This window comes from Scophthalmus maximus, chromosome 1 (assembly GCF_022379125.1).
Source record: "Scophthalmus maximus strain ysfricsl-2021 chromosome 1, ASM2237912v1, whole genome shotgun sequence".
NCBI lineage: Eukaryota > Metazoa > Chordata > Actinopteri > Pleuronectiformes > Scophthalmidae > Scophthalmus > Scophthalmus maximus.
In genome coordinates this window covers 19,984,691-20,273,048 of record NC_061515.1, presented here as the reverse complement: position 1 = coordinate 20,273,048, position 288,358 = coordinate 19,984,691, and the positions used below count along the sequence as shown (strand labels likewise).

At 42.1% G+C, this 288,358-nt stretch overlaps 1 protein-coding gene and 1 long non-coding RNA gene across 5 annotated transcripts; one reads left to right on the top strand and one right to left on the bottom strand.

The window, feature by feature from the left end:
- Positions 1–47,892: 47,892 nt before the first annotated feature.
- Positions 47,893–270,943, top strand: LOC118312164 (neural cell adhesion molecule 2-like). 4 transcript variants are annotated; one of them, XM_047335338.1, is made up of 18 exons: positions 47,893–48,156; positions 204,973–205,047; positions 207,919–208,125; positions 212,410–212,553; positions 214,084–214,221; positions 221,625–221,742; positions 226,919–227,088; positions 232,275–232,420; positions 239,253–239,403; positions 241,575–241,762; positions 242,477–242,573; positions 243,808–243,981; positions 245,779–245,898; positions 246,963–247,084; positions 249,457–249,631; positions 261,708–261,915; positions 262,352–262,391; positions 267,687–270,943. In XM_047335338.1, exons 1-18 carry the CDS (start codon positions 48,105–48,107, stop codon positions 267,741–267,743), a joined length of 2,382 nt encoding a protein of 793 aa, XP_047191294.1. In that variant the 5' UTR covers positions 47,893–48,104; the 3' UTR covers positions 267,744–270,943. The 4 variants fall into 4 exon arrangements, with proteins under 4 accessions (XP_047191294.1, XP_047191292.1, XP_035492436.1 ...); XM_047335336.1 differs by lacking the exon at positions 262,352–262,391 and having other exon boundaries at positions 261,711–261,915; XM_035636543.2 differs by lacking the exon at positions 262,352–262,391.
- On the bottom strand, positions 162,751–164,972 carry LOC118312172. Its single transcript, XR_004794163.2, has 2 exons — positions 164,773–164,972; positions 162,751–164,668 (listed from the first exon to the last, which is right to left on the bottom strand). It is a non-coding gene; the product is annotated as an uncharacterized LOC118312172 (long non-coding RNA).
- Positions 270,944–288,358: the final 17,415 nt, after the last annotated feature.

Sequence of the window (288,358 nt, the reverse complement as noted above, 5' to 3'; positions counted from 1 at the left end):
TCTTAAGGAAGTATTTTGACTTGATTTGGGTGCCTTTTATTTAACTGGTCACATTCATCGAGGACAAATACGCTATTTAATATTTAAGTTTCTCAAAGCCTCCTTGATGTGAAAAGGGGGCTTTAATTAAACAAAAGACAAAAACACTATAGACTTTAGTGGCTGTATCTCTTCAATACACGCAGTCCTCTCGGTTTATCACAAATAAGCAGGAGCTCAGTGGTCGGCTTTGGAGCATACAACACATTGTCTGAAAATAAAAATAAATCTTATAACCAAAGCGTAACCTCGAAAAAATAAAGACCTTATTTTAAATAAGGAGCAACACACAGACATTTCTGCAGCCATTCAATGGAGGATGACTTTGTTGAATTTGAGTGAGCACCACTGATCCACACATGACCCAACAGCTTCCAGTCCAATTAAGAAACGCATTAATTACTCACCGCGTATCATTCACGCCGTCACCCTCTGCGTCCGTGTTTCAGTGAGCGTCTTGTCACAAACAATTATGATGGAATATAAAGATGGAAGTTAATTAAATCAAGGGCAGCGACGTGTCATTCGTTGCAAAGTCATTACAATCAGACAAACTGGGTGATGAAGGAGGGACAAACGTTGCTTTCTATACATCGACCCAGCGTGTGCATAGGTTTCCCTTGACCGGGATTGTATCACCCTGGTGGACAAGGTATCTGAATCCACTGAAGCATGATGCAGATAAACCAGAGAGCTTTACCTGAGGGCTGATTGTAGTTCAAAGACTTCCGTATCCAAACATCATCTAACCATATGTTGCGCTTCGTTACACCTAGGCCTTCATCGTGATGCCGGTCAGTTTCACTTGAGTGAATCAACGAGATATCTTGCAAAGCTAACATGAATTTCATCCATCCAATCTCCGACTGATAAACTTCCAACCAAAGTTTAAATGTCTCTCTTCAAATTATGTTTCCCCAAAGGGTTGAAATGTAAGTTTAAGTCAGGTACACCTATATTTGTACTTTCATCACAAGAGCCTCCTTGCGGAAGCCTGTATCAACTGCATAGAAATATCAGTTGAAATAGTGTTTTCTCTCTTCACTGACTCGGACGAAAATCAAAAGACTGCAATCTTTGCTGGACAATAACAATACTAATGAGGGGTTTGGGTCTTGCAGCTCTGGGGTCAGAGATACACTAGGAGAGATAGAAAACACAAACAGGGTTAGTGACATGTACTGTAAACATATCGGGGGATAGGGGGGTTGTATAACAGTTGCTTTAATTTCTACCAGACTGATACTTATAATTAATGAAAACTGACACTTATAAATACAATGATATTATTAATAATAATAATAGTAATAATAATGATAATAATGACGGGTTTGGATCCTGCAGCTCTGGGGTCAGATCTACTAGGAGAGAGAGAAAACAGAGTTAGTGACATGTAATGTAGATACATGGGGGCAGAGAGAGAGAGAGAGAGAGAGAGATCGAAAAAGTGGGAGAAGGAGAGAGAGATAAAGAGAGAGAGAGAGGGGGGGGAAGGAGAGGGAGAAAGATGCTCATGATATAAGTTCCCTCAGCAGTCTAGGCCTATAGCAGTATAATAAAGAAATGGTTTATTAAACACCTGAGTCGCTCTAACTATAAGTTTTATCAAAGAGGAATGTTTTAAGTTTAACTTTAAATGTAGAGAGGGTATCTGCCTCCCTGACACAAACTGGGAGCTGGTTCCAGAGGAGAGGAGCCTGGTGGCTGAAGGCTCTGCCTCCCATTCTACTTTTACAGACTCTGGGAACCACAAGTAGTCCTGCATTTACAGAGCGAAGTGATCTATTGGGATAATATGAAACTATGAGCTCTCTAAGATATGATGGAGCTTGATTATTAAGGGCTTTGTAGGTTAGGAGCAGTATTTTGAATTCTATTCTGAATTGTACAGGAAGCCAATGCAGAGATTCTAACACTGGAGAAATATGATCTCTTTTTCTAGTTCCTGTCAGAACTTGTGCTGCGGCATTGGGGCATCCTAGCAGTAATGAATTACAGTAGTCCAGTCTAGAAGTAACAAATGCATGGACTAGTTTTTCAGCATCCTTTTGAGATAGGATGTTTCTAATGTACTTGATATTGGAGGCCAAGGTAATGCCATCCAAGGTAACTATATTATCAGATAATGTTTCTCTGAGGTGTTCAGGGCCGAGTATAATGACCTCAGTTTTTTCTGAATTTAGAAGTAAAAAATTTAGAAGTAAAAAATTCAAAGTCATCCAGGCCTTTATGTCTTTAAGACACTCCTGAAGTTTGTCTACCTGATTAGTTTCATCTGGCTTGATAGATAAATACAGCTGGGTATCATCAGCGTAGCAATGGAAATTGATGTGGTGTTTTCTTAAAATATTGCCTAAAGGAAGCATATATAAAGTGAAAAGTATCGGTCCCAGTACAGAACCTTGTGGTACTCCATGTCTCACTTTTGTATGAATGGAAGATTTGTTATTAACGTTAACAAACTGAAATCTATCAGATAAGTAGGACTTAAACCATTCTAGTGCTGTTCCTTTAATCCCGATGTGTCCTAGTCTCTGTAACAGTATTTTGTGATCGATTGTATCAAATGCAGCACTAAGATATAAAAGGACGAGAATAGAAACATGTCCACTGTCTGAGGCCATGAGAAGGTTGTTGGTAACCTTCAGTAGTGCTGTTTCTGTACTATGATGTTTTCTAAACCCTGACTGAAAGTCTTCAAGCAGACTATTCCTGTGTAAATAGTCACATAACTGGTTAGCAACAGTTTTTTCAAAGATTTTAGAGATAAAGGGGAGGTTTGATATGGGTCTATAGTTAGCTAAGATATCTGGGTCCAGAGTCGGTTTTTTGAGCAGAGGTTTAACTACTGCCACCTTAAAGGCCTTTGGTACATTGCCTGTTAATGTAGATAAATTGATCTGATCTAATATGGAATTATTAATTAAAGGTAATACATCCTTAAATAGCCTTGATGGAATAGGATCTAAAAGACAGGTTGATGGCTTGGATGAAGTGAAGTCAGCTCAGCCAGATCTATAGGGGAGAAGCATTCTAAATATAACTTAGGTGATACTATTGGTTCAGAAGCTACTGTACTGGACAGTGTGTCTGTGCTATTAGTGGGAAGAAGCTGATAATTTTTTTCTCTGATGGTAATAATCTTATTAGTAAAGAAGCTCATGAAATCATAGTTACTCAGAGTTGGAGGAATAGACTGTTCAGTAGAGCTTTTACTCTCTGTCAGCCTGGCTACAGTGCTGAAGAGGAACCTGGGGTTGTTTTTATTTTCCTCTATTAGTGAAGAATAATAATTGGTTCTGGCATTTCGGAGGGCTTTCTTATATGTAATTAAACTACTTTTCCAGTCTAGGTGAGAATCATCTAGACTATTGGAACGCCACTTCCTTTCTAACCTACGTGAGGTCTGTTTTAAAGCACGTGTCTGTGCATTAAACCATGGAGCTATCCTCCTCTGTTTGACTGTCTTCTTTTTCAGAGGGGCGACAGTGTCAAGTGTGGAACGTAGTGAAGCTGCTGCACTATCAACAACATCATCAATTTGTGTGGGAGTAAAGTTTTGATAACTATCCTGCACTGTATCGACACATGGCAGTGGAGTAAATAACGAAGGAACTTTTTCTTTGAATTAACTAACAGTTTTCTGATAGACACCTGCTGTAATAGAACTTTTCTCCAAATTCAGTAAAGTTAATAATGGAGAATTCAAATGTAACTAAGAAGTGGGCTTCAGTTTAGGACTATGCCTCTTATTGCGGACAGACACCCAGCCGCCCTGTCCTCCCATCTGCTGGGGGAGCTGAAGGAGCTAAAGAAGCTACACTGGAGCGGCTAGCACCGGCTAGCGGGGACTGGCTAACAGTATCAGCTAACGACTTACTCTCCATGGTGCAGAGCCGCGCTTCTAACAGACTGAACCTCGCCTCCATCCTAGCAAACAAACTACGCTTACTACAAGTATCACTATCGCTAAAGGATGCAGAGGAGTAACTAAACATGGAGCAAACAGAGCAGGAGAGGAAGAAGCCATTGTTAGCTGCTAAAGCTAACTAGCTAAGCTACGGTGCGGAGCGCAGATAAGAGCGTGTCAACCGCTGTTAGTTAGCGAGTGAGTTGCTAAAAGAGGAGGAGAGCTTGAGTGTTTAGACTAAACAAGGGAGAGTGGAGCGGATAGTTGTCCCAATAGTTAGAGGAAACCGCAGTGTTAAAGAGAGACGAGGAGGAGCGGTGGATAAACACAGTTCACAGAAGCGACAACAACCGGAAGTGACACCATACGTTACCGCGAGAGTGACAGACCCACACGAATATAACATTGTCTTATCGCTTTGGTATATTACAAAGGTTATAAAACTCTCTCCTCCATATGCTTGTACAGGGCAGCACATGTGAATGTGTGTAAGGCATCATCCTAGCACTTGAAGGTAAAACAGAGTAAAAGTTTGCATAAGGCCTCCGGAAAGTTAGAAGCAGTGCTTTCAATGAATCACGTTAACACGATGTTGGAGAATGCGACTTGATTTAAGTTTTCGGGGATGAGGGTGGACGGCAGATTTTTATGCTACAGCTTGTTCCAGTTCACACTGTGTGAACCATCTGTTCGCCCTGACCCTACGCCCTTGTGGCTTATACGTTTTTTGCATATTTTAGTGTCTTGAGTTCATCAGCATGTCAATAACAGTTTATGGATAACAGGAAACTTTGAAAAAAAATAGATTTACCACAAATTACCAGATATGTTTTTGGCGTTTTGTAATGAATCATTTCGAATTTCAATGAGTAAATCATCAAACTTAGCGAGCCAACATTATGTAGAAGGAAAGATGCATAAGTGCTGTAAATGTATGATACATTTCTCATTGTAAACCATAATTTGAAATGTGTTTGTTTTTGAAATGTGGACTCATGCAATACTTAACTATTTAATGTGACAAAACAACGGATACCCATGTTCATATTAAATTAATGATTTAGATGCAAAAAAATATTAAATAATTTGTTTAACATATATTTTGCAAGTAACAAGATAAATAAACAACCCTCTATCACACATTGTTAAACATAACTAAATGATAAATGCAGGAATATGCATTTTGGTCTATAAAGTTTTTGGGGGGTAAAAAAGGCAAGATTCATGACAAAATGAAATGCTACAACTTGCTCAAAGTGTGATAGGTGATACATGCATATTTAACCCACATATTGCTCATACACACAGAGTGTTGTTTTTAATTCGAGGCGAGAAGGATTAATGAATGCATTACATGCCTTGTTGATCCCTGCTGTGAAATATCTGTTTTTTGCTCAGCCCCGCTCTTCAGGAAGGTCAGAGCACATGGTCAGCTACAGGAAAACGCCCTGGGAGCTAATGGGGCTTCGTACAGAAAGAAAAGTGAAGCGGGCTGGATTCCGGCCACGGCGCTAAGCGTGACCTTGGGTTCGCGTGTTGAACGGTCGCCTGGCAAACACATGAACACAAGAGAGCAAATGTTGTCAAAGCAAAGATTAAAAAATGAGAAAACGGCATATCATTGCCGCGAGGCTATCAACTCTCCGATAGTAAAAAACGGCATTCAGGCATGTTAATATGATGCCAACACCTCATTAACTGAAGAACAGAAATCCGGTAGGTCTCAGCAGCCCCTCTGCGGTCAGGGTTATCCACAGGTTGTTCGGCAGCATCATGTCTCTGCCTCTCTGTCTTGTGTTGCCAGGCATGGGGGCCCCATCTGCTGTCACACAGGGGGATATGAGGCAGAAACAGCAAAAAAGAAATGGCACACAGCCTTTTCCCGAAACTCCAAGCCACTTGGGTCTGAGTCAGAAACGCAGGGTTTGGACACTTCCCTGCCCTGGTGTGAATGCACAAACAGCATCATGTAACACGCGTTCAAGTCACTGCCTTTGCTCCCCGTCTCCTCCAAAACTCACTTTTTTTCTCATTGAACCTCTCTTGCATGTAGAAATCATCTAAACACCTTCTTCTGCAACATTTCCTTTCCTTCTCAGTTGTTGATTTTATGTTTGGCTTATATTCCTTTTTCCTGTTTGACTTTGTTTTGTCAAATCACCTAGCTACTCACTGACTCGTCATGGCAGGTCATTATTAATGTTATAAGTAGTAACAGCAGAATTATTGCTATTAATAACACGGGGCATTGTGTGACTTTTAGGTGATGTCTCTGACATCTTACAAGGCAATCCTCTGTGGAACATCTTCCTCACAGCAGATGTTTTGCTAGTATTGAAATGTGTGTTTCTACAGTATGTAGTTCCTGAAACATCACCACAGGCCTCAAAAAAACTGGCCTAGCTTTATCTCTCTTCTCACAGTTCTTCTTCTCAAAAAGACCGCATATCAAACCCAGGCCTGCAGGCTGATGGGAGAAACTCTGCTTCAGAACAAAAAACTCAACCATACTTGCAGTTTACATTTACTGACCCAAGGAAGGATTCTTCTCAACACATGCTGCTTCTTTGAAAGAAACATTGCCACGGTGCGTCTGTTCTCCAACTAGGGAGCAGGTGTGCTTTCAGCTGTGCAGAGAGCAGTGATGCATCACTTTAGTCTCTCTTTGGGGCCGAGCAAACGCTGGAGTAACAGCCCAGTATCCCAGGGTTGCGTTCATATTGGTTTCAGAGTTTCACAATGAATGGCCAAAGCCATCGTTTTGCCATTGTGTCCCATCACAGAATTTCATCACCCGTTTTTGTTTTTAACCGTGACGGAGATCTTTCTCTGCAACAGGCAGCTCTGTTCAGCAAGAAAGCTCTAAAAATCCATTGTGCACTAAATGCAAGGCTAAGTCGGTGAGTTGCTTCAATTATTGATGGAGCTCCAAACAGAGTTTTAAGCATGGTGAACATGAGTGAAAGATAATAATAAGTCATTGTTATCCACACCAAACACAAAGTTAATTGTTTGTGTGAAGAAAATAAATACAAGGTCAATGCAAAAATGCAAGTAGACTCCCCCGTGGCGACACAAATGACAAGTTCAATACTTGCCTGTCGCGAATTAGCGTTGAGATTCTCCCAAAGTCACTGACGTCCGCAATAAAATGGCCGAATATTCGCAAGATGTGTTTACTCGTGAGTAATGTGATGCAAAAAATTGCTTTGCGTTTCTTTCTGCTGCACCCATATGGCCCAAAAAACAAAATGATAACCCCAAAACACCTGTTCAAATAAAATAACCTTTCTTAACCATAATCTAGTCTGATTTACTGGATGTAGACTGCGAGGATGTTGAGGCGCCTATTCGCAGCGAAGGAGCTCAGTCTGTTCCGGACAGAAGTGACGTGGTGCTGTGGGAGGAAGGTTAGGGCTTCTGAAGCTTCCACTTTTTAGTGCTGGTATTTCCCTTAGGAGTTTTTGGTGCATTTCAAATTTCATTTGATGTAGAGAGGGAGGACCGGAAGAGTAAGTGACGGGTGTAACATGCAATAAATGTCCAATTCCAGACTTACTAGAATCTGTCTGGACACAGGATTTAAAAAAATAATATATTTTATTTAGGTGCACAACAAAGCGCGACTCGCACTGGCTTTCACATAGACTTAGTCTATGTATCTCATGGTGTTCAGTTTGACATCTCTGAGGTAGGTTCAATGTAGAGTCCCATGTTTTCAATCTATATTATATATGTGACCCTGACTAAGATTTTATCCAAACAGTGTGAGGACACTGCGTTTGTTATGTCCTTGACGAAACCCTACCCTGCCTTCACAACAATTCACAAGCTAGAAGTGTTCTTTCTCTCTTTATAATTTATACACTGTATTGTTGAGAAGAAAAGATTGTTTTTCTGTTTCAGCTGACTGGATTCAGAAATGCCTCCAAAATGCTCTCATGACTGCTGGTGATTGCACTGAAATGATTGTAATGTTGGAATATGAATACAGGAGACTATGGAAATTTTGCATATGCTTGGATTGGTGGTGTCATGAATTGACAACGAGCTGGGAAATTTTCCTGTAAACGAAATGCCAAATATTTAAGCATCTGACCACCGGTCCATCATTATCTAAGACATTACTGTTGCCCACAGGGTTCATCCCAGGGAGATATGTAGATACTGTATGGACCATATTGGACTCTAATAATAATCACAAAATGTATCCTCTGTGATATCTTCCGGCTCGTCTCTTTGAGACAAACCCCAAAAGGATTGAAGAGGAGAGTAACACACAGAAACTTTGTTCCGCAATACTTGTCAACAGTGAAATTATTACAACAATAACCTCTGGCTCCCATCTGCACCAGACTAGGTGCATTTGGGAAGGGAGATATATGTGATATCTGTGGTCAAAGTGTAATATCTTTGGATTTAGGCTGAAAAACCTGGTTAATTTGTCTGCAGCGTTGATCCAAACGCCCGAAACAGCGACCTTGTGGTGACGGAGTGCGCTTCTAATCATAATCTTCAAGCGAGCAAGGACAAGAAGTGGGAAAAGACAGAAAAGTGAACAAGAACAGCTCCATGGCAACTTGGCAACTTGATTCAAAGCTCCGGAACGACTACTAAATGTACCACCGATGTAAGGTGATGAATTGTGGACACTGATCACATGTGAAAGCCGTGTTGGTTCTTCTGTGAGAGTTGTGGTGTGATTGTACTTTCTCCAAGGTCAAGAATGAACTCTGCATCTTAATGTGACTGTGATGTTCTGCGTACAAAAGGTTAGACGGAACACCTCGAGACTGAATGGACACGTTAAAGAAATGTAATTATAGTGTTTCTTGTTTGTGTTGTATTCCAATCCGTAATTTGTCCCCCAGACCAATTTACAGAACAAATCACTATACTAATAGTCTTACCCCCGTTTTGAACACCTATCATTTATTCTTGGTGCCTGCCACATAATAAAGCTCCCAAAGCTCTTACATGGAAAACTAATTTCAACTAATAACCTTTATCATTAAATTGACTACGCTGCGAGCTTTTGTTAGCCCTTTGATAGTCTACAACCCTTTACCAGAGCTGTTATCCCTATTCATTTTTTTATTCTATTATTAGCTGTGTTAATTTGCCTTTTTGGGGACTTGGTCACATCAAGTTGTTAACCCCCATGGGAGTTGGATATCGAGTGAGTTGGCGTCCCTGGTGGTCAGGTCTCCCCCGTCCTCTGCTGATCACACTCGAAACAGGAGCTGCCTGATTCACGGTGTGATGGAGATACGCTGAACAAAAATTTTTCCAACATAGTGCCTTCCCATTAACCCATCGTATCCTCGCCATGGATGCCCCCCTCTCTCCCCGCCACCTTCCCGAGTCGCCATGCATGTAATAAAGATTGTGTCACTCTGCGGCTTGATACGGTTGTCTGAACCTATCAAGGTCCAGCTTCCTCGGGGAGAAATGAAAAAAGGATTGAGAGAGGCTGATCTGTAGAAGCTGGGTAAAATGAGATTGAGAGCTCTCTTCCTTTTTTTATTTTTATTGTCTAGATATTTTGAACTGATGTTCCACTTTTATAGCGGCATAGTGACATAAGCGCTGCAAATTCACGGGCATTGGGAGATAAGTGGAGGGAGTCATTCAGGAGATTTTAGGCGTGATTGTTTCAAATTGGGATTTTGGAGAAACGTGTTGGCACATTTTTATAGGGTTGGCTCTTCATTTGAAATCCCATGAATGTATTCAAATTAGTGGGCGCTGTGTGAAGGTAAAGGCAGGGGGAGGCATACTGATAACACGCTTCTGATAGATCTACATACAAGCAGTTTTTATGTGCTTGACCTCCTCTGCCTCCCACACGCCCACAAACTCTACTTTGAGACAAAGTTGTTTGCCCCGAGGTTACTTGCCTCATTGGCTGCAGGCTAATAGCACTGACCTCAGCCACAATGAAAGCCTTTTCAGTGCCTTGTACTTTGCTAACTAAAACGCTTCGCAGACCTCCTCCTTGACACCATTTTGCCTTCGATCGAGCGCAATACAGTCGAAAACTGGCCTCAACTTTGGCGTACTTTGTTCACTTTGCCTTAACCGGCCCCTGAAGGAGGCATAATGTGCAGCGCATGTGGAGAGAAGCGGAGCGACTACACAGATTTTAAAGGGAACGAGCAGACAAGGGAGCGATGTTGTGTTGAGCTGCTGTTGTTATTGAAAGGCTCACAACAGGCAATGGATCAGGAACAGTGTGCTGCAGCTGTGTTGCACTCTGAGGTGGATGTCGGTGGAGAAATGGGTGCTGTAGGATGTGATGGAGTGATGGATCTAGAAAAAAATGCTCTTTATTCAAACTCAAACTTGCTTTTTATCCTTTGATGCCAGGAATAGGAAATCCCTTGGTGTGATGCCACAAAAACAGGACAAACCAAGCCACCAATCAACAAAATACACCCACATGTTTTTGACATTTCATTAAAAATTATGGAAGTAAAAATGTACAATCGAACAACTTGTAATTTCGAGTCTTTGCCTGTTCGTCAAAAAACACAACATCATGCAGCAGCAGCTCAGCCATTGATATATTTTTTATCCAGATTAATAACATAAGCATCACTTTTTGCTTTTAAATGTTATTAAGTCTGAATTTCAGCCTAGGACTTGGGACTCCCAGTACCCATCATGACTTTACAGCCAAGTCACAGCATGAACATATTCAAATTCTTATCCTAAACCACCTTTACCTCCTGAATGTTCCCCATCAGACTCAACAAACTATTCACTGCGCAAACGTATCCCATAGTAAATTGATCATTTAAATTTGATTGATGTGATCCTATATCACACCGACACTTTTTAGCCCCCCAAAAAACTGGTCACCGTGTCTTGTCACGTATATGAGACAGTTCTTGCATCCGGGAGTCCACCGATATCTCGGTGTGACCTCGTCATGCCGCAGGGAAATATTTCTCACCCGAGGGGCCTGTACTATGAAAATTCCTGATCTGCTTTAGAATCTGTGTTGTTGTATGCTCAGGGAAAAACCAAGGAGAGCTTCTTGCATTGCCGTTCAACACCTTCAGTGTCAAAATCCTGATGAACACGTTTCTTTGAAGTACAACTTGACAGTAACAATAACAACGTACCTCAAGAATTTTGCACCATTACGATAGAATAGATTGCACCTACATGGACGTCAATATTTTCCTCTCTCTCTTCCATCACAACGGTGCCCGTTTTCATTTTTCATGAGAGGCTCGCTGTTGCTTTGTTAGTACAAGAGGCAGCGTAAGGAGATAGACGGCGCTTTTAAAAATACTTTTAGACAGCTGGAGACGGGCGTATTGGAGAGAAATTGCAAATCTGTCTCCTCACACTTTTCATTATCTAACATCATGACAAAGTGAGAATACCCAGGGGAAGTGACAACAGATATAGCAGCGGGTATCAATAATTCATGCACTCATATATTGGACAAATACGAGCTCAGTATTATCAGGCCGTTAGATATAATGTAACTGGAATGGAGAGGAAAGAGCCAGAAGCAATCTCAAATGGCACAGTGATCGTTATTCGGTGGCGGTTAATTGTGCTAATTCAGGAAAGGCTACAACATGCCTCTGCAGACCAATGAAATTAATGTGTGGGGGAAGAAGTCCTCTGTTGTTTAAGAAATTAATTACAAACGCTTAATGAAAAAGAAATATTCCATTTTGCGTTTTCGTGACTTGAACATCCAATAAATCTCACACTGATGTAGATCGACGGGGACTTTTTTTCCCCCTCCTTTGACCACATGCCATGAACATTTAACCTGCCATATATAGTCGTAAAGATATAATGTCTTATTTACTGGTTTGGTGTGGCGCTTTTTGAATGGCACTTCTCCACAAGTTACGTCAATTAACCTCCCACACACTCATGCACTTAAAAATGTCGCCGCCGTGCCATTGTTCAGACACTCAGAAACGCTCCTTCCTGTACTGACTGGACGCGCCCACGTTCTTTTTGGAACCATCTCCACCTGGAGATGAAAAAAACATTTTCAAGTATCCAGGACATTCCAATGATGCTGCAAATTTATGGAGATGTTGTTTTGAGGGCCGTTTTTGACTCCAACATGATGGCAAACTACCCGGAGGACACCTGGTAATGGATTGCACAATATGTTCGCCGACCCGCTAAACATCAGTCACTACCCGAGAGGCAAACGGAACTGGGGGTGCGAGGTCTCTCATTTTGATTAGGAGTGCCTCACTCCCTCGCTTGTTGTGCCAGAGGCCTGAGGTCTGAGTTTTGAAAGCATGGGACCGTCAGTGATCTCCAACAGTTTGTTTTTAACAAGCAGTGACAAACAACATCATCTCCTTCCCCCTTCCCCTCGCCTAGCCTGTGCTCCCTCTCTCCGGACTTTTATCTTTGCTCAGCCTTTGAACCAGGCCTCCAGGCAGCCGCGCTGCAACAGACACGGCCCAGAGGAAGCCTCACTTCAGACAGACTGCCCTCTAATGTGGGGGTATTTCTTCCATGCAAAACAGCCGAGTGACCATAGTGAGGGGAAAATGGTGCCATTGTTTCTCTATTCTGTAATATCTGTAATGTCCTTTACTCCAGGTGCTATTTTTGAGACAAACCCAATATGGTTAAAGTCAAGTGTTTTGAAGGATTAAATCGGCAGAGATATTGGTTCCTTTCGCCTTCCTCTGATTGACTCTGTCAGATCCAACTTCAGGCATCCGCTGTCCACTTTTAATCTGTTTGTAATTTCTCCGGGGGACCCGGCAGGACTCGGTAAAAGATTGGGGGTGTCACATAGAGAGAAGAGACTCTCTCAAACTGAAGTGTTTCCATTCAAAACCAACTTCATGTGGATTCATGTTTTTAAGTGTCTTTGATTTTCTCCCCGACATTTAGTGTCAAAAAAGACATGGCATGAATCTGCCTGAACATTACATCCTCTCTGCTCAAGTGCTTGGCATTCATCAAGGTTTACAGCAAAACACACTTTTTTTGTAGATAGCACAAATTATATGACAAATTTAAAGAAAAGTGTAACTTTAAAATAATATGTTTGTCTGTCTAAAATGTTCGTATTTTTTTTAGAAGCAAAGCATTTGTGTAGTTCGTCATTTGTGTTGTTTATGATGCAAAAAAAATGAGCAACATGTTGAAGTCCCAAAATGGCAGATTTTCAGCCAAAAACGGCCACATATTAATTTACATAAATCACTCTAAAAGCTTTATTTTTTTCTTTTCTTTGTTGCCTTTCCCACTTTCACATCCAGAGCTGAGTAGTTTGTCTGTCTAAGACAAATCACCAAAGAGCTCATGCATCTTAATGGAGGCAGAGGAAAACAAACCTTATGGTCTCTACTAACATAAATCAGACGCGGCACAAAGAAGACAATTAGTCCAATAGCCAGTGATGAGGTGACTGCCTGTATCCCCACATGTCCCGAGCTTCTTCAAGGACACATCATGTTTACATACATAACTTACCTGAGAATTTTTCTTTATTCTTGACCCTGCGAACATGCAGTGATGTTCAGCTTTCTACAGCATTTTTTGGCTTTACGTGTCCAACACATGACCTTTTTATCTCCTGACCAGGCTGCCAATCATACTAGTTTAATTTTTTGACCATGAGACGCAAATGAAGTGGGACTTTGAGTTTAGCGTATTTTGACAAAAAACTGTCAATGTATATTTGACATATTATACTTAATTTAAGTCATTATATGTAACGGGGAAATGCTGCTGTACATTTCTAACCAATTTTCTCGGCTGGTACACGATGTGCTGAAAGAGGAACAAACTGGAGGCTAACTCTGGTGACATTATCATCTGAAACAGTGAGGCTAGAACGGCTTGACTAGAGAGATCCGCCATGTTCACAAAGTTCCGCGAACGTTGTCTACTCCCTCTGACTGATGTCTAATTTACATCACTCCGTCATCCTTGCTGCATGCAGCCGCAAGGCCCCACTGATAAAAAAAAGAATTAAATATTATTTGGCTCACCTGACATTCATTTTGATTTCTGATTTAAGTTTCTCTGTATATTTTACAATGCTAATGGGTCAACAGCGAGATACGAAAAGGCTCATTTCCATCGCTTGTCCCTTGTTAGATGTGTACATAATACCACATGCTTATGCTCGACGGGAACAGCCAGCCACGCCTGGATATACTGCCACACCATCATATGCCATTAATTTGTGTCAAATCACCTTCCGAATCCAGGGGAGTGTAATTCACCCACAGTTGACAACGGCCCTGCAAAGATATGCACTTGCTGCATTGCATCCTGGTCTACTGAGGGTACTGTCAGCGAGGAAATTGCTATCCGATCCTCGTCCGTGATGGATCTCTCCCTGTGTGATCATTGAGTGCCGATGTGAAATGGCGGCTCTGGGAAGGAGCTCTTCGCTCTTTGATTCCGAGGGGCTCTGAAATTCTGATGTGTTTTTCGCAGATGTTTTACAATCACTTCCTCCCATCATATGCTGGAAAAACCTTGATGTAATGTCGCGTTGTCTGTTTGGCGTGTCATCTGCACCACCGACCACAAAATGGACTCGGAAATGGAAGCATTAGTGTTTTAGGGAACATTTTCAAGACATTTTTTCGTGGCTTATCAGTTTTTCCACCTTTTAGATATGTGTAAAATATGTGAAGAAAACCCTGAATCCTAAATCCCTCTCTTTTGTTTTTTTGTTGTTTTTTTCCCGCGGAACAGTCAGTTAACTTTAGTTTGTCTTTGTAAGGTAAGAAAAAATATTTCTTTTTGAGCTCTGTTAGTTTGGTGATGCAGCTGGAAGAGACGGGCTGCACCTTATGTAGAACGCATCAACAAGTGCGTGTAAATGATTGTAGATCATCAACAGAGCAAACTCAGAGAGGGTCGGCCACTGTATACATCTGCAATTCCAAGCTGAAATAGCCTTTTTAAAAAATAAGGCAAATAAAATCACAAGTACATCAGTTTTTGCCCCCATGGGTCTAATAAAGGTGTATGTGTTATTCTCTCATGACTCTCATGAAAACAGAGCAGGATGGATTTTTGTGTGCTTGAGCGCGTCTCTTTCTGACATATGGATGCACGTTCAGTGAGAATACATTAGCCGATGCAGAGTGGGCTTAATTTTCTCTATCTTACTTTCCTTTCTCTGTGATTTCTACAGACCGAACACACCCTGAAATGAATGAGAAAACAACTTAATTGAGTGGCAGAGGGCTCAGCAGGACCCTAACGATTCTCACCGGCACCAGGCTATTTGGAGATCGAAATCTAATTCACACGCTGCCTTAATCCAATTCAAACACCACGACAAAGATTCTCATCATTACAACTTGGCATTTAATTATAGATGGCGTATATGCGCTGATCGACTTAAAGAGAGAACGCCCTGCGAATTTAAAAGTTATGTTGCACGTCCGACATGCGCTATCCGAGCATCCCTTCTGTCAGAAAAGGATTCGTATGTGGTCATATTTGCAGCAGTATATACGTTGGTTGTTGTCAGAGGATTTGGGGAAAAAGGTGAGCAGGGTGTGCTGGCTTTCTAACGGGCTGTCAGCGGTGAGCGATGTCGCCTTTTTCCTGAGCCGCGACGACAACCGACAGTATCATCCACTTCACTCTGCACTGTTGTCTTATCTGCTCAAGATTCTGCATCATCTGAAGCCTTTTCCACGCTGTGAATTTCAGTGATGCTGCAGCTGTTCCCAGGAAAAAAAGTACTAGGCATATGAAACGCAGGGGATGAATAATTTTAGTTTTTTGTTTCATTCTGCGTTTACATACGTTTTTTAAGTTTTACACTGCAGCAACAGTTCAGGCTTTATTTATTGCCTTTTCTGACTGTTTGGAATTTTAAATCTCGTAGCTGAGTTATCATTGTACAAATACGATGACTATGAATATGATTCTCTATTTAGCTTATTGGTAAACTTTATTCTCTAATCTCCTAATATTTTTTCCCCGATATGGCCTAGTACGTCGTCAAATGAAGATTTTTATTTTTACAGGAGATATGTTGTAAGTGTAACTAATAACATTCACAATAGGTTCCATTGAATGGTTCCATTAAACGGTTCTATTATAAGACATTATAAGTGGGTGGGAATAAACAGGGCACTTCATAGCAATGGTTATTAATGGTATTAATTACATCACATTAACCTATTTGATAAAAAGGTAGAATTCAAATTAGGAATGCTGTCTTGAGAATAACGCTGAACATGAAAATGGAGACTTATTCTAAGGGTGAAGGCGGATACAGCCACGAAGCAGCTGTGAGCCATCACATGAGTATCGCACTTGTCATTGCTTTATAATATAGATGTCCTGGCACATGAAATTATTTTTACCTTCACTTGCCAAATGCACTGAAATGCATTTTAACAAAGGACTTGAAATGTGGCCACTAAGTGACAGAGAAAGGCCCCGTTGTGACGCCCACAGACCAACTGGAGCAAAATCAAGAGCTCTTAGTTCAGTCCAGCTGAACAGATCATTTAAAAAAACAACAACAACAAAACATCTACTTTAAAGATGACTGTCCTCACCACTGTGGTTATTCTGTGAGGTAACTGCAAGCAAACATTTTGGAAAATGAGCTCGCAGAAGAATCGTGGCCTAGAACGGCGCTGGCCTGCGTGATTCTTCCCGTGTCAGCTGTGGTCACGTTGATGAGAGATGAATGGAGTAGTCTCCATCTCTCTAGTTTAAAGTAGTCTCTGGCCTTACAGGATTTCTCTCACTTGTTTGTCTCCCCTTCCTTTCTCTCCTCCCTGTCCCGCATTCTCTCTCATAAAAGCAGACTCAGTCTTTATATCCTCTCTCGCCCGTCCCTTTTCATTTAATTACCGTTGGTATTTTTTGCCTGACCTTGCCGCGTTAATGTCAATGTGGTGTAAAATGTTTGTAGTTGATGAGCAGTCTCCAGTCTCTTCAACGGGTCCTGTTGGATCAGATCAAAGTGTTGCACTATATTACAGAGAGAGGGAATATTTGGACATTTCTCATTAAACGTGAAAGATAAATGGGTGAAAATGATCTGGCTGTGACTCATCAAAGTTTCTGCTCAAACATCGTTTAAAGGACAGGAATAGGATGATTTTGCTTTTTGGCTCATTACCAGCTTCAAGTAAGCTACACTTCCTCATCCTCTCTCTGTCCCACTTCTCAGTAGAGCCGATTCCACTACTTGTTTGAGAGGAGTAATCTCAACATAGCAAAAATGAAGAGGATATGAATGTACTGTAAATACCACGGTTTAATGCTAACATTCTGAATTGGTACATATCTATTTCTCTTGGCAGTGAGAGACATAAGAGGAGGGTATTCTATGTTTGTAAAAGCATCGAAAGGGAGATGTATACCCTGCTCAAGCGCTGTGTAGAGGCAACTAAATATACACTATATAACAGTGCTGTGCCATTAGGTATGTACTAGTGTCACATAAAGGATCTGATGTTGCCTGTTTGCATTCATTGTTAAATTAGGCCCTATTTTGGCAGCAGCAGCAGGTTGTCTCCGAATGCTAGCTCGACTGCCAGCCATTCCATTTCTTTGTGTTTTTCCGTCATCACCTGCAAAATATTGCAAGTGAAGGTATATAAGGTACGATGTTTACTCACCAGCCTCTCCGCTTTGCGTTTGGAAGGTGTTGCGTCTTGCGCTTTTCTGAGGAAAAGCCTTTTGCCGGTGGGGTTGTTTGGTTAACACTGGACTGCACAGAAGCCAGAAGGTGGGTGGAGGTTCTCTTTGTTCTCAGTCTTTATGCTCCAAATAATGAAAGAGGCCATTTCCTTATTCCTACTCAGAAACTCTCGCTGAACGATGAAACCAAAAAAAACAACAAAAAAAACTGACCCAGTGTATTGTTTATTTTTTAATTAGCTGGACAAAATGTCATGCTCCAAAGCTTTTATCTGTGATCTGTATAAAAATTTGCGTCTTGCGCTTTTCTGAGGTGTACTGTTAAATTAAATTTGGTTTCTGCTAAAAACCCTGTCCCGTTCATTAGTTGCCTAGCAGCTGTAGAAATTGCTCCCGCTGAAAAGGATGAAGATTTATTTAGTTCTATTTTTCTTTTTTTCTTTTTTCTTTACCTGGCTGCAGCGTCTAGGACACGTTGTTCCACATAAACACTGTTAAGTAATCGACTTGGTGTTTGATGTATTTTATCAAATAAGCCTCGTGAATTCCTGTTTGAACAGCTTTGTGTTTGAACTTGTCGCACAGAGGAAACTAATTACGGTGTTAGTGGTGTATTGGCGGAGCACTACAGTAGATCCAAGCTCTAATTTACCGTTTGTGACAAACATCTAGTTTTTGATCTGGTTATACGCTCCTCTTCAGCCAATTTTTTTCATCAAGGTACAGACTGTGGAATGTGAGCTAAGAAAACCAATCAGAATCAATGTTAACATCGGCAGATTCTCTTAAAAAAGATCGGAAATCGAACCCCCCAAACTTCCAAACGAGCAATTAAACCCTGTAGTAAGCAGCAGATACTTAGTATTCACATCTGAGAACACACACAGAGCACTAAATTTAATGTTTAAAGATAACTGCAGTGATAAGAAGTAATGTTTCATGATGTGCAGGGATTAACATCAGCATTTACAGTCACTGGAGCTCTTACAATGGCTGACTTATAATTGGCAATTACTATTTAATGAGTGAATGAGACATGCAAGGAAAGAAAAAAGGGGAAGAAAATGAGATGCATATCACACAGCCTCCCGATAGTTGACTTTGTTTTAGTGACACCTTTGTATTCCACAATGAATTTTACTAACCCCTTTAAATCATATGCGAGTTAATAGTTGGCCACATGTTAAAGAGAAATCAGGGTGTCTCCTCTTGGCATTTTGGATGGCACATCAAAGTTCACTCTCCCCATGACTGCTGCCCCGTCATAGTGAGGAAAAGTGGAGAAAACGCCTATCACGAGGTAAAGGCAGCTCGTGTATCACTCACAACAAAGCTGCACTCATCTCATTTGCTGAGTCTTACGGAATCAGATAGACTTAGGTGAGTGACTTAACAGGGATGATATTTGGTTAACTACTTAATATTGTTGCAGTTTGAAGCATGATAATTAGACAACAGCATGTTTTATTTGGCTCACTCCATTATTTAGGCCTGTGGTCTTGAAGTTTTACTACGCCCACAGTCCCGATGAAGCATTTTAAAACACGAATGGAGATTAAACCCAGCAAATCCCGCAGCATCTCCATTGTCAAGGGCCAGATCGTAAATGAGAGGTTCCACATCAATAACGAGCTGATACAAACTATCCTGGAGAACCCCATCAAAAGCCTTGGTCGGTGGTACAAACCAGATCTCAAAGACTCTGAACAGGTGGAACAACTTAAGCATGATGCCATCAGTGGCCTGAAGCAGATCAACAGCACTGCTCTCCCAGGGAAGCTGAAGCTCTGGTGCTTTCAGTTCGGACTGCTGGCCCGCCTCATGTGGCCAATATCCATGTATGAGGTCACCCTATCCCACGCCAATCAGTTGGAGAGCGATTGGTGAATGTGCAGGTGAGAAAGTGGCTTGGACTACCCTGATGCCTCAGCAGCATAGGCCTGTACGGCAATGGAGCCCTCTCTCTTCCAATCTCATGCCTGGTGGAGGAGTACAAATGGTCTAAAGCAAGGCTTGAAATGACCCTCACAGAATCCCGAGATCCCTTCATCAGAGGTGCTGCTCCACAGGGAGGAGGTGGAGGCCAGGTGCAGCAGTGGCACAGGCAAAGTCTGCTCTGAGACACCGGGACATAGTGGGCCAAGTCCAACATGGCAGAGGGGGCCTAGGGTTGGGAGAAACAACACCCACATGGCAGAAGGCTACTCCAGCTGAACGCTGGCGCCTGGTGGTTGTCGAGGTGCGCCACCAGGAGGAAGCGGACAGGTGTGCCAGAGCAGTGTCCCAAGCCAAGCAAGGCCGCTGGATGAGGTGGGATTGGGTGGAGAGGAGGAAGATCACTTGGAGCGAGCTGTGGAACAAGGAATCCAATATGCTGAGCTTTACATTCAGAGCTACATATGATGTCCTGCCCTCTCCAACCATCCTACATCTCTGGTATGGAGAGGATCCAGCCTGTCTCCAGTGTCTTGCCCCAGCAACCCTGAAACACATCCTGGTGGGTTGCAAGACAAGCCTTACGCAAGGCAGATACACCTGGCGCCACAACCAAGTGCTGAAGTGCCTGGCTGCTACACTGGAGAGTAAGAGGGTAACCGTCAACGCCATGCCCCTAGAAGCCCAGACTACCTTATGGCAACCAACATCCTTCGTCCGGGAAGGGGAGAAACGGTCGACCAACCTCTCTAAGCCTCTAGACTCATGCCCACTGAACGCAGCCCGGGACTGGGAAATGCAGTGTAGACGTAAGTCAGAGGCTCATCTTCCCACCCAAAATTGCAGCGACCAATCTGCGCCGAGACCTGGTCCTTTGGTCCAAATCCTGTCGACATGTCTTTATAGTGGAGTTGACAGTCCCATGGGAGCAAGCCATCGATGAGGCATTTGAAAGGAAAAGGTTGCGATATTCAAACTTGGCTACCAAAGCAGAGGACCGGGGCTGGAAGGTAAACGTGCGTTCAGTGGAAGTGGGCTGCAGGGGCTTTGTAGCTAGTTCCACCACAAGGCTACAAAAAAAGGTTGGAATCAGAGGACAGGCTCAGCGGAAGACCATCAAAGACCTTGCAGCTGCTGCCGAAACAAGCAGTCACTGGCTGTGGCTGAAGCAGAAGGAGACTGTATGGGCTGCCAAGTGATTTCATGGAGCCTCCAGTGCGACACACACCCAGGTCTGATCAGCCTGCGGTGGGCCAGCCTCGGGTGAGGGTGTATTGTGATAAAAGGCCGAAACACCCAATGAGGCCGGGCTGCACAACTGATGAGGTGTCATATTGGAAGCACCAGGCGGTCATCCCCCAATCCAACCCCACCCAAGAGGACATCTCCAACAACAGCGCTTGTGCTGAATATCAAGGGATTCTAACATCTAGTCCTAGTAAGCATACATATTACTTATTAAAATATTTGTTTTCCCTCTGTCAATCGTTTAATTATTTTGGATAATCATTTATTCATCGTCTATTTCAGGAAGTTACTGCTCCTGGCCGAAGAATAAAAAAGCCCAGCATATAACACACTTTAAAACCACACTCGTATCAAAAGTGCATTGTTCTGTACTGCCAAAACTGATTAAAAAAATGAGGTGTTCCATATTAATTACTTAATTTTTAGGAGTCCCTGATTATATTATTTTTGGACCGAGCCAGAATCAAATGCATAAAATCCAGCTTTAAATCAACAATGAATGAATAAAACAAGACGATGCAAAGACAATACAATATTGGAATCTATTGTAAAGTTAGGGAGCGCTTAACAAGCATGCATTTATTTGCACTTATTTACAGCATTAGCGGTTAATGCCATGACTGTGTGCTGTGAAACAAATTACTCTTAAATGAATAATTAGCTTCATATCAGCACATTCACGCAAATTCATGTCTTTGACATCTGCGTCATGCATCTCCCTGAAGCTCACTCTGTATTTGTGTTAATTGCTGCGTAACGATGGCCTGGGAGAGGGCTGCAGAATAAATGAGAGGGGGGGAAATAGAAGGGAAAAAGAAGAGCGGAAGTATAGTCACCATCTGTTGTCAAAGTCATTTGCCACACGATAAACACATCCATCATTACCAGAAAATGTTCACAGTCAACTGGAAATGGAGTCGTTAGTCTTGGTGACATTTCACATTCAATATTTTGGATCATTGTGCAGTATAACAGTGCTGTAAAGACCTGATATAATCACCAGACCGGATACAATCACGTATTTGATCTTTAATTCATGACAGCGACAGCGACAGCACCGGTTTCTTTTCAACCATTAAAGGCAGCGTTTTGATAAGTCAGCAGCACAAGTCGGCCCGTACTCTCAGGCAGCCTTCTGCTTCCTTGCTTGACATTCTCTGTATAACCTCTTTGGGAATCATCTAGCAAATCAGGGAAACTCTGACTAAAACTGGTATAATGCCCGACATCCTGTCAGTCATGCATACAGAATTTCAGATTTGTCTCATCTGAAATAGCAAAGTAAGGATAAGGCTCTGTCTCGACAGGTAAGTGCAGTCCATCTGCAGATGCCGAATCAAAAGCACAAAAAGACCAAGTGGACTTTGGTCTTTCTATCCAGCAAATTACCACCACGTTACCTGGTGGTGAAATGCACGATAAGACTCATAAGATCACACATTTATATTCTGCGCAGGGAGAAACTTAAAGTAGATTTTCTTTTTACTTTCATGCCATCTAATTAAAAGCAAAGCAGTATTTATAAACCAAACATGGAAATAGTTTAGTAACCTGCCATCCTGCCTAAATTAGAGCTTTTTCTTGGCAGGGGGAGTCGAAACAAATTAAATTTCAGCCTGTGTAACTTTAATTAAGTATGATGGACCTGCCCGCGCTCTTTATCATAATTTTCCTTCTTTGGTTTTCATGTCGTGTTCGTTCCTCTGCCTACGCAGCGAAGAAGCATTTCACTCCCTCCCTGCATTTAGACGAGAAGCAACTTCTGGCTGCTGATGTTAAGATCTGTCTTCTTATACCTGCTGTACGCACAGATCCCAGTGTCTCACCAGAGTCTGAACGACCCGACATGGTTGAACTTATCCAGTTAGAGGAGAAAAATCCTTTCAAATGTGCTTATTGTACATGAGCTCTTGAACATGTTTCTCGTCTCTCTCATCTGAGGGTGCTACGCTAGTTCATTCAATCCTGTGCATTATTAAACATCTCATTCATAGAAAAATGTCATAAATATGCATGACATGATTTACAGGCCTAACTTATATTGTCTGAAGAAAGGAAAAAAGTCCAAAACTTGGAATATTGTTGAATAACCCCTTCCATACCTACCTAAAAAAAGATCATTGGTAATCATTTCACTACAAACTATAGACTTTAAGCTATTTATGCAATTTTTTAAAAATCTTTTATAGAAATCAGCTTTCTGGCACGAACACAAATATTCAGAATTAAGAGGCGAGAATGTCCCTTCTTTTCCTTTCAAAGCGTTCAGTTTACTCAATTTGTCCCTGATTTAAGAATTCACTCTGCATCCAATATTCAATGTCCTCAACAGTTAAATCCTCGGAACTTATTTGATTGGTTTCATTTTAGCTCCGCTTGTTCTGTTTTTTTAAATGACTGTCTTATAAATAAGCTGAATAAATGAATAAATGTCACCTATTACTCTGTGGAAAGAGCCTGTGATTGTTGCTAGTGGTTTGTCAAAGTCACACACACACACACACACACACACACACACACACAGAGTAACATTGTCTCAATAACCTGTCTTTAAATCTGTAAACATCACCGCAGTGCCCTGCTTACATGTAGCAGCAATGATAAATTGTCCGGAAACTTGCCAGAGGCTCTCTCTTATTGGTTTTTTAAAGCAAACATGAAGTCCCATAGGAGAGTAGGTCTGACCCAATAACAACACAAATGGATTTATGATAAAAAGGAACAAGAAATGTTGCTGTGGAAAAGCAAACAACTGAGGGGAATCTCTGTGGAGAGAGGAAACAAACAACAAACCCCCCAAAAAATTTTTTTGGGGCTTCTCAAATTTTTGTTTGTGATACCTGAAGGGCAAGGTAGATGGAAATTGAACTTGCAGTTTTAATTAACATTGAAAGCCATTGTTATTAGTTGCTTTTATGTTACCCAGAGAGGTTGTTACCATTTGTTTTTTTTCCTTTTTTTTCGTGTTGTTGTCATGTACAGAATGCTGCCCTGGAAGAAAAATGTCCATTCAGCACAAATGCATGGAAACTACAATACCCACGAGGACGTGCTTTGTTTGGAATGCTGACATTATATCTCACATGGCGTGAGGCAAACAGCACCAGGGTATTTTTGCTGACGACAAAGTATGAAAAGAAAAACGTGATTAGATTCTTTGATTTTAAAGTGAATTTTGTTGGCAACCGGTGCATTTAAATGCTGAGCTAATGACTTTTGTTCTTTCTTTCTGGCCACTCGGAGCACTGTGCAACAACACGTTGCTTGCAAGCATGTTGTCACACTCGCTTTAATTTGGAGTCGAGATGGCACAAAGATGCTAAAACAATCTGTTGAGCTGAGGGAAAGTGCAGAGTTGGGAGATAATCCCCTGTGGGAGTCGGAGACACAACTTCAATATCACACACTGTACACAACAGATATTCTCATATTCTTTTTGATGGTTGCCGTTGGTGGCACCTGCCAGGAAATGCATGATAATAGTAAATTGAAGAAAAGAACACATGGTACTGCACAGTGTGTGAGGACGGCTTTGAATGTCCTTGATAAATGCACAGCAGATCGTGTTCTTTTGATTGTGTAATCTTTACCCGCCGCGTTGGTTTGCGGGTTTTGCAGGCGCTACACTTTCACTTCAAACACTGAATTCGAAACAATCACATACATTACAATTACATTACATAAAATAAATGCTGTCTAATGTATAATCTCGTATCATGTGACACTGACATGAGTTTGGACACTGCTTCCACACGGAGATGATCAGCAAAAGTAAGAGGCTTTCACAATTAGATATAAGAAGTCGTCTACTATATGCACGTCATTAAGACAATCCACCCTTCGTGCTCTTAGTAAATCCAAAGGAGCACAGCTCGGTGAGTGAATCAGGGCAGAATTATCAAGCTGTCACCACACACTGAGACTTAAATCCCGGAATAACAAACCCTGGCTGTCCTTTGATATGAGACCCTGGTCAGTGAGGAAATAGAGCAGCCATCCGCCCCTGTCCTCTCACTAACCCTGCATTGTTAATGCTAAGTTGATGTGCGGACATGAAAGAATGCTCCGCTCTGCAGCTTTCACAGCGGTGACACAGCGCTGGGAGGCCGGCAGGAGCTCTGGTTACAGCAGAGGGCAGGTCAAACCATTCACTGACAAGTTTATAAGTGGCTGATAGCGAGAAGACATACCAGTGTTTGGAAAAGGCTGGTCCCAAAGCGGCAAAGGGCAACTTCTCCCGGCAGCACAAGGACAGGCGCCGAACACAAGAGCTGTGGAGGCCGGGGTCCACCGCACCAGGCAGGACCTCATGTGCCGGCTTTGCAGAGACGCCCCCTTGAGACCATCCACTCCCAAGGTCAAAATGGACAACACCCCGAGAGGTGGTGAAGAATGACCAAGCTAAAATCCTGTGGGACTTGACGGCTATCAAACCGGACATCGCGGTGATCAACAAACAACAGAGCAAGGCAGTCGTGATAGATGTAGCAACCCCAAGCGACAGCAACATCAAGAAGGAAGTCGAGAAGCTCCATATATATATATATATATATATATAGTACATGCTGCAGCTGTCAAACCATGCTTTTATATGCCAACTTATCACTTACTTTCTGACGACATTGACTGACGCCCTCAAACACACAGACATAAAGACATTAGGATTCTTTAACACACACACATTCATTGACATACATGGACACCCACATTCTGTACTGAATCACAAAGACACTACACACACACACACACACAGGCACACACGGATGCTCCTGAACTTAGTCATGCCATCCTTCAATGCACAGTCATGCTTCATCCCCCTACTGTGAATGAGCTTGTTGGCATGAAAGTTTGATTTATCCTCGTAATATCCATCAGGTCAGTGGGACCTTGGGAAGGCTTGGCCATAAAATCAGGGCTCTGGCTGGGCCCTTTTTTAATACAGTCTCAGTAAAATGGCTGAAGGTCAGCAGCACTCTCACTCAATCAGATGGAAACAAACTCCTGCAGCTGGCTCAACTCGTGCTGCGTTAGAGTTGGACTGGTACACTGCAGTAACACTGCTCTGAATAAAATATGTTTGCCCACTGGGTAGACAGACTGACTGACTGGTAGAATGACTGCGAGGTGTTCCGCAGTAGACACGCAGCTCTGAGAGGAGGGTGTCCCCCCACCCACAGTGAAGACACTGTGGTAAAAGATTTCAGATCTATCGTGGGAAAACAGAGAAAGATGTATGTTCTGCTGAAGAAAATACAACTCTGGGTAAAGCATCTGCTCCCCGGTCGAGACACTGAACAGGAGATCTGTTTCCCCAGTAGAAACACTGCAAATACTTTTCAAATGAAGTTTCCCTCGCTTGTTTACTCTGAAATTTGCCATATGTGTCTAGTCCACATAAAAAATAGCTCAGTGTGAGGAAATTATTCCTTAATCTTCAGTCAGAAGTCGCAAATCTCAAATTCCATAGCGATTCAATTATTGACTCCACACCTTTGTGTGAGCTGCATTTGTCTAAATCAATCATCATCTATAGAAGATGCTTGGCAGCAGGTTGAGGGATCAGACGCTGCACAGAGTGAATGAATTAGGCACAGTCCCGATGTGGATAGTTCTCTTATGGATGCATATCATACCATAATTTGATTTACATATAACTATCTACATACGTGACGACTGAGGCACATTACGACTCTATTGGCATTTTAGTGATGTGAAGTGATTTGTGGGTGCTTTGCTCTGGTGATGCTGGACCTAGGTAAATCATATTTGGGTACCACTTTCTAATAATCTCTTTCTTAATGGGTCAGGGTCAGGGGGGTTACAGTAAAAAGACAAAACAAGTGTCATGTCTGAGGTGAACTAACACCAGCCACCATCTGTCAACACAATAGTATGTATTTGTAAATGTGTAAATTATTTACTAACCGTTATTAATCCTCCCTCTACCCTAACCTCCTCCTTATGAGATGTAAGCTGTTGTGTTGTTCATGTATGTTCACACCTATCTGTGATTTTGTACCGTTACAGTACCCACCCAATTCCCCTGGGTGAAGAATTAGGATCAACAAGGTGTATAGACACTGGGTAAATCATATATGTTCTCAAATTTTAAAATTTTAAAAACTGAAACTGGGTTAGACATTTGTTCAACAGAAAGAGTGAAAGAAATGAATCTTTCAGCAGAACCTAAACCACACTTGTAAAAACTGCTCTGACACTGTGTAATTTAATAAAACCATATTTGTTTTCCCAGAAGAGTAAATTTGGTTAAAGACAACTTGTCATTCAGTAAAAATTGTGGGGAAACAACAACACTCTTTTTTTATTTTAGCAATATTTCAATTACTGTGATCAAGTGTTTCTCAAGGACGTCAGTGTGATGACAATCTGAGAGATGACTGCATCTGGATGTGGGGGGGGGGGAAAGCCCAGCAGCTGCTTTTCTCATCACACTCAGTCAATATCTGAAGACTTAGTGTGGATTTGTGCTGTTGGTGGCAACTGGTGTTTTGTTTTGGTGAATAAATTAAAAGTGAATTCAGAAAGCAGCGATTTCAGCTGAAGGCGCTGGAGAAAAACAAACGGAACGAGCGCGCAGAGAAAGAGGCGACGGCGGTGACTAATTGTGTGTAACTTTCCTTCCGTCAGTTTTTGGGGAGCGCCTCTGACAGATGAATAATGTCTGATGTTCACAGCTCAATTACTGTATATATATATATATATATATATATATATATATATATATAGAGTGAGAGAGAGAGAGAGAGAGAGAGAGCATTGAGATCCAGAGGGAATGAAAAACATAGTTAACCACAGCTGTCCTTCTCTCATTCAATATACTGTATATCATAGAAGATTCTATATATAAACATGTTGAATAGAAATGTTTGTAAAACAAAGACACTTTCTCGAACTTCATTTGTTCTCAAATGGTCTTTGGTTTCAGTGAAGTAGGGAATGCTGCGGTGGCCCTGAAGTGCAAATCATAACGACAGTTGGGAAAGTACGACAGCAAATCAAAATACACACCCATTAAAATTATTATTTCGTCACATCATCATTACAGGTTGTATAGAAACAATGGTTTGTAATCATAGTAATAACTGATTATGAATATGGTCAAAACTGTCGAAATTGTTGGTGAACAATATTTATGACATGCAGAAGTGTGAAGAAGAAACATTGGGATAAAGAAAGATGATAAAAGGAACTGTTGCTGTTTGAAAAGCTTTAGTCCCAGCAGCAGCCAGTGTCCCTATACAGTCATGTTTTCCTTTGACATTACACACCTGCTGCTGAAACTCTCAGGAAATATGAAGAAATATCTAAAAATATGAATGGCACAGCTAATGTCCTCGGACAACCATACGATAATGGGACAATCGATGCCTGCTCCTGGTTAATAGTGTCAGCTTTGCTTCTGTGTGGGTATCGTGGTACTTTAACTGATCTAAAAAGAAACGTGCACACTTCTCCTTGTGAGGCACTGTCAGGCCAGCTTACCGTCATTTAGAATGACCTTGTCACTCGCACTCGGCAGATCTTTGAATTACACCCCCCCCCCCACCCCCCTCTAATGCTATCATTACCATTATTAATGGGACATGTCACAAGTCATTGCCACACATAACAGTCTCCCACAACCGAGGAGTAATGGCTTTCCTCTGATGTAATGCCGGCGAAGTCAAATGTTGAGAGTGTGGTACTGCGGATCTAACAATGAGAGTGTGGTCCAACAGACGTCCCACACAAGAAATCAAATCCACATCCGTCCGCTGGTGCGATGATGTGAATTAAACGCCTCCACCTCTACTTTGTGTCAAACACATCTTTACCAATACAATTGGCTCCGGACATTGATTGAAAAAGGCACCGCTGTGCAGGAATTCATATGCGGGTGTACAGTTGACAGCGCCGTGATCAATATCTCTGTGGGGCGTGTTTGGTTTGATCCTAAATCATTCCTGATTACATGTCAATTATGAAACACATCCAGTTTTTCTAATTGCTCTCAATACATGGAATGGAATTTAGCATTAAATCAAACGGCGTGAGCTGTATGTTGAACGTGTCGCTATGTGGCTTTTTGCGCTCAGCCACAGAAAATCTTTTTCCGCCTCCATGTTGTGTAATAGTTTTAACTGCTGAAAGGTTTTCCTGTTTGCAATGCATTCATTTTTTTTCCCATTATAGTTACCCTTATTAAGTGATTTCAAATGCAAGAATGTTTGTGGCAATGTACTGTATGTCTACATATATAAATATATATATATATAGAGAGAGAGAGAGAGAGCCACAGTGTAAGTGCAGGACACACTTTCTTCTCCTTTTTTTACAACCGCATATTGTAGTTTTTTGTTTCCATGTGGGTGTATACTGTATATACATTCATATGCATTGCAACATTGCAGAAATTGCTGTCTGTTATTTTGACCCCGTGTGGTTTTTATCCTTCGTAGATGTGAAAGTTTTACAGATTTCAAGGACAATACAGCGGAATTTCAGGATGTGAAGAGTGCGCCCCGGGCAATCATTATATGCGAGTGATCACTGTGTGCATGCGTGTCTGTGTGTGTGTGTGTGTGTGTGTGTGTGTGTAGGTGGGTGAAGGATGAGGGTTAAGGATGTTTTGTTGCTTGTGACGACCACTGCGTTACCAGCCTCATTATAGGCTACATCTTAATGACTCTACGGTTGCTATCTATTCTATAGAAGCTAAAGGTCAGACCAGCATCTTAATGCGCTACCCTGCAGCCTCCTGACCCAGATGCTAACTTTGATCACTTTGGCTCAGACCCACGTACTATAGCATGCTCAGTGGCCTGCAGAATGTATAAATCAATTTTCATTTAATGGCAGCTCATTTAATTAAAACTTGACATTTGTTCGAGGAGACCTTGCGAGGATCACCAGCAGCAGATGAGCCAGTGGGTTCTGGCTTTATCACGACGGTATCATAACACGTTCAGTCATTTTAAAATGTGTGTGGGACTCTAAGAAGCATATATGTGGGAAATGGCCAAAAGTATGTGGACTCGTGTTGGTCTGATATTTTTTTATGTTGGAGTTTGAAAAGTTGGAAGAAAAAGCTGAAATTCACCAACAGAGGAATAAAGGCAAAACACCAGAGAGAAGTAAAAAAGTATTTTTCTGTTTTTGCTTTTACGCATTAAGAAGAAACCTTCCGAAGAGCACAAAAGGAAAATAATAAAAAATAAAAAATTGAACTTCTGTTGGAACCCAGGAGGGCCTACATCTGTCTCCTTTGAGCATCACGCATGATTTAAAAAAAAAATAAGAACTCAACAATCTGAATCTGAAAGTTGCTGCATGAGAAAAAAAAAAGTACGTGCAGATTTTTCTGCTGTTCCCATTTCAGTCTTGACTTTCCAATTTGTCTCATCCTTTGGGCAAAAATAATGTCTTAACTGACCAAAGAATGAAATCAGCATAACTTAAAATAAAAAATAAAAATGTTTAAAAGCTGAAACTCTGGATTGAAAATATATTCTCGGGGGTGACCGTGAGGACCTGAGCCATGCGACTTTGAAATATAAATGAGATGTCGTCTGGGACCAAGTGACACTGGTTGACGTGAATATCAGTTGCTATACTTTACTTGCTCTACAATATGCCGTTGCTGTCGCTGCAGACTGAAGAATGAGCATTTCCTGGATTAGGAATCTGAATTAGGTGTCAATTGCACTGATTTATCTCTAAGTAATCTCATTAAATGCTTCTGCAGGTTTTGAGAACATTCATAAGAGACAGGTTAAAGGGATATATATATAAATATATATATATAAAATAGTACACACACTATAACAGTGTGTGTACTAGCAGCAGTACACGGTTTGCACAGCGGTGTACGGTTTAGCAGCTATAACTCTCTCTGTCGGCTTGTCGCCGAGGCTGCGATTTCAGCCCCGGTAAAATACACGTCTCATTCTGGAGCTTTCTTCTTTTTTACCTCTGAGCCTCGCTGCCACTCCGACACAGTAATTACCTCATCCTCCTTTACTTCTAATGAGAAGGTAAAATATGAGCGTCTGGCAACCACAGTCATTTGCAACCCTCGCTCGCTCCTGGCAGGAGTAGAGAGGCAGAGAGAGAGAGAGAAACTAATTTCTACCCACAAGCCACCACTGAATGACGCTATCGGTCCTCAACCCCGTCCGCAGACCTCGCCAGCTAGTGTCCTTTCAATTGTCCCAAAAAACAAGTGTGAGTAGAAAAAATTGACCGCACACACTTTTCCACAGCACCGTTGATATCGCGTCAGCATGCGGGAAAAAAGAACTTGAACGCAGTTCCAGTTCGGGGGAAGGGTTTTAGATGGACGACACTTCTCCGCCATCTTGTGCTTTTGACGTCAGTCAGTCATGACGTTTCACCCCATTAATATAGCATCAGATAACTAATTTGAACCAAACTTACCTAAAAACTACCTTACAATGACCACAGAGGGGGGGGACATTATTTAATGTGTACTTTGACTCTTTAGTTTGGTTCATGTCAAAATAAAAATGTACTGTAGTGTCTTTTTGTCCATGTATGGAATGAGAGGGGAATATGGGCTTACATCTCTTTCTTTGGAATGTTATGCAAGGGGTCTTTCAAGGACCCTTACCACTCCTTTTCTTGGCCTTGAAAGTTACACGTCTCACATAGCATAACTTGATTCGAACCAGGTGTTCCTTGTCAAGCCAACGATGGGCCTATAAATGTAACCCCCAAGAAGAGTCGGGAGGGTTGTCTTTTTGGCCGGACACTCTCCAAGTTCTGCAGTGCTTGTAATCGATGCTGGTCTTTTTGTAATAAACCTTTATATACAATCAAGATGTGTCGGCGGACTTCTCTTCAATACATCTTCACATCATCGCTACTTAGTATACAACAGTACCTAAAATATCCCAGATACGGGCGCCACCATCTTGCGCTTCTGACGTATTCGGGGAGTGGAGCCACCTTGGTCCATGTCCCATCTGCTAACCTGTGGTGCAGCCAGCCAACAGGAGGCGATCAGGATGATTTGGCTTCTCTTTGAGGGGAGCTGTCATGTCATCCGTCTTGATATACAGTCTATGGTATGGAAATATTAACAAATAAATAAACAGGACTTTTGAGATAGCCAACCCTGTGCAATTGCAGTACAGTACATGACCTTAATGTGTGACTGTGGCTTCAATTCGATCTCTCAAAATCAGCCTTCATCTCCTATCAGCAAAAAACCATGAACATTCAAATACAATCAAAATGAAGTGCATGCCTTATGGACCCATAGGAGTCTTCATTCAAAAGCCAATACATTTTTCCATGTCGTTGCAAGCTCTCCTCGATTTCCATTATCCTCTTTTTATCTGAAAGGAAATAAATCAGGGTTTTCCCAGTGTCAGGAACAAAAGCCATATTCATGTTGAAGGTTACAGAGAAGCAGCGTGATGTAAGGGGAAAAGATTACATTGGTGCCCTTCGGATAGACTCCAATGTCACACATGAGGGGGCAAAAAATTTCATCACGGCAGCGGTTGGTTTTTGAAGGCAATCAGAGACATTTTATGCTCTTAGCGGAGCTTCATCTTTGCCATAAAATCTTAGCGATTCACTCCCAGCCCTAACCACTGGGGCGAAAGAAAATCAAATTAGATTGGGGAAAAAAAACAAAACAGCAAGGGACTTCATAACAGAGAATGCTGATGAATGTATTGCAATTCAGTATGACTATTTTAGTTCTGGATGTCACAGCCAGGCCACGAGAAAATTCAATTAATTCCAGAGGGTCTTGCGAATGCTAATGTTTACTGGTTATACAGACACGTCCATTAGAAAACGATTAGCGGGGCGATTACAATGATTAACTGAAAATTGTCTTACCGCATCACCTTACTGGTGCACTGAAACTACTGACCGTATCGCAATGTGGTTACCAGACTATGAGGACAACTTGTTTCAGTGTCTTTTCAACAAAACTAGAAACAGGCTCAATCTGCAGTAAGAGCTGTCTGGGAAAGACTGACTGGATTTAAAAAACCACATATTAGTCTATGTCAATACGATGTTAACGCAGCAAACCCAACGGCCCGCAGGATCATTATATTTCTTAAAATCTCCCTGCTCGAGTGCTTCGCGTTTGTTAAAGCAATGTGGCCAAATATCCAGATGAGTTTGAGGTAATTGTGGGTGAGTGTCGGTGCATGGGGCGTGGGGCAAACTCATTTGCCCATAACTGTGGTCCATCTGATTTGGCTATATTTTGAGCCAGTTAATAGCACCTTGTCAGCTTTGGGCACACAGGAGCAGACTATGTGCCGATCGGGGGGTGACTTTGGCGTGTTGTGAATCACAGGGCTCCACAAAGAAACAGTGGGAAGTTAGACTTAATGAAAACACGAGGGGGAGCTGTTCGGTGAAGTGAAGAGGCACAATCAAATGTTTTTGCAACTACTCAGGTTGTTTCCAGTTCCCTGCTCGCCTCAAGGCAGAATACCTTTTGACTTTGACCAAGAAGCCAGAATACTCCAAAATAAGTGCTTATTGGACGGCACAACGACGTCTGACACTGGCTCCACCTTCACCTTTCTGTCATTGGGACTGTGGGTGGCTTCGTCGTCACAATTCTTTTTTTTTTTTTTAAATTTTCCAGAAATAACGCTTTAGACATTCATTTCCACTTCACACGGCCACTTTACAGGCGCGTGGGTGTGTGCAAAGTAAGCACGGATTCAACAGGGCTTTTCTCTCTTCACTCAACAGCTTCCCTCACTTTTCCTGTGCACAAAAAATAAAAAAATTGCAACATTATGAATTTTCTTCCAGGGGAAACGCAAGCGACGATTCACCTTCATGATAAACTTCCCTTTCTGTGTGGTCAGTTGACGTGCTTGTCCTTTTCAAGCGTTCCTCTGCCTCTGCCCTGCTGTGCTGATAATGAGGAGGAGGTCCCCTCGCCGCTGGTTGAAATCCTCTTTTCTGCCCTTTATAGCTTTTGGTGCCTGTGTGCAAAAATTGAGGAGATTAAATGTTTACATTTTTCCTCCATTGAACCATTCCCCCTCCATTTTTTTCTTATTTTTGATGCATCAGGGTCTCTTTTGGAACTGGCAAGCAGGCGTACTACACAAAATAGGTCGTTGTTAGGCCAAGCTTTTTTGGATAACAAATATTTATTCATAATAAAATGTGCTTGCTGAATAGTGATGAAAAATTAAAAATACCTCCGACAAGGAGGTTAAGTGATTGGTTCTGTTTCTTTGTCTGTCTGTTTTTGCAGGATTACTCAAAAAGTTAGGGACGGAATTGCATCAAAATTTCATTAAAGATGGGTCTCAGCCATGGTAACGGGCAATTGGATTTGGAGCCAAATCCAGATCTGGATCCAGGAATCTTTTTGAAGGTGAAACGGCATACAGGTGGATGATTGCTCAAGCCTTGGTGGAGCTCTGTGCTCTCTTGAGTGCTCGTGTTTTTGTTTTTGAAAAACCCATATGCACTTAGTTCCCCACCTGAATTCACCCCTTTCCAATACATTGCTGTGGAAACGCCCTGAAGATAGAACAACAGGTCATCGGTGGTAATGATTTTTGATGGCCACCACAGAGTGGTTTGCACTCCTCTGTAGGCAAAGTGGAAGCAAACAAGCATTTTAGAAATATATATATTTTTTTTATCCAAGCCCTCTGAGGTGGTGCATACTTAGAAAATAAAAAGAACCCTCTGCAACCCCCGCCCCCACAACACTTGTAATTACTGTAAATGGGTGCTTGTACATCATCATCTGTACAGCATCTGTCTGTCTCAGCCGTTCATCGTGTGCAGTTTCTCTAATTGTCTCAAAGTCCACAATCTGCCCTCAAAGTCGTGAATGCAAGCAGCACCAATCCTCTTGAGAATTAAATGCAAGAATTCAATATAAGCAGACACAGTGGCTGCCGAGGCTCTCAAACATTGTAATCGCGGCGTATGTAATCTTAATGAAATCTGCTTCGTCAGATTAACCTCAACCAATCTATTGTGATTGTTGATTTGATTCATATTTTTTTTTCGCTTTTGCTTCGCTAGATTCTAGGACATTTCCTTTTTTGGCTCTTACTAGATTGAATTGCTTCGACTGAAGTCCTATATCTACTGTAGATTATAATTGTGGTAGAGTTGTGTAGAGGGTGAAGCCATGTTCACCAATACATGACAAAAATATTACATTAATAATAGTTTTTTCTTTCCGTTTTCAGTTGTTGTTTTGTACTCGTTAGACATCTAAGGTGTTGATGATTCAACAGGAAGAGTTCCGTGTCCTTGTGAGCTGTGGAATTACTCCCACTCACGTTGTTTATGAAGAAAATTAATGGGACCGATCGGGAGTCGTGTGGCACCTGACAAAAAAACCTCCAACATTAAAACCACAATGAATATTGAAAGGTTGGGAATTGAGGCAATGCTTGGCAGACATAGAAAAGGATCTGGATCTTCTCAACTTGCAACACCAAAAATATTTTTTGGGGTAATTTAAATATTTATGCTTTCATTCATTCATGAGTTGTTTCCAGAGTTCAGGAGTTTTAGAAATGTTTTATCAAATCTCTGATGCAAATCCTGACGAGTTTGTTCAAATATTGTCTTTACTATATTTAGGCAAAGATTGTTCTTGTCCTTGAATTGTAGCTGTCACCATTACTGTTTCCATTTGAATTGTAACTGTCTTTTTTTTTTTGCAAGGCCTCTAACGCCCAGAGCCTGATGAAAGCGCAATGCCATAAAGCTAACCGGATCAGAAAATGACATCTCCCTATTCAGATTGACTGATTCCTGTCGAGGCGTGGGCGTGAAAAGTGCATTCTCCGAGTGGCCGGTACAGAAGGCTAACCACATGCAGATAAGGGCCAGCTTGGCTGGTGACACGCGCCCGGGATGGGAAAGAAAAGCAAATCGTTCAGGACAATCTATTCTCACTGCTGCCAGTCACTTCGCTGCTGTCAATTCAATGCCGTGTGCTCCGGGTGCAACACAGTGGCCTGTGAATACCATTTCCATATAATTATGACCTACATAAATGGCAGACTGCTTGCCGTTTCATCAACCTTTTGGGCCACACATACAGGCGAGCAGATAAATAAATAAATAACCTTCTCTAGTCAATATAGTGAAGGGGTGAGCAAAAGCTAATGGAATCGAGTGTCCTGCAAATGGGCAACAGGAAGCGCTTTGTAGCTGCGCTCATGTTCATTGTTGGATAGAATGACCCCTGCTTGGAAAAAACAAATGTCACAAATATTTCTTTTTTCTTTTGTGGGGACAGAGATGAGGGCTCTGTGCAAATCAACAGACGACACAAGTGAGAAAATAGGCTGCAGGTATGAGAGGATATACTTAAAGAATACAAATGGGAAAGGCCTTGAAGGTCAAATTAAAACAATTGGAGGAGGAACCTCTGTTCTCACCATGTAGTAGTTTTTGTTGAGTCAGAATGCCCTTCCTGCGCTGATTAAAGTTGCCCTGACACACAGAGAGGAGATGAGGAGGTCTGCATTAAACCCAGCACAGTTTTACCTCATTATCAGCTTCATGGTTTTTCATCTCGTTCATCTTCTTTTTTTTTTTTAGAATTTTGTGATTCGCTGCTGCTTAATGCGAAACGCAGGCCAAAGAAAACGCGATGCATCTGTCACCGCGGCCCGTGTTTGACAGTGATCAAAAATGTGTCTACAAACTAACACATCACTCAGGTGTGCTGTAAACAAACACACCGGTTGGCTCTCTGTTGTGTTGAGGTAACAGGGGCGGGCAACTGAATGTTTCCGGCGGCTGCGGACCATGAAAAGTTCAGCTGCGGCGAATTATTCTCCAGCCGACAAGCTCGCCGGTCGTTCATACATCAGTGTTTTCCGGCCGACCTCCCCCAGCTGTAAACCTGTAAACAGCTTTTTTGCCACTGAGGAGACATGATGTGAATACCTCATGCCCACTTAAGGAAACACCCACACTCACCAAAGCGCACGAGATCTGATGGAAAATGAATCAGAGCCAGTGCACCAGATAAGTAATTCACCGGACCTGAGGTCTCTGTTCAGGTCAGACCCATCATGCGACAACACCGCGGGTACTTAGTCAGTGTTACACAAGGACGAGAGATTGTGTTTAAATTGCATATCTATTTACTTAGCTCACGATCATCATTCACAAATGCTCTTTGCTGGCAGTCATTAGACCCCCATGAGCTCTCTTGCTTGTACCTCCTCAGGCCCGCAGATCTGCATTGCCAATAATCGTTATAATTGATGTTTCCCTTCGAAGGCTCTAATGATGTTTTCAGTATTTATGGTTACAGACAGCCCGGCAAGCTGATTCATAATAGTCTCCTACTGCCATTTTATTGGCATGGCGTTTCTCACATTCACATCAGTAAATTAATTTTGACCCGGCGACGCCATATATCACGGCCAACCACTGCACGCCGTCTCTCTGTGACCAGGTTTTCTTAAGCTGTTGTCGTAAAGAATGGTTTATCGATCCTCCCCGGCTGACGCTTTAATAAGTGCTTTGCATAACAAGTGTTTTACTGCAGGATAAATCACGTGGGCCAGCGGCGGCCGTCAACTGCACAAGTACACACCCATATGTATACACAAAGCAGTCGGGGAGTGTGCAGAAGGGAGAGGTTGTTTTATTCCAAACAAAAAAGAAATTCACGTAAAAAAAGAGAGAGGGTAAACAAAAGAAAGTTTAGGCTTGTTTTAGTTTTGCCGCAGAGAGTTACATATTCATGCAGAGGGAAAACTGTCAGGATGATACTCCAAAATGCATATCTGCTTTCACCCACTTAAATAATGTCTTGCCTGTTGCTAGCGAGCAAGCCAGTGCCAGCAGATCTATTCGGAAGTGGAGGGATTCAATCAGGGAGATCCATGGGCCAGTGCGGAGGCCCCTGAGTGAGATCGATGGCTCGAGAAGCAGGTCGACGAAGGGGCAGCTCCCTTGGCGCGGCGTTTCATCCCTGTCCTTTTGCCACCCCTGCTTGGGGAGGGTAATACCAGGTGGAGGGGAAGGAGGGGAGACCACAAGCAACGCAACACCCAGACCCCAGAGGCTCAGTCCAGCCCAGGCCGACCAGAATAATATAATTTAATGTCAGGCACGGATGAAACTTTCTCCAACTTGGGGAGGGTTGATTGATGGCCGCTGTAAATCATTGTTGAGAGCGTTGGATGGGATTTTATAGCATATGGGGGAAATTGTCCTGGTTCAGTACCAGTACCAATCAGCACCAATGCCTTGTGGAGAGGCACTACCTTCCCAAGAAGCGATCAGTTACCACGGAACCTAAAAAAGAAAAAAAACATCAAAGATTGTGATTAGTCTGTTGCTACACAATCAGATGAGATATAAAAATATGTCACGCTCAAAGGGAAAGAGAAGAAATAACTGACAAGATGTAAGAATAGGAAGGGAAAATAAATATGCAAAAAAAAAGACACGGGCGTGTGTGTGTTGAGTATGTTTTCAAAGAGACAGTAGAGGTAAAAGTCATGTCAGTCACATGTTTGTGTTCTCAAAGAGATAAAGAAAACAGAGGGACTTCTGGGAAAATAACAACTTTTGATCACAGTTTTTTTTTAAATTCTAGAGATAGCCATTAGATTAGAATAATAATGCATTATATAACTACAATGATAAAATAGTCAAATACACATTTATCTGCTGAGAGTCAACGGGACTTCAACACTTTTTTTTCTTTTTATAGTCATAATTGTATTTTTTACAGCCTGCAAAACTAAAGTATCTGCTTCAAAGTCCAGTTACGGTTTTATTTCATTTATTCATGATTGTTTCATTTTAATGCATAATGATTTTACATCCAGTGGCTATATAGATGTTGCCGTTCGGTATTGCGTGCTTGATGCTCGATAAAGGTCAACACTATTACTGAAATGTACATTTCAGATGAAAGAAGGCCGTGGGTGTAGAAGGTGTGCAGGATTTCAATAAATTATGCTAAAGAAGCTACACAAGAAAATTCATTTGTCACATATTTAGAGGCTTCTCGCTATTTTCATTCCAAAATGCGGTCTGTCTGCAGCTAACTTGGTTTATTCCATTATAATTACACAGCTGCAATATGCAGACAGATGCAATGTGTTGTTTTGCGTGTATTTTGCATTTGCAGTTTGTTTGTTTTGAGGACCCCATAGTAAGATGGGGTCATTATTGTACTTTGCACTTTCATTCAAACGTTAAACCTTGGGGAAAAAAAGGGCTGTATTTTGCTTTTGCAATCTGACCAATTTCGTGTTCTTTTTTCTTCGTCTGTCACTGTCGAACCAGTTAGTGACACACACACACACACTTTCCCACATCAAGATAAGTGGAGAGAGGGAAGGCATTATCGGCCGCAGAGAAAGATAAGAGCTGCGTCGTCGGGCCAGGTGTCCTGCGTAGAAATCCAAAGGTCACCCGAGCTTGACTTCACACCAGCAGTCATGGAGACACTGAAGGTCAGCGAGATGGAAGGGGGTAATCCATTCACAATGATGACAACGGCACCTCTGGTTTCAGCCGAGTCCATTTTGTCAGAGCTATACACAAGATTGTATCCTTTTGTGTTTTTGTTAATGGCTGATAAGATAAGAAATTACAGCGATTACCCACCCAGAAAGGTGACAGAGGCACCAGCAGCGGGCAAAACTAAACCTGACGCAGAGCACTGAACCCTGGTAGTATCAAGTAGCATATTAATTCTAGTGGAGCACCCGGGATAAGTGGGGCCCTTGGGGCGGCGCACACTCGTGTAATCATGAAGTCACCGCGGTCGATAGCATAATAAAATATACAATATAATGCTAAACTGTGAAATGGATTGTAAACAATCCAGCAGGAAAGACAATCGCGGAAATGGAAATTGCAAGGGTTTTTCTAAGGTGAGCTTGTAGAAGTCTATTGCAGTGAAAGTTAGTTATTATAATTATTATCGTTATTATTATTAGAGTGTTACCACACTGGGCCATGCAGGCTCATTAATGGAAACATGAGATTCTTCCAAAAATCTGAAAACAACAATCAGTTCAGAGGCATTAGATGTGAAAGGCTTTGCATCTAAATCCAGGCATTATAACAGTAAAGAAGTCAGTTCTATCTACTGTTAATTTATCTGCCTCAAATATTGTAGCATATTTTAAAACCTGCACAATGGTTCATAATGGCATTACATCTTGTCTTCACACTGAGAAAAAATCCTTTGTGTACCGTCAAGCCTGTTTACGCTCGTTGCTGGACCCACACTGCGGACCAATTTCCCCTTTAGTGTAGTTTGCTTTTGCAGCATAGGTCATTCAAAACAAATAAATAACCCCGCTGAAGGGACTGACGGTGCAGGTCTCAGTCGTGTTCTGAGTCTACTGTGCTGTGGTGCAGTTTGTCAGAAGCAGGGATGAAATACAAGCTCCTACAGCTTGTGCTGGACAAACTATACAGTCTCAGAATAAAAAAAATGTATGGATGTTTACTTATGATAGCCAGCGGTTCCTCATTTTTACTGGAGAGGTTCATGTGCATTAAAGAAACCAGTTGTGGTTCAGTTTGACCAAGATGGGAGGAGACCTAGAGGAGAGCCCAAAAGATTCTGAATGGATAATACATCCAATTTGGATAGGAATTTGCCAGGTATAGCTAAAAGGAAGTAACTAGGAAGAAGAGCACAGGGGCTGCTCTCCTTAGCCTGATAAAAAATGGATGAGTGGGTGGAGCCGTAGAGCTTGGTTACAGGGACTCTACCAAACGTTGTCGGATAAGCAATATCCTGGCGAATTCTTCTTTAAAAGCAGAGTTTTGCTTGTAATCAGATTCTGTGCATTCAGATAAAGTGAAAACAAAACACAGCAAGATTGCATTTTCCTGCGGCACACACCAACCAAAAAACTAACTTGCAGCCACGATCAAAGGTGCCTCAGGTGCACGTCGCAATATTTTTGATGCCATTAGTTCTTGGCCATTACCTATGACATCGTCCCAGCTTTAAGACAGTTGCCACCCATTGTGGGACCCTTAAGGATGAGAGGTTCTCCAGGGGCTTAGACCCCCCCCCACACTCGAGTACCCCCTCAGCCTCTGGCCCTCTGACTGTGCCTCGTGTTGGCTGAGGCTAATCTGACAGGGTGCTAATAGATGGTCTAATGAACATAATGTCCATCCATTAGGAGTGGTTAACCTTTGACTCATCCCACTGACAGCGATAATGGGAGAAGCAGGAACAAGCACACTGATGCTCATGCACTATGAACTTATGACATGTATTATATCATTTTCACGGGGGGGGGGGGGTCATATCGTTGACTTAATTCTTTCACACACACACACACACACACAGAGAGAGAGAGAGAGATGTACCGATACTGTCCACATCACTGTGCATAATGACTCAGTTTCAGCCACCATAGACAGTGGGAGCACAGAGCGGTCAGGTCATCGTCATTTCACCTTACTGAACTGCTGTCACCGTTTCACCCATTACAAAAAAAAACTTGACCACTTCCACCACTTTTTTGAACTTTGGTTTGCTCTCCAGTGTACCTCACACACGCACACACACACACACACACACACACACACACACACACACACACACACACACGCGCGCGCACACAGTCCACAAACACATCCATGCGTCCTAACCACTGATCCGCCATGACGTCTCATTCCACCTCATTCCCTCAGACCCTTGCCTCGTTTCTAATTGAGGCGGCAGCGAATACAATTATGGTGAGAATCATCCCGGACTGATGTGAGGATGGATTAACGGGATTAAGAAAATAATCTGTTGACCCTCTGCCCCCGGCGCAGTATGAGGCTGGGAAGGCAATTTGAAGCAGAGAGGAGAAGAGATAGGGGGGGGGGGGGGGGGCTTTAATGAGCGAGCTGACGAAAGCCTCTGACCACTGAGAGGCTTGCCCGGCGTGCCGCTGGGGGATTACTTTCTGCAACAGCCCCATCCACAATCTCACCTAACCCCTCACATCCTACCCTGCTGCCCGCACACTCATGCTTGTTTCAAGGATTTTCAGGAACAGCCCCCATGCATGTGCCACCAATGGTTGTTTAAAACAGCGACTGGCATGCTATATGAGGAATAGAGCCCAAATTGCTATTATTGATTATCTTCCGGTCTTTATGCCTGCTTGAGTCATGGAGGTTCAGACCGAGGGTATGTAAAGGATGAATTTTTTTTTAGGGAGACGTAAATTGTAATTTTCTGGAAAACAACTTTGATGGGGACTATAAACAAATTTTAAGATTTCCCTTCTGTCTGCTTGGTCCAACCTTAAGGCAGCATTAACGGACTTGCACTTGATGGCAGCGTAAAAAAAAGATGCTAACACGACAGCAACATATTGTCACTTCATAAAGTTGATATGGCAACATCTAAACAGGTGCCTGTTTACTCATCCAGCCAACAGGTAGTGTTTTTAACTTGTATCTCACCCTTAGACTTACATAAAAATGGACAAAGTCACCGGTGGGTTGCCCCTTGATTGAGTCAAATAATTACTCTCCTTGTAACTCTGTTTTGGTCCTCACCAGTGGCTGTGGGAAATGTCCTGCCTGTGAGCTTGTGAAAATCTATGTTCATCACTTTGTTGCTGGATTAATCTGGTGCTGGTCGTGTACAGTGGGATTATCTCAGATTCCTTTTGGTGAAATTATTGATTAATGCAAAAGGCTTTATCCTGTGGTTTTAAAGTGCTGCATACAGTAATCGATGATGCAGGCATCTTAAAGTCCTAATTGTGGTGTTGAATTACCCCATAAACTGTGTTAACAAAAGAGGTTTCCAGCTCTTGTGTGACCGTGGACACTGTCGGTCAGAGTAAGAGCAAAGTTTGTGGCTCCACGTATCTCTCCATAAAAAACGTAATGCTTCAAGTACAGCACATGCCAGATGTCATGTCCCAATGGGGTTTGGTGCAAGTATAAACAAAAACTTGAGAGATGCATCAGAACGGCCACCAACAGAACAAAGGATGAGAAAAAAAATCCTGTTAGAAACCGCTAATAGAACATTTTATTAACAAAGAGACAATTTTTCAGTCCGATAAGGATCCTCCTCAAGTCTCTCCCATTTTTGATCTTCCAGCTGTGAGCAGGATTAACTTTTATCTTTTGCGCCGCACGTGAACTATATTTCTTGAATTACTTTTCATCATACGACCTGTCGGGTATCATCCAGCGCAAACCCTTTTAATTTAATAGCTGCGATACAGTTGTTGATCTGTGGCACTCTGGATCAATGGACTGCAGATTAAACACGATTTCAATGACGTTTGATGAGTTTAAGTGTTGCTTTTGACTCGAGCTGCAACTCGTCTTCCCTTTGCTGTCAGACAAAACTGTCTAAGAGTTTCGGAATGAAAGCCTTTCCTTCAGAATGTGGTTTTCCTCCTTGACACCTATCTTGTTCGTTTCAAGGAATGATAATTACGGTGATAGCTGGACAAAATGAATACTGATTTCAAGGAATCTCTTATGGAAAATATGCTGTAAATATTGTAAAAAGTTGTAGAGAAGTGTGGAGGTTCAGGCATAAAAAAAGACATCCCAAAGACATCAGTAATTCACAACATGCTTTTGTAAAGATGGATGGTAGATGTGATGCTTTATCATATACTTCATACTCTTCACAACTCAGTTGTAAAAGCCATTGTTTTTTCTACTGCTCATATTTTAGACAATATGACATGACTCCCATGTTCCGGGGAATTTCAGGTGGAACACTTTCTTTTGTTTTGCTCGATGCCCGAAAAGTTCAACCCACCTTTAATGTCAAGTTGTCACTTGTCCCATTTGTTCTGTTGCGCTCCAGCAGCGCTCCACCTATGACCACCGCCACCTCGGCACACGGCGCTGATAGACATTCCTAATGCAATTAGACAAGGGATTTGTAATGGATTTTTCTTGTGTGCAGGACGCCACTGAGCATGGAAATGTTGAAGAAAGCGAGACGACTCCAAGATTGTGTTCAGGCTCTCCGTGATATTTATTTTCCAGAAGTTCAGTGATATCTCTATCTGCTGTCCACAATGCACGCTGAGTCGAGAGGCTGTTTTCTGTTTGTTTTTTTTCCAATCGCAGCCTTGTGCACAGTGACTGGTGTCCCCTCTCGGCCAAAAGATAGGACTGACTCGCACTGCTGTTGTTTTCTGAGGCCACAATAAATGAGAGTCAATACAGTGTTGAACAAGTGGGCCTTTCAGCCATTACCCCCCTCATACCTAACATGAACACTCTGCTCGTATGTGAAACTGGTGCGACGTCGCTCACATGCTGCGAGTTTCCTTTACAGTTCGGGTCAAAGTCATTTGCACCCCCTGAATTTCAAGTGCATTTTCTGGAATATCTAAAAATTTGTAGAGCCAGAATATTCTGATAAAATGTGCCAAGGTTACTCAACAACAATAAAAAAAGACTTTGCACAATGGTGCAAAAGTACGAAGATAAAATGTAACAGGACAGTGTGTTATTATCCGCACCCTTCAGTAACATTTGGTTGCAAAACCTTTTGCAACAATGACAGCCTCTTGAGAGTTTTTGCAAACATTAGTCGTTGCCTTTTCCTTGGCCTACTTGGCTTCATTGGTGGTGCGTGGCTGAAACCACCACTCAACATTACTCCAGGCCAGGCTGAAGCTCTCGGATGTCTGGCTGGGTTTTTTTTTGCGTAAATTCGCACCAACCTTTCGTTGGGTTTTTATTCTTCGAGTCAGATTCCTGGGAGCGTCTCGACAGTTTTAATGGACGGTAAACTTCTTGGATGTCATTATGAACTTTTGACACTATTTCTGATAATAGCATTTCTGAGGCGTCAAACTCATCTGCAGGACGAGGATGTGAACACTTCTCCACTGAGCATAATCCAGGCAGCAACTATTTCTTCCATGTGTTTGGCACAGTATGAAATATTAGAAAAGGGGATGAGTTTGTATGTTTTTAATGCCATTGTTGCACTTTTCTTATTTGGTGTTCTTTGTATGGTTTCCAGGGAATTTGCTTTGAATCAGTTATTCCCATAATGAGGGATCTGTGTTTTGCTGATGAATCCAAACCGTATTTTGTTTTTTTACCTAGGTGAAAAAATAAATGTATTTTCCAAAGGGCAGCACTGCAACAGAACTTGTAAACAAAGCACACACGTGCCAATTTGGATACTCCCTTCTCTTGTTAATGTTTCCGTTCAGGCTCCGTAAAACAGCATGCTGAGGTTGACAGTCTGAGCGTGTGCTCTGAAGGGGATGACCATCTGGAAGTTGCTTTCAGCCTGACAGCCATTTCAATTTATCTAAGTCTACATCACTCTGGTCCATTTAGTGTTCACACATACACAAACAAACACATACACGTACACACACACATACACACACACACACACACACACACACGTAATTTTTCTGAATTTTTCACTTGCTTAAAAACATCCGTGCACCACATTAATCATAATAATCCCGCTTTACTTGTGTGGAATATAAAGTACAGGGGTATTTTTTTGGTTTGTTTGTTTGAGGAGTTGCTGAGGCAAGCATTTTTAACTACTTTTTTTCACCACCTCAGTTTCCCCAGATACACAATGCTTTTTCTTCACTGGAGAGAAAAAAAAAAACAGTACACTACTACTCAAACTCTACATTTCTTTATATATTTTTCCAAGTGTGCTCACATCCACGCAAAATCACTGCACTGCATGACATTCAATTAAGGGAGCGGCACTTTTGACACGCAACGTTCACCCTCTCACCCTTCACTTTCAGAGGATTATATAAATAATGTACCTCTTTCTTTGGGGAGATGCGTGCAGATGAGGAAAAATGTTAATATGTTTTGAAATACAGACACAAAGGCCTTCCCTTGACCTCGTGTCACGGTGCATGTCAGTGCACTATATGTGTGTTGAATCCCAGAGGGATGGGCTCTTGGGAGACTTGGGCTCATAGAAATATGAAGAAAAATAAAAGTGAAAAAAGTAGCTCTCAATGTCCTCAGACCCGTACTTTAGTACAGACCTTGAAGGAGAAACTGCACACGTTGTGTCTAGTTGTGCAAAAGTATTAATGGACTCTAACTTATAATTTGTGATATTGGCTGTGATATTTGCAAAGGTCATGGTAAACATAGAGGAACAACAGTGTTGACAAAACTTATGAATATACAGGGCAATGCACATTTGTTCAGAGAAAATGCGATGAAAGCTCTTCGTGCCCCATGCAGTGAAGTCGCGGGAATGGTTTGCCCTCGGCTCACGTCGAACATAACATTTGCGTCAGTGTCTTTATTTTGAAAAATTGCAGCTCTTGATCTGACGGGGGGCGTTGTAATTGTAGGTCAGTTGTAAATATAGCCCTTTGAAATATAGTATTTGCTGCTCTTCGTGAATGTGTTGGGGGGGGGCATGTTGACTTGTTTATGCTTTACAAAGACCTCAACAATGAGTTATCTGTGCATGCATCTCCAGTGCGAGGGCTCACTCCTCAATGCAGCCATTTAACTTGGTTGCCATGGCAGCGAGGCTTCCTTGGCTGACAGAGGTGATGACGGAGCGAACGCTGACTGATTTCCGACTTCAACACAGGCCACAAGTTCTTCCACTCGCTGCAAAACAACAGACCAAAGTCAAGTCACAGACCAAAAATTTAGTTATTGTTGTTCTGAAATAAACCAAGAGAGGGCCAGTATAGATTGAAGTCCATCTGACAATCAAACGTGACATTTCCTTCGACATCAATGATTTTTTTTGATTTTCTGGCTGAAACGGAGTCGCTCATCCCAGTTTTCTGCGTAGATCAACATACAATTCCCAACTGAAGTCTCCATAGTTTTTAATATCCTGAATTATTTATGTTTCCATGGCTTAGTGAATCAGTGTTTTGTCAGTTTTATTTCACCACTTTATTTGCTCCCAACAGGGATGTTTGCTATTCTGCGCTCTCTTACTCCGATTCCATGAGAGATGATAATCACTGCCTTCACGGATCCAAATATATCTCGTCGCACACTATACTGCTGTTATTAATGTTGTTTGTGTGGAGTAATTCTTTTAGATGGTCAGTTGCAGAGTATTCTGTCAAAATGAGTGCTGTTAGTATTGCCTTTATTTATTCAATTCAATCCAATTCAACTTTATTTGTGATTAACCAAGTAATAGCACTGGTGACCCAGATGCTCACATTTTGGCAAAACACTGCTCTTGTGAACTGCATTAAAGGGATAGTCCAGTGATTTTGAAGTGGGGTTGTATGAGTTACTTATGCATAGCTAAATGACATCTGGAACATTTGATTAATGGCACAATTTCATCTTGTCTCTTCACTACTTTGCAGTTATGAGAAAGAGGTGTTGACGGGGTTGTTGAAATGCTCTGAACACATTAATACAACACATATTGTTAACAGCATCCTTTGGTATTTTCCCCCCACGTTTCGACGTCGAAGCACGTGAAGTCAGAACAGCAACTTCACAACTCGGGTAGAGGGACGCGAATGCACAATTTGAGATAGCGGGAACTGTGCTTGCAACTTAGGAGACATGCACAAGAAGATTTTCCGCCGAGCCTTATTTTGGTCACTGCCGATCGGAGCTGGAGGAATCCCGCTTGATAGGAAACTGTCGGGTCGGCTGCTGATGTAACCTTCGAGACAGGTTAAATCTCTACACTCGGCATAAACTTCAAAGAAACATGTTTCTTGCATGAGCCGATCGGTTGGAGGGGAAAGGTCTGGGAGCACCTGCGTTATTCACATGGGGCAACGTTTTCCATACTGTGCACGTTTGCCTGGATTTCCCGGGATAAAACAGGCTCTTGCTGTTCCTGGGAGGGATGTTTATTGGCAGATGTGTTCCAGGGGCCCAAAGCTGGAAGGGACTCCAGGCGTAGCTGGTTTCCTGCTTAGAGGATTTCAAGACTTTGGGAGTAAAGAGAGGCTATTTCCTTTCAACTTAAACGCCCCTTCTAACGATACTTGTTTTTAAAATGCCAAATAAAGTCATTTAACATTGAATTTCTCCTTGTTTGTCTTCCACCAACAGCTTCCAGTGTGGTTGGAGGGGGGGGGGGGGGGGGGGGGGGGAAGCTCCTCCTCAGCGCAGCGCTGGCACGGTGAACGAGCGGCGAGCGGGAGCGCGCGCATAGGAAGGAAGGGACGGAAGGAGCCGAGGCAGACCAGTCGCCAGCGGAGCCCCAGACGGCGCTTGAACCGGAGCCGAACGCCGTGTGTGCGTGTGTCTGTGTTTCGCCCTCGTCGTCTCCCACAGCAGCCGAAAGCAGCGTCCGGCGGCCCCGCGACCTGCCCGCAAAATGATGCTCAAACTCGTCCACCTCCTCGGGATGCTCGCCTGCGGCGGCCAAGGTAAGGGGGCGCGTTGGACGAGTGCGCCACAGCCCCCCCTCGGGCTCGGTGACTTTGTGGACAAGTTGAGCGCAATTTGCCATCGTGATCTGCGGCAGGCAGAGAGGGGGAGAGAGAGAAAGAGAACTGCTGCTGCTGCTGCTGCGAGAGAGAGAGAGAGAGAGGGAGAGAGAGAGAGAGAGGGGGAGAGGGAGAGAGAGAGAGAGAGGGAGAGGGGGCTGGATTGTTTAACTGGACGTTGTTTGGTAATTGAAGCACGTCCCGCAGGGGCCACAATGCTTTCTTAATGAAAAGGGGGATTATGATGGGGGGGGGGTCCCTGTTTTTTTCTTCTTCTTCTTTTAGAGTGGGTGAGCTGGTGAGACCCACTACTCACTGCACTCCTCAGACACGAGCTGTCATCCCTTCATCGTTTAACATCGCTGCCCATGTATTAGTCCTTCATCCATGTCTGGGAGCAGCCTTTAAGGGTGCTGCCTTATTTTGGTGCATGGGTCTTATTCGCCGATGCAGCCTCGCCACAACCTGATTTAATCAAGATGATATCTCCCAACTTTAACCGGCATCATGCATAGGGGACGTTGACTCCAGCGCCATATTCTGGATCATGTCAGACCACCACCTGTCTTGTTCCCCCCCCCGCCCACTCGCTCTCGCCGTGTGTGCACTGTACAAAAACCCACTGTAGATGGCAGATTGCGCGGCGGACCATTTACATCTGTGTGCGCAGGGCTGCGCGTGATGACATCAGGCCCGCGGCCGCTTTGGAAAGTTCGGATATACGAGCTGCATTTCGTGACAGTTAATGGAGTTTCACGTGCGCGGCGCGGGACACCTGATGTCTGAGGCGCGGCCTCTTGTTCATTGGTTCCTGTCTCGGGTGGGAAAGAAGGAAGTTACCTGACTGACAGCTGCAAAAAACGAAAAAAACCAAACATTGATTGAGAGAGTTTTACAAAGCTGCATTTTGCCCGTTTGCGCCTGTGTGTGTGTTTGTCAGTGTCACCTCGGTGCCCTGCGTGCACCATGCAAAAATCATCAACTGCTTCAGCTTCAGATTCAGTGTAACTCCAAGAAATACTTGAAATACAGGATGAAGTCATTTCAGGAATGGGCTTGTCTATCCAAAAACGTCAAATTGCATCCAGGATAGGACGCTTAAATGTGCCCCACTTGGCGATATTTCCCCTCTTGTTTTTAAAAAAAAAGAAGAAAAAAAAAGGGACTCGTTAGTTCGATGGGCATTTTTTGCAGGGTTGCCATGGGTGCCTGGCGCACGACGGCAGGTGGGGGTAAAGTGCTGCAAAGTGGTTCCAAGAGTGAAGCCTGAAGCCACCGGTAGTTGAAGCATGTTGCATCTCATTCTTTCAGACTGCTCATCTGAACTCCTTCAGGGTAAAGTGGGTCTCAAAGGGGGGTCGGGGGTCCTTGAGGAGGGTCCAACAGTAAGAAATGGAGAATATCGGACATATTTTAACATTACAGTTTGCTTCACATAACCAGAATTGGAGGGTATGTAAAAAATACTATGCATGTGAACATCAGGTCCATTTGAGACTGCCCATTATTATTTAAATGCTTGATGCATATAACTTTGATTATAAACCAGTAGGCATCTTATGGGCGGATTTCTGGAACAAAACTGCGTCTAATGCGAGTCCACGTGGTTTCATAGGAGTTTATTTTGGTGGTTAGTGGCATGAAAACAGACGCAAGACCCTCAAGAGACGCAGTGTTTGAGTATGCTCAAATTTTATAAAAGGACTACTGTTCAATTCATATTCACACAATTAGAAAGTGTTGATAGAGACAAAGAGGAGGATGAGCAGGATGATACATTCAGAAGATCGGGAAATTGTATTTTAATTCACTATTAAATTGAATCCCACTGATGTCAAACAAAGAGACGTAGGCCACTGCTCGTGAGCCTAAACTGGAACAGTCGCTGCTCTGCTACTTTCCCTTTGTTGCACCGGTATAACATCATCTCACCAACCAATTTCTGTCCTTATCGTATTTTTCGTGATAGCACAGTCCACACAGTTTGACCTATAAGACAATGCTGTAATGTGAACAATAACGAAGGGTGTGTATTGGTATGAGTAGCCATGTCTAACTCCCAGTGTTTCCTATCGCCGCGGGGCCCTGGAGAAGACACCAAACCATCGGTAAAAGGACCAGAACCAGTTTTATTCGCTTTCACTAATTCATGACAGAAGCTTTTTTTTTGTTTTTCAGCGAGGTGCCTTGCGTCCCTCCACACTAACTCTGCAGATATCCTCTCTTCTACCCCCTCTGGCTTCTGAAGGAAAAAATTTGGTTTTGAAGTCCCAGCTCACAGTCTACCCTGCACCACCCTGCATCCTCGACGTTTTATGTATTTGGCTTTTACCGATGCTTAGCACAATGAATTATATGCTTGCTTGGGTTCACCCGGGACTCACCGATGTGATGTTAAGTGGCGTAATTAAGATTTCTGTATCTCTTGGGGGGAAATGTCAGAGCCTCAGAGTTGAAAAGATTTATACCCCTGCGCTTAAGTGTCTCTCATTGCACCCCAAAGCCTTGGCTTAAGCATGTGTTTGCTTACATCCTGTAGTTCTGGTTTGTGTGCACGCTCACATGAGAAAGCATAAATGCAGGTGTGCACACACACTTATACCACTTTCACACCAAAATGTCTGTGTAGACCCGGGTTTTTTAAACACGGGTCGACCCGCATTTAATCGGCAATTGGCCGCTTTCACACTGGGAGCAGACCAGGGTCTGAGGATCGTGTAGTGACAGTTGGCGGCCATAGATGGCGGTAGAGAGCGGTGCGCGCCGTTAAACAAAGAAGAAGAACAGTGTAGTAGACAACAGAAAGCCTGGCAGCCAGTGAGCCGGTGGTCAACGTTACCTTATATCTTGTACTTGTCACTCTTTCAAAGTTTACAAACTCAGTGCAGTGTTACGAACCGACCCTGGCCCTTTAAGCAGGTGGCCATATGGGGTTTGAAGTGTGTGTGTATGAGAGAAGAAGGATGGCGCTGTGTTTGTGTACGTAGCTGCAGCCAGAAGGAGAATGGGCTCCGCACATCATCCATGTTACCAACAGTTTATGGCCACTGTGTAATGAGAGACCGCCTGCTGAGGCCGTGTGTGTCCACCAAAGGGTTGAAATAAAGTGCCCCGTTCTAAACCTCATCGATGATCTAGATTGTGTTAGTTGTTACCACCAACGTGCCAAAGCTAGGCTAAGCGAGCTAGCTACAAGCGAGAGGTCTCTTTACTACAGCTGGTGAGGTGACAGCAGTTACCGACAGAGGAGTCGAGCCTTCGTAGCCTCCGTCATCGCGCAAAATAGCGGGTTCACCCGGTCTTGACGTTCACATCAGTGTTGATCGGAGGTGAAGCCGATTATTACCCGGTTCTATTGCAGTCATTTGACCCGGGGCTGAATGCCGATTAAATGTTTTCACACTGCAGAAACGCCGGGTGTTCGGGGATTTAAACAGGTTTTTTGGCCAGTTTGAAAGGGGCTTTACTCTTACACATACGCTTAGCCTCGAACTATTCGAAATAATCATCTGTCATTTATTTATAGGGGTAGTGCGGATTCTTTTTTTTTTCTTCAGAAATTCAGTCCACTAGTCCAACTTGATCCTGGAACAATGCCGCACACAATTCTTAACACCATGCACCACCAATCATAAACTCCTATTAAAGACATGCAAAGCTGTTCACAAAAGAAATAGCCTGTGTCTTGGTCCTGTAAAGTGAAATTGATTGCATTATTTGATTAATAGAGTAGGACGGAGAGTACACGTATAGAGAGCCAGTGTATGTACGAAATGGAATCGCCCCCTTGAGGCAGCAGCGTATGAGAAATCAATTTAAGGAATGACTGGAGTCAGCAGGCCTGGGAATTGTACAAAGGGCAATCTCAGTGTTATGTATACGCTATTTATTTGCCTGTAAGTTTTTGATTTCTCATGTGTGCCCTTTAGCGCTCGAACAAACCGAGTTGCAGCCTTAGCATTGAATTTGTGCATATAAGAGTGTTATTTTCGAAACACCTGGATACACGAGAAAAGCCCTGCCAAACATCTGTGCTCCAGGGCTTGTTGTCAGCTCGCTGCGAATGAAAATGGCAGAGCCATAGAGCACAGCCTCTAATTTAAGTGACCTAACATTTCTTGCACAAAGACACACAAAATGACCAGAGGTGACTTGGAACGACCAGCACACTATAACCGCAACCATGCACAAAACGACAACAAAGAGACCCAAAACAACCACTAACAGACACAATAGGACCACAAGGAGGAAGAAAAGGATAACTAAGACCAAAACTACCACCACAAGACTCACAGGGACCTTAAAATCACCACAAAAACCGACAACCACAAAGACATTTGAAATTAGCACAGAGAGAGACACAATTACAATACATAGTTTTGAACATTTTTATGTCCAGTTTGTTTTCTAATTCTTCTATGTATTTTCTGTAGCCCCTTCATGTATGTTATACACAATAACATACATGTTTACATACAAATGCATCTCCATGCTGCTTTCTGCACTTGGCACTTTTCTATATTGCACTTTTTATTATTATTGCACCCCAATAACTTACCTCAAAACTTGAATACTCTGGCACAGTGTGAATATCTTATAACACGTATATGTCCATTGTCATTCTGCATATGTTATGTCTATTTGTTGTTGTCCTTGCACTACTATCCTACATATTGTGTGTTATATTTTACTGCACATTTAGAGTATGGGGAAACGCAATTTTAATCCTCTGTGTGACAACTGTTGCATTGTTTTGATTAACGATAAAGTTCACTTTGACTTTGACTGATTGGGAGGTTTCGAGGTCAACCGTAGTGCTGTACCTAAAAAGAAATGAACTGCCTAGCTCAAGGGTAGTTTGGAAGGCTCTGTGTGTACACGCTTGTACAGTCATCAGGTCACAGCTCCGTTAACAGGATTAGTATCAGGGATTAAGAAACCTCTGTAACAAATAGATTCATACTTACTTGAAGGCGTTTTGTCTGTTAATTGACACATTTTTGGTTCTTTAGGCAACTTAGGCAGTAGCAGCATCTCCTAGAGGTGAGTCAATACTAAAACAAGCTCTTCTAGTTGAACATTGGGCTTATTTAAAAAAAAAAAAAAATATATATATATATATAATAATAATGATAAAATATATATATATATATATTTGTGATTCATGGAGCAAAAACAGCAACATGTTCAAGAATGCCCTCTGTCAACCTTGGTCTATTTCAACTCAAATTACCCATTATTATCATGGAAGCCCATGATAATAATGGGCTTCCATGATAATGGAAGCCACACACACACACACACACACACGCTGGGAGAGACTCCTCAGGGAGTCTCTCCCAGCCAGAAGCCAAAAAAATGTGGATACGCAGAGCAGTCGGGGTTCTCTCACAGGACGAGTGTGGCGTCGCTCATTATATTCTATCTTCTGAATCGCAGTCAGGGAAAAAATTGGGGAGGAAGGAGTGAGCAACAACAAGATTTATACAGTGGGAGGAAGGAGGATGAGATAATGTTTAAAATTCATTCAGTTCAAGTGAATCTGATTGCATCTAGTTAAATTGCACTGCCAGAGATCGAATCAAACTCCGCAGAGTTGCAGTGTCTCAAAATTAATCAAATGTAATTGAATCCTGTCGAGATGGAATCAAGTTAGGCCGAAGTGATGTGATTGGAGGAGGCAGCTGCTACATGTTGCCATGTGCTCCTGTGGGTTTGTAGACTGTTCGACATCAGCTTGGTGCGAGCCAAGCAGGAGACCCTTTGGCTCCTGCTTACGTGTGTCCTTCCAGTCTAAACGCCAGTCTAACTAGACTAATAGGCAGAGCCAGGATGCCAGTGTGACAACAGAGTCAGTAGGCACACTGACTGACTGACAGATGGATGTGGGGAAAGTGGTCGCATTGGTCTTCCTCTCCCTCTCCTGTTGCTCGGTTTATTTCTGTAGCTTATGAATTCACACCCTTCAAAGTCTGCTCCTCCAAAAGCACATCCTGTCACGGGACGCTGCACTGTTGGTCAGGGGCTTACTGCTGGGTTCGGGCACTGGCAGGCGTGATTAAATGAAGAACAGAGGGATCAGAGAAATGGCAGAAGAGTTTCAGAACCACTCCAGTTTGGGCTGTGACCCACTTAGACCATATTAATAACTACACCAAAGCATCTGGGTTTGCTTCCGAGTGAGCTAGTGTAAATCATGTGTGAAACACAAACTTTTTCCATGACATTAGACATGCATAAACACAATTAAACAGCAGCAGTAGTGACAACAGTCAGACAATTCTCAGGTGGTTCTTTTAAGCCAAAACACCAAGTGAGATTTCCTTACGTAACAATAATTTTATGAAATATACAGATGTATGTTTTTGGGACGGGAGGGTTAATGGGTGCAAATGTGTGATTATATGCGCCCATATAATCAAAGTGTTAAATTAACATGAATACACATTGGGACATTGACATGTAAGCTTGTTGAAAAGGGGAGACAACTATGAAAAAAATGCCATATAAAGTAACTTCAGATATAAATTAATTTTATTCTGATGTGAAATTTAGTTGATTAGGTTATTTATCTGTTTTGAAGAAAGACTCTTTTGTATTCTGATTCACTTGCTGTACCTCATTTGTTTCCTCATTGGAATGTATTTATTCTTAGAGAAAGGCACAGATATGCTGATGTGGTCCGGAAGTAAAATAGGCAAGTCGTCAGAAAAAATATCATCTACAATCCTTGTTTTGTTTTTTTAAAAAGACAAACGGTATGCATACCAAATGTTCACATTATTACTTGTGGCATATATAGTTAAATGCAATGGAGTGCAATGCTTTTTTTTTCTTCAAATTTTGCATCCTTTCTGGTATAAAACGTTTCTACAAAACCTTTCTCAGGTATGGAGTGTTGACTGGGGTGTTAATGACACAACAACAGGTGGAGGATGCCTAAAATGGTTGGGGAGACGAAGGCTCTCCTGAAACTCGATTAATAAATTGGTATGGAAAGTGACTGAGACTGAGTAAGAGGCTGCACCGCGCAAACACACAGAGGAATAATAAAACCAGTCCTCATTAAAAAGAGTTTTTTCATGGAAGGGCACCAATGTACTGAAGCAGGCGGAGTATTGGAGAGGTACCAAGAGAGTGACAGATGAAATTTTGGGCTCAGAAGGCACTGGGATTGACACAGACGGATGACAGGGAGAGGTGGCTGGGTGACAGATTAACGGACAGCTGCATGTGCTTACGGTGAGACAGATAGAACCATAGTGAAGAAGAGCCGTCCACTGACAGCCAAAGAACAATCTTTTTCAGCGTCTTACGGGCTGGATTTGTGCATTAGTGTGAGGGGAGTGAGGGAGTGGTTTTTATTGCTCCCAGTAATCTTAAATTTGTGTGTGTCTGTGGCCATAAATGCAGAAAAAGACATCTTTGTTTAAAGGAAAAGCCTTGGAGTCTTCAACTTGGTAGGATTTGGATTTGGACCTGTTTAGAGCTTAATGAAATATGTCTATAACACTAAGTAAAAAAATATAAACAATGTTTTTAATAATCTTGTTTAGTTATTCTCTGTTCATGGGTCCTGTTGTCAATATTTCAATTCATAGACTAGTTTATTCAGAAAAAAAAGTTTCTGTATATCGAGAACTTTGGATTCTTTTTTTGGAAAAGCTTTTGATTTTATCACAAGCTCTTCCTCAGCAGATTGAGAATTGGACTACAAGTATGTATTTTTTGTGATGACTTAAATGACTTTTTGTCCACCTTGTGCAAGTAGAATTTTAAAGAGTTGCATGAAGCGTAGTGTATTAAATGTTCTCTAGCCATTAAAGGATACAATCCATATTGGTTTTCATGTATCCTTCTGGGAGCTTTTCCCTTTATCTTTGATACGGAGCAAAATGATGGTGACTGGAAATGAGATAAGGCAGGGAGGAGACGGGAGAGAGGTCTCTGGCTACCCTCAAATTGGGGACGTTGTCATTATGGAGTCTGCATCTTATACCCCAAAGCCACCCAGACAAACTTGTTTAAAGCTTAGATAATAACGTTACAGCAACCAATAGACTCTGTCAGCTGAGATACTGTTTAAATACAACTGAAAACAGTTCTGCAGTAGTTAACTAAATGTTGTGGACCAGTCTCTCTCCGTTGGTTTGCATCAGCTGCTTCTCTGCTGTCCTTCCAGTCTGACTTTCCCTTTGGGCCTCCCAGTATTAAATTATCTTCTGCCAGATTGTATTGTGTTGTATCCATCATATTTCCTTGTATCCATTCATTCATCCAGACAGTGGTCCCTTGTCTTGTCATTCCTGCTGGTTAATTAAGCCAAATTGTGATTGATGGACTCTCAAGTGAACAGCGTGTGGTCTCGTTGCTGACCCGCCCAAGGAGATCAGTCCTGCTGCCAAACACACCTCACCATTGTCATGTAAGCAGTGGCCGGGACACTATGTGTAACAATGTAGGCATATTCTGGTTTAACCACCCTCTCACGGGTACTTCCCAGCATTAAGATGACTTCAGGTTGTCCAGTGTCCTCACGGAATTGGTTCTGCTTGGAAATGCACAGGAAAAGGAATCAATCTTCTCAGATTTCTTGCCTGGTGGCGAATATCCTTGTGTATGGGAGGCAGTACTTGATGAGGCACAGATGAGAGAGAGAGTGAGCGATAGATGAGAGAGAAAGATGGGGGGAGGAGGAGGAGGATGAGGGACACTTGAGATGTGGTCACAGTGCAGTGGAATGGCTCGCAGTGAGGTCATATCTCCTCTCTTGATTGCCTCTCCATGCCAGACAATCTTCAAAGGGAATCTCCTCATGCAATGTGGGCCAGCTTATTTTTGTTTCTATCTCTTCTCATTTGACTCCCCTCTCTTCCACATTTTTCCCCCCTTTCATTTCTTCTTCTTTTCATGTGCTTGCTCTGTTTCGTGTTACGCCCACACTAGTCTCATCAACAGTGTCTGTGGGGGGAAGATATCCTTTTCTCCCCTACGTGGAAAGCTTTTCAAACACCACCCAAGCTTAATGTTATTTGCTCGGTAAGCTAATGATGTTTGTTGTTCTGCTGCTCAATATATTTATTAGACCTATGGATTTTATGTTTGTTCGTCTTCTGCACAACAGTGGTCAGGAATCTTTCAAGTACAGCTATTTCAGGGTTGCTCTGCCAAGCCTGTTATTGTCTCTCAAAGTCATAATGATCATCTTGCAAGCACTCATAAGGTGCACCAGGCAAACTGTAGGCATGTTTTTAATTACTTTGTATATTTGCACAGCTTCACATGATTCCTAGTTGGCCTACTCCCAATGTGGGCACTCTGGGATTGCTGTCTTCCCGCCCACCATCCGAAGAGTTCCCAAGGACGCGTGCCTCTATGGGAATACACAAAGCATTTCTCAGTAATTAAAGAACCTGTCTTATCTTTACTTAGATCAGATGGTGTGTTTACTGACATTCTGTCTCTCCTGGCGAAATGAGCTTCTCCACGTGTCAGCCCCAGGCCTTCTTCGCCTTTGAAATCAGTGGATCCCTCATGCGGCTCTGGGCTGAGGATATTTTGGATAGACTCCACTGCCCTACCTACTAAACTCCATATTTCAGTGCCTGTTTTTCGTCCATACTTCTTTTCTAAACTCGTCAAACGAGAAATACGTCAAATCTACAGATGGCCGTTGTTTGTCACTAATTGGACCACATTCGTTATGTTTGTGCATATTTAATAATGGAGCGAGATGAAGAAGGATGTTGGAAGAGGGTTCACTGGAAGAGGGCCAGTGTTGGCGATCCTTTCATGTGAATCTATATGCTTCAGGGCTTGAGTCTTAAGAGAGCCTTGTGATCTCACACATGCCTTTGTAGCCAGCAGGTTTCTTGTTGAAAAGCCTGATTGTAACGAGCGCCATAGCAACCAAAACCCAGATCATCTAGAGAAAAAAATAAATTGGAAACAGCTTTTGTCATTGATAAATTCTTAAGCATATTAAATTTTGTCTCCAACATATTCATAATTAGGAAGATCTGTTGAGAGGTTGTTGTCTTTGTCCATTCTGCAACCATTCGCAGCAGGTAGCAGCTCATAAAACTCCACCCCAGTTATCTTGTTAGCTTGACATTCCTCTTGTGGTTTTACTTTTCAACAAAATCAGATTAGCTTTCTGCGAGCATGCCATGTTGCAGGCACACTGTATTCCAGCTAGTTCAAGCCTGTGCATTGTTCCAAGAACCATGATTACTTTTATTTCACGCTGCTCTTCATCCATCCTGTCAAGTCTGCAGTGGAGAAGCAAAGAGATGATAGATCATCCTGGCACTTGAGTTGTAAGCCAAAGCTGCGTACATGGAGAAACATTGCACTGCGGCCCCTCGGTCAATAAGCAACACGAATCTTTGCTGGAAGCTGCAAAGGGGATGCTGCACTGACTGTGGCAGCTCTCTCCCCAAGGAGGCGGCCTAAACCACAAATTAACAGAGCGCTCCCACATGATCGGGGAGTTTCATTTGGAACCGTCACGCTACATAAAGCCCCACAGAAATGAGGAGTTCACAGAGGTTCCCATCTACTCCCCCAGGAGTCCCCAAATAACCTGTATGATTGTAACACTCTGCCCACTGCCAGCCCACCTTCTTTCACCTCACTCCTTGAAACTCCTGGGCAAAGCTTTGCCCATCCTCATACGGGTCACTACAACTTGTCGTCTCCTTGTCACATTTACCGTTGCCCCTTTCGTTTGCATTGTTAACAAAATACATCTGCGCTTTTCCTGAAATACTGATAATTTATGTAATATGTTATGTAATATTTTCAGTGTTAAAAGCTCTACAGAAGAATCCAGAGAAAGCTATACATTCTAACAATTAAAAAGGGGAAAAGACTTTAATGTCATCTGCCTGCCCTGATTTATTGCCATACAAATTTAACGTTTGCACATTTTGCATTCATGCAGATTTGTCTCTTCCTTACAGACATCCCACAAACATTGTTTGATAACAGTGTGAAATTCTCGGTGACACACATGGAAAGTGGTGTGCCCCTGAGGCCTGTTTTACTCTTATCATTATCTCTGCCTCACCCAAGATTCGACACAGCAACCAGCTCTCTCCCAGCGACGTGCCCCATTCACTCAACTCACTGGACACAAAGCATTGCGTACTGATTCATATTTTCTCAGTCTCCTTAAGGAAAGGAGATTTTCACTCCTTGGTCCCCTTCTTACACGCTTCATCATCTTAGTTATTATGTTCATAAGAGTGAGATGAATTGTTTTTGAATTGTTTTTGAATAACCTTTTTGAATCCCTCTTTGTTAGCAGCCTTGATTCAGGTGGCAACAAAGATGGAGGCCAATTTAGCTGAAAAACATCAGTTTATATCTGAGCAATTATCAGTGGGAATAGAAAAAAATACAAGACAAAACAGTCCTTGAATTGAAAAGAATATTTGCAAAAGCACTTTTTAAACATTGTTGGAATGTTGATGATAATGACATGACTGCAGGGAATGTCAAAACAGCCAACATGCAAGTCCTCTGGTCACAGACTTATCTATTTCTCAAAGCTCCACCCTAAAATCCTCACATTGGGTTTTACAAAACATACGGTTTTGTAGATATATAAGCAATTTATTTCTGTGAGTAATTAACTGACATACAGAATGTGATGTATTCCTTTCAGTGTTACCACTTTGACTCCTTGTGTTGTTTGCCACAGATGCAGTATACTGTAACAATCTTCACCATATTGCAGGCTGGGCCCTATTGATCTATTTTCTCAGACAGTAGCAAACAATTTGGTCCTCCTCCTTCGAAGAATGACCATCTCTTAGCTCAATGAATACTGATCACTGCTCTCTGCTCCTTCCACGCGAGTTGTTGTGGAGAAAAAAAGAGTCAAATCCCAGGAACAGAAAAGAATCCTCTTTTAAGAACAACAATTATCGCTGGGGTCAAAATGGAGTTGGTGGTAAACATTGTGTGCTGGGAAAGGGAACGCTTTTGATTGCATTCTTTATAGTGTCAACGATGATTGACATATATTTCTCAGATAAAAGACTTGCAACAATAATGGGATTTACGGGATGAGAAGTTTCCACTCTGCTCTAAGTCCAAGCTCCAAAATATCTGCGGCCCCGCTTTTTTTAGCATTGTACTTACATGACCACTCATTATTATAAGCTGAGAAACGGGGAGCAGAAAGAGAAAGTCCATACAGTATCCTAGGGTGCTCCACCAGGCCTCCAAAACAAAACCATTTGTTATGTGGCTGGGCACAACACTCCGGGATTTCGAGGATTTGAAAGTGTTTTCTGTGATGGAGCGTGTGGAGCTTGGCGTGACGCATGGCCCAGGCTCTGGCAGATGCTGTGTCAGTCCAAGGTTGTTTAATGGTAGTCTTTTGCCTGTTATAGATTTGGACTACGTGACTTGGAGGCTTCAGCACCTGAGCGCTGCATCATAGCGTCAGGAGCTGCCTTTTTGGGGGGTTTGTGTTCGTCTGCATACGAGTCGATCTAAAGCTCATGGGTCATCCCAATGTGACGTTTGACACTGTGTGTATGAGTAAATCAAATATGATTCTTGCAAGGAGCTGCTAAAGTGGAAAATTAGTTTTAAGGGGGATATATTTCAGCTGTGTGTGTGTGTGTGTGTGTGTGTGTGTGTGTGTGTTTGTGCCCATATTTATTTCAGGATTCTGCTTACTCTTTGATTTTTGCTGTTTTGGGTTTTGCCCCTTTCTAGCTCAAGGCTCTGTGAGTTGAGTGAAGATGCAGTGCCTGTATCTGCCTGCATCAGCAAAACAATATGCAAAACAACATTTGCACAGGCAGAGTTACACACACACACACACACACACACACACACACTCACACACACACACACACACACACACACACACACACACGCATTTAACATTTCCTGGAATTCCTGTGTCTCATATTTCGCCCAGCTTGAAGTGTTTGGGTAATTGCAAAAGTTTTAATTTGATGTTCAGCCATGTGATGCGTGTCCCTGCAATGACAAGAAAATCTGATAAGTGGAGGAGAGGGTTCAAGCACTGAATCAAAATCAGGACCTCCCAGCTAGCCGGTGATTATAGTTCAATCAGAAAGTCTTGGCGCAATCCCTGCTTCAGTGAATGATCATGAGGAGGCCCGATGGTCCATCAGCAGCACAGAGGGAGGCCGACGCTCTCTGTGTGACCGTGCTCAACATGCTCAGCCATCTGCAGTGATGCCGTTGCAACAATGAGCTGCTGAACTCCTGTAGTTTTTTGGGAGAGGTTGTAGAAAAAAACGCGAGGAATAGAAATTGACTTACTCTGCCCTTTGTGAAATGCAAACGTATGAATATATGTCGTTGTACTTGTCATCTTGCTCGTCTCTGCGGAGCAAACTAAGATTCAATTAGATTATTTCCCAGTTGCGGATAATCCTGCAAGTTAAAGAGCAGTCAGAGAGCGATTTGGCATGCAGATTATCTGACGGCACGTGCCGGGCGTATGTTTGTGCTTGTGTTGTGAGCCGTGGCTCGGCACAAACGTTCACAAAGCACAAATGTTCCCAAAGCAGCTTGACATCTGAGCGGCAGAAATCATCCGCTCCCACCTCTGCAGGAGCTGTAAGTCGCTTTGAATTTCACTCTTGCCTGGTTTTTGACACCTATCTTGTAATGCTATTTCGCCTGCTGCTATTTGTTGAAGAAACGCCCCGTATGCCGTGATATGGAACCTGCACCACCTTTTGCCCAAATCAAACACATCAAATGGAAGGTTTGTGTCCAACGGGACTGCAGAAGGAGAAGAGTGGAGTGATTCATAGAAAACATTTCTGTCATCATTTAACAGTAAATCATGTGCTCTGACCACAGGAATTGACTTAACACTCTGACTGTATTTGTGCATTAAAAAACACAGGTTTTCACAGTGTACCCCAGTGAGAGTCATACGAAATGCCCCTGCGTCAATGCATGAGACGGAGAGAGCGGCTAATGTTTGTCGTCCAGGTCCAGCGATGCTATCGCTGTCAATCTGCTGACTGGGTTATTGTGCCGCGAGCAGGAGAGATGGCACCGCTTCATATGACCCTCAGTGACGGCCTGTAAGAGGGTTCAGGGTGTGCGACAGTGGGCATATGTGCATTGTGGGCGAGCTGTGTGTGCACTGCCTGTGTGTGTTCCGTATTCTGAGAGAAAACAATGTTGAGTGTGAGGACCTTCCATTTATCGTCAGCCAGGTTCGGTGGGTGTTTGAACACCAGAACTGATGTCTGCCGTCCTTTTGCATTGGGGGCAGATTTAAAAAAAAAATATATATATTGTTAGTGGGTCTACTGTCAAGGTCCGTTTAGGAGATTTACCAAATGTCAATTAAAAGAATAGCATGAAAGCGATGGTAGGAATGTTCATCATGTTGCAAATCTACACATTTGCCCAGTAGGGCATTTGCCCAGTAGGGCATATGTGCAATATGTGCAACATCGCGATGCATCGCGATGCATAACAATGCCTTGCCCTCTCAATTTTCTATTTAACTGAACATGGCTACATTTTCGTCTGTTAATACAAGCAGTCAGACTCTAAGCACTCCCTTTCTACTTTTATTTTATCCAAGAAAGGACACTTCTTGAATGTGGAAAAAAACCCACAACAACACTTAAGTCTGAACACAGCAGACAACAGGAGTATTTACAACAGTAAATACTAAAATGGCATCAAACTGTTAGTTTATATAGTGCACTTATTCATAAAAGAAAATATTTAAATGTTAAAATAAATGTCTTAACATTAAATTAAACTATAAATCAAAATAAATAGAGGCTAAGCTTACCATCTACATTATTAGTGTGAAAATGGTCATCAAAACAAAACATAAATCCTTAGGTTTTGGAAAGGTGCAATAAATTACAGTACTGCCGTAACCTGTATTCTACAAAATATCACAGGACAAGAGCACTTCCTGATTGTGACTAACATCACAATGAATCTGGAACACAAAAGTACAGGTAGCATTGAATAGGGGTGTGAATCTTCACTGGTCTCATGATTTGATTCGATTATGATTTTCCTGTCAACGATACGATTATATTCGATTTCACGATGCATCAGGATGCATCACAATGCGAAGCATCTTCCATCATGGCTACGTTTTCATGAATCAAAAGCAGTCAGATATATATGAACTCCCTTTTTAATTTTATTATTCTAACCTAAAAAAGGACACTTAGCAAACAGCAACGTAGTGTAAGCTAATTTATTTATGTAACGTTACATTTTAATTGGAATCTTTTTTTGGGTCGCCTCAGCAAAATGCTGAGTGATTTTAAGTTGAGGTTTTATTGTGAAGGGCAGAACGGAAGAAGGGAGTGGATGCGCTGTAGTGTTTGACGGTGATAAATAAAGTTGTTGATGTTCCTTCTTGGATCACGCTGGTTCATACGACGGTCTCCGTGTCATTATTTTGTATAAATGATACAGTACAGGCTGTAACAATAAAAGCTTGGTTACAGCATCAATTCTTGGCAGAGCTGGTTCCGCTATGTCCTTGACAGGCGCTACTTCTACCAGGTAGTAATTTTGAACTCTAAAACTTTATTGTGCCACGGTCAGAAAATCAACAAGTTACGGCAGTAATCTATAATCGATTATTGTCCGTCACTGCATCGATGCAGCATCGTCCACTTCCGCATCGCGATGCATCGTAGAAACGATTAATTTTAACACCCCTAATGCCCAGGTGTGCAGTGTAAAAAAAGGGCCAAACATTGTTCCGATGGTACAAGTCTCTAGAGGGCTATGATGGAATTCTGAGGAAGAATGAGTGAAATCATCTCATAAAATATCCGCCCCTAAATATCTCTTGGTTAAATTTTTAAGTCCCTGCTGGTTGCACAAATTAATAACAGACTATTTTGACAAAACAAACCTTTCAAATTTGGGGCATTCAGTTGATTCAGCTATTCAGTTTTGAGGATTTGCTGCTTTTCTTTGTCCTTATGTGATGATAAATTGAATACCGTTTGGATTTTTGACTGTCGGACTAAACATTTGAAGTTATCACCTTTCCTTTATTTCCTTTTGGACATTGAAATTCAAATTTTCTACTCTAGGCCCGAAGATTTATTGATTTAGAAATGCGTGATGAAAAGAATCATCACCGAGCCCCAGTCGTGACCTCAGTGTGCTCGCTCCCATCTTCGTACAAAATTATTACTATGTCTATGACCTGGCAGCAGGTGTGCTCAGATTTATTCATTCACCCCCTGGTTGCCTGTTGTCCACATGTTGGAACCGTTTAGTCCCTCCGATGTTCAATCTCTCCTTCAGTCATGTCAGGATGATGTAAACAACAAGCGGGGCTGGCGAGGAGAATCAATGGCGGCGGTGGAAGAGTGAAATGCATTAATGAGTTCTCTGCTCATCACTGGACTGACATCGGTTCACTCCCATCGCTCAAACTCCTCGTGGAGGTCATTATCATCCTCTTTGCATTTTTATTGCCTCATCACACAAATGAAAATAAACTGTGGGGATTCTTTGCATACATGTAAACTATATTAAATCTATGACTCTTCTTGAACATTATGAAAGTATGACCGGCCTTATTTACAGTGGCTTTATGAGACAGGGTGTGCAAGTGTAAGTGTGTGTGTCCTCCAGGCCTTCAAATTGGTTGTAGAGTATTTGAGTGTGTATTAAAGGCATGTGGCTGATGGCTCTATTTGAAAGGGAGTGTGTGTATACGCGCGCGTAGACGTGCATAGACCCATGTGAACAAGTGATTTATGGGCTGTTTTTAATCAGGCAGTAGAAAATGTTATTAGACAGCCTCCTCACATGCCCTCCGCCTGCAAATGAGCCGGCCCCTAGTGCACCCTGGGAAAGCCTCCTGTAATTAGTTCTGGGAACTCACCTGTTACTGAGCGAGAATGAGGGAGAGGGAGGGGAGCGAAGGGCATTAGTAGAGGACGGAATGAGCTGGTAACAAGGAGAGCGATAAACAAACAGAGAGGGGAGAGACTGGGGGAGGAGGTGAGGGAGGTCGAGGTTGAAACCGAGGACTAGAGGAGAAGAGGAGGGGGTTCAAGTGTGAGGAAAGAAAGAAGCTGACCTCGACACATGCACGGCTCAAGTTTGGTAGTCCTCTAACAAGCTGGAAAGCCTCTACCTGTCTTTTCCAGAAGACACGAGGATCGTACGATGCTGGGAAAAAGCACTTTGTACCCATCTCGTTCTGACTACTGGAGCTCTGTGAAAACCTGCTCTCAGGCGTAGAGACCCGAGAGTTATATAACCACCACAACAACAACTTTCCTTCACTAATAAGATCTCGCCATAATAAACAATTACTATCATTTTTTTCCCCTCACACTTTCAGACTAATTGTCAAACTGAATACAATTAACTGGATTCAGCCAAAGTAATGTCATTCCATTGTTTATTGTTTGGCCTTCAAGGGGAACCGTTGTTGTTGATATCAAGTCTGAATTAAGGCTGTTGCGATAAAGAAATTACAATAATAATTTTTATTTTTTTAAATATTTTATCCCAATATCTTCAGAAAATGTGAGTCATATTAATAATAATTATCTCAGTCAAAAGAAGAAGGTAAAAAACACAAACTCTGTTTTCTGTTGTCTTTCTTACACTACGCAGATACTGGTTGTTACAGACTGTCGCTTTTCCACTTTAAATTAAAATTGTATTTTTTTCCAATTTGGAAGAAACTTGCCACCCTGACAAAGTCATCATGTGGCCTGCCTGCTCCCTGGTGCATCACTGAGCTGAGGGCTCAGAGTAGCTGCAGGCCACATGCTCTCCAGTGAGCACTGCCTTGACAGCCAATCACTGTAGTGGCCTGTCACTCCGAGCCACACACACTCGCTCACACACAGACACAGGTAGGAAAAACCAAACTGAAATCCTCAGCACACATACAGTTTTCAATCTGCACATATGCAGAGACAGACACGGCACAAACACACCCACATATATATACACATGCTGCATTTCTCCGATGCTCCTGTCAGGCCAGTGAAAACATTTTTGAAATATTCAGTGAGTCTCTGTGGTTCAGGTTCTACCTGTCTCAGCTCTTCCCATTCCTTTGCGTGTGTTTGTTTGAATCAGGGAACAGGAGATGCTGTCTATGCCTATGCTGGCCTCAGCTTCGTGCAGACTTTTTCCTCCCCACGGGTATACTCAGGGTAAATATGTGAGTATGTCTGTGCCTGTGTACAGAGATTGTGTCTTTGTTTGTACATGTTTGCAGTATCTCTCAATTCTTGCTGTCACAATTCTGCGTAATTGGGTCTGAGCCAGCCGAAACTTTTGCCAAATGGACATTCTCGGAACCGGATTTCTCAGACGCTTTATAGTCGGCCCTTAAGCTTGTATAGGCCATTTTTGTCGTCCTTTTACAACAGAAGGCAGTTATGGATGCCAGTGACCTTTTAATGACCTGTCATGCTAGAACTGCTGTATCAAAATTACTTTTGTCACTGTCACTTAGAGGTTCCCCCTGTAAAATGTGAGGAGTTTGTAAATAACTCAGAATTCAGACATTTCCCTCAACCAAAGCGGAAGACTGTAGTTTTTGTTTTGTAGGGGAGATTTACTTCAAACACCGTACAGCAGTGCAAGCCCGTCCTGGACACCTTGTATTTATGTATGTATATAATTTACACCTGCTCTACCTCAGTCCCCGGACATCAGCTGACACTTTACTGGTGTCGGAGAATGGTTTGCTAAACTGGAGATTGCTCTTTGATTGCAGTTTAACTTTTGAAAGGTTCAAGGTGGTATCTTTCCCGTACCTCCTGTGTCTTTGAAAATGACCTCTCTGTTACCTGCAGCTGCCGTCTGTAAGAAGGTATATCCTCATGATTACTCATTTCTAGTTCAGTTTCCTCTCCCTTGACTCAGACTTAGATGACTCCCATTGGGGTGGTTGTCTGCAGATTCACACACCATTTCACCACTGTTAACACCTGTGTACAGATGAGCGAGCCACTTTACTGGTGTTTAGAGTGCAAATAAATGGGCATTGGTGGTCATAATCCTTGATGGAGTAGCACAATGGCCATTTATTCGTATGCAAGACTTGGAAATTCTAAGGCCTTATGAGACATACACATTATTATAATAACCAAACACATGAGGAACCAACTTAAAGCTTGATAGTTATTTATTTTGTGTTGTGGAAAGACATAAAGAAAAGAAAAGTGGAGACAGCCAGTGATGACAAGTCCTTCAGATCGATGCAACCTTCAAATTAAGACAAACGTGATCTAAAACTTTAACCACATGTTTATTAGTGTTATCCTGACAACAACCCAAACCACGATCTTTCCATTAACCTAATTGATATGTTACTTATTTTTCCAAGGTGATGTTCAGCAGTTTTTTCTTTGGCTGCTGGAGGGAAATGCTCATAAGGCTCATATCAGAGGGTAAGAACAAACAACCTATGTGGTACAAGTCGGAGGCAATTCACAGGACACGTTCACTCGTTTGCCAAGAATAGCGAGGTTCATACCACTCTCATGTCTGTATGCTAAATATGTATAGACTTGAAATGGGGACTGTCACGTCAGTAGTAGTCCATAGTTTATAATGTTGTTTCTTAGATGCATTTATTTCCCTCAGGCATTCGGTGCATTTAGTATGTTTGGTGTGTTTAGAAAACCATCACTATGACAGCGTGTCATAGCTGGAGAGACATGATTGGCGTAGCTTGAAAGCCATGGGGGCTAAAGAGTTTTTCACTCAAAGGGGGAATATTGACAAGACTTTTTTTCCACACTGTGCATTTTAACAGCTTCATTGAATAGAATCCAGGCCAGACTAAGAAACAATAACAATGTACCTGGACACATACAGTCAACATGGAAAATCCTGCACACATTCAAATACACACACACATACAGTATACACATGTATACAATATCGATATTTTACATAAAGATATGTAGCTTTAGCTCGTGATGCCCCCCTGTCTTTGAAAGGATCACCATTCCCGGGGAGAGAGAAAAAAAGAAGCCATCTGTGGCAGCCTCTCAGCTCCTGCTGTGCTTTGAAAGCCTGTTCACATTCACCAAGACATATCAGTCAGCAAAGTGCTGCAAGGGAGAAAAAAAAGCCTGTCAAAGCATCCACTTTTCTCTATTCTCTATGCCAAATACATCACAGTGACTGACTGATTTCTGTAAACATTTCCTTGATCAGTCCGTACTTTTCTGTAAGAGTAAATGTGCAACAGGTAAAAAATGGTTTTTGAAGATCTATTTAAGGTCTAGTGATGTTTGTTATTCTTTGTTGACACATACTTTGCAAGAAGCTTTACACACATTTGGAGTCTTCAGGGGGATAGTGGCGAAGCACTCAAAAAGGAATAAATGGCATGTTTTGAATTGTTGAGTCTGGATTCTCCATCCCTCCATCCGTCCATTAGCTACACTGCTTAGCCTTTGAGGATTGCGTGGAAGCTGGAGCACATCCAAGCTGACATTGAGCAGGAGTTACACCCTAGCAGGGTCGCTACACTATCACAGGGCTGATGTATAGAGACAGACATTCACGTGGAGAACCCAGAGAAAAGCCAAATGTGTTAACTGGCCCTAGTCGATCTGTGATTCAAACCCAGAAACCTTCTTACTGTGATATGATGATGGTGATAACACAAAGCCAAGTTGTCTATTTAATCTCTTGATTGATCCGATTTAAATGTAGTGAAGTCAACCACCAAATCTATTTTAGAAACAGTAAAGTGCCTAACCTTAAAACATTTAACAGATGAAAACATCTCCTTTTAATTTTCTCATCAGTAGAATCTATTATTTATTTAGAGTCTAATGAGAACTATTGCACAAGCACAGCTCGGTTCCCTGCTCTGGACTGATGACATTTAGCTGCAAGAGCGCAGCGGGAGTCTCGAGCTTCGCGTCGTTGTCAGGTGAAAATCATGAAAGCATGTTTTGCTTCAGTTGGGGGGATTACGTGGGCCTCCTCAGACCGAGGGATAAAAACAACAACAACAAACACCATCTTTCTATAAACAGGTACCGATTTCCATAATTCTTTAAAAGTTTCCATTTTTGAATACTCCATGCATGATCAATTTTACCTTCTGCTAATGCCTACCTGGCGCACACCACTGGGTGATATGGTGCCAGGCTGCAGAAGCAACATATGCATGTAATGAGATTACACTGAGCTACTATAAAAATGGTAACTTTAATCGCTGTAAAAAATTGCAGTAGTTGACAAAAATAATTACTATTTGATTCGAGTTTGTTCGATCGTAGAGGAGGATGTTTGGCAGAACATAAAGTGTCAGGTTAGACTGTAAAATGGCCAATTTGGGCAGTTAACATAAGCAGAAATAGGTTCAGGTGCTCGACAATGGCTACCTGTAAGTTTTATTCCTATCCTGGCCTAATATTTTAATCTGATCAACTAAATAACGATGCACATTGAACTCATTCGTTGTGCTTATGTTTACAGACTAAACGCTACCTAGCAGATGGATAACAACAGTGCCTTCACTTTCCATTAGCAGTTATGATACAATGTCCGAGGCCCCCCTCCTCAAAGACAGAGTGATGGGTGAACACAGCACCCCCCCATTCCAAACACATGTCGAGTAGCATTCATTAGTCCCACTGTTCTGAGAGGTTCATAAATCACAGCCATCTAGGGCGTTCACAATGCTGCATAGCAGGCACGCTCTGTGCACAGCTCCCCCAACTCCCTCCCACCCTATGGCGGTGGCCAACAGCCAATCAGACGGCAAATCCTGTAGTGGCACGTCACGGCTGAGCCAACACAACAGAGTTTCTGTACCGGAACTTTTGTCCTGCTAAACGTCGACAGAGTTGCACTTGGGTTTTTGAGTGTTTCACTGTGCATCCGACGGAAAAGCTGATTTATATAGAAAACTTAATATGACCTGAGCAGAGGTGCTGATTTGTAATTACAGACGCACCGCGACTGATGTCATTTGTAAAGGGTAAGAGGGTTTTACTCCAGGACCCAGCACACAATTGGGGGTTAAACTCCACTTTTACTGCCTCATTTACTCCACATTGTTTGTCACATAGTTGCAGTCAGTTGAGTCATTATTTTTTCTCTCAGGCTGGAGACACACACATGCTGATATGTACATTGAACGTGCCCTGGAGATGATTCATGGGAGAGGAAATTCTCTTGGTCTTCTGCAAAAATGCACTGTAAAGTTTACCTGAAACTAATGAGCATTTTTATTAAAGACTGCAGGTGCATGAAGTAAGACAATATGTAAGCAAATTACTTCATTGCTTTTTATCACAGGTCTAGTATTTTATTTATCATTTTCTTCTAAAAAATTCAAGTTAAAAAAAGTAGAAAGTTATTCAATAGGTTAGTAAAAATAGTTCATAAAAATGTTAGAATCAAACTGCATTTCCTCGAAATTTTAAAAAAATTAGGGGAAACACATGCACCTATCCACATAACAACACAGGACATTGTCTGCACATCCAAAGAGTCATTCATTATCTTGATTGAATTGAAATTAGCATCAACATGTGGCACCAGTTGTACTTTACTATTAGTTCAAGTAGTGGGAATAAATTATGGTCATTTTCTTTTCAGATGACACTTTAAAAGCTAGAATTAGGCATGTTTGCGTTTGTGAGTCTTCTGACGAATATGTGACACTTAAATGTCTGTGTGTGTGTGTATTTTGGTGCATGTCTGAGTGTGGTTGTGTGTATGTGTGTGTGTGTGTGTGTGTGTTTGCATATACAGTTCAACACCTGTAACTCCCGCTGAGCATGAAATGGCTTATTTGCTTGCAGAGACTCACTTCTAGTGTTTGTTATGTGTTCTCCGTGTTTTGGGGAGCTGCACTTATCAATCACACACACACACACACACACACACACACACACACACACACACACACCCACCTGTAACAGGTATTGAAATTTGCTGGATGTAATTTATCCTTGATAGATCTTGCTCCGATGACGTTTGTTTGCCGCCGTGTTATCTGCTGATCCACAAACGTAAAGAGGAAATCGAAGGGAAAACAATATGAGCGTGATTCCCGTATTAAGATTCAAGATGAGCAGCAGTGGGAGTGGAGTTATTTGATCTGACATTTATATTGTCCCACTCCATCTGGATGCTGTCAAACTGAGTGAAACTTCCAAAGGGGAATGATACAGCAGCAGCAAAACGGAAAGAGACATTTCCAGCTACAAGCAAATCCTCTCCCTGCCCCGCAACCTCAATTCTCCGGGGAAATCACCCACAGGGGAGAGGCGAGAGATGTTGTTTTCTATTCACTCGAGCACTGCGTTACCCCTCTCTCTTTTCTGTCCACCTCTGCCCACCTTTACCCTTCCAGCATCATAATATTAACCCACTCACATGATGTAATCTAACGCTTCCCCCTCTTATCGCCTTCTCTTTCATTCATCCTCGCTTTGACTTACTGATCCTCTGCCATCCCTTCTTCTCCCCCATCCCTCAATTACAGCCTCATCGTCCTCCCCCTCTCCCTCATTAGCCCCCACCCTGCTGCATCTTCTCTGCCTCCCCTTGCGTTGGCAGCAGAACCCCAACAGGCTATTATTGATCATCTTAATCGTAGGTGTTAGGAGGCAATTCCACCTGCCTTCTCCGCTTCATAACTCGGTGGGGCGTTCGATAACGTTTAGATGCTCTGATGCAGATGTGGGCGAAGTGTCAGTTGTCTGCGGCGAAGGGGGAGGGCGAAGGGAGGGACGGTGCTAATGATGAGCCTCCGTCTTCACGCTCCCTTAGTCTTTTTCTTCTCACTTGTCAAAACCAAATCTCTCTCTTTTGGCTTTTTCCCCCATTCACCCTCCTCAGTCTGCTTTTTTCTCCACCGTCTTTGTCTTATTTACCCATCTGAGTCAGTGCATCTATCCCCGATCCCCTCTTTTTTTGTTTTTGTTTTCCCGGTTCATCTCCATCTTCCTGTCTCATTGTGGCTGAGAGGGGATATTTGGAACAGATGGGATCCCGTATTGATATTCAAATAATTCTCCTCCGGGAGATAAGAGAGGCCATTGTTTCCCATCCTTGATGTGTAAACTGCTGTAATTCCCCCCTTTTGTCTCCCTCCAATCTTGCATGCACGAAACAAATCCCAGACTGACTGTGAATATCTCGTCGCGTTTTCCGATCCATCAGCGACTTTTGTGCAGGTACCCTTGAGCAACACTTTTAATCCGCAGATTTAATCCCCACTTTTGTGCAGCACCCAGCAGTACGAGATTAGCAGTGTTAGGGGCTGTTCACAGGTATGAAAGCATTTTACATCATCATCCTGTGATGCATTGATACAAACCAGCATCTGGGAGCTGACCAGTGCAGCTGCCATCTGTGTCCCCACTTTCCCTCAGTGTGCTTTATCTTTTCCCACTTTAGCTTTACACATTTTGACAGCTCCCAGGCGGCAGATGTGCACTTGTTACATTCAGGGGTGAGTTACGTGCGTAGCCCAAGTGACAGCATAAATAGAGGACTTGAGTAGGGGTTAAGTCTTCAAGGCGGCATTGTGTTCTGGTGTTTTGAAGGTATAGTGGAGAAATTCTTATTTTCTTTTGTCAAAGAAGATGTGTAGATTAAAGATGAAAAACGGAGTGCTGTCGAGGTGTGATTTGCACATGAATGCCAAGCAATCCGTTGTTTATTTATCGAATGTCTGCTCCCATTGTGGATCAACAGGCTGTAACAAAGGACATTTTCCCTCCAAGCAACTGCGAGGCCACATCTCACCAAGAAAAGCATGCAGTACACATATGCATTATGGTTTTCTAATTAATTAGCAGCCGTCTTCAGTGTCTGATTTATGAAGGCAGCAGCATTTATCCATTCATTAATTTTCCCTTTATAGTTGATGTTGACATTGTGAGAAACCAGGTTGCCAGGGGGACAGAATATTAGAAACGCCTCAGTATAATGCAGTCCAGTACTTACATCACCGCAGTAGAAAAAATAAAATAAAATTGAATTAACACCTTTATGGCTGTGTCAACAAAAACTGACCATTATAAATGTCATAAAGTTGAATTTCATGGCAGAGCAGTTGTATTGAATTGCATTAGACTATCCAGGTGTGCATCCAAGTGACCACTGAGTGTATATACAGTATGTCTGATCAAAAGTGTAAAGCTGTTTAATGTATACAAATCATAATAAAATATAATTCTGAAGTGCAATTGAATCCCAACCTGCAAGAGGCAGCTGCAAGGTATCCTGTCTGCTGGAAACCCAGAAGATTTACAAAATAATCATGAATATTGTTTTTCCCCCTCCATTTGGTTTCTAGCAACTTAATTTAGTTTGGTTTTGTATTTTAATTTCTTTTCCTATGTGTTCGCGAACGATTGTTAAATATTTGAACACATTTCGATTCCAATAATTTTGAGGCACCAAAGACATTGCTGTTTTTACAGTGATGAGGGAAAAGAACAGATTTATTTGTTCTCAAAATTTCTGTGATGATATCCACTGAAGTCAAGACACAACTTACAGCAAGAGCAGTTTTATACCACTATTAGGCTTCAGGCTGGATTTCTCTTCAACATCCTCCAATATAGACAGTCAACCTGAGCAACTGAATGAAACGTACTCTGTGTATTCCAATTAACAGTCACAGCAGTGAGCTTTTTATCCATTTTTATTTTGATTTCAAAGAGATCCCTGGCGACCCTCAGCAGAGCTACTGCACCCGGCTCGGCTGGCGTGCCGAGTCCTCGCGGTGCGAAAGTAACCGGTGCGTCAGCTTAGGACGAGGACTCACTTTGAACCTAATTCATGTGAATGCCTCTGTGTCTGCTTGCATCAAAGCACTCAGCCTCTTGTTGTCTCACCGCCTCAGTTGATTAGTCCGGCTCGCTCAATTTTGCCGACGCTTTAACAACTAGTTTAATCCTGCGGTCGGTACTCTACAATTTATGAGATTGTGTAGTGGTGGTGGTCTGGAATGGTCCCAGGGTTAGTGGTTAATTTGGATTTCTTAGATAGCAACAGTTCTTACTGCCTGAGGAGTTTAACAAATAAAATATCTGAATAGCTCTTAACTTTTCACCCAAGTGTCGGTGCCAAGTTTTGACAGAAATATGCAACCTTTTGAAATTTTTATTTCTCTTTCAGTAATTCCTCATTGTTTTAAGTTGAGCACCTCTTTTGGCCTCGGCACTTTGGCTCTTCCATTCCCCTCTCCCGCTCGTTTACCTTCCCTTTCTGCTTGGCAGGCAGGCAGCGCTGGTGCAGCCGATTGTCCTTGAACCTGGCGTTCTCCTCGAAACAATTTGAACTCCTTTCACATTTCGTTACTCCCAAAGAAAAGCACTTCCACTCACTATTTCTCATCTCATTGACTTTAAAGAAAAAAACCTTGTTAAGGGAATTCTGACCGAGTTCTCATCCTCTCTTACAACTGTGCCCTCCTTCACACTCGCACTGTAACAAATCGTGACACTGTTGATGCTCTGTACAACTGCCTTCCACTACTGTCGGCCACTTGACTATTCCCCCCCGGAGGCAGGTGGAGTGCGGTAACTTGCTCAAGGGCACCTCTACGGGAGATGTTAAGGGAGCGGAAAGCCTTTCTCACTCAATTTCCCCACATAGTTTCTCCCAGCCGGTCTGGGACTGAAAAAAGCTGACCTTGGGATAACAAGCTCACTGCTGAACCCCCAGGGCATCATCCCACTGTACCACTGTCCCAGCACTGTGACTACAAGGTTCACAGGAAGGACACCACTTGATAAGTGTGTGTCAGTGTGTGTGCGGACAACTTGCCATCATAGCTCTGTTGCCTTCTTTGTACTTGTATTTTAGGTTGAGATGAAGTTGACAGTGTAAGCCTTTTATATCCTCCACCGTGTAGTGGGACATCTCACCTTTGAGTAAATATATGTTTGATCCGAAAAGAAATATCAAAATACTTCCAAAATATTTTGTTTGACACATGCTAAAGTGTATGAAATGCAGCGGGGGAGAGGCATGGAAAAGATCTTCTCACCTACCCGGGTTGTTTGCTCTGGTCTGGCCAGGAGTCCGGCTGGAAGGGGCAACTGTCCAGCTGCCAGTGCTGAATCTAGCAGCAGCAGCTGGACCGCTTCTGTGGTGCTGAAAAACAGCTTCCTTAAAGGGCCCATATTATGCCCCCTTTTACACAAGTTACATTGGTTTTCAGGTGTGTGCACTACATGTCTTTGCCATTCCATGTCAAAACACCTCAAGGATCAAGCCACACAGCACCCTCCTCTTTCTGTATAAACAGCCCTATGAGACTATGGTCGATTCCAGCGCTTTCCTGCTCACTCCTCGCCCCCCCTCCCTTCGTGTTCCTCCTCGCTCCTCCTCGCTCCTCCCCGGGTCTGCTGCGCAACTACGGCGTTGCCCTGCTATGACAACAGTCGCACGTAATAAGGCACATACACGACGTAGAGACCCGGGAGGCACAGCGAACACGTTCTCCATAATTACACACAGAGCACAAGGGGCTGGGCGATAGAACGTTAACGATATCCCGGCCGCGAGTCTAGCTACGCCGGTAGCCAGTAGCCGCGAGCTCCACTGCAAGCCGGCAGCCGCGAGGTCCGCCGGCAGCAAGCCGGCAGCCGCGACCGACCGCCGGCGGCCGCGACCGACCGCCGGCAGCCGCGAGAAAATTATGGCGTACACGTGATCTGTTTTTCCGCACTTCAAGGGGGGAGGAGCTGCTCAGGTTGGGGGCGTGGTCGCCCCAGTAGCAGGAGTCAACTTACGTCACTTGACGCCCGGGCTGTGAATGGCTCGTTTGCAGACCGTCTGCACGATCAACCCAAACCACGAATCAACGACTCATTGTTTTCTTTTCATTCTCCGTGGCCTGGCAGACACCCCAGATAACCAAATATACGTGGAGGCGGCTGAAAAGGTGCCTGGAGCATAATATGGGCCCTTTAAACTCCGAGATGGAAGCAGCTCAGCCTACCAACGCCTGGCTCTGCCCGGCCCTGTCAGTAATGACGGCCGATGGGAACAGGGGCGGATCCTCTGTGATACAATTTTCATGTAACTGTGTGGATGACATGAGCAACACATCTCTCCTTTTTTTGTTGTGTCTTTCTCAGTGGAATGATGGAGGCAAGGAGCAGAGAGAGGGGGGAAAAAAAGCAACAGGAATGTGAGTCTCTGACAGGAATACAGCATTTCGAGGCAGGCATGTGAAACGGTTAAGAGACTGTTTCCCCGCTGGATGTCTGTGCCTGAGCACAGCGACTCAGGATGCAGTGACACGAGGAACCAGAACTCCGCTCTCACAGCCAGAGCGAGCCAAGAATACCAATGTGTGCGTGTGGAAAAGGAGAAAGAGGAAAAAGGTTTTTTTCTGAAGTAGAGTCTGGGTAAGAGAGGCTCAAAGAGGTGAGGCGCAGTGTGGTGCTGTTTACCCAGTTTGACACAGCAACCTCCTGCCACCATACCTGACCTCTCGAGTGAAAGGTTTTCACCTCGTGACATGCTGTCCGAAAGGGAGCATTTCACTTTCATAGACTCTGAAAGGGACCCAAGTTTTTTTTCTTTTTCAGAGTGGAAGCAGACATTGACGGAGCTGGTGGAAATCAGTAGGCATGAAATGGCTTTAAAGTGATTTTCCCCACTATTTCTACTATTTCTCAACTTTGACAGCTACTTTATACAGAGGAACATAATTTATCCTAAATTGTCCTGGACGTGTAGCCACCCTGACTTTCTTTAGCACTGCAGACAAAAGTTGCTCGAGTGGCGTGAAACAACCCCTGGATTCGAGTTTTCTAATCATTCTTCAAAAAACATGGCATCTCATGTGTAATCCCCCATGTCCTTTATACTGCTGGAGAGAAGAATAGGGCGCCATGAGGAGGAGAAAATGATAGATTAACCCCCCTGCTGGAAATCACACCCTTCTAACTCTCAAAATGCCATTAGCGTTGACTTTGATTTATGTGAACCACCCTCAGTTTGGGCAAGAAATAAGTTAATTTTAGCCACTCACACTTAGATTAGCAAAAATCACAACAAACGCCTCAATGCGGCCGTCGTGTTGCCACAGCGTCAGCAAAACAACATTTTCAGATGCATTTCCGTCTTCAAGGAACACGTCAAAGTTGTGTAATCGGCTCAGCCTGTTTGATTTGACTCATCTCTTCCTTTTTTTCCCTCTCTCCCTTTGCCGAAATCAAAAGTTGCCACGATTACCATAATCATACAAATCTGACAAGATGTTTAATCAAGATCAAACAGGGAAGAGATTAGTGTTTTCATTCAGATGTTAGTCTTTTGCACTTGATGCGTGGATGCGTTTAGCGGCGGAGGTAATCCGTGAAAAATTGGTGTTGCTGAAGCTGTTTAACGCTGCAGATGAAAAGTTCTCAAAAAGCCGCACACACCAGCATACGCTTGCACACGCATGCACACACACTCTGGCTGCTAACACACACTCGCAAAAAACCCACAATCACGAGCATCCAAACAAAACAGCTTCAAACTGTGAAAGGAAAGGACACAAAAGATGGAAAAATTGTGAGTGCAGATTACCAGAGAGAAGACTAAGGGAGAGCTGGGCAGGACTTCATTAATATTAGACTTCTTGTTTGAATGTTTAATTATAAGGCTCAGTGGTTTCTCAGCTCGTAACCTTCAAATGGAATCTGGCAGTCGAGTCCAGCGGAGCAGGCACAAAGCACATTTAATGTTGTCCAATACAACTTTATGCGGGCGCAATAAATGCCACGGACAAGCGCGACTCTCACTTTAGCAATGAAACGCGACCCTTTAATCATTTTTATTTTTACGAGGATTATTTCATTGCGTCTTATCGTAAAGCAGCAGAATGATCTGTGGCATGTATTTAAAAAAATGACAGCCCCCCTGTCCGTGTTGATAAACATGAAAGAAGCTAGTAAAAGTTGTCGAAACATGCAAGAAAGAAAGACAGGCGGCTGTAAAAAGGTTCTTCCATCAGCGTCGTTGTATCGACTCCCGTTGCAATGTGATGCAAACACTTCAAGTCATTTTTTTTTTGTTCACTTCAAATCTGCTGAGCTTCATTAGTAAAACATCTTGTTTCAGCCAATACGAACTTTTGCATGAATAATGTGGTTCCTGTGGTGGATATTAAACAGATGACCCACGTATTCCTCTCTTTCATTCAATCGTCTTCTTTAATATTCCCTGGTGGCAGGGCTGACTCAACCGGTCCACGCCGACTCCGCTGTGAAAGAGAGAGAAAAAACTATTTTTTTTGAAGAGGGCAGCATGCTAATGAAGACCAAATTCTGTGAAGCAACGGCGGGTTTGGAGAGTCGTGAGAGGACAAATAACCAGTAAATTCCACTTGAAAGACAAACAAGTTCATCAAGTGCATTGTTTACGGCCAGAATAGATAGAGGGGGAAAAAAATTATATGCTCTTCTTTTTATTTGCATTTACTCATTAGATCTTCAAACTGGAATCTGCATTTTTTTTTTTTTATCCAGAAAACACAAGAATGTGTTTCTAAGCTTGTATCTTTTTTGTTTTTGTTATCTTACTGTAACTCCTACAGTAATTACTGACATATTTTCCTAAATGTCACTAGTAAAACTTCACAACATCTGTTATACAGGCCTGACCTCTGTCTTACCTCATTAACTCTTGGCATGCTGTGGTCTCCTCCTCTCAACCCCACTTGAACCCCCCCCCCCACCTGCTGGAGTGCATGAAGAGCTGCTACTTGAAAGTGAAGGAGTCAAACGCGTCACCGACCTTTTGCCGTCGCAAGGGCAAGTGCCTGACTCAGCCGAGCTTAAACACCTGCATGTGCTCGCCGGGGATAGCCGCCCTGCCATCAGTGCACTCCACCACCACCCTCCGAGCCTCCACTCGTCCCTCCTCTCCCTCTCCGGCTTGTCATTAGCATATGGGAAGACAGGCATAGTTAAAGGATGCATATGAGGCCGAGCACAGGCGTTCATATTTATTTGGGCTGCTGGCGCCGGGGGGGGGGGAGTCTGATAGCTGAAATTTTTACATTAACCCAGACACCCACGCGTAAACATGACCGTGTAGACGGGGTTCTGTGACCCCAATTACCTGCTCATATTTGTGCTCCAGTTGTGCGAGAGGTTTCTCGTGTCTGTGTGCTTGGTGGCATCGTCAGAAGAGGGCAAAATTGCGTGTCGCCCGTAGGGCTGGGACGACTCGTCGACGTAATCGACTACATAAATTTGTCGACTCAAATAATTTGCGTCGATGAATCGCTCCAAACAACTAGATTAACTCTTGTCCCATGCTCCAGTCCAGTGGTGGCGTTTGTTTCGGTGCAGAAGGCTGCGAAGGCTTCAAGCTCTGGGTTGCAAGCACGGCGTTTTACAAACTCCTCGCACTGCGGTTTATGGCGCTGTTGTAAATGGTGGTAGAGATTCGTCATGCTGTTTGCGGGATTCTCTACACATCTGAAACTTGGAATCCACCTCCAAAGGATCGAGCCAGTATTTGTAATAATCTTCGGCTGCTTTCCTCTCGTTTGTGTCTGTTTCTGTGTTGGTGCTGCATGCAGGACTTGTGTGTGTGTGAGTGAGTGGGTAGGGGAGGGGCTCTGAGAGGAAGAGGGGCGGGGCCAGGCGAAGTTGCGTGCGAGGGACAGACAGGGAGAGGAGAAACAGGCGAACTGGCGGCTCCGCGAATGAAACTTATAACGTTATTTTAACGCAACATAAATCTCGATATACACGATATTGTCTTATCCTATATCGTGTTTGAAAATATATCAATATATTTGAAAAACTCGATATATCGCCCAGCCCTACCAAGGAGTCTAACGCACGTGCGAGGGCTCGCTACTCAAAACCCTGTGGCGCAATGAAAGTGAGGGCCGGCGCGCGCCACTGGCCCAAAAAAATTAGCGTTAGATTAGTCGATTAATCGAAAAAATAATCCCTGATTAATTGTTTGTAAAATAATCGTTTGGGACAGCTCTAGTCGCACGTTTGACACAACTCCCCAATTGTTTGGTGAGTAAGAGCGTGTTTGGGTGTAAGCCTGTAAAGAGATCTTTGTCCATGTGCACCAGCAGAATTCAGTCAATTAGTGAGACTTGATGATCTGAAGTCTAATTCTCCTCGGTACACGTTTATAATGAATCAGTATTCTTCTTTTGGATGGGGCAATACTTTCCTGAATGCCCGTAACTGGCTGAGTTTGTGATTGAAATAAGTTCTGACCATTAGGGCGGCTGAGTGCTGCTTGACTGTTTAACAATTACACCATTGGTGTGGGGAGTCTTGGTCGTTTCCCCTTTGGCCGTTATTCTTTCAAAATGAATTGATGCGTCAAGTTCCTCTTACATCATCAGGGGGCATTTACTGGCACTGTTACTAACTTAACGCATCTGTCACTTCATTTATCATCTTTTTACATCCCTTTAGTGAAAAATCCAGCATAGACAGTACATGCAGCAGTTTTGTGTGTGTGTGTGTGTGTGTGTGCGCGCGTGCGCTGCTCCGAAAAAGTATTTTTTTGGTTTGCTCCCGATCTGAGCCCCTCAGATAATGGGTATCAGCTGATCCTGAGCCCAATCTGATACATTACATTTACTTGAATGTGGAATATCTACCACCTAATCTTACACTCTCTATTTTTTTCACAAACCACTACATCCAAACACTGATGGCCCAGGTAGCTTGAACAATGGAGTTAAAGCTGGGGAGAATGCTACTCTTGAAACTGATGTGACCCGACCCACCAAAGAGAAGATGTCTCACTCTGTTGGCGTTGTGAACCACAGACACACTAGCGATTGCACAGTGGTGTTACCGAGCAATGGTCCTTCTCTCACAGATGATCTGTGGATGAGTGCAGACGCAGAGATCGCCTTAACCCGACAACAGACAGCTTTTATTTTTACCTGTCATTTTTAACAAGCGAAAAACAATAGTTAGACGCTGTCAGTGGGGAGAGCGGCACCATGACACAGCCAAAACACAGTAAAGCTCAGTGAAGAAGTGTAGAACCCAATAATGTACTATATCCCAGCAAGGAAATAACTAGTTATAAAAATATCCACTAAACTCCATCAAAAATGTAATAAAACCTCATAATGTAACATGTCGTAAACCATAATAACCAATAAATAATGTAGATGGGAAAAGACATATTCTTCATATTTGATATTATTTCACAGAATTATAGCTTTGCTTATTTGAGAATAATGTTGAATTTACATGAACAAAGCAAAGATAAAAAAAAGTCCCCTGTGCAGTTACACGAGTCATCTGCTGCTCCACACAGGGCTTCATTCAGCTGCTGTCAAGTGAGCGAGTTAGTCCTGCTTCTCTCGAGTGAATCTTTTACACAGCGAGTTTATTGTCTGCCGCTGGCCTTGGGTGACAAAGCACAGGGCAAACAGCCACCACATCGGCGCACTCAGAAGGGACTTGAATGGGCTCAATTGGTTGAAAGGTTTTGTTGAGTGGGCACGGCGCCATCTCCTGTGGATTTTAGTGATTAAAAGAAGGAAAGAGGTCACATTTAAATGCGTAGAACATCTTTTTTTTTCCCTGTTTGTTTCACGAGCGAACACTCTGTCAGTGCGCCTTCACATAAAGCCAGGATGATGGAGGAGAAGAAGTTTGCAACATCAGCATCAGAATCACTGCGAGCACTGCGGTGATGGATAAAAGCAGCATATCAAGTCACAGCAGTCCACCGCTGTTGGCAAGACAACAATAAGTTAAAGTTTTACAGTATTCCGTAAAGCAAATTGTCACTAGTAAGGGACAGAGCAGCAGGAAGCAGATGCAGTCCATCATGTATCTATAATGCAGCCTACAGACAACAATATACAGTACTGCACAGAGCCTATTTTCTCATTTCGCTCCATGTCACTGAGATTCGACTGCTCCTTCAGTTACTTCATCTCCTGGCTCATGAAAATTTGAAGTGGCAACTTCCAGGGAGCATGTGCTGATCTAGTTACACTTTGGGGAGGAGGAGTATTCTGAATGTGTTGAGGAAAGGTTTACCATCGCAGCATCTGGAAGCGATGTCTCCAGCTTTTTCTATTGCATTTACACCTGTGACTGTAAACAGCCACTTCATGCAGGGCCACTTCATGCAGGGCCACCTCATGCAGGGCCACCTGAGCGGCCCCTGGGCCTCGCTCTGTAAGTCATCCATGCAAATGGTTGATTATCTCAAGCGTGAGACTTGGGTTTCATGGTGATGATACTGAAATGAATGGAAATCAGTGACGGCCCGAAAAGACTGAAATCAATGGAGAAACTCAAGATTTGCTTTTGAAAATGATCAGCAGAAAGTTAAAGTGTCCATAATTCACAGTTAATGGGGTAATAGTCCTTTAAAACCATCTTTTGAATCACCTCATTAGTAAAAAAACAAAAAACCATCCAACATAATAGACCCGTTTAAAGAGTTTCCTGCAGACAGACTCTTCACTCAAACCATTTCATGGAGCTGCAGGGCTCTGCTCCATTTTTTTTTTGTGTTGCACTGCCGCTGCATGAGGGCTGCGGCGTCCGTTTGAGTGAGAGCTCGGGGAAAGAGTCTGGTGAGAGGGACATACATAGGTCAGTGTCTCTGTGGCCGCTGTACAACAGTAAGTCCTGCAGCACACAAGATGGTAAACGATTAAAATCATACATACTTACTGTACACGAAGTGAATGCAGCCAAGTGACACCATAATGCAGATATAGGTCACTGCACACATACACACACATATATGGAGGCATCTTAACTCGACAAAGAGAAATTCCATCCCAGCCTCTATTACATCAAAGGGAAAATCACTGGCGCTGTAATAAATCAAGCCAACAAGGTTCATGCCGCCCTATGGCCCCGGAGCCCTGATGGCGTGATGTGTAGGGTGTTATTACCCCTAAGCCCCAGCGTTTGTCTGAAAAGGCCCTCGGGTCCCCCATGGCCGGTGAGGAGGTGAGGCGCGAGCGCTCCCAGGCCAAGGTGACGCTGGCGTGGAGCGTCGCACGTCTGCACGGCCAAGGTGACTTTAAGAGACAGAGGTAGAGAGCAGCTGATTTTCTACATCAACGATGACCCGCCCAGCAGTGTAATACTCTCTCGCTCATTAGGTTCCGTTGGAATCGACTGCCTCAGGCCAGAGACAGCGAGAGCATGTGTAATGGGAACGGACTGAGTGGGTTTTTGTGTCTCAGTGATTGAATATAAAAGCCTCATATGGAGGTTTTTGCGCTTGTTTGTACCGATTATATGAGCTCAATGATTCGACCCGTGACTTGCCTCCTGGTGGGTGATATGTATTTTCTCACAGATGACTTCGGAAACATCTTCGCAGATTCTTTCTTAACATGTTAAAAGAAAAAATATATTTCAAAAAATGTAATGTAGCAGCCTGAGGCAGTTTGGAAAGAAAAGTGACAGAAACACAAGCTTGGTAAATGCTAACATTCTACAGATGAACATCCCTGCTGTTCTTTTCTGTTAACATAGTGAAGTGCTTTTCATGTAGACTGTGGCCTCCCAACCAATTCATCTTTAATTATCATAGTGCGTGTTTGACATTTTGGCAAATACATTGTAGGTTTTTTTATGATAAAGCATTTTAACATCAGCCTGTCGGGTTGGTTATTTTCATTTTTATTTTTCTGAGCACTTGAAAGGACTTGGGAGTTTCACAGCTCATTGTTGACCTTGAAAAGAAAATCTGCTGTTTCCTAGATCAAGAATCCAAAGTTATAAAAGCAAAGTAAACTTTGACAGATCCTCTTTTTTTAAATCAATATAGCGATCTTGATGGAAAGCAGTTGCTTATTTACTCGTCCGGCAGTTAAGGAGCAGCATTACCATTCATTTAAGTCAGCATTAGCTGTTTTTGGTTTCCTGAGAGAAATGCTGCTACTGGCTAAAGGTTAAATGATCCACCGAAAACATTTGTTTTTCACATTGTTATTTCATATATAGTGTATAATTACAAAAGATCAGTTATATTGCTCCTGTTTTTGAAAAGTGCCTTCCATTTGTTTCAAATGTCAGGAGTGGACATGCCCAGCCTTAAACGTCTATCAAAGAGGGCGTCAGAGGTCGCCCCTGTCCCCCTGTTCGTCTTTGTCCTCTACCACGACAGTAAAATAAATCATGTGTAAGATTTAAATTAGAAGGCTATATTGCAGCCTTACAATCCGCTTCGAATTTGGAGGACGTGCAAAAAAAAAGTTTGACTCCTGCAGTGGAGGAACATTGTGTTGCCTGACAGACAAAGTGTAGTTTGGTGTTATTCTTGTTTACTTACCACAGGAATTAAAGAGAACTTCCTGTCTCCAGCATGTTCCCTTACTACCTTTGACTTCTTTTGCTGTTTTTTTCTTAATGCCAATTACAGGCATCAAACAGTTTCAGTTTGATTCACACTGTTACAGCGACATCTCTGTAAGGTCAAAATAAATCTCACATATGGTACTTTACAGAAGGTTTGAGCAGTTTCACCTTGAGCAGCTGCAGAATCTGTTCCGTCGAAGGCATGTTCGACAAATGTACTGCTAAATCATTATGGTTTGTGACTTTGAGAGTACAAGTTAACATTCATGGCAGAAACATCTTTATTGCCATGAATCATTACATGAAAGGTTAGTGATAGATTAGTGTGTTTTATGCATCTACAACGTTTTCATTGAAACTCCCCCACTACTCTGAGACTTTAAACAAAGCTTTGTAAAAAATTTCAAAAAACCTTAAAAATGTCCGTGCCCAGAGCAGACAGGAAATACGAGGCAGAACCTGGCCCGAGACATTTCTTTATACACTCCCAGATGGAGTTTATGGTCACCTTGTACTGTGCATACAGTAAAGAAACAAAACATAAAATTGACAGATGGTAGATAAATTTGACAACCACTGGAATAAAAAGCTGTTGAAATAAACGGCAACAACCATCTGTTCCACATCATACCCTCCCTCATTGACTTTCTCCTTATCTTTTCAACACCCCCCCCCCCCACACACATACACACACACTTCACTCGTGGTCGTGTTTCTCCACCCCGTGCCCAGTGGATGAGATGGGACAAGTGTGACTGATTCAGATACATAGAGTCGGGGGTTCCTTCCTTCGCAACCAGGCAGAACCTGCTGTCAAGTGTGTTCACGATGGATGGGACGGGGAGAGTGAGGGAGAGAGACATTTGCCATGAACTCCCAGTGAACCTTGCACTCCCCTGCTGACATTTTACACCACCCCCTCCTGCTAATACACCCCTTTTGCGCGCGCACACACACACACACACACACAGTTTGCACTTCCACACATGTTTTACATGATCACACATCGTCTCCACACACACAAGTGTCACCTTTTTTTCAGCATTGCGAGCCGTAACGCCGCTAATGGGTTCCGGTGGCTGACTGTGCGCACTGCATTTGACTGTCACTTAGTCCAATGAGGAGCGACAGGCTGCCCTAGTGGCACCCTTGCCCCGCTGATGGATTAGGTAAGGATGGGACAGGTGTCTCTCACAGTCATGGCTACAGGCGGAAGGGGGGAATACGATCCTGAGGGCAATAAGGCAGCGATCTGATTGACCTCTACTTTCATGCACAAACATTTCACGCGACACATACGCAGCACGTACATGAGAACGTCTGTCTGTTGTGAGCAGAGGTCTGGGTTGGAGACAAAGAGACTCCCCAGCCTCCCATTCAGTTCCAGAAGCACTTCCATCAGTACATCTCGAATGATTTGGATAAAGGCTCGCCGATTGGCCTTGATTGCAGATGATCATCGCCAGTGATTCAATTATTGGCCGCAGTTAACGCTCTGATTCTGCAATTTAAAGCACATCAGCGGCAACGAAAACAACAGCAACGCACTGCAAAATGGATTTTAACACAGTTCAAGAAACTTTGGGGATTTTTGATGGAGTCCAGTGTGGAAAACACCAAAAGAACATTTTATGGGTATTTACTAAATGTTGGTGCAGCTAAATATCTGAAAGCACAAAACAAAAACTGATCTAATCCACTAGTGTGTAATAAGATCATAACGAAACCTGTTTTAGCTTTGGTTTTCACTTTCTATTATTTACAGGCATATAATTGGCTCTCGCCTTGTGTTAAATAGGGCTGCCGCGTATTTATGAGGTAAATTTCAGGAAGCAGATGTTCTCATATTTATTCACACATTTATACCAGAACAAAGAGAGGAAATGGGGACAACAAACATACGGCTGAGCTCCTTTGTCTGAGTCCAATCACACTGTCAGGTCTGCTGGTGAGCATCAGTGTGCAGGAGGATGGGAACTAATATACATGTTATAGTTTTTAAAATGTTCATGAAGATAGCTTTACTAAATTTGAAATAGTGTTTCCGGTACACGCATTTAACTCATGTTAATGGGGTATTCTTATCTTTTGGTTAGTACACTAATAGTAGAATTATTTTCATTATTGATTCTTCAGAAGATGACTCTTTCTGATCAATTATTTTCCCTACAAAAATCATATTAGATATTGTTAGTGGGCATCCATACATTTAATCTATAAATGTCAAACCAGAAGTGGAAAACTCAAATATATTCAATTCACTCACTAAAAACAGAGAAAAGCAAGAAATACTCACATTTAAGACATGGACATTTGGGGATAATATTTATTTTGACTATTGAGGCACAATCTGAAACTATCTTGTACAGATTAGTACGTTACGTCTTCTCTGTGGATTTATGGATGTTTATCATCCACGTGCCGACTCGAACTGTGAGTTCTGTATGTTGTCTGAGTGTATCACTTTGACAAACTTCAGTGTCATTAAGTGATCAAATGCATTTACGCATTCTATGGGCTAAGTAAAAATGCATTGTTGCTCTGTAGCACGGGTCTATCACAGTACTTGACAGTCTGATTGATTCAGAGTTGGTGTTGGCGTATCTATTGAGGTTGAAGTAAACAAATCAAGTGAAAATTACAGACACGGCTGTCTTTAATGTCAGTGCACAGCCATATGGCGCCAGGCCACATTTTGACTCCTCTTTGCATTTGAGATGAATCAGCACATTAGGTGACGCGCAGCGTGGTGTTTCCCAGAGTCCCTGGGCCGCTCTCTTTTCTCGCCATCCACAGGGATCGCTTTAATACCGCTCAGTGTTAATGAAGACGAATCATCCAATGAAATCGATCGATGATGGAGTCACTGGTCCTGTAGTCCCAAAGAGTGCGTGGAAATGCCACACGTGCAGAAAACTTGGAGCACCTTGTGCATGGAGACACGCCCACATATACAGTACACACACACATGCACAGAGGTTGCGTGTGGAGCTGTGCAGTTCCAGAAAACGTCTCCGGTTTGACAGTGGCACAAGCGTATCACAAACCTGCACTTGACTGGAATTCAAATTCACACTCAACTTCGTCAAGCTGTTTTTTTTAGGACACCAGAACTCATTTTCTTCTCTCAGCATTGTCGCTGGGAGTCGGGAGGAATAAAGCATCAAGGCCAGATCAAAGTGAGCTCAAACTGCAGCGAGGGAAAGGAGAAATCTGAGCTTCAACCCACTGCCACTGTGAGCGTGTGTGTTAGTAGAACAGTAATCTGTGTGTGTGTGCTTTCTCTGAGGAAAGAGTCTCTGAAAAACTTTGCGTCAGTTTTATTTCTTATATTTTCTTGATGCCTCATTATACAACATGCTCATGGACGAAGCACTTGAGTTTTCAAGGAGGCTGAGTGCATTTTATAACCACATTAATTTAGTTTAATACCACGAATGATTCATAACGGTTGACTAGCAACCAACACTCCAGTAAGCCAAGCACAAAGAAGGGGAAGTCTATGAATTTTGTCACTTTAAAGGCATTATTTTTGTCAAATCTAATTTCATCCTACAAAGGAAAGTGCAATATTGATTTCCTCCCCCCGCTTTTTTTTGTCACCGTCCATCCTTTTCAGTCGAGATGGAGGTTTTCTCCTGCACACTGAGGGAAACAGATATAGAATTATATTTGTTTTCTTATAATGTATTCTCCTGCACATATAGAGACAATCAAAACACAGGGGCTGCAGAGTGATTTCCACTTGGGGTTGCGTCCCTGTGCAAACCCAAAACAATGTTTGATGGTTTCACTTCAATATTCTCTTGTTTACTTGAGGTTAACAGTACAATAACAGGAAGCTGCTGCGGCAGAGGAGGAGACACTTATTTGTCTCCATTTTTATATCCCCACCAATAAAATATCTAGTGGTGCTTTAACAACAAATATTATCTGTGCGGTATTGTTGTTTCACTTAAGACCTCTCTGATAATAAAAAAAAAGCTCTTGATGTGATTTGTTGGTCAAAATAATGGAGGGGTACAAAGACGGAGGCATGCCTGTTTCTATCCTTTTAGAAATCGGAACTCAAATTTAAAAATCATTTTTGTTTGGGGGAAGAAAAAAATTGTATATAATGTATATAATGACAATGTGTCAGGAAAAGTGCTGAGGCACAACCTTCAAATGCTCCCGAAAAAATGTTCTGCCTCACTAGACAAAAAAAGAAAAGAAAAATAGATTTAGATTGTGTTCACATGGCATTATATTGTTTGAGGAAAAAGTCCTGCTTGGAGCACTTTTCTTGGGGAGTAAAAAAGAGCAGCAGACTGTTCATTTAACCTTGTTGTGAGGGCAAAGCAATACAATAAATTATTTCTATTACTATATATGTCTCCATTTTTCCACCTACTGTAAAGGTTTTCCATTCACCATCCATTGATGATTAAGAAAACCATCACATATTAATTAAAGAAACTGGAAAGTTTCCCTTTTTTCCAGGCCATTATTTTGATGGCCAACTTTCTTCTGATTAGTCACAGTATAGTGAGTAATTGTATAAATAATTGTGTTGAAATGTTTCAGTACAGTAAATCTCTGTTGCCCGTTTTGATTTATCCACCAATAGAAACGTTCCGGGCCTGGCAGGTGTTTAACTCAGACACGTGTACATGACCGAAATTAGATTAGTTTTTAATGAATCCCACGGGGAAACTGGTTAAAGTTTGCTGCTACGTCAGTGACTTCGGGGGCAGGAGCCTAATTCCACAGAGCCCTCCGCTGTCCGCCAGCTTCCATACCCAGCTGGTGTTGGGGGAAGGATTTTCACACGTATAGGCTTCACAATCTCAGGTCGGGAAATGGGAAAGTGTTGGATTCACACCTGACTCACTGTTGCCTGTTTTTCTCTCCTTGCCACAAAATATCATCCAAACCGGCAGGACTTGCCTTCATGCACACACACACATTCAAATCTCGAGAAGGTTCAAAATAATTTTTTTCTGCTTTTTAATTTGACATAAGGTTTACAAAGTCGCGTTAAACTCGAAGCAATTAACTCAGCAGCGCGAAAGGGAAAATTAAGAGCTGTAAGGCCGAGAGCTGCAATGTAATCAAGTCATACAAAAAGTTTAATAATTCGTGTGAGAGATTTACCAAGTCATTGGTGATAAAATTAGGTGATTAAATGTAATTAGTCAGATCTGATAGAATGCGTTCGCTTAGAGAAATAAACATTTGAACCAATGAGAAAAACAGGGGCCGCCTCTTTTTTTGTTTTAATGTTTACCCTCATGTTCCAACCTGCCCTGCACTAGAGCACTCAGACTGAGGGAGGCAACAGACGCGAGAGAGCAGACTGAAGGCAAAAAGGACGAGAGCAGCAGGGGAGAGCGAAGACTTCCCGCTGCTCCTGTGGCTGAACAAAACGTGGCATTTGCAGTTCATAAAACGGCATATAAAAAAGGTTTCCGGGTGAAAGCTCTTGTTACATTAATGTTAAATGTGATTTGTTGGTCAAAATAATGGAGGGGTACAAAGACGGAGGCATGCCTGTTTCTATCCTTTTAGAAATCGAAATTCAAATTTAAATATCACTTTTGGTCGGGGGAAGAAGAAAAAGATATATAATGTATATAATGACAATGTGTCAGGAAAAGTGCTGAGGCACAACCTTCAAATGCTCCCGGAAAAAAAATATGAATTTCGCTTAAGCCTTCAATATAGCCTATTCCTCTTGCAAGTGTTCTCGCTGCTGCCTTGAAGAAACTGCCGCAGATAAAGAGCCCAGCAGCACCACTGAGTGAGGAAAGAGAAAACCTCAAGGGAAACAAACTTTCAGTTGAGTGATATCGCGGATTAATCCATTTCACTCGGATGTGTAATTCTTCAGTGTACTATATAGTTCAGTGTTGGTCTTCAGCATTCTGGTGAAACAGTGAGTGGGAGGAGGAGGATATTTATGGCACAATTAAGGCTCGTTTTCAGCGTTCCTCATGAAGCTACCGAGCGTCTTCAACAGGAGCTGATCGTTTAACACAGGTTTACACCTACATGGTATGTACTGATGATCCTCAAAGCGGTTAGAGACTTCTGCAAGAAGTCACAGTTTAATGCAATTCATAGCAATCACAACTTTTCTCATTAAACTACAACATTCAACACAAAGTATTTATAGCAGCAGTGAGTCATTTTTGAACATTAGGGGGCAGGAAAAAAATACAGCTACACATCCATTATGTACTATTAGATTAACAAGTTATCATGGGTAATGTATTTGCATACAATCAGCTTCCCCGCATCTATCAGAAGTAAAGCATCCCTTTGGTTTGTAGTCCAATATTCACTTCCAATGTTCCAGTTTTACAAGTTTAAGACCTTGGTGACCACTTGCCTTCACCAACAAGATTCTACCACTTCCAACACATGCAACTCTCACCATTTAGCCTCCCGATGTCTTTGTCAATAAAATGTTAGCAAGAGTTCATGTCATGCTGCCGCCATGTCCCAGAGAGGTCAGTGTGGTTGAGTAAAAGTGAAGAAGCGCTCGCAGCTAGTTTTAAATTTCATGGTCACTTGTCAGATGTCAACTTGGAGGCATATGCAGTTTATACCAAGTTAAAGTTCATCATTCACATAAAACTGAATTAAATTTGGAACTTGATTTAGGTACCAGGCCTTCGTCATCATACTTATGATAATAAAACTGATCACTTTCAAAGTTTCAAAGGAACAAGCACAAACAATGGGTTTAGTAAGTCAGATCTTAACCCAAACCTGATGTCATGCACATTAAGGGAAACTTAATTCCCTGTGCTCCCTCTAGAAAACGTCTTATTTCCAAAGGATTAACAGGAGATTGCTTCAAATCATTATAATAATGCTCTGACTTCTTTAAAACAAGTGAAACATACATTTTAAGGACTAATTGGCTTCTTCACATTACCAACTCCCACTGCACATGAAACTGCAAACAGAAGGTCAGATTCCTGTTATATATAATATAGTCGTCACAGCTGGGAGTGAAGTCAGTCAAATCCCACTCGACTTGTATCGTAAAATTGGCAGTGAGTAAGCGGGAGTGTAAGTGAGGGTGAGGCTGCCGATGACGGACTGATTCAGCATGGCTGAGTGAGTGAGTAGAGATGGCTGAATGATGGATGAATGTGTTCAAATAACCCTCTGATGATTTTGTCTTCAGTTTGCCTATTGCTGTTTAACTATATTTTGTGCGAACTTTAGACCTTTTATAATATCGCCTCAAGGTGCCATTTTTGTCAGGACGTAGAGCAGGAAGCAGGACCCAAATGCAGGATGTGGCAAAAATGTATATTTAATAATAAAACGATCAACTCAAAAATCCAAACAAGGGTGTCCACACTACGTTGTGAAAAGGAAAACTGAAACACTGGAGCCAGGGGAAAAATCACAGCGAACAGACTCGGGGTAAACAGCAGAAACAGACCTGGGAAGACAACAGGAACCGACCAGGGAAAACCACAGGAACAGACGACTCAGGACAGACTGGGGGAAAAACAACAGACGATCGGAAGCACAGAGACTAAATACACACGAGGAGGGCAGGGCAAATTGAACATAGGTGAGACACATTAGGAACAGGTGCAGACAATCACAGGGGCAGGAGACACAGAAAAAACAAAGTGAACAGACTCGAGCCACGGAAACAGGAAGTACAAAACACGGAATCATGACAATTTTCATGTAAAACGCAGGAGGTTGAAATAGTTTCCTCTTACAAATATCTGGGGTTTCGTATCGATATGAAATTGAGCTGGTCAGAAAATGTTAAATATTTTCTGTCAGTGTTTTTATCCCAGTAACTGCTTCTCTCTCTGCAGTGCCACTACTGTTGCTAAGGCCGTAGGCCATTGCCTTGATTGCAACTTGAACAACTTTTTTTCCTTCCTTGACTGCCTTCCTCCGTGTGGATCATCGTGCATTTCATCGGTCACGTGTTTTCAGAGCTACAACATGAAATGTGCTCTTGACTCACCTGGCTCAAAAAGCTCAAAACCCGGCTTCAGTGGGTTAACAGATCTCATTTCCTTAGCAACCGTACATTTTGTAGTGGTCTGAAAATCCTGAGTGTTCCCTTAGAATTTGTGGGATTCAACTCAAAAGGGCTTTACACATTTGGATGAGTGTTCCAGCACGAAAACCCCACATCCATAATCACACACTTGGCAGGCACAAGCTGTAATTTACTTACGCTGCGCCCCCTCATTTGCATACAAAGACGTCTCTCTTGCATACCAGCGCTAATGAAATTAGCATGTAGTGTAGAGGCCCTTGGAGAAGTCTTATTGCTCTGCAGCAACATGTTAATACTTAATGCATTCTGTCAACGAACTCCTTGATGGGTGTCTGTGGCACGTCACTGTGAACGTGGAGGGACTGAGAAATCACAACTGCCTCTTTTCTCCCCCTCAGCCCCTCTCTTTTTTTCTCGCCCTGTCATTTTCAAATGGCGCCGCAGACTCATCCCTCTCAGATCCTACTTTCTTCAAGAAATATTTGCCTTCTGCTCTTTCTTTGGATTTTTTGTCATCCGCCACCGCGTCTCCATCCATCACTGCTAAATCCACATTTTCTTTCAAATTCCGACTCAACTTTGAGCTTTGTGTCTAACTCTCTTCCTTCTCCGTTTCTCTTGTGTTGTCATTCTCGGTATCAGCTGCTGTTTTACCCTCAGGGAAACTGAATCATGCTTAGCTGAGTCCTGGCTATCAAGGACACACAGAGGCCGTTATAAAAAGAGCTGAATCGCTTCTCTGTAAATTACAAATTTGACTCTGAAAGGCCATCACTTGCCCTTGGCTGATGTTAACATTATCCTTATGTAAACCTGATCTCCTCGAGTGTCAAGAGAGTCTTAATAGGTGACAGCTCTTTGTGTGTGTGTGTTTGTGTGTGTGTATGCACTCTGAGGAGAAAGTTTCCTGGGATCTTGCAGATGTGATACTTGAAGAGCCTCTCTGTCCTGTAGCCAGATGTTTGAATGTTTCCGCTAAGCCTGGGCAATTAAATGTAATCTATCCTTTCAACAATTAAAAGTGCATGTAGTGATTTGATAGAAGTGACGCGATCTGCATGTCGTGTTCTTCCTTTTCAAGCTAAAACCCAGAAATAGAACAAGGCAGTAGAAGTGAAAACAACATTTACATATCACTCTTTCAGAGGAACTAAACCATTAAGCTCATGAATTGAGTATATTTAATTTATTATGAAAAATTACTTCAATAATGATGTAATGTTGCTGTGTACATTGTCAATTCTGGTTTAATTTCATAGGATAGGATCATCCCCCCCCCCCCCCCCCCCCCCCCCCCCCCCCCCCCGCCCAGATAAGGAGGTCGTGTTGATGTGGACGTGCTACTTGCAAATACAGAGATGATGAAATGCAACCCTCAAGTGCCTGTTTGACTCATAAGTGTGTCGCTCAATGGGTTGAAAGTGCCATCAGATGGGATTTGACAACTCTAGAAAGTTGTTACAGCAACATTCTTTTTATCGTTGACTATCAAAAAGAAAACAGCATTATTACGAATTAAGTAACACACCAGGACTTGATGATGTTGGGTTGCAGTAACCTTTTAGAGGCAAAAAATAAATAAATCAGGAATGCATTCATTAGCTGCACAACCAGGACACAACCTGCTGAAATTATAAGCAGTACAATCAATCATTAAACTGGGGCGACAACAATAGATCCAAGCTACAAAGAGCACTGAGTAATATTAAGGTACAGCAGCTCCAAAATAAAGAAATAATTGTGTCCTTGAGACGGAGAGAAATGATTGTGATACATAGATCGGATCAAGATATTTAGCAGAGTAATGAAGATGAGCATTTCTATCACAGCCACGCCGTCTTATATCCATTGTTTGTCTGATTATTGTCAGACCCTTCAACTGATTATGACCCTTGTTCATTATTTTGATAATATTATCGTAATGATAAGTGGGCCTCGTTAGATTTTGACATAATGAGATGCCATCAAACACACGGATGTGTTCGGAGACGGGGAGAGGAGCGCGAGGGGTGGAGATGGAGGGGAGGAAAATGGGAAGCGACGCGTTGACAGCTCCTCAACGAGGCACAATCAGCGCTGCACTTCATCATATCTGAATCCCCTGCAACGTCTCGGCAGAGCGATACCTGCAGCATTGTTTCCATTACTGACCCAATTATTTGCCGCGATCAATAGCCGCTCGCACCACCTAAATACTCAGATTGCTGGATTGCGATGGGTTGAGCTGTTGTCTCAGGTTGCCTTAATACCCTGTTACGAAGACGTCAGTGTCCTCAAAAGTTTGGTTAGCAGTTGCTCGGCCCTAACACCCCCTCAATGCACTTGGGAAAGGAAAGTAATTCCGCCAGATGGGCGAAGGATAATGTGTTCTGTGGTCCATTAGCGGAGGAAAGAGGTTTGAATAGCAGAAGCTCCGCTGATTATTGCTCTTCATCTGACCTCCGCATTCACAGCTCAAATCATTCGAGATACCTTGTGGTGTTTCTAAAGTGATTAGCGATGGCTGACACCCTGTAACCTACAGCTATCTTAGGCCGCAGTTTCATGGTTAGGCTGCAAGCGATTTTGTCAGTACTCTCGACCTTTATAACAAAATTAAACACTCGGGGGGGGGGGGGGGGGGGGGGGGGACGGACCTTTGAATGCAAACTTAATTGTAAATTATTACCTTGCTGTAATCAGCTCATTTACGGCAAAATTAATATAATTTGCTGATTGTGAAACATCAACATCACAAGCATTTTTTTTGCATATTGACAGCTTGCTCTTCCATTAAACATGAGTATTAGTCTGAAGCCACAGCTTTATTTCCAACAAAGTCTCTTTTCTGTGAGGACACGGAAGAACCTTTGGCCATATATGTTCTAATCATACCCAGGATGAAGTTGATTCTATGTATGTACAGTATCAAAAATGCAAAAGCTCAAAGCTGGGTTTAGCAGGATGGAAAATGATGCAACTGCAACAATGGACCCACTGTTAAAACCAGCCCCTCCTGATCCCCCCACACTGACAATCACCCTGGTCGATGGAGTGCAGTTGCGTTTTTGGAGCCGATTTCTTTTGAGAGCTGCGAGCATGTACTGTAAATTGCTCCGGTGAACCCATTGACAAGATTCTGGTCAGAAATGATTGCCGTGATTGAAAATAGATGAGAAAATTGCTCCCGGTGACAAATTGACTGAGTTGTGCCGTAAATACTAGAAAGCAGATGACCTGTGGCCATGGCGGTAATAGTCTGCAGGCGTCTCAGCATTGCAGTTTGGCTTTAGGACGAGTCCACCAGAAATAGCATTGCCTCAATTGTTGGAAGGTTTAGGTATCTCTCCTGCCAAAACATTTGGTCTCTAGTCAGGGTTACCTCAGGCCAAGGCCCATCAAATCACCAAACATGACTGACAGGTGGAAGACGAATGACAGCCATCGTAGTGGAAGTAGCAGGGATGATTAGAAGAAGTAGGTGGCTGTACCATGGCCAAGAGAAAAAAAACGATGGGTTTCATCCACTGGAGGCTGTCCAGGATTGACTCATTCCCTTACAGTTATTATTCTCTTTTCATCTCTTTCTCACATGCTGTTTACCCCACAGTTACACACAAATATCATCAGTCTGTCGTCTTCTGTGTCTTGTGCTCATTTTTTCAAAACAAATTCTTTCCCGTATCACATGTTATAACGCACTGAGACCTGAGGCGCCCTCGAAAAAAGAATTATAAAACCTAAGCATTGTTCGAAAACAGCCTCTTAAAACCTGGGGGGGGTTTCTGAGTAAATAAAAAAAATATATATTTGAGGGCTGCCAAACAACAAGCACAGTTCAATTTAAGTTTCACTGTTTATAGATTTTTTATGTTAATGAACATAAGGGCAAAGGCAACAACTCAAACCAAAACGTTTAGGCTCTCAATTTCTTATTTCTTGTTTCTACCTTCTTCATAGGCTGGGAAATAAGTGTTAGTCACCCTGTAATGGTGCTGCATTAGATCCTTGTCATTGTTGTTCCTCAAAATCAAATCAAGAATATGAGCGAATCTCGATGCGTGTCCCAAGTCGCGTGACTTTAAAGTGACAGGCTGCTGCTGAACATCATGGCTGCTCAGCTTACACTTCCCCTCTTTAAACTGATATTGGTTTCATTAAGCAGGGAAAAGCTGCTGTTAAACCTTGAGGTTGTATTTTCACACATGTCACAGGAAAAGAGCGAAGGACCGGACAATGTGATGGCACAGAGCTTAACACACTCATCTAAACTTAGCAGCAGCTCACACATTCTGGTTGTCACGGCACAAGAGGCACCGTCTCTGTCCGTCTGTCCTTCGATTTTCTCGGCAACCGCTCATCCGACTTCAAACTTGGCCGTGGTGTGTCACTGTGGACCAAAGGAAGTGCACGGTTGACCGTGAAGTTTTTGGACGAGCGCTTCGTGAGTAAATCGATTCCTACATCCTATGGATTGGTCAACATATGTGTGTCTGTCTCTGTCTCTCTTTGTCTTTGATTTTGTCAACAACTGTTCTTCGGATCGGCTTCAAACTTCTGCCTCTCGTCTCTTGTGCGATTGTGAACTGAATGCATTTGGCTTTTGCACTTCAGTTAGAACACAACAAGAAATTTGAAGACATCACATTCGGATTTAGTCCATTGTGATGCACATTTTGGTGAATGAATCAACCATTTATGTTGATGAAGTAAAACAAATTAAGCTTTGTCTAATTGTGATACTCACTACCTGTCTAAAAGTTCTGTAAACATTGAAGACTTCTAGTTTCTTAATTTACCTTACATTAGTATCCGGCTGTGTCAGTTTTGACTGGACTTTCTACAAATGCTCATTTGAAAATGGATGCGAGAATATAACACCTTTGTGTTTTTATATGTGGTACACTGCTGCTCTCCTCACTTTGTGATCATTATTATTATTAACCAGTTATTCTTCTTTAAATCTGTTTGGACCTCCCCTAACTATCCCCCTCCCGCACACCGATTCTCCCCAGCTCTTCCTCTGTACATCATCTTTCGTTTCCCTAATTATGTGCATCGAGGACATCAAAAGTACAGTATATCGGCAATCACTATGGAACCTGCCTTGCTTTATTTTACACGTTTGCTAATTGCCACGTTTGCCATAGCCCGTTTTCCCCCTGGAGGCCCCATCTCTCTCTCCGCTACCTCCCCTCCTCTGCGCTCCATCAATCATGACTTGGGGAAAAGTAAACTTTCCCAGTGCTTTTGGTTTATTTTTCTTCTTCCACCCTGATGATTCCCAGTTGAGTGGCCTGTTTGTGGGGGCACTAGCAAAGATACTAATTTGTTCTTGACTAGTGGAGTAAAAATCATTAAGAAGTACCTCAACACCCAAGAGGGGGAGGAGACAGCAGGTACGGGAGGGGGGCAGGGGGATGTGTGCGCAAAAAGAGGATTCCACTGTGTGAAAGCTGAAGCTGTGGGACTTTCAACAACAGTGTTAGATCAAAGTCAGTCTAATGTTGACAAAGCATATCACACAATTTCCTAATAACACTTTGTTAATCTATTGATATTGTGTTAAAAAGATCTGATTGCTGAACTCACAAGCTTTCTCTTTCTTTTTTGTTTCATGCCTTCTTCCCTGTGTGGATTCTCTACATAGGTAAGTCAACCATGCAGCTTCTCATCTACACACACACACACATCCAGCCATTGTTTGTCTTTGTCTTAGCTGTCAGCGCTTTACATCGTCCGCGCCATCTGCACTGGAGAATCTGACTTTCTCTAATGCACGGTTATTGATATCTTGGCGATTGCGAGAGTGGAGGGTATTGTTCATATTCAAGTATGACAGATGTGTGTATCCCGTTAAGGAGGTGCACGGCTCTTGCGAATGAATACACACGGCTATGGTACTGCAGGAGCCGTGACTGTGAGGGTGTTTGACTGAAGCGCGTGACATTTCTGGTGCACCCATTTGTTGTGGCAGCGGTCTCACATGTCATGAATTTTTATCACCTGTGAAAAAAAAGGGTCAGCAGGATTCCGAGTCTGCTCTTAAAAATTTCAGGGGGTGAAGGGAAGTGAAAAGTGGAAAGATTTTTCTGGGATTTTGTGGCAGAAAATAGCTCATGCATTTTCTATCAAGGGGCCAGCTTTGAATCATGGATCGGTTTTTACAAACGCTATCGCTCCTTTTTTCTCTGACCATAACGTGGGACAAATTATATTGAGGTTTGGCGAATGCACTGTGGACAATGTTGGTTTACTCTCAGCCAGGGTAGGTACTGGTAGAACTGAATATAATTAAGTGTTTCAGCTGCTGGAGCCATGTTCATGCTGCATGGAAACAGGCTACTTTAGTTGGTAACACTGTTGTGGTTTCTCACTGTAGCTAGTTCAAACTCCAGCCCAAGTGATGCAGGAGCTATTCCAGAGAAAGTATTGCATGCCAAATCATTCAACCTGTATGGATAGTACTGAATCACATTTTCTCCATGTATGCAGGATTCTCATATTTTTCAGGGAATGATACAAATTCAAGTAAAGATAGTTACTACAGCATTGTAAAAATATCTGGTATTGGAAAGATTGAAACATCGTTCACATCGTCATTATGTGGAGATAAAAATGTAATTGAACAGCTGAATGAATAACCTAATGCGGTAATGTTACAGCCCTGTACACACAATTTACATTCCATTGTGATCTTTAATAATGAGTGTTTCCGCGTGTACGCCATCCTGTCATTTTGCACTCGTTTATTTTTGTGCACATTTCCTCGTTTGACTTTGACTTTAAATTGAGTGTAACTGCTACGCTGTAAACTGAAATGTAAATAGAAAGACTCCAGTATCCAGAAATAAATACCGGCAATTGGTGTGTCAGTACATTGTCAGGATAGGATAGTAAAAGACAAATTTAATTTCCACTGCAACTTCTTCTGTCAATGATTTTTTGGTATCTAAACGTGTGGGCCCCAGAATGATCAGATTCCCTTTTCCAGCACTCATGCGGCACATTCTTTTAATAGCAACAGTAATCACTTGTTAAAACCCGCCACCAGCACTCATTTGGCACTATGGTTGGATGAGCTGCAAGCTGTTCTTGAGGTATTTGTTTTGGGACACACGAGGAAACGCCTAGAGAAGAGAAGCAAAAGCTGTTATTTAAAAAAAAACAACCAAAAAACAAGATTCATCTACTTAAAAATATCCAAAGAACAACTTCAACAAAAACAGAAATAACATTGCCTCAATTCGCCATACCTTGAATCAGCTGAGAAATAATAAACTCCAAACATTATATCCGCATCACTTTCACTGGGGACAAAGCTTATAGTCGACGCTCACATTTCTATTGTGCCACTCCTTACTCAATCACAGCCAGCCTCATAGCGGATCGCACCAGCCCATAATTTATTGTCCGCACTGTAATTTTGTTCCCCAGAAGTTGGAAAGGTTACCTTTCATCCTCAAAAATTGCACATTACTGCACCGAGTGCTTTTTTTCACTGCCACGTGCTATCATCCAAGCTTAAACTGGCTACAGATATATTAAAAGCCTTTTCTAAGTATGGTGGGTGGAGGGTCATTTGAAGAAGTGCCATATCTACAGCACTCTCCTCCCTCGCAAATCTCTGGAGCGCTTTTATCCTTCTTAAGAGCCATTATCACGTCACAGGATATTTTTTCCCACATCTTTGTCATGTGTTAGCAGATACATAAAACTCTCTTGTCTCATAAACGGCTCCGATTGCTCATATGACACTGATAAAATCACAAAAGTGGGGAGTGGTGGAGACTTAAGGTTGTCCTGCCACAACGTAATTGTCTGTGGGATAACAGACTTCTGTTCCATCCTTGTGATTTCCAAAGGAAACAGATGAGGACCCAAATGCACACGATGAAGGAAATTAACCATCAAAAACTCAAGTCTTTAATTCAAGGAGGTTCAACACACCCGGACTCAGTCGACAAACAGGCAGATGAATCGGAAATGACAGCTCGGGGAAAGGCAAAATCCGATAATCAAGGAAGCTGAGCTATGCTTCGTGCTAAGCTAACCAATTGCTATGACAGAATCACAATCATGTCGGGACCTTGTCAGTAGGGGCCAATGACCTTGTGGATAAGGCCAGCTGCAGAGCGGAAAAAATGTTTTTGTGGCGTGAGGTTCTCGGTTCTGATGGACTGCAGCTTTCTGCCGGAGGGTCTCAAACTGTTTTTGTCTGCGGTGGGAGGAGTCGGCCACGATCTCACCTGCACGCCTCAGGGTCCCGGAGGCGAATGATATGCTGCAGTCTGCACTGCAGATGTCAGACGTGTCATTGTACTTTAGGCAAGGAAGCAAATAGTGGAAATAGAGAAAAATAGGTCATTTCAGGGATTTGTTTTATCTGAATCTCCTGCTGTAGCGGTGTATCATCAATTATTTTACTGCTGGCAACATGATCCATAACAGATGTGTGATGATCACACTATCAGCAGATTACGATTACACCAAAAAGTGCTATTTCCTCAAAAAAGTTACTTTAATAGATGTGTCTGCATCTGTGCACCTGCCCAAGTTTTGCGAAAGGTTTCTTGATGCCCTGATTGTGAAATAAATTCTCCTGTAGAGGCAGTCAAGGTTTCAAGATAACCTCTGCTATCGGGGAAGGAGCCACTCACCATTTTCTGATCCTCAGCTATTGTATTCATTGAGCTCTCAGCTGGAGTGTCGTCCCCATGCCCAGCTTGCTGCCTTTCTCTTCTCAGAGACGTGGAAGGTCAATTGCGATGGGGGCACATCCTGACACATTTAAAGAAAGAATGATATGGGGAATATTTCTGCGGCAAACAAGGCAGACGGATCGAACGTAGCAATTTCTGATAGCTCCTCTCCTGAAAACGTGAAAAGAAAATGCACAAAAATGCCGTGTAAAGACGGAGGGATGTGTCGCAAGGATATAATGAAGGGCAGATGTCATTGGGGAGGTTCCTGGAAATTGGCTGGCCCTCAGGGTCTGTGACATTTCTATGAAACTGCTTTGGCCAGCAAATTCCAGCTCTGACTCACTTTGTTTGGCGCGCTGCTCAGATGATGGAGTATGTCTGAAAAGAATCACTAAATGACTGAATGAAACCACCTTTTCTTGGACTTGCATACGCTCCCGCATTGAGTAGGTTTCATCACCAAATAAGTGATTCATCGAAAAGACCGCCGTCTATACTCTATACAGGTGTAACTGAAATAATATATTACAGAAATATAATACAGGTAGATGATTAATTTAATTTACAAGCAAAAATAAAGAATTAATACATTGAAATTAACTAGTCAAGCGTGAAGTGTGAAGACAGGTCTTTATACAATTTATACAGCTGACAGGTTTTGTTAAATCTTAGAACAAATTCGCAGGAGGTTTGGCATGATAATAAAATAATGATAAATTGTTAGAAAAAAATCGTTTTAGAATAGTATATTCATTCATTTATGGGTTTTGGTTAGGTTGACTCTATCTTACATTTTAAGGGACAAACTCTTGACTTACACATTCTGGCTCTGGCCCTATAGGCTGTCTTCAGGGTGGTGTCCCTCCACCTCAGTCCACCGTGACCTGCAGCATTTCACACATTGTCGCATCGGATCATGTGCTGTTAGAGAGGTATAGGCTTTACGCACTTTAGTGTCACCGTTCAGGTCGGGGGTCTCTTGGCTGTGAGCGAGGGCTTCCTTCAGGAGCGCTGTGAGTGTTAGTTTGAATTGGTCATTTGTTATATTGATGGCGCACTGAAGGCTTCCCATTGATTTCCCATCGATGTGTAGGTAAGCAGTAGATAAGCCAGCAGAAGGAGGGAGATAAGCGCCTGTCGTTTTCCCTGACAGCCACGGACACCACAAAGGACGACACAAAGTCAGATGTCTCCCAAAGTCACTCACTGATCTTACCCCCCCCCCCCCCCCCCCCCCCCCCCCCCACACACACACACACACACACACACTCCCACTTACACACAAGCTCTGAAGCAAAAGCACTCATCATCTTCGTTAGGGATGCACCGATCCAGCTTTTTCAGTCCCGATCCGATACCGATACCTGGGCTTAGCGTATTGGCCGATAACCGTTACCGATCCAATACCACTGTATTAATATAAACTATTAGTATATAGTATATAGTATATATAATATAACTGTACACCAGGGTTCCCCAATTAGTTTTAAATGTTCTTCTATACACCAACGCAAAAAAATAAAATAAATAAAAGCACCCTGGCAGGCTAACACCTTTTTACATCTGTGACTCAAGTAAGAAGCATTTTAATTTACAGCACCCACATAGAGGCTCAACATAAAGGAAGACAATGAGGGAGCAGTAGTTCAAAAGGTCCTAGGTGTGTGGGATATATTCTGATATTCACAACAGCAAAAAGCATTTTTAATAATACATTAATAACACTATAGCAAGCGGCACACAGATATGCATGCCATCAATACCATTAGTGCAGATTTTTAAACCCATCTGCAAAATGTCCACAAATACAGCTGTCACCAGCATCTGTACAACCCTTCACCTCAAGAAGAGCAAAGCGAGCGACTGTGTGAGACACACACACGTAAACAGAGAGAGAGAGAGGGAGGGGGAGAGAGGGAGAGAGAGCGCGTCAGCTGTCAGTTTGTCACTCTCAGCGTCGGCATGGTCCGGTAAAATAAAACAAATCTCATCAGTCCAGTCACTTTGCCACCTTTTGGTGCGGGCCATGTTATTAATTATCTGACTTACTTGGATATTTCACTCAGAGGACAAGCGGATCAGCTGGTGTGTTTGCGCGGGATATGATCCTTTTTTTCTTTCTCCATCGCGTGGTACGTCTTCACGTGTACGCACTCTCTACACAAGCGGAGGTCGACGTATAGCGTGGGATGACATCAAAATAATGTAGAGCAGTGCGCACCTTATCGGTCATGTTGCTCACTTAGTTTCATATTAAGACAGGTGCGTCAGAGCCAGTGGATCATCGTGGACTTGCGGGTCAGACACTTGGCTCCTACGGGCTGGATGTGGCCCGTGGGCCGTCTAATGGGCTTGGCTGCTGGTCACCTCGCCATGTGGAAGACAGTGAAGGCATCAGGCTGGACTCTAACATTACTTTCCTAATTTTGTAAAATGTTGTTGCTCTGTGTTTGTTACTGCGCATGCGACGGACACGTGTTGTAGGGGCATCACTAACATAGAATTGAAGTGAATAGATCGGCTCATGGATCGACCTCATTTATCCAATATCCGATCCAGCTAATTAGTCAATACCTTGTCCAACCTCTCGCCATCGATCACGCAAGGCTGCTATATTGAATTAGCTATTGTCTCTGTCACATTAGAAGTCCTCGTCCCCCGACAGCAACGTATCAATCAACTGATTCATTCTTATTAGATTAAACTGAGGGGGTGTCACGTTGTTAATGTGAAAAATGGGACGTTGGAGCGAGAGGTTGGAAAATCTATTTCAAAAAAGGGCCAGAAGTCAAACAGGAACGTCAAATGTTTCTTATGATAATGTTTGGAATTTGAACTAAGGACATTAATATTGATTGAACGATACCTTAATCTGTCTTCATACATAAAAATTTCTGCAGGGAACCTCGGAGTGACATTTCCTTTCTGAAAACTCTTAAAAGGGAACAAGACTCCCACTGTGACTGAAATCCCATGGGTTACATCAACCAGCTAGATGATAATTATATTTGGGTGCTAATGTTTTTGTAGCAGAAAGCAGAAATGGCCCATAAATACTTAGTCCCTAATCATTTTTTTCTTTCAAATTGCACCACCAAAATGTGCTCAGCTATTTATGCTTTGACGCGTTATTTAAAGATGACTCAGTCCAGCATGTTTCATTCTCAGCAACTCTAATTTTAGAAGCAAAACGGAAATATTTGAGTCGAGTCCTCAAGCTTGGTTCAGAGACTTGAGAACATCAAACCTGTTCATGTATGTGTGAAAAGCAACTCTCTATTGTCGGACAGAGACGTCCGCACAAATTCAACTCACTTACAGAGCAAAGAGCAAAACTTTAGTCTAAAGTGTTGTTTGGCAAAGCCAAAAAATGGCCCCAGTTTTCTGGGCCAGAGGCAGGCTCCATGCTGTGTTTGTGTGCCAAATTTCGCAACCTTGTAAATGGCCATTAAAATAGGTTGTTAAAAAATGAATAGGGAATGTTGCCAGTTACAGTAGTTGTTTTGTCTGCTGTTGCCCTCTCTTGGTCTCACTCATGGCAACACAGAATCATATGGTCAAACGAGTACAGTCAAAGACACGTTGTCTCCTCTCAGCTTGCATTTGCCAACCCCGGGAGAAGTGAGAAATATTTGCCCACCTGGGCCTAAGCGAGAGCAGAGGGGGAGAGGGTGGTGATCTAAGAAATGATCGGATGGGAGACAGAAAACAGGGTGAAGATTGGTGAGTCAGGAAGAAGAGAAATGAGGGAGCTGCAGTGGGAAGTGTGTTGTGGCAGCGCAGAGACTTTGGTTGCTCCTCAGTGGCCTCTTTTTTTTCCCTTCAACTGTATCATCCGAGTCACCAGTCCCTGAGGGGGTGTTTGAAAGAAGTGATTTACCTCTTTTCTCCGTTTTTTTTCCCAGCCGCACACAGTGTTGGTTGGGACCTCAGGGGAACTTGAGTCTTGGGAGAGTCGGGCTTGGTCTCCATATTGATGCCATGTTGTGGAGACAGTTGCATTTCTGAAATGTATGTTTGTCCTATTTTTATTTAGATCTGAAAATACTGCAAGCTTTAAGATTTCATTACCTCTAATGATGCCATTATTGACGCCTGGTTAATGCATTTGTTTTAATGAGTTCCGTGCAGCACTGGCCTGCATTATCTGTTCTCTCTCGTGTTTTGAATATTAACAGATTAGATTAATTATGGTAAAAATACTTCTCTGTGTGATCTTTTTTGGGGGGGAGAACAAACTGTCTGCAAACAATTGAAGCTGATCTTCGTGTTGAAAGGAGCTGCAAAGTTGTGTTTCAATTTGGAGAAAGTAACACTTGCACCTTGTCTACATATTCACCGTGAAAGCAGCACCTCAGTGGTGCAACGTCAACAGATGCAAGTTCTTCTCAGTGTGTTCACAGAAATCCTTTATAGCTAAGTGAGGCTTGGTGTTTTCAAAAGCATTCTAATAATCTCGATTGTGTGCATCAACGGGTGCGGACTTAACCAGACCATGACTATTCAACGAACTTACCCATGTGATTATTATAGCCGCAATGACAAAAGTCAGCTACACCTGCCACCATAGGGCCACTGTTGTAGGACATGCTCATGTCTGGTCAATCGGGTTGGACGACTTGTTGGCACACAACAGTGTTGGATCCTTTGCAATCAAAGACTGAGGAAAGAAGTTAACATAACTGTGCAAGTCATTGACTATATTACATTATATATCTTCAGGGTATCACACGGTTGTTTGATAGATAATAATTACAGAGAGAATCCTTTATATCACAGCGATACAGCAAAGCAGTTGCTGTGTGTGTGGCAAGGACTCATACGGAGGGTGCAAATGTACAAACTGTGAACCCAGATCTTGCACAGAAAACACACCTCTTACTGTTGGTTGCTAGGAAATGAAAGGCAGGTGTCCGCGTGGTGGAAATGCAGTCGCACTCTTGGCAGCCTCTGGCGGGGTTATTGATGAGTCCTGGTGGCAGCAGTGATGGGATCAGCTCAAGCTCCATCTCCTAGCAGGAGGGACCTGCTACTCCTCTTTCTGCATTGCACACATGCACAGATATGAAACTCCTACACTCAGAGTTCGTGAAAAATACATCCACGTACTGTATAAGCAAACACAGGACCAGATGCAAAATTTGCATCAGAGCACTGTTTCTTGCAGTTGTGTGCATGTCGTTCATAGAAAAGCCCTCCCTGTCTGCAGACTTTTCTGTTTACACACACACACACACACACACACACACACACACACACACACACACACACTTCTCACACCACTTGAATAACAATTCAAATTATCTGCACACACAGATAAGCGGCATAAATTAGATGACACCACACATGGTTCTGTAGCTGCTATCAGTTTTAAAGAGATGCCACTCTGCATGCAACAAGCCGGATTCCTCTCATTGAGGATGTAATCAGTGCATTTGTCCCTCCATCTGCTCCACGTTAGACACCGTCTTTAAGATTTTTTCTACCCGGCTACAGCGCACTCACTCCCCCACAGCGAGGGTCATTACTGCTGCTACACCACAGTGATTTGTAGCACAGTCTCGGCCACCAGCCGTACTGCTGTAATTGTGTAGCTTTAGATTCCATTTAGCATAGGTTTCCATATGTATCGAGGAGATTTCCATATATTATGACTATCGCCAGAAGAGGTCGGGGCACCGAGAGCTAATGTGTATTATTAGCATGGCTGTGAGAGGGTATAGGAGGGGGGAGGGGCGCTGCCAGGGAGGAAGCTGGTGAAAGATGCACTTTTGATTCTGCCTCCCGTCAAATGAATCTTGGCCTCAGGTGACCTAATTAGGCCGGTAATAAATCAACGCGCCCCATAGGCTTTTGCGTTCTGTTGGTGTGAGATATGTCAGTGACCCTCAGGGGAGGCCGGGACAACCTTCATCACTTCCTTGAATCAAGGTTAGCACTGAAAATCAAGGACTGTCTGCCAACTATCAACTTTTTGGCAGACACTCACATATCTAACTTAGTCATAAGATGGCAGTACAAATTTTTTTTTGCTATTTTGCTGGACTAATATATATCATTAAGAATTCTCAGAGTTTAAGCAGTGATGATGGGACCACGGAAAGTTCTCTTTTTTTCATCAAGGCATATTTTATGGAACAATTTGTGAAAAGAACTGTCATAGTTAATTTCAAGCCGCACTTATTATCTTGGTTTAATATCACAACTGCTGCTCACAGTCACATAACCACAGTGTTCCTTTCAGCCGTGCGGTGCGGTTTACAATCTTTTTTTAGCTCACCGATTTGGTTTTACCACCTGAACCTTTGGTTCAGTCTCACCGCTCTCACTCTCTGACATTCTCTGGAGATTTCCGCGTCCACAACAGCAAAATAATCTTGGGAGCATTCTGTGGCGTCTGGGTAGAGAATGCAAGAGGGAGGACCAGACTATAACTCGTGTGAATACTCCAGAGATTCTCCTGCTATATTCTCACATGGGCTCACTCTGTCTTTCTCCTGACATTCGACTAGGGGGGCTGACAGCATCTGTGGATATCAGCGTTCTCACATACAGCCCCTCCAGAGAAGTTCAGGACCACATCTGGACTTCCCTGCATGTCTGAAAGCAGCTTAAGATACACATGAGGTGACCATACGCCAACAGTTAATTGGCTTCCTACAGTTCCTTCCAAAAAAATGTTCTTCCCTCGTTTGTTAAGTTGCCAAACCAGTGATGCACCCCGATAGCATATTTGAAAAAAAAAAACAGGTTCATAAAACGTTTTCCTGCTGTAACACTTTCACTTAACTTAATTATGTTTATAGAGGATGACTAACCAAAGGTTCCAAATGTTGAGGATGAACCAAACAGCCCTTTGTCAGGCCTATTCTAAGAACCGTTGTTGCAGCACAAACTAATGAAACCAGCGAAGCCCGAAGACCAAGTGACTTATTGACTTCAGCCACACACACACAGAGACTACAAAAACAACAACAACAGCAGCAGCATGTCTCGAATGTGGCTCTGGGTGCTGTATGCACACTATATTGCTCGGAGGCTGTTAGTTTAGATAGTTCGAGGCTCAGGTTGACAGGTGTGACAGCCCTCGCGCTCTGAGGGAAGGCGGCTTGCAACCCTGATAGGCCAATACCTCAGCTCGGAGCCCTCTGGGAAATGTCCAGCTGCCGGTCTCATTGGTGGGAAGATGAAGCTGATAGGTCGTAGAGGATGGCACTCGGTGCAATGCCTTCTCCTTCTCAATCACACTCTCTCTCCCTCAATCTCCCCTCTGTTTCCATCTGCTTTTTACTGGCCTGAATGTCTCCTGGTGTTTTTTTGAGCTGGTAAAGCAGCAATATCTGCCAGGTAGATAATGGAATTAGAAACTTGACTCACTGTCATGAACTGTAAATCTCATACTCACTGCCACTGCTATTCACAATGCTAATGCAGCCTTATTGTTTGATATGCAGGGAATGATGAGGGAATAATGAAAGACAATGTTTCATTATGGGAATCAGACACAAGAATTCCATCTGGGGCTGGATTATTATCCATGCTTTATTAAAAAATCCTCACATTTTTTTTTGTGATGTTTCTTGGAAATGTTATTTGTGACATTTTCTTTCAATGGAAACTCTCCCCAAGGTCATGCTTAGGTTAAAATTATATTTGTCACTTAAATTACAGGCTTTCACTTGAAATGGTTTGTTATATATTGGCTGTTGATGCCACTACCACTTTACAGATTCACACACACAAGCACACACTGACACCAGCCTGTCAAACTTGCTTTACTCATACCGACCCATTTAATCTTCAAGCTCAAGCATCTGCGGATGGAGCATAAGAATAGTGATAACAATGAATTATCGTGGAGTGTCATTGAGTGTGTCTGTTAATACGCAACTTCAAAATGTCAATGGAATTATGCACACGATGGATGGAAAAAGAATCCGAAATGTTTGAATAAATCATACTTTGAAGGTAAGACATGACTCACCAAGGACAGGAAATGTATTTCAAAGTTGCAAATCTGTTATCTGAGCGCAAGGGTATGTAAATGCACACGTGCAATCTCAATAGGAGTCGACGTCAAATGACACTGCGGGCAAATCGTGTCTTCCTCACCGTCAGCCCGAGCGGGCTTGTTTTTCCCACAAACAATTTTGTTTCGCCCAAGGTCACAAGCTGGAAGTGGGGCGCCGTACCCTTCTGTATCCTTCATCAGGCTGGAACACACACTGCAACTCGCCGCTTGGCTTACCATGCAGCAGAAACAGAGGGAGAAATAAGAGGCAAGGGAGGAAAAAAAGTAAATAGAAAAAAGTGTGAAGAATTTGCAGAGAAACACTAGAAAAACATTACGTGCTCTCCTTCTGTGAACAATATCCTAATATTTTCACACTGCTTTTTTATATAGCCTACATCAACTGTGAAAAGATTATTTTAAAGACATGGAACGGTGATGAAAGATTGATGGGGGCCTAACGAATCACTCACTCTGTGAATCACTCACTGTGTTTTAGCAGCTCCTTTGGTGTCCCGTCTGGGGCCTTCAGGGAGAGAAAAGTGACGTTGACATTGGAATTGAGGCAAACATAGTGTAGATGTGCACTGTTTTTAGTGTAGCTCTTAATGTTCACCCTGAGTGAAGTTTAATTATTAAACCGGAAGTGCAATTAGACTCTTTTTAGACGCAGCTCCCCTTTAGAGAGCGTATAAAAATGACATCATCTGCATCCTGTTACTAAGCCCCTCCCCTGTGGCTTTGAGTGACAGCTCCTGGCGGCAGGGCCCCCGGGCAGTGAGTCTTACACACAGTGCTCAGACCCACACAGTCAAAGAGCCCAGAGCTATGCCAGCTGCCGCGTTGATACCCCTCTGTGGGGTGCCAGCACTGTCGCTGAGCGGGCGTACGTGCACGACTGGAGACGGGGATGTGTGTTTTTGGTTTCATTTGTCTTCTGTTTGTGTACGAGGTAGGGATTGTGTGTGTGTGTGTGTGTGTTTAAGAAAAGGATAAGAGACAGTGCTACCGAGGCAGTTCAGGGTGTTCACTTTTAATTATGTGGGTTTTTTTACCCCCTTTCTCAGCAGCGAATGCGGTTTTCTATTAATTATGCACAGGAAATGTCCCGTGGGTTTTCACAGGCACTGAGATATGCCTTTTGTCCATCCCCACATTTTCCTTCTATTGACTTTGAGCAGATGAACGAGGTGTGTTTGTTTCGTATTCAGCCGCTGTCAATGGATCGTGTTTAATGTCTGCTATTACGAATGATTAGGTTCGGATTAGCTCGAGCTTTTGTCTCGTCAGCCCGCTTTGTGTTTCATGTCCATTTCAAATCCAAGTCATTTGGAGAAGTGGCTCTTTAGTATTGTATCTTAACCCAATCAAAAGCGCAGTAACAAAGGGAAAAGAGAAAAAACAACACTGCAACTTTACTCAGAACTGAATGTTTGCTGAACATAACGCAGGCTGTCGATATGCCCATTGTGTGTTTGTCAAAACGTGGATGATAGTTGTATCCTCTCATGGCACAGTGGATGGTTAAGTGTTATTAATATTTTAATTAAAGATTAAATCAATAAAGAATCACATCAGGGAGAAAATTGCTGCTCTCCATATTCTGCTATAACATGTAGTACTTGCCAATCACTAATATCAAAACAAATGTTTTCTCATCTGCAATCAAAAGCAACCAACAAGGGACATTAGCATAATACCGACCATAGATTCCACATTAAACAAACTAGCCTTTGCTTAATAAAACCATCTATATATTCCTTTTACATGCAGTTTATAAATCACAATTAATTTGATAGTTTGTGCACGTACACAAATCCCACGCCCTGCACCATTACCTCCCACAATTCGCAATAAATGGTTAATGAAATGACTATTGTGAGTATTGACATGCATATCAATCGGCGTGTTATTGATGGAGAAAATATAGGCATTTAGACTCAAAATAGTAATGACTGTTTTTTAATTTGAGGCAAATGTCGAGCTAATAGGTTACTAAAAGAAATACGACTGGAGAGCATCTGCACAACTAAAACTTAAAAAATAACATTCACATCAAAAAGTACTGTGTTTAAGGATCACTGAATATTTTAGGATTGATACCCTACAACAAAGTCCAAGAAAACATGAGTCACTGGAAGACAGGGAAATGTACAAAATAATGCAGTGGTAAAAATTCCAACTTTTCCTGCATTGAGTTTCTATGGTAAAAAATCAAACAAACACCAAACAGTTTCCTGACCTTTTCATTAACAGAATCAGACAACCATCTGGCATGTTTCAAGAACATTTTTGTAGTGTGCAAATACAATTCTCCTTTTTAGAAATCACCAAATTATGTTTTGTCAGATGTACATCAGAGCATCATTGGTGAATGTTTTCTTTTAATCATTATTCATAAGGTATTGATTCTATGGAGTGAATATTGTAGAAGTTGTTTGTTGCTGTGTGAAGCCTTCCTGTGTGTCTGAATGTGTTGCATGTGGTCTGCCAGGACTGCTGCTTGTTGACATATTTCTCACCTGTGTGATTCAACAATCATCCCGAGAGTCCCACAGTGAGAGCAGCTGATGGGGAAGGAGTGTTATTAATGAATTCACTATTAATTATATTTGCATCTCTTAATTTTTCCAAGGTTTGTTGGATACACAATAGCTAAAGGCATGAATCCCTAGATTTGTGTAGCTGCCTGGCATTCGGCAAAGCGGATACCCTGGGGTGTAGTTTGATTAGTTGTTCTGTATTCTGGAAGAGATAACAAGCTATTTTGAGAATGTGTGCTAATTGATAGGTTTGTTAGGTAAGCAATAAGTTGCCCTGCTCTCGGCTCCGAGCGAGAAATGGCCAATTTAATTGTGATACAAATCAAAGTGATTGTGAATTGTGAATGTCGTAAACTGCACCCAGGAGTGACTCATGAAGGATTCCTCCTTGAATCATGAATCCAAAAACTGTCAAGCTTTAGTTCATGTTGAAATGAAAACTTTCACAGAGGTCTGTTGTCTGCTTCTTTTCCCTCAACTCCCCTCGCCAAACCTAGATGTACATCATGATTTAGAAATCTGTTTGTCTTCAACCAGTAAAGCATCTCGGAAATATAGACTTCAATGCTGTGATTTTCATTGAAAGCCAGCCGAGCTGTGGCCTGTCAAGGGTTGGCTGTGACTCTCGCTTTCGTTCAGCTGTGGCTTCGTCCCCCATTGTGTGGAGTCAACAGTCGCGGCGCTATCATTGCAGGTAATCATCTCCACGCTCCGCTGCATCCTGAGAGACGAGCCAAACACCCTTCCCCAACTCGTGTTGAGGCCACTCGACTGACCGACATGTGGCGATGTAAACACACGCTCCTCTGTGTCGCAGAAGGAAGACATCCGCTCAGAGGGGTGTGTGTGTGTGTGTGTGTGTGTGTGTGTGTGTGGGAGGGAGGGAGGGGAATCCAATTACCTAAGCTGCGATTAGAAGTGAGGGGAAATGCCGGCAGAGGTTGCACACACACCGGTACCCTGGAGACAGACAGACGGCTGCTTTTCCCAGTAGAGTCTCCTTCCCATACATATAATATACTCACACACACACACAAACACACACTGAGCTCAAGCTTATTTATGCACTTGCTCAGTCAACCTTTAAGTCACTGCTGCACCTCGATGTGTGTGTGTGGCTTTCTCAGAGTTTCTGAGCTATATTTGAATCGCATGTGTAGAGAAAAACAAAATTGACAAAAAAAAAGTCAAAACAAAAGATTTTCAGGCCGACAAATGTTTGGAACCACTCGGAAATATTTCTTTGAGATGACTGGCGTGGGCAGGTAATGTGATCTGACAGCTCTTACATATGCTCTAAATGAGGCCGCGTAGATTCCCTCCTTTGGAAGTGGATAGTCGATCATGAAGCGGAGGTCGTATCTCTGCTTGGCTCCGTGTTCGCCGTTTGTCTGTTATTGATGTGCTTGAAAAATGAAAAGAACTTTGAATGTGTTGGTTCAGAGAAATGTTTAGATATGGCCTCCAGCTCACCTATTTATTTAAAAAAACACTAGTAGGAAAGTAGAGATAAAAAGAAGGAATGATAAATGAATTTATTGTGGAGCAAAAATATTTTCTGTATGCAACATTATACAGCTAAAATGCAGCATTCACATAACGGCACATATAGTCACATTATGCTCAAGAGTTTTCTTCCACCAACTATTCCACACTTCACTTGGACCTAAACAGTTGAGTTTGTAATCACAGTCAGTGACATTAAATGGCCTCCTTTTTTATCGTTAACTCAGTTTACTCTAATTAGATCAGCTCATCAGATTTCAGGTCAACTTCAGTAGAGTTGAACATGGGGTGGTGGGACTATTTCAGGCATCCCTGGGTTTTTTTATAACTCACAGTTTGAATTTGCCTGTGGCCTGAATAGAAAATACTTAATACTGCTTTAGAAAATACGTGGTTCTTTCATAAAAAAGTCAAAGGAACATATTTGAAAATTCTGTTTCATGCATCGCTTACTTTGGGTGGAAGCTGAAGATCACACTGTCGTGTAATGCAACACAAATCAATTCACCTTTCAGTTCTGGGTCAAATTTGGGGGAATTGGGCGACCATGAACTTGAAGGATGTTTACATTGCCATTACATTGTGAAATGATACATTATATACAAGTACATCTAACTCGGAGTATGTTAAGTTGAACACATTTTAAAGAAAATGTGGAAATGAATTTGTATTTTTCTGTGCAGCTGATTTCAATGTAAGCTCGCCGACTGTGATAATTTGCAGTAGTTATACTCTTGGGCAATAGCCAGCTGCTAAGTGTTAACTATTCTCAAAAGTAAGTGCCTCATATTTGTATGTTTGTACAGTGTGCACTTATTGTAATGCGACAGTCTTGTAAGCACAGTAAGTGCTTGTGGATTATGCTTCTCTGTTCTGTCAGTGGCGTAGTGTGTTGTAAAGTTTGCCCATGTGCGCTGGGAGTTATATGTCCTCTCTTACCTCTGGGACGGTCATCAATGGCCCCTATCCCCACCAGCCTAATTCAGGAGTGCTTGTGCAGGCCATCATACTGTCTCTTACCAAGCTACCCTGTTTGTTGTCACACAGGTTAAATCATTCACACAAACACACACACACACACACAATAAGTCGCTCTATATCAGCTAAAGACAGAGGAACTCACACACAGCCTCCTTGACCCTCTGGTGGTTATGTAGATTGTGTGTCCACCACCACCATTCTAATTGCTGACAATAGCAGATAAGACTGTAATTACAACTCCTGTCTAAGGAAAAGCGCGTGTGCTGTCAATCTTCTTCTCTGCTGCCAATCTTTTCAGTCCACACCATCATATAGAAACCAAAACATCCGTGCGGCTTCTTGCTAATTTGTGTGAATTACATTATCTTTGTTTATGGCAATGTGTTTTGAGACGTTGTGCTCCGTGTGTGTTTTTGCAATCCAACGAGATGAAATGAGACGTAACATCAGGCAGGAACATGGTGAGAGTGTTGATGACAACATCTAGATTCAGTGAATTCAGTTTGCGTCGTATATTAGATCCGTTTTCCTGAGTATGAGAAATAGCTGAAGAAAATCTCGCCACTGGATCCACGCTGTAGCTGTTCTCAAGCTGTCAATCAGTAGATGGATTATTAGCAGTTGTAATGAAATTGCTGATTTATACATTTCCATTTTTATTTCGGCTGGGCTTTAATGACTTCTATTCAGAGTTTGTTTCCCCACTTCAGAATGAACGTTGAACCCTCTGACACCGCAGGGAGACTTATTCATATGTTCCAATGTTGGAATTCGATTTTTTTTGTGTGTTTTGCAGTTGTTGCAGTGTTACTCTGGTGCTAAGGAGCTAGTTTAGTCTTCATTAAAAAATAAATAAATAATAGTAATAAAAATAAATACAAATTGGCCTTTACAATCATAAAACCCTTAATGTCTTACCGCGAAATGTCTCTTAGATATGACTCTTGGGTTTGAGACAGAGCCAAGTTTCTTATAGGGACTACAGGAGCTGTCCATGTTGCTGAACTCATAACTCTAATACAATAACTTTAGAAAAGACACTGGACTGTGTGCGTAGTGCAGCCTCCTTATACATCCCTAGAGAGGATTCAATTTTCATATTTTCCTTAATTATTGTACAGTATTACTTAATCCATTATGTATTGATGAGCTGTCAAAGTCAAGCGTTCTTCCTCTGGACTTATTTCTGCCCGGTGTGTGGATGTCAGCTGAGTGTAACCCATGTCTTGTTCTGGCTCCAGGATGATTCTCACATTATTTGGTCAACTGTTGTAATGCAACAGTACATCACTGACTATAATACATAAGAAGCCTGGTACATGTCAAGACTGATCAGCTGAAGAAAGACTGTGTTGATGCTTTAATTCCTGTTTCACATTAGCCTTTGTCTTTCACTGACATTGGACTAAAAGAAAGCTAAACAAAGTGTGAAGGCAAGTTATATGGGTGTGTGTGTGTGCGCGCGCTTAAATGACAGTGACAGATAAAACGAGCTTAAGAAGCAGTTTGTTGGAGAACCTAGCAGGTGACAGGGGCTTAAAGACACCCGCCTGTCGAGAGGACCCATTTGTCGAGGGCAAGAGCAGCATGAGGCCACATTTCTGCACTTGTTTCTGTGGACTAGTTTTGAAAAATCCCACTTGTCTCAGTGAAGAATACGATTGTAGAAGAAGTTGAACATCCACTCATGTTGACAAATGCACATTTATGCACCGCGGAGGCTCTCATACACCCACACACACAGCGAGACTAACATTTTTAGAGATGACCGCGCAACACTCTCTCTCACACACACACACACACACACACACACACACACACACACACAGACATAGTCATAGACAGGAGGGAGGGGGGGCTCAGAATGATGTGGGAGTGGAGTGCGCATCAAACAAGCGAAATGACAAAAGCAGCTCAGACAGATGAATCAGCCCAGTCGCTGTGAAAGGAGCGTGAAAGAGATGTTCACATTCATCCATCTATCCTCGTCAGCAGCCAGCGAGCCACCCGGCTGTCCCCCAACCTGACGCCTGACACATCCAAACACACACGGACACACACATATTCACACTGGAGACGACATGCGCCGACATCAGATACACACACTTGTGTACTTTTTGTGGTTTTAAAATATGTGTAGTCGTGCAAACAGCAATATTCTCACAACACACACGCACACACACACTATCATGGCTGGGTGTGGGGTGTTTGCCACATCTTGTTGACATTTTCATAGGCACTGGGCGTAATTTATGTAAGGTTAGCTCGCTCCCAGTGCAGTGGGCCAGAACACAGTAAAAGCAAACAGAGGGAGAAAGAGAACAAATTGCTTTTTTAAATTGCTCAGACAAGGGGTGCTCTTTTTGCTCTATTAGGACAAAGTGCAAAGACTGCTACAAAGCAGGGGAGCAAACCCCCTGTGTGACTAAATCTAATAAAAATTCCATTTGTCAACATGGATACCAATGGACTGTCGGCATCTGCATTGAAACAGTTTGATTTGGATGGAAAACATTATGAGCGTGTGCAGCGCAAAAGTGAACTTAATACCTGGAGCTAGCATTTACCTACCAACTAGTCTATTTTGAGCCAACAATGCAGAGGGAGTACTCTGTGTCATGAGGGACAGAGCAGGGATAGTCTAAACATATCAACAAAATATACCACCTTTTTCTATCCTGTCTCCAAATAGAATTTGCTCGAAAAATGCTGCAACTTTGCCCAAACATCCTCTGACTTAAGACATTAAAAATGTACATTAAATTCTATAGGTAATAGCCATAATATTCCTCAGACTCTGATAATTTCAGTGACATATGCCTCCTCAAAATGCACTGTTTATAATTACATATGCAGGTTTTTCATTCATATCCTGAAAATGTGTTTGTGGATGTGAATTTTCTTTTCTATATTAATGCCGGACACACCCACCCCTGTGTGTACATGTGCATCTCCATGTATGTCGACAATTTCATTTGACCCCGCGCTGTAAACACATCGTGTTTCACATTTAATTACCAGCTACAAATGTATACTTTTCTCCCATTAGAGAGGGGTATAATCGTAAATAATTACAGAATGCTATGAGGCCGACAGGCCGCTGAGGTTACTGATGTTTCCTTTATTCTTGCAGTACTTGGTTCACTGTTGTCATAGGGCTTACACAGGGGAAATGGTTGAGAATAAATCAATGCACCATGGAAACTTAAATCAATGCACCATGGAAACTTAAACCGATTTAAATGTGAACTTACATCGTGTGTGGTGCTGTTTGGTGGGTTATTTGATTTGGTTATTGGAAATGCATTCATGATGCCCTTAAAATGTCTTATATTTAACTTGAAGACTTTGCACCTGCAGAAAAAGAGGTCATCATTTCACAAGAATCTGTTGCTTGCTTCGCTGTATCTCAGGTTCTGATTCCATTAGATAAGGTATTCTGCAAAGTGGCAGTATGGCAAGAGGTCGATCAGATTGTATTTTCAATCAATCAATCAAAGTACAATAAAATACCCTTTTCCCAATTTGGCACAGTTTTAGATTGGGATCATTGACCTTGTCTTAACAGTGATCACTATTGGCCTGAGCATAAAATCAATGAACAGATTTTTATTTTCTCCCAGGCAGATGTTTCTTCGGGGCTGTTATTCTTTAAGCCTGTAGCGCAACAAAACAAAACCGTACAATACAAAGCCTTTACCACTAAATGTAGTAAATGACACTTGACCATGTAATATTTAGCAGCTGACAAAGCAACTGAAGAAATTGAGCAAATGGGAAAAAAGCCCAAGAGGAATGGAAGAAAAACCAGTAGTCCTCCCCTTACATTGTATCTATCTGGAATTTAATGTGGCGAGCAGATTAAGCAAATAAATCCAACAAATTAATTATGTGGAAACAGCTGATAGCCTTGGAGATTTCCACTTTCCCTGCGTGTTTCCTGGCCGGGCTCCTCTTCCTGGCCACCACAGCACCACCTACCCCTGTGGAGACAGGGAGGTATTGGCTATCCACAGGAAGCACCCCCTGGTGCTGCCGTGCCCTGTCCACGGCCCAAATTGGGCTGAGCCTCAACGGATGCATGTAATCTTGTTCCGCTCATGTGTTTGTTTAGACTCAGCAAGGTCCGCCGTTTGGAGAGAGATTGACGTTGTTGGGTGACGAGAAGGACATCTGGCTTTCCCCTCGCACTGAACCGAGCTCAGAAATCAAGGTCAACACACTCACCGAGCACACAGTGCAGAATCAGTGCTCATGGAGTGAAACAAAAAAGGGTTCGAGTGAATGTACATCAAATTAAAGCCAGCGAGAAAAGAGATTTTTTTTAATAATCATACCATGTTGCTGTTTGTCCCATTCATGATTTTCACCCCAAAATTATATCCACTTAAAAGGAAATTACTGGAGCAAAAAAAACAAAACCAAAAAAGCTAAGAAATGTGCCTTTTAATGAATTTGCACTGGGATGAATTTGCTCACTAGCTCTCACAAATCTCTTGTGTGCGCTTACAGGCAAACATCCATCCATACATGCACGCTTCAGACTCTCACCTTTGAGCATGTACACTCCGAGTGAGAAGCTTTTAACCCACTGGTTTTGATGAACTGCTAGTAAGGCTTTGCCATGCACGGACAAGCGGAATATTAGCAGTGACAGATACTTCTCTGGCTGTCTGCTACTGGGGCAAAGACGGGCTTTCATCTCCAAAAAGTGTGCTAACACTGCCCACTTTTTTTTGGTGCTAATATGCCCCTGTGATCTTGCTCGCTGAAACGCAGAACACTCAAAAGTGTCAAGAGTCCTTCAATGCGTGTCATTTTCTCGGCAAGGCTGCGCAGTGCATTCTGGGTAGAGAGGAGCCACTACCGGCTCCGTGATTTATCCTTGCAGGTGATGAAATATACATTTATCAGAGGGGGACATGGAGCTGGTCCCAGCGAATGAGGCATTTGCAACGATAAGACAATGATATACTCTGGGTGGAGTTCAAGAGGGCGAATCCGCAACACATTAACTATGATATACTATCTTCTCCCTGTTAAAGTGGAGCTCCACTGCAGCCAGGGGAAAGAAACAGTAATATGTTTGTATGTTTCTTATTGGGATTATTCATGAGTATTAGAAACTATTGAATATTTTCTCTTCAGCTTTGGACAGTTTGGACAGAAATTCTGTTCATGGCATATTTACATAGTCTATGGGCCCTATGCTGTTGTGCCTTACGATGCTGTTGAATAGTAAATGGCTGCTCAGTTGCACCTGTTCTAGATGGAACCAGGTTCTGAATGCTCTGGTAAGTTCCAGGGGATGGTTGTTGCATTGTCCAGGGGACAGATGAAAATGTTCTGGAATGAGTGCTCAGGAGAGATGCTTCTTCTTAACCCGATTCCAGCGATGCAGATACTCTTTTGTCAGCAGCAACACCTTTCGTTTAGGAGAAGACTGCACCGTGTCAGGCGCCCCCTGAAGCGCAAGCATAAAATAGAGGTCACAGGTATATTTCCAGCTTTTCCCTTAATCTATAAAAGTGTCAAGTTTTCCTTTACAACGGTTATGACGGTTCTGTTGCATAACCTGGTTGAGGCAATCCTGCTACGATGGTCTCTTTATTTTCCCTCCACCCAACCTGCTCCTTTCTCTATCTTCCTGTCATCTTGTCGATTCTCCTCCTGCCCTGGAACAGTGTGTTCCTCCCCTGCATCTGTGGAAATATGAGGAATGCTGCTCCGCTGACAGCCAGCCTGCATCACAGAAAGGTGCTGCTATCTTTAGTCTAAGGCTGACTGTAAAACCCTCTTGATAGTTTTTTGTTTTTTTTCTTGAGCTGGCAGCTTTATTTAAATATATACTGTATGTAAGGTTTTCATGAGTGTCCGGGTGTTTCCATCTTCTTCCATTCGTTGCTTTAAGTGCTGCAGTAGCCATTATATAAACTGCTATATACATTTGAGGTGAATTTGACTCAGGGTGTTTATGAAGTAGGTGGGTAAATGTCAATCAAATGTGAACTTTTGTTCTAATAAATGTGTAAAATAATTGCTGCCTTTCTTCACGTTTCTCGCCATAAATGTGCAGAGACACTTGTCAGTGACAGCTCTAATTCCACCATTGCCTCAAGTAGTGAGTAAGTGTGTGCTATAATATTTTTTTTATTTGTATTTCCTCCCAGACTTTTGTTGCTGATAATGTGATAATATGAGGTTCCTGCACGTGTTGTGGGGTATCCCACTGCAGCCACGGTGCACTATTGTTTTATGGCAGTCCACAAAAGAAAGACAGCACATCTCTGTCTTTAATGGCAGAAAATGCTCACCACGCTAATCTTTACCTTGATTTACACGCAACTCAATCACACCCGCTCTCAGACTAATGGCGTCTCTTTTCTGCACTTCATTTCATGAGGTTAAATGGCACTTTAATTGTTTGCATTTAATAAGAATCAGAGAAACAAATCTACAAAGACAGACCTAGAGGTACATATTACAGGTAGAGAGAAGTTAATTTCTTAGACAGGAATGTGTTGGAGGAACATAAAGGAGAGGAACACACCAGAGAGAATGTCCTTTCAGAACCTAATCAGACGTCTATAGCGGTGCATTAATAATCGCTGTTAAACTCATAATTGATTGTCTCGGGACAAGTCAGTTTTGCATGCAAGCTGAGGGTGAGGGGGGGTGGTGCATGTTTTTTTGAGGGAGTAGTAAATACAGGTAAGAGAACAGGGGGGTGACATGCTGCAAAACAAGGAATGCTAAAATAAAAGACATAAACACTGAATTTGAGGAGAAAATGACTTACAAGTTATCTGTCCATGCAAGCAAGATCATTTTACTTGACAAGTAATCTTGAATTACTTTGTTTCATTCTATGAAAAGTAGACTCTGATAAGTTCACAGAAAGAAAATAACTATTAATACAAGATAATTAATCTCATATATTTCCAAATGTTAGATTTAAAATCTTGGCGAGCACAGAGCAATTTGCAGTGCACATGGTGCGAGCCCTCACTACTCAGCCATCAGGTATCCCTCTTTGCATGCAATTATTCCTCCACGGTACCACATCAACTTTCATGAGCAAACAAGAGACCTCCTGGAAATGTCAGAGGAGAACAAAGGTGTCTATGGAGCAGCAATTTGTGACTCCCCGTAATGGAAGGTTGCTTTCGCAGCCGTATTGAATGATCCATCTTGTGCTAAGTGTAAGAAAATGTCCAGATTTAGACCCGACATAATAGCTCCTTGCTCCCATGTAACATTCATCCTTTTTTTGCCTTTGATGAAATGATTTTAGGTGAGGTGATGCCAGGTCATAGACGGCTGACGGACTAACCCCTGATTTCCACTGGATGCGGAACGGCTGCGAAACGGCGACAGAGCCGATACGTGTCAATTAAAGTCAATGTGTGTATTTCCACTGACTCCGCACGGCTCCGTCACAGCTCCGACGCTCCGCAGCCCTCCGGAGCAGATAGGCAGGGCTTCTATTTCTGCCGGACGCCGGAGCACACACGCTGCAATTCAGCACAAAACAGGTCGTGCGGGACAGGAAGTCGAGCACAGAAACAAAAATAAAACATACTTTAACTGTCAAAATAAAATACACCGTGCTCACGGCGGATCATATTCCCCTGCGCTACACCTTGAAAACGTCATAATGGGCGGAGACAGCCCTGAAGTCAACAGGTCAGAGGTTTTCAGGGACCAGTTCACCCCGTTGACACCATGGATGAGAAGATGCTGATCATTCAAGTCCAAAATCACCAAATCATTTATGATGGAAATAACTTGTTGGTTTGTGATTCTCTTTATAGAAACTACACCCTGTTATATCTCGCGATCATACGTGAATTCGCGAGATCTCGTGGGTCCTCGTGACGTCATGGCTGCACCGCAGAGCAGCACTGTGGCGGAGGCGGTGGGGATTTGGCGGACGGCGAAACACGCAACCGAAACGCTGCGCCCCGTTTCGCAGCCGTTCCGCATCCAGTGGAAATCCAGGGTCAAGCCATTCATCAGTCATGTGTTTTTTTTCTTAGTTTGTCAGCCCTTGTTATCCACCCATCACAGCTCAGTCTGATCGATCTCCTCCCAGTCAAACACGGGCTCTGTAAATCTGATTGCCACCATCGGTGATTGTGAATCTTTAAACCACCTTGCTCCAACAGCTGCAGTCCGGCCACACAATCAGTGCAGTATTTAACACATGTTCCACCCACAGCACCCTGTATGGTATTGAAAGCTGTGGCATAAAGTACTTTAACAAGTCTTGTATATAATTTTATTTTCCCCCCCATGACTTTCAATCTTCCTGAATGAGCTCTTCAACATATCCCAAAACTAGGAGAAATGAAGGTTTTGACGTGGAGCTAATGAAGAAAACAGCCGCGAAAACTGACGAATGTCAAATCTGAAAATGACTCTACCCTGGTGTGAAACCCTACCTGAGATCAACAACGGGGGCACTAGCACGAGAGCTGTAATCCATTGTTGTTAATAGCAAGCCGGAGATGTATGGCGGCAACATACAGGACAATATCACACTAATATTCTCATTTCTATTGGCGGCAATTTTCAGCGCCACACTGTTATTTATTCCTGGTGCGTAAAAGTGGGCTAAATAAATCTAATGCAGCAAGTGAACGAGTCATATCTTATGTGTTGCTTCTGTGTCTTTATATTGCAATGATGGATTACGGCTTTTAAAGAAAAAACAGCATCTCTCTTTCCAGTGGTTTGGATGTCAGAACTGAATATAACACTAAATTAACACAGCGAACAGTAAAATATGAGTGGGGGAAAATAACAACTGTTTGTTTGTTTGTACCCTGAACCATGGTGCTGTATCACGGAGTGAAAAAAATCTAATCCCATATATAGGTGAGCGAGGATAATTAAATTTTGACGTAGAAAAAGCATCAGGAGCGCTTCTGACATGGTATGTGAAGCAGTGGGAGAATGTGGCGTCGTTACTTACATTATGCATCAGACTTATGACTTTCGGTACCTTACATTTGCATTTTATAAAATGAATACCAGTGCTACATGGATAACCACCTCAACAAATAGATGCCTCTAAGTGGCTGTATTCTTTTTAAAGGGCCCATATTATGCCCCCTTTTACACAAGTTACATTGGTTTTCAGGTGTGTGCACTACATGTCTTTGCCATTCCATGTCAAAACACCTCAAGGATCAAGCCACACAGCACCCTCCTCTTTCTGTATAAACAGCCCTGTGAGACTATGGTCGATTCCAGCGCTTTCCTGCTCACTCCTCGCCCCCCTCCCTTCGTGTTCCGCAAAGCTCCGCCTCGCTCCTCCCCGGGGCTGCTGCGCAACTACGGCGTTGCGCTGCCATGACAACAGTCGCACGTGACAAGGCACAAACACGACATAGAGACCCGGGAGGCACAGCGAACACAGCGGCCTGCGTAGCTCGCGAGTCTGGCTACGCCGCAAGCCGAGAAAATTATGGCGTAGACGCGATCTGTTTTTCCGCACTTCAAGGGGGGAGGAGCTGCTCAGGTTGGGGGCGTGGTCACCCTAGTAGCAGGAGTCAACTTGCGTCACTTGACGCCCGGGCTGTGAATGGCTCGTTTACAGACCGTCTGCACGGCCAACCCAAACCACGAATCAAAGACTCATTGTTTTCTTTTCATTCTCCGTGGGCTGGCAGACACCCAAGATAACCAAATATACGTTGAGGCAGGCGGAAAAGGTGCCTGGAGCATAATATGGGCCCTTTAATACCTTTGCATATATGTTGTTATTGCCTATAAGATTAAAAACTAATATAAACATTTGTAACAAAAGCAACACTGGCTCTATGATGCAGAACAGCACTACTTATTATGCATACATATCTTATATGTAGCATATACAAAAGCTCTTTACCTAGATTCTCATTTAATCAGGATAGTAATTCAGTGTTATTTGTGTTTAAGTACCCTTGAATCAGTTTGGACATCATGCCAGGTTCAAGAGAGCTTCAGTGATTATGATTGTGATGCAGCAGAACGAACCAGCGAGCTCTGGGTTGCTGGTCAGAACGTGACCGTGTCCAGGCAGCGCACCGCTCGTACACCCAGTGAGCCAGTTCTCCCGACGCTCTGGCATCTGTCTGCTCAGGCAAATTCAAAACAAGTCAGGAGAGAAGGACTGATTGGGTAGGGACTGTAGAGAGATGACGGATATTGAGGACGAGAAAACAGAGTGAGGAGAGGGTTATAGGCAGGGCTTATAACCCAGATAGGCAGGGCTTCTATTTCTGCCGGACGCCGGAGCACAAACGCTAAAAATTCAGCACAAAACAGGTCGTGCGGGACAGGAAGTCGAGCACAGAAACAAAAATAAAACATACTTTAACTGTCAAAATAAAATACACCGTGCTCACGGCGGATCCTATTTCCCTGCGCTACACCTTGAAAACGTCATAATGGGCGGAGATCCTGAAGTTCGGGGGTAGGAACTGTAGAGAGATGACGGATATTGAGGACGAGAAAACAGAGTGAGGAGAGGTGAACCGAGTGAAGGGGAGCACAGGCGAGGAATGCAGAAGGAGATAAGTGAACCTTGGTTTCTAATCCTTCTCCTCAGCCTGTTTTCCCATCTACAGCAAAACAGACGAGGGCCAACTCATTTACATCCCAGCGCACGTTTGCCTCCCGACAGCCTCTGGAGGATCTCTAATCAGCCACAATTGGAGAGATGGATTTCTCAAAACGAGCCTTTGATGTGAGGGTTTAACATTTGTTTTTTTGTGTTTTTTTTTATCTAATTATATAATAGACAGGCCAGTCATGTCAGGGGCAAAGCAGGCACATGTCTCTTCAATGAAACGGCAAACCAGAACAATGCAGTTTTTGTCTGACGGGGAAACAACTCCTGAAATGTTGTGAGGGAACAGGAGGACTTAATGTCTTTGAAGTTTTTTTATAGGTATATATATATATAATATTCCTCCTTCCAAGAATATTATAAGGTAGCAACGCAGAGGTTTACCCATGATGGTACCTTACATCTTTAGGATTCTATCTTTAATTATTGGGGGCACGTTCTCCTGTGCCTCTGTGTGTGTGTGTGTGTGTGTGTTTGTGTGTGTGTGTGTGTGTGTGTGAGCGAGCGTGAGCGCACTTGAGAATATACAGTATCTGTGGGGTTTTTTTGAATTGTGAAGGCACTTTTAAGCAATTCTGGAAAAGATTATTCACTACTTAGATATGCAATATTAGGGCTTGAGATCATAATGAGGACTGGTGTAAGGTGAAGCAAGCCTCCAAGCCATGTGCATGTACTCTGAACGCCACACATCTTAATTGAGTTTTGGGTTTAAACAGGATGTTCGTGCAGGGCACAATAGACCAGGGGGATGTATTCAGTCGTGTGCAGGTTGTGCTGCCAAATACTAAGTATAAGTGGAGCAGTGTGGGAGAAAATAAATGTTGTGGCAAAGTGCTGTTTTGTTCAGCAGTAGCAGATTATGAATTTCACTTTCAAAACAATAAATACATTCCAGACACACTGTGTAATTACCTCAAGAAACTGTAGTGTACAGTACAAAAAGAAAAACAAAACAATACACTTTCGGTTAATGAATCGGTTTAGTTGTACAATGTCAGAGTAAACTTGACTAAATCTTGCCTTTTTCACTAAGAATGGATTTATCTTTACTTTCTTATCCTTACATTCAATACATCTGTAAACAGGTTGGCCCAATCCCCAAGATCACCTCTCTTCATATGCATCTGTACAAGTAGACTCATAACTAATCTTCAGGGATTACACCAGAGGATTTAAACTACCTCTTCCTAAACCGTGAAATATAGGAAACCATGAATAATGCCTTTGAAGTTAGTCGCTGAAAACCCTAATATATTCCAGAAGACCGTCTTTCAAACGTATAAGATTAAAGCACAAGAATTAAACATGACTTGTAAAATGCTCATCAAATACTTTTTTTTTTTTTTTACAAAATTTGCCTTTTCCAGTAACTTTTGCTTAAATATCTAAGGGCTCTCAATAACATAATTTAGAGGTGAGGCAAAAAACATATTTATATAACTACTTCTGATCGCATAAATTATTTGAATGAATTGTGTGTGAGTTAAACTCTTTATAAACATAAACAACCACCAAAACTTTTAACTAATTGTTGCTAAGTTAGTCATGACTTTTTTTTAATGTCACAGAAAAATTCTCAGGATTTGAAAATCCTTTTCAGGGGCTTTAAGATGACATGGGCAGAAAGATGCCCCTGCACAAAAGCTGTCGTATCAGGGGAGGCTGTAGCTCTGCTCCTTCTCTCATGAATGGAAAACTACGTGAAAAAAATAAAATAACGATGCAGCCGAGTACAAGATGACAAATTATATGAAATATAGCTTGAGGTTACAAGTCCCCACCATTCCACAGGAACTCCAAAGCAGTTCTCTGCCAAAGAAACATGCCTCTCAACAAATCAATTTCAAACACAAAGCCCCCACTCCCTATCAGAACTCCCCAAAGTAAACAAGCTGAAGCAAGGCAATCTGTTTGGTTAAGTTCATTAGAGACAAAGGCAACAAAGTTTTTCTGACATTTTCCTTTTGTTTTTGACTTGGGGGAGCCTGGGGAAGAACCCACTGTTAATGTTTATTAGCGCCATTGTCTTTTATCTCATCAGTGGTCATCTTCCTCACGCGCGCTTTAATCCCACAGTTTGAGTCAAAGCAATTATCGAAATAACTTGACTAATTACTCGGTTGTTGCTCAGTGGGAACATAAAAGTTTCATGGATGATTAAGAGTCGATAGAGATCTGTGGAACATTAGAAAAAGTTTCACCCCTTTGACAGTTAGTAATTGGAACATTCAAATTATTGAATTTCGCATTTGATTCACCTCTCATTGCAGTCTGCTTATACGGTGGATACTCATTAAACTGAAGGTTGTTGGAATAATTCCCATTTCATCACTGAGAGAGAATCCTTGATTCGGTTGTGACTTGTTTTGTTGACCTCACTCTTCATTTTCTGTTCCTTTCATCTGCGTCTTTGTGTTCTTCTCAGTGGAGACAAGTGCTCTTAGTAAAGCAGCGACATACTATAATACGCAGCACTGTAGCAGAGGAAATGTTTGCTGTGCACACCCGCTCTCGTTTTGCTGTTCTGGATTGAAATATGGCTAGATTCCTAATTTTGTCAAGTGTAATTGTGTATGTACAATTAGGATCTGTACATCCTGCTAACAGTAGGACATGGCAATCCTAATATCAACAACAGGTGCTGTGTATCTCTCTCTCTTGAAGATTTGGAGCTCCTCCATAATGCATGGGGAGTGCAACAGGCTCCTGGGTGATGTGGGTGAAAAGAGGAGCTGACATGAGGTAGACTGGTCCAGGTGCTGACACGCCTGTCCTGCTCCTACAGTCCTAATTGGCCAGAGATCGTCTCCCTTGTGCTACCTGTAGTCGTGTGGACATGCAGCATGTCTTTGCACGTCTTTTTTGTAAACACATTTAGGTCTGTGTATCCAGTACAGAGTGGGGGTTGTCCTCCTTTTGGCGGGAGGATACAGCACAGCCTCATTAGCCAATGTGATAACCTCTAGAAATGGATATGTGACCATGGTCGAGGTGAGATGCACTATTTATCTCACCCTCTGCTGCAACCTGTCTTTCTCAAGGGCACCTAAAGAGGTTTAGTAACCCTCATAGGGGCTTATAACCATTTTTATCCGGTTGAGGGATGGTCTCTCTAATCCACACTGCTCAATTCAGCACCATTGATCTCTCTGTCTGCCAGCTCTCTGCAAGCGCACATTTATCAGTTAATTGGGCTTAAAGCGACTCTTCTTGGCCAGGGTGCATTCTGGCGACAACTCAATACGGCCCAGACGACTGCCTACGGTGTTATGAGTTTCGAAACAAAGGCCACCTTCCTCCATCGCCTCTTGCCTCATGTGCCTGGGGTGAAGTCTGTAACTAACTTTTGATCTTATACTGGGACCACGAGGAATGCTGGTAGGATAGCACGATTCTGTGCAAAGCCATTTAACTCCACATAAACCCTGTAACTAATCTTAAACTGATCTCCATTGTCTCAAAAACCGGACGCAAAAATTATTATAAATGGCTTTTTAGTGCATGTGAAGCTGCTTAGGATTCCCCACCTTTCCCCTGCTCCCTTTGCTCGCACCAATCAGATGCTATCGCAAAAATAAACCCATTGTCACTGTTATTATCCTGCTAGTGAAACAGTCAATGTCGTGTTACTCATAACAAGCAGGCGAATGTATAGTGGCTGTGGCTCAGTCACAGTAGCATGGTGACTGATATAAATGCACTTAACATTTCAACCACGCTTAGATTCTAATCGGTTCGACATAAACACAGGAGAAGTGCGGCTAATGCTAATCTACAATAGGACACAGCTATCATTCCCAATATTGTTTGCTGCTGGTGCAGAGCCACCCACGGGATTTCATATCTCACACTGCTCACATTTGTCACGGCCAAAACATTGTGCTACTTTTTAAGCTGTTTTAAAAGGATTATTAACATCAGTGGAGGGTTACCTCATTCCTTTGTTGGAGTGTTGAACCCGGCCACCGTTTGAATATTCTGTCAGTGTTCCTCGTCCTGAGAGATCATCAGCGGGCAGAACTCATTTGTTGAATGGGATTCATCGGTGATTGATTTGCCGGCGGGTGCAGACCGTGCGGGCCTCTCTGGAGCTCATATTGTGTCTGAGGTTGGCAGCTTTACTGCTCCGTCGCCATAGGGACAGCCTGCACTTTCACAGCTTCATATTCCGTCCCCCATTGCCCCCTCCAAACACTCAACCTGCCAACACAGAAATAAAGAAAACAACTAGCATTAATCTGGACTGTATGAGGCTTTTTACAAACTAAGAAAGCTGTGGTGTTTAACCCCCTACGGTCTTGTGCTGATGGTAAATGGTGTTTGTTAAAGGCCAAGAAAAGGCTCCGTTCCAAGGCTGGATTTTCAGTTTTTTCGTGTTACAATAAATGTGAATGGGATTTTTTTATGAGGTTTTCTCACGCCTTACTATTGCCTCTGCTGCATCTGAAGCTATAGCTGGTAATCCACACTCTGAACCTCTGTCAGAGATGGAAATGAAGTCGGAGCCTCTGGGAATTAAGTCACTCTTCATATTGGATAGTAACACACACAAAAAAGAAAATATCCATTCTACATGTTAAACTCAAATCGTGACCAACAACACAAGCTGCATATGTCACTTTGGTTCTCTGGAATCTTGAAGACTGCCAGATGTGATATCTTAAAATGACTTATCAGCAGAGAAGTGTCAGTGTATAAGATCATGGAGAAAGATAAAGGGATGCTGGAACAACGGTCTGACCGTGTGAAGTGTGAGTCTGTGTTGGGATGCATAAAGAGGATTTGCTCAAGCCAAACTAGATTGTTAAATTCCCCTTTAAAAAATACTCCTCCATCATTCACCATTTTCATTAAGCCTACGCTCTCCCTGGCCTCTATCCATTGTAAAGTGATTTGTCTGATAAGGACATCTTGTTGCCGTGGCATGAGAAAAACTGAATTACCATAAAATATCTGAACGCATGCTGGGTGACTGGAGCGAATGTGTCTCGGACAACCATTATCACAGCACCGGCTCCTGTAAATCACAATGCCCTAAATGTCATAAAAAGAAAATATGAGCAGCCTTTGCTTAATGGCAACATAAAAATCTGATGATTCTGTCTGAGACTAAAACAGCCATGCGGAGGGCTTTTGGTTTTTAAAGCCACCGCACGAGGCTAATTCTGTGCGACCCCCCCCATCACCGCACACTGATGAACAGTCAAATTTGACAGAACTAACAGTGTTTCAGTTTGACGATACATTTCCAGTGTGCCTGAGCAGCCTTTTGAAACAGTTTGCAGAGCATGCATTTCATATTAACGATACCATTTTTTTGAGAACAATGACTTTTTAGTTTCCAGTCCTAGAGACGGGTATCTTACTAATAACAAAAAAATAGACTCTATGTTTTCATTTTTTGCACATAGAGCACCTCTGTATTAGAGTCTTGGGTTTTGAAAGCAGATGGGATGAATTCCTTAGGGAGTAATCTCAAGTACCATTTTTAATTGTAATGAAGTATTTTCACAATAAGATATTAGTTCTTCCTCCACTGGTGTGTTCTTTTCAGACAGTTTCATTTAGACTATGCTCTGAGTCCAGGGTGAGTAAAACCATGCAGCATTTCATGAAAAAATGAAAAGGATAATTAGAGAACATAATTTTGCGTAGCATAATTTTACCCAGTTATTCAACTCTCATAGACTAATTATTGTCGTGGTTCAAAATCCTCTGAGAACCTTTGCTGTCATTCCCCTCTTTTTTTAATTGTCCTAAAAAAAACAACCAAAACGGATACTGTAATTTTTTAATCTGTGACTACAAACAATTGTAATGACAAACTCAGTGCTTGATTAAAATGTTATGCTTGACACCAAAAAAAAAAAGATTCAATAGGCTACTTAAACTTAATGATTTCTGACCCATAATTTCCAGGAACCATGAATTCATACAGATATGATTTAATCCTATCGAGGTCGTGGAGAACTGATAGTGCTCATGTCTGTTCTGTTACGATGATACAGCTGCAACTGATGTCTAGCCTACAAATTATTTTCTCGATCCACAGATGGCATCAATCAAATATGTGGAAATTATCTATGGTCAGTTCAAGGGATGGTGCTCAAAATACAAAGTAGGGCTTTGACTCCGAACTTCGTTATTCAAATATAATTCGAATATTATTTTTTTTAATAATATTCCAACGAATATTAGGCAGCCCTTAATATTCGAACCTGTTTTGGGCATTATTTTTTATAAATGTGTTTGCTTGAACATCGTTTTTAATTCAGATTCCGAGCCTTTTTCGCGCCTTGTGAAGTTGTGAATCGCGAGTTCATTAGCGAGGCTATTATTGGTCATCTGGGCTCCTGAAGGTGACGTTAGCGTCCTGGTTAGCGCCTTTAGCAAAGCAATGGCCGCGCCAACGCCGACAACAGCCCCTGAGGAGGAGGTCAAAATTTACATGCCAGACAGTTTTAAAAACAAACGTGTGGCGCTACTCTGGGTTCCCAAAGATACCGGGGAAAAACACAGGTAAGGATAAAGTAATATGTAAAATATGTAGGACCAAACTCGCATACCACGCGACAACCAGCAACTTGAGAGCCCACCTGTAAACACTACATCACGGCAAGCTGGAAGAGGTGGAGGGGGTGGAGGGGGAGGGGGAGGGATCGGGGCCAAGGCAGGCAGGAATCGATTAATCAGTTAATGGGCCGAATATATTCGAATATATTCGAATATTATTATATTAATAAACAAACGAACTTCGAATATGATTTTTGGGCAAAAGTCTAAGCCCTAATACAAAGCTGTATTAGCATATATTAAGTGCACATTGAATGCTGTTTTTGTAAAAAAAAAAAAAAAGTCATAAACCATAAACCGTCTGACATTTGCAGTAATCATTATGGTGTATCAGCAACTGTTTTCCTGGTACAACTTATTTCTCTGCCTCCACTTCATAAAAGTGTAATTTCCAGGACTCGTAATCATTTTAATAAATCGCATGTGCGCCGGGGAAGAATGAGCTGATTAAGCTACAATCGAGTTCTGACTGTTGCACATAGAGACCACATCGCAGCATGCATCACAAGACCCCAGTTGTTGAGCCAGAAGGACAGCCAGACACACAGAGGTTTATTCTGAGCGCTTGTACTTGGTCAAAAAAAATGTGCATTTCTAATTGTGTCAAATTCACCAGAAAATCTCTTGTAAAACCAAGGGATGACATCATAGTTAAGCCTCGCAAGCAGTGCTGCCATATCACCAGCCATTGTGTTTTGCTCTGTCTACTTCGATTTTGCTTTGAAAAAACACTAACCGGTTAACACCCCAGCTCTTTCTTCTACACACAAACACACATACACAGCTGCTCCCACACATGTATACAAGCCGACACGCTGATCCCCACGCAGTCTACCAAAATTTTCCAACACTTCCACTTTCTTAGGGATTGTTGGCGTGAAGCAGAAACATAAATCAATAATACATCTTGGCCTATCCGGGAGACAGGGGTGTTGCCAGCTGAGACCAGTTTGAGCCAAGGCAGCATCAGTCTCTTTGGCCATTTCTCAATGTGCGTTCTTCTCTGTACTTGTGTTCTCGTGAAACGTCATCAGTCTCGGCCAAAGTACTGTTCCAATACAAAGAACACGTCGAGCCAAGAACAGTCCACATTCCCGGATGTTGCCGCGCCCCCTTACCAAGGATGCATCGGAGGAGACTTGTGTGTTCTTGGGAGAGCCAAGTATCCCAGAATGTATTTCGCGACAACAAACGGCAGCAAGGGGAAGGAGAAAAGTCTCAGCCGTAAGTTAAAACTTTTGAAATAAATCTGCTGTTGTGTCCCGAAATGTACTTAAAGATGTTTTGAGGCGAGAATATAGTTGTTTTGACTTTATATATATGGTTGATTTATCAAGTTAGAGCCTATTAAAACATTTGCTCAGACGTTTTCGGAGTTGATAAGCGGCCTCGTCGACCATCCAGATGACCGGGCAGTCAGCGCTGTCGGTGCCCGCCGAGAGCAGCCTCATCTCGGCAAGTCCTTGCAGAAAGTCCTGCTGGGTCTGTCGCGGTTTAACATGAGCAAATTTTCTGTTTTGGGTAAATCGAACGATCAATCACTGGTCTCAGAGCTTATAGGTATTTTCCCTTATATTTTTGTCAGAGGGCAAAGTTAACGTTCGTAGTTTTAGTTGTTTATTTAATTAGAGAAGTTGTGGTGAGAGGAGAGGGAGAGCAGAGGTGTGCCTGTCTCTGTCGGACACACTTGTAAATAAGTTGTAAATAAATACTGTTCATGTTCTTATTTATCCAGGAGATTCATTCTTGGAAAGCAACGGTGGCTTATATGCGGTGTATATATATTTGCAACCAAACAAAAGAAATCCCAAACTTCTATAATATACAGTGATATCTTTTTTGTTTTTTTTCCATTAAAATTCACGTTTTAAATGTTTACTTTATTTCAAAGTCACCAAAGTTATAATCTGCTTTGTTTCGTGTGTCTGTTTAGGTCTATTCTGTGAATCTTTAGGAGGAAGAATCCTGATGTGGCACCAGCATCATGGCAGAACGCGTCATGACCAGCAAGACGAGAAGCTGGCCTCCACCTCATTCACCTCCTCCATCTCCTCTGGTTTGGGGAAATGAGTCACTTTGTGCAGGACGGTCGTAATTTTCTGCACAACAGCATGTTGATGCTGTTCCTGGAAGCCTGAATGTTTCACATCAACCCTTTTGCTTAGTTGTGTCTTTAGAATTTTATACATATTCATTCAACTATTTAATAAATTTAACTAAATGAATTGTCTGATATGAATTGTTGATAGATACCAGATTAAGGCGGCTCAGCCGTCTGTAAATGCGCTATAGAAATAAAATTGACTTGACTTGACTTGACTTGACTTAAATGTTCCTCTAACATCTGACCTGTGTGGTCATGTGTCTGCTTGAGAGATTTCTGTCTTTCTTGATAAGCAGTGAAATCGCTCAGGTCAAAAAGTATGTTTATAAATGACTAATGATGTATGTGACACAGATGAGGTACAGGTACTTCTTACATTTATACATATGTTTGTGGGCCTAATTGTATGAGTCCTGTTTGCGTTCCAAGAAGACAAACAACAGGAGGTACGTATGTGGAATGTAGGCTAATCTATTTCAATATGATTACATTATTAAAATACCAAACCTCTGTACCTGTCAGTTTATTAGGTATATCTAGATAAAGCTGAAGTTATGCAGCCGTCCTGCCTCAACCAGTTTTTATTATTTTGCTTTTTATGTGATCAGTTTTTGAGTGTTGGCTGTCCGTCCCATATGAATGAGTATAGACCAAATATTAGACACACCTCTCAGTAAAACTCAGTACAGTTTGATGGCAGTGATTTTGATGTTGTGGATGATGGGGTTGTAGACAGTATATATATATGTGTGTGTGTGTGTGTGTGTGTGTGTGAATGTAGACAGTATTAAACTGCATTAGTTTTTATATTGGTATACCAAAAGAACTGTGAGGTCTAAATATATGGGTCTACCCATATATTGTTTAAAAAATGCATATTGTTTAGTAATGCTATAATATGTAAATATAAAACATAATATTTGTATTGAAAAGAAATGCTACAACGTCCTGGCTGGCAAGTACGCTCCTGTGCCCACTGCACAATGACCGAACTGCGTTTTCCCGTTCTCGGGAGAATGTTCTCCCGACTTGAACTCCCAAGTACGTTCTTGGAAAGAACACGAGTACATACTACTATAGTAAAATGGCCTTTGCCTTCCACTGACGAGAGGCTGCAGTGTTTGTCCTCCCCCTGCACACTCGCCAAGACTTTTTTGATTGGTCAAGCGAAAGAACAGTCTTTGATCAGGGTGCCTTAGTTGTACTGCTTTTAAGTCACAGACTGTGTGTAATGATGGACGACTCGTCTCCACTTCCTCCTGCTTCAAAAATGAAGCTAAAATACCCCAGACACGCGTGCCGCCATCTTGTGTTTTTGAGGTGATTATGCGCACAGGTCTGCGTAGTAGTATAGTATCGAGGTCCCACCGAAACGCAAACTCGACCAATCGCATGTCAGTCTCTGGCAATCATGATGTTCCAACCTGTTTTTATAGCATCGAATAACTAATTAAAACCAAACTTACCAGAAAAGATAACACATACACATGAGTGTAAGAACACAGAAATGACAGAAACCCTCTTTGAGAATTAATTAATTTTACATGTACTTTGTCTTTTTAGTTTGCTCCATGTCCCATCCACTAATATGAAGAGGTGGGGTTTATGACCTATCCTTGTCTGTATTTAATCACGCAATTTGTGCCTCTACTCGTGTATGTGACTATCATTGACAAATTATCCGTTGATTGTAACCCCGGAATGGGGGGATTAATGTAAAACAATGTTTGGCACGGACTCGTACTAAAAATTACCATTTTGAAGTCATGGTCATCTTTTACAGACAGAGCCAAATGTTTGCTTTTCGTCCCAGGAGTCGGGATAAAGGCTTTAATCTGGTCTGAATGCGCACAAGGACAGACGTGGCTGTGGTAAGCCACAAAGCTGGTGTAAATCCAGCACAGATGAAATCCTGGGGTAGCACCTGAGTCCATGTCATCCGGGCGGTGTGGCTTTTCAAGGTGTCAGATTTGTTTCCAATTACAGCGTCAGTTGCAGTTGCAGTGAAAGTTCCATTCAGTTATTGGAATATATTTAATTTAACAATTATGATATAGAGGATCATTTCTGTTAATGAAGCTTGAGTTGCATTAAAATGTTTAGTTTTGTACAAAATAACCCCGCTGAAACATTTCGTCTTTTTGTGGTAAAAGAAAAAAAGACGGAACCGATGAAGCTGTTACGGCTAATGGAGTTTTGCAGTGGCAGGGTCTTAAACATTAATATAATCTTCAAAATCTCATTTGCAGTAGTTTCCCAGCAGAGATGGGATCAGCACATATATCTGATAACATAACACGAAACAGATACTCTATAAATACATTAAAATCACTACACAGTCAAAATCAATCCTTGTACTGTAAATAAAAGACACATGCAACTAATTTGAATTATCCTAAGCCATCACAGCTCAGACGATAAATATGTTCAACTGACTAAACAGGATATATAGTAAAGGCGTCTATATGGTTTACTGTGCAACATATACTCGCTCGCAATTTAATATAAACCTTGACCCATGCGATGTCCTACTGAGACCTGAGAATGAACTGTACAGATGGAAACCTTGTATCTCGGTGTACTCTGGCTCACACGTGTCACTGATAACAAACCACAGGTATTTAATATGCAAAGATTTTTTTTCTTTCTTAATGTGATGTTTATAGAAAAAATTGCTAACTGAGGAGATACCACAAGTCCGGGAGGATTGTTAGTGAGGGATCAGTAGCCAAACACACTCAAGGCAAAGTCTCCTGCCCTTGCCCTCCTCTCTGTATTCTACTGCTTGCTAGCCGGTGGCAGTGCTTGGCCCCTCTTCTCTAATCTTGCTCTCACTTTTCATTCCTTCATTCTCTGTGTCTTTCTGCGAGGATTAGCTATAATATCTACCAAGGAAGACTGGGCCGACGGAATCACAACCATGCCACACAGGGTTTACAGTTGGGAAACAAGCTCTAAGAGAGGTGGGGAGGGTTAAGGATGAAACCCCGCTAAAGAGCAATGTATGCTCAGGAGTGTGCGTGCACGTTTGTGTATACAACTGGGTCAGACAAAATGTAAGGCAGCTACATAAATAGATAGACAGTAGCTAAAAGTGTGGAAAAGGTTAAGAGTAAGGGTGCATTTCCTTCCACACACCGAGGGAATCGGGCGGAGACACCTGTAGGACCAGACCGAGTCAAATTTTTAACCCGTCTCCTCTCTTTAATGCGCACACTTCTCTCTTTTGTTGTTCCCTCTTTGCCACAGACTTTTCACCCACACACCCTCACTTCTCCTCTCATTCTCTTGTTGCTCACCGTACTCCCCTGCACTCCCTTTCTTTGTCATAAAAGCCTGCAGATGCTATTCATTTCACAAGCAGGGTGTAGGTGGAACCATTCTACCCAGAGCGGTGCGTCTGAGGAATAGCTGCCAATGTTTGTACGCACACATACACTGTGGCTCAGTCTGATTTAAACCAGCTGCCTCCTTTCCCTCCATTTTTTTTTTTGCTGGCCCTATTCGTGTCCAATATTAATGACATCCGAAGTCGCAAAACAGTAAAATTTAAAATAAAATGATGGTGGCTTTGTCACTGAGACTGCAGAACTACCTTTGTCAGTATACAATGTAATTACATCTTCCAACAGTCTTTCTACAAATAAATGAGCTCTCAGTGTTGCTTCTTTTACCGCTCGAGCTTGGAAGAGAATGGAGGGGAGGCTGAATGGCTTGTTTGTCTCCCAGTCAAGAAAATATGGAGATGTTTTAACTGTGGTCATCCAACAAGTCCCACTGGATAACCTTGAGGCGACAAGTGTCTGTAAATAATAGTTAGCTCAGAAAGGATCATTTAATTTTCGTATCCAGATGACAATGACTCAAGCAAAAGATCTCTGCAGTAAGGGCTAACATCTTCAAATATTTACCACTCAGTCTCCTAAGTCTGTTTACATGTCGCTGAAATTTCACCCTTAAGTCACAGGATAAACAAGGAGCTATCTCCACAGCAACTGAGGTAACTATGTCTGCCGGAGAAGGCCACCGGATGTACTGTAGAGAAGTTGCAGTAAGAGGACTTATAGACTTATTGATTTGTCAGAATATGGATTTCCAGGTGTGGTTGTGCATGGCTTAACAGGCTGAGAGTCGGCCGTTAAAGTTCTATATTATTATTATTTGGAGATGTCACTCGTCAGTGTTTTTCTCCTCCTGGTGGAAAAAAAAAATATTTGCCACTTAAAGGATAAGGCTGTAACAGACCAAAACAAATAAATTAGTCCGTCGCAGTATTGTCTGTGTTTTTGGACTTCCATCCATTCTGCCCCAAACCTGTTTGGTCTCAGTGGAGAAGCAGCAAGTAAACAGTATACAAAAGTCCTTTATGCTCAAATTAAGTCTTGTATACATTGTGTGAGTATAAAAGAAAAGTGGTTTCAGTTCTTTGACAAATCTATTTCATGATAACATCTCTGTATGAATGACGAGGAGGGGATATTAGTATTTTAAAAAGCCTCTTTTTTAGAGGAAGCATATTTGGCAATAATTGCACAAATTGCAGGACTACACCAGTGACAATGAAGTTGCAGTAAAGATATATACAATTGCAAATAAGATGTTGTCAAGCAGAGCGTGCTTTGTAGCATATATCCAGTCAGACACTGGGTTTAAAGATAAAATGTCACACGGCACACATCTTAATTAAATTTGACCAAAGCCTGAAATGCAATCTTCAGGAAATGGAGGTCATACTGACTAATCTACTGTAAGAAGATAACCTGAAAGTGCTCTGCTTGACTAATGACGTCCGTGTCGCAGCGTCGAATGCTTTCCCCATCCGTGTGTTACTTGGCGGAGGCAGCACATGCACATCGGCAAATGACAAAGGCGAAGAGGGAGAGGGACGGATTGTGCAGTTGTAGCCGATGTGGATTCTGCGTTGTGTTCTTTGTTTAATTGAAGGACTCCACACATCAGCTTGCATCTGGTCTGATTTATTGCTGGTAGCTAAAAAAATAAACGGTCCTGGTCAGCAACGGAGGATACAGCACACAAACACCCAGTCATCCACGGGCACGCTCCTCGTGAACTAGCCGCGCTCAGATTACCATACATTACATTTAAATTGAACAGAAATGAAGCAAATACAAGATGTACCTGGTAAATAGAAAAATAAACGGTCCTGGTCAGCCACGGAGGACACAGCACACACACACCCAGTCATCCTATAACAGATAAATAAAAATAAATTAGCAATCTAGCATGCTATGCTAACTACTGTTACCTAAATGCTTCCCGTAAATCATACACAATAACCCTTCCAGTGTGCATAATTACATCGCTACTTTCTACGGTAGCACGTATGGATCAAGGCAAGTAAATTAAATAATATTAAAAGAAATGATCAAAATATGCCTATGACTGGGTGCGATCCAACATACCACGGGCATGCTCCTCGTGAACTAGCACAGCCCAGTCACGTACCAGTGCATATATCTACGGAGGAGACGCCCACTGACCAATCACAATACCATAAAATGTCAATAAAACATCTTTGAATCGGTTGTTATTCAATGACAAGTAGAATCATATATAACTCTGTTACACAGTGTGTCCAGGACAAACTCAGACAAAGTAAGATATCTGACCTCAAAAAGCCACAGCAAGAGGACGCCCACCTGGTGCCACAATATGCAGAGGGCAATTTTCTTTTATTCTCCAAGGGTTCATTCCCCTCATTGGACGAGAGGAAGGACGCCCGGAGCAGCAGGCGGTCCGATCGATACCCACCAGGCCTTGGCAATACAAGGGGTCAGCTTATTGAGCAGATGAACAGTGGAAAGCCCAAAATAACGTACAGCCTGTCACCCCATCTGCAACCCTATCATTGAAACAGCACTTGACTAGATGGGGGCAACATCAACAAGTACAGACACCAGAATTGAGCTATATTGGATTTTTAGCTCCTCGGTCGGATCCATTTTACTTTCTGATTTCAAGTGCTCTCTCCTCTGGTTGGTACATCGCGCCCGTTTCGATTGCGGTGAACTTGGTTTGTGTTTGTCTGTCTCTCGCAGAGAGGAACCTACACACATCTGTACCATCTCTTTTCTTCCTCCAGGATGGACCTCGCTGTGGGGTCCTGAGCCAGTGAGACATTAAATTGCTAAACAGCCCCTTCCACGATGAGGACATCCCACCTAGCTGTTTATGTACCTGGTCATGACACAGCCTTTCTTAACAGCGAACACCCTCCATCCATCCGTCCTACCATTCTAAACACCTTAAATAAATCCCCTGTCCATCTCTGATGACAAGATAAATACCATCTACCTTCCCACATGACAGAGAAACCTGTCCACCCCCAGGGGAGCAAGCATTCACTTCTCTAAAGGGGCGATAAGGATAAGTGATGGTTTGTGAACCAACACAAGCTCTTAAAGATAGAGTGGAGCTTTTGAGAAATAAGCTTAGGACCTCATGAGGGATTTTTTGACCCCAGACAAAGGGCAGTTATCATTACAAGTGTTTATGATAACTGATGATAAATATCTGCTCAGCTGAGTTTGCTGGGGGATTATTTAACATTCATCTGAGCGTAATACATTTTTTGATTCATCAGGACAAACATAGCTCCCCTCTGCTGGTATTGAGCCAAAGCAGCAAGGGATAAAGGGAAAAAAAAATCCTGACAATTGCGTTTTTGTAGTGCCTTTTATATTTTTATCCCCCACCAAACAGACATGCTGTGATTTAAAATACATCCAGCAATTCCATAATGGAATTTCAAAGCAGAAAAATGTTTTTCTATCAGTTAAATTTTCTCCAACCCAATTGCCTCATAGACCAAAATAAAATACCACAGGCATGCAGGAAATCACTGATTCAAGTAGAGGTGGAACGTCACAAAACCACCTTTATGGTGAATTGATCATTGTGATGTTTTGTTTGTTTTCAAAAGCTTATTTTTTAAAACCTCTTTTCTATCTGTATTTTTCGGTGTTGCCCGTAAAACGGTGACATAGATATATTTACTTAAGGGTCTATCTTTGTGCTTTAGCTTAAAGAAAACCACACATGCACAAATGTTATCTGATTGTACCTTTTTCCGAGACACCAGGCAGCCATTTGAGCTTACAGAATGATCAATGTTGCTTCTTTATATGAATATTAAGCTTTTCAATCTGGAAAGGATAGTTGCACAACACCTGTTCCAAGTCTCCCTGAACTGTAATGAAGTGCAATTAGGTGTGCCGAGTATGGAGTAGGAGTAGCCCAACACACCGACGGCAGATGTGGAAAGGCTGCTGGGATGACTCATGTGGGGACGCTCTGTGTCGGCGTCCCAGAAGATCGGGCGATGGGGCCGGTCCGCTGCAAACGTCTCATCGGCACGGCGTGGTTTTCATTAGCTACTAAAGCAGATGTGACGGTCACCACTAGCGGTCATCACAGATGCCGAAGGGAGCGGAGGGCTGAGGCGAGATTTGCAATTAGTTGTGAAGCCATCATGACGGGGGGATGCATGTTCCCCTCGCACAACCACCGGCCTCGTTAGTTATGATTGAAAATTGACCGCTATACACGAGCACACTGGATGACTCATCCAGCGTAATATTTTGTTCTCATCCCTCTACAGACCTCACTGTGTAAACTCCAGATTTGGAGATGCATCGTATTTCTTTGGACATGTTGGACAGTTATACAAGTTTGGACATAGTTGTTTGTGAATTTAAAATTGTGATGAGCACTTATTCTAATTTTTTTTTACCTTTTCAGTATTTGTAGCTGAAAAAAATATATGTGTCTGTGGGAGTCTAACTTGACCTTGGTGTGAGGGGGCAGGTTGTTGGCCACACAGGGAGAAGTTTGGACGGCAAGTGTCGGCACTGTGCCAGAACAGAGGTTCTTTGATATTCACATCTTGTGGGGGCAAGACGCTATGGTGTTAAGAGAATGATGGGTATGGAGCAGGGAAGAAATAGGCAGAGAAATGAGGTGGAGACAAAAAAGAGTGAGGAGGAAGATGGGCATGTTAATGAAGACAGGGGGGGAGGAGGAGGAAGGGGAAGACGGAGATGTGCTGTAGTTTGGTTTGACAGCAGCACGGCCTGTGGTGGAGGGTGGGTAAGGTGGGGTAAGGAGGGAGCGGTATGGTGTTCACTTACCTGTTTATAATATTATCTCTGCCTTTCCTCTTGCCCACGACCTTCCCCCTGCTTTCTCTCTTGTTTGTCTCGCACGTCTTTTGTTTAATTTCCCCCATCAGTTATTGCCAGCTATTTACTCCTTTTTGCTTTCTGTCATTGTTTTATTTGTGCACCATTCCTCGGCTTCTTTCTTTTTTTCTTTCTCTCTCCCTCTCTCTGTCCGTGCTGTCACTTGCTCCATCTCCTGCTGCAGCTCCACTTTATTACTGCAGAACAATCCTCTTTCACACTCCAGGGGCTAGTTATCCTTTAACATACACATGGGCTATGCAGGTGCTTCGCTCCCAGTCTCCTTTACCCTTCCAATACCTGTTAGCATTGCAGAGTGATCACTTCATCCCACCGCTAAAAGACACGCGACCTAAAATGTAAAACCATAAAAGATTACTTCATGTTAAGAAATCAAAAAATGGAAGTGGCTTGGTAAAAGTTCTGAGTGGAGTCCAACCATGTGACACCCTGCCTCTCCATGTTGGACCCCCTGCCATGTGTCCTGCTGCACTCCACATTCAGACAACTGACATGACTCTGAGTAAACAGTGCAGAAACTAGGAGCGGCTTATTTTAGATTCTGCAAAAAGAGGAGGAGAGGTGGAACGAGACCACATTAGCCATGAATCAGAAACTTCTCTGGGATTTTGAAAATGTATCTCTCCTCTTGTTGCTCTTGGCATGATGTTGAGATAAAAAACAAAACAATGTATTAGATGAAAAATGCCATGTTAGCGAGTTCAATTTGTATCAGGCGAGTTCTCATAGATGGCTAAGAAAATGTGCTTCCTGCATATGTGCGAGCAGCGCGAGTCGCAGTGTTTTGTCTCTTTCTTTTTGTTTTACAGCTACCTGAGGTCCAATGTAAAAACCTTCTCCCCCTTAACTTGGCATTGACCCGTCAGAAGAAATACAACATAGTAAAATCTAGTAGTAAATGCTGTAAAACGTCCAGGTGTTGCTTTAATTTCGCCCCGGAAGCTGGAAGTGACTGCAAGCAGCAATGTGCGATGGGAAGTTTTACACAGGGACCCATTCAGGGGGTCGGTGCCAAATAAACAAAGACAGAAGGCAGCAAGAAGCAAAATGAGGTGCGACAGCAGCACTGATTGAGGATGCATGTGTGTGTGTGTGTGTGTGTGTGTGTGTGTGTCTTTGCCTGCAGGGCCCTCAATAAGGACATCTCACTGTCCAAACCCAAACCCTACCAAACACGCACGCACACACGTGCACACACACACACACAAAGCCTAAACCTGATAGATTCTGATTGGCTAATTCGGCCACATTCCCTATCAGTGCCTTGGATCTCCCCCTCGCATCTCTTTATTTCCAAGTTACAGAGCGAGGAAACAAATTAATGGACTCTGTGTCTCCTCTTCAGAGGCCATTAGATTCACTGCTTATTACTATTCAAGCTGGCCCCATTCTATGAAATACAACTTCCATTACAACATTATGCTTTTGCGATAATCAAAATATGCTGTAATTATGGGTCCATGGTTTTTAAATATCTATAAGTCTACACACAAGCAGCAGCAGCATCTCAGTGTGCATGCAGTGACTCAAGCAAAGTCTTCTCCGCATGTTGATGCTGATGCGAGAGCTTGTGGGCTTACCTGCCTCACAGATGCACAATTCGGTCTTCTATCTAAACACACAGAGAATCAGACCAAATGGACATGGGGTACGTTGCAGTGGTCACACCTGCCGAAGATATTGCACAAAGAGCCACAGCAAGCTGGCAGAGCAAAATATAAATACAACCGCAAATGTCAATAAATCCATCAGTCCAAATGTCAGGCCCATGTTGAGGAAGTGTCTTTGTCTCGTGCTAATGGGGCAGCTTTCCAGGCGAGTGATGCTGAAGCGTAGCCGACCTGCAGAGAACGGTGCTGAGCGTGCAGACACATGGACACAGTGGAAACAGGCCACGGCCTGGCAGTTCAGCAGGGGAGAGCTGCATGGCACGGCATATTTAAAAAAACGCACAACACATGCAAATCCTTTCATTAAGTTGTCCTGCGTGGTACAATCAAACCAAGCTCTTAACATCCAATCGTGTGCTAAGATATGTATACAAATGCCCCGCCCGCTTCGATCGCTGTTGCTGTGTTGTTGTGAGGAGACACCACCCTCCAACTTCTTTACATATGGAATTTCATTCACTTTTGATGTAGGGATTTTTATCCTGAGGGCATTTATGTCGTCCAGATTGAGATAACAATGCCCCCACCTGCAGGTCAGCAGTGATCACTGTCAGGCCTCTCACAGAGTATTCGCACTTCACTGATACACTTACTGTCACTTTCCTTTTTTTTCTCCTTTTATTTGTCACCCATCTGCAACATTGTGATCAATAAAGTGCCGCAACCTTACGGCACAGACTACAGAGTTTGACGTGGCTCATGCATCAACTTGTCAGTTTCATACTTCCCTGTCCCCTGCGATTTGATCTGGTGTCACACTGCCCAAGTCCCTGAGCACCGCAGCAGCTAACTTCTATCTCATTAGCTGGTATTAGCTATCCTGTCCATAAAAAAAAAATGGATAACACCACCCCCTGCTTTTCTCACTAATGTGCCTCTGTCAGTTGAGAGCAGCTTCACTCGGCGTCTCCTGGACATCTTTAACTGTGACAGAGAGGCTATGAGGAGGGGGAAAGGTTGTGTGTGGGCAACCTTCAGTGTACATTGTCGCACTAAATAAGCGTGCACCTCCCTCCTCCAGTGGCAGTGGCCTTTATCACATGATCCAAACTGACATCTAACAGGTAGCAGCATTAATATTCAAGATGTGGGTGTATACGTAGACACGTGCACTTGTGGCTTTTTAGAGAGAGTGTGTGTGTTTGTGTGTGTGTGTGTGTGCGTGCTGCTCTCTTTGATGCCTATGTAGGTTGTCACAACAGCCACAGCATTAACTGTGAATGTGGATGACTGTTTCCAGGACAGGCCACATTAACACTGTTTGCGTGTTATGTGTGTGTGTGTTTGTGTGTGTTTCTGGAAAAGATATGAGGATCATAAATACCACAACTGTAGACATGCACAGTGCATTACAAAATCCCAAATCCCTTCAGTAATCAAGGCTATTCAGAGTGTTCAAAATGATAGAATGGAATATCTGGGCTTATATATTATAAAACATTAATGTAATAAGCATTGAGCCAGCAGAAATACATGTGAGCGAGGGAGCAGGGATTACATGTATCATGTACGGCACACAAACAGGCTGTTGAAGCATGGCAATGTGGACTAACTGGTTTATAAACCTAGGGTTAAACCGACTGCTCCAAAGCTTAGACCATCGCCATGGTAATCAGTGTTCAAATGCTGCATTTTATATCATTATCATTATATGCATTAACTCAAAAATTCCAAATAGCACCTGGAGTAGGAAACTGTATTTGCATCACCATTCATTATTTGTAGTTCTCATCCAAGATTATTAGGAATGAAACCAGCTACTTACTGTAAATTTTGGGATTGTGGATCATCTGTTTTGATGCGGCTTCTAACCACAAGTGTTCTTTTCTCTTGCTGGGAAACGCCAAACAAATAAAACAGTTAAAGCTGTCAAGGGGGCAAAGCCTATTACAGGAATCAATTCTTGATGTTAAGAAAGTGGAGACTGACGAGGTCAGCCCAGCGACACGTTTTCCATGTTTTCCCTGGCTGCTTTCTAACACTCTGGGATTATTAGAAAGTGTCAGCGTGGTTGTTGTGACAGAGTGTGAGGAGGCGATGCCCTGCTGTGCGTCTGGATTGCCCGTAGTTCATCTTCAACCTGCACATCTCCAGGGCAATCTGTCTTTGAAAATCAAGCCTCTTTGCTGAATTCTCGCCCCGATTACATCTCGAGGAGACAAGCGAGTGTGTGTTTAACATTGTTTTTGAAACAACAAAAAGCCAACTTAAGATGTCTGGGGGTGGTGGGGGGTTCAGCATCCCTTTGACACCAGGATCTGTGGACCGTGTAGTGCAGAGCAGGAGCCGGATAGAAGAGCAGCGCAGTCACAGGATTAACAGCAGAGCTAGTGGCTAAAGCGTTGCCCACAGGTCAGATTAACAGAATGTAAAGCTTGCACCCCTTACACTGCACTTTGAAGTGGGGCTTAAATCCTTGGCTTTATCCTATCAAGAAGTGGAGTCAGTGGTGAAAGGAAACATCATTTCAGATTTTTTTTGAGGGGGGGGGGGGGGGGGGGGGGTGAAGGGGACACGTGGGTTTTCTTGAGGGTGATGAGCAGTGAAGGATCGCGGCAGTAAGTAGCAGCTGGCGGTGACTCAGCCGGGACTCTAATTGTCACAGAGTCTTGTGTTAGCTGAGAGTAGGAGGGTTATCCCTGCGTTTCATATCATCTCCCTGTTCTTCTCTGCTACTTGTGATATTTTTTACTATATTTTTCAACTATTTTGAAATGTTCTAGCAAAAAATACCAAACATTCCTTAATTCCAGCTTCTCGTTTGCCTTTGTGTGAAAGGCAAAGGAAAGGGAAACTCAATATTTGGGGGGGTTTTAAACAGTTTACTTGACCAAAAAAAGCTTTTTGAAGACATCACACTGAAATGTGTTTTTACTCCATTCTTTGACATTTTATCATGCATATGCCACAGCTGATGGCAGCGGCACAGACGGGGAGGACTCAAACACACGTAGGCAGAATCATTGAAGGAATTTTCATCGATGAAGTGTTAAAAACCATCCTTTAGACGGACAGATGGATGGACTGGTAGGCAGGTATGAAAAATAGTGAATAGTTTGCGAATGGGCAGGGAGGCTCCGACTGGAAATAGGAGACAGGCGAGCAAGTGGATCAGGCAGTGGGGTGACTGGAGTAGGGTTTTTTTTATTTATGGGGTTTTTTTTTCTAAAGGGACAATGCACATTAATCATGTAAATGTTCCAGATTTAGCCATGCGGGCTGGTTTTCATCAGCAGTCACTGGCAGTTTGATGGTAACATGGAAAACCCTCACAAAGCCACAAAAGTATGAAACTACAAATCAATATCAGTAAAACAACAACATGGCCGAACCATTCCATATGATGATTTGTTTGAGTGTCCAATAGCAATTATTATTTTATAGAATTGGAGAAGGATTTTTATAGTTGTGATGTTCCTTAACTCTTTGGACGTATATGCCCCTGAATAAGAAAAGGCTGACAGTGCAAAGGTACTTTTTTCTCTATATAGTATTTTACAATGTTGTCTGGCAGTCGCTCTGGTAGATAAGTAGATTAGTAGATGGATGGAGAGATGAAGTCCCCCCAAAAAAATATAACCGAAGGCATTGTAAGTCCAAAGGTAGGAACGAGTCGAATTGTGACACCAAACGATCAATCAAGAAAATAATTGTTAGATTCATCGGCTGATTTGAATCGTCTATTTTACAGTTGAAGGAGCCACCGGTTGAACTGATTAAACCCTGAGAAACAAATATGCTAATGTGCTTGCTCCCCATTTGGACAATTAGAGAAGTCACTGTTTTTAAAAATAGAATCATTTTGACTCTAAGCGGGGATTTAAAACCGAGACATCCAGGGGATTCACTGCAGCTGCAGAGTGGAGCTTAGTGAGACGAGGAGAAAAGACAGGAGTGCAAGAGGATCTGCTCGTAATTAGGCTGATTCATTATGTGCATAATTTCATACCATATTCATCTTAAATGCACACAATTTAATAGCACTGAATGTAAATGTGGAGGGATTTGTGTGGTCCACATTAAATTATATGTCTTGTGACAGCTGTGACCGGAGGCATTATGTTTTTGGGTTGTCCGGCCCACTCTCGGGAATGTGATATCTCAGAAACGCTTCCAGGGAACCCTTTTAAAACTCAGCGCAAACATTTTCTTTGAGTTAAGGATGAACTGATGAACTTGAATTTCCTCAAAGTCTCCTCGAAATGTTTCATTGGGTCGTCTGAACGTACGTCTATACAACCGCCCCATTCTTGTCAACTGTTTGTCTCTGGAACCCTGGAGGGAATTTCATCCCATTTGGTACAAACATCCACTTGGACTCAAATTATGTATTTTGGCATAACTCAAGCATTCATATGCTAATTATGACAACATAGATGCAATACATTTTAATGAAATTCCTACAGATACTATGGGTCTGGGAAGATATTTACATGAATTGCAGTGTGACAGGCTTGCAAATGGCAGTAGAGTTAATTAGTATTTTAAAAACAGCGAGCAAAATTGCCCAAACCAATGTGGTTTACATAGTAGTGATCTTTTCTTCCTGTCTTGCATCATCATTTATACAAGTCATAGTCTAATTTATGGCTCATTTGACAGTTGAAATGCTAAATAAAATATAGCAGGCCTGCTAAACTGATAGATTAACTGTATGTTGAGGAGATAATCAGACATAATCACCCTGCACTGAGATTTGTAAAAACCTAACTGGCATATAAAACGCCTATGATGGAGCAGATATAAATCCCCCCTCATCCTGATCCAGATGATACAGTGTAATAACTTCAGTCCCTCAAGAATCTGCGTTTGATGTCAGCCCCTTCTCTGAGGTGATTGGAAAGTAATGCGTGTTGAAATTGTCCAACAACGAAGCCCTTCGGTGAATGATTAAACACAACTCTGTGAAATAATGGCGATAGAAATGATAAAGAGCCATGACACAAGGCCTCAGTGGGATAATTCTGAGGAAATGATATTTTGAAACTGGCAAATTTGTTTCAGATCTGTTCAGCGGCAAACCTTTTGGGGAATTCACATATCAGCAAACATTTTATGGGGTTATTACAGTGGTGAAGGTCTTTCTCTTTCACAATGTTACGTGGCTCTCAGAGTGAAACACATGAATCACAGTGTGGACCGTTCCATCAATTTTTAAGGGAAATGAGAGGTTGTACTACAGCAGGAAACGGGAGCAGAAAGGCTTTAATTTATAAGAAGAGACAAAAGTTGGATACGCTCCAGTGACAGTGAATTTGAAAAAGGACTCTGCGGGCCACTAATGCAATGTTTGTGTGAACTGTCTGAACATTCAAGTGAACTTTGTTTTACTGTAGTGCTGAGACAACAGAAACCGAAGCCAGATCGTCATGAAATTACCCAGATCACCGTTTCCACTCTTTCCTCTCACTGGTGTTTAATGATGCGTTCATTTGCTGCCACCACTAACAACTGCGATTACAGGATAAAGGCAAGAATGGATGAAAACACTGAGATTGTACTTACTAAATTTCTCTCGGGTACAAACAATGCCCTAGTGACCCCGTAAAAAAAAGTTTCACTTAGATTTAATTCTGGAAACGTTTCAAACTAAATAAAGCCAGATTTGCCTTCCTCTGTCATGTTGCCTGCTCTCTAGTACTTATTAAAACTAATTACAGAGAACTTTATCATAGATTGGATTTCAACAGTAGAATACATTATGTCTAGTAGTAAAATACTCACTTTAGTAAAAGTAATATTGCTGACATTACTGCACAATTCTCTATTTTTTAGCTGCTTAATTAAAGTATCAGATGGAAGCGTATTAATAAGAGTTCTGTTTTCAATTTTTCAGTGTTATTATGCCATTCTGGTTTGCTGTGATTATTTTTATGGATGCAACATAGATGCATCGTATCTTAGTAATGTCTTGGAGTCAAAAACAGTCTCAGTACACATGGGAACAAGGATATCCTCTTGTTATCTGCTATGTTGTTTGGCACGTGTCACGTCCCCGTTCGACGTACTAATTGAACGAGGAGACTTAAATCCACTAAATCATGCAAATTGTCTTTCTGCAGCATCTTAAACTTTATTGTTATATGATGGATTTCATGTTTTCAGTTCAGTTTGAAAATCCGGTTCTCTGTCGTCCTCTTTGCACTTTACACTTCAATAATGTACCATCCTCTCATTTGTAAAACTGGAACTCATGAAATATACAAACACACAGAGTGTACTTGTTTTTCTTACTAATGAGCTTTTTGTTTTCCTCTTGTCTCCTTTGGTCTCTGTGTGACCAATGTGATTCCTACGCATCGTCTCACGTGTTTTCCACTGGCCAATGGTGACGCCCCGTTTCTGCTGACACCACTAGGTAAGAAACACAAAACTAGAGATACAGCGAAAACATTGCTTAACATGACAATTGGCCATATTGTTTATTTATGTTCTGTTTTTGTGATTTTTTAAAATATTTTCTGCTTTGACAACACATGGGGGCGTGGCTTTTTGCAAGGGCTTCTTTGTGACTTGATCTCTGATTAATTCCTGAGCAGAGGTATGCTTGATCATTTGGGGTATTTCTCTGGGTCTTGGTGGTTCAATTTACGTACAAGGCAAGGTAGAAAGAAAACAGATGACTCAGCAGAGATTTACAAAATGGATTTATAAGAGCTCAACTTAAAAAAAGAAAGAAATGGCATCAAAAGAAATCAAGATGATGAGCCAAAAGCTCAGTATGACTGCGCTGGCTTGAATTCTAGTCGACTCTTCAGTGAAATAACCAGCCAAGCAAAATCAGAGCTACAAGCAGGCTTAAGAGCCTTTTTAATAATTGATAGTTTGTTCTGCTCTTGGCTGCATTGATAAGCTGCCCGCTTAACATATTGAGATCATGAATAAGTGAAAATCTGATTCACACAAGCACTTGCCCACAAGCTGCAAACCAAACAAAGGGCTTGAGTGCATGGCTTGGAGGTATAACACGAGCAGGCGTGATCCAAACATCTTTGCAAAATGGGAGATTTTTGGAACAGCTAGTGAATCCAGAATGGTTGGGCGCCGACGCTGATGGGAGCTGCAGTTCAAGTGGAGGTTTCAGAAGTGTCACAAGCGGCAGAACTGATACACTCCTCATCAATACGACACCACGGCCCTTCAAAAGTTCCTTTTTTTTTGTCGCCTCGGGCACCGGGGCCTCCGCTCGTACAGTGATTTGCTTCAAGTCTGATCATCAGCACCAGCTGAGAGCAGAGTTTATATGAAGGAACTGAACCCACGTTGCTTTCATCCACAGCATCCTGGTCATCGTTACAAAAGAAGCTCGAAGTTGTGTTGATTGTTGTTTTCAGAACGAGGACTTGCGATCCTCCCATAATTTTTTTATTTTATTTTGTGGTTGTTTTTTTTATTGTACTTCTGTATTATCTCATACAGGTACACCGCCCGAAGCCTCAGCCTGTGCATCAAGCACTGAGTTTGTGCTGCTGTTGTGCCTTTTTGTAGTTTTTTCCCCGTTATAGATGAGTTAGGTCCAAGATGAAAAAAAGCCCTTCAAAGAATATTTTCTTGGTCGACACTTTGAAATCAGCTGCTTCGTGCTCAGGTTGAGAATTGAGGTCGATTTAAGGTGACGGGAGTTTAGTGGTTTGTTTGTGTAATGGTGTTAAGCCTGAGTTTAGGGGTTAATGAACAAGTGTAAGTCAGAGAGATGCTCCCAACAAAATGTGTACGTCTTTTGTGTGTGCACGTGCACGTGTATGTGCTCGAGCTCTTAATCCTTTAACGGGATTACAAGCTGCATTGTCCTTTGTTCACTTGTTCCTTTCCTCCCACGTACGCTGGTAGAGGAGATGTCAGAGCCCACATCCAGGATTACAATATAATGGGCTCTCGATAGGGTGAGAGGGAAGCCTGCTGGTTAGATTTTCATTTTAGCATCTTCGCTTAATCCATCATAATTTAGTAATGCAACCTGAGATACGAATATAGTTTTGCTTGCTTGACTCAGAGGGAATGTATAAATCAAACAGTTTTGTCTGTCATATTTTTTATAAATTTTAATACTTAGTGAAATAAGGCTTCTGCATTTTCCACATACATACATTCTTCTTAAACTGCTTTCAGTCATGCACGGAAGTCCAGACATGTCCCTGGACTTCTCTGGAGGGGCTGTATGTGAGAACGCAAATGCCTGAAAAAGGTGGCTCCAGGCCTTGTGCGGAGTTTAATCTCCAGAAAATGGGGGGGCTGTTACATGTTTGTGACCAGGGGTGCACAGTTTGATCATCGGTCCATGGGGGAGATTCAAGAGTGTCAGCTTTTCCCATGTGCGTTTAGCAGCTATAGAGGGTTGAGGATCGATGATTTCAGGATCACCACCTGGAGATGTTCGCGATCCATTAAGCATCTTCAGCTCTTCTGCGGCCTTTACCAACACATTCAGGCGCTCCAGTGGCCTCGTTGCTGTTATTCTAAAAATAACCGGATTGCAGTGCACGCTGCTTGCTTTACCAAGCCACTGAGTTGCATTACGAGTTAAGCTACAGAGATGCGTGTGAGTGAACACCTGTCCATGTTTAACTTCAGTGAGGCTCTTTCTCGTAGTGAAATGAACCTAAATCACCTTCAGCATATGCAAATAAATGCAGGCGCCTCAGTCCGTGTGTGCTTGTGTTATTTAACTGAACTTGCCGGCAGTTTTACATGTTTTAGACCATTAACTTCAAATTGCGTTCAGCTTTGCCTTCGAGTTTTCCCATTTCCCAAAGCATAGAATAAGGAGGATTTTAGATGTCTTTTCATGTTTCCATTCTTTCAACTTACATTTGGGTTCCTTTTTGTTAAATGTGTTATCTTTGTGGGGGTAATTCATTCATTGATATTTTTTTCTCATGCTGCTATTTAACATTCCTAAATGCCTCAAACAACCACAGTTACAAAACCGGCGCATGTTTACTTATTGGTCGTCTCCTGTGAAAGCTCAGGAATACAGATAATTATTTATACTAAGCTTTATTTATATAGCACCCTTAAAAACAGGGTTTACAAAGTACTTAGGGCCAGTCTCAAAAATGGATTGACACGAATAAAGCATAACAATTGAAGGCAGCAATAGGACAACATCACGTAAAAAAGGTAAATAAAATAATGAAAATTAAAAGAAAAGGACAATATTCTGTAAAAGCATATACATATGGATTAAAGAATACAAGCAATAGAAGACTTTGCACAAAAGTTGAGGTCATTTTGAAATTACCAGTCATGCATCTCTTGTCCCACTGAGCGATATGGTTGTATTCCACTACAACAGAAAATCATGGATATGCCCCTAAACACAACACGGTCAGAGATCAAGTGTTGAGTGGGCACTTAGCGGGGCTCTGGGTGCAGGTAAGAGCTGCACTGGTGAGGTAATGACAAGCTGGTGCTGCGTCCAAAGTCAACAACGGAAATAGTGATGGAAGAGCCCAAATTATCTCCCAGGGAGCCGCGGGTTGGGGATCAATCAGTACGTTTCTGCATATATGACTGACACTTAAACTTGAGGGTCGTGTTTTTGGCGAGCATATCGACTGCGGAGCTAAAAGATGAAAGTGGTCTGAGCTCATCTAGTGATTCACAGTGGCTTATGGAGACATGGATTTTTCAGTAGATCAAAAGACAGAAAAAAGGCCAGGTCAATTCCATTAAAGACACAAACTCTGATCCACGTCTAAACATTAATCCCCAGTCTGCTTATTACTGTTTTTTGAGGCTGTGAGTTTTTTTGTTTTGTTTGTTCTTTAAGCAAACTGGAGTAAACAAAAATTATCATTCTTAACACTCGATATCAATCTGCAAGTATTTTACACTTAGCGTCTGATTGAAACAAAGATATTCCTTCTCCCTGTCATAACCCTGTCGACACGGGGGCATGGGCGGCTGTGGCTTCGGAGGTAGAGACGGTCGTCCACTAACCAGCTCGATCCCCGCAATGTAAATACAGTCCATTTACTAAACATACAGGCATATGATGTGCATGTTCTAAGTTCATCCTGCTCTGCTGTGTCAAGCGTGGACAAATGTCCATAAATCTGCCTAAAAACCACCATGCCATGAAAGTACCTGCCTGACAATCGCAATTGATATTGATTTGTACATGCAGCGGTACAGTGCAAAAATGGACTGATGATAGATAATTTGGCATAAAGTGACAGAAAATTACTGATTGCGCAATTCATTTTGAAATGCACCATAAAAGGAAAAAAATAGGGCACACAACAAAGTGATAATGGGAAGTATATTGTACTTATTCATACCTCTCGACACGAGTGGATGTGTAATTAGTTTGTTTGTCTACTTTTCCCTCCTCTGCTTAACATGCCTGCTCACACCATGGTGCAAACAACCTCCTTGAAAATCTCTGCAGTCAGGACAAAATGGGAAAAAAAAGGAGGCTGCATCTACTGTCAATTAGTGTTTTCCCACCATATGTGATGCTCAGTTATTCTGTTTGTGAGCCGCAGCGCGGAAATGTCATATCCCGTCTTCCGTAATCCAGCAGAGCACCACGGTGGCCCTGTGGCGGAGGCTCGGGCTTTTGCTTTTGTGAACACTAATCAATAATGAATTACTTTACAAGAAACCCACATGCCCATTGCAAACATAACTTTAACACGCTAATATATATTCTGAGGCGTGTGTGCGCTTAAGCCTAATTACTGCTGGGTTCTGTGGCCTTTGCTCTCATGTCAATTTTAATATTAGTTCATTGTCAGTTTATTCATGCATATATGGATATTTGCATGTGTTGGATGTATTCAAAAGATGCACATCAACAGCTCATGCTGCAACCAATTTTAATCTGTTTCTCAATCACGTGATGTCTTTTTTTTATGAAGAACATCATTCCATAAAAAAATAATTTTAAGTGAAGTGCACAACAGTAATATGGAATAGTGATTTTAAAGCTGCAATAATTTTTTCCCCCTTATGGTTAAATTATATTTACCTATTTGTTTTTATTAAGTCCTGCTTCGTTAACTTTTCACTGTTAATTTCGGCTCGGTTTGGTCTCACCTTTCCCAAATTAAATATCTGGCTCTTCTGCTGCTTAATGTTCCGCCATGTTCAACAGCTGGTTGCTAACTTTGTCTTTGTGTGCCGTCTGATGCTGGACAGGCAGCGCATATGGTGAGGTTATCAGACCTGTTCGACAGCTGCTGTGGCTCCAAGGAAAGGTGATGAGCAGTGAGAGTGAACCTGACAGGAAAGCCAAAATAAATGAGCTTTAGGCTTCTAATATGTGCGGTAGACCTGAGGGGAGTTGTCATTTCAGGCTAACACTTACAGAGCAACATTACAAATGCAGTATCTCCTGGGCTTTAAAAGACAATGTCTGGTAGTTTAACAGTGTAATAAATCATAGAAAATTGTCTAATATTCAAAAACTGTCAAAACATTTCTAAAAAAAAGCACAAAGAGCATGTCACGCTGTGAATTTTAGTTTGCTGTTGAGCACAGAAGCCAATCTCTTTAAAAAATGAATCCTTTACTGGTATTTTCGAGTCGTCGGTCATCACGCTTCATGTTTTTCAGAGAAACGCTCTGTAATGACAGAGTTAATCAATTCGTTCCGCTCACCGGCACACCTGCACAAGGACGGCAGAGGTCAGGGCGAAGGAGTAAATTAGCGCGTGGATCCTCGCCGTGATGGAAGGAAAGCAGACGAAAAATGACACAGGAATCAGTGACCAAGAGAGAAGAGAGAAACCAACCAGAGAGATCGAGGAGTTGTGTGGTCAACACAGCGACGGGCAGTGAGGCGCAAAGTTCGAGGTGTGTGTGTGCACAGTGGGGAAAAAAGATGGGGGTGGAGGGCTGTTATTCTTAACTGAGACAAACTGGAGCTATTAGAGGGCCTATTGTTGCCCGACTGGCCCCTGAAAGAGCAGCTTGTCCTCGCACTTATTCACTGAATAGATGTGGTCAGCACTCCCGGCTATCTTGGCTGATCGTACAGATCAATCTGGCTCAGGAACCTGCCGCAGCTGTATAGGAAAGTGTGTGTGTGTTTGTGTGTTAACATATACAATTGTTGAATGATTGCTTGTTTATCTCTGTACTGTATATAGATAGATTGTTATAATACAAAGTCACTAGGCACTTTGCATAATTTTGCATCTGAATGTCTAATTTCCTCAGACTGATTCAAGCCAACTGGAACTTCAAGGCCCTGGGAAAAAACAATTTCCTCTCTCTTGCACTGAAAATGGGGTTCGGCTAAAGTTATAACAGTTTCACATGGGAGATTTCTGTCTGTGCCACTCTCGCTTTCATGTTGAACAAGAAAATGTCATGTAGACCTACTTCACCAGTGAGGAAGTGGAAATATCATTATGCGTTGACATTTGTGGGGCTGTTTGATCATGATGTCAGGCTGCCGTCAATCAGAGCATTTAAAATCCTGACCAAGCAGATTACTGTTCTTCACTGCATAAAAAATATGCAAACAGTTTTATTTTGTATTTATATAGTTATGAATATCAGTGTTTTTGAGAAAGACATGGATAATTGTTATAATTGTTGTTGTGGATACAGTGGATTTTTACCTCAAATATTTCTTGCCTTATTAAATTAGATTTTTAGCAATGATGAACATCTCATTTACATTTGTCAGTTTAGTTTAGTATCATAAGTCATCACCCATCAGGCTGTTGAACCAGCTAGTTTGAACATTGTGTGGGAGCTGTAGCTGTAATTCTCTAAGACCAGTTTTCTGAACAGTTTACATCCATTTATGTTTATGGTGACTCACTGACACATTAGGTAACTCATGGGATCACATATAATAGCAGACATAAGTGCAGTGCAATGTGAACCTTACCATTCCCAGTGTAGCCGTTGCAACGGGCCACAGGTTGTAATTTGCCAGATTGATCCTTTAAACAACTGTCCACATTAATAATCCTCAGCTACTGTCACAGCGCGCTAACGCTCTCCCTCCTCAATCAAACACACTGTTGCTCGTCGACCTGCACTCATTCCCGTTGCACAACTTCAAAGATGACTGATTTAACTAGTGCCATCTCCCAGTCCAATAAACAGCTTCTGATGTGGCTTTGAAGTCGCATCAATCTTCCTTTTGCATCTGTCAAACTTCTGTAACATCCACTTTCCGACCAACCAGCACATCGGGGGGAAATCAGGCCTTCAGGCTTTTGACACGCTGCAAATAGACTGGTGCGAATAAGCCCCGGGTTGAATGAGCTCTGAATGGGATGAGTCTATATGCTGGCTCATAATCGTTCGGTTTCCTATCCCCCACAGGCCATATAACACAGACCTCCTAATGGTCCTCTCATCATTTCAAATTCAACTCACAGGGTTTTCACCCCTGCCTTAATTTGTGTGTGCATAATTGAAAGAAAATGAGATTCATGGGAACCCCCACGTACAGTAGACGAAGCCTGCAGCCCCTCTCTATCTCTGTCTCCTCCTCACACACGCTCACGCACACACACTCACGCACACATACTGACACTGACCTTGTTGCCTCTTTTATTTACTGCACAATGACTGCAATTTCCAGAGTGTAATTAGAGCTGTTACAGCCTGGCCTCTGGTCTTAGTTATTTAGAGGTGAGTACACTATCCGTCCTTTTCCCCTTTAACCCACAAGTCCGAGAGTTACCCCTCCCCGCTCCTCTTCCCTCGACTAAGGCCTAGAAGCCCACACGTCCCCATTTTCAATGTTCCTTATAAAGGACCATTTTCTCGACTCATTTTCATTTGGGCTGCTTAATTAATCATTTCCCCGCATTTTCAGCTGAACACCCACAAATTGCCCTGGTCAGAGCCCGAAGACAGAGGGAGTTTGTGTTAATCAAGCATAAAGCAATTCATTTACACACCATTCCCTTCCTCCCACATCCACATATCCACTAACAGTAACTCCGCAGCTGTCACACTTTAATTTATGTGTTCATTTTTCTTTTTGTCTTTGTGCTGCCTCTGCCTCACTCTCGAGGGAACGCTATACCTTGGCTGTGATCACATTCAAGCGGAGAGAGAAACGATTTAGTTTCAAATTTTTTGACAGGTCATCTGCGTGATGAAAAGGTTTTCATACAAAGTAGTCTGGACTTCAACAACAGCAGCGCTTTCTGTCGTTCTTCTCGAGCAGAGAAAACATTTTCTGGATGGTACTGGGCCTAGAGTGACAAAGAAAAAGTAAGTGCAACAGCAGTGATCTAAAAGTTGTCTTCGTTACTGCCTTTACTTGTTCCCACATTAATTATTTTATATGTTTTTGACAGAATGAGCAACTTTTGCACTTGAAAAATGAGTTAAAAACATCTTACCAATGCATGAGGAAGTGCTGTGGGCTCTATTTACTTTCTACATAATATATTAAAACCTATGGGCCTTTGATACAGCCCTTTATTGATTTCTTTTCTCTCCCAACTCTGATATAATAAAGCCCATACATAACTCGTGAAACCAGCCCGTCAACCAATTCAGGTCAATAGATCGCCTCTCTCTCTCTCACTGTCGGCTGGAAGATCTGGCCGAGTCATGTATTTTAATGCGCTGATGTATCGGTCCGGTGTCTCGGAGTGGAGCTGATGGACGACTGTGACCTTTTCTCTCCTGATAGCCAGCGATGACCACTGTATATTATCTGGCCACGATCAATCAGTCCACAGAAAGGCTTTGAAGCGAACATGCAAGTGCGAGCGTGGTAAATGTGCACTCAACTGGTGCATGTGTGTGAGTGAGTGCACCACTGCAGTGTTGTTATACAGCACAAACAGTGTATATGTCCAATGTCATTACCAGTCATGTATGGTTACATGCAGCTTTAAAAAGCATCAGTCTAGGCAGTAAAACATTTTTTTATGATTATATGTTGTGTAAGAAGAGCAAAACCTGCACCTCAGCAAGCCTTTTATAATTCACATCTAGTCAAGTGTCTTGCGTGGCATTAACATCCATGAAGGCTCTTATCTAATATTGCCTGTCAACTAAAAACATTTTATTTAAACAAATATACAGTATTAGTGCCTCAGTGTCATAGTCTATTACATGGTATGGCACTGAGAGAAACAAGCAGTTTTTTTTTTACAGACTCAAGGACGCAGCCACAGACTGAGTTATGTTTAAAACAAAAGCTCTTTGAGGTGGTTTCGCCATCACCATGGCAACACACATGACCATTTCAATAGCCATGACACGTCATTAGTCCTGGGCAAAATGGTGCATCGATGGACTCTGTATCTGCATTACATTTTCTTCTGAAATTAGCTAAAACCAAGTGAATTCCCTCATCTGCTAATTGCTAGGGAGGAACAGGAGGAGGGAGGGGGCAACGGAGCGATGGATGAGGGGAGTGGGAGAAGGTGAATATTACAATGTTTCTTTTTTTTCGGCTTGCACCACTCCATCGTGTATCTGTCAGCAACGAGCGCGGTGTGTGCACCGGTGCAGTGAGGGAGCCTCCAGTAGCCTGACAAGCTTATCTTTATCACTTGTCACTCTGACATTAGGTGTCTCTGCTCATCCCCAAATCCTCCCCGTCATGAATCACCCGCCTTCCCTGCACCTTGGGTCTCATACACGCATAGTGATGATGTTATGCTCTGCATACTGCAGCGTGTTGTTATCACCTGACCCAAGCCGCTCGACAACAAGAGAGACCAGTACCAACTGATTTACATGATCAAAATATTCGTAGGGAGTGTAGGTAGAATACAGATAATCAAGCAGACAGGGACTCTCTCTAGAAACCTCATTATAAATTAGTGCTAGTTAGAAGGACGCCTTTTAAGAGTGGAAAACCGGGAAAGGAAGGACCCGACAACTTGAAGAGAACATTGAGTCCGCCACGGCCTTTTCATCTCCACTTTGCATCTCTAATGTAAACAGCTGAAAGACAAGACACCAGCGCCGAGGCCAATGATTCGGCTTCTGGGAAGCTAGGACAGATTAGAGCCAAGACATTAAAAAAGCCGCTCCCACAAACTTTATAGACAACAACATTTACAGTATGTGGCTTTTAAGGTGCCTTGTTTTGGTTCCTTAACACATTTTAGCTCATAAAGAAGAACTATAGCTTCCCTAGTGTCCTAAATGTGCTTGGCATTGTTAAAATAGATGCATATAACAAAATTCAACAAAAGGAAAGGTCTTGGAACAGCCTGGCAACAAAAATGGAGTTAGTTCACACTCTTGGATTACACAGCTTCATATTTACCCCCTTACTCATATCATTTTTTCAGATAAATACATTTTTATGACCTGATGTACTCACTCAAAATCCAATACCCACCTATAGCTGAGGATGCAGACCAAAAGCCCATACACTGTAAGAGAAAGCAAACCCCCACTGAAGGCAATACAGACTAAATTGAGTATTTATTGTGGGTAATCCATGAGCACCATCTCAATATGACATGGTGGTAAAGAGACAAAGTGCACTGTACTCAGCGGCCTTCTTCAGCTCTCTCACAAAGCTCGCCTGAGCAGCAGTTGGATCATGGTCACGCTACCAGACAACTCCGTCTCCAAGAAAGCCAATCATCACCTTTTGGGTAGGTGATATTCTATAGCTCTCGTTGGGGGTTTGGGAAAAATAGCAGGGGGTAGTTAATGAAGCACATTACTACAGAGAGATGACATGGATTTTGAGGGCTTGAAATTGGGACCACAGATGCTCATCAAGTAATCAGCACTATTTGGATGTAATTTTATGGTAATCCTTTTATTTTCTGAGCCATTCTGTTCATTTCATGGACTGTAGATGTGAATCTGAAGAGACTCTGGCAGAAACTGGCAAATTGCACACTATAATCTGAGCCTCCAAATTCAAATGAGAGGAATACATCATGGTTGAAACTGTTACCCCGGATCGCTTAGTGAATAATTGTGTGTAGCATATGAATGGGTGCACAAGTTTCAATTACTACAAACAGCAGGGACTGTTTTTGTGGATCACATGGACAATGAGATCAGGAGCAGAATATGGACTCCAAAAAAATGTGTTGGTGAAGTGTAGTTGAGAAGAATACGGCGCAAGCTCTGAACCATGCATTTTTTCTTAATAACCAAACATATCTATATTTTTCTCTTCAAACCAACATTCCATTGATGCTGCTGACAAGAGAAGTTGGACAGGATTAAAAGAGGAATTAACAAGATTTGGGTTTTTTTGAGGGGGGGGTTTTACTACTGTTACAAATAGGGTTTTAAACAGCAGACATGACGTAATATACAGTTCATCTTATTGGCACCTTTCAGTCTGTTAGATAATCTTGTTGCATATTTTATGCAAAATGCAAAGAATTTATGTGCCAGACACACTGGGGAATGAATTAATTTCTTCGCCCACAGGCTAATTTGCTCCGTCTGTCATTTAGTGCTATCGACATGAATTCAAGAGTTATACAGTGTGTTACAGTGGAATTTGTATATGCAGCAGCAAGTTTTAATCAAAGTATCAGTTCATTCCTCCCACTTGACAGGGATATTTTTAAAACCTGCCTTTCTGTTGGTCTGTGCTACACTGCACTCAAAAGATGGGCACATGTGTAGTACATTTAAGCAAAGTCCCTCTCTTGAGCACTGCTCCACATTTACATCATCCACAGTCTGATAGCAGCACAAGAAAAGTAAATATTTATACGGTAAATATATATTTTCTTAACTTTACAAGTTGTTAACAAGTTGTTTGTTGGGATGTCTATGAACATTGTAGCCATCACTGTCGATCAGTAAAAGGGGGGTAAAGGGATCAGTGTATATAGACAAAGTGTCTGTCACTTCATACTCAAGAAGGTTATGCATATTATTATGTTGTTTTGTCTTTCTCCTCTTTCAAATGAAATACATATCAGTGTATGGTTGATTTTCTTAAGTCTCCATTGAACGAATCAATCTCATAAATAAACATTGGCATTTGAACACTTTAATTAAACAAGTAAGTGGCTGGGGCGCGTTATTCCCCCAGGTTAGCAAATCCCCAGAGCAGCAGAATCATTTACAGCAGTGCGACATATTGGGGCACTTTCCCCTCGAGTTTGTTTCCCCACAATGACAACAAACTGCAGCGTCATTCCAAAAATAGTTTGTTTTTCAAAGCCTGTGTCCACAGGCAATTTGCAGCTCGGAAGCTCTGAATAAACTGCTGATCTTAAAACACTGTTCATACACAAGGACTTTGAAGTACAAAATGCCTCTTATCATTATTTGCCAGCTGTTTTAAAGATGCCTGTTACTGTGTGCATGTGTGTGCTGCTTTTGAGGTTTCTCAAAAATTGCTTTTCACCCCTGCAAATCCCCATCAGTGAGATTGATTGTGCATCAAAAGCGCATTTACCTCGGACACAAGCATTTAACACCCAAACAAAGTCCAGGAGGAAATTTGTAGGGGGAGAGTTTTTGCTCCTGTTGCAGAACACTCCTTGTAATCCTCACTGAGGACCGTTTAATGAGAGGGATGCCATCGTCAAGTTTAGGGCTAATGGTTTCCTCTCTGATGAACGCTCCACTTTTCATCTTAAAAGCTTAAAGTAACCGGCTCCCAGTAAGACAAATTATGAAATTTTCCTTTGGGTTGCAAAAACCAGCATGTGTGTGAAAGCCATTCCAACTGGTAAAAGATAAGTGAGTGTGCTGAGCAAAGAGTCTCATCCTGGTAATAAATGTAGAATTGGTGTTCAAGACAGAATGGCGGAGATATTTTCACGTCGCTGGATTATTGGCTGCAGTTGGAACAATTCAATTAACACGAGCGAGATTAATCAGAGACTTCCCCTCCCCACACCATACTAGTGTAACTGTAACTCAGGCCGCAGCCAGCAGGATTCATTATGGTCACTCCTAATCCATTTCCAACATCACCAAACATGAAAGTGGTCCGAGTCAAAAGTCGGTGAGATTTAATTAAGCGGGGTTCACTAGCTCCCTATCTCGTAGCTTTATCAGAAAGACGAGCATTGAAATCTGTGTCTGTGGAAGATTTTCAGATGCTGTGATTACACTGTGTGGGGAGTCTCACCGCTTGAAGGAATGAGTTGATGTTGTTTGGACATTTTCATCCCCGACAGGCAAAAGTAGATTATAATTTTTGTTCCATGCAAAGTTATAGATTCAGGATTAGATACAGAGTGATGCATATTAAGACACAATGTGGTTGTAGATGCATGGTAAAGCAAATATTGGTATCTCTATGTCCTGTAAAGCAGTATAGTGTTGTATATCAAAAAGAATAAATCAAGGCCATGTCATGGGAAAATGTGTTATAATAACAGTTATTTATTTTTTTTACTTTGCTGTGTTTCAGTTTCATTCCAAACATATTGTTTACTTCATATGCTATTTGAAGTCCCATTTTTATGCATGTGCACGTCCAATGTTTGATTCTTATCTCCTATTTTGTGGATATCAAGTGATTACGACTGAATTAATGAACATAAGCATTGAGTAAGCAGTGAAGCGCTGCAGAGGCTGTAGTGGTGCAGCGTATAAAATGAGAACAGTATTTAGACTTGGACAAGTAACAAGATATACATATGGTCATCTGTCTATCAGGTCGTTTTTTTAATCATGCCAAGCGAGCCATATACAATGATACAAATCTATTATATGTAGGCTTAATGGGGGATTAATATTCCTTCTCTAGACATCGTGAACGTCACTTAATCATTTACACATTTTTCAAAATTGCATTTGTTTTATGATTAGGAATAAATGCTGATATGTTGAGTTAAGCACTCAGCAGAGGGAGAAATGATGAAGCCTACAGCAATGTTAGAGGCTCAGTGAGGCTGCAATTAGGTACAGTACTGCATTTACTGTAAATGCTTTGAGCTAGATGCTAACACTAGCATGGCAACATACTCAGTGGCAATTCAAACATGCTGATGTTTAGCAAGCCATCATGATGTTCATGATGGCGCTGAATCTAAACCAAGGGAATAAAAAAGTGATTTTAGTTTCATCTTACAGGGACATGGGCGTCTGAAACAAATGTTATGAACATCTAGCCAATAGAAATTGTCAAAATATTATTTTGAAGAAGATTTCATGTTTTTCTGTTTGGACTAAAGAGGTTGTCTGACCGGTGCAGATTCAAAAAAACGTCCCTATATCTCAAAATTGACAGCATGTTATGATGGATGCATGTTTACCAGCAGTATTTCTTAAAGAACTTGTTTGTGTTAGTTCATTATATAGAAAAACTGCAGAGTCTGCACTCTGCAATATTATCTTATATTATTTCCACACAGAGTTTGTTTCGGTGTAAATATATGAGATATGATGCTTGTTGATGTTTATGTGCATGTCGAGGGCTGCAGGAATATTCTTTCAGGATTTTTCATCAGTCCGACTGCCCACTGCTGAACAAACACAACACGCTCATTTGGCTTCGCTTTCATCAGGTGGAATCGGACTAGAATGCACTATTATTATTATTATTACTGATACATGGAGGGAATGATGAAAGGGGAGTCGGCGATGGAGCGTATGTTGGTGTTTTAGGCTTGGAGCTGCGATCCCCGTGCGCACTCGCCAAAGAGTCTGACTGGTAGATGAACTGCCCTGGCTGACTGACCAGGTGATCAAGATCACTGAGAATAGAGAGGATGCTTGATAAAGGGAGGAGGAGGGCTGTGACGGCATCGTTAACAGACACCATTGAGCGTTTGGGAGCTTCAACACTCACGGTCGGCCGGGTTGTGAGATGATATCACACAAATCTACTTGGCAGTTCCACCTAGCGAGGTAATTAACACAAGAAAGGCCGGGACACTCACAGTTGACTGCTGCTATTAATGTTTTCAATGAGGTGTGATTTCTGTGCCAAAAATGAATGCAAGAGAGGGATATTGAACAGTATCTATGGCTACACATACTCTCTCACATTGATGATTTGATTCACCTGCTCGCTGTCATCATTTTCAGACAGCAAGTGTGATCAGTCACTTCAAACCTCTACCTTATAATGTTATAGACTCAGCATTTTGTTATACATTTTAATATTTTGTAAATGTCGTGGTGACTTTCTGCACACAGATTTGATCATATCAAACGTTAACTTTCATCCCCAACTTAATGTAAAGCGGTACGTAGCCCCCATCGACTCAGATGCCTAGTCGCTCTCAGATCGGTGAACAGTGATGTTGGATCCTTGTGCTCAGACGACTTGGCTTGCATGTAGAAAAAAAAAGCAGAATTAAATAAACGTTGCACAATTAAAGCTGTAAAATGTCTAATACTCAGCAAAGTATAGCCCATATGCAACCCAAATCACTCAGGTTAGACTTTTGCTCTCGCCGTTCACAGCAGACTAGGCTTCATCACAGAGCCTCCAATTTCAGTCGGAGAGGGATCCTCCCTCAATCCCAAATCGTCAAAAATGTGATTGATTGTTTCATTTTTTTTTTCCCTTCCTTTGGGTTCTCCTTTTACATCGTAACTATGATGGTTCTCCTTTTAGATCCCCCCCACCCCATGTTGACTTGTTGCCAACAAACATACACATCAAAGGCACACCATCAAAGTGAGCCCTCTTTGATGGTGTCCGCTGCCGCCACCCAGTTGATGATGTACACATACAGTAATAAGATTACACAATATTGCTGCGCTGATAATAACTGAGAAACACGAGGAAAATGACCCGTGGAGGCTGATGTTGTTAAATTGACAAGAACATCAATACAATATTTTTCCAACGACGGAGTTAAACACATTTGCTTCCACTCTTAATGCCTATTGTCATGATCTAAAACATGGCGTTACCAACTTTTGGACATTTCACAGGCTGCCTTTTCATTCATTTCTGTCGACACTCACTTCCATACAAAATTCGATGTCGATACTCTGCTAAGCAAAAATGAAGACCTTGAGGACAGCTTTGCAGGGTTGAATTTTACGAGTATTTGCGAGACAAATTCCACTTTGTTGCACTATTCTTCCACTCTGATGAGGCAGAAATGTCTGGGCCACCCAGATGTGGTCTGTGGAGAATTGCTTAAGAAGGCCTAATACTGATCTGAATAAATGTTCAATTGAACTCTGTATCTGCTTTTATTGTGTTGTGCCATGAGGATAATAAAGGAAGCCATGTGCTAACACACATTCTGACAGATCATTAGTCGGTATCAAAAAATATTTCTTAGTTTAGGAATTGTGACAGAAAAAGTCCCTAGAATTGTGTCTTCACAAAAAAAAAGCTTTTTATTTGAGCCACAAGAGGTTCGAAGGAGCAACTCACACAGGCTCATAAGAATCAACAGCTCAGAGAGGAAATCATGGTTAGGTCATTCAGGGTGGTAATATAAATCAGTGTCTGAAGAAATTCTACAAACATCGGCAGAAAGCATTGTTTTCCTGCAGAAATTTAAAGGCACTATTCTTTTTTTTCCCTACACTTTACTGTGCAACCACTTTTTTTTTTTTAACCCTCTTCACTTAGAAAGACGGAGCTCATATGTCTTGGTATTATCTATCAAAGTTTGTATTACGACCCGGCTCGGTAGGGGAAAGGAAAGCGACATAAAACCAGGTGTATTTGGTAAATGAGTTATTTATTAGTACGAAAACAGGATCGTTATCTAAACCAGAACAAAAGAGACAAACTGGAACTGAAAATGGGCCTGTGAGTGCTGTTCAAATCAAACAAACAACTTCAACAAAAGGAGGACTCGTAACAGTGAGTAACTCTTATCACTAAAACGAAACTAAACCCCTTGGTTACTATCAAACAAAACACAGTCAGGAACAGCACTCCTGCACCTAATGAAGGATAACAAAGGGATTCTGCAGGTGTGAGTGGTCTGATCTATCGCTAACTAAAACCTGGCCCAGTCCTCAGACAAGTTTCACAAAATAGAAAGACACAGTGGCGTGCTGGTCAAGTTAAATCACAGCCGCCCCAACTGACAAGCTGTGGGGAGATTTGTAGCCTCCTCCACAAATTGGTCCTTGGTGATTGGTGGACTGTTTCAGGTGCTGCTCCAATCTGGATCCTCAAGGATGCCGGCCAGAAGTGGGAGGGGCACCCTGCTTGACAGGCCCAAAAGGTTATGCATACAAAATGGGGGGCAGGGGTCGCCGCCGGCAGTAACAGTTCGTGAGGGCCTGTTCGGGAGGAAGCTTTGTTAGCAGTTGTAAGGATCTTTTTCCATACACATGCTGCAGGCTTCGTAGAAGTAAATATAATGGAAATAAAATAGTATCCTCTCAGCATTTGAAGAGATAGAGACATGAAGGAAGCCCAGAGATTCCTTCAGAGAAATGGTTTGCCCTAGTCGAAAGGAACGCAAATAGTACCGCTTTCATTTCATTTTACCACAGTGGTGGAGGGACAGATTGGTTGGATGTACGGTAGCTTTGAGTGGTTTCAAAAGAAGGAAACAAGAGCACAGAAGCTATTAACCAGGTAAAGTGTGCCAGAGGAAGAGCACGCTAACCCTTGATAATGCCAAAGCAAACAGTGTGGTACAATCGACTGGAGACCTCATCATGATTAGGCAGAAAGCATCGATGAGTGACTTTTCATGTCTTGAACGCAAGCAGGCAAAACAGGCCTGTGCAAATGTTTTGCACGGGTCTGTAGTAGACATTATATTTCCTATTTTAAGACTTTGGAGTGAGGTTGTTATCTTTAGCCTTTCCCAAACCCGAAAGCACAAGGGCCGAACTGTAAGGAATAAATTTGTTACAGTGTCCCGCTCCTCGCAGCGACTTGTACTTTTGCATTAGTTCCGAGGCCAAAGAGCATATGATTAACGACAGTTTCATGGGAGTGCAGGTCGGGGGAGAAAAGCCCTACCCATGTGTGCGTGTGTGCTGTTTTTATTAATAAGTCTTTGATTTCAGACAAATGTAGACACAAACTAAAAGGCATTGAAGGTCAACACGTCTTCCTCTCTGAATGCACTCCTGCAAAGTCAGCGTTTTAGCCCCCGAGCTGTACCTCATCATTTTCACATCAGAAAGAGGAGATGACCACGGTGAGTCATTCGTCACATTTGATTTTCTTGAGTAATAGTGCTCTTGTGGATTTTTGCAAAGGCCGTTTATGCAATATTTTCACCCTTTATCCTATACGAGGTGTAATCCTCATAATGGAAAGAAGATTATTGTGTTGTTTTTTTTTTTCTGTTTACACCATCAAAACCACTTCTCGTTATCAGAGCACACACTGTACACGGGCAAGTTTGTGGTTTGTCTACTGCGAGAGTTGAGACACTTGACTCTCTGCAGAGTGCAAAAAGAGAAATGCAACACCGTTGAAGCGTTTCATTAGCCCTTTGTAAGGCTAAGTATCTATAATCTTTACATTTCCGTTTTTTCTGTGGGGTCCAGGTAGAGATCATTTGGCCTCTCATTAATGGTTCATTGTCACTCCTGGGGGTCAGGGCTGCAGTCCCTATTCAGTTCATTAGCATGGTTGAGTTAGTGGAGTACTCAGGTTCATGTCTTTTGCCGTGTCCGTAGCCACGCAGAAGAAACTGTGGAAGTTACTCTAAATGGTCCAGGATGATGTCTTTTTTTTATTTAGCTAGTGGCTTGTATAGAGTTGATGCTACACTGTCCACTACAGCACAGAGAACAAGATACATTTTAACTCCATTTTTACGACGATGAGGGAGTTTTCTGTTGCCTAGAGACCTGGCTACAATGACAGACTGGTCTACACAGTGTATTCACTCGTGTTGGAAACACAGGAATGGTCGGATCGTGGTGTCGTCTGTCCAATATCTTTAACTGCTTCCATGGCCCAACTCACCAAACACATTGACTGAAATCAGTTAACAGCTTTTTTTTAAGATAAGTATAATACACTTTGCGAAAGAAAAGAAAAATTCCAAGCCTGTTGAGAAGTGAATTTTCCCCCCATGCAGAGAAACACTTTGAACAATCCGTGTTCTTCTTTCTTCTGGTTTTAACTTTTGACTTTCTCTCTTTTTTATTCTCTTAACTGCTGTTTGACAAGGCACGCTCTCTTTCTTTCATCTCGTTTGCCCTGATCGCTTGTGCCTCTCTGCTCATTTCTAGCTGCCCTCCTATCTCGGTTTCCGGTGGCCCTTACAGACTGCCGCGCCGTTAACGAGCCAATAAGGGACAACTCGACAAACGTTCCATCACATTAGCATGGGGGAGTCGGCGAGCTCAGCACTAGCCAGCCTGCCACTGCTTTAATTGTGTTTGCTCAGCACCGGCTACGCTAAGGGCTAGCCAGGTTTAGGCTGGAAAAAGACTTAGCAACAGGGCTAGGAGTTATATATTAAACAAAGTTATCCTCCGTCAATTTATTGTAGATAAAAGACTACCGTCTGTGGAAAAGTCCATCCTGCTGAGGACAGAACTGAACATTGGAGATAAATAGGTGATTGCAGAACCAACACAAGCAAGACAAATTCATGATCCTTTTTTTATTAGAAATAACACCGATCGTAAAAAAGCCTAATATCTTTTGTTATTCGTTAATTGATCGTACAACACTTAGGAATGTGGCAGCAGCGGCAGATCTCAAGTGTTGTCTCCTATCGATTGCCAGTTTCTAAGGCGTATGCAGACATTGTTTGGATACAGAAAAAGTGTAAAAACGTGTAATGCATCGTTGATTCCTGCAGCCCTCTTTTTTCTCCTTTATTCTATTTCCACTGTTTTCACCTCTCTGACTCTGGCTGTTTTTGTCTCTTTCTCAAATCTGTCTCCATCTGTGCTCCTTGCTGCTGCAGATAGTTATCCCTGTGGGTGGGCAAATCGCTGCGATAGCATCTCTCTCAGTGTTACATCTGCTGTCTTCTCACTAGACATTAAACACCTGTAGCCACCTCACATTTGGACTCCATGTGATCCATAACTCATACAGCCTTTGTTTTTTATCTGCAAAGAATGTCTTCCCTATGTTTTTTCTTAAACAAGGACAATTGAATTTCAGATATTTTAACCCTGAGGGAAGTGCTCCCTTGGATTAGATATTTCCGACCCCACGTTTGCTTTTTGCTTTCCAGCTTTTAGCCTTCTGTGGCTGTTCATGATGATATGCGTGGGATGAAAGGAACCAAAACACCTGACATATGTTGAAAGGCTCTAAGGCTCTGAGGAAAAGTAAAAAAAACAAAAAACACACAACATAGCTCAATGTATTAAAGTAAGTATAAACTAATAAATAAAAGTTCAGGTTTTGTGCGATAAAAATAACAAATGTCATGAATGCCATTTCGTAGTCCTAGACTGCATGTGACCACGATTGGCAATTGTAGGCTCATTAGTAGTATGGTGCAGCAAAGCACTTCAATTGAGGCAGAAACTTTCTTGTCTTTGCATCTAATTTGAGGACTCAAACCCAGACTGTCAACCCTCAGGCTACTGCCAACACTGATGTTGAACCTTGGCAGAGTCAAATGCCATCACTAGTATGTGTGTGAGTCGACACATTTGTACCAGATCCCATCCACTCCCGTCACCCACCGTCTCCTTCACTTTTAAACTCTACATTTTTATTTGTAAAATGTATTCACCTGGTTCAGATATATAATGACAACGATAGAAGAATTGGGTGGGTTAAACATGTGTATAAGTCATTGATTCATAGCCTTTTTTAAAAAGATTGAAAAAATTGTTGCAACGTACCTACTGTGACAGTAAAAGCATTTCTGCTTGGAAGAACGGGGGATCGGAAAATGAAATTCCGGCGTGTCTAAGGTTAATTAGAAGACGGTCCCGTCTTCAACATGTGGCTGCGAAGTTGTCAAATTCAATGAGGAAAGAAGAGTCAAAGAACTGCTCGAGGGAGTATTCCAACTGAGCGAGTGAAATGGAAAATAACATCTCACTGGTGTGTTGGCTTGTGCGCGAGCAGGAGGAAGAAATGTGTGATAGAGACAGAGAGATCTTGTCACAAAAAAAAAGTTCAGCTGTGCAGTAGTTACACTCACTGAGTGGGAGGCTGGAAGCGCAGAGCTGATTGATGAATTCAGTCTCGTTGGAACCTTATCGAACACACTTGCATTTTTTTTAGCCTCAACTGTACGCAGCATGATTATAAGGATCTGGATTTTTCTAGTAAAGGGTGTAGCACAGTAAAATATTGTGTTTGCACTGGTAAAAATCACCTGAAAATGTAATTGATAATTGATGCTATTCTATCTTAGTATATTCAATGTTGTTTATTTGGCATTCATTTATAACACTGTATAAAAAAACTGGAGCTGTGTAATGTATGTAAATCCCTTGTTTTCTAGAACTGTTGCTTTAATTCCACAAAAGTGAACAAGTTTTGAATCTGGTCCTGTTAGTCGAGAGGCACTGAAGTCTCTAGTCACTGCTCGGCTGCCTACAACTGGCAGTGTCATCCCCCTCTCCATCTCCCTTCCTCTGGCTCTCTTTGCCTCTTGTCTTCCCTTCCTCCGGTTTTCTGTTTCTTGTTCACTGTCATTTTCTTGTCTTTCTCTCAGCAGTCGCTCGCTTAGCTAACTGGTAGGCCCAGAGGTGCTGACAGGTTCGGTACAGATGTATGACATGCCATGGCCCGAGGCACAAAGCAGAGAATTGTTTCTCCTCCTACTTCCTCTTCTTTTTCTGTCTGTTTCTCCGTTCACGTCTCTTTGTTTTTGTCACTCTCCCCTGGGAGGTGCCAGCCACTGCTCATTATACCCCTCTTACACTAATTGGGGGCAGAGGATGTGCAGATTGGGCCTTGATTGCCGCCTTCCCCTTTTACATTTGTACCATCCGCCCCATCCCATCCCCTGACACCCACTTCCCTTTTCACACACACACATACATACACCCACTTAACCACTCCAAACACAGCCAGGCGTTCATGCTCCGTCTCCCTTTCTGTCAACATCAAACACACCGCAAGAGTGGGCACTGAAGACTGGGCACTGACACAGTTACACGGGTTTTCGGTGTCAACGCACCCCAGATTACGGCTCTATTAGTGAACAATTTCCATTATCTCACCCCAGCAATGGCAGAATCGGCTGCTTTTCCCTCCCCCTGCCCTAATCCTTTGTTTTCATTGGCCTTTTTGAGGTCACATGGCCGTGTATCTGATAAGCTTATAACGACTCCAAATGAGCCATCATTCATTCCTGGCTAATCGGCGGCACATCAAGTGTGAAAGGCTTGCTGACAAGGTCTGTTTCTGAACTCAAGTCTCATTTTTCATGCTGCGGGGGGAGAAAAAAGGATGCCACATGGAGTGTTTGCGGAAAATGACGAATGAGTGGTTGCACCTGGAAAAGAAGAAATGGATTGTCTGTGCCCTGCTGCCTCGCGTGGGTGTCTGGATCATGATGTAAAGACAATAAAAGAAAATGCGTAATGCAGCCTTGCAGTGTGAGTTCGAGAATAGGATCAGATTTGCTCAGATTTGTTATAGAAATCGGTGAATAAATCCCCCTCGCAGACAAACACAAAGATACAATACGATACCATCAATGTCAAATTAAAACTATATTACAAACTTACTTTTCAGCACAATTATATTGAATATTTTCCAATGCTCAATTTAGATCTGATCTCTGGTCATGTATTGATGTAACATAACCACACAGCTAAACTCAAATACGTATTGTTGCAGTAAATGGTTAAATCACTGAGTTTCCCTATTTTAACTGATAAAGTAATACTGAGGAATCAAGGGTCGCGTTCATGTCTGCTAATCCATGCACACGTTCGCAGCTCCCCGTACCCACACAGCTCTTTCTATGATCTGCGGGACACTGTTTTGACACGTCGACTGACATGCCCAGGTTGCGCTGTTGTGAGCTTTATTTAAAAAAAAATTTAATTCGCGGCCCAAGGTTCCCGGCAGCTGTATTTTCAAAGGAACTGAGAAACTGAGAAAAGTGCACCCAAAGGTATTTTATTGTCATGTCATAGCAAATACTACTTAACCTCTGCAAGCACTCACACACACACATGCACACACATGCACACACACACACACCAATCCTGGCCACCTGTTTTACTCCATTGAGGTGAAGAAAATGGGGTATTTATGCAACGTAACTGTAACACTTAAACAAAAGCCAGCAGGGTTTAAGAAATAAAGCAACTCAATGTAAAAAGAGCTGAAATACGTTCCTCCTTCAGCAAGTCCTGTCCCATTTCCCACTGGGGCACAGAGATTAGCCTCAAATTAATAAACCCAGGCAATACAGACCCAACTACCGCGTCATTGAGACAAGGTATAAAGAGGCCTAGTCCTGCTCTAACCCGACAGATGAGCTTTCCTAGATGAAAAAAAAACAAAAAACGGATTTGCTACTGAGCTGATCAGTACGACATAGTGAATTAATATAAAAGTACATTTCTAGTGGAATATGTTCAAATTTTCAAATTTTTCATTACAGCTGTTGCAGTTTATCCTCTTGGTGGAGGATCCGCAGACCCTTGGTTTTCAACATGAATAACCGCAGCTGAATGGGCGAATAATGAGATACACGGATGCATTTTTTTTTTTGTGCCGTTCGTGGCTTTTACCCATTTGAACACAACCAAGTGTAACTGGGGCATTAAATATCTTTATCTCTAAATACTTATTTCATTTTAAACAAACAGACTCTTGGTTATGTCGAGGGTTCGCATCAGCGTTGAACATTCTCGCAGTGGAGCTTTGATTTGTTCTGCATCAGTTGAAATGACTGATTATATACAGTACATCTGGCCCACATGGGAGAGATAAGCCAGGATTCAGCTAATGTCTTTGCCATACATGCTTGTGCAATATGAGGATCAGTGTAGGATTTTCTCAGTTTATAAAGGATCTGACTCTGCTGAACACCAAGACCCCTCCTCCTTTTTTTGCTTTGGGGGTGGGGGTGGTTTAATTATATGAAATAAAAAGGATTTAGCAATCAATATACATCTAATCAGCAAGATTAACCCTGTGATTTGGGTTTGTCATTTGAATGCTCTTAAACCTTGAATTAAACAAAACACGAGGGCAACAAGTGACCACTTTAGAGTTCCGCAGCTAAGTGGCCATTTGATGAACAAAGTGGTAGTTGCACCCACATTTGCAAATTCACTCTGCTCTAAAAGTGTGTGCTTGTGAATAAAGCAGCACTTGGGAGTTTTGTGTCAACTCTGCTTCTGTCATTATCTGTTAGCCAAGTGAAAAAAAAAACATTGGTCTGAGCTTGTGTCACGAGCAAGTCAACATGTGAAAGTTTTGTTCAATAGTTTGGTTTTATTACCAATTAGCTGCAAAGCTAAATACATTCGCATCTGCCTTAGTTGGATAATTACCCTGTAGACTATTAGTCTTGTCAAAGAATTAGATTTTTATTCTTGTCTTAAAAAGTGTTCTTAAAAAAGTCTCATAAAATCACTTCATATTGTAATTAGAAGTTAAAATTCTACTATGAAATTCTTTTTGAAGACAAACCTTGATGTGAACAGCATCACTAACTCCCAGTTACCAAAATTCCAGCCCAGATATCAGCGGAAGAGTGTTGGCTGCCTTCTGACCAGTGAAATTTTCTTCCCTCCTCAGCCTGTATTGATCTCTGCATCGAGAACCGCTCTCATGAAGAGTGACATAGAAGAGTGACCAGTGCTTCGATTCTCGCCTCCCATTCCACACACACACACACACACACACACACACACACACACACAAACACAGGCCGGCCACACATGCACACACTTCGAAGAATTATCCTCCAGCACATAAAGAGGAACCTTGCGGAGAGGAGATAGTGGCACAGGCAGCCTTGGAGTGCCAGCGATAGTGGCCATCTCCTGGCAGCCCAAACAGCCATGACGGGCTGCCATTCCCTGCCACCGTCTCCCTGCCACCGATAAGGACGTGGCAGGTGGGGAGACACTGCGGCGGGCGATCGCTTTCTTCCACAACATTTTCACTTGTTCCCCACGCTGGTCAGACAGATGGCTGCACTGTGCAAGCGGCGAGCTCACTCACTGTACACCGTTGATTCCTGGAATACGTGTGTGCCCCTACTGAGTGCTGAGATTTGTACTGGAAGCAAAAGAGCAAAGACAGTTTTGTCCTTGTGGATTTTGCAGTGGCAGGGTGATGAGTCAATTATCAACTCTTATAGCTTATGAGAATTTTATAATGTGATTTTCTAAATTCATCCACAAACTTTTTCATTGGACTTTTAACAAACTGACACTGTAAATATTTGAACCCCAAGGTCAGCATCAGCTAAAAATCAATTAAACAGCACTTAATCATTAATTAATCAGTCATTTATCAGGACCCTGCTCTGATGCCCTACCCTATTTTTGCTCCCAACCGATTCTGCGACAGAGTTGAATTAGTAAATTAACCTGGAAAATGAGCATGGAAAAAATTAGCCATTATCACTGTGAATTATAGTGGCAGTGGGATGACAGCCCTGGTCTCCGTTTTGCCTGCCGCCTGTGTCAGATCCACACACGGTGACGGAGCTAAAAGAGGCCGTACGCACCGTGGCTTGAATTCAGTGCCGCATACAGACTTGGAGCCTGTTTAGTATGATTATCAGGGAGAGCCACACCACACTCAGCAAAGAGAAGACCCTGAGAGAAGATGTCTGTTTCAGAAGCAGCCCATTGATCCTCGCTGCAGTTAAATCACTTAGTTTGCCAAATCTGGTTTTCTGAGTTTCACCAACTGATGTAAGTCGCCAGGTAGTAAATTATCTGTTGTGGCGAAATTTATTTTCGATCATAACATTTCATGTTCGTGTTAACATTTTTAATGTAATGTTGTGTAGCAGTGATGCTCTTCCCCTTTCCTACCCTGATACTCGTCTCGTGACTCACAGATTTATCTTGTCCAAACTCAGTGGTTTTGAACCTCCGCACAATGGGAGTTTAGAATCAAAGACCCATAGTGAAGTATCTTATAGCTTTGTGATTCCTTAAGCCGTCCTTGGAGACTAAGCAACCCACGAGGAAACATTTTACTTCCATTAGTCTTACAGTTAGTAGTACGTGTACTTAAAGGATAAGGATTGTCAATACTTCAGCTTTCCCACACTGTTTTTGGCTTTTAGCCCAAAGCCCACTGGTTCCTACTTAAACCAAAAATAGAGGGAACACGTACAGTATACTTTCAATTTTAAGCAAGACGTTATAATGCCTTTAAAGAGCTGGGCACTGTAGTTTTTGAAAAAAAAACCCATTATTCTAATGGGAATTTAAGTCTTGGTCCCTTTTTTGTGGGGGGGGGCAACTATTTTCCGCGATTGATATCTTATCTTATCACCATGTTAAGGATGTCAATGAATAAATGTACCTATTTTTTTAAGTACCTTTCGTAAATTAGCAATAGACATGACTGAATCAGACTTATACAAGTAAGTAGGTAATATTTATAATCATACAATATATTAAATCCCAAACCAGCAGGGTAACGCATCCTGTAGAAGAGATATCTTAGAAATGTATCTCTACATGCAGTTCTGCATATCGTTAGAATGGATATGTTGATAGGCATGTGGGGAAAATGCCCATATGTGTGGGTTTCAGTGTTGCAAAGACAAATCAGGCGCCAGACAGAGATGGAGAGAATGAATTTTTAGTCCAAAACAGGAGAGGTTTCATGATGGATGATTCTCCAGCTAATAGTTTGTTGGCATTGGGCCAGACGGCAACAGCAGGCCCTGGTCGAGAAGTGGCGCGTTGTTGAGATGAGAGTGTGGCCGCCACATGAGCCATGGCTCCATTTGGCACTGTTGGATCGCTCCCCCCTACTCTAAATGGTAATGCCTCCCTAGGGCAACACAGCATGGCGCTACATATGGAGCTACAACATGATCACCAGTGTGTGTGTGGTGGACTCAGTCATGTCTATATGCATGTGTGCATGTTTGCGCGTGGTCTTGGGGACGAGCCTGGAGAGCAGCTGTGTCCTCAGCCTTCAGCTGGTGGTCACCTCACTCCAGTCGAACTGGATCTCACGCACTGTTGATCCAATCACCTTGGTCGCCACGCGCCATTGAGCCAATCGGCTCGGACATCACACTCTGCTGAGCTCTGGCCCACAAGCTGCACTGTGTTCAGGTTTAGGCATGTTTTGGCATGAAAAAATGCAAACCCTAATCATGTAAGGAGAGGAAGGAGCTCAAAAGGCTTTTTTTTTTCCTGAACTAAACACTGTATATTACCTCACTGCTTTTACACCATGTTTAACCAAACTTACAGCTGTTCCTCTCCGGTACAAATGAGTGTGCATGTGCACACACACTGAGCCCTCATATTCCCCTGTGTCAGTTGACATGCACCATGATCTATGCTAATGAGAAATTAACGAGTCCTTGTCAGATATGAATGAGCCATTAACATGTTCATGTTGGTAACATCTGTGGGGCCTGGATGACTCACATGTACAAAAAATTTATGGTGGATCTGTTGGTTTAATAAATCTCCCGTCTAATTTTGAGGTTACATTGTGCGCGCGTGTGTGCGTGCGTGTACTGTATACTCATTGCTGCAACTCAATAAGTGGACATTCAATTAACCACACACATTTCAACACCGCATTCCAAATTCAATGACTCGATAAGGCTTTATTTCTGCCTCTGTGACCGCCACCGTATATATTAGTTACATAGGTTCGCTGGGCTTCTTGAACTGTGAATCTGAAATGAAGAGAGAGGCCCACTCACGTTAATGACTCACCGAAACCAAAGGCAAGTCTTGGAGTTAATGGCTCGCGGGCTACATTTCAAAACAAGGTCACAGTCTGCTTCTGAGGTGAACCCTCGATCAGGAGCATGTGATTTATGAGTCAGCATTGTTCTGCTGGGGTCTGGTGGATGTGCTTCTTTCCCTGCCTGGGCTGTAATAACTGGGATCTTGAAGCCACTAATTTGGCGGAATCTCCTCTTCCCACGATGACAGCAAAAAATACCCATTTAACTTGTCAATTAGTCCTGTGTCGACCCTTAAAAATTCCGAACACTGCTAATGAATTTCCAGATGATACTAAAATATTCTAAATTCATTTCTCTAGTAAAATAAGGGATCTGGTTTAACGGATGAAAACCATTTGTTTTAAGCAGCCACTATTCAACGGCAGTTTGTATTGTTCACAACCTGCCAGCATCAAATTTCAAAGCAGCTACTGAATCAATTGTATGTCCGGTTGATACAGCTTCAGTGGTTTAATCTTTCACCTTTCTACTGTGATATAAAAGTGTACTCCAGTATGCAGTGAAAAGAGAAAAAAAATCTAAGCAGTCATCTGTGTCTACTTTGCTTCCTTTTTATTCTTCAGGTTTCTTTTACAGTTTTAGAAAAAAATAGCTCTGTCTTTCTCTTGTCATCCCAACTGTGTGTGCGCACACATCGGTGTGTGGCCATTATACAGTCTATTATGCCAGCGGACCATCTGTTGTCTGCTTAGTACCGGCCGACTGGGAGGGACAGGGACCATGAGGTTGTCTGTCCTTTACATTTCATAGATGGCTAATGTCCACAGCTCACTCGTTTGACCGCTCTCTGTCACTTTGACACCTGCATGGACGCCTGGTCATCAAACTAACCTACATAAAATAAAAAATAAAAAATATATGCGGGCATCAGAGTGTATCTGAAATATATTTTGCTGGGACACAACAGGACACAGAGAAAACGAACTAGCTGAGCCAGGTTTTGGCCCGGTGGGGATTTTCTAAGCAGACCGGCTATCTGTTAGGTCACTGCAGTTGGACGGGGTCCTGGCAGAGCCACGGGCAGACAGGCACATCTGCAGCCAGCTCTGGCCGGACAGTGCTCTGCAGACAGATGGTCATACATGGCCGTGGGAGGTTTGAGCAAAGAAAGGTTTTTTTGGTTGTTTATTCACAACATTAGCCATTCCTGTTTTTCTCTTTATCCTCCCCTGCTTGTTTCCCTTTCTGATGATTTACTCATCTACCCTCCTCTACCACCTACATGTCTTTCATCTCCCCTGATCTTAAGTTAACCTTTCATGCGTGAGTGCTGACTATTCCAGCCTGCTCCCTGGTGTGCCATTGTGGCATGTGGCAGACTTTCATACTTTAACATCTATCACTGCCTCCGCTCGCAGCGGCCTCACTGCTTCAGACAGATTGGTTCTTGTCAGTGTTACTTTTCATCTTCGACGGAAATAATTGAGGCTTTCAGGGAGAAAGTTGCCTTACTAACAAGTCTTCTTTAATTCTCTCAGTGTGTATGCCCCTTCCACAAAGAAAATGAGAAAATGCTTCATTTCAATTTGCTTAAAGGGATCGATCATTTACTAAGCAATATTCAAAATACTCAAAGTATTAGCCAAGTTTGTTTGCAGGCATACATGACACCGTTTTGTGTCCCCTTTCTCTGATGTCGACATATTTGAAATGTCTGTTTGCCAGTTGCAAGAAAGGACTCCACTCACGCTATTGGTGCTGATGCGTTTGTAATGTCATCCAAAAGATGAGAAACCGTTTTTTTTGTCTTTTTTGAGGATTGATAATAGCAAAGCTGTGAAGCATTATCCGTCAAAATCCTACTTAAAATGTCTGTGCAACATTATTATTAAGTTCATCTATGATTTAGTAAATACAACATGAATGAGAGATTAGTCCAACTTTCTGGGAGGCCGATCGTCTTGTGCTTTTTTTTCTTTGAAAAAGGAGCCGAGAGGCTGTTGGTATTACATGATATATGAAACATGTTAAAATATCCATATGGTGTCTGACCGCTCAAAACACAATGGCATGTCCATGCGGATATGGCACAGGAGCTGTCTAGGACGGAACTAAAGCTGCTTTCAGACATGCACTGAAGTCCGGACATTTTCGCGCAATTTTCCCAGACGTTTTCGGGGAGTTCATGTCTGAAAACAGTTTAAGTGACATGACTGTGTTTTGGAGATAATGTGGTACACAGGGTCAAGGCACAGAGTCAGATTGCATCGGACACTTTTAGCTAAAACTCTTTTTTGCAAGGACCATGGTGAACGTACCAAGACCAGTGAATGGGACGTCTATAGTAATAACACTTTAGAATCACAGCTTTAGAAATGAAATATGAGCTGTATCATCTGCATTGTTGCCCCTGTGAACCCCTAAAGTTCACCCTAGGTCAACAAGAACATAACAGGCTACCAGCAAACTATGAGCACTTCAGAAGAAATGTAATTGCTCCCACTGTTATTGGTCCTCTTTGAAACAGCAGCTACTGTCAGTGGAAAGACACCGTGGTGGAATTTGTTGTTTCCAAATGAGTGCAAAATGCAAATTTGTCTGAGAAAATTGTAGTAACATGCCATGTTGATATCCACGATGAATCCAACAACCCATGAGCAAGTGAGCTCCGAGCTCCCCTCGACACTCTGGCTGTTTAAACACTCGCCAGTGATCCTGAAAACAGCCCAAGCGCTGTCGATGCACTGCTCAGACAGCCACAACTCGGCCAGCCAGTGTGCGACAGACTCCAATTGATGCAGCCATAGGAGACAGCTCGCTCTGCTCCTCCGCAGTGGCTATTATTCTGTTGCTGCTGCTGGCTGCTGCTGCTACTGGTGCTGCTGGCTGCTGAGCTGGAGGATGGTGGCTGGCGGGGGGACTGTAGTTTTCTAGCCCAGAGAGGGATAAATAAAGCACTAGACAATATAGTCGCTCTCCATGGACTTCAGCCTCTGGGCAATTGCTCAAATGGAAATTAGAAGAAAGGAGACAGATTGTGAATTGTACATTTATTCAAGTCGGCCCGGACAAATTAATGGACCAGATTCTGCAGGGCAAGGAACGACAGAAATTGGGGTGAAGGGGGCAAAGTGTTTGTATGCGCTTGGACTCCACGTAACTTCATGCTGGCACACACCCAGTGTCGTCTACCTCGTTTGCCATCAGTAGCTCCTTATGTCCCTCCATTGCCCTCTTCCTTGCAGTCATTTTGAAAACCTTAGGACACACAGTCAAAGCCGGCCACCGGAGAAGCTGCCTCTGAATGCCAGGGCGCTGTCACAGAGCAGAACGGCCTTAAACAGGGATGTTGTTTCCGTTGTCCGCTGGTCGGAGTACTGTAAACAGCAGTAAACATATCCAGGAGCACTGCGTAGGGTTGAGGAGCGACATGGTAAGGAAGGATGCAAACACTGCCCCATAATTATAAGGAGCTGATGAAGAAGCTTGCTAGTTGAGAGCCAGTAATCTCTGTTTAGGGGCCTTGTTTTCAAGAGCTGCTTGGAGTGTCCATAAGGTATTTATGCCAAACAGAAGTGTGTGGGCATGCAGTTTTGTTGACATCCACATCATTATGTTTTTGTTTTTAAAAGCCATCACTGCTGCTGTGTTTGGACCTGCCGTCCACACTACTCTGGAGTTTTCGAGCACCTAATTCGGAGAAGTTAGGAAATTCTGCTTGCCTCGTTTTATTTCGAAAACTCTGGGTCTGTGTTGCCATATGGACGGGCAAAATTTCAATTGCATTCACATCCTGATTGGTTTGTATAAGTCTTGACTCGAATACCAGCGGTGAATACAAAGCATTGCTAACATTTACTGTCTGGAACAGTTACACCTCGGCATTGGTGCAAGAAAAAGGAATCCCCGCTCCTTCTTTCCAACATTGTTGTTTCTCGTACGTAGTATTTTCTGTCACTAAGCAACCAACTGCAGAGCAGACAATCTGATTTCTGTTAACACCGGCGCACACTCATGCCCAGCATATGTGAATGGTCATATGATGTGTGTTATCAGGTATGGTAGTATGGAAGGAGATTATTACAGGAAATGTAATGTAATGGACGGCGATTGTTTTCGTTGTGAAATGGCTTTTTAAAATGAAAATAGTACAGCCACACACCTTTAAGTGTTTACCACAGACCTTTATTCCAGCAGCACATCGGATCTGAAAAGATGAGAGCCTGAAAGACGCACGGACATCAGGCCATGAGAGAGAGAAGGGAGATGAGAGTAGACGCAGTAGTGCACCACTCTTCCATATTTGCCGCGCATACATCACAACCATTGCGATGCAGATAACCTTATGCCACCGTTATCGTCATACGTGCAAGGAGAGCCCAGTGTTTACAGCCCCTCTCATCCCCACATCACAGGCGATGGGGGGGAAAAAAACTCTCCTCCAACAAATTGTTCCTATCAGACCATGGCATAAGCCGCAGTTGCTGCATCAGATTTAGTACTGCAACTAGGCTCTAATGAATTCTCCCAGCTCGCCCCCGCACGTCCACTGAGACTCAGCAGCAAGTCTTTCCCATCGGCCGGGCTGCTCAGTGCAGTGCTATCGATAACGAGCCCTAGGGGTCTTTGCCGGTGTGCGCAGCGAGTCTCCGTAATGAAAGAGTCCGGGGCACTGCCTAGAAAACAGCTGGCGTAATGAGAGGAGTGTGGTGGAAGTCGGGGTTGGCAGGGTCAGTGTGAGGGGAGGTACGTCTGCAGTTAATGTAAAGACAAACTGAAGGAGTCACTAAGGGGGGGGGGGCGTTTACATGGACATGATATGGGCGTTGTTTCCTGTCCGAGGCCCGCTTGCATTAGGGCGGGCCACCTTCATGTGAAGATGACTGGCGGACAGGGTTCTCCTCCATCTGCTCAAACATTCCAGACAAACCAAACATTTGTTCTTCTCTCGCAGAAGGGCAGCAGTGGAACAGACTCAGGTCGGGCTCGTTCTCTGTTGAGTCACCACACTTGTAGCCTAGCATTATGCCACTCCGTGTTGTTGGGACTTAATGATTTTATTAGGGTTGTGCAACTCTTGAATGATTCGTTCCATCTTTAAAGTGGATTGGGACTGCGGGTGCACCCCAGTGAGTCGTAAAATGACTGATTGAATGAGCCATTAAGAGAATTGTGAACTATGTTGTGTCAATTAAAGACTGCAAGGGGCTGTGCTTCAGTTGATCATTAGTTAAAATTGGACAATTGAAGTTACGTCTATTTTTTTTTAATCGTCTTTCACATTTTAATGGAGCTGCCCTAATGCAAAAAAAGTCCAATCACAATTATAAGGGAAAAGCCAATTACCACATCATAGCACACCAGGCCATGTTGTCCATCTCCCCATTAGAAGATTAAAGCCTCCGTTACAACATCATCGAGCTGCAGTTTGTTGCTTTTTTTGAATAACCCCTTATCGCTGCTGTCGCACTTAAATGTCTGACAGGTTAGCATGTTAAACTCGAATATCTTGGTCAGCGTAAAAACAACAGGCCACAGTGCTTTACTTGGAGCCCTGGCAGTAAATGGAATTCCCCCGTTACCTGTACAGTGTTGTGTGTGCATTAATCTGTTAGTGTCAGTTCATTCAGAATAACAGGTTATGAGTATGCAGGCAGTAATTAATTTTGCAGTCACTATTAATTATGCAGATGTGCGTGTCTCCCTATTGCACTCCATTTTGCAAAATATATGTTGCGCTCTCTGACTGAAAAGCAGCCTCCCATTTCATTCAGTGCTCAGAGTGTGAGATGAGATTATACTAAGAGATGATGACAGAGAGAAGCTTGATGCAGATGGATGTTCTGAAATGAGAACGATTGGGGGACATGGAGTACGTAGGCACGATCAAGTGAATTAAGATAAAATGGAAATCCATCTCGGTGGTTGTTATCCATTTAGCGCGAACTGAATTGAAATGGGCTAAAGCTTTAATGACCTGGTTAAATCCCGACTGCGCGCTGCATACAGGCGTGCCACAGGTGTCATTTTAGCAAATAATCCACAACAATCAGCTTGTAGGAATAATTGTAGTTTGTTTGACAGATGGTCCCTGAACAAGCAGAAGCAGCTTACTGGAACTTACTGTAAAGATAGGTATTTGCTTTCAATGCTGCGCATCCTAAACTCGCTTCAACGTGAAGTAAAATTCAGATATAATAAAACCTTAGTTTTTGTCTGGAGAGATGTGGTTTGCCAATTTAAAGGTCCCTCGTGGCAAGCGGATCAGCAGGCCGTCAGGCTGCACCACTGCAGCTCTGCTGTAACAATCATTCACCTATTGCACTTTAATTGACCTGTTCATATAGGGCCATTGCACAGAGGTGAAGGTCAGAATATTCACGATCCATCATGGGAGCCTGCAAATTCACAAACCTTCAGGCCAGTCAGACTTTTTTTGATCCAGTGTTGCGCCTTCCAGCATTAGCAGGGTCAGGAAAAAGTAACACAGGAAAAGTTTGATCTGGTCTCAGTGGTAAACTTTGTATGCTGAGTGTGGATGTATACACCATCTGAAGCTTAGAATGTCAGCACATCTGTGGTGCGCCGAGTGCTCGCTTGCTTTGGCCTCATTTCATTCATTGATTATTCTAACCTCATACAAAATTATCATCTAAGCACCAATCTGTATCTTGTTTCAAACACACAAACAAGATTCTTGAATTGATTTTAGCGTGAAAACTCATCTTCAGTCCCATCTGTTAACTTTCTTTGGCAGCGTTGCCCTTTTTGGAGAAAGGGCACTGGGCCATCATTGTAAAAAAGAATTAGGTAATTAATCGGAGCTTCCTCATCCATGGGCTGGCAAATAAACATTCCTCTCGGAGCTAAGATGCTTTTCAGAAATCAAGGCTGAAATAGAAGCCAAATTAAAGGATTAGTAGTCTAAATTGAATTAATGTACGCTTACCTAAAAAAAATTTGTTGTAAAAAAAAGAAATTGCATTAACTTCCTGCATACACACTATCTTAAAGACTTTTCATTTCAGCTTTATTAAAAACCGTCCATGTGTCCAATTTCATTGATTTTCAGCTTTGGCGAGATGCGTATTAAACAGTATTTAATTTCCTGCGCGCTTTGTGCTTAAGCAGCGGTTTTGATTTCCAGTCATCTATCTCAAATCCTGAATAAAGCTACAGTGTATTGCGGTTGCAATTGATCTGCGACAAGGAAACCAGTGATATTACTACCAGCACATGACTGCCTCCGCAATCATAAACAGGCTCTTCTTATTGATTTGCATAACATACAAACCTGAGCTCTTGTAATACCTCTTTGTCGGCAGTAAGCCTCTGTACACATACAGCACAGTTATACGCAGCTACATCATTATTGCCCACATTTGACTGATGGATCTGTGTGGTGAAAAATATTCCCATTAGGTATCATAAGCTGCAGGCGAGGCTGCTGCTGCTTGTTTGTGAGGACTGATACTCTTCCAGAAGCCTATCCAGCGGGGAAGGAAGCTGCCACGAGAAAACAATTCATGGACCCAGTTTCCATGGAAACAAAAGAAATCTAAAACAGGAGTTGGAAGTGGAAATGGGAAATGAGGGAGGAAAAAGAAGAGGAGGAGGACGTGGTGGAATGTTTTTGGTCATAGATGATTTTGAAGGAAGGAGCGAATGTGAAATGCTGCAAATCTGGGCCTCCCCTGGTAGCCAGAGTTAGTTATTCATCAATCGTATGCATGGCACAACACCCCCTAATAGCTGCAGTCCCTTGCTCATCTCATATCCAAACACCATATCAAAGTGTTTACTGAGATGATATTGACCTGACCTGGTACTAGTTTTCTTCTGAACTACAATTTATCATTACGCTCAACAGAAGAAATGTAATGTTTTCTTGCATTAAGATGCAGGGTCTCAAATTCCTCCTCCTCTTTCCCCTGCAATCAACCAATTTGCAACATACGCGAACACGCCCAGCCCAGCCAAACTCTGCTGCTCAAGCTGTCTCTCACCGCACCTGCATGTAAACAGAATTTTTTAAAAGAAAAAAAAAAAAGGGAGAAAAAAGAAAAAAAGGATTCCAGTTAACAATGGCAGAAAGTACAGTCTCAGTATGAATAATTCAACACGCTGTGCCGTTGATAATGATGGCGAAACCGCGAATCGTTAACACTGAGAAGTGAGATGAGGGATGACGAACGATGAAAACTGAAATTGTACTCACTTTTTTGTTATTTCCGTCCCTACAGTGTAAACAACAGCCGATGCAATGCAGTGTTGACAGCCAGGAACTGTCACGATTTTCACAAATGGCCTTGCTCTTAAAAATAATGCACAAGACACCTTTTCCACGGCAACAAGGGCACGTGTACAAAGGGCCTCACTGCTCCACTGATGTATCTGTTATGAACAAAGCCTCTCGATTACCCCTTTCTAAGAAGCATTTCACGAGCCCTGATGGTGCAGCTCATTTCCAATGCTGATAAAAATGAAGAGATTGTGTTCTCTTGAATTATTTCTGCTCTTCCCTCAAACAATTGTTGCATTGCGTCAGAGCCGCCCAGGATTCCCATTGTTTCCGGGCCACTGTGGCACAGCTGTTGGAGTCCATGTTGCTCCCCCCCTCCCAGCACGTGGTCAGAGAACAAACACTATTATCAACAACAACAACACAACCAGCAGGGGGAAAATAAAATTTAAGCAAGTAATCCCATCGAAGAGACCAGGGACACATTTGCAACTTCAGCAAACCCAGCAGGGGACTCCATCTCTAAGCATTAGCGAAGGCCTCTGCCAGCGATTGTGTGGAAACAGCCCCGGCTCAGTCGTCGACACAAAGGGTTGTCACAGTCAGCTAACTCAACCCTCACTCACCAACCAGCATATACAATTAACTGCGAAGTGGGAAATACGAAAAATAAACTACAGAGGTAACAGCAGAGCCCTTTTTTATGAGTGTTTTCTAAGAAGTGCTTTCATTAATGTGTGCTTGGAAATAATATGTGGCACCATGGCACTGGAATAGATTGGTTCATCACATTTGTTGCTAAATGTTGAATTTTGGCATTTGTTTTGTTCCCTCCTATACCTACATTTCTCTGAGGTGTACTGATGGCCACCCTGATGCTTTGGCCTCACTCCACATAGACCCCGTACCCCTGGTTCTCTTGAGTCACAGCCCTGTTTGACACACGTGTCACCTTTTGCTGTGGATCACAAGTACCAAAAAATTGCCAAGATAGACAGGAGTGATTTTGGGATGAAGCTGTGTCAGCTTTGCGCCAGCACTCTGGCCCGCATTTAGGGTCATTTCCTGTTGGCTATCAGATGGGTGCATGTCTCAAGCGAACCCTTCACTGTCCTTTTGCAAAGGCAGACTGGTGATTGGCGAATGCGGGAACCCATCAAAGTTTAATATCCTTGACCAGGATCAAACAGACCCTGATATATGACCTGAGAGTGTGTGTCATTAACTCGAATGATCGGAGACGAGAATCACGGGGGCATTTTTATGAGCACATCCAACCCCCTCCTCCGTCTTTTCTGATTTAGAAAGCCTACATGAGTCAGTTGGCTCTGGCAGTCCATTAAAACTGAAGTACCTGCGCCAGAGCCGAGCTGTGACATCCTTTTTTTTTGTCTTTGGAGAGTTTACAGTCAGCAGCGCTGGAAATTGCTATAATTGTCACCACTGTCTCTTGCTTTTCTGTTGACTGTGAACAACTTTATTTGCACACAAACAAAGCGAAGTTGGTACTTATGCACAATGCTAGTGCTTATGACATAGGCTGTCGCTTTGTTCATGTCACAAAAGTTGTCTTTTTTTCACAAGCTAATTCATACTCTTTTCCTTTTAGGTATTTTCCCAAGATTCAGTTTAATCAAATTCTGCTTCTCATGTGAACATTATTGAAAGCATTTAATTTGCCAATTAGCCAGCTGCTCCCTAGTTAAATAATGAATATGCTAATTCTGAAGCTTGGGGTTATGTTGTCTTTTGAGTTACAGCAGTGACAATTATCCTAGTCAGGGACGCTCACAGTGGTGAACTGTATGTTTATTTGTGTGTGTGTGCTATGTCGCGTTTATGTAGGACAGTATGCGTGACGTCACTGTGATATTTCGTATGAAGTATATGTGTGTACACATGGCATAACGTGTTTGTACTGTATGTGTCTTCAGGGGAATGCATATCGGTATGTTTGCCTACCTTTTATCTCAGTGGGGCGCTGACTGCATGCTCACGACAGTTCTAATTGAAAGCCATGCGGAGCTGGCTCTGTGTGTATGCAGATACACACCCCACTATCACCCATCAGTTCCAAGAAGGGGATGGGGGGGGGGGGGGGGTGAGTGCACACAGGAGAGCTGGTGCACTCACCCATGAGCTAAATGACAGGTTCTTCTTTAATGTGTTTACTGTCATCCTCAGTGCCACACGGTGATCACTCAACACCTCCATGCACTGTACCTTCACACACAGCGGTCTGTCAGCCTTTTAATTCTAACTGTCACCTACTTAGAGGATGTGACAGATAAAAGGCCCAGGAGTGCCCGTCTGTCCGCGCATCCACTTATTCGTGATTTATGAACACACAGCTACGACTAATCGATAGGTGTCCCTCACCCGCAATGTTTCCCACTTGCCTCGAACAAAGTGCGGCCATATTTGTTCATTTTCAAAGATACAGGATGAGACTGAATAATGACTTGACCTTTCGGCCGCACCATGGCACGATTAAAGTTGCTAACAAATAATGATTTCACGATGACCCAGTCTCCATGAAAGTGAAATGATTTTCATTTGATTTTATAAAATGTCTGAGCCTTTTGTTTTTTTTGGCAAGTTTGGGCAAATGAGGAGATGCTTGTTGCCTTTTTCTCAGAAATGTTCTGCAATGTAGAAGAGTGTTCCAGTTTATATTGACCTGATTTATTGTGCTCTTGAAAGTCACTAGGCTCTCATGAGCATTTTTCATGGTGGTTGTAAATTATCCATTAACATAATGGATACCTTCTTCTTCACCAGTTCAGATAAAGGTCTGGAAATGGTTGAAAAGGTTTGCTCTTCTGATAAAGCCTGTGTATAGAGTAACTTCTTAGTCACGTCAGCAGCACTGGTCTGTCAATCTGTTCACGCTTTAAAACCTCAACTGCTGGAACAACTATTGAATTTATCGCTGCATAATATGAAACAAACATTCCGGTTTCAATGCGGATGACGTCCAATGACCCCCTGTTTTTTTTCAGCAGCATAGCATTTGTAGTTCAGAGTGACATATCTTGACAACTGTTGGATGGAGTGCTGCGATTCATTCAGCAAATTCAGAGTCACCAGAAGATAAAATCTTATGACTTGGGTGATCCTCACTCTTTTCCTGAAGCACCACCCCATGTCCCCTTGCACCTTTCGATCATGTAAAACAGAAACCCCGGAAAAATTAACAGGCACAGATGAATTAGGTGAGGATGAGTACAGGCCCATGATGCATGTCATGTTTCCATTAATATAAAATGTTCTGTAATTCCCAAAATAAATGTTAATGTCTACTGACATGGCTGGTTTTGCCCGTTGATCCTCATTTAGACACAACGTGTAGCAGCGGTGTAGGGATCAGGATAACAGAGGGAGAGAAAGTTTTGAGTGATATTAATGCTGGCGTGATTTTCGACCCGATGTCCTGGCATCCGAAACTCTTGGTTGGCCAGGACGCGGTGACAGTTGGTGGCAGCTTCTGTCAGGAGCACCACACCGGACAACTGCAGAACTGTCGAAGACGGAGAGCGAGAGACAGAAAAACAGATCGACGTGATATCCGAAAGGAATCAGAAAAGTTGAACAGGCAATTCATTGCACAATGAATCAAAAAAGGGGAAAGATGAAAGGCGCTGACTTGAGTGAAATTAAGGGTGATAGGTAGAAAGGGAAGTAGAAATACAAAAGTGTGCAGCAGTGGGAGGAATTGGACAAGCTGAAAAGTGAATAATACAGGCTGACCCTTTGAAGCACTGATCTTGAGATCAGAGAATAGAATGACATTAGCTCAGACTATGACTTTTTTTATTTGGGTCTGCCATGCCCAGTGCAAAAAAGATCTTTACCGAGCCACGGAGAGGACATGGAGAGAAAAACCTTTGCGAGATCTCGCTAAACGTTTGCGAGATATCACAAAACATTTGCGAGATAAACCAAAAATACAGCTTTTCTCCCTGGGAGAAGTTTATTGAGTTTTATTTTCAGATTGGCCTCAAATACAAAGAAATAAAATCAGTGCTCAGCTGTAGACATGGTTTTGAGAGACATCTTAAGAGACTGCTTAATGCAAGGGGACTCTCTCTTCGCAAAACGAGATGGATCCGAGAGGGGTGTCTTTAAGACATGCAGGACGCCTCAGACGTCGGAACTACTTCTCGAAACAAAAGCCTCCTTCAGTTTTGTTGCATGGGACTCATCCAGATGAGTTAATGAATTATAGTGTTTTCATATGTGAGTGACTGAGTGTGGGGGGGGGGGGGGGGGGGTTATGAACACAAAGAGGGGAGACATAGAAAGGGAGAAGATAAAGTAGGATGAGAAAGATGGAGGAGAAAGAGCAAGGGGGAAGGGGTTGAGAGAGAGACCGAGATGAGGAGATCAGGAGACAGTATGGGGAGAGCAAAGATAAGATAGAACTTAACCAATCCTGAAGGAAATTATTGGAAAAAAATAAAGGAAAGTGAATGTTATAATTTTGTGCTCTATTTAAGTTGATACCTTTTTTGTACAGTGTCAGGGTGTTGTGTGTCCAGTCCAGTTTATTGTTCAGGTACACACACAGGTACTTATAAGACTCCACTCTCTGAATGTCTTTTCCCTGGATGTTCAACGGTGTCGTGGGAGCGTGACTGCGCCTGCTGAAATCCACCACCAGCTCCTCGGCATTACCTGTGTTGATCTGGAGGCGGTTCCACTGGCCCCAGTCCACAAAGTCCTGGGTCAGTTCTCTGTACTCCCTGTCATTGTCATTTGTGATGAGGCCGACGATGGCAGAGTCGTCAGAAAACTTCTGCAGATGGCAGGTGGCTGTGCTGTACATGAAGTCTGCAGTGTACACGGTGAACGGGAAAGGAGCCAAGACTGTTCCCTGTGGTGCTCCTGTGCTGCATTTCATTTCCCTCCTTTTAGTAGGGACTGAATCTGCTTATATTTTGCACATTTTGTGATTTTGTTTGCATATCTCAATGCAGTGCAGATTGAGCACAGACTTAAGTAAATAATTTTAAAGATTGTCACATAATGGGCTTCTGTTTTCAGTTCATTTTGAATTTAAGCTGTAGTCTTAATTAGCACACGTATTCTACTAATTTAGGCACATTACTGTGAAAGTACACTGATATTTTATTTTGGGGTAATTGCTGTAAAGTTGTACAATTCACTTTAACAAAATATTCCCTGGCCAGAAGTTATGTTTAGTTATTTTGTCACCTGGTCGTGGGTATTATTGGTATGATTGTCTCAGGGAGAGCATCATCCAAGCCTGGTTTAGGTAGGATATATCTTGTTTTGTGTAAAAGCAATTGTCACAAATAAATATGGCAGGATTTATATAACATAAGTTTGAGTATTTACCTTATTTTGCACAAGGAATTCTTATTACTAATTTTAAGCTTTGTATTTTATATCTGCATTTGCCGCTGGCCAACATGATAAGAGTATGCATAAATATATGTTGATTGCACTACAGAAGAGTCTTGATGATCCCTGCAAATAGGTGAGGGAAAAAAAGAGTATATATTTATATATATCGGTATCGATATCAGTTATCGGCCAAATGAGTTGTAAAATATCAGCATATCGGTCAAAAATCCAATATTGTGCATCCCTACTTGTGGACTGTGGGAACTGCATTTTTAGTTGCAGCCCTGTTTAAAGCCCTATTGTTATTAGGAACAAACATGCTGCCTTGGTCACTTAATTAATCTCAAAGAGGCCAACTTCAGTTTTTAAAATACATAAGTAACCTGATATATGTTTGGTGTTTCATAAAATCTCTGTAGATATCAGTCCTGTTGAGGTTTCATGACGCTGTACAATGACTCAAATACTGCTTTGTCAACATGGCATGTGTTTCATCTCTGTGAAAATGAAAATTAATATGACTTATATTACTTTTAGAACCAAGTACCAACAGTGAGAGACATGTAATTGAAAGAAAAACACTGAAGATATCTTTGCTTGAACATTGTGTGGTGCCAAGCACTGTATTATCGGAGAGGGGTAAAAAACTGCACAAGGACTTCGTATTTTTGTTAACTGTGGGAATATGTTTATTAGCAATTATTTTGTATTGTTATCCAATGTGAAATCCTGGCCTGCAGCCCTGAATAAATTTAAAATGTGCCTTATCAATTTTGTTCTGTTAATAAAGACCAGTTGAGAACTTAAAATATATAAATAAATAAAAAGGCACATTGCATATAGGTCCCTTAATGGCAAAATGTCTAAACATTCTATAAAAAAAATAAAAATGTATGGCATCAAGTTATAATGTGCTAATATAAGACAGTGGTAAATTAAAGTAATATAATGTAAATATCACAATCATTCTGAAGGCCAATAGAGCATATTAGGGCTTATAATTAGAAGCTGGTCTTTTCAAGCCACATTTTACACAGTCCACATCGGCTTGTACATTTTGTAAACAGAATCTCAACATAAACTTTCAAACAGTTTTTCCCAGAATAATAAAATGGGTTTGATTCTTTAACACTTCAACATGTCAACAATTAATTAACAATTCCACCAGTGATGGACAATTCTGCAACCTTTTTTTTTGTTTAGCAACAAAACACAATATTAAGCTTAGCCTTGAAGCTGGGCTAGGGCCAAACTGATGGAAATTAAAGCTTCAGTCATTTTCAAAGCATAATTGAAAAATAAAAATCCATGTGAAAACTATGGTGGTGTGCTATTACAACAGAAAATAGAATTGTAGACTCCTAACCACACGTTCAGTGCATGCTTCAATGGCAAAACAAACAAAAAAACAGTTTTAAAAAATGAAATAAAATATTATCAACAATACAATAATGAGGCCTGTATCAATTAAGCCTGATCAGGACTGCTCTCAAGTTCAAAGGATGTTCATTTCAAAGTAGTTGCTGGACAGGATGTTGTCAAATTCTGTTTGAAATTCAGGGTAAAAACTGTACGTACATGGTACTTCAAGGGTAGCTCCACAGGTATCAGCCACAGGCCTTCTGTTGAGCCCAGTTTCAGCATTAAAGCATACCATGATTTTGTCAACACATGACAGAGGAACCAGTGCAGAAACAAAGGATTTTTTCAGCTTGGGTTTGGTCAGCATTTTTCACATAACGTTGGAGATGATTAAAGGTTGCCTGTTCTCTCTGAGACAGCACCATCTTTGTTGTTTCTAACAGTTGTGACACTCTTTTGCCTGTAACCTTCTTAGACTCATACAGAGACAACACTCTTTTCCTGTCTGACAGTTTCAGCTGTACAAGTGTCATGGGTGTGGAGAAGCAATCCACTATATATTTTGGCTCTCGGAGAATGGCTTTATGAGCCAATGTTTCTATGGCAGCCTTAATGCTGTTCTTTGGAGGTAGAACATTTTTACAAGGAACTCTTCCTTGTAAAAAGGTCGAGAAAGTCCTCTTCATCACTTTCCTCCATTGTGCCCTGAAAAGCATTCTCAACAGCTGATCTCTCAATGAGAGGGAGGTAGCTGAGAAACAATGTCATCAGGATGTTTGCATCAACTGAGTCAATTCCATGGATGCAAGCTAAAATGAAAGCGCTTGATAGCCTCACTGGCATGACACCATGGTCTAGTAATCTTTTCACCCAGATCCGTCCAACTGCTTGCCATTCTGCCTCACCAAAATCTGGCCTCAGTCTGGGAACTCGCTCTGTCTCCCCTTCACACTGTTCAAGAAATTGCTCCCAGAATGCAGAGTAAACCTCTCTTGACACTCCAGCACCATCAATAGCTTTTCCGTTTACAAAGTCCATCTTAAGAGTCAAATTCATTATACTGCTGTCCATAAATACAGCCAAAAGATCTTCAACAACCTTTATCCTGCAAATTGATGCACGTCGTGGGCTCTCTGGATGTCCTGAGTTGCCAGCTAAGGTTGATGGGGAAAGCTGACTGCTTGAATTTGAAGGCAAATCTTGTGGTGAGAAATCCAGTCCAATGTCCTGCTAAAATAACAAAACATGCAGATAACAAAAACAGTGTGGTCAATGAATGAAGCAGATGCCATAATAACTTAACTTTTAGTACTGTATGTTTGTGTAAAGCTCAAAATAAAAATGGATCCTATGTTTCCCATAATGCAACTCATAAGCATTTTTCCATGAGAAGATCAACCTAAAAACCTCACTACGACATCATCGCAGTTACCTTTACAGACCTGACAGCTCGCCCAGATCCTTGCAGGAGCGGGATACTATACACATGTGTCTTAAAGCTGAGTACTGGAGTATCAGATGACTGATAGACAGAAAATGATGTGTTCAGGATTGCTTGCAGTGGTGCATCTCACCTGTGCAGTTTGCACTGCCTCCTCATGTATGGACTGCACATCTAGTGTAGGCTGGCCATTAGCTGAAGTCAACTAAAGTTGTAAATCTTGAACAAGTACTCCATTCAACTCAGCACTCTGAAGGATGAATTAAGTGTACAGTAGCAATTGACAGCAGACACTTTGACCCTACAAGTTTATGAGGTGAGTGCAGACTCGAATTTATGAAACTCTTTCTTTCATGAGTCATCTACACCAGCCTATCTTCTAGTTAAAAATCGGGCCACTCATGAGATAGTCTGTAAAGATTCCACGTAGATTTTGAGGAATTGAAAAATGACAAGCCTCGTAAAATTTCAGAGACAAAAAAGCATAATAGCATAATAAAGCCACAAATCTGTGTGTATAAACACTGCAGCACAATCCCAGGAATAAGGTCAAAAGGACTTTTCGCAATTTAACTAATTTTAAAGGGGCATAAGCAATACAATTTAAATCAATTATGCTGTGGCAAAATTAGGCTATAAATAAACTAGGGATGATCTAAGATTACTGTAAGTACATTACTATAAGTGTTTCACAACACCGTTGGTCATTTTAGTTGTTTGCCTGTGGAATAATGGGGGAACAGAACAGTGCATGCCATAAAAATATAGGGCATGGTAATTCAGGAATGCACAATTGAATTGTTCAATTCATAGAATCAAATTTACTGACTATTAAAACTAACCAAAACTATTTACTTTAATTAATTGATGTAGCAGTATATGTCTCTATTTTGTCTATTTTAACTGATTTTTAATACCTGTATAACTATTTCTACCTCCTTATCCCAAATCATTCCTGATCTTATCACATTACCTGTGTGACATCCTCATTGATGCCGTAATTCCAGGTTATCACAACTGTCTCATCACCATCTGCTCTGCCAAGGTCATCTTCTGGATCCCATACAACTGTGTCTGCCTCATCTACTTCTGGAACATCTTCAAAAGTTTCATGACAGGCATGCTCATGCTCTGTTTGTGGGGAGTCTATAGGAACTGCTGTCTGTTGGGGTTGAATGAGAGGGATGTGATTTTCGTGGACCTTGTGCTGTCATAGTCCCAGATAATTATCTTTGCTTTTTGGTCCTTGTTTGTAGATTCTGCAACAAATAGAAGACACATGTTCTCAACATTGTTGTCAGCAGTAATTTAAAATGGCTAAAATAAGCTCCACAAAACACAATGAGGTGACTGTTGGGACACATTGGAACCTCTTTGTTTTATGAAATACACATGCATTATCTTTTAATTTAGTTGTTACCTGAAGTTTAATCAGATGGAAAGCAAAAACTCTTTCCATCTGTCCCTGTCATTATCATTACCTATTTATTTATTACAAATATTTTTCCTCCTACCACAAACCTGTTCGCTTATGTCAGATGAATGCCCATTATCCAGTAGATCTTTAATTGAATAATTGGCATCAATGTTAGATCCCTCTTCAATCAACTGTGAATCCACTCCCTCGGTGATGCTGACAGATAAATCCTCAGAGAAGGAATCTTCACCACATTCATTAATTTCAGATGGGAATTGTTCTGACGAAGGTCCTTCTTCTTTTGTGCAAATGTAGAATCTAATCAGTTTCAGTTTGGTTTGTTCATACAGTCTGCCAACAGTGTCATCAAAAGGAATGTGGTTTATTTTAAAATCACAGATGTCAAAAGTAAAGTCTTCAGCTCAACCTTTTGTTGAGTGCCTAACTGGGAAAATAGCTCCGTTCCCATTTCCAAAATCTGAGCAACAGTTGAGGATTTTTCCACAGTTGCATGTCTTGTTCTTCCGCCATTTTTGGTCCTCACTTGAAGGTATTCCTTACTGACAAAATGAAGCCATCAAATTTCAATCTTCATGGAATTCTTTTCTGCTGCAGTATTTCTGTGTCTTGCAATTCCATCACCTTGCTTTTGGAACACAGCTGACGTACCAGACAGCTTTCCTTTTGTCTTTGACCTCATTTAATTAATTTGGTGTAGTTTTCTAGTTTAATATTAAATGAACAGTATTTCATTATTTCGAATTCCAGCTTTAATGGCCTGAACCAGTATTGTCATGGGATGTACCCTCCCAATTAGGGAGACTGTTGACCCTAAACCTTTGAAATTCATTTCAGAAAGGCTGGCTAAGAAGGCTTTTTTTTTTTTTGCCCCACACCTGCTCGTAAGATCCCCAGAGTCTCCTCTCTCAGGCCTGGCAGGAGCGAGTGACCTCTCCTTTGTGACTGAATTAATCCGTGGGCCTGAGATAATGGCCATGTCACAGCCACCAGCAGGATGTGGCAGGACAATAATCAGCCCGCCGCCATGCCATTTCAATCCCCGCGGCAATGATCGCTTCGCCTCGGAAAAAAAAACATGTTGCTTCGCTCATTCTCCAGCATGCATGAAATGAGAATTAAGATCACAACCCTTACAGGCGTAGCAGACAGGCGCACCTCAGTGATCACTTTTGATGGTTCTCGGTGGTTTTTGGCACAGGAGGGTATATTTTTTCTGAATGGTTTCTTAATTATGATGGAAAGGTTTTGGAATGTTGTACAAGACGTGTTAGGAAATCCATGTATAGCTGTATATTGCAAAATCTTTAGTGGAACGGTGTTGATTTCATATGTGAAGTGAGGTCCTTTTCTGTAGAATGTGGCAGAGGTCAGATATTGTATTTTAGAATGCACACTTAAAGTGTGGGGCCGGTCTGACTTACAGAATTGCATATTCTCAAAATGAGTGTGCCTAGCCAGCCAAGACCGAATAGCAGTCTCTGAACAGGGCGTTGGGGATGAAAGCGCAGTTGCGTACATCTCTTGGTGATAGACAGCAGAATTGTAAATCTGTGCTTTGTGCTGAGCACTTGAGGCACGAGCTGTTGTTTGAGCACTGCGAGCATTTGATTTTGTACTGCACGAACAAAAATGTTCTGTGTTAGTGCATGAGGGGAGGGAGGAAAAAAAAACAGTGACAGGAGCCCTTGTGAAAAATCATCTGCTCCCAACCCCTTGTTCCATAACAGTGAGTCTGAATCCAGCACTCCTCCTCAGCGGAAAACCTCAGGTCGTCAGTGCAGATGAACTTGGGAGTCTCTGGGGAGGAGAGTACAGGAGGAAACAAAGTTGCGCTGCATATCAAAAGCTGCAGCCACTGTGTGACAGAAGAGGGCCAGCGGGTTACCACATCCTCTAATTAAGTCACAAACGGTGCATTTGTTGCAGCAAAGAAATTTCGCTCTGTGACTTTTTTTATAAAAAGGATTCATAAAGGTTAACGCATCCTGCTTTTGTCTACGCATGCAACTTCTAGATCCTCATCAAAGCTCCTAATCATGTCTCGTGTGAATATTCAAATGTTGCATAAATACACAAATACACTGTAAGTGTGATAATGTGACAGCTGGCAAGTCCACTAGCAACTGTGCTCTGCTCTAAAAATGTTTGTCAATGGAATGATTCCCACACAAGCAGCTGGTGGAGGAGAATGGCTGGACAAAGAAACAGATTACTTCCATGTTTTATTTTTTATTTTTTTGGCCCCTGCCTCTTTTCATGGAGTAATGAGAGGGAAGAGAAGGAGGAGATGGTGCAGAGTGTTGAGAGAGCAACATCCACAGTAAACCTTTTTCTTGCTTAATGTTTTAGTAAATCTGACAGGCAAAACACCTACGTACCTTCACTAGAAGGCTCTTTATGTTGACAGTAGCCTACATAATTCTTGGTGTTTGAAGCTGCTATGCCTTGTCGTGACATACATCCTCTATTTTTTTTTGCCCGGAAATCAGATACTGCATCAAAGGCCTTTAGGTTTTATTACTCTATCGCTCTTTTGCTGAACTCATTCGAGACAACCCCCAGTCACAGCAGAGCATCCCATCACTAGTGGGCTCACCCATCTCGGTGTGCCGATAGAGGGTCAGTGAGATAATCAGCCAAGCTCAGCCCGATCATTCGCGTAATTGGTCTATATTATTCATGGAGTGACGGCATATTTTGAATCTGTTGGGTCATCGAAAGCAAACCTCTCACCCCCCCTCTGTCCATTCTCCTGACCTAGAAAAAGCACTTCACTGCTAGGCTATTGTTGGCATGACCGATGCTTTTCTGGCCATTTGCAGTAAATGTGAGGGGAGCTAGAAAAGACAACGCTGCGGCAGCCATGAAAACCAGCTCTGAGCTGCTGCTTCGTGCAATGTGTACCTGCTACAATCAAAAAAGTAGTTGCAGCCCAAAATGCTAAAATCACAGTGAGGTCTTATCAGCCTTTGATGGCAAGAATGCCACTGACTATCCTCTGACTTTGTCGACTTTCTGTGGACCTCCTGGACACTGAAGTTGTGAAGCGTTTCGCGGCCCCACTAAACTGACGGGAGCGGCCTCTCATTAAAATATATTTAATTAGCTTGTCTATATTCAGAAAAATGGCTGGTCATTTTAATTGACTGTATTAACCTAATAATTTGATGGGGACCTTTTCGTCTTGATGGATGACCTTCTTAATACGTAAGATAAACTGCCGCATTCCTGGAAACGGAGCCACTCAGGTGACTCATTAAAACTGTCAGTGCTGCTCCACTTATTGTATTCTATGCTATTTATGTTATAGCTCACTTCTGATCAATAAATCCTCAGCATTCAGGGCTGACGAGACTGTCGAGCTCATGGACACCTTTATGTAGATTGCCAGAGCAAAGATTTAGATACGATGTTCAAGCTCTACATTGTTATAGATGTTGTTACGTTTGTTTTTATGTATTTCTTAAGTTTCTAAAGGTAAAATTGAACTGTGAATGTGACTTTACACATTTTGGTAAGGTATGAATATTATGGGCAGTCCTTAGAGAGAACAGCTCTTTGGGCAGGATGGTGTGAAGCAAATCTTAGTGTCTGAGTGACATCTCTGAAATTATGGTTGCCCCAAACTTCTCTGAGCTCTCGGCGTGTCCAGAAGCCACACGCAGACGCAGGCTGCAGCCTGAAGACAGAGGGAGATGAAAGGGATAAAAGAAGGAACAGAAAATAGTCACTATAGAGAGATTATAAAAAAAATAAGTCTAATGAATTGGACACAGGGCTGAGAATTGCAGAGGACACAAAAAAATAGAAAAAAACCTCAGCATAGAAATGGTCGAAGCTTCTGCATGAATTTTATCAGAACAAGCTTCTGTTTTGGAAAAGGGAATGGGGATACAGGCATTATCTTGCACCTGTGTTTCCATAAATATGAACACAATATCTGAGAAAATGGGATTTATTCTATCACAGTGTGATGCTCCAGTTACTGCACAATCTTGGATAGAAATCATCTTTGTGAGGGAGGATAGAGAAGACAAGGGTTATGAGACAATACGCGGGTCACACACTGAAGTCTATGTTCGCCTGAGTTGTACCGGGGGATGTCTATGAATATTTTTTTGTTGTCGTTATTTTACTCTCTAGGTGAATTAGCACGTCTTGTGTTCCTTAAGAAATAATTTTGCGAATGGCTTCCCCCTGGTTCTAGCACCTCTGACATATAGAGGCTTTGACTGCGAGGGGCAATTGAAAACCTGAATTGAGGACGTGGCCCGTTCACCCCCCTTATTTCTATCATGGCTGATGATTGCGTTGCCATTTGGAGCTTTTTCCCCCTTCTGGCAGGTCATCTGCCCTCGGACGCAGCCTCAATCGTCTGACTGGCTCTTAACAGGTTCAGTGTTCCATTTGTGGACAGAAAAGGTCCTTTGGGAATGTCACTGTCATTGTCTTACAGTTCTTTGGATTGTAATATATGGCTACATCGTACCTTGTCATGTTTTTTTCATTTTGTGTTGTGATGCCAGTTGTTTTTGGTCTCATCGGTGAAATAAGAATTTCATTCTTCACCTGAACAAAAAAACCACAACCTAAATCTTGCCCTGGTTATGTCTTAACACAAACACCAAGAATTCTGCAAGCATATTATTTGTTTTCACATTTTTCTTTGGAAAAAGAAGAAGAAAGATTTGATTTAGGAACCACATTAAATCCATTGATGAACTGTTTAGTTAATCTCCAAAAACTACTATACTGATCTGGCTCTATGCATAGTTTGTTAATTTTTTTCTATCTGCAATGGGAAATGGACAGTGTAGAAGAAAGGTTAATCATCCAGTAAATGTGATCAAGTTGCATTCTCTTACTAATTAGCAAATTATTTCACATCTCCATACAGCTAAACATCTTTGTATTTTCACATTGCTGCATGTGTGTGTGAGCCTGACATGAGTTTTATGGTTCTGGCACATACTGTACATAGAGAGACATCCATCATGGCCACCGCAGCCTGAGGCATAAGAGGCTTAAGGAAGGAGACATAAGTCACAAAGCAGTTGGTGAGCAAAAAGCAGAGATACAGAGAATGGGTTGGAGAGAGGGAAGATAATAGGTAGCTGTGGGTTGTGGCTGAGAGTGTACATGTGGCCTGATACTGTATGTCGGCACGATTGGATGTGGTAGGATGAGTTGAATCAGGCGCGCTCCTTCTCCCCTCCAGCATGAAAGCAGGCTTGTTATGCAACTCGGCCGCTACATAGGACTGGGCACATAGGGAGCCAGATGGCATTTGAACAGGCATAGTTTGACGGACTGCTCAACAAATTCAGGTTAACCTAATGGCAACGTTTGCAACAAGTCATTTGGAAAAAGTTTATGAAAAAAAATATTACTACACCGTACTACTGTAATACAACGAAACAACATTGTCCTTCTTCTAAAAGCTTCCGGCTGGCACCATATAAATAACAGTGAAAATAAATATGAAATATTGTGTGAAACATAATTTACTCTTCACTTTCCCCAAACAAAATTGTTTTTTCTGATCTGATGTGCGTTGCCTCACACTCTCGGTGATTGTTAGAGACCGCTCATGATGCACCTCTCATTTTGTCGTTCCTGCTATACATCAAAATGCGGTGTTCTACATTCCCCAGTTTTCTGTGCAATCTGTTGACGCCTGAAGGGCTATGCTCTTACTTTGAAGGGTTACTCATGGTTTTTCAGCATTAGCTTTACCGGTCATACTTTGAGGGTCGTAGTGGGGTTGGGGGAAAATCCCAGCTGACATAAGGTGAGAAGGCAGGGTAGCGTACACCCTGGTTCGCCAGCCTATCACAGAGCTGACACATGATACCAACAGCCATTCACATTAACTGGTAATTTGGAAACGATAATTGAAACTACTTGTGAAAACCCATGTAGGCTCAGGGAGAAAATCTATCATAAAGAAAAGTAAATGATGGAGGTGAATTTAATAATTTTCTAAATGCAAAGTGTGGACTTAACTAGAGATGACACATTCAACGTTATTCTAATATGCTTTCCGTACATTGCTTCATATGTTGTCAGCCCTTTGAGACACATTTGTGATTTTACACAGTGATCAGATGAGATGATGATGATGATGATGTGATGAATTGGAATTATCGTCGAACAGAGAAATTTATGACATTTGCACTGTCCCTCAGCACCTCGTGCCACTGCTCACCTGAGAGACAGCTTCAAAGAATTCTGGCTGTTTAGTTTTTCTGAAGCTAATTTCTTACCGGATATCATTTTTTCCTGCGCTTGCTAACACCTTTGAAGAAATGCATAAGACACACGAGTTAGGGTTAACACAAAACTGTAATTAGTATTTTATCTCCTTCATTCGTTTTGGTCACGTTCTCCCCACTCTCACTTCTTGTCTTTGTCTTTCTCTCTGTGTTCAAGGAAAAAAACAACTCCCTTCAACTCCTTCACAAAATCACAAACAATTAAAGCTGACATTTTTTTTGGTTTTGTCTTGGGGCCTATCTGCTCTGTGTGCTCAATACATTAACACACATGCACCCGGAACAGCACACCACCTCCACGCCTCCCAGCGACCCACACACACAGAAATGAAGATATACTGTACACATACACCCCCGCACACTCCTATGTCGAAAAGAAACACACAAAGGCCTGTTCTCTCTGTGCTTTTCATTTGGCCATGGCTACAATGGGGCTTTCAAGGATTAGAGAATCACATTTTAACGTGACTGCCAGCTGATTGAACACGTTCCACGCTGTCATTCAAACACTGGATTTAGCCGGCTGCTGAGTGGAGCATTGCGTTGAGCCCGCTATAGTCTTCTCTAGATTTGGTCACGCTGATTGAGCACGTTTCACCCACTGGTGCACACTGGGTCCAGATGTTGCTGAGTCATGTCACCGGGCCAGCTCACTCAGCAACCCCTCCACTGTGACCTTACTGATCCTCAATTTAAGGAATGTATTGATTTGGCATCGTTACAAGAGCTTCAAATTTAAAAAAAAAAAAAGGGAGTTTTGAATTGATGACATTAAATTTCACTCTGCATGTTTTGTTTTTTTTCCATACTGGATAGTCAGGGATTTCAGATGGAAGATCCAACAGTGATTATTCCTGCTTTTCCAGGACAGCGTGCTGACTACAACTTAAATCTGCCTTAATAGAGTTTATGGGCCTTTTATGGCAGTGGGAACGAGCTGTAAACTCAACATTGATATATTATCACCCTATAAGGTGATAAGATGAACGTGTTAGGAAACTGTTGCCTATGTACACATCTAGCTGACACACAGCAACATTAGCGTTCATTTTGATTCATGTGTCTGGCAACCCCGCTTTGGTCTCCACCATCACCTGAGGGATTTTTTTTTCTTAAGCTGCCAAGTAACCAGTTAGCTTTTGGTGCTCTGCAGACAGTGTCGTGTTTAAAGGTACATGAAATATTGAGGTATAAACGAGTTCACTGGGAAAATGAGGGTGTCAAAAGAACTTCCCTCAACATTAATCCCAGCCAGTTGAGGAATCTGAACCAGCAGCATTATGAACCAAATTCCTGGTTCTCTAACTTTGAGTTTGGGGTCCATTATTGATTCTTATTTAAGTCTACCGTTTGTTAGGCGACCTGACAGTCATGTACGGTATTGACAATGTCTGACACGTTACAAATGGCAAATCAATGGTTTCGTTTTTTGTCTTATTTCGCTTGTCTCCCATGCTCCTCAGAGGAGCTGATAATTGGAGTTGATAATTGCTACCAGGCACATAACATATTGACCCGAGCTATGTAATAAGCAGCTGAAAGAAACAGAAAACATTCAGTTCCTGAAAATTGATATAATTAGCATGTCTCTTTTTGTCCCCAGCAGGTGAGACAGTGTTGAATAAACAATTCTCCAATGTCATCTTTCAAAACCAGTTAGTATTCTCATTAAAATGTCAATGTATACTCGCTGTGGGGACATTTGTGTATTTCAGCTTAAAAATACCAACTGAACGTTTCTATTTTCCAGGTTGAACTTAATTATATGATTCACGCCAGTGAATGGGAACGGGCCCGTTTTTCTTTTTTCCTGAAGGGTTTTGTGAGCAACTTATTACGCGATCAATCACATACAGCATGAACAGACCTGGATCAATTAATAATTGAAAAGCATTAAACTACTTGACGCACTGATCGGAATCAGCCTTAAGTCAGAGGCAGGCAGTGTGGAAGGTCGGCGGGTTAAATAGACATGATTAATCAACCAGAATAGTAACTGCATTCATTTGAAACACACTGTGTGTGCGCGGGTGCACGCGTTCCTTCCCTGAGGCTCTTATGGTGACTGCCATAACAACTGGGTTACACAGCATCAATGATCGAATACATTGATAAAGCAGCTCCTCAACCCCAGCATGTAGCCCCCTCAGGTTAGTGGCAGTGGCAGTGCCCCTCTACTGCCATCTATAGACAGCCTTGCTTCATGACAGATGGCTCCCAGTGATAAATGCCAGAGAGCAGCTTCACCGTGGTGCGACTGCTGGCTGCAGCAATCTTCCCCCGAGAAGCAGCAGATAATCATTTCATCATTTCCCCAATTATTGACAGGCGCCCTGAGCTCCACTGTTAAATTTCCAGTGTTGTAGAGAGAATTACCATCCATTAGAGTATTTAACAGCGTGTGTGTCACTGTATATAGGTGTGTGTGTCTGTTTCGAGTATAATGTTAACTAGACTTGGGCTAAGGATGAGGGGCTCAGATATGACATGCTCATCAAATATCCCGCTTCACTCAGTGCTGTGGCGAGCCTCCCGCTGCGTCAAGAGGATCTACCCTAAGAATGACCCTGTCCCCACTGAGCTGCCAATCATTACTTATTAAATTAGTCATCAAGACACAGCTCCACCTTGCTGTTCCGCAATCCAAACATCCCCTATATGTCCCTAGCCAACTCTTAGGCTGCATTTTTTTCCCCACGTCCTTCAACTTGACAAATTCACTGCAGCCAAGATCGAAAGACAGTTTTATTCAGCTTTCACTTTATCAATAAAAAAAATGTCCAATGGAACCACCTATTGTGTGGCTTTACAGTAGCGCTTACAATAGACCAGCCTGATCCTTGATTTGTGGCTCTGCCACTGCTTGCAAGATCTTGGTCCATGTTCTACCGTGTCATTAAGGTGAATGATGTCTTCCAGCGATACAGGATGCAGTCAGCTAATTATTTTTATTTTCTCTGAGCCAAAGACAGGGAGGATCTCTGAATGAAAATTATTTGTCAACAAAGGAAAATACCAGTGCTGTTAAAAGTATTTACTGATCTCTGCTGTTTCTTAGCTTGTTACATTTCCATCCCTCTGTTGTTCAATTCATATGCCATTGTCGAGAGTGATAACTTCAAATAGCGTTACAGTACCTCCGGCTGAAAGGATCCCATTCATTGTAAGCCTGACTGACAGCTTGTCACAAACAGATAATGTGCCGATTAGAAGGTACAAAGCAAATCTGTCTCAGAGCTTTGTCAGGAGAAATAGCTGCATTGTTCTTACAAACAGTAACTTTAAAGGAAGTTAACTATTTTTTTAAAGCTTTGTTTGTGTAAAAAAATAAAAATGTAAAATGCTTCTTTTCAAATAAGGGACAAGATGCACAAATAAGGTAAAACCTCAAGTTACAGATTACATCAGGGTCAAGGGGATGAAAACACAAGCTCCCTAATAAGTACCAGCAAAATGGGTTATTTCTAAGATGCAAATTATTGATATGGAGGGATATTTGCTCATTTAATTGCAATAATTGGTGACATGCGACAGAAAATGATCCTCAGATATTATAAAAATCTGACACAAAAGAGGGAATGAACCACACTGCGAAGCAAACTGATCCTTTTTTTTAAAGCAATTTTGTATCAATATGTCCCTTCAGTCAGCAAACAATGAGAATCTTTTGTGTTCTGTTCTTTTGTAATAACTAATCAATTTTTCTCTCTTTGTCTTTTCCCCTCCCTCTTTCGTTCTCTGCTCCAGCCGCCTTGCAGGTGTCCATATCCTTGAACAAAGTGGAGTTAAGTGTCGGAGAGTCCAAATTCTTCATCTGCACAGGTACAAATGCTACAGACTATCATTTTGTGTGTGTGTGTGTGTACTGTATGCATGTGTGTGTGTTTGTTTGAAGGGAGATCAGAGAAGAAGCAAGGGGTTATATACTGGCACTTGTGAAGTCTGTTTGTGGTTTGTATGATTGTAAACACAGCACAATCCATGCCGTCCATATGGCGAGTGACTCTGTGACCCAATAGTGACTGGATCCACACAGGGGACACCCCCATTCCCTCTCGTCCCTCCTCCTCAGTGTCCTCTCTGAACGGCATATAAACACTCAGCCATAACAGAGAATACAATGCCGGTGCCAGGGGCTCGGTGGGGTGGCAACACACTCTGGCAGGCCCGGCCCGCCTCCTGCTGACTGCCTCTTCTCTCCCGCCAACCCACTCAGCGTGGAGATAACAGCCGAGGGAGTAGAGACACACTGGGAGGAGGGTCAGGGTGGCGTTAAGGGTGTGCTGAGGAGGACAGAATGGGAGGTAGAAATAGACGGTGAATGGCAACAAACTGGCAGGAACTGAAAGGCTAAGGTAGAAGCTTTCAGAACTGAGAAGAATGGAAAAATGCTTTGAGGCAAAAGAACGCTAGCCACCATCCACTGTCAGAGTACGTGGGAGGAAGTGTTTGTGTCACTCCGTGCTTTCTCTTGCCTTTTTCCACCGCTGGCATTAAAACCTGTTGTTTTGTTTTTTTCCTTCATTCACTATGTTCACATGCAGTGCTGCCAACTGGGGTGGGCTGAAAAGCAGGGCAGAACAGTCGGAGGCATACAGCAAAATCCCAGTGAATTTGATACAAATCATTTCTAAAAGAAGAATATTTTTTCATCCTCCATAACCACAACCAACAATTGATTTGCTATTTTAGAGTTTTTCATTTGAATATTTACTGCACAGATAAAGGAATTGATATATCGGTGACATAACTTCATAAATTAAATTAAATTTCTGTCATTTTTTTGTCAATTGGTTTAAGATATGAAGATTGAGAAGATTCACATAGTTACCACACTAATCCAATTATTCAGTGAGCCCTTGTGCGCCGTATGGAAGTATCACAATTCATTAGGTTCCTCCACCCTTTGAGTTCTCTTTGCATTCATTTTAAAAATTCTGGATTAGACTTTTTGTAAGAACAGAAACAAAGAATATTAAATGAAAAAACAACCTAGAGATTTGTTTTTCGCCTTGTGTGAGCTTTAAATGATTATGGCTTTATGGCGTGACAAATAAGGAGGTGGATAAAGTGGTGCTTAACCTTACCTATGACTGAAATGGCAGAGAGCCAAAACACGTGTTGGCTGCAAAAAAATGCGGGCTCAGTAGACAACGCAGATCCAACAGTGATTGTTTCTGTGTGGTTTTCTTCATATATATGTCTAATTAGAGTTTTTAGGTCAAACCGCTTGCTTTAGTACACCGATGTTGACCTACTGGCCAGATATTGCTGAATATTAAGAGATTCAAAGTGAGTCTTACCCCAGGATTCTGACATTATGTCAAGCTCCACACAATGCCAGTGCTCCTCCTTTCTTATTCTTGTTTCTCCCCTGCTTACTAATTCCTTGGATATATCTAAATCAATTACCACCATGGCTCCATTTCCAGCCACTAGGGGCCCACCATTGTTTCGGCTTGGCTAATTTTGGCTCCAAGGGATTCGTTGAAAGGCTCCATCATTTCAGTTGCGTATTGCTCCCCCACTGCTAAAGACGATCGGAAACATTGTCTTTTAGACCTCCCTGATACAAATGTGTTCTTCCTTGTCCTGGCCTAATTTAAGTTGTTATGTTCATTTGCATTTCAAAATGAAGCTTAAACGAGCTGTTGGTTTGGTTGACAAAATTGGACAAAAGCGGATGATTAGTTGTTGCTGTGCAGACATTTTGCGAACACCTAGAAAAGTGATCATTGTTGTAGACAAGAGTCCATCATTGAGCGTTCCTTCTTGCCAAGTGTTGGTAATAATGCCAGAGGTTATGCAGATTTTAAGAGCGGTTTGACAGAAAGGTCCACCAGCTATTCATCATTCAACGTTAAAGACACACTACACACTTCTGTCTTCTCAGATCACCGCAAATGGGCTGTCAGCAGGACTGCTGTTTTTGTGCAGACATTAAGAGGCAAATCAGCGAATTTTTCACCATTTACATGTTTGAAACAGTGTATGATAAAAGAGAGGGATGCTTATATTTATTCCATAATCTATTTACTTTGCTTGACGTGCAGGACAACCATGACAATCATCAGCAAAATGTTGCTCCACTCCAGCACCAGCTCCTTACACTTCCAGCTGGTAGCTGTTGAGAGGAACTACCGCAGCCCTCTGCTGCTGACTGCTGAGCAAACCGAGTTTAAGAGCTGTGCCCAAAGGCATTTGTTAGGCAATAGCTAGTGAGGGAAAAGGGAGCTTTCAAGCTGCCTCCATTCTCTCGGGTACAAAATGTGAGTGTCACAAATCTGTATTGTCTCTATTTTATTTCTTTCTCTTTCTCTTTCTTTTTGTTCCCTCTATTAAATCCTCAGAGACTTGTCTCCAAGAGACTGGACGAGCTTCTGTGCATCTCCGGTCTTGTTCAAGTCTTCTTTTGATTGCTGGGCTAAGTAATGGCCCTCCACACCGACAGGAACATTTCTTAAAAATAAAATCACTGGAAAAAATCAATCAGTAGAAGTTTGCTCTTTACAGAGTTGTGAGTCTAGTAAGAAACCAACCAGGTTAATCAATCAATTGTGAGATACAGGATTATCATCTTTTAGGCAGGCAGACCTGATGATCCTGACATACCTGGTAAAAATCAGTAAGAGTGAATCTTCATAATCAGTCTATCTCTCTCCCTCTCCTTTTCTCACTGACACTCTTCCCTAGCTATCGGCGAGCCGGTCAGGCTGGATTGGTACAACCCACAGGGTGAGCGCATTTTGGCCTCCAAGCGGATGGCGCTTCACACCGAGACGTCACGATCCAGGCTCATTATTTACAATGCCATTATCGAGGACGCAGGTATCTACCGCTGCCAGGCCACGGACGCCAGCGGTCACACGGAGGAGGCCTCGGTCGTGCTGGAGATCTACCGTAAGCTTGACAGATAACATATAGAACATACACATTTACCTGAAGATGCTCTTCGTTAGTTCTCTCTGTGTGCATTTGCATTTTAGCTCCATGGTACCTTTGACTTATTATGTGAGCTTTTGTGCGAGCGTGTGCTGCACTCATTCTTGTGATTACAGTATAGGGACAGCTAGTGATACCACGGGACTTGGATCCTGCCAGGCATAATGGGGGATGTGGCACTGAGGCTAACCTGCCTCGCTGACCCATCACTATTTCCTGGGAAAAACCTAATGTCATGAGGCCGGGGTGGCTCAGTGGTAACAGAGACTGTTCCATCACAGGTTTCATCATCGGGGCGAACAGTGAATTAACTGCTGTTTGCCCCATTGAAGTGTCCTTGAGCAAGACATCCAATTTAACACCAACCTAATCATTCCTTTGATAGCCTTGGAAAATAATTAGAATACATAAGTACAAAGCTGTTGCTACTATAGGGAACACTGAGGTCATGTCCAAGTAACCTGGAGGGAATTACATTTGACAAAAAAAAACATATTACAGGTATTTTATTGGCAGAAGGATTAAAAATATTTTAGATACAGCAAACAATTTAAAATGTATTGTACTGGACTCAGATGTTATACATCATGTAGTAAAAATACATGTTAAAACACTAAAAAGCCCAATTAAAAACTACTTAGTTTAATATAGTTTAAAAAAGTATAAAAATATAGCTGTTGAAGAGTTTGGGGGATTATAATGGGGTCCTCCCTTTTTTCAATGGCGTTTGATGACTACAGTAAGTGAATAGCTCTGCAGAATCTCTGGAGAATATGTTTTTGAAAGAGCTGAATAAATGTGCGATGCCACCGCAGTAACAATGATGGCTTGTTTACTTTCACATTCAGCCCACATTAAAGGGCCCATATTATGCCCCCTTTTACACAAGTTACATTGGTTTTCAGGTGTGTGCACTACATGTCTTTGCCATTCCATGTCCAAACACCTCAAGGATCAAGCCACACAGCACCCTCCTCTTTCTGTATAAACAGCCCTGTGAGACTATGGTCGATTCCAGCGCTTTCCTGCTCACTCCTCGCCCCCCTCCCTTCGTGTTCCGCCTCGCTCCTCCTCGCTCCGCCTCGCTCCTCCCCGGGGCTGCTGCGCAACTACGGCGTTGCGCTGCCATGACAACAGTCGCACGTGACAAGGCACATACATGACGTAGAGACCCGGGAGGCACAGCGAACACGTTCTCAGTAATTACACACAGAGCACAAGGGGCTGGGCGATAGAACGTTAACAACATCCCGGCCGGCGGAGTTCGCGGCCGGCCGTGACTCTAGCTACGCCGGTAGCCGGTAGCCGCGAGCTCCGCCGGCAGCCGCGAGCTCCGCCGGTAACTAGTCTAGCTTGGCCATGCCCGCGGTCATCGTTCGCTTGCGAGGACAAAATGATGGCGTAGACGTGATCTGTTTTTTCCGCACTTCAAGGGGGGAGGAGCTGCTCAGGTTGGGGGCGTGGTCGCCCCAGTAGCAGGAGTCAACTTACGTCACTTGACGCCCGGGCTGTGAATGGCTCGTTTACAGACCGTCTGCACGATCAACCCAAACCACGAATCAACGACTCATTGTTTTCTTTTCATTCTCCGTGGGCTGGCAGACACCCCAGATAACCAAATATACGTGGAGGCAGGCTGAAAAGGTGCCTGGAGCATAATATGGCCCCTTTAATCTATTTCTAAAATCCTCGCTCATTCTCAGTTCAGGTATGAAAGTCACCTTTCCCAATACTTCCAACACTTTCTGTTGTCAGGTAGCACATTGACATGAAATAAATTACCATTGTAATGCATGCAAAAGGCACATACACAAAAAGATGACATAAAATCTGAGTGAATTCTATGATGTTGGGGACCCAGGTCTTCTGTATGTTTCACTGAAGAGAACGTCTCGGTGCAGGGATTTCATTACAGGAGACACAAACACTGGAAATCAGCACCTGCTCTGCAGTTACCTTTTTCATCCTCTCCCAGCAAATCATTAGGGAAGACATCACAGCCTCAATCACACCTGCCACCCCTCAGCCCTCGCCTCATTCACCGCATAACCAGCTCCCTAAAACCATTGTTTCCATGGCAACCAGGCGTCACTCACTTGGGCCCTCGGTGTAGATTGCCTGAGCAGCATGCGGATGAAAACCCGCCTAAAGCTCCAGCCAACCGCTCTGCCAGCGCACAGCCGGAGCAGGCGAGGACTCCTCAAGCGGTGCACTGGCCTGAGCGCTAAAACATGTCGTACATGAAATGCACGACCTGTGGGAGACAAAGTGTCGTCACCCTCTCACTGGTTGCTGACCTCCCGATGATAGCCTGTTATAATCATGTGGTGGATCAGTTCTGAATCCAAATCTCAAAGCGCACTTTGGTTAACATCATCGTCACTGTGCTTATTTTATTGTCTAGTTGCCACCATGGCTCTAGTGATGGCAGTGTCAGTCAGTCAGTTCAATAGTTACTAAAATACCCCTGGATGGATCCATCTAAGTTTGTACCGGCATCCAAAATGATTCTCATGGGAGTTTTTACTTTACAACGGACATGCATGGTCCTCAGATCCTGAACTCGAATGACTTCTATTTCTCTAGTCCCATTATGAGGTTCAGCCGGTACAATGCTAGGGACATCTCTTTTCATATCCACTCAGTTTATTAATGGACAAGTCAATAATTCTTCTTAAAGCCACTTTTATTTGGAACCAGCAAAGTTTCTTCTGTAAGGACAGGAAACCTGCGTCCGAGTTGAGAGATGTCTAGAGAAATTGTCTTGTCAATGAATCAGACAGTTGGTGGAAGATATACTCTGCTGTACTGAGGACATTCTCATTTCCAGTGTGCACTACTTACTCTGGAGGGCTTGTTTCCCTCCCTGATTCTCTTGTAGAGGTGTGTGAGTATAAGAGACAGGGAATGGATACAAACAGGAGCAACAAGCGACGCTAGACGTGTTTGAATCTGAGAGAGAGAGACGAGGGAGTGAAAGAACTGAAGATTTTGGAAATAAAAAGAACTCAAGGGGGGATTTGATAACAAACCAATAGAGGGAATGACAAAACATGCAATGGCATCCTTGAAGTTAATGAAGACACTGAGATTCCAAACACGTTCGAAGGCGGAGGGTGCAGTCGGGAGAGAAAGCTCATTTTAGGGAGCAGCCTGGCATAAATCACACAGTAAAATGATAATGGTGAGGCCTCGCTAATGGAAGGGACTGATAGGGGAGCTGTTGTTGATTTATTCATATGTTTACAATACAGCACACAGTTGATAGCAGGTGGTTGCAGCGCTAGCAGTGCCAGAACCAGTGCACATCAAAGTGGGCTATCCGAACCGGGGCAGGGTCCGAAAACGGATTTCATGCTGTGTGTGGAGAAGTGCTGGTCCAAGAGAACAGTGTCCTCATAAAAGCAACTTGTCAAAACAGCAAATGTTTGTCAAAAGGGAGGACACAGCATCAAAACCGGCACAGAGAGGAATCTGTTCCTGAAGTGCCCATGAAACCAAGTTATAGTGAAATGTTTGTGCTTTTTTTTTGTCATGGATATGATTGGTAGCTAATAAAATGGACATTCTTCTGTGTCCTGTGTTGTGTCATCAGAATTGCCTCATCTGTGTCCCAGAAAACAGTCAAAGTGGGATTAGCTTTTGTCTTATTTGATTATTTGAGTGAATGCTACCCATCAATTTCCAATGTTCCCATTGTTTTTTTATGTGCCTGTTTCCAAACACATTGAATCTGCACTGCTGAGCAATACATCACATGACAACTGTGCTTGATAATGTCGTTTTTAGCCATTTAAGCGATATGGCACATTGATGGAAGTGGTCTGTCCGTCTGTTGTTTGGTAAGTCCATTGAAATATCTTGGAAACTATTTGGAGGGATTGTCGTGACATTTGTTGCAGACATTCAAGTCCCCCTTCTGGATAAATTGTAGCACATGCTGCCACATGACCATCCCAACACTTTTACCTGTATTATCTGTAAAACTAGGAAAGTACCTTACATGCTTAACTTAAATGATGTAAACCAGACAGAACTCAGAAGGAAATGCATTTTAAAGCAACTTTACAAAAAGCCCTTACCTTAAATTATGTCTCAAAACAACTGTAGTTGACAGGACAGTAAGAATAGAGGAGATTTTGTTTCATATTTTCCTTTTGATGTTCAGACCTACAATACATTATCTGCTTTCAATACAAGGGGGTAAAAAGTGTTCAATCTTCATCTTGTTTGATCTCACAGAGAGGCTGACGTTTCAGGATATTCAGTCACCGCAGGAGTTCCGCCACGGTGAAACTGCGGAGGTGGTGTGTGATGTCATTAGCTCACCGGTGCCCGTGGTGGTGTGGTACTACCAGGATAGGGAAATCACAGAGGAGCACCACGGTAAGTCGTTATGACCTTCTTTCACAATTGAATTATTTGTCTTTACTTTGACCACTGCTACAATACTAGTGGGGACGAGATTAATTGAAGAATAATTCCAATAGTTAAACAGATACTATAAAGGATCAAAAGTCCAAGAGCAAAGTGACAAATTCAACCTTGTCACTTTCAACTTATTAATTTACGTTGCCAAATCCAATGACAAAACACCCAATCACTTCTGATGAAGAAGATTAGTGTGTGAGTGCTAGAGTACTTTTGCAATGTAATTTGTTGTTCCACAACAAATTATATCTGATTGTTCCAGCAGACTGATCGTAAAAAAAATAAAGTTCTGAGTAAGCAGTAATCTTCTAAGAATTACATTTTGAATGTAAACCTGCCAAATATTAATTTTTTGAGGGGGGATCTCTTGAGTTCCATTGTGCCCAATTCTCTCTCTCACTGAATAGATGTGCTAATGTGCCAAGAATACGGTTCTCTAAGAAATGCCATTTCCTTCTTTTGTGTGGATTCACAATAAGACAAGGATATCAAATTCTATGAATAGAAACCCCATCAGCCCATGAGGAGGCAAGAAACCATGTTAACAAGCGACTGAGAGGATGGATTATAAAGCAGGTAGATGATGACACTCAGAGGTTCTGAATGATATGCTAACCAGCAACCTGAATATTTTTTTGGGAAGAAGAAAAAAAGTCTTAAAATTGGTGTAGGTCTATGTGATACTGCTAATTCAGCCTGTACAATCATATTGTCAGTTATCTGTCTCGTTTAATCTAAAGCAGATGTATGTAACTTCTGAAGCACTCTTCTGAAATCCCAGCCTTTTCAGTTGCTTTAAATGTTTTAAATATCAGGAGGGTGTTGTCCTTAATTTGCCACAAAAAAAAGATAGATTTACTTTCAGTAATATTATTTCCTGATAGGTAAAGTAGTAAGAACCAGTGGACTCGTATTCATTAATTCCTCTTCTCCTCCTCCCTGATTTACAACTCTCTACACCGCGTCCCCATCCTCCTCCCAGACAAAATGCGTGCCTGAACACTGATTAGAAAGAGTGACCCCTTGAATCTGTCACGTTTTTTTAATTGAAATTCAAATCTTCAGTTGAACGGTAATGATGAATCTTGCAGGAGAGTTTTTTTTCTGACTTTTTTTTAATCATTTCTCTCTAATTATAATGCAGGGTTATAAATATCTTTGCTTGAGAGAAATTAGATAGTGGCCTCATCACTCCCGGCCATCTCACAGTGGCCACACAGGGAGAGAGCGGAGACGATTTGGAACTGTAATTGCGTAGGTGTTTATCTGTGTGAACTTTATCAGGTAAATGTGCTGAAATGAAGATTGACAGTCCAACCACTGAAGAGTGGAGATGGCAATTCCCTCCTGCTGTTTACCTAACGTTCCCCTTATCTCGCCTCTCTCCGTATCACGTGTTGTTGTTTTTGTGTCGTTTTCCTCCTCCCCCTCACTCTCGTTCTGTCTTTTTCTATTCGTCCTCCTCTTCGCATATGTGCTGCGAAGGCAAGTTTCAGGTGTTGGCTAACAACAACCTGCAGATCCATCAGGTGACCAAGGCTGACGAGGGGGTGTATCGCTGTGAGGCCAGTGTAGAGGCCCGTGGCGAGATCGATTTTGTGGACATTGCTGTGGTGGTCAACGGTGAGTTCCAATTTGAGTTGATGTAAACTACAGTTTTCACAAATCACATAAACTCACTGTCTCCATTTAAATTCCAAGCAGACACTGTGTCAACAGATTAGCATGCAGGAGGGATTGAGCATCATCTGCATACACACGTTTTGTTACTGTTGTCGAACACCACTCATTCTCTTACTATGCATTCAAGTCTGCAGGTGCCAAAGGTTAAAATACAATAAACCCGCATGGTTGGTTTATCGAATGGACACAGGAGCAGCTTTGTTTGCTCATTGGCCTCATGATGCGTGCTGTCAGTTTGTTGATGACCACTGTGGTATTGTTGAGCCTGAGACTATAGCATGAAGATGACAGATGTCAGAGATTGTTTACACATGTTTTGATCATGTACACTGTCAAGTCAGTGATTCTGAAATGGCACGTGCAGGAACTGAGATTGAAATTAAGTGTGAATGCTTGAAACTTTCGGTTGTAAAATCCGAACAGAGTTGTCAGCTTTGACAGATTCAGCTCCCCGGACTCGGATGAGTTCATCATCTGCTATCATTGCTGTTTTGTTTTTTTGTTAATTCTTTAGTGTGATTGAACTTTTCAATTGGCGATGGCTTTGGGCTCCATGGCCCAAAAATCGAACGATGTCATTTTAATTTTCTCATTTATCCTCATTTTGAGCGAGTCACCTGAGACTGCTGAAGTGATTAAAAGTGATTTTGCCGAGGCCCCAAGCATCTTGAAACGGTGGAATAGCTGCAATATTGTCTTTGCGTATGTAATGCTCTCCCACCTAATGTAAAAGCAGAGCAGGCCCTATGAAATGTATTCGTTAGCACACAACTTACCTCACTTCTGAAAAGATCCAATGAGTCTGCTCAATGAGGCACAGCCTATTATTGCAGCGACACGGCACTTGCCATGTGGTGCTGAGATGGGACAGTCTGCTTAGCACTTTGCCGAGTATCCTCAGGGAGCCACACCCTCAAGGAGACACTCTAAAGTGAACTTAATTTTGCCTCAAGGAGACTCGTTGTCACTCTTACACACGTACCCCTTAATTGAGCCTGAGCAAGACCGATGATCTGATGTGTTCGGATCCAAATTAATTCTTATATTGCTTGTTAAATATGTTTCTATCCATCTGTTTTTATTTACATTTTTTAAACAAAAAATAACCTAATAACTTAGTCAAAATAGCACAAACACATTTTGATTGGTGCTCAATATCAATAAAATGTGTGTGGCAAATCCTAATGGAAACTGACTCTGTGAATACATCATGACGTACAAGCTTCAGCTCCGCAGAAGAGATGAGAAAAGGTGGTGACTGTCAAGTTTCTCAAATTAAAACATAAATGCAGTATTTCTGCCTTGTTTGCAACATAACTTCCCATCTTTTGACCTCTGCTCTTTTAATGTCGCCTTGTTGCATCCTGCAGAAGGGAAGTGAATGTTAATGCAAATGTAAATGAATTTGCAATTTCTTTTGTAGATACTGTGGAAAGTTTAGATGGAAACTCAACTTTTGTATAGTGAAAGTGTAAATCGGCAATAGGTGTGTTTACAGATTATTACTCTGCCCTCCTGTAGTTAAAAATCAATACCCACAAGTTCCTTTTTTTTTTTTTGCAGCTCTTCAATCACTTTTCTTACAAACCCCAAGAATGTATTGTCCTATATTATCAAATTGGCATTTAGTTTTGGGGTCAGCAGCTACTCCATGGCCCAGAGGACCTTTTAGTTATGCTTCTGGCCTTAAAGAGCGTACAGAGTTGGTCTGAAGGTGACCGAGATGGAAATGGTAGCATTAAAATGCCACCTACTGTCATGGGGCAGGTAAATATGAGCTGCCTGCCTCTGTCAGTTGAAGTTGAGTCTATGTTCAGTCATCCACTCAGCCCCTTGTGATAATGCTCAGAGACTCCCGTAGCTGCCTCGATCGTTTTCTGCACATTCCTGTCGATATGTGTTGTGCAAGATGTGTAAGAACAAGGTGGTGGATGTGCAGAGTGCCTGTCTTACTCACCAGGCCATATCACAAACTAAAAACATTTTTTGGATCCAGGTATTTGCCTGCTGTTCAGTAGCAGCCCCTTTGGTCTCAGGAGTCTCCCCAAGGAAATGCTTTCAGTCCACAGAGGCCTGTGATGTTCAGGAAAGCCATGTATGCCCTAACCTACAGGTTTAGGCATTTGCAACCTCTTGAGAATCTGGTCAACATTTCTGTTTTCTGCCCTCAAGCTAGAGCTGTGGATCTCGTCTTACTTAGTTTTATAGGACTGGAAGCACGGCAGATTTTTAATCACATTTGCTCTCTACATCAACTGGGGGGGTATGTCACTTCCAGAATCCACTCAGATTATTCCGCTTCTATGGTTTGGAATTGCATTGGTAAGGTGGAACAAAAAGACCCATCGTAGCAGAGGAATTCCAAAGGAAGACGAGGCCACAAGGGCGACCATTGAAATGACTGTATCGACAACAACCTGGACTCATCTAACAACACAGGCCCTGAACTCTGGCAGTTAGAGATGGTGTAGATTGCTCGGAGGCTCAATGAGTGTAACAGACTGTCTGCTACATGTTTTATCAATCAGCAGCGGACAGGGAACTGTCCTGTGTTGTGGTGCCTCAGGATATGGCAGTGAGGTAACAGACACAGAAAAAGTTTGTCCAGTTGTGTGTCCTAGTGGTTCAGTTCAAATAGGTACAACCATACAACATGTTCCCAAGAGCTTGAGGACTCGTACGTACTTGTATGGATGAAAATATAAACACCCAGCAAAAAAAAAAGAGTTATATTCACGGACACCACATGACAGGGTTAGAGAAGAAGCCCTTACTTTAACTGATAGATGAGGCCAGCAATTCCAAGTACTCCATGGGTGAAAAAGGGTTTACGAATTTAAGAAGCCCTAAGGTGAACCTCAGAGCACTAAGCCAACTTTAGTCTTGTTCAGTGACACTGATGAGGAAAAGGAAAGTCTCATACTTTCCATCCTTCCATCGACCCATACATTTGCTTAAGTGTCCAGTTAATCTGACCTGTATGTGATTTGGAGGAAGCCAGAGCACCAGGAGAAAACCCATGAAGGCAGGGGGAGTATTTTGTATTCCCATTTTGAAAAAGATGTCTGACAACATCTTTACTGTTGTTCCTAATGCATTAATGGTATGTCTACAAAAATGAAGCTTTGCCTCTTGAATTACTACAGTTTTGTTCATACAGCACAAACATACATTTTCTGTATTAAGTGACAAATTTTATTCCTGAGCCGTCTACTGCACAGACTGATTCCAGCCGAGCTGATTGAAGGCCACAATGTTTTTAACAGTTAATTTTAACTGTCACCTACAATTGAACTTGATCGCCATCTCTGAGCGGGGCGCTCCACAGAGATATACTGAGCTTGTAGCACCAATATGTCATGCTGTTCTTTTGACATGGCATGTCAGAGCAAGTGTCGGTTCTGCTTACTTCAGCTGCACGTTAGCAGACATTGCTTTAGTCATGCAGAACAATATTTTGTCTGAGAGCGCCGCTGAAATAGCTGTAAAATAAATATTCATGGTTCTGTCGATAAAAGAGTGGTTTCTTGCCCATAAGCATTCGGCAAATGGAGCTCCACTGACCAACTGCAGCCCCCAGTCTCCTGTGTATCATCAAAGCAGACCGTAGATGAGGATGATGGCGTATCAAGGAACACGGCCACCCACTGAATGGCTAATCAACCTCAGGCCAAAACACATTGTAGAGAAATAAGCTAAAACAACAACGACAAGGCTTTGATAGGAAATGTATGAATTGGTTTCTAAATTGTATTGTGGCAATGGAAACCTGACGTAATTAGGTGATTTATAAGTGTAATTTGTCTCTGGTCTTGTTGTCAGTAAGTTTTTAGAATTACAAGAGCTATGACACAACAGTTTGAGTTTCCCTCTTCCACTGTCAATCCAAGAAAACAGATAACAGTATTTCCCAAAATGTTGAATTACTGCATTACTTAATGAAATGCAGAATGGATTGATTATTAGATCAATTAAGATTATAGCTCGTCCACTCTCTATCTTTGGCTCACGTATGCCAACCATTCCATTTTGATCCCTTCAGTGGAGTTCAAGTTTATCAGCATTAAAGATCTGTCTTCTCTCCATTCCGATGACTCGCTAGCAACAGTTGTCGAATTTGATTTGTTTCTATGGCAACTCACAGTGATGCAAAATGGAGGTAACTTCTCGATCAGTGGAAACTACCGGCTGTGTCCTTCAAGATTTCTTGAATTATTTTGCAGTGGCATCAATCATAACTGCTGGCTGCCTCAAACAGAGAATATAAAAAACTGTTTTCTCTGTTGCATTACATTCCAATTATGGATCAGCTTTGATTCCAGGTCTAGAGGGCAAAACAAATCCTTAATGAGCACTCCGGAAAAGGTCTTCGCTCAAAACATTCTCAGGCTGAATATCTAGTCGGTGTTACACAGTTATGACATTTACAGAAAACATCTCATGACTTCTAAATGTGGCTGATTCTCACTTCGTTGAGGTGCATTACTGAAAACCAGTCCTCTAGCTCCTCATGGATGCATTTAAATCTGTCCTAGTGAGTTTGTGTCTTGGAAGTACTGTATATTTGCAGCGAACGATCACGCTCATGGGGACTTCTGTAAACATCACAATATCTCCACCAGGCCTCTGAAGTTCCAAGGATATGACTAATACATGAAATTCATGAAGCTTGCCAGATTCTTTTTGAACGCTTAAACCCTGTTGCTGATTTGCTCTTTTGAAGTCTTTCTGCTTGGCAGTGTGTCTCATTAACAGGGCCGATCCAGCATGGTTCACTAATGTGGGAGTGTATTGCACAGACAGAGAGGGACACTGGAGAAAGGAGATCTATTGGCATGGAAATCAATGGTTATTGTGTCAGGCAGATGCTTGCTCCTCTCATTCATCCGGTCAGTACAATTGGAAAGGACTTAGCGTTTGATTATTGCTTAGGCCGTTTTTTTTATCCTCGGAAGGATCACTGTGCCTTGATGTGTGTCTCAGTCAAGCCTGTGTATCCTTTTGTGTGTGACAAAAAACTGTAGGTTTTTGTGTTCAAGTATTCATTTACACACACTAAATACTATGGAATTTACATGTACCATTATGTGTTATTCACTTCCACACAAATATACACTTGTGTTGTCAATGTAATTGATCTTTCAGGAAAGACTACAGTACACTGCAGTGCTTTGCTTCATTAGGTTTCTGTGATGATGATGTTTGATGAAAATTGCCTATTTATTTTCCCAAGTAAGAAAAATGTCTCTTTATTTTTTTCTTAACAGTATATTTCCCCAGCTGTTTTTCATCAGAAACTACATTTTAATGAGACTTTCAGCCACACGTCTTATTTGATTTTCATCTTTCACCACGTTGTTTGTAGATCTGTGTGGAATAAATGTCCTCCAGGTGACCACTTACAAATTCAATTAATTAACGCTCAATAACTCGCACACGACGAATGAGGTCTGTTCACAGTTTTCGAAAATAAAGCAATGCAGCTTTGTCTTCCCACAAAGTGACCTTCACTGCCTTCCAACCCCTTTTTTTCTTTGGATCAGAGGACAATAAATGGTGCTGAAAGAATATCACTGTGCAGATGCTAGTAACAATCACACATATTTGGTGTTAATCAGAACACATCTGTGAAAGAGATTTGAATTCTCATTACCTTGATTTGCTCACGCTTAAGTCACGCCTTAACAAGGAATGGCTCCTCTGTTTCCTTTTTAGTGTTTATTGAGTATTTCAATTTTATGATTGGGACAATTAACTTTTGACTGTGTTATCCAATTTCAATTGTTCACATTCCATTCAACTAAACATGTAGTTTATCACAATCTATATAAGAAAATAGATAAGATATGTATACCTTTCAAGATGGTTTTATCCATGTCAACCACTTCTCCAATAGAAATAAGGTATGTTGTTGAACATGTCTGGACATGAGTCGCTCACATGTTCAGCCTCAGTTGGAGGTGTTCAGGTGGTGCACCTATTTGACTCTCGTGTTTTTTTTGTGTTTTATTTCTATTGGACTGTCATTGTCCTCACCTACCAAATGGAAGCAACCCGAAGGACTAAATGCTCCAGACGTGCTCAGTCATGCCGTGTGACTGGACAAGGCTACAGCAGAGCAGTCGTAGTGGGAGTTGGGGGGCAGGCTTGAGAAATGGACTGACACGCCTGATAAACATGCTCCTGCTATAAAACTGTCATCCGCACATCACTGCAGAGGCAAGAGGAGAAAAAGGCAGAGGCTGCTCTCCCTCTGCTCCTCTTTCACTGAATGACAAGGTGACAGCCCTCCGCTGATTGGATGGCAGGGAACAGGCTGCATGTCCGCGACAGCCTTCACCACATACAGTCGATAGAGTCATCAACACCTCTGCTGCTCATCGATACTGCTGTAGTAGAAGATTTGCGAGAGATACTGTATTTATATGTCCATTTCTACACTTATTTACCAGCACATTCAATCGAAAAATATTCAAAATGATCCGAAAAAATCCAAAGCTGTTTTAATGCATGATTCACAGTATGTGAGAATATATGGCTTATGTTATAATAACATGGAACAGTTGGGTTTTTTTCTATCTTGCATTCCTCTTTGTGTCCAAATGATTTATATATATTATTCATCTATTTAGATTTAATTGAGGTGGCAGCATTCAATAAAGAAAGTGCAATTTTGTAAATACAACACTGATTAATAGAATTACATTAAATATTAATTTGTACTCGTAATGAAAATGTAGAGTATATATGACTATAGCGAGCACAAGCTTTCTCAGTTTGTATTTGCAGGTCTAACCATAAAACTACAGCGACAAATCTCTCTTAATTTCAACACAGCCGAAATTGGTCAAGAAAATATGAACAATGGCTGGAGCTCAAGAATTTGACAGGGACTAAATAGGCTATTCACAAAAGAAAAGCGCTGTTCTTCACAGACGGTGCAGTTGTGTTTGATGTTGAATAATATTTTCTCTGTTGGCATTGTTTATATGGATTTAGCTGAGCAATTCTGAACTAGACGGTAGTATTACAGTTTCACATCACTGTGCTCAGCTCCTTTGTGATTTCACCAAAGCTGGGTCACAGTCTTTCTTCAAAATCCCCCATTGGATTACTGACAGAAGTAACGTTTTCAGTGAGTGCTTACAGGCCACTTACAAGGCCAATTTATTCCATTTGAAAATGTCTACCCTTCACCACATTGTTTGATAAAGACTGACATTTCTTTTGGAATATAATAATATCGTAGCTTTTAGTCCCAATTCATCATGTGTACTCTCAGATTCCAATTACAGCACCCCTGTCTGACTGTGTTATTTTCTGCTCTGTTTTTGTGTCTGCAGTCCCTCCGGTGTTGTCAGTGTCCCAGCAGTCCTTCAATGCCACGGCTGACTACCAGGAATCAGTCACCTTTACTTGCATCACCTCTGGATCTCCTGACCCTTTGGTCACATGGCACAGGTACCTTCTCCTGCTTTTAATATTGAATGACATTGATCTCAGACATGCAGCTTATGGCTCATTTTTACTGCCTTTGCGTACAAAACGACACCCAAACATTGCACCTATCCACGATGCCATTTCAAAATCATGAGTATTATTCTGCCCTTAACAGCCTCATCTCTGCTGGTGTTCTAATTTTATTAAAATTGTTGTTTTAGGAGACGACTGGTTTGCAGCAGGGTTTGCACCGGAAGTCTTATCTAACTTCTAAATGAGTATTTGAGAGTTTCAAACTAGTGATTTGATTAAATATGTTGCCCCAAATAAACGTATCCTAGCTAATAAAGACCTAATAATTGGTTGCTAGGAAACACCTGGGAACCAAAAGGCCAATAACTTTTGCAAATGTATTTAAATGTAATTGTTTCCTTTAAAGGGAAAATAAAGTGCATACAGTATACAGTATACAATTGTAATGTTTCTGGTCACAGATCAAGCACATGTACTTTCACAATTTTAAATGAGAAATTTATAGTCCACCCTCGCATATTGCTCTCAGCAGCCACACAATATTATCTCATGCCACATAGCAACAATGTGAAAATTTGCACCTGCAGAGCATTTGACACTACGCACATCCACCCCACTTGACATTAAGTAATTAGCTTGCAACCACTCAACAGGTGATCTTGACAGGTTATTTTCACCTCAGCATCTATTTATACCTTTATTATATCTAAATATTTATTGGCATTCCTGTGACATCCATACTATTTTCCCATTAAGCATTTTCTTCTAGTTAATTCATCTTAATGGACCATTGCAATATTTTTCTTATATTCGAGTCCATTAATTGCCAAATCAATTGTACCACCACATTACTGCTGAGTGTTTCCAAAGCACACTGTAGCTGCACTTGTATAGACTTTAAACTTTCTAGACTAATCCATCACAGTAAACAGATTCTTAACTTTTGTTTCTTCTTTTCTTTTTCAAAGTTACAATACTGCAGCATTAAGTTTTGATAATCAAATCAACTGAGGTAACCCTTACACTGTATTACCATGCAACAATGATGTAACTTCGACAAGATACGTGGTTGACGAGAGACATCAGACTCCATTTCTACATTGATGTATTTCACACCTCAGGCTTTAACTCGGCTTTCTGTAGGTTGTTTTTCATGCTGCACTGAAGTGAATGGAAATCAATGGCTGCCTGGAAGGAACCAAAGGAAATAGACATTCAAAGAATCTAAGCATGCTTTGGAAAATGGTTGTAGGTAAATTAGTCTTATAGCATAATACATGCAAACTATGTCAGCAAATATCAATATTATTTACTTCAGTTTAAAATAAAAACAGCTCCAACAATTGCAAAGGAAGGAACAAATCAAATGGTGGCTGGTGAAAAAAATCACTTTTGAAAACCTGCAGTTTCATTGTCAGAAATTTGATATTGCTATATTTTGTCTTTAATTGTCATGGGGTTTTTTTAGGGATAAATTGTGCTGTAAGTGATATTTTTTTTTACTTTTAGCTTTCCAAAATCTGCAGCAGCTTCCAAGATGTTCATGTGTGCAGCTTGTGACCAGCAGGTGTAAACCAGAGGCACAGTCAGTACTAAAGTTATTTGATAATCATGTAAGAAAACATTGCCTGCTGACATGCTGACAGTAAAGCACATTTGTAAACAAGCACATTCACACCATGATCTTTGAAAGGAGTGAATATCACTCAGAAAATGGCAGGAGGCACCTTAATTACACATTTTTTACTCTACTGGTGTTTAATACTCACAAGACTCTCCCTTTTCTTGCTCAATAATTGCTGTTGTAATTTGAAACATCACAAACATTCATGTTTATTTTTACTTACGAAAACATAAGGTCAGTGACAGTGATCAAAGGGCAGAGATCAGCTCATCACCATCAACTGAGTGGTCACTCTAGTCCAGGGTTTAACTGGATGACAGGAATATTGTAAAACTGCTGTACAAACTATACTGAGAACTACACAGTTCGACTGGTGAGAAGAATTTGACACCCCTGTACTTAATGTGACATTGTCTCAGAGAGCAATACAGACATAATGAGCACTGACGCGTCTGTGTTGGAGCTTGAAAGAGAAGTCGATCGCGGCGTAAGAAGCGAGACGCGCGCATCACTTTGTGGAGAACAAACAACATTTAAAGACGCTGCACAGCAGGAAACAACCTCAACTTTGTAAGCCTCATTCATCTTGTTCTCTAGTTTCCAGCCCAAACAACAGAAAATAATAATTTTTACTCCAGGCTGTGCTACCTTGTCATTTCAGCGGCAGACAAACCAGGAAAACAAAATTTTAATGATTTAACAGCATGCATAAAAAAGCAGAAAACTTCCCCAGTACTGATGGTGGAGAGCTGATGTATTGATTTGTTTATTACTTTCATATTGAGACCACAGTTATTTCACTCACTGCCTCAATTTGTTTTTCTAATCATAACAGGAAACCTGTTGTTGTGCCTGGACATTGGTGAAAGTACCATTTGTCTAACAATATAATTGATAAGTTATGGTAAGTTATGGCTATCAAAATAATAAATTTAATATTAAAAATTTTAATATTAAATAATAACTTTAATTAATATCAAAGTTCCTCGGGGCACCACCCTTCAAAGGAAAGGAAATGATAGCCAATCAATTGATTCAGTCTCATTTACAATATGCTTACTATCAATTTGGAATTCTGATTGATAAATAAATTAATAATTACCACCAGAATCACCACCTTGGTAGTTAGAAGAGGTTGAAGGATTTGGAGTTCAGTGGTTGGCAATACTCACACTTATGCAACATTAAATAGACCAGACTGCATATTTAATAACATTTATTTAAAAGACAAGTTGATACAACAATATCTAATCTAACAAACGAAATATGCATAAAAGTCTGAGATTGTGTGTATGTGTGTGTGTGTGTGTGTGTGTCAAAACACTGTTCATCTGTAAAAAAATGACATACACTTAGCCAGACTTAGGATGAAGGAGACTCCCTGAAGGATTCAAACGTGTGTGTTGACACTGGGATTGAATTATAAACTGACCCACATGAGGCCACTACATAATGCGGAAAATCCTCATTGCAGAATGACATTCCTCCCCAGTGGAGCAGTTTATACTCGGATGGAGCAGCATTATATGGGACTGACTGGTGCAACACAGCTAATTAGCCATGATTGTTTCCTTCATTATGGAGTTGTGTTCCCTTAAAAGTTCAGCAGGATGTGAAAGGTTTGCACGAACTGACTTGTCCCGCTGTGATTCTATCCATTTAGATCTATGTTGATGTACAGATCAAGTTTCAAGTGGCTCAATATAATGTAAGGCATTCATCAAAGAGATTACATCACTTGAACTGTACATCAACACAGATCTGACACTCCTAAGTGTCAACTGACTGTCAAAAACCAGGCAGTAATTCCTGCGTGTCAGTCCGAGACCGCAGAATTAAAACACATCACAACAAAAGAATCGGCTCGGGAGTAAACAACAATCACAACCCAATTTATTTTTGTTCTTTTGATGTCGCCTCCCCCAGTGATCTCCAGCCTCCCAGTTGCATTTCCTGTCAGTGCAAGTCTTCGCCTCATTCCCTGTGCATCTTGGGTAATGGACTACCTGTCAGCAGTCAGTCAGTATAATGACATCCATTGCTGCAGCTCATCCTGCAATGTCCGTCCTAAAGATGAAGCCTCTCTTCATTTCCTCTTTGGCTCGCTCGGATTGTTATTACTTGGCTTTGGTGTTTCTTCCGTCGACTTTCAATTATCCTCTCTCTCGTTTTTTTTTTTTTTCCGACAGTGCAGTGAGGTTTGGGCATGGACCTCGCTACACAGTAGCACACTGCGTTTGCTGTATTTGTTATCTGAGCCTAGTCATATTATATATTTGAGGTCCCAAAAATAAAAAGATTGTTTTGTTTTTCATTCGCATAGACCACACAGTGTGAGACCATAGAGAGGAGGCTAAATATAGTTAGAGGTATGCATTATTCTAAGAGCTCAGATTTCATCACTTGAATTTCATTTGCACAACAGATTATGGGGTTAAAAAAGACTCAAGATTAAAGTTGTATATGGATGAATTAATACTAAATAGTAACTGATGATATAGCTTTCATTAATTCGAAAGTGCCTATTTACATGCGGGAAAAAAATTTGTGTCCACCGTGTCAATATCCACTCTTCTTTTCAGCTCTATTTTTGTCTCCTCCAGCTCCTCGAAAAAATGTCTGGCTCTTTAGCAGCTCAACGCTCCACTATAGTCGCCAGCATGTCACAAAATGAGGAGCTGCATTCTATGACTGATGGGCTTAAATTGAAACATGCATAAACTCTCAGCTTAGGGTAACTGTAGAATCGGATGATGATTCCCTATGCTGTGCTTTTCAGTGCATAATCATTTTGCACATACACATGCATATTTTGAATTATTTAAAGATAAACATATTTTTGTTTTGAGTGCTATCGCTGCGTCATTCAATCCCACAGATATTCTTTGATTCAGCTAATCCTTTACTTTTAGCCTACATGCAGATGGCATTAGACAGCACCAATGCATTTGTCTAAACCTGTGGAATCATGGGAAAAAAACTAACAAATTTTCCCAAAATACAAAACAATCCCCTTAACTTTATAGATTAACTGGCTGGTTAAGCAGCTGCAAATAAACTATTGGGAAAGGCCGCTTCTGCTATGGAGATTAAATATAGACAGGGACCAATCGAGGAATTGCGTTCTTTCTCTGACTAATTTCTCTACAGGGTCCAATAAGAGAAAAACATTAAGTCAGCACTGCATTCCACACCGCACAGTAGTCATTCTGTGTGAGTGCTGCAGTCCATAACAGAATGCACAGAACAACACACTGCAAATGATTCACTGAACTGTAGTTATTTCAATTATAGTATGACACGTCTCTCCAAAACAATACTTTTGTCATGCTTGAAAGAGTTTCTACAAAGTGTCAAAGTCCAATTGTCTGCACTTAGCCTCTTTAATGGGATCAGTTGACACCCCAAATGCTCAGATTGTACATCTGTATCATCCAACAGTGTGAATTTTGCGGACGTCACTGTCAGGTGTGAGTTAGTTGCCATATTTTAGTCCCCTCACTCATCTGTGACGTGTGCGCCGGCTTTTTATTTGTGCAGGAAAGGGCTGCAGCTGGAGCCATCAGAGCAGTACATTTTCAACAGGCTGGAAGGTGGGCGCAGCATGTTAACCATCCACAACATCCGGCAGGGAGACGGGGGTACCTACTCCTGCAAGGCGACCAACAAGGCAGGATCTCAGGAAAGAGAGATCTTCCTCAAAGTGTTTGGTAATTGTCTCTCCAACATTTGGCTAAAAAGGCTGGGATTCAAAGAGAGAAAATGAAGGATCAGAACATCCCTGTGACATATTTCCATATGTAAGATAATTTTTTCTCATTTTGATTTTATTCTATTTCTCATAATAGTCTGCATTGTCTTGTTCAGTTGGCCTCTCTTCTTCAGTAAGAGTCTGCACACAGGGCAAGGTCAGAAAGAGGTCACTAAAAAACACTACTTATCTGTAGCTCAAGATATGCCACTATCATCGGCATTAACCATAGCAACCAAGGTTGATCCAGGGTGTTGTATAGATAACAACAGAAGGAAACAAACACTCTTAGAAATGTGCAATCTGACGTTCTTGGAGACAAATAGAAATCCAACTGTAACCAGGCAAAAGTTACCATGTGGATTAGGTAAGATATCAGCTCATGTTTAGTTGTTGTTGTTGTGGATATTCCCACATATATACAGAACACTAGTTGGAGCAACGTAAGACTTAACTTGGTAAAGTCTGTATTGCATCCAGCGATAATAAACGAGTATGTTGCGGGTGGTGGTTATGGTTAAAAGAAATGACATAGAGAGCTTCACACAATCTAAAAGTTATCATTGCATCTTACACTATCCATTCAGTGTAATGGAATTGCCTGTGACCATGAACAGTGTTTTATATGTATCCATAAAGCTTCAATCTGAGGACATTTCATAAAAAAACTGTTTTTCAAAAGCATGAAGCAACTTAGGTCCCCAGCCCACCACAATAAAAGTGGCAATCAATATATTTCTCCTTAAAGGAAATATTTAATTTATTGCTCCATATTTCAATTACTGCACTCCTCATAAAAACATTCCAATTCATATTTTCATAAACCTGCTGGCTATCTTCTCACAGATCACTATGATGGTGCATATTGCGCTCATGAAAATGTATTGAGATTTGTGCCTCAGTCATCAACATCCTCTCAAGATGTGAGAAGCGCTTGTTCTTCAAAATGCACATTTAAATGAAGAAGTTAAATGGGAGGGAGGAGTTCTGCGTTCTCACTATGCGTCGGGGAAACGCAGTTGTAAGTTAGTTTTATTGCCCTTGACAGCACAGGCGGAGGAGAGAAGGCCATGTAAGACAGACAAAGTGTGTACTGTACAGTTTCTGTTCTTCATTCACGTTCGGGCGTTGCAACACTATCAGACTCAGTGCGCCCTGCTTCATGTCAGTCATGTTCCCACCAGGCTCTTTGTTTGTTTTTGCTTCTTTATATTCCTGAAACAGAATACGCGAGCACTGACCTCCTTCTTTTACAGATGCAGTTCAGCTCACAGTTCAAAAGAGCCAACTTACACATTTGCTGATCGCTATTAAAACAACTTAGACGTGGCATTTACATTTTACCGCTGCAGGCATTTATGTTATCACATCACATCCAATGATTCTGAAACCAATGTGCTGTTAAAGCTTAAATTCTGTGATCACAAATGTTACCGACAAGCTCAGACAGTAGATGCACAAATGTCTTTGTTCTCAAATGTGCGTGATTACGTGATTATAGTTGATAAAAATGAGCTGAGGCAATGGGATCATCAGCACAAAATGTGATGAAAGATGAGGGAAAATGTATTCCTTGAAGTTTCTATGTTACATCAGAGGATGGGGAATGAGCTACATGGCTGCAGCAGCTGCTGGATGTTCACCTTCACAGATGGGTTTTAAAAACGAACACCCATGACCATGTGTTACCACAAACAGGTTACCATTGCAATTAATAGATTGAAACCTGTTTCATTGCTGTTTCACATTCATACACTCTCACATCTGTGGGTCAACTATCACTGCTACGGCAACCCTTGAGCTGTAAATGCCAAAGTGTAAGTCTTTACAGCTACTATAAGTCCTCAGGGATTATGTTAAATTGTCTTGCTTCTTAGGCCCCAGGTCATTTAATGCCCAGAGGGGGGGGGGGGGGGGGGGATCCACCATTTACACTGTCAAGAAATAGCTACATACAATTTCTTGTTTAGTCTTAGATATGCTATCAGTGCGGCTCGAGGGATGCCTCAAATACCTCAACAATTACAGGATGGATTGTCAGGAGATTCTATTTTGACATTCATGGTCTCATAAGGATTAGGGATTTTGTCTCCATGACACTCACTTCAGCATTGGTCTCCAAACTTTTTTTCATGAGAAGTTAAATTCCACCCTTACATGGGGACCATAGAAAAATTTACACCATTTAATTGAATCCATTATTCACTCTAGATTGCCTATCTCAGGTCTGTTTTTGTTTGGTGGTGTATTTTTCATCATAACCACATACCACACTTCCTACAGTGGTTCCATAACGTATTTCCACCCCTTCGCTTATTGCAGACTTTACTGTGTTGTAGATGAAATTGTAAATGGACGAAAGTTACTATTTTATCCATCAATCTATACTCAATAACCCATAACAACAAAGTGAGAACTGGAACCACTGTACATCTAGACTGCGGTCAAGAATGCAATAAGATAGCAGAGGCTTCATCTACAGTATCATGCGGCATATACAGTAAATGACAGGTTTTGGTTGCTTCTTTCTAAACTCTCCATTCTGCAGCAACATTGAGCAGTGATACAGGAATAAACTTATCAGAAGAAACATAGATGCACACTTCTCTGCACAGCGAAGCCTCGTCGTCTCTGCAACCAGCTGCAGTTTGTACTATCTATCTATATATCTATATTTGTTATACCCATTGTCAGTACCGATTTGTGTTTTCTGATATGTCAGTGGAATAACATCTTTACACAATGCCAAATATAACCATAGAGGGTGATTACTATCTAAAAGCAGCTTAAAAGTTAAAATCATTATCATTCCTATCTCATCTTTGGTCTTAAAAGCCAACAATGAGTCCAACTCTACTAAAACTGTTGTAAAATATATCAGTTATGTCTTCATGTCACTTTCTGCTCTAACATTGAGACAACTAGTGGCAGGCTGCGGGCTTGTTTATTTAAGCAGAGTGCCTGATATGACACCATGAGGAAGCTAAATGCATGATTTACAAGTAAAATCATCATGACACCTATAATTTCTATAATTAAGTGTAATCATATTTATTAACAGATGCAAGAGTGAAAGAAACACTTGCTTTTAACAACACTGTTAAAGAAAACATACCAAATTTAATTTAAATGTACAAATCCAAACTGGTATAACAAACTCTACCCCAAACTTGAAAGGTTAAATTAATTCTGTATCTTTATCTTTCAGCACACAAATGCTTCTCAGTTCGTTTCTCATTTAGAGTTGAAATGTTTTAGATAATGAGTTTTAATAATGTTCCCCGCCGAGTGCTTTTTGCACCATGGTTGATAAATGAGACATTTTCCATTTAATATTTGCATGATGAAGGGCATCCGGGGCAAAACGGCAGCAGATAAGGTGGTGATGAAGAACAGGTTCAGACCGGTCTCTGTATTATCCAACAGTTTGTGTATGTGCGGTGGATGAATGTGTATTTGTGTTGTATTATTGAGGGAAAGTGTCTATTTGCATGTGTTTTTGTGATACCAGAAGTCATTACAAGGTTTAATAGATGCTGGGTGACCAACTAAAGTGTTTCTCAGCATCATCTCCGCAGAAATCATCTAAACAAGTCAATTCGTCTCGGGCTTTAAAGCTTAGGAAAAGTGACTAGGAAAAGTGTCAATGGGTTGAGATGATTTCACTTGTTCCCGCTTTCTTTTGTCTCCGCACAAACCATAATCAGACACATTATTGCACTTTTATCAAGAACATGCCAATCTTCTAGCTCATTTTTGAAGCCAGATTATTTATTTTAGAAACAATTTATTGCTTATTGGAAAATCTGCTTGGCTTATTTTAGGAAAACATGCTTCAAGGAATAAATGGTAGATATAATAACTCATTAGGGTGGTTGTTTTTGTCAGTGTTGGAATTGTAGCCCAGGACTTATGTATTATAAAACAATAGCTCTCATTTATTTAAATTTCAGGCTTATTCTTATTCTTCTAGTTGTAGAAATCACGTCCCCTTGGATATAAGAACAATGCACTCACAAGGTTGCTGAGATCTCAGAAGACACTTGACAATGTCTGACTTTGAAAGGGACACTCGTAGTCAGACTGTTAGGATTTGCCCCTGTGAAGGAAAATGTAAAATGTGTTGCTGAGTGGAAAATCAAGCTAAAAATCATTTGTACACAGTGATTAGGAAAGGATATATAACATTGGTCTACTGACTGAAGGCCTTGCAGGTGTTGTGGTATGTGTGTGTGTGTGTGTGTGACCCCATGTTTGGACAAAATCCCTCCAAAATCCTTCAAGATGGCTCCTACATCCCGAGATCGAAGCCATGTGAAATTGCCAAACGCTCCTTATATCCCCTGGGGTGCATTCAGTACAGTAGTCTCTATTTTCCATTCACTTCCCTTTTCGTTTTTGGATTTTATGCCACGCTACTTTGCAAGCACACTGCTTAAGATTGTGCAGTGTGTGTGTGTGTGTGTTTGTTTGTGTGTGTGTGTGTGGAGGGTGCTGGGCCAGGGGGGCAATCCGTGATTCGTATGACTTGCTCTGTGCCCTTGACATGCATGGTGTTTTAGGGCTCGCTCAGAGCGTCTTATCAGGAGGAGGCGAGCATTTGGGGGGGAAGCCACCAACCGTGAGCTTTTCAGCACTGGTCGTGGTGCTCGCTCTGCGTCAATAGTGAATCACAGGGTACTGGGGCAGCATCCTTCCAGTCAAAAATCTATATTTATTTTTTAAAAAGGTTGAACGCACACAGAGGTGGGGATGGTTTTGATATGATTTCTGCTTAAAAACTTTAGCAAGGTCAGTTTTTTTGTGTATTTTAGGCCCAAAAATATATGCACAAAGTAGGCCAGAGGGCACGCGTTCCCGCCATGCCAGACCTGCGGAGTAGGACTGCAGTGAATAAATGATCGTGGCCTAGACTGTTAGTACCAAAGTCATGCATCAGCTCTGTGTTTAAACCCCGTGTTATAGCCTTCATCTCCTCTCAATTATGAGTTTGATCTTTGACAGTTTGTCTCCCACTCACCCCTTTTCTTACTCACTTTTCCCTCCCCCCTCCCCCTACTGACTTTCAGTCTATTCTCCTTTCGCACTTATCTAATGTTTTATTTCTCCCTTCGTCCTCCCCACCTCGTCCTCTGTGGCCTCCAGTCCAGCCTCATATCACCCAGCTGAAAAACGTGACAGCCGTGGAGGGCAGCGCCGCCATGATCTCCTGCGTGGCTGAGGGCGAGCCTCTGCCCGACATTTCCTGGAGGAGAGCCAGCGACGGCCATACCTTCGCGGACGGAGACAAGGTAGAAACTGCCAGAAAGTCCATCTGGCTCTGTGTGTGCATCATCATCAGGCATATTCTCGGGCGATGAACTTTGGCACATAACTTAACTTTACATAACTTATAATATTATGCAGAATATACTGATATTATGTAGTATCCACTGAACATCTATACTTCAGAATACACTGAATTTACCACATATAGATGGCATGTACTTAAAATATATTTTGATTTGAAATATCCTTGAAACATCCTTGCAATCCAGAATAACCCTAACATCAAAATCACTGTAAGAGCTAAGATGACATTTGCTGTCATTAAAGACTCAAGCTATGTGAGTCAGTAACTAGGAACCTTTGCAGGATCTCTGTGTGTTTCCACCGCAATGGCCGGGGTTTAAATTAAATTCCAGACTGTGACATTCACCCCCGCTTCACACTTTTATTGACTAAGAGTCCACCCCCTGTATTTTAGCAAGTGTATAAGTGAGTTTTTATTCATCTCAAATGCCATTTACATATATAAATCTGTATTTGTGGCAGAATTTTTGCATAGTTTGAAGAATACTGTATCTCTCTGAATGTGACATTACTGCAGTTACTCTCTAGTGAAATGTCTCCTTTAAATGGAACTTTAAAATCCAACCCTGTCAGACGCTGTCATTGAGTTTCACTAATGAGGACTAACCCTAACCCTAACCCTAAAACCTTAATCAAAGGTGTCCTGAAAATCACCTCAACTAACAGAAGAGCATGAATTTTGCAAAAGTTGCAGCTAAGAAATAGATATATATATGTCTAAGGTTTCTTCCTCTGTTTTTACCCCCATGGTAACCATTAAAATGTCTCTATTTTATTTATCTAGAGGGAAATGGACTATTTGTGCGTTGGATGGTGGAGTCCTAAAAGAGCATGAGCAGGTCATTACTTGTATATGTCCTCATCAAAATAAAAGCAGACATAATCACTCGCTGCCAAACACCAAATGTTGCAATTAGAGCCATTTATTGGTGACAGTGCTGCTCTGGGCCTGTCTAAAGGCAGATGCTGAAAGCAGCCACATTCAAGAGTTGAATGGTTGAGCTTTTGCAGTGCATTTGCTTTTTCCACACCATATTTGACATACAATGCCTCAAAGACTAATAATTTCATAGCTGCACTAAATCAATATATGCACCTTCACGTTGGCCCGTGTATTTTTTTTTAACGAAGAAATCAGGGAAATTAAGGGAAAGCAGCACACACATTTATTCAGATTTTCTCTCGGCAGCAAGAACCTTGATGCTTTCAGGGCAAACATGAATCCTTTCAATTTACAGTCTGGTTTTTCTCTCTGTTTGACTATGTGACTTTTCATTTAATCCAACAAAAGAAACCAAAAAGATACTAAGCTTCAGTTATGTGGGTTTTATTCACTTTGTCCTTTAGACAAGCCTCACAAATCAGAAGCTTAATCGGCGGCTGCATTTTCTTGGAAAGTAATTACTCTTAAATTAGCTGCCATCAATGTCAAAACCATATGCACTTCTATCACAGCTGAAGCTTTCACAGAAGAATAGAAAAAGAAAAAGAAAAACAAAGATTCCATTCTTCTGCTCGTGAAAAAGGTCACCGCAGAGATAAATGAATGTGTGCATTGGCTCGAGTCGCTCGGGTTGATAAATCACAGCCAAAAATGAGAGTAAGTGCTTCTCTCCCCACAGCAAATGCAATTATGGAAATGCGTAGTGCAAACCAACACACCTAAACATACGCAAAGCCAAACACGGCTCGTGCAGCACGCTGCGTGATGGATGGCTGCAGTCATTTAGGTTTAAAGCAGGATGTTCCTCTCTCAATTTGCTCTCCAATCTGCATATCCAGTCTGCACGCACACGCCTCTCTTGTTGAGAGACATTAAAGGCTTACTTTGACTCACTGCATAATGCTGCTTCCATTCTCATTGGTACTCTGACCCTTGGTGAGAGAACATAATGGGAGGCAGTTTGTGGAATTTAATTGTGAACCGAGGTCAGATTTGAGTTTAGGCATTGTTTCGCTCCTCTGGTATTGTTTTTCCTTGCTACCAGGTTTAGAAAGCTGCGCTGTAGCCTCTGTTGTATTCTTGCAAAACAGCCGAGGCTGAGTAGCTTGTGACATTAAAAGTCTAAACCTTTGCCTGGATGACAGTGAATGTGCTCCAGTAGACTCAAATGTTCTCAGAACTTTTTTAACCTTTGCAGGACTCAAGCTTGGAAGTGCATTCGTGTTGATTTGAGCCCTTATCAAAAGACATTTTACAGTTAATCCGTCAAAAAAAGAAGACGCCAACAGCTACTGAGATCATTATTTTGTTTTCCGTTTGACACCTGGTTGTTATGTTGGATAAATAACACTCGGACCGCCACTTGACTTGACTTTGCTTTATTCCGCGTCTACCTTATGCATCTGTTGTAACCACAAGAACAACCCCACATACGGCACTGTCGTGAAACTGCAGTAATGGCAACCACTGCCGGTGTGGTGCATACACAACACTGGTCACAAAAGAAACTGCAAAATAAAGAGGAAAATAGATCATAGTAACATTAAAACCACGAGCACGCCTCCATTTCCTTAGATTGTAATTAAATGCGATTATTAAATGTCATTTTGTCGTCGGTGTGAGAATGAAATGATTCAGTATTCATTAGAGTGGTGCAAATATGAAGACCCAATGCTCAGTCCCCACACTAAACCGTTGGAATAAACTATGCTTGCTAGAATTAGACTTCCAGCCCTGCTGACATTTACAGCTGACATTTTTAACGTCTGAAAATTCCCCAGCATTTGGTCTGAAATAACACTGCATCACAGGAACCGGGGTCCCATTTCAATTCAATTCAATTCAATTTTATTTGTATAGTGCCATATCACAACATACATTGTCTAAAGGCACTTAACATAGTGAGGTCAATATTACAGTATTACAGGGAAAACCCAACAAATCCCACAATGAGCAAAGCACTTGACGACGGTGGAGAGAAAAAACTCCCTTTTAACAGGAAAAATCTCTGACAGAACCAGACTCAGTTGTGGGCGGTCATCTGTCTCGACCAGTTGGGGTGAGGAGAGAAATGAGGAAGAGAGGAGAGGTGGGCAGAAAGAGGGTGGGAGGAGAGACAGTAGGAGAGAAGAGAGAGAGAGGACAGTTGTACAACCGCCGCTTTAATCTCTACCAGACTGATACTTATAATTAAAAAATACAATTATGTTGTTGTTATTATTAGTGATGATATTAATATTATTATTAATAATAATAACAATAACAATACTAATGAGGGGTTTGGGTCTTGCAGCTCTGGGGTCAGAGATACACTAGGAGAGATAGAAAACACAAACAGGGTTAGTGACATGTACTGTAAACATATCAGGGGATAGGGGGGTAGTATAACAGTTGCTTTAATTTCTACCAGACTGATACTTATAATTAGTGAAAACTGATACTTATAAATACAATGATGTTATTAATAATAATAATAATAGTAATAATAATAATGACGGGTTTGCATCCTGCAGCTCTGGGGTCAGATCTACTAGGGGAGAGAGAAAACAGAGTTAGTGACATGTAATGTAGATACATGGGGGCAGAGAGAGAGAGAGAGAGAGAGATCGAAAAAAGTGGGAGAAGGAGAGAGATATAAAGAGAGAGAGAGAGGGAGAAGGAGAGAATGGGAGAGGGAGAAAGATGCTCATGATATTAGTTCCCCCAGCAGTCTAGGCCTAAAACAGCATAATAAAGAAATGGTTTATTAAACACCTGAGCAGTTCTAACTATAAGCTTTATCAAAGCGATTGCATTTGAAATGTAGCTTCATATATTCTATGCAAACCTACACACATTCTCATTTCTGAGGTCTCGTGGATCAGATAGGGAACAGGACATCATGAATTTTCTCTCTTCTGCCCGTGATGGCTTACACTACCTGCTGCTCCTTTCATGTCCTCCGGTCCCCGTATTCCCTCTGCTTCCACATTTCTTTGTCTTTTATCTCGGGCGCTCTCATGTTGGTCGCTGTTCACGTGTGTACAGTATGTGTGCAAGCGCGTGTGCGTCCATGTAGTGTGCCTGTGAGTCGCTGTTGTGTTCACGTCTGGCTGCTTGCATTGTCGTTCCACCGAGCTGCATATCAAACAGGCTGTGCTGAGTTTGTCTCTAGACACAGACCCTGTCAGTTGGCGGAGAGAGGGAGGATGAGGGATGTGGGTGGGGGGTGTTAGCGTGTAATTTCCCGACTCAGAAGTTCCCTCCTGGAAGAATTCCTCCTCCTCTCTCAGCCCCCCCTCCTCAGCACTCCTATTCAACACGCACACTCCCAATCCCATTCACCTCAGCCGGCGACGCAAACAGGCAAAGGATGCAGTGGCAACACAAAGGGACCAGAGCCAAGCCTTTTTAAAAGCCGCTTCACCTCATTGGTTGATAGTATTGGGATGATAAGAGCAAAGATAAGCTATTCAGAACGGGATAATGCTTTAGCGGTCTAAGAGCGACAGCCTAAAGAGGGTCTGATTCAGAAGAGGGGGCTTCACGGCCGAGGCTTACGAGGCTTAGACACATAATGAGTATTAGCAGAGGCAGGTGGCTCTATCTATCATAGGCTCTATTGCTAATTATCAAGTAGCTTGAAACTGTGATAAAACAAAAACAAATATAATGTGATAATTAGCCAACTTTAGAGGTGCTGGTGGGCGGATTTCATTTCTCTCAGACGTGAGAGAGGGATCGATCCTCTCCACTTGTTCTCAGGGGGAGAATGTTAGAGTTTTTCGAGATATATCAGTTGCCCAGTTGTAATTTTGATTTGGCTCTTAACACACACGGCATTCAGAAGTTGTAAGTCATTCGTTACAGCAGCTCCTCTGTGACATGAACGCAGCGTGATCCCAAAACTCTGCTGCTAAAAATACTCATCAGGAAATGATGTTTTGGATTTCCTGCAGTCGGCGTGAACAATGATAGCTACCATGGCTGAATACACACTGCCGATTCACAGTGGAAGTCGGTGATCATCACCAATGATGACGCAAATTCACACAAAAAAGAATCTTGCTGATTACGGCTGTACCTACAAAAAAAAACCTCCCAAAGCATTGTGGGGTATCCCTTTGCTAAATAGGCTTACTGTGAGCTTGATTTGACTCTCAGGCTCTGCATTTTGTTATTTAGCTTTTTTTCATCCAATGCCTTTACTAGGAATAAACTCATTTGAGTGCAATCCTGCATTATACTCTGAGGCCTTGAGCTAAATAATTATATTCTATTTTTACTCTGCTAAAGCTGTTTCTCTAAGTTGACTTAATTGACTAATTAGGAGGCAACAATGTGGGAAAAGTAAACTTGTGATTCATATGGATGTTTTACGTACACCCTTGGACATACAGTATGTTGTTCTCATAACCACAAAGCCTCTGTGCAGTGGGTGTGTGCGCGTGTGCACGTGTTTCTATTCCTCATATAATTATCCACATCGTGCACATGAAAAATGTACATCTCAGCAGACCTCATTTTCCTGCAGTGAGAAGATACACCATGTGCATTTCAGCGTTGCTTAGCAGTGATAGCGAAATCATGATACGCCATCACTTTAATAACCGCACTTCTTTTTGTTCAGAAAGGCTTCAAGAGCCCAGGACACCACATCGAAAGCCATGTGCCGTTCGGGGGTACTTTTATTGAAAATGGCCTGCAGTACTCTCAGACTTGATGAATAATAATAAGACCTCAACTAAAACAGCATTTGCTATTCACGGTGTTGCCATAAATGCATACAGAGAGTGTCAATCAACATCTTAATTGCAATATTTATATGAAGTACAAACAATGAATCGTCATTTTAACCCAATATTTGTGATCTGATTTTTTTCTGAAATAGGACAGATCTAAGAAGTTTGGGATTGCAAATGCTTTTTTCTGCATGAAAAATTTACTGAAAAACTGAAAAAAGCAGCATTTGAAGATAACAGGCAGCACGTGGCAAGATCATTTCATTCGCGGTATCTGACCTCTTATTCCAAAACTCCCCCCTCCAAAAAAACGCAGCTCTCAAATGCATCAACCTTGAGTCCAGGGGCAGTACAGCTGCAAAGTATTTTCTCTGGGGTGACGGAGGGTATCTGTTAGGTAACCGTCTGGAGGCTACAGCTGTATCGTTTCTGCAACAGGGATGCTCCTGGGGTGTTTTTTTCTCATTACGAGTGAATGTCGATTCCTGGAATGATAGCCTCGGCTGCTGTAATTGACCCATTGCTTCAAATTGATACCATCTGTCTTAATACAGATGTAATGACCTTGTAATAAATCGACAGGGTTTTTTTTTTGCATTAACCTCGACAAGTGACAGTTACCTGCACGGGGAAAAGGGTGATCAAAATGGATCAAGGGGCTGTCATTCAGTCAAATGTACAAAGTTGGGTCAAGAACCTTCTGTAAATTACTTGGTGCACATGATTTTGTTGGTGTTCCCCTTTCATATCATAACCAATAATTTCTCCAGTTTTCAAATCACAGACATTATTGTGACTTTTCGATTAAATATATGATCACAAATAAAGTGCTTAGGAATAATAACTATAATCTACCTCCTCCTGTTTCAGTACTCTAGGTCTATTTTCTTAGCTTCTCTTTGTTGCTTGGATATTGCTCAGAATTCCCATACAATGCCACTTATCAAGGGGCAATAACTCAGTGAAAATTTCAGGGATGTAAACACAAATGAACTTCACAGTTGGAAAATACCTTGACAAAAGAACCGTGGTTTGTGGCCTGCTACAGTAGAATATATCATCACGCCTACAGAAGTAAGCTACACGTGGGTGTGTTTGTGTCTCCAGAGGCAGGACGGCCGCTTTGAAGTCCGCGGCCGTCACGGCAAGTCGGTGTTGACAATCAGCGGCGTGAGGCTCGCCGACTTCGGCCGCTTCGACTGCGAGGCACTCAGCAGGATCGGAGGTCATCAGAAGAGCATGTTTCTGGACATTGAGTGTAAGTATGTGTGTGGTGTGATTGGTTGCACAGCACCTCCCACTAGTGTTTTTTTCAGTTATTCCTGATCATCACACTGCACACACTTTCCTGAGCAGAGATCATTACAGTATGTGGATACACAGTAGGTGTGTATTATCACACTGCAGATTTAACAAACCAGTGTGTGCTCATCTATACTGGACAAATGATAGAAATGGTAAATATAGATTTTTTTCATTCCTCTACTTTGAAGCAGCTAGAGCCATGAAATTAGAAGAAAACACATTGCTGAATTGTTGAATTGGTCTTTAAATGATCTAAATGTACAGACTTAAAGATCAACTTAACACTCTGTTTAAGCTTTAACACATTTAAATACATTTAAACCCTCACTCGTGCCACTCCAAGAACACAGATACTGAGCATGGCATTAACTTGAATACAGAAGTCAATTAACAGTACTATAAAACTGTTTAGCTAGACAAATTATAAGAGACTTGAGGTTAGATAACTTGTTGAGTGAGTAGGATTGCAAAAGTGTTGTTTTTTACAGCAAATTAAACATTTCTACATTCACTGTGATGTTTTATCATCCACATTGCATTGCAACACTTCCCTTTACCTTTTGTCAGTTAATTCTTTTTTATTTTTTTTCATGTAGGCACTCATTATTTCTTCCAAAAGTTGGAAATGCTCCAGCAACAATATGCAAAAAAATAAGACTGCTGGAGTCCTGGTCACTTGACACAACCTCACCCACTCCTCCACTCTCTCCGTATTATACCCTTAATGTGAAAATGAAACACATGCACACATTTAAGTCAGCGTGAACTTCTTGCAGACATATACATGCACGTGTTTCAAAAGTTCAACCACTCTGTTTTTCTCTGTGAAGATCATGATACTTCTATAAACAACTCAAGCACACCCCAAAACCCTGCACCCGGTACACCACACACACCGCCTCCAGAAGTGTTAATTAGTAAGAGGACATCATGCATCGCCTTTCACCCCCCCAGTTAAAGCTCCCCTACTTCCCAGTGAGCACGCCCATTCCTCAGTGCTGGTTGTCCTTTGTTATTGGGGACGGGCTATCCCCTGCCTAATGAGCTCTGAAGCAAAGATCTCCATTTTGGCCTTGGCATGAAGATGTTCATTATGAGAGAAGCTCTGCTGCCTGAACGAGACCAATGGAAAATGCTCTTTCCAATAGCAGCGTTTCCACTTTGAAGCACAGAGGAACAACAAACAAACAAAAAAGATTGAGAGTGAGGGGGTGAAATGAATACTGCGTCTCTGTTGTCATTTTGAAACCAATTGTCTTCTCTTCTGGCTGAGGTGACTTTTGGGTTCATGGCCCCCCTTAAAACTGGCTGTGCATAGCTCTTGAAAAGTAGACATTTTGGAAAAAGTTTGAAGGCACCCTCGTGAAGAGAGATAGAAAACAAATCTCGCATGCATTCGCCAACCCTTCGACCACAAGCCAAAGTTGCAGTCATTAAACTGTAAACAGCTGAACACTTGGCCTGCGACTTGACTCGCACTCTGCAGAGAGACACAGACTCTTGCCACCGAACTAATGAACTAATTTACTAAGTCACTGCAGGCTGCAGGGGGATAACACGTCCTCGGCTGTGACAGAGAGCCAGGCATCAATCTCTTTAATGGAATCCTGCAAGCAATCATGAAACAACCATAATGCCTCTCCGACTGAGCTGGGCTGACTGGGCCGAGAGAAATCTGCACGACAGCTAGCCACTTCGATCGTCCATTACTGCCCTTCCTATTTGCTGGGGCAAATGAGCTTCTGTTTGCATTTATTTTTATTCATGGGGAGATGATCGTAATGGAGGACCCCCCCCCCCCATGCATGAGGTGGCTTCAATTAAATTTAAGTTTCTCTTTTTGAGATGCAGAGAGAGTTTGGGAGCGCAGAGAGACGCTAATGAAATACTTTTTCCCCCCTTCCCCCTTTGAGGAATTTGTGGGTTAAGCCTCAACCAGTCATTTTTATGTCTTTGATCATCCAACGCAGCTCCACCTTTGATTTGAGTTTTTAACTGCCACAAATTACTGCATTTCTAAAACTGTGTAACTGTTTAAGTAATGCAGGTCTTGTTTTATTCTGAAAGCTGCATTACTATGAATGAGGAAAGTGCTAGAGATGCAATGTCCCTTTTGTACGGCAGACATACCAAAGTTCCTGACCAATCACACCATCTACTATTCGTGGGAGGGCAACCCAGTGAACATAAGCTGTGACGTGATGTCCAACCCTCCTGCCACCATGCTGTGGAGGAGAGAGCGCTTCACCATCTCTGCAGAGGGAACAGCCAACACGCGAGTGTACAGTGCAGAGGGCAAGTCGGTGCTGGAGGTGGGTACGAGTCCGGAGATCAAAGCTGAAACTGTGGTATTGACCTGTTTACCTGCGGCTACAGAACGTGAGAACTCTCACAATACTTAATGGATTTGGTGACAGACAGAAAATTGATCTACAGCAGCTTTTGTAATCGTAATGATTGAACCAGTTCCATCTTAAATAGGATAGGGTAGGATTACATTAGCCTTTATTGTCTTCTTTACGAGTAATTTGTCTTGGGCGTTTGAGAGAAAAAAATAAACACAGGTGACACTTAGAACTTAGAAATAAATAGTCCTCTTGTTTTTTTAATCTTTGGCTCATAACAAGATTGATTAGAGCAGTGAGAGTGAAGCAAAAAATTAAAGCTCTGGGCCTTGAATCCAGCACAATGAGCTCAAAGATGCTGAAATCACCTGTAGCGTCAAGGGTTACAGCGTTGGTTTCCCATCTCACATCACACAGTCATTTGATTGGTTGTTAATGTGAAAAATATTGATTGATGCAGCTGTAACTGTAGTTGTTTTAATCAATGAAAACCACAAACAAAAATAATTTTTCATCCATCGTGTTTGACTAGACAGAAATGTGCAGATATAGTAAATCGGAACCTGGACTGTTTGCTGTTTCAACAGACTTAAAATACATTTTAGTAAATGATTTATGAAAACATTAAACTTCATTTAACTTCTTTTTTTTTCCTTTTCAATAATTATTTTCTGGTTCAAGGTGACTCCAATGTCTGACAGGGACTTTGGCCGCTACAACTGCACAGCCAGGAACAACATTGGAGTTCGCTACCAGGAGTTCATTCTGGCCCAGGCAGGTGAGTCTGCAGAGCTGCCCACCACTGTATGTCCTTCCCCTGAGCTAATGAGATGGATGACTTCATTTTCGAGTCAAGAATGTGTGCAGTTCAACCTTTTGAATCACCGCTCTCACAGTAACTCTAATGTTGTAACCCTCTACCACTCTACTAATGGCAATAGCCTTATTTGCAATTCTCAGGAAGATAAATTCCACTATAACTCCCAACCCCTATTCACTAGCCTAATCTCAAATAGTGCCAGCTGATTTACCATCCTTCACTATTTTGTGAAGTACCCCCTAATTTACGGGGTAATACACAATAGTGCAGGCCAATTATTTTTAGTGCAGATGGAATTGCTCCGGCTAAGGAGAAAATTGGTGAGCAAAAAGCTGACCTAATATGTGCACTGCTGAAAACAATGTGTTTGCAAGTTATTCTGACACTAACAATTCTGCAGGAAATGCACGCAGACACACACACACACACACACACAGGGGAACATACATACACACACTCACACTGTTATAAAAGTTTGAGTCAATAATGGAGATGATTGCCAGTGGAATAGAGAGACTTCTCGGGCACGCTGACTCAAAAAACTTAAGTAAAAACCAGTAGAAATGTGCTTTTTGAAAATAAGTTTCTAGTGAATCAAATATTTTTAATAGAAATATGGCCAGAAAATATGTGAACAATGAACAATTTTCTGAAAGAAAAAAATTAGCAATAATGTTGGTTTGCAAGTCCAAGGACAGATGAAAGATGCAGCTGAGTGATGTGCCTCCTTACCTCAAAATACATTTTCTTACTGTGTTCAATTGCTTTCAAGGCCAGAGTTATTATAGCAATAATGTCTCTCTTTAGTTTCATTATGGGGATGACAGTTATGTAAAAGGTGGGAGGCACAGCTTGTCCTGTTGTCATCATCAACAGTACAGCACTTTCACCTTTAAAAAAAGTGGTGTCATCGTTATTGTTGTGCAAATATCAAAGCATCAGGACTTTCAGTTGGTCAGTGCACCACTTTGGTTCAGACGAAGATATCTCAACAACCATTGGATGGATTTCACTAGAATTTCTGAGATGAGTCTTGATTTGTATTTTATTCCTCATCACTAACCTGTGCTGTCTTCCTTTTATTCATGCAACTTTGTGAAATAGGAATTTTCGGACCCTGAAACTGGTGGCAAACCAAAATCGGCATGCCTGTGAAAGTGATTGATTCATAATGTTTGTCTCTTTTTTTCAGACGTACCATCGAATCCGTACTCGGTGCGTCTGTCAGCGGTTTCCCAGCGCTTGGCAACTGTCACCTTCATGAAGCCCGACTCGCATGGTGGCGTGCCCATCAGCTACTACCTGGTGCAGTACAAGGAGGTGGGCTCACAGGACTGGAGGGACATCAAGTCGCACAGTGTCCAGAGTGAGTGGTGTTTGTTCAAAATAGCGATGCCAGTAATCTAAAGATAAATTGCATACTTTCTGGTCTATGGAACTTAAACTCACATCACAATGTTAAATATAGGCCTCTCTTACATGAATTAAAATGTTGTCATTCACATGATCATTGATGCATTCAGTGACCCTTAATTGATGAGAACTTGTCATAAACCAGTTATACAAACAAAGAATATTATATTTTGTTATAGTATATAATATACTATATATATTTACCCCTCCACACAACCCGTCAGAGCTGAAAGAGCACACTCCCCCACTACTTCTCATGTCGTTACGACTCCAAATTGTTTCCTGAGCCTGCTGGTGGAAAAGTAACCATTAGGGGGAGGATGGATGGAAGGAAAATGGAAGCCAGAGGCTGAATGCCTAGGTGATAAGCAGGTCTGACAAACCTGAAGGGCTTATCACTTATATCCCTCATTTCACAGCCAGTTACAATATGGAGATGCAGTGAGGTGACTACTAACAAGCAGCTACAGTAGCACTTAGAGTATAATTTATAAATATACTCCACGTGTAGAGACGGAGACAAAGGGACATGTTTGAAGAACAAAGGGAGAAAGAACCAGATAAATAAAGCTTAATTATGAATGTAATACATGTTTTTTTCTAATATAAAATTTAGTCAAATTGTGAGCTAGACTAATTACAAGCCAGTTAAGTGCCAATATGCAATCATTTGAGCCACTTCAGATATTCTCAGTAGAAAGTAAACTCTTCAATATAATTAGATGCCTGGACTCATTTCATTTGAATGCTTTTGCCCAAATTGAAATGCCTGCTTATGGCCTGGAAAGTAACCTAGCACAGTTGCAAATTGCAGTGTTTGTTTTCAGTTCTGGGACTAAATAACTGCAGAAGCACCTATTACCATTGAAGTATTTAATTTGTGCATACTGACAAAAACAACAACTTTCACTTAAGCTCATTACACTGCCAACTCTCTGCCGGCTCCTCTGAATAGTGAAGGTTATGTAAATTGACTCTAATGACTTTGAAATTTAAATAGGACTCTGTAATGCGGTCTGATGATTGGATTTCCTGTTTTCTTTAATAATCAATGTAATTCACTGTACAGTTGCAACATATCACACTGTTTTCACTTCTTATATTCCTCAGAATAACGTACAATGATCTCATGAGATTCACACTCGGAGCTCCTCCTTGAATACATTGTGTATTATAACTCATCCTTCGCTTTTGTTGTAGGCCTACAGCTTCTCTCTTTAAATACAGTATTTACACTGTTGGTATTATCTTGCATTCACATAAGATTATTTGATATTTTTTGTCATTATTATTTTTATTTATTATTTTATGAGTTAATGTTGTAGCTGCTTTATTTAATTTATATTTTAGTTGTTCAGCTCAAGCTTTCTTACTGAGACTTGAAACAAGTGAGCACATGGCAGATGGTACAGAGACAATGACTCTGGTAGAGATCAATCGGTAATAGGTCTGCTTTGATATATTGGTTAAGCACAGCTTGGAAAAAAAACATGGGCAAAAATTACAGTCATATGTGATTATGCGTAAGTACTTGTTGGATGGTGGAACAGCTTGTGAATCCAAATCAAAAGCTTTTGTGATGTACACGTGGCAAAAATGATTTTCCAGGAAGCCAAATAATATTTCAAATTAATCCACTAGTGGCCTAAAACATTAAAAACCCACTCTTTTAATCATTTTAATTCGCTACATGATTGATGGTGGCCACATATTTCCAGGTGACATGAACTCTGGTCGTGTCTCTCTCCAGCGACAGTGGTGCTGACAGGACTCGAGCCCAACACGACGTACGAGGTCCGAGTGGCAGCCGTCAACGGAAAGGGTCAGGGGGAGTTCAGCCACACGGAGACCTTCCAGACTCTACCCATCCGTAAGTGGGATTCTCTGTTCTTCAACTCTCGCAGTGCATTTAAATGAGACGCTCTTCAAAATAAGAGCTTTACAACTCAATATGATCAACGGCCCAATATGAATCTTCCAAGCTATTCTAACAGAACTTACACATGTCAAAAAAAAATTATGAAATCAAAACTTAAATTATTTACAACAGTAGATTCATAGCAGTTAAACTGCGTGAATAGTTAATTATTGGTAAATCCTAGCAGTTAGCAAATTATGATGTGCAGTAGATAATTGGGTACAAACCCAGAGAACAAAAAATTCTCTTAAAATTGAACTATAAACACTTTGGAAATCTATGGAAATTTATTTCTTTTTATAATATTAGAGAGGTTTTTGTTTCCTGATTTCATGAAATAAAATAAAATAAAGACAAAGATAGTAATGCAAATACACTGCAAAATCTATTCAAAGCATCAGCGCCTTGGCAAATTGAGACCCTTTTGCAATCTTATGAAAGTCTGCAGTGCTTATATTTGAGATAGTTGCAACCACCTCATATTTCAGTGATATGAATCCAGATTATTGGAATAGATCCTGTCAAATTTGTGTCTTGATATAAAACTGCAGCATTAAAAAAATTATATACTGCAGGGGTTTTATGATAAGCTTTTTATTTATTCTGGCAATCTGGCAGAGCAGAGTTGCCGTAAATCCAGACAGAGCCATATAAAAAAGTGTTTCCATTGGTTATATTATACGGCAGTGCAGCTACTGAGGATGGAAAGAAGACCCAATTAGCAAAATACAGTGAATAATAAGAGCCTGCAGTCAACATTAGTTATAGACAGACAGTGGGAGTTGCCTTGTAATATGAATTTAATTCAGTTTAAATCCGTCTCTCTCCTTGTACTGCATCCTTATTTCATATCTCACATTGCCACCTGCTCACCTCCTTGGGAATGCAGGCACAGGTACACACTCATTGTCTCACAAAAACAAGCACATACACACACACACACACACACACACACACACACACAAAGACATTATGTTTTGCATCTCGGCTGAAGCTTGCTCCTTCTGTGTCCACAGGAGAGCCGAGTCCGCCGGCGGTCCATGGGCAGAGAGGAATGGGCAAGGCCTACAGGCTGGGGCTGGTCAAGCAGGATGATGGAGGGATGCCCATCGTGGAGTATATAGTCAAGTACAAGACTGTGAGTAAATTAGAGTGTGGTGTCAGAATCCGCCCTAATTAAAGTTTAAATAACTCCCAAGATCAGTTGAGTTGAGTTGAGTTGAATTCAAGAGGTTTGAAAGTGAAAAGATGAAGCAAGAAAAAAACTTTAACTAAACTAAAACTATTAATAAACAAAATAACGACTCCATATGTCTCTTATTCTGAACAAATCCCCCCAAAACACAAAAAACCAACAATGAACTAATCTATTTACAAGTATCATCTGTTTAGCTGAAGCCTGGTACATCTAATCCCTTTGTGCCATAGAGCTCCATTGTTGTCCTACAACTTATTAGTCTCAAAACACATCAAAACACTCATGCCAGGTTCTGACTAGCAGTTCGCAATACACAACTTGCTGTCTTGTGATCGGGTGTCCTTCAGTCATTGTGAGTTCATACTAGACTGACTGGCAACTGGCGACACACACTACATGATCTTTCACCAGGAATGGTAAAAATGTAATCGTTTGTCCTTTCCTGACTACGTTTCCTTCACATAAAAAGAGGTCAAGGAGCTTTGTGATACAGACTCTGGAAAAGAAAACCACAGTGCTAAGAGAACCCAACTGAACTCACAACAGGGTACACAGTGATGCAACGGAGGTTATTGGTGGCAGATGTTATTGATCTGGGTCAATGAATGTTGCTTGTGCAATGTATTGTGGGTCAGCATTCTATCCTTTCCTTTTGTATGCACTTGTATGCTAAAGGAGATAAGAAAAGAGCAACTGAAGCACCTTACATTAGCATTTTGATAACTTGACCAGCTCTTATCATGGCTGACACTCGGATACTTCAGGGTCACTTCATTCAGTTAGGTACCTTCCTTAGCAAGAAAGGATATATATGTATAAACCTTTTATATTTGAATAGAACTTAACAGGAAAGGTTTTTTTCATGTCAGTTTTATTTTTGAATTGTTGATTTGGATTTTGTAAAAGTTGTCTCTATTTTTTTTATTTAATAACCTGTTAGTGCAGTTTTAATCAGGGTCCACTAACTGTATAAGTAATATTGGTGGTGTGATCACTAATGCACCATTACCTGAAAATTGATATATACAGAGGCATATAAATGCATTGCGTCGAAGTAGTCAAGTAGCAAACAAAAGGAGAATGAGATTTTGGAAAGTGAATAAAGCAGGTACTTGGATTGTGATTTTGTTTAACACAATAGCAACACAGGATGTGACACTGGAAATGCAATTTTCCCCTGGTAGAGTGTGTGTGACTCACAGGTTTGATAGGTTCCCCTTGATTGAGTTGAGTGGGTGCGTTGGTGGCAAAATGTATAATGTTCTGCTTGAGAATTTCTATTTTTCAATCTTTGCGACACTTACAATTCATGTTTTAAATGAGAGTACACACACACACACACACACACACACAAACACACACACACGATCTCTGCATGCACTCATCCATTTAAGTAGATGGGGTGGGTTTTTTGTGTGTAAAATAGCAAATTGCACCTTAAACTCAGAAGATAAGGCGAGTAAGCAGAATAGTTGGCACTCTCCACAAAGAAAAATAACTCTCCATAGGACTAAGTGGATTTCAGCTTGTCCAAATATCCTATCTCCCCAATGCTAATGTGCTCAAGCAGGTATTTCTCTGTCTTGTTGAGAAAGTGACAGCGATTTAAAATAATACCGCTGCAGACGAAAATATGCTGTGCAGAAGAAGGTCAGAGAGTCTCAGCAAGGCTTTTGAAGGCCGGTGCACGGCAAAAGGTGCTGGCTTCACACTCCAGTAATCGTATGGTCTTGTTTGGCATCAGGAGCACACCGAGTGCTTCATCACGGAGGCGCAAAAGGATGAAACTGAAAACCGACTACAGACATGTCATAGTTACCTGACAGTACACACAAATGTTACATACATTCATGCCCCAGACTTTGACTTTTTAAAAGCCCAGTTTGAACTCTGACAAACACTGGAGGACAAGGTGCCAAGTAGGAAAGAATGTTAAGTGCACAGTGTCTTTTGGAAAGCTTTCAGGCTACTGCTCTTCAGATTTCCAATCCTTTGTTTTCAATTGGTCTCAAGACAACGGGGTGAAGGGGGGAAAGGAGGAATGACGTAAGGAAGAAGGGAAAAGAGAATAAGACTGAGGACACAAGGACATATATCCTGAGAACCTGTGATAACTTGATGAAAAACAGGATTAATCTTTCTTTTTACCTATACAAGTGCATCTGCAATCTATTATGATTTTAGCAACTTTCACAATCCCCAGATTAGAAGCAAGTATAACCATCTGTTATCACATCAAACAACACCAAAGGATAGCATCTTTTGCATCCTTTTTTTCCCTAACTCAGTTCTCCTCTTTTCTCTCCTGCCAGGACAAAGAGGAACAGTGGATGACCAAGCTAGTTCCAGGAGCAAATGATTTTGCAATGCTTCAGCCGCTGCAGTGGAACACAAGATATGAAGTGGAAATCACAGCGCGTAATGTCAAGGGCCTGTCGGAGCCTACCTTTTATCAGTTCTTCATGCCGCAGAAACCTGACATCACAGGTAAAAGAAATACATGATAAAGGAAAACTCTGTGTTGTAATTTCCCTTTTGAATTCATCAAGTTTTCTATGCCTTGCCCTCCTTCTAGTTGGTTTTAAATGCCCTTTGAGAGCCCCTCAGAGAATATTTTGGAACATTTTGGCGATAACAAAAGCAAGAGAGCAAGATGTTCCAGTCAAGATAAAGCGAGGCTCAGAACGCAGCAGGCCCTATTGCTGCATTGCTTTCTGGACAAATGAGGCTGTCCATCACAAATGAATATCTATAAATGGGATTAGAAATCTTAAGTATACAAATAATTCACCATTAGATACCTGCAGGCCCCTCGGTGCATTATAAAGCAGGTACTGCTTATAGCCAACGGGGCATACTTACAATGGCGCCAATTCACCAGAATGTAAACAGGTTTAAGCTGAAAAAAATTTAAAATCAAGGCTCAAGATGTAGCCGTCAGTCATCTTACCAAATCTATGGCGTGTTCCTGTTCCTGTTGACATGCCAGAACTAAAGCTATGGTTACCTGAGCTACACATTTCCGTCTTCAGACTGACAGCAAGTTGTGCTGCTCATAGGAAAGCATCAGCCCTAGACAAGACTGAAATCGAAAGTCATTAGTGATAGATGACTAAGAAAAAAGTACCATAAATGGAGAAAAGACTTTATATATCCGCTAAAATTACTAATTCTTGATGCATATTTGTATCACAGACAAGCGATTAATTAATTGTGTCGCAAAATGTCAAATGCCACCTTTGAAAAACAAGAATTTGTTGATTTCTTTATGTCGTAGTAGATTGGACATTTTTGGGGTGAAGACTGTTGGACAAACAAAACAAGATGCTAAAATATGAGTTTATGATCTGAGAACCTTTTGATGTCCATCGGACATTTTTCATGACCGGATTTGGAAGTGGACCAGGACCAAGACGTCCACACTGGGGATTTATTCACACCTGTTCAAATAAACAGCACAAATGTGGCAATCACACCAGGGTCCGCTTCAAAGAACCCCAACAGACCACAAGTGAAAATAGCCTCTGGCTGTAGTTTTCTTCTTCAAAATATAATTCTTTTTCATCTCCTTCTTGCTTTTTTCAATTCATCCCGTGGTTCTCCCGTGGTGTTGCTTTTCAACTCTGCACCAGAACGCAGCTCAGACGGAATGTGTCTGCATGGTTCGCCAAGCTCTTTTCTCATTTAAAAAACCAACACATATAAGCCAGCAAACAAACATGGGCCCAGTTTTTTTCTAGCTCTTTGTGCCTATGCTGAGATTATGTGGCTCTGCCCCATGAAAAGCATTTGTCTTTGTTTGTCAGTGTTGTGTTGCTTGTGGTGCTCATGGAGCCTTGTTCTCTTTCCGAGCCAAAAGGAAAAACGGCTGGTTTTGCAGGAAGCTTCTCATTACTCTAGTCCTCCAGGACATTTGGACTAACATGCGTTTACCCAAATGAACACACGTGTGAAGAAATGCAAGCAAGAGGCTTTGAAGTGTCTGCACAACCCCACTTTGAAGCTGGAACACGCAGTAATGTTGAAATAAAAATGTTATGTGCACTTCCTCCTGCAGACCTCACAGTCACACATAAAAAAAAGAAATCAAAAATAAGGGAGATCTGTTTCGGTGTTGTTTTGCTCTCCTCTCCAAACCCGTTACTACATGCATTTGTGCTGTTTTGAAACGAGCAAGTTTTTGCCCCTGTCATTACTGCACTGGCTAAATGGCCTGTGAGAGTGTGCGCTGCTTTTCATATAGAAAACAAGACCAGGGAACAGTGAGCTTAAGGCAGGTCACTTCGATTGCCTGTCCTCTCTTGTTAGCGAACAGCGGTGCATCGTGGGAAATACTCTTTCCCCCACGGGGAGGCCAACCTCCCACTTTGAAAACCTCTGATTCATACGATGTACAGAAGTTAAAATGCAAAATGTGAGTGACAGAATTGCTGCAGTAAAAGTTTTGTTAACAAGATGAAATCAGTGCCACAGAAATCCAACACACTGTTTATGCATGGCCTTAGGCTTCAAATGTGTAAAAGTAAAACAACTAAACAACAAAAGAAAACACAAAAATTCACCGTTTTCAGCATTTGGCCTCATGTTCTCATCTACATCACATCTTATTTCCTCTCTCATTATGCATCTTGGATAGAATTACTTGCTGTGCATTGTCTCTGGCAGTTTTCCGCTGACACGTCCCGGCAGCCGGCGTCCGTTGCCTCCAGGAGGGACATTTGGTTCTGTGGCTGATGATCATACACCTTCCACCTCCAGGCAGGAAATAAAAATCCTAAATGGGGTTGAGGAAAATGGAAACCATTCTTGGATGGCCTGCAAACTCGGTTTGTGATTGCATGTGAATGGTGAAATACGACATTGTCCCATGCATTCACAAATGTCCTCGTGTTTCCTCCCACCTGTTCCCTTTTTGTGCTACTGGCAGTTGTCGGCGGAGGTCATCTAAAAACAAAAGGAGGCGCTCGGTGCTGTAGGGACCAATTGGGCATTTCTGCAGGACCAAACCAGCACTTTAGATTGCAGCACACTCCTCTCTGACCTGTTGCATCAACAATGATGTTTCTTCCCCGCCAACGTGTTTTTGCAAAGTGAAACCCTGACTTGTCAGCACAAATGATTTAATGTGGGATCTGATGAGCATCAAAACCCTTTAACTCTGAAAGAAATTAGGAATAAGTCAAACACAGTGTGCGTGAGGCTTCTCAGTGTTCCCCACTGCATGAACTGTATAGTGTAAAACTCTCTGTAGAACAAGACATATTGGAGTTCCTTGACCTGCTCACCGTTCCTGTCAACGCGAACTGTGTACAGCTGTTTCTTTTCAGCTCCTTAGAGTCCGACACATCAGGAAATACCAGATTGTTCTTTATAATTCAGGTCTGTATTTTATTGCATTGTCAGAAATAAACAGTCCTACAATACTGACTGACTGTAAAAACAAATTTGTATTGTGTAGAAGAGTAACACTTCTGGCTTTTTTGGGGTAAGAAGGCAATAAGGGAAGGAACAGAGGAAGGAAATCTGTCATGCTGCACTGCAGAAACAGGAGGATTTTCAGAATCTCTCTTACATGAACTCACATCACCAGAGAATCACTCTCTCTTGCTCTGCTCATACTACGTCGCTACGTTTCTTCGTCTCTCTTTCACCTGCTCAAAACCAATGACCAAATTCGGCTGATACCAGTCCCATACCAATTTACAGCTTCATAACCGCAGTTCATGTTTACTGCATTTTCATCAAGCCGAGCCGTCAATCTCAATATTTTTTTTTTCTGGCCAACGCAATGTTAATTTATTTTATATAATCTGGGAAAGTGGTGCAGGTTAAACAGAAAAAATTACTCTGTGTTCACATTTTCTGCTACACTGAATCAAATTGGATATTGAAGAAGTCTGGTCAGTGTTAACTCCATCAACAATATTAGATGTGATATATCTGTCCGTCCCAATTGTGGACTATCGCTCCAATTCACTGCCTCATTTTTTTCTCTTCTCTCATATAATCACTCTTGGATGTACGCTTGATGAAAAACATCCCCTTGTTTTGTTTTGTTTTTTGTTTGATTTTTCTGGCACAGGGAATACGTTCACACCACATACAGGGGATGCCTTCAACAGTATCTCTCACCAGCCAATTTCTCTCCTCAATCTATGCATTATGCATCTGCAGGGTATTGACTTGGCACTTTTCTGTTGTTTTTTTTCCTGCCGCCTCTCTCCATCCTACTTTAGTTTGCACTGCGTAACGTTCTCACCCCCTCTGCTCACGCAGAATCCTTATAGAAAAATGCCATTGATTGCAACACTGGCCTTAGATCCGTTCCAATTTACGTCCTTCCTCTTCCTTCCAGCCTTTGGGTTTTGTTTGGTTTTTTCAAATCAAAGCTTACTCTTCACCTCTTAACTCCCCCCTTGCACATCCTAATTACAACAGTGTGCCTCCAACACTAGCTTTTTTTTTTTGCTTCATCAACTGTTTTGAATCGCTCTACCACACTGCTCCGTTGAAAAATAAACTCTTTGTCTTGTGATTTCCTTGCAAAATTGCTACAATGATATCAGGGAATGATGACAGGGAACTGCTGTCTTACAGGGCACATATTAGCTATATATTAATCATTTTGTTTTGTTATAAAACTGCAATTATTTTACTAATCTATTTCCTACTAACCCTGAAAAAACTCACAAAGTTCGCCTTAGAGCGTTTATCATTGTCTGTGTGCCACCTCCCCCCCTGCACCACACACAGTGTTAAAGCCTCAGTCTTGTCTTGTGTGTAGATGGATAATGAACTGTGTGCTGATAAAACCATACCAACAAAAACATTTTTCAAAGTTAATTTAAGGTGCAGTCTACCCACTTGCTACATATCAAATATCCAAACTATAAAAAGGCAAGACGTGAATATTAAATTTGGAGACTTGGTGTTTCATTGCCATGGTAACAGGAATTACCTCATGCATTGTAGTATCAAGAGCCTTCCGCTGTGCAAAACAGATAAGGGGGGGAAATCATTATCTCTCAGACACAAAGATGAAAAAAACAAAGGTAGCATTAAAAAAACTGTTGTATTCTGTCCTTGATTAACCATTTAGTTTGATAAGTGTAGTCTATTACACCACATGTTATTTCATCAGTTATGTTTCTTATCTTAAAATGAAGTAATAAGTGCCTGACTGTAGTAGAAACAGGAATCAGCTTTATCCTGAATAATGGTGGAAATTCTACCATACACATGATTACAATAATAATGTGCTTGTACTTTAATGTAATATTTAAATTGTATGCAACTCTATACATGTATATTTTGGACTAATGTACTGGTCAATTTGCACCATCAGAATTTTGGCAGGAAACATATGATCAATAAGTATAATATGATGGATTATAATGGGGCAAATTATCAGGAAGTTAAATCAGATACATCTTTAACATTATTTAAGTCAATTAAGCTACATTGTGCTTGTAATACTTCTGTAGTTTTGCATGAAGTAGAATTTTGATAACTTTTTCTAAGTCTGGGTATTTTTACAGTGTGGTTGTACTGCTACAGTCCTGTGTATGGCATTTCGTGTGTTGGGCTCTGTTATGACTGCTGTATTTTTCTTGGCTCTCTCCTCCTCTTCTCCTTCCTGTCATGCGTCATAAAAAGCAGTGATTGAAACAGGCGAGATCGATTTTGTTTCCAATAATCTCATCAAAGCACTTGAAGGAATAATCTGGAAGGGCCTCTCTCCTCTCCTTCAAGCTTTTCCTGGAAGGGTTGCCAGCAAGTCAAAATGGGAAAAGAGTTTTGTTTCTGGGTTTTTTATTTGTCCATTGCATTAATCAACCCCTTTTGTCAATCTCCAGAATGTGAGGTCGTTATTTGAAAGCAGTGTCATGAAACGACGCATGATAATCAAGACTGTTGTTCAAAGATTTACCTCATAAAAGGCTGCTCGTCCAATAACCAGACTACCTGAAGTAAAACTTTTTTAATTTTGTTATTGTGAAATAGAATGAATGGAATACATTTTCCGCCAGCTCCTGCTGAATATATTAACTTGAGTTTGTAGGGTGCAGTTAACTAAGAGCAGCATTCACAGCTTAGTTTTCATCTTGGCAAAATATCTGTGAGATTAAAAACAACCTCAGAATAAATCATCAGTTATATTCTGCTTTCAGAGTCTGGTATATGTATATGATCATCAACAAAATATTGAGGGATACAAGCAGGTATAAGTATAAAAACTACATTAATTTGACTAATGTTATTTCCTGTATTACTTACCAGAGCAAAGGCCGCAGTCCTTAACAATACGATACAAGATTGGCGCTTATGTTTGCACGTTTTCTTCCTCATTTATTCATTGAACAGAGATAACCCTGTTGAGATGAAAGGAAGTTTGTTTCGTGGGAGCACATTTCACATCAGACAATATCACTGTCAATTATGTAAATATTTTAACATAAGCAAGACATGCAAGTAACGGACGTCCTGCTGCGACGGAAGAAGAGCAGGAACAGTGGAAGAGTCAGTAAAACCTTCTATATGCAATATTTACCAGTGACTATACTGGTTTTACTGAGCAAAATTCATATATTACATGTTAAAAATATTGTACTAATACTGTTTTTAAAACTTTTATTGAGTTTGTCAGCACTATAAATTAAATTATGTTTGACTGGCAAATATTTAAAGTATTAATTATTTTTTATAATAAACATTTGTAATCCAAATGTATGTAAATTTTATTTGCAATTTAACCACCTAAATCTTTTTTTCTGGAGAGTCTGTGGAGACTGAGTGGTGACACCTTGTTGAACATCTGCTTCTCGCCGGGGCATAGTTAACAATCAGCGCTGCACTGTTGAACTGTGACATTACCAAGAGCACTGCTTGGAGGACGTTGGAGAGGGAGGGAGAAAACAATGAAAAATGAATAAAAATAACACTGAATAAAATAATAATAAGCCTTTCAAACTCCTACTCTCTGCTGCAGGCTCTTCTCGTTGCCACATTATGAACCAAGTTCTGCTGTGGTGAGACACAGCAGGTGTTTCTTTCTGATATTCTGTTGTGTCAGGTCAATTTCTAGGACTTTCGCCAGCGATCCGTCAATCTATAATTGATTTCAACATTACTTTTTTGTTTACACTGCTTTGCATACATTTAAATGTGTCCTGGTATGGTTTGAACTTGAATTTCAACTACAGAGATGAAGGTAAAGACCCCTGGATTAGCCCCTGAAATAAGTTGTAACCCCAGACAGCAGCAATTACAGGAAAGTGGACCAAATTTTTTTGGTCTATTGAGATTGGTTGTGAAGGATGTCATATTATCCCTAAGTCAAAAAAGTAATTTCTCATGGTTTGTCATTTCTTCTTCACTGGCTCTTGAGTGCACTTGAGTCACACGCGAGCTCGTCTGCGTCCTACTTTGAAAATGGACAGAAAGGAAGGGCTCATCCTTCTCCTCCAAACCGGGCAGAATTTAATGATTATCTTTAATTCTCCGAGGGCCTCCTCAGACAAACTTCGCCATCGACCCTGCTCATCACACCTCAAAGTGAGCACTTTGGAAGAATCCTCACACACATCAGAAATTATTATGTTTATCCCCGTACAGATTAGCAGCTGCTGCCTCCCCAATCAGCGAACGCCCGTTTGGTCATCATTAATCGAGTAACTTTCCTCTCCCATCCAGTGGAGGGACAGTCAATCACGGCTCAGGCCTAATGAGCTCGTGAGATGTGTATGAATGGCTTCAGGTGCCACACAAGCAGTTAGACGCCTAGCGATTGAATAACAGTGCTAATGGGCCTATATATCAACAAGTAGTCAGAACAAGTCGGTAAAAGGGTTAATAGAGCAAGGAAATAAGAATTAATGACAGCCGTGATTCAGGGATTCAAGAGTTTGGGGAAACTCAAGTCTCACAGTAGAAAGAAGTTTTTCCAAAACGGCTGCAAGGAGAACGTGTTAGTGATAAATATGTCAACTCTTCCCTGCTTAAGGATTATTTAGGTACTTCTGCAGTTTGAAGAAACAGCAGGAAGGAACCAACATTTATAAGGAAGAACCAACAAATGTTTTGTATAGGGTCTGAAAATGCATCCTAGAAAAAAGACACATGGGAGAAGAAAAATAATTAAAAGTAAATGTTTTTCTGGCATGGATTCAAATTTAAATCAGGGATGTTGTAAGGTAGAATGGAAATGTATGAGATTTGACAATACATAATTTGTCAATCACGTCTTGTGGACGCAAACAAACTCCCTCAAGCCGACATCAGTCTGTGGCATCAGCCATGCCCATCACCATGCTATCATTCTCAACAAAAAGTCAATGTTATCATTGTCCCCAGTCCAAAATACAGAGGTAAGGTCTGTGCCAAGCGCAGCGGTGTTCGGTCTGTCACTGGATGTTTTTCTGCTAGATTGACCTCCAGCAGGGGAGCGTGAAATGGGGAGTGATGCTGTAGCGTGGACAGTTTTATAGATGCAGGGGGGCAGCAGAGTCAAAATATCACCGCAGAGGACACAGACCCCGTCAAGCTTTTCTGCTGGAACATTGGAGATACCCTCTCTGCCAGTATAAAAACTAAAGGGAGTGCACAAAACACGAACTATGGGTGCTTTTTATTTGTGTCAAAAAAGAAAAGTTGAAAAAAATTCCACTAGAAGAGTCTCAAACGCTGTCTTAGATTAGTCCTGATGAATCCTATTCACACATAATTTGTGTTGGGCTGTCTGTCTTAGCCTAATCTGTACAAAATAACTTTGACTCTCGCCCTTGGCAATAAATAAAACTATGGCCACAACTGTCTGTCTCTAGATGAGCCTTTCAAATCCATAGAAAAATCATTAATACCACCTTATACACTTTGATTATCCTGAAATCAAAACATGCCTTTAGATATATAAATGATGCTGTTTTATTCATGAAATCTAATTCCCTCTATTTTGACCTCTCCCTTTTTTTGATTAGATTTACATTAGCACCCAGGGCAGCGTTGGGCCCTGAAGCCCTGCAGGCAGTTTATCACGTGACCTGTGGGGATGGTTTTCACCACCACTGGTTCCCTCTTGCAGCTGATCATTTGGCGCACAAGGAAAGAAGCGTTGCCCTCTGTTCTCTGAAAGACCTTCCCTTATAAATTACCTCATTAGTCCGTCTTACTCCTCCATTATAAATCAAACTGTAGTTGAAGGTGACCATATGAATATCTGCTGCAAATCAGTACAAACTGAAAATGACCAGAAATAAAAAAAGGAAGAAAAAATCATGATATGAAGCATATTCATTGTATTTTAGCTCTTACATCATTATATCATGCATATTATTCCGCTATAATGTGCTCTTGTTTTACTCATAATAATAAAGTATTAGCCGCTGGAAGGCATCTTGGCTGCTAACTTGAAAACAGTCGCGGCCACGCACTTGTGTGGGTGTGTTTCCTCTTTTTCTTATTACATTTAAAGTTAAGACACTTTTCTTGCCTGAATACCTGATGCAAAGATGTGAGCTGCTCTGGCTGAAGGAAAGCTTCTTTTTTCTGGCTCACAGAATAATACAAATAAAATATCTAATAATCTGAGTAAAGACAATATTGGAGCATTTTCTTTAAATACTTCCTTTCTTTTTACAATCTCTGCATGTGCTCCTTCAGCCAATGATGCATTGGTGTATTTCAGTTTGACTCCGACTGTTCTTTGTTGAAAAAGATTCTCTAAAACAGCTACCAATAAACAAGCGTGCAGCGAATCCGCCTGACTTCAAAAGAACTTTACAGTTATTCAGGTTACCGGATGAAAGTCTGATGTTTATGGATTTCACTCTTTAGGGATAAGAGCTTTTCTGGCGTCCCCAAAAAATTACAAAAACTTAATCCGTGCAAATGTTGTGAATTATTAATCATAGTTCTCCTAAATACTTTGAGCATCGCTTCAAATAAAATGTATTTCTTTTAGTTTTCAATTCAGGAGTAAATTCTGCACTGTAACTTTGTGTGTAATTTATGATTTTATGTCGTAAACATTAGTATCGCCGACCAAAACCTTTTTGTAGTTCCCTCTGAGTTAGACTTGTTTCATCGTATAATGCAAGAAGTCTGCCCTAAAATAATATAAGTGCTCCATTATTTTCAGTGTTGTGAATGTATAAAAGAGACAAGAGCTTTATGTAATATAACGGTGTAAACAGATATTAACGCTCAAGGCCACAACAGTCTGATGAAGAAGTAACGTATGGCCTAAAGAAGGAATTAGTATTCTCTATTTCTCGTCTGAAGTGTGCAAATGCTTCAGGGGAGCTGGAAAGGTGTTGTTTACCACCTTGAAATCTGTGGCTTCAGCAGCTAAATTAGCTCAGATAAACCTTCAAAAGGTGAGATTCAAAACATTTGCCTGTGGCAGAGAGAAAATATTGATCGAGTCTACAAGTTTCAAATCCCATAACCCCCTGAATTCAGTGTTTTTTAATTAGAGATCTTTTTGCCACGAGGTTCTCCCCCGTCTGACTCTCTGTTCGTCTCTCTCTGTGCTTTGACTCACTGCCAGTCCCCGTTGTCTGCAGCCTCGGCTTGAAGTCGAGAACAAAGTCACCAACATGAGAGTCATTTGGTCTGTGACACACTGTGGCAACTTCCAATGTGGCACGGGAGTATTTTTGAAGGTCTCGCTCCTTTTTTTGTTGTGTCAGCTCCGAACTGCTGCATACTGGATTTGAAATGAAACAGCGACTGTGAGGATAAAGCGTTGACTCTTAGCTTTCCATCTTTTTCAGCTATAATACACAATGCACTATTAGTACTGGAGAAAATTATTATCATTCTCATCAATTTCAAAACCTTCAAGAACCCATAAATCTTTAAATTCTTAAAAGTCATTGTCATTATTTAATTTCAGTCCAATGTGCCGGAAGAGACAAATTTTAAATGATTGCTTTTTCTGAATCAACATAAATATAATGTGTATATTTCTGCTTTGTATGACCTGGTTTTGAGGTACTTTGTTATCAGGCCCCAAAATGGGGGGCATCTGGGAACAGGTGAAGGGGTTAAAGACATTTTTAATTCCAGCCTTGCTCTTAAAATGCAGGTAAACTTTACCCACATGTACCTTCAATGCGGTAAAACTGACTGCAGACTGGCTGCATTCAGCTTACGTTTACTTAATTAAATGTTCAAGAGAAAGCCATGCCAGCATTCACCCCTTTGCTCACTAGGGGCGTTTTTTTAACTCTGAGGTGCCAGACCTCAGCACCTACGTCTTCTCTGGATGCTTTACACCTTCGACTGCACGCCCATACGAGTGCATTCTCAAGAAGGAAAGTTCATTCACTCTCACTCTTCCATCGCCGATTACTCCTGGCAAGGTCAGACCTCCAGCTGTCAACACTGATCCTACAGTGGCTGTTCAGATTGCTCAAACCCAGGTTCACTTAAGGGCACAACTGTTTTCAGCTGTGCCCACTGGGGAGCCACTCTTCACCGCACTGCCTCCGTTTTCTCATTACGTTCGATCGTAAGCAGGCCCTGCTGCTCGCTCCCGACTGTGCCGAGAGCTCAATTTGTTTGAGAACGCGGTGTGCCGGGCGCCACGAGAGAAAATATTTCAACTTCCAGCTGAAAATACTTTGCTTCCCGCATGAATCTGCTTAGTGCTGCAAGCTACTGAATAAGAGGCAACCGGTGGACACAGGCTGCAGCGTCAGTGTGGTAACGCTGATGCCTGAACTGCAGTGTTCTCCGATATTGCTGAGAAGTGCACGTGAACTACTCCACCTGGAACTATTTGTTGACAGTTGGCACAGGATAGAGAAGGTAGGTGCAGACCCTGAGGGCAAACACAGAAGAAGAAGAAAATATGTTTGGTTCTGTAGTTTCAGAAGCTCATGGTGTGTATTATTTCAGTTTTAAAAACAGATAGGAATCTGCAAAAAATATTACAAATAATTCACAAAGTAAAGCCTTTTCCACTTGTTTTCAAGCGCCACCTATCTCCCTTTCCTCATTTATTTAAGTCTTTAAAACTTTTCCTATACTTACTGTGTGTAAAAGCTGAGATTGATCAGTTTTGGAGGATTCACAATAATAATTGAGATTCTCCACTGAGGCCTGTGTGGAGCTGATGTGATTAGAACTTATCTACGTGGTAGAAGCTCTCCGGCGGGTTCCGCAGGAGTTCACTGACCTTCAAGTGGTTCTAAAAAGTAACCACGGTGAAAGTTTTCTGGGTTGAGTGTGCTCTTGTTTGGTACAGTGTTGTGGTTTTCTGTTCACACACTCACAGCACTGTTTCACCTACCACATATGGAAGAAAGCGGGGCGTAGCAAGGAGGCTGACCTTCATCTGGAGGTCAGGCCTATCCTGCACAGGCAACTGACCCGCGGACACATCCTAGAACAAGCTAATGAAACCCAGCTCCCATCGAATGCTGCTCTGCACCTGACCCTTTGTCTGTGTGTGTTATAGAACAAGTGTTATGAATCCAAATTGCTAACAGTGTTTTTTCTGCGTTGGGTGTCTCTGTGTGTTTGTCTCCTTGTTTGTGTGTGTGTTTCACCGTCTTAGCAGAATCCCTGTTCAGCGGCCTGGGGCTGGGGGCGGTGGTGGGCCTCGGCCTGGGAGCGCTCCTGCTGCTCCTCGTTCTGGTGGACGTCAGCTGCTTCTTTCTGCGTCACTGTGGCCTGCTGATGTGCATCACGCGCACACTGTGCAGCAAGAAAACAGCCACCAGCGGCAAGGGCAAGGAAATGGAGGAGGGCAAGGCTGCCTACCTGTGAGTTGTTGTTTTGCTTTTTTTACAAGACAAACTTTTAACTCTTTCTTTTTCCCTCCTACCAGTATCAATGTTTGTCAGTCATCAGGTCATTCATGCTTGCAGAAGGTGCATCTGCTGTGGGTGTATCTTGATGCATGTGTGACACTGGCCTCTGTTTTTTGCTGTATAATTTTGTGCAACAACGAGCTGAAAGACCAGAATGAAGGAATGAAAACAAAGATTTCAAGAAATTATTTCCAAATGTTATATAACCAGATTTGGGCAGAAACATTCCTCTTTCTACGTCCTCCCAATCATTTTGTGAAATCTCACCATTGGAATATTGATCAATAGCGAAACAGTGAATGTTTTTTTGTCATGTACGACCTAGAATCCTTTAAAACGCGTTTACTGTGAATGAGAAAAGGAGTCTTCTTTTTACCATTTACCATAGGTACACCTACAACAGCCGCCCAACCACCCTTTCAACCACAGTATGTCTTTGTTTATGTTTTATTCACTAACACCAGTGACTTTCATCCAGTGTGCAGTGAGTTCACCTTCCTTTGCATGCATCGTGTGTATGTGCACATTCCTGATGAACAGTTTAACCGTGCTCGTAATTCACGTCACGTGCTATCATATTTTGTGTGTACACCTCTATGATTATAAATATGGTATGCATGCAAATAGACTGTGAGTGACCCGACAGAGTTCTCATACAGTATGGCCGCGTGCATGTTTTCCCGGAGCAAACACATACTTTATCTTTATTTCTCTCATCGGACGGCAGTTGGTTTAAAATACAAAACCCTCAAGCTATGAAGATCTCAGTAAAATCAGTTTTCAGATTCACACCCAGTCCTAAAGTAAAGTTTTGTGAGATGGCACCCGACTGAATCTGATTCATTTCCCCTCAGCCTTTTTTTTTTTCCTTTTGCCAGACGAGTTTGTGGTGTGCAGAGAGACAGCAACGAGGCACAGACGAGGAGGAAGGGGAGGAAGGGGGGGGGGGGGGTGAGGTTCCCTCTTGCTGAGTCACTAAGCTCACAGTGCTGGAGGGCTGAGTGACTGCCTGATGTCACCACATGCACAGTCTGTCTCCGATTTATGGAGCAGCAACTCACGCAGGCATTTTACTGTCTGTTTGTTGCTACTACAATGTGATCATATCTCTGAGACATTTGCTTATTTACTGTAGTCTCATCACAAACACAAAAGCATTATCACAGATGTGCAGTATTGTATCAAGTGCAGCAGGACGGTGCAAAAAAATAGTCCTGAAATGACTACTCCAACAATTGACCATTGTCCTTCCACCAAGTTTAGAAAGGTACAAGAGACACTTGAGATTTTAAATGAACTTAAACAAAACTCTGTTAAAAGTATTGTGGTTCTTACCCACACTGCTGCAGTTTTAACTTAGCCAGCGCTGGACCAGTGCACCGACACTTGGAGGGTGTGAGACGCTCTATTATAAATCTGTCGAACGGTGCCAGTGATCAGTCAGGACACGCTGGACTCTGTAGCTGCCTCAGGAGCGGCTGCGTTCACAGTCAGTCCGCGCTTTTAGTCCGACTTTAAAATAAGGAGCGAAAAGGCAACTCAATGTCTGCAAATTAAAGGTTGCTATTTTTCAACCTTGAAAAATCAAATCTACAATAACAAATCATCCATTGATGTTCCTTTTTACAAAGTGTACAGCATATAAACATTTAATTGTGGTCTGGTGTGTTGCTGAAAATGACCATTAAGGCACAGTAAATGAATTCCAATCAATGGATTGTAACTAGATTTGTCAGACATTCATGACTAGACCCGCTGTTTTAATTACTATTTTCACATTACGCATTTTGTTCTGCAGGCAGTACAGTGACTGTGGAGACAAGACAGTTCGTCTTACTGACATGCTCAGAGCACTTACATTTGAAATTCTGTCACAGCAAGTTCTGTTAACTCCAGAACAAACCAAAAAGGTGGTTCTCTCGAGATGCTAAAGCTAAAGACGCTCTTTTGTTTTTGTAAATGGGAGAGGAAGAAAAAGAACATTGTGTGTTTGGCCTTGGAAAAGACGAACAGTCACACAAACTGATTTCTATGACGTCAGGTAACAAGGTCTGTAATCCTCGAGTGAGCAGCTCTGCCTTCTGTCCTTCATCACGACTTCCGCGCTCGCTGTAAGATCCGGGTGTCGGCTATGATAAAATATGCTTGTGGAAAATAAAAATGTAAATGTAAAGATTTAGATAAGAGAGCAAACAAACGCCCCTGGGAGGTAGCGTAGACCCTGGGCCACCTAATTTATCTCTGTGAAAAGCAGGGATTGTAGTCAGCCTTTATGGGCCCGCCGCAGATAGCCTTGTGCTTAATTATTGCTGGCGCGGTGAAGAAAAAGTCGCCCCTGCTGTGCTTTGGTGTCACTTGGAAGGTTACAGATTACAAATACACATCTGCATGCTCACTCTGATATCTACCCCAGCCCACCATGAGGTGCACACAGATGCTGGTTCTCGCCACGTAATCAAAGAGGCTTGTCAAGACCCAGTGGCATTTCCTCTCGCTTTGTGTGCCAGACTTTGTTTTTCAATGTAAGTTCTAAAGGAACGTGTGTGTGTGTGTATGTGTACACACGACAGCGGTGTGTGTGCAGGGGATGATGGTGTCTTGTAGAGGTGAAAAAAACCATAAAGAGACAGTAACTCTGCAGAGCAATTTGAGGAGGCTGCACGGTGGTGTAGTGGTTAGCACTTTCACCTCGGGGTTCTCTCCGGGTTATCCAGCTTCCACCCACAGTCCAAAGACATGCGGAATTGGATTAGGTTAATTGGAGACTCTAAATTGACCGTAGGCGTCAATGTGAGAGTGAATGGTTGTTTGTCTCTTTATGTGGCCCTGCGATAGGCTGGAAACCTGTCCAGGGTGTACCCCGCCTCTCGCCCAATGTTAGCTGGGATTGGCTCCCCCCAGTCCCTCCCAGCAGCGCTGTTAGCAATCTGCCAATCCCCAGTATACTTTCCAACTGCATTGAGATATTGGTTCAGAAAATGCATTCATGATCAGTCTGGAAAGTGGGAATAACCTGCAACAGGACTTTAAGTATCCATATGTTGATAGAACCTTCCTGTCTCAACATAAGTCCAATGCGTTTGCGTGGAGCTAATGGGACATGAAATTGGCTCCTCTGTGCAGGAACTTCAACATCTACCAATCTACCAAACCCCCCCCCCCCCCCCCCCCCCCCTGGCCAATAGCAATATTTGGGCTTATTAGGTACAGGATCATGCAGGGCTGCTGTTGAATTAATGATGTCACTAACTGGAAAAACTCCCATGGAGCTGGTGAACATCTATAATGGCAATTTGGAAGAGAAAATTGAAAATTCACTGTATATAGGTATATCAAGATTGTGTCACAACAGTGAGACACTGAAATTTGGCCTTTTAATAAAGATATAATGAGAATATAATCTCTCACATCAATCAAAGCCATTACTAAGTAATTCATATCTAATATTGGATTAAACGGCAAGCACATTGCAAATTAAGGACCCCAACCAAACCAGTATGCTTAAAGCATAAAAGCTCAGCTAAATGAGGAAAGTTTTAACCCAACTCCTGCTCTAATTCCCGATTTAGGACGTTTCCATTTTGCGTTTTATGGTCAAGATCTTGGATAGAGCAGTACTTTGAGTCAAAGGCATCAGTGGATGGAGGGTTTGGGTGTTTCTAGCAAAGTGACAGACGCGTCTTGAATGATCAGCGGGAGAAAATGCAACTAAACAAGAAGCAGCATAACCCCGTGAACTGGGGAAATGAGTAGCCCTCAGCTACAGTGTGTTGTCACCCGCCTCATACTGATCGTCTTAAAGTGCACAGAGTTGGATCAGGTCTGCTTGCACTTTCTCTTCCCTCCCCTCTCAGCAAACAAAATACTAGGGACACGAGTGCACTGATGACAGGGAACCAAGTAAAAGCTAATGCTCCTCATTGATTTCCTGTATTTAACCGATACCCATCCCAGGAGATGCACTGTGTTAAAAAGGATCTTTCAGCCTTTCATATTTTGCACTTTGGTGTTTGTTGTTCTCTGCGTTTCATTTTCATTTCCAAAAACTGAAATGACAAAAAAAGCCAGCTGATTATTTTATTTGTGCCTGTGCACGGTCCATCTCTTGTTGGTTTGTCAAAAGGTGTTTTTTGAATATAGACTTTTTTATTTTAATATCTATAACAAAGGATCCTGCAGATGTACAAATGCATCAAATATGGAGATCTCTGTAATCTTTGTACCACCTGTGATAGCTCAGAAGATTTATATAGCTTTTTTAAAGAGCCATTACCTAACTAGGGGCCATTTAAAATGTCCACATACAGTATGACTGAACTGGAATTAGAATACATGTGCAATACCTATTAGAAATTGGCACTATTTAAATAAAACTGTCACCATATTATTCTACTCTTACTTTAACTCAGTCATTGTATTAACCGTATTAGAATAAGTGGGGTTTTTTGTGCCAACTGCGGTTTAGAGCTCTCATACATCACATTACTTGAAACACAGGCTTGTTAGATTTTCATCATGTGGCCACATTAACATAAACATAAGGCTGCGATGCCTGTCTGCTGGATTTCCCGTGTAAAATGAGATGAGCAAGAGGCAGTCGGCCAATCAAATGGCTCCTGCTTAATAACACATGCATGTATTTCATTCCTTGAATCAAATTTAAAAGCAAGTGGGAGCTACGGGCGCTCTCAGGTGATGTTATTCAGGTTGACACAGGCAGAAAAATTAGAGTACAGCACTGAGGAAGCAACGAGTTGAGCTCAGAGAAGGATGAGGAGGCAGGAAAGACAAGACTGAGGAGGAGTTCTGATTGCAATTGTTGTAATTTTATGATTTATTTATTTATTTTTTAATAATCATACAGAGAATCTGATATTCTATATAAAATAGTGGGTAAGATGTGTCTAGTTCACTTCCAGTACATGTCTTGTAGTGTAATTGTTGACCAAAACGGGCACCTTTTAATCCCCCAGATGACATCACTATGACGTCATCTGGGTTATTTTCTTAGACTCAGCTAAACTCAGAAAAAAATCAGAAAGAAGACTGCTTTTTTTTTGCGTTTGCTTTTGACTCCCCTTGCAACTGATTTGCAGATTCCTGTATGTATCCACAAATCTCAGGACGCATATCACATTTACAAATCTGATTTAACGCACACATGCACTGGGATAAAGTTTCACAACTCTACACACACTGGCTCCGATCTTTGTTGGCGAGTGGAAAATCGGGCAAAAAACTGTGCAGAGTGAACCAGGCTTTAGGTTACTTATCAAACAAAGGCAGTCAAGAGTATGTATAATATCCTTTTATATAGTCCTTTGTGGAGTCCTTTAAAGACTGTTATATTTAATATCCTTGCCGTCTTTTCACTTCAATTAAATTCACCTTTATAAGTCCCAATGGGACACCACCTTCACCCAGCAAAAGATCTAACGGCTGATAACTGGTGGGCTCTGAAGCAGGAAAGTACATTAAGTACATAAAAAAAAAACATTAAGGCTACACTCTCAAGTGGCAGTAATTCAGTTCTAAGTTAGCTATAGCATTTACTTTATGTGCCTGTTTCATACAAAAACATCCTCTGGGTGATCACTCACAAGTCTGTGCCCGTTCACATAAATCATACGTGGCCCTGCAGTTACCAAGCTGCTGGGTGTACACGCTGCGAATCTCACCTCTGTTTTTCTACATCGGTTTTGTCTTGTTCTCTTTCCCTGCAGGAAACTACCGCTGAAGGAAGAAAATGGAAAAGAGTCTCTGAAGCCGGATACGATTGAAATCAAAGTGCACAGTGACAACAGCATCCACACAAAGCCTGACGACAGCAAAGCGTAAAGAAACAAAAATAAAACAAAAAAGAAAAGATAAAGGGTCGGTCCCCTCACCACCAAAAGAACATTCGGATCACGAGAGCAAAACCCAGAGAAACTACAACACTGGAAAATAGTGGATTAAATACCATATCTGTTTATAACAATGCCCCAGTGAAAGGCATGTGTAAATACAAATAATAGAGAGAAAATAGAAAGGAGGAAAGGGTCAACCTTTTAGACACCCTGAAGGATAAATGTATCATGTTCTTATAAACATGGTGTCAGTGGAAGGCTCTTGTTTATCAATGATTGTAGATTCTTTTTTTCTCTTCTTCTGGTACCAGTCTCACTTTTTGGCTCTGTGCTTTATTGTTTTTCTGACTATGCTTTTTGTTTGTTTATTTCTTTTCCTCTTCTTTTTCTACGCTGTTACATGGCGACAGGTCACGTCTCCAGCCCCCACATCTAGGACGTCTCGCACAGAACATACACAATCACAGGTGCAGGCGTGAGCTAGTATGCTCGTGCGCCCCTGAGCTCACACCGCTAATGCGCTTGCTTTTTGTCTGTCAGAGCCGATGCATGGGCTGAGCCCTCTCTGCGGGGTATCCCTATGATTTAAGCCCACTTTCCTGTTTCCTTGCCTGAGTGGTACAGTACAGCAACCTATAATAAATTTTTCTTTAATAGCCGAGCAAGTTGTCGGGCTAATTAGAGGCATATGCTGTACCATTGTGTTTCAAGCGTGCTGGCTTCAATAACGAGATGAAACCACGAGGCTTCGGGAAAAATTGACTGTGGAAGAGCCATTTTGTTTCGGGGTAACATCTTAAAGAGAGGAAAAACTTGTATCAAACAGGATCTCATTATGAATTATTATGAGGAATTTGGACTTGATATTTAATGACTACATGTCCTCTGTCGGGCTTTGGAGGATCATAGTTTGTGTTGCAGGAAATCAAAGAATACATTTAAAGATCCAGACAAAAAGTGAGAATGTGTTATGATACAACACAAGTGCATTGATGTCACTGTTGGCAAAACATTTTATATTGACACTAAATATTGTAATACTCTCCTACAATGTGAGCATAAGTATGTTCTACTCATCATACATCTACAGGCGATTATTGCCAGAGGCATAAATCTAATGCCAGCCAATTTGAAAAAAATGATGGTTCTGTTTCGACAACTGTCCCCACGATTACTCTGAATGATGTTGTGTAATAATTACTGTGTGTAATGTAAAGGCAAAGAAAAGTTACAACATGTCAACAAACGAGTATCATCATGAGAAATGAATCAACGTGCGTTTCATGTATGTTTTTGATGAAAAACTTTTTTTTCATTCCTGTTTCAGATCTGCCTCACATGCATTAAAAAAAAAGATTTATCAGTCTGATCGCTGTTCTCTCTGATGTTGTCATGTGTTGTACATAGGTGGGAAAAAAAGAATATTTTACAAAGCTTTTATGTAAATATACCCTAAAGGATGTCTTTTTTTTCAAAATACAACAGGCTTTTTTGTGAATACTCCTCAGATAATACGTTTTTTTTCTGTTTGTTCATTTGTTTGTTTCCCCTCTTATGTTGTATTTTGGTCCAAAGTTCAGTGATGGTGTAATAATGCTTCTTTTATCCATTTACTTTCCCTGAAGGAAATCCATGCCCTAAGGCTATTTCACGGTATTTTAATGGAGGCAGTAATTATGGCATTAGTGTGCCTTCTCTTCTTCTCCCCCCCCCCCCCCCCATCCTTGTGGCCTAATGCCGCTGCAGCAGTGTAGACCATCAAATTAATTTTTGGTTGTGATGTTGCTGCTTTTTTCTTTTTTCTTTTTTTTTCTTCTTTTTTTTTTTGCTGCCACCGAATGTGTCAGAAGATTGAATTTATATTGTGATGCTGTGAATTCCTGGAAATGTAGTCGTAAGACTGTGGGTTGTAGTCGCCAACACTGGACAAAAACAGACGTGTGTCACTACCTAGAACAACAAGACGTCGGGTGATGGAGGGCAGCAATCTGGCTTTAATGCAATGTAATCCATCATCACAAGAGTGTGTGTGTGTGTGTGTGTGTGTGTGCGTGTGTGTGATTGGGTGCGTGTGTGTGATTGTGTGCGTGCGCGCGCGTGCGTGCACTTGTGTGTGTGTGCGTACATGCATGTGTGGTTGAACACACTTGTCTACATGAATCAAGTTGCATGTATGTCTGTTGAATGTATCTGTACGTACTGTAGGTCGGTCAGTGTGACCATGTTAATTTTTCACAATAAGAGTCAATTACGAGTTATACACTAAATGACAGAGTTCAAATCCCAATATCTTCATTTTGTTTTAGGTCACTTTGTTGGTTTTGTTGACTATTTACATTAGGTTAAAGTGCACTATTGAGAACACTTGATGCATTGCACGGCTCTGAAAGTCATGTGGTGACTACATGCCAAGTATGATTCCGGGTGCTGTGCATGTACGAGGGTCTCTCTCCGAGTGCGGAGTTGGCGAGAGCGCTCGTGCAGAATTTTGGAGTGCACTCTGATAGGTAAAACCTGATTATGTAGTTCTCGACAGTGATTAATTCCCCAGGGTGCAGCACTCCGCGCATGAGTCTGCAAGCCCCAACGCCAACTCCCACCACCGCCGCCCCCTTTTCCACTGTTCTCTGCCTCTCTGAACCCATTGGTTTTTATCTCAGACCCTTGCAGCGCTGGCTTTGTTTTCTCCCACTGAGCCTACTTACCTGCATATCTCAAATGGATGGTCCTGCCATGGAGTGGTTCCGCTGCCTGTTACGATGACTGTAAATATGGGAGCACAGTGCCTGGAGGCTATACGATTTGTACATGTTCTTTTGTATTTGAATATGAGTCTAAATCCCACCCCCCTCCCCTCCCCTCAGCCGCTCTCGTTCCCTCTCGCCCTCCGTCCCTCTCTGTCTCCCCCACCATGCCTCTTTCTGTAAGGGGTAAAACAGGTGTGTTTGAGCTCAGTGTACAGTATGTGTCCTCTTTGTCCCCATGCTCCCCCCGTGTCCTTTGGACTGTCCCGACTGAGTTTGCTTTGTGCAGGAGGTGGGATCTATTGATGTCTCTCTGTACGTACCTGTGGAACACTTGTGACTCCTGACATTTACCGCTGTAAATAAACATGTCCTGGTAGAAGAGTGTGAGGCGTTGTCATTCATGTGGTTTTCATTCCTGCCATGTGTGGGCCTCCTCGAGGATCAGGGGGGATTTTGAGCCATAGCCGCTGTCGAAGGTGATAATTTGCTGTGATTTTGACCCATGAACGTACTCGTTCGAGATTCAAGATGATGCTTTCACACAAAAGTGGTTCACAGCACCATAATTGCAGTGACAAATACGTTCTGGCACCCTGGAGGCCTCACAGTGTTGCATCATCAGTCCGATTTTTGTGAAACATCGAGGGATGCTGTTGTTCCTTTATTAATAGTTCAGCATGAGAAACTGTTCACACACCCAATCAGAAATAGTTTTTGATCTTTGAGCTAATCACTCACTGTAAAACAGTTCTTACTTTCCTTCAAAAGGATGCACCTTTCATTCTTGAATATTGAGTCTTCTGGTTCATTTTTTTAATTTTCAAGCAACAAAAATCCATTTATAATATATGAAATGTGTGCTAATAGGCTCAGAACCCATCATAATGAATTTGAGTGAGAGAATAAATAAATGAGTAATGGAAGTTTTGTACAAAATGGGGAAAAAAGGGGGGGGATACAGTACAGCCATGAGATACTGATACTGGCTGAATATTTCATTGTAATCCACTGCATTGTTATTGTAGCCATTTTCGTCTGGTGCGGCCGTGTGATAAAAACAGACAACTCCACCAAGACACAACTTTAATAGCTTTTAATGTTTCTGGCGTCGAAAGCGGCAGAGCTCATTTTTCCCGAGGACAGAGGGCTATTTTCATCAAGGTAGTTCCTTAACCTAGATTACTCCCGTTTTAAGCGGTAACTGTGCTGCATCTTAATCTGAGGCGCTTAATGATGAAAAAAACAAAAGAAACAGAGAGCTGGAGAAGCTCTGCTCAAACGAGAAATTAAAACAACTCTGAAAAGCGCGGGGGAGCCACGGTCTTCCTCCACAAAGCTGCCCCCTCTTCAGCGCTCATTTGAAGTCAGCAGATAATGTTTCTCAGACGTCTCCCTCCCACGTGAGGGAGGGAGGGAAACAGCGGGCTGCCTGTTGGATCCTGGCTGCAAGGGACTCTGTTAACAAGAGGAACAAACTTCGACTTCATCTCCCACAGGGGCTCAAAGGAGTCTTATTTAGATTGGAGAGATGCAGAAAGGCGCAATATTGGCCGCTGTGGGGGGCGAACGTTCACAGAAAGTGGAGAGAAAAGGCGGCAAAGTCATCCTCACCTCCAGTTTGCCACATGGTTTCCTGACAGACTGCTACAGGTGATTACTTTTTTTTTCCTACAAAGGAAGTTTGACAAACAACAAACGTGTGGGACCACACTCAAACTCACACACCACAGGAAAAGATAGCACAGTAAGCCTTCAGGGTAATATTCCTTCCCCTAATCTTTCCGTTTGCTGAGACTCCCATGATACTCCGCACACCTTAATCCCGACCATGAGAGAAGTCCTGGAAGTCTGGGAAGAAATCTCCCTGGCGCTGTTGAAGTTTTCTCTCTCAAGCACACATGCACTTAAATGCCCCCCTCTCACGCGCCTTGCACACAGAATCCCACGCTGAGACAATCATCATTTCTGAAACTGCGCCAACATGCGAGCAAGTGGAGCTTCCATAGACTCTTGGCCACGCGGGCAAATCCAGCTTTCCAGTCTCAGGTGACCACCCCCACACTTCATTAATCTCCTTGATTTCAGGCTGTCCCAGAAAAGGTCCGCCTCCCCTCCGGTTTGACAGGTGAGGAGACAGGAAGCAGCAGTTAAGTTTGTGTTTGTGTGTGTGTGTGTGTATGTGTGTGAACCGAAGGGGGTTTATGGGCGAATTTTCATAAAGAATGATGACATTGTAATCTTTAATGGAAGTACATGAAATATGTTGGTAGGACACAGTTGGGAAAAGTTTGGACAACAATCAATGAAGGAGGTGAAACAAGGAAAATAGTGTCACCTTATTAATAGTTTATTAAAGGGGAGAATATTTGGAAACCAACTTCATAATAATCTGCTAGAATCAAACAAAACCACAAGGAGGTTGTTCTGCTCTTAGCATCTACTTTAAAGTATAACCACATGGTTCGAAACAGTATTTCCATTTATGGCTTGTCAAAACAATGTCCACCTTTACCTAATAACCTGCAACCTTTATGGAGAATATTGTATACTAGCCCTTTGCATAAATGGAAAATTCCTCTCCTGCTGAGAATATTAAGTGTCTTCAGTTGAGGAAGCAGTTTCTGCAGATTAAATCTAAAAAAGACAGAGGGAATGAAAAAGGCCACCATCCCTTTATCCTGGCACTGTGAGTGCGTTTGTGGCCACATATCAAAACATCCGAAGTGAGTGCTGCTTATCACCATAGCTGCTGCAAGAGTCAATAAAGGAGAGATTCTAGCATTTGTGCCTCAAAGCTGCTTCTCGACTTCGGAAATAGTATTTAACTAAACAGAGTCAGTTCTTTCCAGCCTATGGTTTTTGTCGGTGGATGGAGTTTGCTCAGTTGTCAGTTAGTCAACTCTGCAAGGTTTGCAGGGAGTGAAAAAAAAAATACTTGGATGCGCAGAGAAGATGTGTTTGACTTTGAAGCAGATTCCTGTAGCTGGGTTCTCTATCATGAGCATTTCTGTCAGTAAGTTTGCATTTACGTACTTCGCATTTCCATGGAAGTCATTACAAGCCAACGTCCCCATTCATTCGGAGATACAGCTGAATGTGCCAGAACTTGACTTCACCCTAAATTTAAATCTGCCAAACTCGATACAAACAGATTGACTGGTGCAAAGAGGAGCTACCGGATTGGATAATTCTTTGAAGAAAAATTGTTAAGAAATTCAAGATGAGGTCATCTGCTGCAGCTGCTTTTGGAGTAGGTTGCACGAAAAACATTATTCTCCAACAACAAGGAGCATAAATGGAAACATAAATTGCAAATTTAAAAAAACAAAGTCTCCTATTAAAAGCAACGTAACCTATATGTCTTTCTTTTGTCCCAATGAGCGAGACACTGGAGGGAACTAAGACACAATCCAAATGACAAATGAGAGCTTTACGGCTGCTCGCGCCGGGGGCTCAGTGTTCAAGGACACACCAGGAGGATTTTCCAAGGGAAGAGGCCTAAGTGACTCCAGGTTGTAAGTCTTTTCAAAGTGATGCAGTGCCTCGGAAAAGAAACGCACATGAGGTTTGCTGACCTTGTGCGAGAAAAAGTCCTATTGATATTCACCGCAGACACAGATAAATACATTAGGACGGAAATGTGTAAGAAGTCACGTACGCTGGTCACTTTATCTCTCTGTGCTGTGTTTCAGGGCTCTTTCATTAAGAGGGTCTGAGCTGCAGGAGACGTTATTGAGGCTGTGCATATACAGCTGAGCTGTAAAACACCTTTTTTTTTCTTCTTCTACTTCTGCTGGATGAAAGAAAACTTTCCGTGCACCACTTGGGGAGAATTTCTTTACTCGGTGGACTCGAGTCACAATAATTGGACTCCATGCCAGATATTGACTCTTAAGCAGTGATTTATTTAAATAGTTCAATGCTCTGCTTTAATTTCCATGGTTAAATGCAGCCTGTGATAATGATGCCAACACCATATTTCACTTCTTTCTTTTTTTTAAATATCTCGTGACATAAATCAAGCTTTCCTACCTTTCAGAGTAAAAAAGAAGAGAACATTGAGAGAATATTTCACCTGCACTTTTGCTTTTTGCATGTTTGCTGTTCTGGAAATATGAAACGTGATTATGGCTTATGTTGGTCATGGTCATATGTGTGTGACTGCGTTATCTAAATCCCCTATGAAAGGAGAGTGAGCAATTACATGTCTTACATGTTTCCTTCGTAGGATCTTTTTTTTTTTTCTCAGCCACTGAGGCTCAACCGCTAACATCCTGTTTCAACAGGAAATACATGATCTTTAAGGAAGCGATTTCTCCAGTGGGCCTAAATTTTTGCTGTTTGCCTTGTAGCTTACAAGTCAACTGGGAGCTAGTTGTTGACAAAGCAGCACTTACTGTAACAAACTGCCTCTTTGTTTTCATTAATTTGAAAGTCACTCATGTTCGCTCTCTTCAAAAAGCTTCAAAAAACAGGGTTCTCACAGTGCTTCCAGCAACAACCGAGCATACTAAAGCAGGTTGCATGATATGTGATTTTAGTGCTACTGGTCTGTTATTGAGGGCAGATGGGGTGGCCTTCCTTGGCACCAGGATAAAAGAGGATGTCTTCCATACCAGCAGTATCCTTAACTTGCTGGTCATAGTCTGGTACAGTATCATTTTGATCTCTGTGGAGGTTGGAGTCAAGGGGTTGTGATGATCAGATGTGTTCAGCTGTGGTGGGATTTCTGGTGACTGAGAGGGTGTGAAGATGGGGGTGTGTACGGGCACAGCTGGGGATCCATTGCTGAACCTACTGAAAATCACATTTGGCTTGTTGGCTCTGTCTGCGCCGCCACCCTGTCAACAGTCTTTGATGTTGAAGCCTGCGAAGCGCTTCATGTCCATCCACACATCCCAGGTATGGTTCTCCTGGAGTTTCTTCTCCAGCTTCAGTCTGTAGGAGTCATGGCACTTGACACCTTGAAATCACGCTGGGTTAAATGCCTAAGTAAAGGAGTTCTAAAGCTAAAACTAAAGTTACATGTCAACTACAGAAAAAATATTGCTTCCTGAGTGGACAATGGACCCTGCACAAGGGTCAGTCCATTGTACTGTAATTCCTGAGGTGCTTTTTCTTGTATGGAAAATTTTACCAGAAGTTGAACTAAACCGAGGTCCATTGGACATGTAAATGCAACATTGCTCCATCACGTTTTAACCACTCCTTACTGATTATGGTACTGAAGAGTTTGGTGAAAAAAAAACTCCACAACAACTCAGCTTTCCCATCACTCTCAAACATTGCCCAACTTGCAAACTGGTCAACTCAATAGCTTTTACAAAAATGCTGATGAATTGTAGTTTGATGAATCAGAAGAAGCCCTGGGAATTCAAAAAAGGTAGTCTGCTCAAGTCTTTTAACTTACATTCATGTTTTATACATTCTGTCAATGTTTGCGAGGTCGGTTTTATTGAAAAACACTTCACACCCAGCTAATACTGGGGGGATTTGACATGCGCTTGCAGTTATGTTATCTCTCCTAGTGCTTAGTCATCCTGCTAAGCACACACTTTGGCCACATATAAGCAGAACGTGCTACAGTGTCCCTTAAAGCCTATATAGATTATAACCATTTGCAGCACCGCACATAACTGAGCAGAGCATCAGGATGAAATTCTCAGCCAATAATTGAGTGCATGGCAGGGTAAATGTCAAACTATTTGCAAGCCATTCATGAGCTGTGGTATTCTTCTCTATTAGCCTAATGTGGCAGAGTTACTCCTCTCGGCTTTGTGCAAATTCATTTTGGATTTTTATTAAAACTCAAACCAACAGTAATAGATGTGCCTCTGGGGTAGCTTTGAAAACCAATTTGCTAAACAGCACAAAATCATCCCCATAATTGTCTCCTTGGACTGCATTTCCCATCGAAGGTGATTCTCATGTGAACGTGAGTAAACTTTGCCTCATTGACCAGGACTCGCACTCACTTTTGACTCCAGAGTCATGTGTTCCCAAATTACTGTAACAGCCAAAACAGACAAACGGGATCCTGTGCACACTGCTGACAGGAAACTCAAAACGCAGATCCTGCCTATCAAATGACCCTGCGGCGATTCCTGCTGCTAATGAAGTGAAATATTCTGGCATCTGAATTCGAAATAGAGCTGTGTTTTTGGACACATGAATATGAATACAATCAGCTAGACTTGGCTCATTAATGAGGCAGGGAGAGCAACCAGCAGACAGGATTAATTAATTACAGAGTGACATTTATGGATAATAACCTTCTGGTGGATATCATGGCTAATGAATATGCATAAGACTATCAAAGGGGAAGCATCCAGCCAAGATTAAATATCTTTATTCAGGTCCATGATGGGGTTACTGTCGCCCGTCTGAATCGGCAGCACATTGTGATTTCAGAGCATGTGTTGTTTTGAATGATTTCTCACAAACATCAGAATTGTCTTCAATTAGGGTTTCTGTATAACTAAAACATCACTGGTTTTTGAGGCTGAAGAAATATTTGAGAGTATTAATGCTGAACACAGCCACACATTTGAACCTTTGCTAAGAGATTCGATGTGAATATCCTGGTGTTATATTCCAAAGAAAGAACACAGTGTATACCAAATGTAAGCTGAGGCAGTGTGTATGTGAGTTTATATATGAACATTGTATTGATATTAGCATAACAGTGGAGCCTTTAGCAGCGAAAGAGCCACACATTTAGTTAGTGGAGCCCAAAACAGGAGCTAAAAGTCGAGTAAATAGTCAACGAACATTCATGTTTCTTGAAGTGAATGGCAATGTTGCAATGCTAGATGGGCAAGTTCACTATATTATTATTATTATTATTATTATATCAACTTAAAAGGTGAATATGCAAGTATTATGTTTCAAGCTTGTCTCTGCTGCCCATGCAGGTTCATGCAGGTGGCAGATTCAAAACATGAAAATGATTAGCTAACATACACCACATGAATCCCTGTATAAGAATAATCACCATTCTGAAGGTCCCATTCCTCACGGTGGGATCCAGACTCTAAAAGCCAACTGGTATTATATCTAAAATGAAGGGAAGAGAAGGGACGTAACTGCTTCAGTGTCCATGCCAACGACCCCCTGCGAGTGATGATTGATGGCGCTCCTTATCGCTTTGTCTCCTTCCTCCGCTGTGTCAATCACTTATGAGAAATAATATGAAAAGATGAACATTGTTCTTTGAGTCGGATTGAGGTTAACCACCAGAATATGCATCAAACTGTCCAAATGCCAAACCATATTTCTTACTAGTTATCCATTAAGTTAACTGGTCAGCTGCAGAAAAAAAAATAGATATCCAGGCAACCTAACTGATTTGACTTCACAATGGTTTAACTGACGGTGTGAATTATTATCACAATGAAAGACCTGACTGTAAGCATGTATTTATCATAGTGTAGGTTCACAAATAAGCTGTCACATCTAGGATATCCAATAAAGCCTCATAAAACATGACTCTTGAAAGGCTTAACTACATATCCTCAAAGTCTCTAGGACCTGAGAACAAAAAAGGGCAGTAGACACTATAGCATCTAACTATCTGCGAATATACTTGTAAAAGAATAGGGTCAGCTTCTGCCTTTACATCAGCTTCAGTCCTCCATAGCTGAGTGCAGTCGGAGATTGGATCATTTCTTCAAAGGGAAAAAGCTTCCAGTTCTTTGAGGGATAAAAGAATTGGAAATCTGTCCGACACCCCGTGCTCCACAACAGCCTGTGAAGGTTCAGTGATGTTTTGATGTGAGGATCAGGAGGGCGGTGGGCAGCTTTATCCTGCGGTTGGTGAAATCTAATTTCTTTCAATTTCTCCAGATGTCTGCATGTTGACTGAGGGATGAGAAATGACTCTTGTAGCAGGTTGTGGGTCTTCACATGACGGTCTTAGATGCATAAGGATTCATGGTGATCCTTAATGGTTCCCCTGTCCAGCTATGTAAATATCAGAGCATTTAACAATGGTTTGTGGAGTGTGTTGAGGCTGAAGATTGTGTGGATTCATCTTTTGTCTGCGTTCCTAAGTAGTTTTGATATGTATCATTTATGACATCACGTCCAACGGCAGCCACCCTGGCAGTACAATTAATACTGTAGCTTATAAACACCCATATTTACTATACAGTACCTTTTTGGACAATGCAATAAGCAAATGCAACATCATTTGCTTATTGCATATGCTACATCTTGCATATATTGTATATTGCTATGACTTTATCAGTTTCTTCCCTCTGCTCATCAATGCTTGTTGTGTTGCTATTAATGGGCAATTTATTTTAATATGGCAGTCTTCTGTGGCGGCTTCGTGGCTGTGATGTGGTTGCTTCAAAGAGAAAATCCCCTTTCATGCGGCGCAGCACTTTGTCACTGTAGTTCCATGCACACAAGCAGCAATAAGAACCGTTCATGTTCCCACCTTCTTTTTTGGATTGATTTTGAATGGTTAGGGTTAGAAAAAAAAGAAGCTATATGATATAATTACTGCTGAAAATCTGGATATCAGGCTGGCCCAAGTGACCTTTATCCTGTATCATTAACGTATCTGTTCATTTTTGGGGTCCGTCATTCAGGGGCACCTCGTCATTTCACCCTGCAATACCTACTGGTTTCAGTTAACTTCCCCCGAGTCCCCGCCTGCAGCCAACCTGTCCACGTGGCAGAAAGGATGAAGCCTGTTACCTTTTAGTGTGACATTTGAGCGCTGTGCCAAATGTGAGTGCACTTTCCGCTCATGCACTGCTGACAGAGGTGATCACTGTTATTTCAGCTGCCAGTCCAAAGAGGAGTCGCGATGGCTCATCCCCCTTTCGCTTCGTTATAGTGTTCAGGACGGCAGCCCTGCCTCTGGCCTTGCTTGGTAAATGTGATTAGAGGGGCTGTAATCGCAGGTTGTGTGAGAGAGGGCACAACAGTGTGTGAGGAGAGGACACGGCAGACACACCAGCCGTGTCTTTGCCCCGCCCTCCTTTTACCCTTTTCTTACATCCTCTCTCATCATAGCAACATGAAAGTGTATTATAGAGTGTAAATGCTGTCACCTTGGGATGTGATGGGAAATAGAATGGACTATTCAATAGACCGCTAAATTAACTTACTTTAATTTTGACGCACAAAGGCAGAAAGACACACACACACACACACACACACACACACACACATTCCCATTACTTAATATATTATAAGGACCCTGCCTTGAAATGAGATGTCCACCCTCTGAAAAGGTGACATATGCTATTTGGGAATGATCACTGATGCACTACATAAATAGAAATGGCTGTGTGAACCATCCAGGCGCAGCTAATTAAGTAGAGATGGAGCTGGTCTACCTTCATGCTTTATACGTTTTCAAAGTTGTGTATCTACACCATTTACATTTCACATGCCAGTCCTCTCTCTGCCACCATAGTCAATATCGCCACTAATAAGTTGTCAAATCAACAAAGTAGTCGAGGAGAACGGTTTGTAAAATGTGCCAACAGTAATCATATACTGTATTGTGATTAGTAAGCTCTTACAGTGTCTTGTTTTCATTTCTAAGTGTTTTTTTAAATTGCTAAATAATTGCAAAGTGATTGCAAAGTCGCGTTTAAAATGCTGCAAATTGGACGAAAATATTGTAAATATAATCATTTGTTGGGCAACAGTCACAAAGAAGCAGGCTGGGGCTGACTGTGATATTTGCGGTGCTCCTATCAGGTGAATTATTGTGATTGTCTCGAACAACGCAGCGTCTCCACAGAAGCCCAAAACTTTTAGGACCAAACAACCTCACATATGGTGAGAAACATTAACAGCGATGGAACTGACAGTGGTTCACAGAGGTGCTGAATGTAAAAGCAGTAATGTCTATGAAACATCTGTTTCCCCACATTATTTCAGAGAGCAACAACGGTGCCTCTATTACCTCTTAGATAGGACAGAGAGTTCTGCGGAAATAAATATGGATATTTTCCTGAACTTTTCCGATTGGGCAGTATTTCAGAATGCATATGTTGAACCTTTGCTGATATTTTAACACGTCACACATCTACTATACTTCATAGCCCTCTGATATCTGGTGCGAGCCGACGGAGCCAGTAACAAAGTAGACACTAAATTCAACATTGTCTTTAACACATTTCCATGACGGTGTTTTGTCGTTTTGCTCGCAGGCTTGTTGGGTTTCTTTGCGGCCCTCCATGCTAACTCTGTTTCATCAAAATGAGCAGGGTGGGCTGGAGGTGGGGAGACTGACTAATCAGAAGCACTTTTGTTTTTCATTACTGTGTTTTGTTTTTTTCATCTAACAGATAGATCCGCAGTGTTTTCTCGTATGTTTCCCATTGCAGTGCTTTGACAGAGCTGCAGTGCGAGTCCACTCCAGCTCTGAAATGGTAAATTAATGTTAGTTGCAAACTGGACAACTGCAGCTGCTTCACAGTAAAGGCTTCAAAGCAGTCCCTCTTTGCTTTTAACTGCTCGAGGTTTGAGGTTTGCGTGCAGCCTCACAGCAAAAAAACACACCCATCAGAGTAAGGCATGCCCCTTTTGGATGTGATTAAAGGAATAGTTCAACATTTTCTGGGAGACGCTTTCATTTGCTTTCCTGCAGAGACTTAAGAAACTTAATAATACTTTCAAGGATAAATGGTAAATTTGCCAGCCAGTTAACCTATCTTAGCATAGAGACTGGAAACACTAATGACAGCTGCAGACACGGGCGTAGCAATGGGGGTAAAAAGGGTCAGACTACCCAGGGCCTGAAGGGTGAAATCCAGGGGTGGAGTCAATTTCATATTTGACATCTATTCGTATTCTTTGCTCTTATCTTCATTATCTCTGCGTCAAGACCTCGATCTGTCCCAGTTTTGGGATATGTCAGAGAGCTCAGTCAGGAAGATGTTTCACAGATGTCGCATGTCACTATAGGCGTTGTCAGGGACGAGGTCTGCTCTCCTAAACCCAATCTTTATTTCTCTCTTCCATGTTATTCCCTGTCTCTATTTGTAATTAACTCTGTCCACGTCCTGTCCTTCCACTTCCAAATCATGCTTGGGGCTTTTTTTTTACTTCAATTTTGATCTTCACTTTCATCACAAGTACACTTTTCATCAGGCTCTGAATATTCCAATCAGCAGTGGAGGAAAGCGATTAAGTAGGCCCAACACAAGTGCTGTACTGAGGCATAATTATGAGACACTTGTACTTTGCTATATTGATAGTATTATGGTATTTTATTATTTAACTTCATGCTACTTTATACTTCTGCTCCACTGCTGCAAATACTTTTACTTTATTAGGATTTTTCATGCAGGACTTTAACTTGTAATGGAGTCTTTAGACATTTTTGTATTTGCACTTTCACTCAAGTAAAAGATGTAAAGACTTCCACCACCCCAAACCTGTGTAGCCGACGAGCTCAATCATGTCTTCTGCTCATTCCGTGCAACAAAAAAAAACCCAGTAAAGTATTAAATTTCAATATGCTGTAGAATATTTAACCTCCATTTGTGGTCACTGGGCCAAGTGAAAGAATGAATTGTTAAAAATCCAAACTGGATATTAGACCGTTGGATAAAAATGGTATGAAACAGCTTCTATACTTCATGAAATCCTAATTGTATTGGCTTGCAGCTAATTCTTTTTGCCTAGCCTCTGTTCACAGGTTATATCTTCAGCTGACATTTTGACACGGCTTTAAATGAATAATGGGCTTACAGGACTCCCATTAAAATAGATTTCATGTAAGCTTTGTGCCCTCCCTGAGACGTATTTTTCGAAAAGTGTAGCACTGACTTCCAGATCAAAAAGGGTCCGTATCGAACCGACGTCTGGCAAAGGGGAAACGAATGCGCTCCGGTAAGTTTGCTGTTTATGTACAATCGAACTCAGGGCTTGACAGGAGTATGTTGAAGCTAACTGTTTGGAACACAGATATGGTTTGTGTGACTTGTGTCTCTATGTAGGTAAGTCATCACATGACAGACCGTCTGTGCTCTGATGGGCCAGACGTCGGTTCAATTGCATGCAGGCTCAATTGCTTTTCCTATCCTGGGTAGCCCGGATGTTAGTGTGAATTTTTCGATCTGAATTTGTGCAATCGGAAAAATTGTAACTTAAAATCTGATTTTTTTTTGTATCTGAATACCGAGGTAAAATAAATTCAGAGGTGAAATTCCGAACAAATAAATTCAGATACATGTTTTTCAAAATAAAATATTTCAATATTAAGTATCCAGTGGCTGTTAAAGTTCAAAGACTTATGTCTCTTATTTGCTTCCATACATATGACGTGCTTTGGTTTGCTGCTTTGGTTTGCTGCCGGCTAGCTCGAGCTGAGAAGAAGTCACGCTTAAGCGTCTCTTCTTCTCTTGTAGTCCGCGGGCGTCCTGTCGCAGACAGCGCCCACTCCGGCTCATTTCCCTCCCCGGTCCCCACAACGAGCTTCCTTTTGGGCTCCTGGTAAGCGAGCAGCCTGCCAAGCTGCCCGGGGGTCACACATGGTCACGGCTAATCTGACAAAGCCAGCTGCTCATCATTGCCCAAACAGCTTCTCACCAGCTGTGATTGGATGTAAGGGGTCGCCGAAGGCGGCCCCCAGGGGGAATCAGCCGTGTCCTCCAACACAGATAAGCGAGCCGAACTGTGTTCCGAACTTTAAGGCTGCCTCTGGTTCTGAACTGCGTCAGGAGTTGATGTTATTAATCCGGGCACAGAAACGTTGATCCCTGTGATTTGTTTTTGCCACATGAAAGTAGAACAGGGGAGACAAGTGTCAGGACTGAGAAGGAACTGGACCCAAATGCAAAGGTGATGAAAAAACTGGATATTTAATAATAAAATGAAATCAAACCAAGGGTGTCCACGAGATGTAGCAAAACAGGTAATCCAAATACTGGAGCCAGGGGGAAAAATGCAGCAACAGACAGGAACAGACAAGAAAAAAACAGACGAACCAACAATGACAAAGGGAAGCACAGACTAAATACACACAAGGAGGGCAGGGCAAATTGAACACAGGTGAGACACATTAGGAACAGGTGCAGACAATCACAGGGGCAGGAGACACAGGAAAAACAAGACACCAGAAACTAGACACAGGACAGGAAGTGAAACAACACAAGGAACTAATTCAAAATAAAACAGGAAATGAGAACACAAGATCATGACAGAACCCCCCTCTTAAGGACCGAATTCAGGACTGTCCAAAAAAAAAAAAAATCTACGCAGAGCAGGGTGGGTGGAAGGGGGCCAGGACGGACTGGAAAAAACTGTCACTGGGGGACTGGACAGGGGTTTTGCTGGGGGGTTTCAGCAGGCGTAGGGGCTCTGGGGGACGGCCCGGAGGCTGGCCATGCAGGCGCACACAACAGTTCTGGGGGAAGGCCCGGTGGCCTTGCAGGCAGGCACGACAGTTCTGGGGGAAGGCCCGGTGGCCTTGCAGGCAGGCACGACAGTTCTGGGGGACGGCCAAGAGGCCTTGCAGGCAGGCACGCGTCGATCGGCCCACCGACTGGCGAGAAGGAGCAGAGTTCGGCTGGACCACCGACGAGCGGGGCGTTGATCGGCCCTCCGCCTTGTGACGTAGAGCAGAGCTCGGCCAGACGATGTGGAGCAGGCAACGGTCGGACCACCGCCGAGGGACGCGTCGATCGGCCCACCATCCGGGGACGTAGAGCAGAGCTCGGCCGGCGCGTCGAGCGGCGCGTCGAGCGGCCCACCGACTGGCGACGTGGAGGGGCAGACGTTGACCGGACCAGTGACGAGGAACGCGTCGAGCGGTCCTTCGACTGGAGACGAGGAGGGGCAGACGTTGACCGGACCACCGACGAGGAACACGTCGATCGGTCCACCGACTGCAGACGAGGAGGGACAGACGTCGACCGGACCACCGACGAGGAACGCGTCGATCGGTCCACCGACTGCAGACGAGGAGGGGCAGACGTCGACCTTCGACTGCAGACGAGGAGGGGCAGACGTCGATCGGTCCACTGACTGAAGACAAGGAGGGGCAGGCGTTGGTCAGACCACCGACGAGGAACGCGTCGATCGGTCCACCGACTGAAGACGATGAAGAGGCGTCGGCCGGACCACCGACGATGAACGCGTCGATCGGCCCATCGATGGGCGAGGAGGAGGAGCTGATGTCGACTGGACCACCGACAAAGAACGTGTCGAGGTCCATCGACTGAAGATGAGGAGCAGACAGCCGGACCACCGACGGGGAACATGTCGATCGGTCCATCGACTGGGGACGAGGAGGGTTCGGCAGGACCACCGACGAGTGACGTGTCGATCGGCCCACCGACTGGAGACATGTAACAGGCATTGGCCGGACCAACGACGGGGAAAGTGTCGATCGGTCCACTGACCGGGGACGAGGAGCAGACGTTGGTCGGACCACCGACAGGGAACATGTCGATCAGCCCACCGACTTAGGACGAGGAGGGTTCGGCTGGACCACCGACGAGTGACGTGGAGGACTGCTGGAGGCAAGCAAGCCGCAGGCCTGCCGACATTGTTGGCCTGTTCTTAGCCCGAGCCGAATAATCCAAAAATCCCTGGAGTTCTCGTATTATGTCATAAAGCTCCTCAACTGAAACGCCACTCTTTGCCCTACCAGGATGCTAGCAGGCCTGATTCTAGCCAACTGGGGTGCTGGCTGGATGGCACACTGGGAGGCTGGCTGGATGCTAGCAGGCCTGATGCTAGCCAATTGGGGTGCCGGCTGGATGGCACACTGGGAGGCTGGTTGGATGCTGGCAGGCCTGATGCTAGCCAACTGGGGTGCTGGCTGGAAGGCACACTGGAAGACTGGGTGGGAGTCCGGAGTATTCAAAAAGTCCTTGAGCCAGCCAGGCAACGAACTCCTCAACCAGGGCCTCTGGGAAACTTCCCTGCGTGCCATGCTCAGACACCCTTCCTTGTATTCCCATCCCATGTCTCTATTAAATTGTCCATGAATACAAGTCAGGGTGTAAATTAACTCACGAAGATCTAAATCAAAAAAATCACCTGCTGGGTCCATTTTGTGGTTGGATCGTACTGTCAGGACTGAGAAGGAACTGGACCCAAATGCAAAGGTGATGAAAAAAGAGGATATTTAATAATAAAACGAAAACAATCAAACCAAGGGTGTCCACGAGATGTAGCAAAACAGGTAATCCAAATACTGGAGCCAGGGGGAAAAATGCAGAAACAGACCGGGACAAATAGCAGAAACAGACCAGGCCAGACAACAAGAAAAAACAGACAAACCAACAATGACAAAGGGAAGCACAGAGACTAAATACACACGAGGAGGGCGGGGCAAATTGAACACAGGTGAGACACATTAGGAACAGGTGCAGACAATCACAGGGGCAGGAGACACAGGAAAAACAAGACACCAGAAACTAGACACAGGACAGGAAGTGAAACAACACAAGGAACTAATTCAAAATAAAACAGGAAAGGAGAACACAAGATCATGACAAGACATCATAAGGAGTGTAGACTGAAAGGAAAGGTCAGCTCTCTGCAACCCGCAGAGGAAAAAAAGGCCTCAATGACGTGGAAATCTTTAATGTACAGTGGAATAAATGATCTTTCAAATAGGTATCACATCATTTTTTCTTTCTTTTCAGCTGGTTCAACTTTACATGGTATAATGAACTCAGACATGATCTTTTCTGAGAGTCTTTGGTAGCATTTCGAATCCATTATCATGATAAAAGCTTATTTTATCATGCCATATTTTGACAGCATACTCGGCCATTTATTGCACATGACAATATACAAACAAATTGTGTCTCTATACAAAATGTATGACACTTGTTTTTTGTAGTGTAAGCATGTTGGCTGAGGAGATTGTGGTGCACTTTACGTGATGATACATTACCCTAATTAATCTCTAATTTAACACTATTTGCCAACCTTATTTAATGGTAAATTAACTCTGATTGGTGTGCAATTAAACACCGGCTCAGAGTTAAACGTGTTGCCTGGTGAACGTTGGTCATAATCATTGGCAGGAAACATCATCACACTGCTGAACTTTGGGCTGTAATAACACCGGATATTGCAGATAATTGTTTATCATGACAAATTCTAAGATACACTTTGCCTTATGTGGCACACTAGTCCCTAATATGTTACACTTAAGAGTCTTTAAGTACAAGTGCAGTGATAATGTCATCAGTCACAAAAACTTTTGGCTGTTTTACTCATTGCGAGTAATTCCTCAATCCTGTGATCCCCCATAGTTTGTATTTATCTCCTGCAAAACCCACAAATTACATTTGTCAAGGGCGTCGACAATCAGTATTGAAGCAGATACTGTTGTCAGACAAACAGCCCCAGCTGCCTGGGCCGACACCTTCAAAACAATCAGGCACAACAGAAGCATGAGAAAGCCCCCTCACCAGAACTAATTGTTAATAAGGGGTTTTGGCATAATTGATTTTTCTTTCATTCAGTTCCCAATTTGCTCCTGATGCGGTGGTGTTTGTGTCCCTTGGGTCTAATATAACATTTCAGTTTGAACCTGCAAATGCTTTTTGTGACAAACAGCCCTGAGGAGGAGGCGGCGGCGGCGGCGGGTGGTGGTGATGGGGATGTTGTCAAGCTGGAAGTTCCTCTGGAACTGTAGCAAACTAGATGCATTACATATTCCAATGTCATAATGCCTTGGAGACTTTGCTTGTAGTGGGGAAGAAAGTGTTGGCTGCGGTGTGGTCTCACCATGCTTTTGTGTACATCCACATGGAGCCCGCTGACATTACCTGGCTGCTTTTCAAATTCAGTGTTTCTACAGGTAGTTAATTTAAATTAGGTTGGGTGGGGTTGTTGCAATTTCCAAAGCCCATTATTTGCATATTATGTGTTTTTCAGGAAATTGCAGGGTTGCATTAATGAGCTTTTACAAACACAGACGTTTGAACACAGTAGACAGTTTAGACTCAGTCAAGGCAATAAAAGTGTCGACTTTGATGAGGGTGACATCCCTGTGAGCATGCAAACTCATTACATGGTGGCTTCATCAGGTTTAGATGAAAGAGTTTAAAACCAATCGTAATCAGATGAGATAATTTGCTCACTGACAAATTCTCATTGTATTTTTTTCCTCCTTTGGACAATAGTGGTTCAGATGTAAGAACAGATGTCTTCTTATTTTATGCTATTTTCCATGTTCTATGTGAAGAAAGAGGCAGCAGCAAGGGTTTTCCTGAGGGCTCGGCTGTAGCGGGGAGCCAGATGCTTCTTTAAATCTGCGTTGAATTGTGCTTGAGTTCTTTGATAGCACGGTGGGAGATAAGGCAGTGCAACTTATCTTGGAGCTGCCACACATAAACAAGCATGGCTGTACATATGCATCAATAAGCAGGCCAGCTTTCAGCACTATCTCCCCTTTGCCTTGGTTTATCACATCACTGGGCTACTTAAAAGAAATCGCTCCCATGATTCCCAAGATTGCAGCTATGTTCTTGTGACTGGTTTTCTCACATCTGTTAATTGAGATTAAATTTGCGACAGATAGAGCAATGTGTTTAGAGAGAAAGTGAGATTGCATAACTCAAAAATGATACATAAAAGCACTTCAACACGCGAACACACACACACACGCACACACACACGCGCACACACACACACACACACACACACAGTTCTTTCACTTAACTGCAGGAGGTCACCGCCTTGCAGACTAATTTCCTTCTTGTAAAAAGAAACTCGCGCTCCATGTCGGAAGCTGTGCACTGTGGTTAAAAAGCACAGTATGAGGTTTTGAAATTATTAAGCCATAGATAGATTAGA

Coding starts and splice junctions, on each gene's coding strand:
- LOC118312164 (XM_035636543.2), top strand. CDS start 48,105: ATGATGCTCAAACTCGTCCACCTCCTCGGGATGCTCGCCTGCGGCGGC. Junction 232,421..239,252: donor CCTTCGCGGACGGAGACAAG/GTAGAAACTGCC, acceptor TTGTGTCTCCAG/AGGCAGGACGGCCGCTTTGA. Junction 245,899..246,962: donor CTTCCAGACTCTACCCATCC/GTAAGTGGGATT, acceptor CTGTGTCCACAG/GAGAGCCGAGTCCGCCGGCG.